Source organism: Phasianus colchicus, chromosome 10, assembly GCF_987193195.1.
Source record: "Phasianus colchicus chromosome 10, bPhaCol1.hap1.1, whole genome shotgun sequence".
Lineage (NCBI taxonomy): Eukaryota > Metazoa > Chordata > Aves > Galliformes > Phasianidae > Phasianus > Phasianus colchicus.
This window is the reverse complement of record NC_143445.1, coordinates 9,491,724-9,780,081: the sequence shown is the minus strand read 5'-3', so window position 1 is coordinate 9,780,081 and position 288,358 is coordinate 9,491,724. Positions and strand designations below refer to the sequence as shown.

Sequence of the window (288,358 nt, the reverse complement as noted above, 5' to 3'; positions counted from 1 at the left end):
AGCTATGAAGTAAGTGAAAAATGAACTTGTCTGGTAGGGCAATAATTTAATCCTTCAACCAGCTGAACTATCCAATCCAATAGACGTACAGGTCTAACAGTTTAGGCAAACTTCTGAATGTTTATTAGCCATTTTTATTATGTTTTTAAAATTGAAAGTGAATTAGGATGTAGAAAAGCCAACAATATGCTCAATCTTATTCTTTTTCCTCTGTCTTAGTTATAAATCCTGGTGACACTTGCTGGAATTTTTCTCAAAGGCTGAATACAATTGAGTAAGTGAGATCTGATTTAGGCTGTTTAAAGTGAATATCCATGCTCATATGGGTATATTGGGATATTTCATTTGCTGGAGAGCAATAGTCTGGCCTTGCTATGGTATTCCTTCTGTCCCTTAATAAGCCCTATCCTCAACTTAGAAAAATTCCAGCTTTTTCATACTTTTATTTGACCAGACATTTCATTAGTTCAGAGGGGTTTGCACTAATAAGTTGCTTTAGATTAATGTGAGGTACCTTCAAATCATTGGAGGTTTCATTCTGGAAAATACTTCGCAAAGCTGCGTATCCTAAATGGCTGTCCTCCAAAGACTGGAATTTGTATCTCATTTACTGTAAATGACTGGCAACTAGAGGATGTTGAAAGGTTTTTTTCAAATACTTACAGTGAGCATACAGAGGAAAGGGGACCCATTTTTCATTTCCCATATAATGCACACAGGCTTATTCAAGAAATTAACTATAGATAAAAGAAATCATCCCTAGATAGGAATTAGTGTAATATCTGTTATTGCTTGGAAGTGATACTGTGAGATGTGATACGTCCCCAAGCAATGTGTATAGAGATTTATTGTCGTATTGCTTCTGTGACATTGATGCACTCTGTTTGGATGTGGCTACAGAAGGGTCCAATGTTAGTCTCACTCCACCTCAAATTGCAGTCAACTTATTTCAAGAGAGGTTGAGTTATGTGGATGGTGAACACTTTTCAAAATCTGATGTACAGAACCCTAGTGCAAGCAACAGGGATGTGAGCAGGCTCAAAACCAGGAGCAGAGTCAGGCTGATAAATCTATGCTCCTTATCTCTGGTCCTCTCTATGCCACCCTGCAACCCCGGAATCAGGGAAGTGCCTAAAAAAATAAATGTGTGGTCTAATTGTGGGCTTCTATTTTTACATCTATTTTACATCTGTTACCTACGTAAGATCCCATGTTTGTGGACTACTTTCATATTGCTCTAAGTAATTGGCTCCGTATATCTCTAAGTGCTTTTAGTATACTATTAAAAGATCTTGCATCCTGATTTGGCAATGACAGTTATACATGAACACTGCAGAGGATAATACTTCTCATATAAGTGAGTTATTCTTTTTTATCTGAAGGAGCTGCTTATTCCTCAGCTTCATCCTGTATTGGTCCTCATCTGCCCTATTCACGTGAATGGGAAAAGTTATCCAGCTCCTTTACAGAAAGAATTCCCTCTATTTTCCCTTACAAACAAAATCCATTCTGAGGTGAAAGAGGGCAAGCAAAATATGATGGAGTGCAAATAATGTTCTTAAATATTAATGAAGGACTTTAATGTCTCTGGCAAGACATATTTAGACTAATCAGGATCTTGTTGGGCCACAGTATACTAGACGTGGCAATGGGAATTAAGAAACCTGGATCCTAGTTTTGGACTGGCTGGTGTGACCTTGGGCCGTATATTTAATTCTTTTGTATTTTTTTCCTGTCTTGTTTGTTCAGTTTGTGGGCATGTCTGGACAAGGATTGTCCCTTGTGGTGCTCAGATAATGCCAAGCTACCAGGGTTTCAGTCTTGGGTGGAACTTTGAGGTGCTACCTGGGTATAAAATGATTAAAATCATAGTGGAATTATTCCAGTTTATTCTGCAGTGTTTGCTTTGACTTTAAGCAGTGTAAATGAAATCAGAGTGGGTACCCATGCATCCCTGCAGTGAACATTATTGAGCTGTAGAAATAAAAACAGTCATAACACAGAATGCGTTGGAGCCTTCTGTTCAATCCTGGCACCATTTGCGTTGTTGTAACAACTCTTTCTTTTGTTGGGCTGAATTGGTTTTGGGATAGAGATTGTAATGCTTTGAATGGAAGCCACAGTCTCTGCAAGACACAGAGTGAACTGTAGCAGGCTGCATCACTTGGGTTAAGCACCTCTTTTCACAGCCACTGTGCCTGTTGGCATGCTCAGCAGAGATGTCACAGGCTGTATGTTCCTTGGTACTGAATTACCCCATCTCTTGTGTAGGATCCCCTCTGTGCTGGAGAGAAGTCTCACTCCTTTTTGATGGGAATGTAAAAGAAGAGAGATGAAGTAGGCAGCCAATCTAGCAGTCTGACAAGATTTTTTTGCGATCAAAAATGCTTCAGAGATTTTTCTGAATACAAATAAAATCAGAGGAATATTTCTGGAAAGACTATCATTCAATGTGCTTAATTGCACTAAATGATTTTTTCAGTTCACTTCTGGGTTTTTCAAACACTGCCATACACATGGTTGTTCTCACAGACCGTGTGAGCAGTCCTGTTGGGAGTCAGTTGTTTGTGATTCCTGCTGCTTTCCAGGGTGGCAACAATACGAGGCATTCTTTGGGCTGCTAGGTAGGCACTGTTTTATGTTCTGGGCATGAGCAGAGATATATTCACCTGTGTTATATTATAAGATACAGCTTTGAGTGATATTAGAAAGGGGATGGGAATAAAACTAAACTAGTTTTATTCTGCTTCACACTGCTATTTATAAAAGGAAAAAAACACATAACTTTAGCTCAGGAAAAACAAGCACTGCTCAGTAATGAAAGATTGTGGGAAATAACTTCAGAGATTGAAGCAATGTCTACAACGCACTTTTCAAAAATGGTGGATAGTAATCTATACTGGCTACAATAGAAGCAATTTCACAATACTCCTATAGTAGGAATAGGACTGGAGAGAACAGTTTAGCAGGTGAAGAAGTTTACTTGTGAGAACACACAAAGCTATTTTACCCGTGGTGATGAACACGCAGACCCGCTGGAGCAGTTGCTTATCCCTGGATACTGGCACAGCTGCAACTTGTCCTTGTGTTTCTTATGTCCAAGCTCAGTGCATGTGTCCCAGCACTGCTAGAGTCTGTCTCAGATGTCTGCTTGCAGAGAAAAGAAGTAGTTTTGAAAGCCTCAAATGACTTTAAGAAACTTGGTAAAGTAGAAGATTGTTTTAAGTACAATACTCTAAAAGTTCAATATGAACATATGCTAATCTTATATAAAGTTGAATAAGAGCTGATTTGTATGGCCTGTTCTGTGAATATGTTCTTTGTTTGCAATAGATCCATATTGTACTGTTGATGCAAAAAAAAAAAATCCTAATTGTCCATAGTGCAGTTTTGATGACTTAAATGGATTGCTTCTATGAGAAGTCTGGGGCAACACAAGCAAGGGAATTATGTTAGGACTTGATCAACTTGGAAATGAAGCAGCAAGTATGATGCTTTGTAGTCTGCTGCTAGATAGAATGTGTTATCAGAGTGGGAAGAATGTACCACCTAGGGAGGAATATAACTGCATGCGTTGGTATAGGTTACAGGCTGACCTGCTGGAAAGGAGCTCTGCAGAGAAGAACCTTTGTCCTGGTGCACAGCATGTGGCTATGAGCTGTCAGTGTGCATTGGTGGTCAAAAAGGCCAGTGGTGTCCTGGGGTACATTAAAAAGAGCATGGCCAGCAGAGTGAGGGAGGTAGAGACTCTATGATTCTCCCCCTCTACTCTGTTCTGTTGAGGCAAAATCTGGAGTACTGTGACCACTTCTGGGCTCCACAGTCCAAGAAGACAGGGATCTCTTAGAGAGTCCAGCTGAGGACCACAAAGATGACTGGGACGTGAAGCATCTCCTATACAAGAAAAGGCTGAGAGCCCTGGGACTGTTCAGCCTGGAGAATACCAAGGGGAGACTTTATCATTGCTTATAAATATCCAATGGGAATGAGCCTCAAGTGGATGAGGCCAGGCTCTTTTTGATGGTGCCCAGTGACAAAATTATGAAGGAATGAGCACAAACTGTACTGCAGGAAATTCCACATGAACATGAGGAAAAATGTCTTGACTGTGAGAGTGACAGAACACTGGGACAAGCTACTTAGAGAGGTTGTGTAATCTCCTTTTCTGGAGATATTCATACCCTTCCTGGATGCTTTACTGTGTAACTTACTCTAGAGAGCATGTTTTAGCAGGGGTTTGGTTTAGGTGGTCTCCAGAGGTCCCTTCCAACACCTACAAGTCTGTGATTTCATATATACAACAGACTGGGAGGAGAGATCTTCACAGCACTGCCCATTCTCATGTTGCTAGCGATTTTGGCTCTGAAAGCTTGTAGTGGTAGGAGATCATCTCGTTCTTCATGGCTAGTGCAGCCTCACTAACTGTCAGTTACATTAGTGTCCTGAAAGGCACAATGGGGCATACAGTCCAGCTTTCTCACAGTTTTGGGAAAAGGAAGAATATAAAAGAAAGAATGGCAAAAAAGGCTGTGTCTCCCTCTCCTAAGTGTAAATGCATTGCTGACAAGAAAGCAGAATATCTTTCTCTCTGTTCTGTTAATTCTCACTTGAGCCCTGGGAAGGCCTTTATGAAAACAAGCATCTTTAGTATAGGAAGGGGCTGGGTATGGGATTGTGCTGCAAATTAGTGGAGATGTAGTGAGAGCTGGCTTCCTGCTGCATATTCTAGCTGCAAGTACTGCTGTGGCCTCTTAATGACTATCCATAAGGTCAGAAAAGTGGTTAGGAGCACGTTGACACTTGCACTATTGAATAATTTTTCTTTAATTACTCTTTCCGTATTGCTATCATTTTATTCTTAAGTCTCATTTTTCTTTTTCAGTATTACCATCAACGATATCACCTTGAGTCTTAATTTCTCATTTGCTATTGATGTGTCATCCTACAAAATTGAATGAGGATTTATGATTGCCGTATATCCTTGATCAGCTCAGATCCTACCTATTAAGTGAATTATCATGATAAATTTGGCATGTTTTAGAAAACAGTTACATTCACTGTTGATAAGACCAATTCTAATCTATGGAGTCATGGATTTTTGTGGGGAAAAAACAGATTCCGATGCGCAACTCTTGGGAATATGTAAAATCTGAAAGTCTATGAAAATGCTAATTCCTCCATGCTATTACAAGCAGCAACTTTTGCTAAGGAGGAGGCAATTTCTGTCACTGAAACATGCGTTTACACTTGAAGTTTTCCACAGTGACACAGAGAATTAAATCTCTGCTGGATTGTGTTGACATAAATGGAATGAATTTAAGTGAAGACTAAAGACTTTGCCTTTATTCCATTAAAATTTGAAACACCTTGAAACACTCCGTGAAATCCAACGTCTAGCCAAAAGGCTTTCTCATTAAATCACTGGTGCGAGCAACTTAGAAAGTCTATGTTTATCTGTTGCTTATGACATTCCCTGTTTTGACTCCTCTTGTAGATGTGTACAAAATAGCTCTTTGGGATGGGATCATCTCTTCTCTGTGTTTGTACAGAACCTAGAATAATTTTTTCATGAGTGGACTTTGTACCAAACAAATAAGTGAGTACAGTAAAGAAAAGATGGCTTTGTTGATAGATTTAGAGTATGTTTCAATGCACTAAGTGAATCTTGGACACAACTGTGGTTCTTTGCCTTGCTGTTCATTTCCAAATGTACCAGGACAAACTGCCTTGGATTTAACCTGGCCAGGTACTGAGCATATTTAGGACCTGCAGAACTTGCTCAATTCTGAACACAGGTTTTTTTTTTACTCTCGTAATGAAATTGTTGCGCCTTAGACATTGGCAGCTTGGAGTTCTCTGAAATGGCAAACGTTTTGGAAGAGACATTGCTGTCTGCTTTCACAACAGTCAGCTCTTTGGAACCATTCCCCTTGAATAATGTTAAAAGTGATTCCAGTTTCTGTAATTTAACTCATCTGTATCATCAGCACCAATAAATGAAACCACTACAGATTCCAAGCTCACCAAGACCTTGCCAAGAGCTGGCATTATACTCCGAGCCAAGTAACTCACTATAAACAACGAGTATGGAGCTCAACAAGTGGATATGTTCTTACAGTGTGTGTGCCTAGCTGGCACCTCAGGTGAAGAGCTCTAAATCCTGCTGTTACCGTCTCAGTTACAGCAATCGCAATAGCTACCGAGGTTGTGCTGTCCAATAAAAGCATACAGCTCCTAAAAGGTTACATAGGAGTGGTCTACTAAAAAAAAAAGAGTATAGGAATTATAGTTAAGTTTTAAGAGCTGTGAAAGTATTAGGAAGCTAATAGTTATTGTGTTTTTTCAGCTTCTGTGGGTGTACCATGTTTTGCAGTACTAATGCATACCTTTAGAAGAATCATTTTTCTGTGATTTGTGTATCAGAAAATGTGAGAGAAATGCGAGTGAATTATGCGAGTGAACTATGAGTGAATTATGGATTTCTCAGGCTTTGCTGCATTTCCATACGAGTCATTTGTGTACGGTGCATTGGTGGGTGTAGATGGCCAAGCACTCAGTATAACCAAATGGAACATTGCCTGGCTCCAACAGCCAAGGACATGATCATAAAAAGAGCTGTGCTTAATTGTAGAAACAGATACTGGAGCAGGCATGTTATCGGGAGCTCTGACTTCCTCTCCCAGGGTCTTCCAGTGTGTTTCTGCTAGGAGGGGCTGTTGCAGAATATGACACAAAATAAACTACTGTCCTTTTAGTTTCCCATGCAAATTAATAGATACGTGGCCTTGTTATAACTTATTAATAGCATAGTTTGTGGGTAATAGCTCCTATTAATGTTTTTGCTTTCAAGCAAAACTTTAAGACAGATTCTCAGATTCTCTATGCATCTTTTTTCTCACATCTGTAGTGGCACAGTGCTGTCCAATTGTAGTAAAGTATCAAGAGTTAATTTGGAATCCTTTGTTCTTTCTTTTTGAGTGTCTTAACTCTTGAATTAACTCTGTGACTTGACTGACATATTGCTGGAAGAATAAAGAGTAAAATATAATGTTGCTTGTCTGTATCTGACAATGTAGATTTCTTGTGAAAAATTGAAGTACTGGATAGCACCCAAATGTAAAATCTTGTGGTGGCTAAAAACTGAAGTGTTCTTAAAATTGGCTTCATCTGATGTGTTACAAGCAGAATTCTCAGCTGTAGGATGAAAAAGCTGAAAATTGTCTCATTCAGACAATAATTTAGGGAGATTGCAACCTCTCACCTTTATGTTGAGTTCATCCTCTTTGATCAAGGCTTGATTATCTTTTCAAATCAGTTTTATATGAGGGTAGTACTATTGGTTTCAACCAGTGATTTACACTGGAGCAGCATCTCAATTCTCCTCTCTTCCCTGCTCCTGCAGACAGGTTTTATCTGAGAAGTTTTTAGAGTGGCTCATGCTGAGAGTACCTGCAGTGTGTAATTCACAGGGCTGAGGGGTTTTGTGGCTAGGCCCAGCTTTCTCTGAATACCTGTCACACAGAAGCATTTTGGGAACAAGATACCAACAGGTGATCCCTTGGCTTATCGCTTCAAACAGCCTTTGCAAGACAGCAGCTATGTGGGGCAGTGTCACCTCCTTACTTCAGACCATTTGTTGCCATTGCTGTGATGCTGCGTTCCCACATAGGGTTTTGCTTGCTTTCACTTAGGCTGGGACTCCAGAACTGTGTTTGGGAACATGGAACTTAGGATGATCACAATTTTTGACTTGAACAAGAGAGGAGCGTTTGTTTTTCAGAGCGCATCTCTGCAACCAACAATGTGATGGCAGCTGTGGGGACTCAGCAGGGTTGCATCAAACTGCCCAGCATAGGTGATGGCAGGGATTCAGGGCCATGCAGAGAGATTTTGCCACCATAGGACACTCCATTAAAACCTTCAGAAATTTTTTTTTTTTTTTTTCACTTTGTGGACTTCTGTGTTGTCACAGCCACAGTGTGATCTATGCTCACATTAGCTAAGGTATATCTGGTTATGCTCCTGTTCCTGGAAGACTTGCAGTGCCCCAGGCCACCGAAGCTCTCACCTGGAGATGTGGACCAGTGAGGTGGATGCTCCCATGAGCAGAACAGCATCCCATAGCTTTGGTTTGTGGATTACTAAAATTTACACATCAAGAAAGCTGAATAAGAATTTTACTACTGCTTAGATCCAATTTGTTTTATTCTGAAGTATTGCAATGCTGCATTTTGGTAAAGTAGCTCATTTCATGTTACTGTTCTGGGAGGATGGGCTTGTCCTGATGGCAGTTGGTTCCAAGAGCACCTGGACTCCAAAGCCAGGCTTGGTCTGCATCTCCTCAAGCTGTTGAAAAAATCTTGGATCTGAAGATATCCCCCAAAGACTTGAAGATGAGGATATGAAGTTTTCAATTCCAGTTTATTGGTATGAAATTTTATAATTAAAAAAAAAAAAGAGAGAAAAAGCCGCTATATATATATATATATATACACACTTTTAAGATTCTTTTCAAGCTGTGTGTTTAGATTATGGAATGCATCACTTTTCTGAATGGTACATCTACAATCCTGCAATTTTGGCTAAGTTACCTCTCACTCTGTGCAACAGGGCTCATCTTGGTATGTTGGTATGCACATATGGTACATAGACAGTTGGTGAATTCTAAAGGAATGACCTTCAGGACTGACATTCTTCTATATTTTCATGTTTTTGTCATGCTATGGTGGGTTTGTACATTCCTCTTTCATCTCCTCTGAGTAAAAAAACTCTGCAGTCTTCCAGACAACGTCTCTCTCTCTATCACACCATCTGTTCCCAGATTACAGATTTCTCTGCATGAGTACCAGGTAGCAGACGTGACTTCGCCCAATAACTACAGCAAAAAAGGCTTTCACACACTCTCTGCAATCTGTGAACATATGATCAGTCTAGGATAACATGTCGTGCCAAACACACACCAGAGAAATTTATATGCAGTAGCAGAACGAACCCTGAAATCAGGTACTTGGCAAACACAAACCTGGCATTTCCTCTGCACGTTTCAAAAAGGGACTTCTGTGTTCCTGACGTGCATCTCTTGGGTTTTACTTAAAAGGAAGGTGGTGGTACCACTGCCCCGTGTCACACCTTGAACTTTATGTGAGCACAGGGTCTCACTAATGAGTTTGCCAAGTGATGGGAGCCACCAGAACCAGGGCATCTTTTTCTTCTTTTAGCATCTTCACTGGATTCTGCCTATTTTGTGAGTAGGATATAGAGATAGGTATCTCTAAGAGTATCTATAAAAACATAATATACTTGCATCTAAGCCCTTTTATCCCCTTTCCTGTTTCATATCAGTCCTTAAAGGGCTGCAGTTAGACAAAATTCAGGATTTTTTGGATTGAAGGGAGTTGCCACTTACACTGATGACCGTAGAGCACTTGCCTGAAGCCAATGCTGCTCTCTTTTTTCTTTAATGGTTGAAAAGCAAGAAACTGGCTTAAAGTTGAGGGACCATGTGTGGGTACCAAAGGCAAATAAGGCACAAAATAACAGTGTTGAGCTATTCTGTGATCTGTGGGCCAAGGTGAGTATTTCTGCCGCAAGGTATGTAGTGCTTTACATTCCAACAAAAATAGATAATGCATTTACTTTTGGATAAGTGATTGTGTTAAATATCTTGTGTTAGTCTTGTGTTCTCCAGTGATTTCTATGAGAAGTAAATGAGAAGAAAGTCTTATACAAATTAATACCCAAGAGAAAGTATTACAGAGATAGTAAAGGAATTTACTATAAACTTTTAACTTTTTAGATGCCTTTTATAATCTTATTTGCTGCTGCTGGGATTTCTGATGAGAAAAGGGATTGGTCACCTGCTACACAGCACTATGAGAAAAGTAATTTGAGCAAAGATTTTTTCGGAGAAGTGGGAGAACCTCAGACTATTGTGTTTGTATGTGCACTGATAACTTTAGGAAGTTCTGATAACAAAAGGAAGTAATGTTCAAAAGGTCAATGTTTTATTACGTATTTCAGAGTGCAGGCAACTTTTATCATCATATGATATGTGCAAGTTAACAGCAAACTCACAGTTAAAATCTGACCTTGGTATGGTGTTTTTTTGAGAGACATTCACCACATTGAAACAGTTCCTTCTGAGATCTTGTCCTGTTTACTGAGCAGTCATGTTCCAGAAACCCTGACAGCTTCTGTGGGATCCTGAGCAGGACTGCATCATACAGGACAGTAGTAGGAGATGTGTACTGAGGTAATTAGGTGGCCAGAATGACCTCATGTCTCCTCACGCTGTTACTAATTTGAGTTGGTCGGAACAGCTTGGGCTTCATCGAGAAGGTGGAGAGGGGATTTCTGAGATCTGTGTGCAGGGCTGCACCAACATCATGCTGATGTGATGGGCGAACACTAAGGCTGAGCCTGGGACATGGGACAGCCCTTGTTCTCATTGGGGAGCAGCACAGAATTGTTTCCTCCACCTTGCTCTCTCAAAAACCAGGATCATTTTCCCAGAGAGTTCAGCATTAATTTTTCTTGAGCCCAGGGGAAAAATACAAGCTATGGAATGCAGGACAGGAAAACTTCTGGCTTACAGTGAAGGTAATTCACTTGCACGATGACAGCAGCAGGCTGTCACTCAGCACACGGATGTACTGCAGCGTTTGAGCGCAAAATGTAATTATGATCGGTATAAATGAAGAGATTTTGACTGTAAACAATTTATTCATTGCTATTCCTTCCTGAATGATTAGTTCCTAATTTGGAACAAATCTCCCTTTACCCAAGACCCCCAACACTCCTCTGCTTCTGGAGAAAACAGAAAAAAAAAAAATACATTTCAGGTCTGGAGTGGTAGTATCCTTTGTTAGAGAAATGGCTTTGTTCTGAAAATCAAAATGATGTAGGTGTGATTACCTCTGTGTGTGGAGATTTGTTCTTCAGCATTAGGCAGATGATGTTCAAATGTTGACTCAGGCTTCTGCATTTTTCTCTCAAATTTCTCACATCTTTATTCTTCAGTTTGTGCAACTGCTTCTGCAGCTTGGAACCAAATCTTCATTTTAATGCTCTTTTTTTTTGTGTTTCTGTCACTGCTTCATCCACATCTTTCAGCTTTAATGTCACAATAGTATGTGGGAGGATTAGTTACACTGATTAAAAAAAAGAGAGAGAATGAATTAATCTAAAGGCCAGACACCTTCATTAAGCAAAGTAGGGAGAATAATATATATAATTAGCAAGACTTCTGCTTACCGTATACTCTAATGTAATATATTAACCAACTAATTATTTTAAAATATTATTAATTGCCTTGAAATTGTTAGCTACTGCTGTTAATAGCCAATTAGGGCTACTTTCAAAAGTAAGTTATTTCATGATAATGATCAAATTTTGGACTATCACACAGTACTTATCCATGTTTGCTTTCATACTGTCTTTCTGTTTATTCCATTTCATAATCTGTAATTCATTTTCTTCCCCTCCATAAAACAGAAGGGCAGATAGAGGAATGCACATTCTATAAAAGATGTTTAAGTTGGATGAAATCGGAGCAAAAAACATTTTTCTCCTTTTTGATACTTTGAGTGTGCAAATAGTCTCAGTGATGTTTATTTACAATGGACTGTAAGCCTATCTGCTCATTGCTCTGAGCATCACTCTTTGCATTGTGCCTGTATTCCATTGCCAGGGAGTATGACTGATACAGCACAACATCTGTGTTATTCCTGTAGTATGTTTTTTCCATCTACTGTTCACATTCTCATAGTAATAATTACCTGTTTGTTACCACATACCTGTTTGTTAAGCTCCTGTTCTGCAAACTCTTCTCCTGGTTTAATTTTACTCCTTTACTTAAACTTTTGCATCCGTTTTCTTTTATTATTGTAAATTAACATATAGGTCATTGAATGGCTGGAGTGAGATGGGGGCTGGGAAAACCTTTTCTCTCTTTGGCAATAGAGAAGGGCATGCATAGTAATGCCCAACTGTGACCAAATGCTCTTTTAACTATGTTGCATAGATTACCTTTTCTTCCTTGTCAAAGCTCCATGTTTACAGAGTACTGTGGAAAAGGAATGAATAACAACAGAAATTGGTCATTATTGCCCTTGCTGTTGTGCTTGTTTTGAGCAGCAGGATGTAACCTCTGCCTGAAAAAAAGAATGTGGGAAATCCAGCATTATCCCAGTTCTGCATGTGACAGACTGATCCTTGTTTAGCCTGTCCTCTCTGTAACTAATCTGGTTGAGATCCCCTCAAATCCCAAGGAACTTAGGGCTTACTGTGCTTCTAACCCTCTCTGGGCCCTTGGAGCACTCTGCTTTTCATTTTCAGTGGAAGTCACTCTCTCTCACAGCAAGCTGTCTCAGAGATCCTATGTCTGGCAGATTCCTAGGGAGCAAATCAGATTTAGCAGAAACCCATAAGCAGATGGTATATCCATAACCTGGTCTTGTCTTGACTGATATGGGCACAAGGGAGGCTGGAATTTAATGATTCTTGAGGTCCCTCCAACCCAAGCCATTGTGTGTTTCCACTTACAGTTAGGCTGGGTGTGACCCATTAACAGTTGTCTCATTATGTTCACTAAAATTAAAACGAAATTTTGAATGAAAACTGTTCCTACTATTACTGAGTGGGATATAAACCATACCTTGCTGATCTTTGAAGAGGTTCATAAGGAAGTGGATGAGCTAGCTGCCATACTTGCATTTATCAGCAGGTTTTTGATGAAGTCCTGTGCTTAGGGCTTCTCTTTCTTTCTCGTTCTTGGATACTATATCTCATATACTACTCGTATATACTACTATCTGCTGACCAATCAACAAATGATCATGTGATCCAATTGACTGAACCTTTCCCCCCCTGCAAATAAAGCTAAATTTTGAAGTTTGCTCTAAGAATTAGCTCTGCAGCACTGAGTAAACCTGCAGCAAACAAGTAACAGCTGACAGACCTATGAGACCCAGAGTCTCAATTACCTCAGAATAAATAAAGAAATGCTTTGTATCATGCAGGAGGAAAAGCTATCAGAAATTGAGAAAGGATTTTTTTCATCATGCATTTATTTCTAGTAGCTCCTAAACAGACAGAAGAAGAATAGAAATCTAGCTTCTGCACTGATGATGTTGCAAGGTAAGTTACAAAGTCTGTAGGATGATCAGCCCTGATTGCATTGATGGCTTCCAAATTACAGCAGTGTACTGATGTGGCAGAATGAAGTTTTATTTTATGAAACTTACACTTGAAGGCACAAAAATAAAACTTAAAAATGTTTAAATTTTCCCTAGAAAAGAAATGCAAGAATGTAACCCACTGTATTCTGGCTGGTATCAAGCAGGCTGCTTTTCACTTGCTTTTTTGTTTGTTTGTTTTGTTTTGATTTGTTTTTGGAAGCAGCCTTTTCTTTAACGTTTATAGGTTTTTTCAGCTCCATCAATATTTCAGCCAAATTACCTCATTTCACCTGAAGAAAGAAGAAATGCATTTTGAAGGTGTGTCATGGAATAATTGTTCTGTAATTAAGATATTTAGCTGCAAAATTATTCGCAGAATGAGGATTTAGATGATCCAGAATTAAATCACTCCCTTTCTTATTTTACTGCACATATGGGTGTGTTGTTGCTGTTTGTCTGTCTGTTTCCCCTCATGGTATGTTTTAAGAAGAATGAGATTTTTTTTAACTGCTTTCTTAGAATCCAGAATGTTAACTTTCCATTGTACACCATTTTGTTCCATTATGTTTCATTAGATCATTACATCACTGCAGAAGGGTTTTTTTTTGTACCAGAAAATATGCAATCCATGTTTGTTACATTCTGCATTTTTAGTGGTTTAAAATACTGACTTCAGAATATTGGTTATGTTTGACGTGCAAAGATTCATGGATAGAAACAGGAAAAGTTTATAAGAAGTGCTGTCTTAAGTGGTAAAGTGTTAGTAATTGCAAATAAAAAAGGACACTGAATCATAAAAATCACAACCAACAAATGAACTGATTTGAATTTTTAAGTGTGATTGCTTACATCTTGAAAATGGAAGTGAAAATATGTAAAAAAAAAAAAAAAAACTCACTCAATTGAAGAAAAAAGTCTCCTAAAATAATTGAATTATACAAAAGGAAGAAAAGCTGTGTGACTCATCATGCTCCAGCTGGAAACTCTCTGTCCTGAGGGAAAACATGTCTGCCTTTATACAAAATACATTATTAGAGGAGGTGTTCTTTAAGAAGAGACAGAGGGAACTTCCATTAGGTTTTGACTGCCAGTGACATGTTAGGAAAATTACAGACTACTGAGAATTTTTATTTAAAAAAAATTCGCCACTTGAGACATCATAATTTTTTGGCTAGTATAGGATTTTTTTTTAGCTTTTAAGATCAGAAGAGATGACTGTAATCATCTGCTCTAACCCTATGAATAAAATGAGCTGTAGCAATTCACAAAATTCTTCAAGCCACAAGCTGGAGTGTGGGTTTTGGAGAAGTGCCCAGTCTTGAAAAGCAGAGTATCTCAAAAACAAAAATAAAGTAACAGAATAAGATGTCTTGACAATATTTGACATCTGTATTTTAAGTGCCAAGGAAAGGCTAAAAGATCTTTACAAGACCTAATCTATTGTTCTTATATTTGTTTGTTCATATAATTGTTTAAAAGAGCGGTTACTTTGCTTGGCAGCATTTAAAGAAAAGTGCAGGAAACATGATAACCACCTTCAAGAGCATTTTTTTCCCCTGTGTAATATTACCTGAAGTAGTTGCCTCAGCCCTGACTTTTACCCCTTCTCTGAGATGTGCTCATTTCCTTTTCTTAACTTCAGGGACCCACTGGAGAATTTACATCAGGCACTGTGTTACAAGCTTTAAAGAAATTGTAGTGAAAGTTGGAACTCCTGCACACTTCACTATTTAGTTTAATTTGAAAGTCGAGAATGGATTTACTTAACTTAAACATGTTGTTAAGGAAACAAATAGCATAGAGCTCCTATGGAATTGTAACAGAGGCTTACATGGAGATATGACTGACGCTGGCACCGTACTTTTATGGGAGTTTTGAAATGGCTGAAGGGGTAAAGTTGTAAAAACAAATAGCAAACAACTCCTTCCACCTGTGCCCAAATTTCCATGTGAGCAGAAGCACCACAAACTGCAGTGTTGTCTGTCTTTAGGTGGTATTTATTTGCCTGTTTTATTGTTGTTTTTTTTCCCATAGTTTCCCAGTTTTTCCCAAAGTTTAATTTGGATGTTGGTCTGCTTTATGAGAGTAAGTTGGGCCTGTAGCTGCTACGCTGCTTCACAGGAAAAATATCTATGTATTATGAAAAGTGGCCGTCTTAAATTTATTTTCTGCATATTTCTGAGTAACAGGTAAGGATTTTTATAGTGTGTGACTTCATAATGGTCTGTCTCCTGTTTTGTAAGTTTCCAAATTTTAGTATGACATTTAGGGTTTCTTTTTCTCTTTCCTTTCTTTAATGTAGTCTACCAACTCAGCCTGTGACATGTGCCAAGAAACAGGTGTATTCAGTATGCTAACACATTTCAAAGAAAGAAAATCCACATTCCACAAACTATTTGCTTTCAATGAAAGCAGTGGTATATTAGAGATATAGGATTGTGGAGACCAGAAAACATTTTTGTTCAGTTCCCATTGAGCTCCTCTCTACAAGTACGCAGCTTTAATGCAAGCCTTCAAGTTATATAGTTGAGTTTCTTTCCTTTTTGCACATAGGATAACCCACTCAATATTGTTTCTACTTTTAAATACTTAAATGACCATTTTATCTTTACTGTTCTGAGATGACTTGCATGACTTGATTTGCATTAAAGTCAGTGGGACTTATTTTAAGGAACACTGATTCCTTTTAGAAAATATCATCAAAGCCCAACATTTCCAGTTAATGAAACCCAGATTTCTATATGGCGCCTGTAGTTGATCATAGTCTTTCTTTATAAGTTGTACAGTGCTCTCTGGACCAAGGTGAGAATAAATAGCTCTTTAAAAGCAGACAGCATCACTTTGCATGCTTGAAAAGTACATATAGCAAAGCTAAGTAACTGGAGAAAGACTGACCACCAGGCCTTCCACAGATCTGATCTACCTTAAAGAATTTCCAGTGTTTGTGAATTCTCTGCAAGACCTGATGAGCATGTTTGTGTTGTTTGCAAAGCATAGGTGGTATCTTTGTACATGTAATTGTTTTGCTTTCCATGCATGGCAGAGACACATAGTACGAGTGGCTAGACTGTAACTGTCATGAACAGCAACAACCCCATGGAAAAAAAGAGATCCACCCCTTACACATTTATTTGTAGTATAAAAGGGAGAATGGTGGCAGTGGTAGAAGATGATTATGTAGTTCCTTCGTTTTTAACTTAGCATTTTAAGTTTTCTGAAGAGCTCTGTGGGTTACAGCAGAACTGATATTTTTAGAATATTACAGATATCAGGTAAGATAATCCTGATATAAAGTAAAAGAAGTTATTTCTAGACTTCACAGTGTGAGTTTGATATTCATTTGCACTGAGGCAAGAGTCCCTTCAGTACATCAATCTTGTCTATGTAGAAAGACATCTCTACTTTTGATGTCTTGTCTCACAACTCATTTAATTGAACCATTAGAGGAAAAGAATTGTTTGTTGTAAGAATTTAGCATTTGCCATCCTTTAATTAAGAACTGACAGATCTCCCACCTACACATTTTGAAGTCACTCTAAAAGTCTTGTTTTGCTTTGAATTTCCAGGAAAGAAACAAGAGTGAATAAAATTCTATATCTATGCATTTATAAATAAATGCACATGAATAAATAGGTCCTTCAGGCCACCCAAAGTTAAGGGGAACCTTTCTGAAGAAGTGAAACAGTTTTGTTTGCTGTCTGTTATGTCCTGCTGTGAAATGTTCCTGGGCACGACCCTGTTTCTATCATTCTTATGTATAATCACAGTCAAGTCAGTGAAAAGTTCATGTATAGAAACAGTCATTTTTGTGGGTCAGGATTCAGGAACTGAATGCTGCATTTTTGCAGTGGGCTTCTGATTCACTTGATAAGAATTGTTAGAGCTTGCTGCATACATTGTCCATCAAAATGTCATTATGCAGCTGAAGCTGAGTATTGAAGTTGGTTATATGTATTGTCACTTCATCCCAGGGCAGCTGTAGCTGTACCGAGAGGCTGAAAAGCCTGTCATAGGAATGAAAGCTAAACCTCTGCACCTAAAAATATGATGTACTACTACCTATTTCCAAAGGTTTACCCCCTTCTCTTGACACTTAAGATTGCCTAAGTTTATTTGCAAAGTGTGCTATTTGTTCTATAAAATGCTATTCTATCAGGCTTTCATTATGTTATCAGGCATATAATGACAAATGATCTCCTCGGTATCTAGTGCGTTATTATGAATGTTTTTATCGGTGAACAAAGCAAATAGGTTTCAAGTTAGCATCAAAGATGCATGATTTTGAAACACCAAACAGTTTTCTCATGGTCCTGCTGATGCAATAGATTACACTTAACCCATGGAAAGATTAATACAGATATGATGTGACATCTTCTCTCTGACCACTACTAATGCACAGTACTTCATACTGCTATCCTGCACCCATTTGTCAACTATATATAATTGATTAGGCTACTGTAGCATTTTTATTCTCCACATGAAGTTCCCTCCTCAGCAATCTCTCCCTCCTAAAATGTACATTAATCATTAATTACAAAATCAATGAGAGAGATAGTCTGAACATATGCAATTGATCGCTTCCCTCTCCAGATTAGCATAACCTACCAATTCATTATGTGCAGTGAATAATATAGTTGCTACCACTGTGAAATAGGGCAGGTCACTTGCTGTAAATTCCTTAACAAAATGTTGTGTCATGTGTCTTTTCATCCACCAAGTGTTTACTGTGTGCTTGGAGGGATCCATCTTCTTTTCTGATGTCTCCTAGCTTACAGCAAAGAAATGATCACAGATGTAGACAGCTAAACACTCAGATGTTGAAAGACAGAGGTCCTTCTGAAAGCTTCACTGATTAAACTGTGAGCTGCATATTGCTGAGCCTGCAGCTATGAGTCAGATATTTAAGATAGGATCAAAAATGTTGGTTCAATGTTTCTTGCATGAGAAAGATGATGGGAATTTAGGCCTTGGTCTGCCTACTTTCTTGTATTTTAGCATATTTAAACAGTGAAATTTCCCATATACTTCTTCATTTTATGCTGTCCTAGGATTAGAATCTTCCCTATCTCTTTTCTCAAGGAAACAAGCTTTTCAAGCATGCTTTCCAAAATAGCTTTAGTGGTCTTTCAGTAGCTACCATTTAAAGCTTAATAACCAGATCAATTATGAAGGAGAGAGATACACTGTCTGTAAGAGTCAGGAAAGGAGCTGACATTAAATAAGTATTCCTTTCATGGGTTAAAGGAAGAATGACTTCTGCTTCTTTTTTTTTTTTCTTTTTTTTTCCCCTTAATATTGTTGTCTATTTAGTGCCTTGTTCCAGGAGTTTCACTGAAATTAATTGGACACGTAGGGGAATAGGAAAGTGGACAACAAGAATAAGGTTAAATCTCCTTGTCAGCCTAACAAATCTGAACTGGAAATTCTGTTGAATGAAATTTAATCACAAACTTCACATACTTATAATAGGAATCATTGTCATGAAAGATGACTTAGCTGTTTGGGAATGCATGCTTACATTTCCATAAACATTAGTGAAGATTTTATTGGATTTTTAGAGGAAGTAAAATAAATAAAAATCATTCCCAATTAATTCACTTCAAGAAGGCTATTCACTTCAGCAGGATTTGGGCCAGACCCCAAGTGATCCTTACTGATTTCAACTGACTTTGTTCTAGGATTTCTAAAAACATGTCCTATAACTTTTAAAGTGCGGTTATGAAACTGAAGGTACAACTTCAACTGCAAATATCATATTTAAAATATTTAATTTATACTATTGTTACTTTAAAAAAATCTATAAGAAATAAAGTAGGGAGAATATCTTAAACAGGAATAATACTAATTTTTACAACAAAAGTCAAGGTAGTCTATGTAAGAAAGAATAGTCATAATCTTATTTGTTGTCAGTTAGGGATAGGACAAGGGAGAATTGATTTAAAGTAAAAAAGGAGAGATTTATATCGGATGTTAGGAAGAAATTCTGTATTCAGAGTGTGGTGAGGCACTGGCACTGCTGCCCACAGAGCTGTACATCCCTGGAGGTGTTCAAGGCCAGGTTGGATGGAGCCCTGGGCAGCCTGAGCTGAAGGGAGGCAAACAGTCCATTGCAGGGTGTTGGAATTAGAAGATATTTAAGGTCTCTTCCAACCCAAGCCATTTTATGAAATTGTAGTAAAATTATCTGCGTGCTAGAGGTCCACAGAATACAGATATGTACCTGAAACCAAATATCTCTTATTTTGTATGTTGAGAAATTTGTTGTCTGATTTTAATAGCAATACTGAATTGCTCTTTAAGCTAATGCTGCAATTCTCCAATGTCATTACCGATATGTTTTTTTTAGACCTAGGTAAAGAAAGTCACTGTAGCCTCTTGCTCTTCATATGTACATTCTGAGTCAGATATTTCTCTCCAGAAAACATTGTGAAAGGATTCATTGGTAAAGATCCAATTGCAAAATCTTAGTCTAAAGTAGTGGTGGTTTCTTTCAACACAGAAAATAAGTGCAAAGTGAATGTAAGCATTAAGTCTGTACTGGTAGTGCTACCTCCCTGTCATATATTTTCACTTGTCAAATATTACTTGTTTCAGCATTACTTTTCACTTTCCATATTATGAGGTTTATCTATGTTTGTTATCTCTTCAGTAATCTGACAGATTTTCTCTTTTTTTTTTTCAGTAGCCAAAATTTCATGGTATCTCTGCAATCTTTGCCAAAACCCTTTTGTTTCACTCTAATTTTACCAGTCTTACGGTGTGTTCATCAAATATTAGTAGCCATCCATCACATCTTTTCTGACTTATCCAAGCTTTATATACAACTCATTCATTACAACACATGGAAAAAAGAAAGACAGATGAACCATATCTGATAATTTCTGCGTGAATAAGGTTATCTTAGCTAAACAGAGAGCCTTTTATGTGGGGGGGAGGGGGGGGAACAAAAAAATTGCAGACTGTTGGCCCGTGTAACTATATTTATGAAGTTTTCAAAAAGTTCATTATTGACTGACTTGTCTGTGTTGTAGTGTTGTTGCATTTTATTATGTACATGTGTACTTGGGAGCCTTTGTAAAATGCAGATTAATGAACCATTCCGATAAATATTTGCAAACAGTTTTAAGCTCAAATGATTGCTCAGGTTGCGTAACCACCCATTCTTTTTGTTTCAAAAAAGTAAATTCCACTGGAGTGGATCTCTATTTGAAAGTTATCTTTTTTTTTTCCTTCTTTTTTTAAGCTTATAATTATCCTAGTAAGGTGTTAACAGTACTTTGGAGTCATTCTAGTGCTATACATTGTGTGCTCCTAGGCTTTCAAGTTTTTTTGTTTTTAAATTACAAACTTACAAAAATATATATAGTAATTAAAAATTCAACATATTCTAGTCCTGCATCCTGTTTACTGAGTTTCAGTCAGGAGCAAAATTTTTATGGTTGAGTTATGAACCTTTGAAAAGAGGGGTTTACACCACTTTAGCTATAGTGGCACTAGCAAAGCAGTATAGTATACACCAGAAATAGAAAACAAGATTAGAGATGACATTTAGGACATGAGGAAAGATAACTGTGTTCTGTTCCTTTCCACAGCCTGAAAAAGACCTTCTAGTCTAAATATCATCTCTTATCCTATTTTCCATTCCTATCGTATATTCAATTAACCTATTTTTAAATTATTATTGACACCAATTAGTCACATTTTCAAGTACCAAATCAAATTGTGTGTTCCCCAGCTACTGTCATGGTGATGGGGAAAGGGACAGTGAGACTGGGCACTCTGTGATATTTCTATATGAAAGACTCAGTCCTGAAGCTTGCTGGACCCTGTCGCTACCAGCTGCAATGATGAATTTTTTATAGGAAGTCCTTCACTTGCACCAGAACAAGGAGCTGCAGGGTTATGCTGATATGCAAGCCACTTTTTCTAATGGCAAACTAAATGTTCACAATTAAATAGAGTTATCCTGGAACCTCTGGAAGCCATAACTGGGATATTCCATTACTCGAGCAATGATCTTCACAACCACTTCTGGAATAAGTCATATCTTCCCCCACAATTTAACCTCCAGCCAGGGATTTTTAACTAAGTCCTGAATACTATGAAGTAAAAATGTCACCAAACACTAAGAGATCATTAGGATGTCTCTGTGGCCTTCACCACAATTCCTTGGTGTTAACATTATCGGAAAGGGCTCCCCACCACTGTGCTGCCCTATTTCTGTTTGAGTTAGGGACCTATCTTGGTACGGACATACTCCATTTGGTTTACCGCTGTTGTGAAGAGAAGGTAGCACCTAAATTGAGATTAGTGTGTCTAGCTAACCACTTACCGTACTCTGGCACTAGCTGAGAAATTCTTCAGACTTCATAGTACCACTCTAGTAGAGCCAGCTTCTTTCTGCTGGAAAGTGGGTGGTGTCCCTCATACTTAACACTGCTGCTCTGAAGAAACACAGGAATCCTGGGTGCCTGCAGCACAACTGTCGGGCGCTGACACGTGCATGTCTTGTAATGAGGAGGCAGAGGAGTTGATGTAACGCATGCAACTTTGTCAAGGCCTTGGTGGAAAGCAGATGTTCACGTACAAAGAGACTCAGTGTTTTCTCACAGAAGTAACTAAGCTCGCAAAGTAAGTTTTATAGTTCTCAGCGTTTAACTCTACTTCTTTTCTTAGTCAGCTTCCAACACACAACTATTTCTGTTCCCCATTTCTTGCACTGCATCATGCAGATTTGATGTCTGCTGTGGTGCTACTGTATCGATTTGCTAGGATCTTGCAAACTCCATTCAATGTGGGGTAAAAAAGGGACAATAAATAAATAATTATTGCAGAACAAATGCAACTGCAATTACTTCTTGTACCCACCAGGATAATAACAATAGGAAATAAATATCCTTGGGAAGATCAGACAGAATAAATCTATCCTGTCTATATGACTGGATTGATAAGGTAGAAAGTAGTACTATATTTGAACTGCATTTTCAGTACTTATCAATTCTTACTGCTGTAATTATAGTAGACAAAGCTACAGGGAGCTACTGCCCATTATCCAAGAAACATACACTTTCAAAGTCAGCAATGGGGACGAATTAATTGCTGAAGCAACTGCTTGTGGAAGATGCTTTGTTCCAGTATTGTGAAAGCTGATATTAATGTAGAGATAAACGTAACCTAGTCTGTTCCACAGATGATAATAATGTATATTTTGTTTGTATAACAGTGTCTTCTTGGCAGATAATCTGCAGCCAACAGATTTAGCTACTAAATGGTCATGGAAATATGATTTGAATTGCTCTCCATACTGTTGGTAAGTGGCCAGGAAAACAATTCATATCTAATATAATCAATGGATTTCATTTCTGTGGAAAAGAAGTAGGAAAACTTGTTGATTTGTGTAGATGTTTTGGATTTTAATGTTCAGAATAAGAGATGAATAATAGTTACTCTCTAATGATACATTTTAAAGCCTATTCTGAATTCCACAGAAAACCTGAAATATGAATGATTTGATAAAGTTGAATTTTCATGCTAATTTTTCAATGGGATTTTGACTTCATTATGTGCACAATACCTTATTCAACTTTACTGTGTTGTTTATAGATACAGGGAAATGTCTTTCTTTAATTCTTAGGCAATAGAAATGCTCTTTTTAAAATGTTCTTTGTAGTGGCTACATTTCTTGCTGAACATTACTTTCTGCACAAGCTAAATGTATGATATAGTCATCTGAAAAAATTAGCATGATATTTTGAAATTGCTTTAGTTACTGAAGCTGCTGTGGCAGGCTGGTAACCACAGTAGTTGTTCATGGGCAACAACTGGAAGACAGAATGTTCTTCCAAAACATGCTCTTGGTCATACAGAGTTGCAAATGTGAGATGTGAAGAATGGTTGGAAGAAAGGTCTATGCTGGGAAGGCAGAACCCTCCTCTTCAGGTTTTAATTGTGCTGCATGTGGAGTGCTAAATTATTGCAGGAGACATGCTGAACTCACCTGACACATCAGAATGCTACATCACACCAGTCATCATATTTCACTTGTGACGGTCTCCAGTCACACTCCTGACCTGCAGGGCCAGAACAAGAATTGTTGAGAAAACATTTTCTAGGCATAGAAGCCAAAAGGAACTCTGTTAAAACAGTTCAAGGCAGTAAGAGGGCGATTCATGGTAATTTCATTGGATTCAGACACAATGTGATCCAACGTTACTCTGGTTTAAATGCTTACATGAGTTTCTACAACAAAGAACAGCTTAAGTAAAATAGACTTAATTTTTTTTATGTTATTGCAACTTCCATTAGAGTGCACAGGTAATTCTATCCTAGCTAACTCGAGATGATTACTGTGGTGTATTGTTGGACACACTGGAGGAATGCAAAGCGAAAATTACAGCTGCTGGGCACAGATCTGCAGCTTTCAAGATTGCACTAACCATCCAAGTCCTTCATCTTCTCAGAACCAGAGAAATCTTGTCTATGTTCTCCAGCACAGGTAAATAACCTTGAAAATACTGTGGCAGTGGGTCACGTTAAACCAGTGCTAGGCCTTGTTGCTTTTTTGCTCTTCTGCTGTTCTATATTGTCAGAGGCAGCAGGAAATTAACTGTAATGACAACGTACTAGGGAAAAGTCGTGGCGAAGTTTGCCTAGTTTCAGTACTAGCTCTGATTTTCCAACAAACTTAAATCTGAAATTCACTGGTTAGGCAAAGCCAACCATCCTACTGACAATGCTTCCTAAAGCATAGACAAGCCAAAGCTGTGAGTTTTACACAGCTCTAGGTCTGGCTTACCCAATTAGCAGAACTTCATGGTTTCCTGCTGCCTTTCTTTCTCTGAAAGTCAAAGTTTTTATTTCCTAGTGTTTTATTTCCTTCGTGAGTACTACAGGGATGTGGTATTGAAAGCTCAGTCACAGTGTGCATACGTAGACTTTGAACTATCTCATTTCAACAGCATGCCTTGTGCTGCTGTCACATTGCCCATAAAAGGCGATAGGAAGAATGTTGCAATACTGACTGGTGAAGATTTACAGCAACATTCTTATGTGCTTTTACTAATGCTAATCAGAAGCTACTTGAAATCATTGAATTGTTGTACTAATGTTACCGTAACACTAAAAAGAACCCAGAAATTTATCACTGTATTTCTTCCCAAACATGGTAGACTTGCTGGCTGGAGTTGTTGACTGTCAGACTTGCATTGGCTGATGGTCTGTTTTCACTTTAGACTCATATTGGACAATTCCCCTTCTTGGTGAACTTTTACTTTAGTCATCTTAGGAAACAGCACTACTGGGAAACAAGAGGAATACTTCTGCAAGAGATGAAGATTCATGTCAGCATGACACTGCTGAGAATTCTGAGTACACCTGCACGAATAACCTCATATTGTTTTCCTGGGGTCCTTTTGGATCAGTCCTTAAAGCTGACCATCAGCTAATACAGTCCTAAGTTACCCTGATTCAAGTGGAAGCTCCTGAGAGTCAGTTCCTTGCTGCTTTCTCACTTTCTGTGCCTGAGACGCTCTCCACTTCACCCTGGAACAGATATTTGAATCACAGTTTCACAGATGCCAGGGAGTGCCTTAGCCAGCACAAACAGGTTGGCAGCATTTCTTTATCTGGGTCAGTGACTCCTTAGCAATTCAGATCAGGTTAAAACACCCTTAACAGGAAAAGAGTCTGTCTGTCAGTCCAGGACCCATAACCAGGTGCTTGGGGCACTCAGCTGGGAAGGAAGCTCTTGCTCTGACTGAGAAGAATCAACTGATTATTCTGAAGTCCTATCCCACATCATCAGATATGAGACTCCACAAGTAAGACCCTGGGAAAGCAAATACAGAAGGACCGAAGGCCCTTTCCATTCATTTTAATCTCATTTCTTAGCCCTTTCTTTTGATACCACTGTCTAAAAATCTAAATCTCTGCACAAATTCTTGAGGAAACCTGACTTTAGCAAGGACAGGTAACAAGGTGCATACTATGCTGCTGACCTCAAGAATGTTTTGGTAGAGGCTGCTGATAGGCTTTCTCATGTTCCCTCTGTGCTGCTCGTTGCAAAAGGAGGGATTTTCTCTTAGTAAAAGACTTATCTGATTTGCAAGTTAAACAAGTAAAAAATAAAATTTAAAAAAGCTTGACACATTCTGCCAGATAAAAATGCACAACTATATTGGGCTTTTGCAGTATTTTGATCAGAAACAAGTTATAACCTTACACCTTTAACTCTTAGAGTGAAACTGATTTACTGCTATTGTATGTTCAGAATGTCACCTAAGAAAGACACTGTGACTCTTGTGGCTACTGGGCCATGCCAGACCCTGTAGTCTGGCCTTAGTTTCTCTCTGAACATCTGTTAGGGAAAATCAGTGACTTTTATTCATTTTTAAAGTGTATTAATAATAATAATATTATACTGTAGTGAAGGTTATTTTGCATAACTTTTAAATATTCAATGAAGATTCAATATATGGTCTTAACAAAAAAATTTTCACAGTAACAATTAGCAGGTTTTTAGTGTCTGCTGTGGTAGCTGCAACAGAGGGTAAGGGCTGACTTGTCACATTTTTGAATGTAGAAGGTAGCATGTAGAGCTGCCACCTTGGTTGGGGTTAGTCTAAGGGTGTTGGCTGAATAGCTGAGAGCTCAGCTGTGCCAAGTAGATGAGCAGTGTGACAGTCTCCATGCTAATGTGTCTGCAGGAATTTGCACAGGGGAAGCAGGGCACTCATGAGAATAGCAGAATAAATCAAAGTGTGAAAGCAATTGCAGTCAAATGTCGCACCCAAGCAGTCAGTGACTTGACATGCTGTTTGGAAAGGTTGGGTTACCTGTCAGCGTGGCATTTTCTTTTGGTTGCTAGAGAATAATGTTATCTGAGGATAAAAAGTAAGAAGCACAGATGGCTGCTACACATGCTTGATCCTCTAAACTCTTATCGCAGCTAATTATTCCACTGACGTAAATGGAACCACTCCTTTGAATAAGGTCTGTTATATTCTCTAATTCTTTTATGATTGAAGTACAGTTCTTTTTTGCATTCTGTGTGTAAATGTCTGTGCACTTAAAAAAAATATATAACATTATTTGGGGGACAAACTGTATTTCGTGCCCGACGGTCACTGGGACCAAAGTCATTGGTTAAGACTGTAGGTACAAATAATTCTTGGAAACGTTACCTCTGCATTTTCTAAACAAAGAAACATATTCTGATTTTACTTATTTTCTTTGTCTAGTAACCACAAGCTCAGAGCCCTCTGCCTGACCAGCATTTAATGCTTCCCTTTATTTTTTATCCAGTCATTGAAGACTTGCATAGCAAGAGCAGAGTTTACCTTGTAAACAACAGTAATACAAAGAAAACTCATTAAAATTTACAATCAAACATTATTTCTTCTTACCTATTCCAAATTAGTTTATGTATTATAGTGAAGGTCACTTATTCTTTTTTGAAATATTGATTGACTGAGTGTGAATCATTTTTATGGATGCTATTTTTGTTGTCAGGCAAGCCTCTATGCTCTGAAGATAGAACAGAGGAGCAAGCAGATTGAGGTGTTTTCCTTCCCTTCACTAAAGAAACAACCTAGCTGACACCAGGAACATGGCAATCAAAATAAGAGTAAATTGCCTTTGGAAATCTTGTATCCAGGACTTGACTTGAATGCGTAAATTTATAATGCCACTGCCTTGTCACTGTAATTTTGGCATGGGAGCTTCTTCTTCCCTGATTCCTCTTTCACACCAGCTCTCCCTCCTGGAGGTGATGTCATTACCTGTGTATCTCTAGATGCAGAGATAACTTATGTTACCCATCCTCTTTACCACATTTCTACAAGAACCAATCCCCTTTCTGGCTTAATGCTATCACTTCTGAAAACCACCATATCCTCAATGATGCAGGACAATATCCCTTGTCTACTTTTTCTACCAAAAACTTAACATGTCCCTTAGTCCCCATAATTTCCCATTAGCTCTCTCTTTGACTTTCTTTTCCTCCTCCTCTTCCTGGTTCTGTTGGCTCCATGCTTCCACCTCTCCCTGTGGCTTTTTCTCCTCTTTCATCATCCTGTCTGTACTGTTGGTGATCCTTAGCATAGGGATACTGGGAATGCTGGGAAAAAAATGCTGCAAAATGAACTCTCACTATTTACACTGGTTTCCAGCTCATTCTTTTAACAGGCATATGGTGTTAATCTAAACTGTCCGACACATTAGTGGGAGGGAAGTCACACCCAGAGGATTATTAAAACATTTTATCTGGCAGATGCCACCATATTTATTGATATGAAATCTCCCTTCCTCCATATAAGTCACTAAAACCTCCCTCTGAGAAGTTCTTTGGAATTAGTCATAGGCTCTATTAAAATATTTTGTTAAACTTCACTAATTTCTGCTGGTGCTAAAGTCTGCATTCTTCTTTCAGGAAAAGTTATCGCTAAGGTCAATAGGATTTTAAAATAATGAATGACTTGTTTATTGTATTTGGCTAGTTGAACACATTATAGCTTTATATATAATTGCTGAAGGCTACATATATAAATGTATACACATATCTATAAGAAGTGTGCATATGTATAATTGAATTTGAACTCCAAAATCTCTATTTTATATAAAATATTCCTAAAGAGCATACTTAAATTCAATTAATACTGACACATCAAAGTACTATAAAGCAGGGCCAAAGTAAAGTATTTCTTGAATTAACTTTCAGATATTCCTGAAGTGTGTAAGAATGTAAGCCAAAACTGGAAAGCATTTATACAAAATTACGGGAGATATCTGAAGAAAAATTATCAAAGTTTCCTTATTTGTCTTTCAAAAATACTCTTTTGAATTGGGTGTCCTAGAGTTTTAATCAAACAACCAGAGCCAATACAAATACAAAGAAAGAGGGTCAAAGACAATTTAAAAAACATCCCTTTGGAAGGGTAGAAGCTTTCTGTTTGGTTTTAGTTTCACAGAGGAAACTGCATTCAATACAGTCAAGCACTGCCTTTTCAAAAATTTTGTGGTTCTGGCTGAATTCCACAAAAGAGAAAAACTTCAAAGTTAAGGATCAAGCCTCCAATATTTGGTCACAATATGACACAGTTGCGTAAAATTAAGGATGGTAACCCGTTGTGATAGAAGCAGGGAGGGGGTGATCTCTGACTCTGGATTTTCTTTCTTTTGCTGACTGAATCATAACAAATTCAGAACATAAATGAGTTGGTTTTGCAGTTGTCTTTGCTTTTTCTTTTGGAAGCAGGTAAGAAGAAGTCTTCTAGGAAACCTGCACATGTCTGTTAGTAACTAAATTTTACTAATGATTTTATGATTCTCAGATATGTATTAGACTTAACTGCTCTTTCCTGGTGACCAGTTCGGTGTCCTTTGTTTCTGTGGGTTCTTATGAGCAGCCTTTTTTTTTTTTCAGCTGGCTGGTACGGGACCATGGCCATCTTATCTAGTGACAGAGGTATGCTGTCCTTCCTGTAGTGAGCTCAGAAAATGAGAAAGCATCTTTCTTTAATAACTCAGTTGATAGAGCTTGGGAAAGTGGGCAAGTTTTAGGCTCAGAGCCAGCAAGATTTACTGCAATTCTGCATAACAAGGCAAGTCAATAGATTCGCAGAAAAGAACTTTTGGGAAGAAGAAAAATCACACATGTTGCTACATCTTATAGGTTAAAAAATTTCCATTGCCATCTGTTCTTTAAAGGGAAAATTGGATTTTGTGAGAATATTTTTTCCCAGAAAAAAGTATCTGCTTTCTGTAGAAAATCAGGGCTATTCATCAGAAAGCCAAACACCTGCAAGCCAAATATTTCTGGCTGAAAATACCAATGTGGAGTGCTGCTGCTGCACCTCTTGGGAGGATGGTAGTTTGGTGCTTCATTTCCATGCTCTTTGTTACCAGACTCACAAGTGCCACATCTTTGTTGCTTTACAGGACTGTATTCAATTAGGGACAGGAGTTTATGTGGCCAAATGGCTGAAGCATGTGGCAGCAATGCTGCTGTGAAGCAGAATCTGGATGTGAGCTGATTTCTCCCTCTTCTCCACATGCAAGACTTAGGGCTCAAGCAGAGGCAGGCTGGGACAGAGTGGAAGCTCAGGCAGCCAGGGCTCCAAGATCAGGTGGAGTGGGATTCTCATTCAATGCAGCACCACAGAAAGCAGAGATGTCCTGAAGCACCTAACCCTACTATGTGCACAGCTAGATAAGTATTTCTGAGTAGGAGTTATCAGATAAAACCTCTGTTATTTTACCATTATAAAAAGAATTCCCTTGAGCTTTTCCAATTAAAAATAAATTAATAAGCTCTAATAGCATTTGGAAAACAAATAGGCCTGACTGGTCTGTTTAAACTCCAGGAGGTATACTGATTCACTGGATTACCTGAGCTGGAGTTTCATAATGCATGAAACTTTGGTCAATTGCTCTAACAATTATATATTTTTTTGAGAATTGTATTTTGGTTTTGGTCAAATCTAGATTTAAAAAAGAAAAAAAAAAAAAAGAAAAAGTTGGCAAAACAAAAAAAAATTATAAAAAAATAATTATAATCAGAAAAAGTATCTTTTTTGTTCAACCCCAAAATATTTAGTTCAGCTTCAAAGAAAAGCTTCATTTTTTTGTCTTGGACTGTTGCACACATTTTAAGTCTTTGTTCTTTTTAAATCTAGGCCAAATTTAAAATGGACAGCTAAAAGTCTTTGTTTTGAAATTGAAGTGTTTTGGCAGTTCTAGAATGAAATGCTCCATTTTGAAAATACTAAAATGAAGTGTTTTGACATTTCATTTTTCTTTCTCTGCATTGTTTCATCTGGATCTACTTGTTAAATTCCATTCAAATTCAGGAGGAGTCCCAGTGCCTCTGAAATGCCTCTGTGTGGTATATTTATTATTTGTCAGAAAGCAGTGAGTCATTAAGCTCTGCATCAGTTCAACGTTAAATAACAGGATGCTTAATAGGGAATTGACTGTATACAGCTATGTTTATCCCTCATAATTACTGCTGGAAGGGTGTGCACCCAGCAGTGTGGAGCCACTTCAGGAAGGACACAGATTTCACGCATCTGGCAGAAGGGGTGGCGGACAGTCCCCAGATCCTTCAGCTGGTGCTGTTTTCTCCTCTCCTGCAAGTAGGTCAGTCTTCTTCCTCTCTTAGTGTTAATGTAAACTGTGTGCCTTGTGCCAGTGTTTCTGTAGTGGTTAGCTAGAATGAATAGACAAAAAGAATGAAAAACTTAGTTTTCTTAATTTTCTGGTTGCTGTATTCAACGAGCAGAGATGACCTCATAAGAATAGCTGTAAATTATGATGAAGTTGTAGTCTGAGAAGCACAGATTGATAATGACTGAAGAGCAGTCTTGCAAACCTCCTTGGTGCTGCTTACACTGAGTAACCAGAAAATGACCCCTGGGGGGAGGACAAAAATGTGCTAAGTAATGCTAAGTGACACCCAAGTTTCTAAGACACAAGCAAGATCTCCATGTACTTCTTCCTCCTGTCTGGAAAGATATGGTCTCGTTTTAGGAGGCATGCAGTGGAGATTCATGTGTATTCAGTCAAGGAGGAAACTTGAGGAGTACTCATTCTATTGAGATACTTGAGAAAGCTTTCAAGGAAGAATCGTTGATAAACATTAGTATAGGAAGTTATTGCACTTCTGATTTACTACATTTCTTCTGTCTTTTCTCGTTAAGATTGAAGTTAGGTATACTTCAACGTGTTTAAATATTTCTATAAGCTATTCACCTGCACTGGCAGCTGGCATACCAAGTTTTCTCTTTTTGGGCTGCTCAACTTTACCAGGGCTATTCACAGCTTGCACTTTACTAAGGTCGTTGGTATCACTGTTACACTTTTTCTGTATTACATGAGGATCAAGTTCCAGTAGTTAACAAGTCAAAAAATATTCCTGGGGGTGGGAGAGGAACTAGGTGGATGAGTGCATTCCATAGGTCCACTTTATTTCTGGAATTACTGCTCTCATCCATGTGAGAAATAATTGTGATAAAAAATAGGCCTGACCTGCAGTACCCTCAAATCCCAAAGAAATGCTTTTGCAGGCTGCACTCTGAATGTTCCACTCCACTTTGGCCAAAGCACGATGGGATCTCAACTGCTGGCTGCCACTCAATGTCTGGACACTAAATAGTCTCTGGGCCAAAAGCTGCACTACTGTAATTAGGAATAGTTCCATAAAATCAGTTTCTCAGCATCTATTCTCTTGAAATTCAAAGCCAGGTTTGGCCCACCACATGGACTGAGTTCAACTGAAAGGAAGAAGCTGTATTCTGCTCTGAGTTATGGTGAAGTAGAGGAGAATCAACTCTATTGGTTTTAATTGGCTTCAGACCTCGGGTCTCATACTGACATAACTGTGCTGACCTCAGTGGAATTGATCCTAATTTATGCCACTGTAACTGAATGCAATGTACATTGTTTAAATTCTGTTGAGCACATCTTCTTCCAGGATGGAAACTATTTGCAAGCTATACAAGCTCTTTCTTAAGATTGAGGCTTGTCATATTTGAGATTTTTGGTGGGGCAAGGGTGTGGGGATAAGGATATAAAGCACACTTTGTGTTTAGTGCTACCTTGTATACTTTGAATCCCACAGTGTCCTGCAAAATTATCACTGCCTCCCTAGGAGACTAGAGGACTCTTGTTCTTTCATCATAATATAAAGAATGTTCTAGCTCTGCAACCACACTGAAGGAGGCAGGAGAACACCTTTAGGAACTTAAAATGCCAACATGTAGTGGACATACTCAGGTTTTTTAGATATATGGGCTTTTGTACTAATTGATTTTTTTTTTTTTTCTGCAGCTTCTGTTTTTCCATTGTTACACATTATATTCCTGAAGCATATGTTGAATGGGATGCTGTGCAGCTGAAAGATCACATCTCAAATGGCTCACTTGGCTCTCCCATACTGAACTGACTGCCTGAGTTGCAGCTCTCTGACAAGGGGAATGGTTGCTTTACTCTCAGAACACTGTAAGTCTTACATACAACATAAAAGAGCCTTCATCTTGCAATAACATATAAACACATATATATATACACATGTATGTATATATACACACATCCATATACAACCTGAAAAGCAACTCTGTCTTCCTTTTCTTGCACTGGAAATACTGTTTTTCAGGCTGACTTCTTCCCCTGTTAGCAATGAAATTTGACCAGGAATCCAATGCGCCACAAGAAATCAAGTTGTGAACACAGTATGTGTGACTTGCAGGGCACGGTTATAGCATGTATGGTATACATGCACTATGCTGTAGTGACCTGTTACAGAGTTAGAGGCTGGGAGGTGTGAGGCTGGGTCAGATAACCTTATTGCAAATCAAAGCTCAAAGTGGCTTTGGTTGTTGAGGCATTTATTGAGAATTTATTTTGAAAGCATATTTTGAAAATTTCAGCTGCAGGGTTTGTAAGTTACCTTCCAGAATCAAGCTGCATACCTATGGCATACTCCTACTTACTTTACCCTGTTTTGAAAAACGACTGCTGAAATCAGGCTGTCAAAGGCAGAGAATGTTCAGCTGTGGTAAACTAAAGCACTGCATCACCCAGCCAGTAACACTGTAGGGATGGTGGATCTTTCCTGGGAGGAGACTTCTCAGTAAGAAGTTAGGCATTCTCTTAAGAGAAAAAGAAAGATGCAAGTGAATTCTTTACATTACCAATGAACTTTCTTCATCTCTGTACCTGAAATACTGATATATATGTATATATTTAATTTATTTATTTTGAGACCTTCCTATTTATTTGTCTTTCATAATTTTAAATTTCACTTACTTCTTAGACTTAGCTGCCCAAGATGAACTGTCAATTTAATGTGGCTCTCGTATGGATTTGACTTGGTGTTTCAAGGTAGGGTAAGCAAGAGCCTAGTATTAAAATAGACACAAGACATAGTACATAAATCAGCTTCCTGAATCACACTGAAGCACTACACAAACTTTCATGTCTGAAGTGGCATATTAGAAGGGCACACTGCTTCTCTCTTCAGTGTAAACTGGAAAGGAAAGAAACTTTTCAAGACAACCAGAACTGGGACTGTAAAAGGTCTTGGATGTCCCATCCCCTTACCAGGGTTAAACATGTTCTAAAGAAGCTCATTCACCTACAGCAGCTTTGCCATAGTCCACATCTTTGCGTGATCACTTGTGATTTATATCACTGTAAGGAGAGGCAACCTAACTCTCTCAGCCCACATGCAGCTGGGGAAAAAAAAAAATATATATATATATATATATATATAAACATTATTTATATATAAATTTTTGGAAGATATTACTGAAGCCAATGAAAAGATAACCTTTTGACATTTCTAAATTTTTGTTCACACATGCTGGGTAAGGTCTAAGGACAATTAGGATTTAAGTCCTTAAAAGGTCAGTGCTGCAGTCTTGCTTCAGTAATACAATACAGAGACATACACTGGGCATATGTATCAGATCATTATTAGCAGCACATTGAGCAGGGAAGTGCTTTGATTTAGCATACTCATTTGGGAGCTGTGTATGGCCAAAGCAGGACAGAGATAGCAGAAGCAGTCCTGGATGCAGAGCACCTTGGGATTACTGAATGCCAATCCTTGCAAGCACTTCTAGATAAGGAGGAGTTTGGAGCACTTTCTGCATTCTAAAAAGCTTAAGATGCTGTGAGTATAAGTGGTCATTTAAGGCATTTGGGACAGTCCTGACATATCTGCCTCATTTCTGATTGATGCCAGCCCAGCCTATACTTAAACCTCAGCTAAGGAGCACCATAGCTTCCCAAAAAGCAAGATAAGCCTATGATGGCTCTTAGCATTAGAAACCTTTTCCTAATGTCCAGTATGAGTTTTTCTTGCTGTCAATTATTTTACTATCAATCACTTCTCTCATTATCCTCCAAGCACATGGAGATGGAATTTAGGAATTCATTTATTTGTGTGCAGGCTCTTAGCTCTGTCATCTCTTCTCTACTTTAATTATCTTCACTTATTCAGTCTTGTCTTTTCACTTGTACTTACTTTCTACATGTTTGGTCCTTCTCAGAGCTGAGGCTCTACCAGTGCGCAGTAACCTCCTTTAAGACAGCCATGCAGTTTTTTCAGTCTCTCTAGTAGGACTACTTTCAGCAGAGGTGCCACTGTCTACTTTCACCATTTAATTAAAAGTGAAAGCAGATGTACTGATGATAAGAAAAGCCAGGCATTTAGCTGGCATAAATTGGTTCCACATCTTAAGTCAACAGGAGCTCAGATGAACTGAGTGTGGTAAACCTACCAGGTTTACAAATGCCCTGGCAAAACATCCAAACCTCCTGATCTATTTCACTCCAAGTGCTGATTTTGCCAGCTGCAGGTTGGAACTATACCATCTCTCTTGGATTTGTGTCTATAATCTAAACCTGCCTTGCTGTTTTGATGGATATAAAACTTCGGTTTATGAATGCTTGCGTAATTTATACCAATTGTTTGACCAGAAGCAATTACTGCAGGAAGTAGAGCTAAAATCATATTTAAATCCTCATCCTGCTCTATTTTTTTAATTGTTTAAAATCTTTGCTTAAAAGGTTCTAATTAATTATTTCAGTGTTATCAAAATGCTCTGACAATGTATTATATTCAGTGTCATCAGCTCTGATTAACTCTAAAAACATGTTTCTTTGATTTAAGACATCGCAAAGCATTTATAAAGGTATCCCAACAAAAAATGTAATTGAGGTAAATGCATAGCACAACTGATTTCACAGATATACCAATTAAAAATTAACAAGTGAAACCTGAGTAAATTAACAATACTTTCGAAAGCAAAAATGTTTAACAATAACATTTGGATAGCATCTTTTCCATTCTTACCATTTCTTTTGGTTGGTTGTTGTTCTGTTCCCACATTTTCAGATTTGTTGATCGTCAGGATTAGACTTGACTGTGGGGGAAGAGAATAAATTTCTTTTGTAGATGAAAATATTCAGTTGATAAATCATATTATTCCATTTAAATTGTTCTTATTTTATCCAGCTTGGTCTCCAGAGTTGTTGCTGCATGTTTTCACATACACTTTGGTCATAAGATCATTTCACACTCTGTACAGCAGAAATAGCATATTTCTTTCAATTCACAGAATTGAAGGATTTGAAAAGATTTTGAGACTGACCAACAGTATAACCTATGGCAGTCTTATATGACAGTCTGTTTTTATTGCGGTCACAACCGAAGCCTTTCAGACTAGAAAGGATCGTGGAATAACTATTCATATTATACAATGTTTTACTAATAACAGGAAATACCCATTTGTGTTACTGTTGTTTAAGTGTATTGGTAAATTCCCTGCCTTAGTATAGTATGGAGAAAACACAACCTGGATGGATAATTATTCACAATGAATCTGATTCTTATGTGCAAGCTGACAAGGTAGGTCATTCCACTTCATCGAAACAAACTAATAGCTACCACATGATCTCTCCTACTGCTAAAGCCAAAGTACTTCTACAGAATCACTCTTCTGGACACTATCACTATACTTGCTATTTGCACTTGTGTTGGTAATAATAAATAGAAATACTGCAGCTGCCCTTCCGCGTTGGCATTTCCTAGTCTTTGTGTAGCTTCTGAAGTTCACACTTTGCTGTGGTGAATGCTCTGAGGAAAGACTAACAAAATAGATTGTTCTTGTTTTGTTAGGTTGGTTGGCTTGGGAGTGGTTTTGTTGTTGCTGTTTTTTGTGGTTGCTTAGAATGGACCTTTGAATGGAAATAAAATAGCTTACAGAATTGGGTTACCAGATCAGCAGCTCATAGCTCGCATTATGCAAATATGAGACTGAGAATTATTTTTTAATGAAACCATAAACTATACAGAATATAGTGGAATGCATACAATATAAGGAGACACTCTCCAGTTTCCAAGAGATTGCATTTTTTAACTGCTTACAGTGTCTCTTCTAATTTCAGCGCTGAAGCAGTTTCAATTGGCCAAGTGTTTGTTACCTTCTGCCTCATACAAAGCACCCAGCAATACTCTGAGACAAAAACTGTACTTGTCAGGTGAAGGACAGAAAATGTAAACTGCTGAGTAACAGACGCTAGAAGCTCTGTTAGGGCCTAAGCTCAAAAAGTGAAAGATTCATCCTGCCAAAAGTAGGATAGATATTTGATGAGTTCATGTCTAGTAAGGTGCAAGTTAGACTTCAGGTAGAGGCCTCTGGGAAATGAAGATGGATATAATTTCTCAGAGAGGTCATGGAATGCCAATGTATTAATTAAAATTAAAAAAAATAATAAAATCACCCACAAAACATAGTAATACTTAAAGCTAAAAGTAAAAATTAGGTGTAGATTTAACTCTTTGTTGAGAGGCACCAGAAGAACTCACAGCGCCTTCCAATTCTGCTTTCTGATTGAAATCAAGAACTGAGGATGCATTTCTCTTAATTAGATGCAGCATACAGATCTGTATGTTGGTACTAATTTGTCATATTACCTGAACTATGCTCTGCAAAACTATTTCTGTGGCCAAACTATTTTATGGGTTATTCCTAGAGTACTCACTTTTGTAATAAGCAGTCACTGAATTTACCAGTGGGACCAGTCTTTCCCAAGACATCCTCTATAATTTGCTCCTTAACTACTCATTTCTACCAAAGACTTCTGTTATTTGATATGGACATTTTTATCAGTCTACAAATGAATTACAGTATTCATCCAATCATAAAATGACATTATGAAAGCAGCTTTTTTGCTGATGTGGTGACTATAGAGATGCTTGACAATATTCTGGTAATAAAATTTGACTGGATATATGTTTTGACATCTAGGAAACAAGGACACCGATGGAAACCAATGGACCCTATGTCAAAAGAAAAACAAGAAACCCACAAAACAAAAAACACAGCATCAACAACAACAGAAACCCCCACAGCTGGCTGCAGGATGACAGCCAGCAAACTAATAGGTGAAGTGTAAAGAACTCCATTCCCAAGGGGCAAAGTCAATAAAGAAAGGACTGGAAAAAAAATAAGAGAGGGAAAAGTGAAGACAAGCCAATGCTTATATTTCTTGTAAAATTAACAAAGAAATAATAACATGAATTTTAGAACTGAAAGGACAAAGGCTAATGAACAGTTAGTTTTATCTAGGATAGCTGACATTCAGTATTCATGTTTCTATTTGTGCTATACCCTTCAAATATAGCTGTGCTCATAAAGCTGAGTGTCTCATTATTAAGTGTCCTTTGTTCATGCTTTTAGTTTTTTTCTTAAATTCTGACATAAACATGTTCCAGAATAGGGTGAACAAAATGCCATCCCCAGGAGGGTGTAGCATTTGTAGACAGGTTGTGCTGTGGACATTTCATTTCAGAAGCCAAGACCTTTTCTTACTCCCCTCAAGAACCTTTGTAAACACTTCTGCTTTCACATTGATAAAATGTATTTATACATAATCTCCCAGATCTCTGAGACAAAAAACATGTTTTGAGAATCAATTATGTACACATTTCCACATATTTTTTTTTTTCCATTTTGAGCTGAGCATTTCTGCGTATTGTAGATTGGTCGTTTTTCTCTGTCATTGAGTGATAATATGTCATAGGTAAAGGATTTTTGACAGTGCTTAAAGCAGAACTGTGATAAATAATGCAGCGCCAAGACTTCAGTATTAGCACAGTCAACAAACTCCTCAAAGTAAATGATAACATTTACATATTTTACCACCTGCTGACACCATGTTTCCATTTGTACTGACTCCAGTAGCAGACTATTTCTAAAGCCATAGAAAGACTTGATTATTCTGCCGTCTTTGAGCAATCTGTGAAGTCCTTGAGCAGCAGATTTTGGAAGCTAAAAGACTGGCATGGCTAGTACATTCTTAGTATTCTTTTGCATCCTGTAGTCAACTAGTGTTGACCACTGTTGGATGTAAAACACATATTGGCAAATCACACCTTTGGCCTTCTCCAGAACGGCCACTCTTACTGCTCTATTCTGGGGAGAAAAAAACAAAAACAACGACAACAAAAAAAAACCACTACCAAACAACTTACTTACAAACAAAACCCAGACAACACACAAATCAACAAATAACAATAAATGATCTCGTTAGCAAGAAAAGATTCTGAAAGCAAAATACTGAAAATCAAGCAAAAGAAAAATAGAAGTTTCTGTCAAAGTGACTTGGCCACATTTTCCTTAGTTCTTGGCTAGAACACTTCCATTGATAGTGCTGCTAAGTGCATTCTATTTACAAATATAAACACTTGATTTTGATCAGCAAAAATGCATCAGCACACTTGAACAGTGTCAATGATGACATAATTACACTCACAATTTCCTCTCTGTAATGATTTTTAAATGTCAGCAGTCATTTTTTGTCTAATTGTAGCTTGCATGTCAGCACTTCCTCTTAAAACAGCATGTTTCTCTCTGCTGGAATTTCACACCTCTCCACTTCACCAGTGAAGATAATGCATATGATATAGAACTTCAGGATATTTTCACTTCTGTGCTGTTTTACTATTTAACATCAAGCAGGCAGAATGAAGGTGTTTTTTCTTTTCTTTTTTTTTTTTTTTTCCTTTTCCAAGTGCAGAGTTTAATCATCTAAGCTGTAAATAAGCATTTGATTTTAATGAACAAATCAAGTATTCATTTCTTTTGCCTCCCTGCTGTTGCTGTGCTAATAACCTGTTTATAAGCGTGGACGCGTGATAAAAATATTCTCACTCATCTCTGTTGCATACTTACTTACTAGAGGAGAAGGCTTATCCTGCAATGCCAGACAGCTTCCTGCTCAGTTCAGTGTTTAACAAACTGTGAAAGCAGGTGACCCTTTCTCTGCAAAGACAGCCTGCTTAACAATGTCATTGCTACTGTCTCATGCTATGGCCTAGAAAGTGACTTATGAAATGCAATTTTGCATGGTACCGGGTCTCAAGATACCACAGCATAACAAATAGGTGCATCTGGAGTTCATCTCAGTGCCCTCTTCCTCTTTTCATAGATCACAGACCATGTCATCAAGTCTATGGAAGTGTATCACTTGTGCAGTGAACTGGAAGCTCCGCATTGAGGTTAGCAGCAAACATTTTCCACTCATCTGAACATATGCTGGAATTGGAAATGGGGGCCAAAGAGGCCTCCTTCAGTCCCATTTGCTCACAACTCATTCATGTCTCTGATGATGCTTAACTCTAGAGTTTTGGAGATAAAGCTTATATTTACTGGCCTATATGTTAACAAAATAAGTACTGAGAAAACAAGTCATGAAATCATTTTGAGGTATCTGATAAAAAAAAAGTACAGTTGAGTGCTTCTGATCAAACTCATGCATCAACCCCATTTATATATTTTAATGGGTCTTTAAAAAATGAATATATAAATAATGTGTGGTTGGTGTGTGTGTGTGCGCTTTTCTAAGACCCAAGATAACTTTAATTATTTTGATAATGTCTCTGTAACATTAGCACTGCAGTTGTGATACATACACAATACTGTTTACATGCCTATAGGCACACAGTGATCATGTGTATGTTCACACAAATGAATGTTGTTGACCTACTTCTCTAATTCTTTGTTATTTATGCTATGTTTTGTATTTTACACTTTCATTTTTTCCCTTTTTGATTAAATTGGCACCTCAGAAATTTTCTGGAGCAGTTGGAAAGGACAAGAATTTTTTTAACAGGCATTCTTTACCTGCCTGTATGAGATGTGTCCATGAGTAGAGACTACTTGAAAGTAGGTGCTTCTAGGTCACCCCGCTTGGGCTGTCCCCAAGGACAATTTCATTAAGGAAGCAAAACAAACTAAAGAAACTAGCAACCAAGCAGTCAAGAGGCAAAGAAACCAAATTCTTTGAGCACTTACTTCCAGGGAGAATATTAGTCCTTAAGATCTGATGCGAGGTATGTAGTGCTTGACACTAACTTGTTTGTAACTATCTTTGTGACAACAGGAACGAGTCAAGAACTAGCAACACTGAAAGGAAACAGACGGTAAGAGATGTACCTAGAAAACAAGATACTCATTTAGTACTTTTTCTCTGCTCTTTCCCTTCTCATTTTTCGTACTGGAGAGGAAAGGAGGAGAAAGTATTTTTAATTCAAATTATGTGCAGTATGCTCAAAGAGAAGCTGACTATACTGAAACTTTACCATAACATTTCTGGTCCTTAGAAGAAAGCTCCACTTCTGTGACAACAACAACAACAAAATTACCAAAAAAATCCCCGAAGAGAGCAACACGACCTTTCCTGAGCTAAAGCTAAATCAGGAAAAGGACAGGGAAGGAAAGAGCCATTGCTGGAGTTCCTGGCAGTTCCAAGTGGCTTGTTGGAGGCAGTGAAAAGGATTTGCTTTAAGCTAATAAGGTAAAGAGGCTACTTGGAAGAGCAGGGCCATCTGTTTCTGTAGAATACTAGTTAAACGTATCTGCTTGACTGTTTGGATGTATCTGTATACCTGCAGAAGACAATGTGAACACTACACTGAGTTACCTGAAACTCAATTACCCTGTCCAGGCATTTTGGAGTTAATTGATGAGTCTCAGAGTTTATAATTTGAACCTCAAGGCTTCAATGACCTATAAAAGGCAAAATACCTGACATCATTTTAAGTACTCATTAATTCCTCCTACCTCCGCTTAAAAATGAGGAAACTTAGAAAAGGAAAGGTGAAATTAAGTTTTCCGTTTCAATTAATCAGAAATATGGGATTATTTCATGTTACACATAGGAATTAAGTTTATGTTTGCCAACATTACAGACTTAAGCTTTCCTATATATTCAGACAAATAAATAAATGATGCAGAGAGTCAAACATATTGTTCATTTAGTGGCTGCTGATGGTAGGTTCAGCCTGTAGGAGTACAGAAACTGTCCTCATACCAACTGAAATAGGTATATGTCTTTTCAAAGTAAGACTGTTACTGGCACATCATTCATGACTCAGACACGCCATACAGGGCATTGGCTTCTGCTGCATCCGAAGGTGCTTGATATCTCATAGAATCATGCCACAAGTTTTTCAAGTTTTCTCTCAGAAAACGATGCATGTTATATTAGAGCTAACAAATGAAAATGTCCGTTGACTTGCTTCCTATGAACTTGAATTGAACCTCAACCTTAGAAGACAGGGCATATTAAAGCATAAAGATAGCTGAATGGTAACCATGACAACAGTATTTCCAAAAAGCATACATAGACAAATTTAGATATACCAGGTGGGATAACAGTATTTGTAGATTATGTATTATTTGTGTTACTTTTCACTAGCAACAACGTAAGTTATGCAGGTCTTTCCAAATAGTCTTTTAATATACCTTTAATGCTTTTTGCTAATCTTACAAGGTCTATGCGAAATGAACTTGGTCAAAATGTTTTAGATTTAGATACAGCCTAAAAAATATTAAGTCTCAGTTATACCTATCTTTCTGTTGGCAAAACTCGATGCTATTATTATAGGTTCCATTGAGCTGTTATATTGCATATAATATTTTCATATTTTTGTGACAAAAAAGTGAAAATTTTCATTTGTTTCATGAAAATTGCTACCAATTTTTCAAATATCTCACTGTATTAAGTAAGTGAGACAACAGTCTAGCTAAATGTCTATTATTTTTTCCTTAGATTGAGCAAACTTGGTTACTCCTTAGTTTGGACCCTTGTTGGCACTGACGTAAAATACTTTTTGTCTCATCTTTAAAACCTATTTTAACCCAACCAAGTTGCCTTCTTAATCCCCTTTTGTCTAAGTTGAGAAATACAGCTCTTTCCATCACTTTGGGAATAAAATATGTTTAGTTTAGTTAGAAATGCCAAAGGGGCACTTTCTAGTCTGTAATTAATATCGCAGATACTTTTGCTTCCTACACATTCCTCCAGTGAAAAGTTGTGCAGAGCAAGTAACTGAATTCTGCATGTCCTGTGGGATTACATGGGGAGCTACACACTCCTCTTTCACACCCTGAACAAAAGTCACATTCTCATTTGCCAGTTTGTTCCCCATCCTCTAAGGTTTGGAAAGATAAAGCTATAGGTGAAACACTGAGATCTGGATACTGATGATCAAGACCTCTTGGATAGTATCAAGGAAAGGCCTGCAGAATTCATATGGCATCTTTTCTTTTGATATTACATTGCTTTTCTAGTTTCTTATGTATTTACTTTATAGCATAGACACTGTGTTTTTATTTATTTAATCTAATTAATTGCAAATATAACGTTCTTTTCCCTAACAGGACTAGGGTGCTAACAGTTCAGGCACTATCATATATATATTTATATATATATAAAAAGATTTTAAGATGTATATGTAATACATTTTTTAATGTATTGACTGGGCTGCATTTTATGTATATGGCTTAATCCTTTTAACTAACCTGACATATGTCTTTGGAATCAGCCACTTCTACTATATATCACACACAAGAGATAAATGTAGCCTTAAAGTGCAAAATCTCTACTTCAGTTCACCTGATACATTGCCTGGTCTATGTTAAAGCTTCTCTCACTAGCTATCAGTCACACCTTCTAATCCACTCCACTTTGGGATCTCAACTTGCTTTCCATCTGTCCTGCCCTTGGCAGGTGTGCTTGCAGTCACAGAATAATGATTTAAGCAAGGCTTACCCATCCTGCAGGGAGAAGCCTTAAATATGATCAGATCTTTAATTTGACTTGACCTCCACTGTCTGGATAACCTGTTTGGCTTTTGCCATCCTACAGCCAGAGTGCAAGCTAACACCTAAGTAGTATGGATAAAGACCGTGCCAACATTTGACTGTACGTTTAGCAGCTTGTTGTATAGATACCATTGTAATAAATTGCAGTTTTATTGAAGTTTTAAAAAGAGCTGTCCAAAATTTGAATTTGCACTCTCTCCTGTTCTTAAACACAGGGCTCTATTTCTTGTCCTTTCACAGAATCACAGAATCATGGGATCACCAAGGTTGGAAAAGATCTTCAAGATCATCCAATCCAACCATCCACCTATCACCAATAGTACTCACTAAGCCATGTCCTTCAACACAAAATCCAACCGTTCCTTGAACACCTCCAAGGTTGGTGACTCCAGCACCTCCCCGGGCAACCCATTCCAGTGCTCGACCACTCTTTCAGAAAAGTAGTATTTCCTAATGTCCAGCCTAAATCTCCCCTGGTGCAGCTTGAAGCCATGAAAAATAAAGGGACTAAAAATAAAGGGACCAAAAAAGGAAACTTTCTTTGCCCATTTCCATTGCTGGTTTTAGTACATGCATATGTTAGGTTGGATTAATTTTCAGATGAAGGACTGACAATAATTGTTAGGTGTACCAATGACAGTTGAAGCAACAATGACATGTATCTTCCATTGATGTTTTTTGACTAAATTATCATTACTTCAATGTGTGGAGCCCTTTCCTACTTTGGAGACAGAAGGAATAGAAAACCCCATAAATATTACATCTCACACACCACTTTCTTCACCTGGCCCTTACTGCAAGAACAGTACTATAAAGTCACTTTGAAAGAGTGCTATGGACACCAGTGCACATCAGTAAGTCTCCTGGTACTGAGAAATTCAATAGCAGTGACAGCCTGGAGGCTTTAGTCAACAGAAGACCCATGGCAAAAGCAATATTGATTGGGCAAGCTGGTCTCTTGCTGTGACCCTCTCTCTTCCTGCCTCGGCCCATCTGCTGGCCTGGGGCTCCCTAGGGACATGTGCTATTGCAATGGCAACAATTTGTTTGCCTGATCCTTGGCACCATGGAGCCTGCAGTCAGCTGTAACTGAAGGCTGTTCAAGCCATCTAGCAGAAGTGCAGCCTGGAATTGGCCTTGACATAGTAACTCTGGGTGTCACCAACACAATTAAGTTGCAAATTAAGCCTGTTTTCATCACTAGACAGCGTCATCTTATTCATTTCATCTTACATGCTATTAGCCCAAGAAAATTTGAAATTAAAAACAATGTTAGCTGGGATTTGCATTGCAGTGATGCTCTAAAATCTTGAGATAAATGAAGTATTATCAATAGCAACACATCCTAGGATACCCTCTCTCCTTCCAACCAAGAGAGTAACTCCACATTGCACAAAACAAATCTAACCAGTTACCAGCATAGCTGGTGGAAGGTATTACCATGTCAGTGTGGCTCTGTGCCTGTGCTGGTCCCGACACAGTGCCACACTGGTATGTCTAGGGTCCATAATGGCTGGGTTAATGCAAAGCCCAAGCCCACTGAAGCAAAAATTGTTTTTTATTTTTATTTTTTGTAGATAAAAGGGAGAAGAGACATCCACTGTCTTACAATCATCTGCAAAAAGTTTCTGCCTTCCGAAATGCTTAGGGTCTTTAGGAGAAAAGAAACAAACAGACTGAATTCTCCAGTAAATTGTGAAAACATGCCCTTGACTGCTGCAGAGGTTCCTCAGTAAAACACAGCTGGATGGTTGCCAGTGAAGCCTTAGTACAGTAGTTGGCTAGGGAACAAGGATGCCCTGGCAACCACACGTTAGTAAGGATGCTGCATAATCTTTAGCAAACTGTTGTGTACTAAGCCTGAGGGCAAAGGGGGGGAGGGGGGAGAAGTCTGCTTCCCAGTGATTTACGTAGGAGTTGCTGCAAAGCAGCAAGGGAACACTGTCTCCATGGATTGAAAGCAATGGTATAGTGATGGAGCATTAAAAGTTTCTGGCTAAAGAACTTTAATCAATTTTGCAGGTGTACTAACTCTTTCTTGTATCTGTTCAAAGCTACAAAATGAGGCAATGGTTTTCATCATGGGATGGAAGATCTAAGGGAACATCACATAGACTCCTTTTAAGAAAAAAAAAATAAAGCTTATGGAGGGAAAGGGAGAAAGTCCAGGTTATGAAAGGTAATTGCTTCAAAGTGCACTGACATCTTTTTGATCCATGATTTAGTTTTGCAGCCTTCAACTCTCCTTTTGTGTAAGTAAGTGTGCACCAGTGCACTTGGAATAGTCATATGTTTGATATAGGTAGATGTCTTCTCTTGCTCTCTAAGAGCCTCATCAGGTCAATTCTTGCATTTTGTGGAAGCAAGGTACTCTCTCTTCAGAAAACTGCTATATCACCGCCACCATCTCCCCACCCCAGCCTAAAACTCTCCAGGAGATATCATTCTTAAATGCTTTCATAAATGCAGACTCCTGAGAAAAATACTAGGGATCAGACTATTATCTTAAAATACCAGTAGTGCTTGCAGCCACTAAGAACTATGGCCACGTGCATTCATTAATTCTGCCTGCTATTGATAACCCAAAATCTACAGCAGCTCTTTGTGAGGTTCAGGTGAGGTCTGGTGACTTCCAACATCCTGCACATGCATTTAGCTGGTGATTCCTTTATGTGATATGAACAGCCACTGCTAAGAAGCAGATGTGATACCATCACGAGAGATTCTAGTTCATTGGGCAGTGGAACAAATTCTGGAGCAGATCTCATTCACAACAGTGGTGTCTATATTATTTCAAGGTATTAGCTAATATTTATGAAGTATTTGAAATTCTCAGAGGAATCATAAAGTTGCTATAGGCATTATCACTGTTATAATAACTGATAGGAAAATATTGTGTTTTATACATAAATGCTAATTTTGTTTTGTTTCATCTCTTATGAGTATTTATGTGCTTTGTAAAATTCATTGTGTATTTTTCTGTGTCCTTTGATGTCTAGGAACTTTATAGTGATCTTAAATATTGATTTTTTTTTTTTTTTTTTTTTTTTTTTAAGTTTTTTCATGCAGACCTTTAGGGGAGGTTTGCTAATGGTATGCATGTTTGTTTGAGTTAAACACTTTAATGCTAGGGGAGGAGATCAGTTTGACATGGAATTCAACTGCTTTTGTTTTTTTTAAGGAGAAAAGGACTGATGGATTCAAGAGTATTTGACTATATCTGGTTGACTGAACTGTTTCCTCAAGGAAGTATTCATTCAGTCAATGTTCTAAGGGTTAAGAAAACAGAAACCCACAGTTTTTAGTGAGTTGTTGTTATGTACGTTGCCAGGGGAACTGTAGCTGGAATGTTGAAATGTGTTGTTTCTTCCCAAACCCACAGGAGTGGAGCTTAAGTGTGTTGGTGTACTCTAATCCTTGCAATTAGCTTCTATGTGGTGGGGGGCTTATGGAGCTGAATACATGTTAGTTAGTAACACTAGGCAACATTCCCACCATTCTGGCTGGAACATACTCATTACTTACATGAATTACAATTTAAAGCAGAAAATGAAGTATATTAAAAGCCTCTCTTATTCTTCCTGAACCCCACTGACTTCTTTTAGTAATACATACTATAGAAAATAAAGATCTTCAAGGAACATTCCTTAAGACTTAGATAGGAAGAATCATGAGGATGATTGATCTTGACACAGGTCTGTGTTGCCTTACTCTCATGCAATTTTACTGGTGTATACTTAGATGAAGTTCTATTGAAAACTGACAATAGAGGAAACAAACTTTAACCGTATTTCCATTTTAATGATCAGGCTTACAGACTGCCAACAACTCTGTCTGCAGAAAATCTAATCAAACTCTCTTCATTGCCACATCAACTGCTGTAAGAAAAATCTATATCTAAATATCTGAAGAGTTCTACTGTGACTTAGATCCTTCAAGAAACTGGGAACAATTATGAGGTCCAAACCATTCCAAACCTTTCCATCGCACCATCACTCTCAAGGACCAATAGGTCCTTGGCTGCCACCATGCTTTTTCTCAAGTGGCCTGCTAGCAGCACCTAGTTGAACTAAACCTAGCTGAGCAACACTCAGGCGCTGTTTAAGTCAAATATTTTTCAAAGCAGAAATTGATCCACATCTTGGTTTATGCATTTATGCTGCTACGTGATAGGATCTGCTTTTTGTTTTGTATATGTACATTCTCCTGTCACTCAACATAATTTTTTCTTACTGCCCAAGATAAATTAGCCATTTCTAATTCTAATGGACATGGAAAACAAAGATTATTTCCTCTTTTGCAGTTGTCCTTTAAACATTTCAAAGCCCTGTCTTTTCCCTTCTGTAAACTGAACAATGCTTTCCCAAACCATTGTTTCTAAACACCTGATTACTCTTACTGCCTTCTGTGACTCCAAAGGAGGAATGGCATCCTGGGCTACGGCTCCTGTGATGGACTACAAGCCTTCATCCGATCAGTGCAGAGGTAGATTACAAACATTTTATCCATGTAAATCCTGTGTATACTGTGTATACATCCTACTGTGACATTTCTTTTTTTTGTTTGTTTCTGCCTCAGTGCGAAAATATTGACTACCAGGCTTTCTGTATCCATATAAAAGAGCAAACTTACTCTTTCAGTATGTCCTGGGATCTCCATCCTCCAGTTGTCCAAACTAATGACCGTCTGAACTGAAGAACAAGGAAGGAGACTGGTTCACTCTTCTGTTTTCCACAGCCATTATCTCAAAGCTTTCTTCAAACTCTAACATTCATAGCAAGTAGAAAACCAGATCCACACAATCGGTGATAAGAAATCTAGGGGAGAGAATTTAGGTCTTCTATCAAAGATCAGAAGTGAAGGGTCCTATTTCCACTATGATCAGAACAAGTGGACAGTGCTGAAGGTAACTTGGGAGTGCTAACCACTAGTTCACATTACCCAACCACAGTGCTGGCACCATTTGCATGAGACTTCCTGATGAAAATAATGTTTTCAAATAAAAAAGACACAAAATCCTGATCTATGATTTCTATGCTCTTTTGCTCCATGTCATTTGATTCTCTGAGGCAAAGAAGGGCAACTCAAGAAATGTAAAATTTTGGTTTTTGGTTTATTCTCTTACTATCATTTATGCTTCAAGGCTGCACTGAGGTACATTGGCAAAAGCCAAACATGGCTTTCCTGCACTCTGCTTGGTGCAGGTTTGTACTTCATCACCCGGACTTATCTATGTTTTTGTTTAAGCAATCTCTTTAAATATCTAAAGTTTCTAAATTGAACTCAAAACAGAAGCTCTGATACGAGTTCAGTCTATGTAAAAGACAACCTACAAAATGCAGAGGGAAATTGTAACCAAAGTTCTGCATTCAGAATAATTAATTCCGCAATGTGTACTAAACTCCAGAATCCTAACAATACATGAGGCACTCCTTACCTTGTTTTATTTCTTGCCATTTGCAAAAAAACGGCAGGAAACAAAATGAGCAAAAAATTGCCTTTCCCCTTTTATTAGATACAGGAAACTCTTTTGTTTTGGCACTGCTTCTATTTGTCATTCACAAAGTTTGTCTTTCTCTCAAGTTTTTTGGGAGCTTTTTATTTCCTGTCAGAGTGTGGAGGAGAAAGCTGTTCTCGTCTGTAAGTTATGCACCCCTTACAGTGCCCCTTAGTTACACAGCACAAGGAAAAGAGAAACAGAATCCATGGCATCATGCAGAAATGTCGCACTATATAGTTTGCCCTGGTTAAACATTTCCAGAAAGGGAATGAGACAACACTGGAGATCCCAAACGTCTTTTGGCCACTGTGCTGCAGGGAATGCAGGCATTTGGGGTTAAACATTCTGAAGGAGTGCTGGATTCTGGGCAAATTTGGTTTCAGATCTGAGCTGCATAGATTAGAATTATTTCCCATTTGTAACACTAAAACAGTATCTCCTCCATGCTTGAAAATGGTATCTGGTGCTCTGAAAAGAGATACTTAGATGGTGTGGGAGAGCTTCTGTCCAATTTAGTCAGATTTCACTTACCTTTCTCAATCTTTATCCAAACAAGCGTGCTTGCAAAATAATACACAAAGTCTTGCATGTACTGATATTTGTTTTCTAGTACGTAACTGTCATTTTCCCATGTGCTTTGGGTATTCAGAGAGATGTCAAACTAGAAAGGAAAAAAAAAAAAAAAGGCCATTTAATCACATTTTACAAACCCTCCAAGAGGAAAGCTTTGCATATTTGGACAAAGTCTGAGATTGTCTCACTTGGTTCTCCTTACCCATTTTTTATTCCCTTTACCTTGTTCTGAAATGTTGGTGAAGGAAGCTGAGCTCCTTACAGCTGCAGGGGTTTTCTGAATTATACTTAGTGCAATCATGGACAGCAGTCCCTCATCTAACAGCAGGATGGATCAAACCACTGGATCGAGACAGCGGCTTACATGAAATTTGAATGCATCCTGTGACTTGTGTTTGTTGCTTTTTCTTTGCTAGCAGTATTTGAACCTCCCTCGTTCCTATGCATATGCCTGAACAGCTCACCTTCAAGATTACTTTATCATGTTTATATTTATTCTCCTTAAAGCACTGTGCATTATTTAAAGTTTCAAGGACCTTTCAAAACTGACATCACTGACAGACTCCATGCAAAACGCTGGACAGTACAGCATCTTTTGACTGTGCATTAAACTGGGAGACAACAGGATTGCAACAGTGTAAACAGGAAAAAAATAACAACACTGAAAGCATACGTTGTTAATATGGTAGCAGAAAATATGTTTCTACAGCAAAGTTACTATTGGTTAATAGAAAAGCCCTTTTCTGATCTGTAAGTAATGTTACTGTAAGCTAAGAATTGTAGTTTATCTGCTGTTCTGTCAATTAATAACTTTCTTTCTGTTATGTTCAATTAATTAGTTATTGGAAATAGAGCAAGGAAAGGATCCGTGCAATGAATCAAACCTTTCAGCACACTCAGCTGCTGGGGATGGGGGCATACATCTTCCTTTTCTGCAGCTATGTGAAGCAACAACAACAAGCGCTGAGCCCGTGGCCTTTGGTTAGCCTCTGCATTTTTACACTAGGATTTGTTCAGTTGACATAAAATGGTAGCTGAGGCATTCCAAGCCATCACTACAGGAGGCCTCTACAGGGGGAAACACAGACCCTAAACATGCTCCCCAGAGCCCCCCTAACCAGGTTCAAAGAATGCAGCTTTAACCACTGCTCAGAAGAAACCCCCACCAACTTGTACAGAGGCCACCCTCTGCTCACAAAACCTAGTCCCTTCCCCGCAGGCATTTGGGATCCTTTGAAATGGAAAATTTATGCTGTACTGAAATAGTTCATACTATAATAAACAACTAGTGCCATCATTCTGCTGGTATTCAGAGCGCAGTTACACCTCATGTGAGTACAACATTTGGGGTGCAGAGGTGGGGCCGTGGGGTGCAGGCAGCTCACCCCGAGATATTTTTTCCCACTGAGCAGAATTTACTGCTGTTCCCCCCACTTCCTTCCCTTGCAGAGAAACCCCCTCCCCCCTCCCCATGGTTACATGGGGGCCGGTGGGGGATTATATAACTTATAGGTCAATTTGTTGTTTGAGCAGAAGTGCTGCAAGAATGTGGTATGTTGGCCGAAGCTGTTTGTTTGCTTAAGTTCTCAGAGTTCAATGAGGTCATTTTCTCATCTTCCCTGTGTTTTCTGTATTTTCCACAGACCTGCCAGCCTCAAACAACACCCTCTTTCTTCGCATTAGAAATGGAAACACGTCCTCTGCAGGAATTTTCCACTTAATAGCTCCTGCTTTCCTACCGGGGGCCTCAGTGCACCACCACTGCAATGCTGTATTTCTTTCCACTGCAGTTTGACATTTTGCAGCCAGAACAACGAGCGGCATTCACTCCATCCTGCTTTTTGAAAAACATATCTCTACAGGCACACAGAAAGCACCCGGTGCAGCCGTCACCACAGGAAAATGGCAGAGGTATTTAAGCATCATTACAGGTCACAAAGGATGTGGCGTTGTCTCAGAATATTGATCTTTTATACAGTGTCTTTTCCTTGCTTCTCCATTCTCCCCCCCTACCCTTTTACACATACACACACACTAAAACCTCTGCCCTGCTCTCCAATTACAAGCCAGGCTCGTGTTCTACACTTGATTATAATTGTTTGCCTTTGTGAATTATTTCCTTTGCATAATGTTTGCAAACTGTATATCAGGTTCTGATAGCGTGATGAGCAGAAATGCAGACTGCAGGTAATCTCCGTGGTAAACAAGGAGCCTGCTTTAAAATGCGCCGAGTGACCTGTCAGAAAGCAGCAACATTTGCAAACTGTTTACTGTTAAGATGCAATGATGTGGTCTGAAATGCAGCAAGCTAAGGACTGGAGCAAAGTGGGATCTCAGAGAGTCGGTCAAGCGCGACACAGAATATTTTCTTTTTAGTATTATTATTATTTTTAAAGCTTGAACTTTACTATAAATTATTAAAATGTAATTTCGCTTTGCTGTTTCTGTGAAGTATTTGTATATTCCTTTACAGAAAGATAAATGTCTGGAGGTAAATATCATTTATAGCTGGAAGGAGGGTTTCCCCTGTCTGCATAGTGGTAGAGTCTCAGACAGCAAGGTCCCAGTAGGTCAGACTGGCACATTGAATTGAGTATCAAATGAAACTGGTATTCTGGAAAAAGGGTGGAAAGAGGAAGAGGGGTGTTAGTAAGGAGCTTGTTCAGGCCAGGAGGGTGGGCCACAGAAAGACAACGAGGAAAAAAATAGGATTGATGATTTGCAGGACACCTAGGGTATTTCTTTCAGGGGGTATTACTTCCACTTTTAACCAGGAACAAGAGCTGGTAGAAAAAAAAAAAAAGCGGCAGGAGCTGACAGCTTTGTGCTGATCAAAGGGAAGTAGCATTGAATGCCTGCCTTTGCTAGCTATTTATTAGAAAGAGAGAAGGGCTCCTTTGCCATTCTACTTGGGAGAGAAGGGATTAAAGATCAAAAAAGAAGGGAACTGACCTGACTTCTTTGTTCAGAAAATATTTCTCTTTTTTCCTTTTTTTTTTTCCCCTCCTGCATGTCATGCTGTCCACTATAAGACAAAAACACCCTTTCTTTTCAGTGTTGCCGCCTTTCTTTACTCATTGAGCAAAATTTCTGGTGATGAACAATTCCTGCAGCATCTTTTTTTTTTTTTTTTTAATGTTAAAGGAGGCCCCCCTTGAGAAAACTTAGTTAACTGTCTTTTAGCCTGATTAACCTAGGAAATAAAGTTTGAATGCACAGCTGGGATTCTATTAGGATCATCAGTTCACATAGATAACAGCAAAAGGTGTTAAAATGCACTTCACTGGTGCAAGTGATCTCATGTTGTAAAAATGATTATCCCCAGCAGAACAGGGAAGGATTAAGGGGCCACGTCTACATCTGGGGAACTCTGTGTTATATTAGCATTAATACACGTATTGATCACACACACAGAATAAGCACATAAGGATGGTAGCACATGGCACAGTGCATTAAACCTGCTCTAAAGTCAGTGAAATGTGAGTGTCTTTATTCCTAGAATTGCAACAAAGCTGTTAAGCAGTTTCAATAAAACTGGCGAATGCCTGCTTGTATGATTGTGGATCATTGTGGATTACCTGCCATGTAAAAACTGTTATCAAAGTAAGACTCTCTCATTGCAGAGATTTTGAAGAATTGTGGGGTAAATTTGGTATTCTGTCTCTGAACCAAATGAACATACTTCCCTGGAATTTCATCACAGCGGCTCAACTGCTCATCTATATTCTCCAAACATGTCTGTTACACGGACCAGAAGAGAACTGCTGCTTCTCATTGTGCAGAAGTGTGAGACTAGATGACTGTGCAAGCAAGGCTGAGGTAGACACTTAAAAAAATAAACGGTGTTGACCAGACATTTGAATAACTCAGCAGTGAAGGGAATAGAACAAATAGAAGAGAATAAACAGAACAGTTGGAAGGCACCTTCAAAGACGATCTAGTCCAACTGCCTGATCACTTTAGGGCTAAGTAAAAAGCACTGAGAGCATTAAAAGTGGGTATAAAGCATTGAAGGCATTGTACAGGAAGACACGGGGCATCAACTGCCTCTCTAGGAAGCCTGTTCTAGAGTGTGACCACCTTCACAGTAAAGAAAAACTAACATCCCCTGAACATCCCTGGTGCAGCTCTGTGCCATTCCCACACATCCTGTTGAATTCAGCTGAATACTAAATTCTGTTTCAACTTAAGGGCAACCACAAGCATCAAAATGATACATAACTAAATATGCATGATTTTAAAACAAAATTTTTGATACTCTAATACCAAAATTAGGCTAGCAGTTGAAATACATGGAAAAAATCATCAGGGTCTTTTCTGATCTTCAACCTTCTGCAATACCCAAACAAATCCTTAAATGAAGAAAGTCCTCAAATGGAAATTAAAAATGTGAATCTCAAAAAAAAAGTTATCATGTTTGTGCTGTAATCTTTCAGCTATGCTATTTATGGACAATCACCATACTAGCACAGCACAACAGGAAAGTTTTGGTAAAAACTACTTTAGCACCATGATAGATGGTGAGAGCGAGACAAATTATTGACTTTACTGCTAAAAATATTATAGTTACACATGTTCAAATCTTGTCAAGCAGTTGCCTCTTTCATTCCTATATTAAAGATTTCTTTTAGTGGATATTTGAAATATTGTATGTGTCTGTCACCACAGCAGTGACATTTGTTATTTTGCTCATCAAAATGTCACCTGCCTATCAAGACAGCTAGAATAAGTAGGAGTGGGAACTCTCATGGAGTCATACACAGGCTTTTTTCTGCCAGCAGATGTATTATGAGAGGCACTTACACTAGCATGGAATAGCAACAGAAGTTAGCTTTCCTGACTGCAAAATTAAAGGAATTAGCAGTTGCCTCAAAAAGTTGTTTTAGAAATTGGTCCACAACATTAAGGGAGGGGTAGTGGGACAGTTAGACCAGCCAGCTCCTGACAATAGAGGATTGTTCTCATAGTAGTTCATATTTGTAAAGGACTTTGAAGATGAAGAGGACTCTGTAAATGCTTTTTAAATACTATAGCATTTTGAACATTCTTAGCTAGAACACCTGGTTGCTCTAAAAGCCTGAAGAAAACTTTAGCCAAGGGCCTAGTAAGAGCCAGGTGACAAAAGAGACAGGAAATAAGGATGCTAGATAAGTGGAAAGCAAATTCTTAACAGTGAGGTAAAGACAAAATGAAAACCCATGCCTATAAAAATACAGTGAGTTTTTCAGAAATGATACCATTATGACAAATGATCAACAGAGTTTAAAATACACTGTGTTTCTCCACCTACCCCTTAGTAGATCCTAAGTACCCTTCAATGCCTAGGAGTCAGATTTCATGCCAAAATGTCTGAGTTACTAGTTTTGCAAGTGCTACCACTAATTGAAACCACGTAATACTGCAGTTCTAAAATAAGGTAGGCAGGGCATCCCTGCTGAAAAGCTACCCAGTAGGACAAACCCTTTGTTCTCTTCTAAAACGAACTAGTTCAAGGAAATGTTGTCTAAATCATTACAACTAAATGTATGCCGAATTTCCTCCATACCATCCCCCTACCTATAATTTCTTTGTTAGTTATCAAAGGACTTCACTTTTCTTGTCAACTGCAAAAATGGTTTTAATATGCACACTTGTCATTCCTAGGTGTATAAATTTTGCTTTTGCAGAGATCTTACATGGCATATATTGTTATTACCTGTGGGTAGGGTGGTTAATTAGCAGAGTCCAAGTCCTATTTTATTTCATTTATACCAGAGTAATTTAAACTAGGAAAATGATCACAGGCACACTCAGTAATTTAACTCGCTCCTTTCAAGGCTGATTTAGTAATTATATTTTAGTTGAATGTGTTCAGGAAGCTTTTACACTGCTTGTTTTCCTCAACCATGTAGTCTCTCCCCTTTCCCAGCTCCCCTTCACCCTGGCTCTTTGTCTTTCTGGATAGTGTTAGCTGCATTCATTTAAGAAATTAGAAAATTGCAGCTGTCATTATTTTGTTGATCGTAAGATCTACAACATGCAAAAAGAGTTAGGTGGGCTGGTGTTTTGCTGCCCCACGTACTTTCAGCAGTACTTCCATCTGACCTAAAAGAACAGGGTAACAGACAGACCTCTGTCGTCAGGGCTGGGATGTCCATGGGGATCACCGCAGTGTGTAGACATGAGCATCCTTTGACACCTGGTTTTTTAAACCTCAAAAGCCACCCTCATCATTGTTGTTAGAAGTCACTGTGCAACATGCATGAACACCAGTGGAACAGGTAATATGGCTGTGGACCAGACCTGAAGTGCCCCGATTTAAGAACGTTCCCAGTCACAGTGGATGGAAAAACTGATAGTTGGGTGTAAATGGTAACTTGCAAACACCTGATTTGTAAGCTTGATACCAAAGACCTTACCCACAGTGTTCCCCTTTTAAATCTATCATTTTGAACACTGACTTCATGACTTAGGAGGATTTTCTGGGATGCAATGACTTACAGAATCTTTTTTTTTTCTTTTTTTTTTTTTCTCAGAACAGACATTAGGAAAGATAAGCCTGCAGTAATATCAAGATTCTAGAAAAGGATTGTACAGTTTTTCAGTTGAAATTGCAAAGTAGTAGACAAATAGGTAAGCACTTTCTTTCCAGTACTCCCAAAGGCCTGACCTTAACTGATGCTAAATGATACCCAATTAACCATGTTCTCATCACAAACACACAATACAATTAAATCATCTTATAAACTCCTACCAGTTTATGGATGTCTGCTACAGATTATAAACCAAAGATCAAACTTTTAAGATTTATTCTTGTTGGAAAATATTTTTGAATATGCTTTTCTTTGACTAAAAATTTTTACTTCAATATATCAAACAATGTGGTATGTACAAAAAAATCTTTCCTGAACATTGGTTATCTCATTTGTGGGGAAGCACAAATCTCAACAGTAACATCACTTGTAATTTAGACTGCTGGTGGCAATCTAGATATTTTTTTCCTTGAGTCCAGGCCTTTGGAGACACACTGTTTAGACTTTGAGTAATGGGAAACATTCTGTGGAATATGGAACTTTGGAATATGGGAGGGAAGGGTTTTCTTTAAAACAAGAAAAATGTCTGTGGAATTTGTTTGAACTTACAGTCTGTGATTAATGATTCTCTATTCATTGAAAAACTGTAGCTCTCATTAAGTCATTAACTGAAAAAAATAAGAACTACGCCTAAGAAATCCAAGGACCAACCTTTTTTCTGGTCAGTGAAAACAAAGGGTACTGTAGCACTATTAGCCTCAAATCTTGAGAAAGAAGCTTGATATTTTATTGCTTTCCCTCTGCTTTACTAAAGACAATTCCTGAACTCTGCCAAGAGTTGCACATTGCTTATCTAGGTTAATGGGTGAGTTATCAGAATGCAAGATATATGTCAGCAATCAAAGAATTAATGAGCAGAATTTTGAAAGCTGAGGAAGTCTTTGAAAGTCCCCAAAATAGAGAGAAATCTGTTCTTGAATATTCTGGAGTGAATTGTTAGGGCATCTGTCTGCTGCTACGCTTAAAGCAGAGTGAATAGACAAAGAGGTTCAGATGCATGAGCTATGCTTAATCACCAAATAATAACAAAAAGGAACTCCTTAAAAACCCTCTATGAGATCACGCTCAAATTAGCTACACATTCAAGTTTTAGAGCAACAATTTCCTCACTTCTATTTATGGGAAAATTGTAGTATTTATACCAGCCACAGAACTTCCTGCATCACATGGCACAGATGATTTTCTAATTGACTCACCCTCTATATTTCTTCATCCATGGTCCCATTGCAGATTTTTTCACTGTGGAGCTCAGAGAATGTAAAGCTCTTCTCAAGGTCCCCTCCTGGATAACATTTGGGTATGAAGAACAGAAAAATTAGCAGAATTTTCCTGATGCCTAAACAAGTGTTTTGCCTTTGAGAATTCGTGCATTAATCTGAGCTGTATCTATCTGCTTACTGCTTTTTTCACAGTGAACAGTGACAGAAGGATGGACAAGATTTTGATTTTTATGCAGTTCTTTTCACACTGAAGTTATTCCACTAGATGTAGGCAAGCAGTGTGCCTTGTCAGAGTCTGTTAAGTGTGTTTACTGGATAAGCAGAATAAAGCAGTCGATTTGTGGTTAATGATAATTTTCATAAAGCTCTAGACAACGACAGCTTGTTTCAATGGGATAGTAGAAAGAACTTGGCAGGAGACTCAAGGGATAGCAGTATATCCCCAATTTTTTTTTTCTCTTCTTTCCTCTCTCACCAAAAATCTTTAGTTCTTGGAACCAAGGGAGTAGCAACCTGAATTTTGCCTTTCATCTCCTCCTTAATGTGTCTTTTTCTCATTCAGTCAGACATAAAATACTACACTTCACTGCATAAATGATGAAATATTGCAGGGGTGTATTTCAGTGGTATTAGATACCTAAACATGTAGTTAGGAGCACAGCAGGAATTTTCAAAGGAGAAAGCAAGAAGGTTAGTCAATATGAAATAGGAGTGTTTCTGTTCTTTTTCAACTGTTCACATGACTTCAAACAAACAGAACCAGAAACATCTTGCTGTATTTCCTCCTAAGAGTCACTGGTCCAACAACCATTTCTACAGGATCAGGGTTGAATCATTTTGGTTAAATTAAGAGGAAGCTTGAATAATAATCAGAAGCAGCGAAGCTTCTATTTCTGAAGAGGTACTGGGCCCATTCAAGTTTACATTGTTTACTACAGAATAAGACCCATCTCTGGCACTCATGGTAGAAGTCCCTGAGAACATGGCAGAAAGGTTACCTGTGAGGCCCCCAGATAACAATGTGCTACTGATACGTACTTGAATTCTGGGCATTGAGAAAAATACAGTTAGGTTCAAAAAAGCTCAGACCAGCAGCAATTACTCTATAAATACAAAGAATTATAGGTTGCTGCCTGAACTATTTCTGCCAAATAGTTTGAGATTAATTAATACTAGAAGTCTCTTCAGATAAAGTTATTCAGTTTTGGATGGAGCTCTCTAGTAGCCATTGAGAAATAAGCATTTATTGGACACTTGCCCAGGGTGTGGAGCAAGAGTGCCTGTCTCCCAGTCAGAGAAAACACCAACATCGAGTCATTTGGCAAAGAGTCTGATCATCTACCCTGCAACTCAGAATCACCCATAGTATAGGGGTTAAAAGTTTTCTCAGAAGGGAAAAGGCTCAAATAAAGTTCTCTCATCAAATGGGTGAATGATCTGAACGTTGCTGAATTTTTCACTGCTGGGAAAGAAGGGAGCTTTTTCAATTTCTTGCATGTATAAATCATGCCTCCCAGCATTTCCAGTACTTGGACTTAGACAAACACAAACACAATACAAATCAATGCCTGAAAGGAAAAGACTATGTTTTTCAGATAGCTTAGTGAAAATAAATGTCAGTTTTGGGTCAACTGATACATTTCGTTTCACCTCAAATCAATTGTTCACACAAGTCTAAATAATTGGTGCTAGAACCACTCTACAGAAGCTATTGGCAGGAGCACAGCCAAATCTGAATGCTCTAAGGCTGCCTGGACAGATGGTGTTCAGGCAAAAGAGGAGAAATAGGCATATTTTCAACTGACCACATGAAAAATATAGTAGTCTTTCTCTCTTTTTCTACTTACCTGCACTGAAGGTGTCTCCTCTACCATATACCATTCCACCCTTCCTCTTTGCTTTGAGTCACAATTAGTACATATTTTCATAATTAAAATAAACCTATCCTCCTGACCTCCCAATGTGCTTCCCACCCAAATTCCAGTATGAATTAGGATGAGTATGTATGTTTAAAATAACAACAAAAAAAAGTCTTCCCTCCCAGCCCTGTCGCCTTTTCCACCCATCACCTCAAGTTTCACTGAAATATTTCCTGTAGGGCTCTAGTACTGCTGCTGAGCTGAAGATGCCAATTCCATCCCACTTCTGCTTGAAAACTTTGAGAGCAGTACATGACCAGGGCACCAGTCAGTGGTGTCAGGAGTCTCTGTCACACTTGTTTAAGACTAGGCAGGCTGGATGAAGACCTAATGGGAAAACAGAAGAGTGAAGGTCATACTTCATGAATCTAAAGGGGTTTATACTACAGAGCTGAGCTTGTTGACAAAATGTCTGTCGCAGAAGCACTCCTGCTGTGAACATGGAAACCATTTAAGTATGGATGGGAGGAAGAATATCCTCGCTGGGCAAATTTACATATCTTGTTCTAGAAGGATTAAAAAATACATGCCAAGGGGAGTTACTCATTCAGTAGTCCCTCCACTATTCCAACAGAAAATTACAGACTTTCAATAGGTTGACATAGCATGCCCAGCAGTCTTTTCCTGCTGTAAGTATGTAGCCTGGTAGAAAACATCACATATTTTTTCCCATAATACAAATTACAGTTACATTCAACACCTTTCTCTATGCGTCAGAAAAGTTTCTCTGGAACTCAATTGAGTCAGCTTCTACTGAACACCTAAATACATTCTGGAACTGGCGTATTTGTTTTTATAGGTTATTGATATAAATACTGGAAACATTTGAGTAATGTCTGTTTTCTGAGATTTTTCTGTTGTTTCTATTCAATAACACTGCCTGACTTCTAAGTCTAACATGGCATCACCTCTTAAAATCTGACCAAGGCTTTTTCAAACTAAAGCTTGCGTCCTACTCTTCTTTTAGGCTCTGAGCTATTATTGAGTCTTTATCTTACTGCTGAGCTAAAACTTAGTTTTCAGCCTTATTTCTTTTAGCCTTTTAATGGCAGCTGGGGTAGCTACCTTAAAGACAAATGATTGAGCTGTGTTGGTTGTAAGGTCCAAAACTGGCCCCACCTGAACGCTTTTCTATAGAACTTTACCCACAAGTTATGGTTGAGGATGTTCTCATTTCAAGTGAGTTGTCAACCAACAAGAACCATGACCACAAAAAGTTGGAGAGATATTTGCTCCTTTAAACAAGCTTGACAGACAGATGCAGAAATAAAGTGATTTTGAGCTCACCTGACCCAGGGGACTGCATTAATAAGCACCAGGCCACAGACACTGGCTCAGTTTGCTGCTGGCTGAAATGGCATGTTATGTACAAAATTGCTTCATAATGGACACTTTTCCTAGTGTCCTACATTAATGCATAGTATTTCAGATAAGGTTCATACACTTTCCCATGGGCAAAACATGAGCCCAGTTAGGAAAGTAGCCTTATCTGACTGTGTCAAGCATATGGACAGGCAGGTGCAGCAGCATTTCCTTTCTTAAAAAAAAAAAAACAAAACAAAACCAAAACAAAAAAAAAAAAAAAAAAAACACAAAAAAACAAAAAAACAAACCTAGATCAAAATAATATCAGAATCACAGAATCATAGAATTGCAAGGTTGGAAACAATCTGCAAGATCATCTAGTCCAACTGTCCTCCCATTACCATTGGTACTACAAGCCTCTAAACCATATCTCGTAGCTCCTCCTCCAGACACCTCTTGAACACTAGGTGTTCAAGGAACAGCAACTCCACCACCTCCCTGGGCAGCCATTCCAGTGTCTGACCACTCTCTGAGAGAAATATATTGTCATTAGAAAAGATTCAGCTCTGATCTTACTGTTAATTACAGCTGTTCATAAGGGCAGTATCCAGCAGTCTAGAGGGGACTAATAAAGGACATATAGCTATTCTTGTACATATATCACTACTCCTTGTATATTCCCATTGCTTTCTAGGTACTGTAGATAATTTGTATTAAATTGCTCAGGCTTATGCTGGCTGCAAACACAAGGGTAAATAAGCTTGCTACAGGTAGGCACCAATTCTATGGTGAATAATTCATCATCTGCATCCCAGTTTTCCATTGCTTAATCTCACAACCTGTCCACCATCTTAGAGGCCTCTACATCTACCAAAGAGTTTGCCAGATAAGGACAGTTTGATCTTTAAAAAAAAAAAAAAAAATAGCAGATGGCAGCTTGGCTAGGAATGAGTGTTTCTTGTGTACCCTGGCTTTATGTTTCAGGGGGGTGAATCTTGGGAATGTAACCATTCCCTCGAGAGCTCAGTTTCCTTCACCAACAGCTACTGCTAGCAGAGGGTCTTGCATCTTTTGATGGAGAACACCAACATCAAGGCATCTTCCCTAACTGATAGAGCTCTTCCTGGAGCAGGCCACATGACAGCTGGTGTTGGAGCCAATGATCACGGATTTAGATTTTCCATCTAAAATCACTACATATTATCTGCTCATAAGCCAGAACATTTCTTCAGCCCTCAGCACAGCTTTTATTCTTCCCAAAACACAGCCTGCTTCACCACAGCTCTCCATCCCTGGAGGATGAGATGTCTTTGGAAGATCACCTGTCTTTCAGTTTGTGTTAATTTCTGCCCTATGCACGTCAGCTTGGAGGCAGCACTAATCAGCCAAGTAGCAGCTGAGAGCAGAGGGGCAGCATGGCAAGTGGCCAGATAGATGGGCTTAAATGGAGAGGTGGAAGGGACTGTAGTCTCTATATAGCAGCACAGATAGCACGTTCTCAGAGTCAGCACCGTATGGCACAAATGCTTCAGATTGAGACTGCTAATAGATCTTTTACTGCAGCCAATATTCCATACTAATTGTACACCAGAAAACTCTTGCTCTTCAATAACTCCTTTGGAAGGAAACCTTGACCTGACCTTTCTCTGTCAGGCACAAGGTGATGCCCTTAAGGTAGGATGAACATATGCATAAACTGTCTTCATCCTGATCTCAATGCTATGAAGACCCAGTGATGAGGAACCCTAAAATTCAAAGTACTTGGTCATCATCTCTTAGGAGCAGGAATCTACCTATGCTATTGTTTTTCCACCTGTGTTCAGGCACACAGGAGTGCAAAGTCTTAGGTAAAACCTTTTGGTATTCCTGTAGACATGAGAAGAGAACTCCATGCTCAACCCATTATGAAGAAAATCGTATTTGTATTTGTACCTACTGAGACTGCTCAGGGATAACACTTTTTTTCTTCAAGAGTACAGTTTGCCAGCATAAAATTAATTCTAAGCTCAGATTGTACCTTGGAGAGATAAGGCATAAGGTAGCAGAATTTCTTCTTTTATTTGGTTGTTAATTTTTCATTTGGGCAAGGCTGAAAACACACTAGATGCTGTACAAGCATGCCCAGAGGGAGAAAAAAAAAGATATACTGAATCATTTACAGAGAAGAGGCTGGTGCAGACTTTCTGCTGGGGTAATCAGGCAGGGGAGAAAGGATTAATGTCTCTTCATTATTAAACTTTGGTATGCTTGTCATAACCTTCCACCAGCTTTTGCATTTGCTGACTAAAACCTGGCTACCAGATGGCGTTATTTGGCTTTGCCTCTGCTTCTGAGACACCCTAGTATCTTCTTGTATTCTCTCCAGAACCCCTTGGTGTGTTGTTATATAGTAAGAAGAGTGAGTCTGGCACCTTTCATTAGCAAACCATGCAATAAATAGCACAAGATCCACAGGAACAAGCTGATGCTGTTTAGATGCTCATTTAAGTCTATCATTTTTCTGGCTGATCTTCTCTGGATTTTAATTTATATAATCATTTCATATGTCTATTTTAATTTCTGAATTTGTTTTTCTTTTTACCTTCCTGTACCAGGAAAAGTAGATAAAAGCTTCACTCATCTCATTTCTCTCCCATTAGTTTTCTGTATTTATAATTCTAATGCCAGTATTAATTGAAGTTAACCTCTGCATTTGCTGATATAAATAGAAAGCAATTTGGCCCCAATATATCTTCCACCATCTTCCAAATATTTATATCCTGCAGTGTTTTTGGTCCTCTGCCTCACCCCAGTCATACCTGTCAATATTGTTTGGCTTTTTACACGCATTATCAAAAATCATTCAACAAAACTGACTTTTGTAAGCAAAATTTTCACCCATAAAGTTCTTGTGAAGCAAATTATGACATTAAGAAGTTGTAGTGTTTCATAACCAGTTGAGCAATCAACATTACGTGCTACTGATAGCTAAATTTTAGTTCTATTTATATTCTTCTTATATTCTCTATTCTTCGCAGTCCAGGACAATCCTTTATTAGCACAAAATGCTGCTGTGAGCTCTGCCTTCCATCTCCTATCTGGCTGAAGTATCCGTGGCAGCTATCTCCAGCCTTAGGCAGTGCAGAACTATATTTTGTAGTCTACACAGTTGTCTTTAACAGCTCCGCGGAACAATCACATCTGTTAAAACTTCCAGAAGATCTTTTAAAACAGGAGATTAGTAAGCCCTTAGCTATGAATTTTTATCAGTCAAAATTGAAATAAAAATCCCTTGTTTTAAAAAGAAGTTTAGTTCTTCAGCTGCAGTCCATTGAGGAAACCATTACCAGGCCTGCAGGATCCCTGGCTTGATGCAGCAGTGACTGAAAGACAACTTTATACCTGTTATTTCCAAGGGCTCAGGCTAGGAAGTGAACATTTCCGCTGCTTCTGGCTGTGCCCTGAGGCCCCACAGCCTCTCTGGCTCTTCTCCTCAGAGGGGACTCCTCTGGAGCCAGACCTGGACTTCTGCAAATGCTGGTTGCACCAAAGAAGCGTGCGCGTGGAACATGGACTCTGCACTAGGAAAACCCCTCAGTAGGATCTATTTAAGATTATTTCATGATGGCTTGTTATTACCTAATACTAAAAGCATAAAAGGACAATCCACAGTCTTTTGCTCGTACATATAAGGAAGCACCTTGACATGTTGCTCCCATGGGTTGTGTTGTCTCTCACAGAAAGCCTCTTCACACAGGATTTGGTGCAAACTAGAGTGCACTTCCACACACATTTGCCTCCAATCTCAGTTCTGTTTTCTGTAGCTAAATCTCAAGGACCTGGTCACAAAACTTTGGGACTGCATGGTTCCATCTGGCAGTTCTTCCCAGTAATATCTTTTGCTCTACCACGCTTGAAAAGTCTTATAGCTAAACTGCACACAGCCATCTGTAGATGAAGCAGTGAACATGGGTTCTATAGCTATTCAATTATTGTATTTCTGCAATGCAATTTCTTGCTCATTTAGGTAAATATTGCATATGAGCACAATAAATCCCTGCAACAATATCATATTCTACATACAAAGCTGTATTTGTCACTTACTTTTGAATTCTTCTAGTGATATTAGAGAAATCCAGTGACGTGAAGAGAAGGAATAGACTTTATTTACTTGGTCCCTCAGTATCCCTATGGGACCAGGTTCTGCCTCATCTGTGCCTGAACATGTGCTTTTTTTCTCTTTGTAATCCAAGATGGAGCTTGGGACAAAGGTAATTACACTCACAAAATATACCACTACATTGAATCATTCCTTGTAAGGAAGAGAAACAAATGTTGCCTTTTTTCTCTCTCACCTGATAATTCAGTACTGTATTGTTTCTTTCTTCTCAGTAAATGCACAATAAATCCTCCATCTGTTGTACTTCTTAGGTCATTCAAGCTGACATCTTACTGAAACCCAATAATAAACAAGACAAACCTCAGATATCTGTGTCGATGCATGAGCAGTATGAGAGGCTTCTTGCAGCTTTCATTTGTTAGTTTTTCTGAAGTCCACAAGGTAGGGTCTGCAGTGACAGAACTGACAATTGCAGGTAAATTTTCTTCACCCTTTGTCTTGCTTGCAGGGCAGTGCTAGGTAGCAACAGAGCCTGGTATGAAGAGTAACATTCATAGTTGAAATTAAAAGGCAGTTGTTGCTGCTGGAGACCCTTTGCTAGAAACCATCTTGGTTGCTTTACTCAGTGTAGCAGAGGAAAGGTTTCCATTTGTTTATAGAATTTGTATGTATGCACAATTAATAAGAGTAAATAAATCTTCCATATAGAATCTCTCAGGAAACCATGAAATAATAGCATTAACTGAAACCAATGAACTTAGCAAAGACCTGATGAGACACTCCTCCCAGTGGAGAACATCACTCACACAAGCAGGGACAAATCTGTGTGGTCAGGCCTTGGGCTGATCCCCTCTGTGCTACATACATTACTGCAGCAGCCCTCACACTCTATCCTTCTCTAGAGGCCTCTGTACCATTGCCTGGGAGCGCCATTATATGATTCACACTGGGAGCATCTCTCACACTGCTGTCCTTGCAACACAGCTCTCTTTGGAGATGCAGAAGTCTTGGCCTAAGAGACACACACACAAACCTCCCCAGCTGCATAGAAGGGCTGAGAAAACTTCTCTTGGTGAATATAAAGGGGGTTTATCAGTAACGTCAGTGAGGTCAGGCTCTCACCTCTAGTTCAAGCAAGACTGAAAACACTGAGATCAGGTGACTGGGAAATCATGCAAGAATCACAGAATCATAGGGGTTGGAAGGGACCTCCAGAGATCATTGAATGCAACCCCCCTGCCAAAGCAGGCTCCCTACACCAGGTCGCACAAGTGGGTGTGCAGGTGGGTCTTGAATATCTCCAGAGAAGGAGACTCCACCACCTCCCTGGGCAGCCTGTTCCAGTGCTCCGTCACCCTCACCGTAAAGAAGTTCTTGCGCACATTGGTGCGGAACTTCCTGTGCTCCAGCTTCTGGCTGTTTCCCCTTGTCCTGTCTTCACACACTGCTGAAAAAAGTCTGGCCTCGCCACTCTGCCCCCCACACCTTAGATATTTATAGACCTGGATCAGGTCCCCTCTCAGTCTTCTTTTCTCAGGGCTAAAGAGACCCAGTTCACTCAGCCTTTCTTCATAGCGGAGATGCTCCAGGCCCTTCACCATCTTTGTGGCTCTCCACTGGACTCTTTCCAAGAGATCCCTGTCTTTTTTGTACTGGGGAGCCCAGAACTGGACACAGTACTCCAGATGAGACCTTACCAGGGCAGAGTAGAGGGGGAGGATCACCTCCCTCGACCTGCTGGCCACGCTCTTTTTAATGCACCCCAGAATGCCATTGGCCCTCTTGGCCACAAGGCACGCTGCTGGCTCATGGCCAACCTGTCGTCCACCAGGACACCCAGGTCCCTCTCCACACAGCTCCTCTCCAGCAGGTCATCCCCCCAACCTGTACCAGTGCATGCAATTATTCCTTCCCAGATGCAAGACTCTACACTTGCTTTTGTTAGACCTCATCTGGTTTCTTACCGCCCAGCTCTCCAGCCTGTCCAGGTCTCGCTGAGTGGCAGCACAGCCTTCAGGCATGTCAGCCAAGCCAAGAATTACAGCCACCAGACAGAAACACAGTAGGCTGCCATGTAGCGGGGGATCAATGACTATCAATTCAGTTTTATGAGCATATATTTATTTATTGATGCCACCATTTCGAGGCAGAGCTTTCATGTCCTAGGGAAGTACTGCAAAGCTCCCACACCTTGTTATACAGATGCATGTAAATCTGTCATGTGTTGTAAATGAACTCAGAAAGATTTATTTTGGAAGCTGCCTTTCCAAACTATTCTAATGTTAGCTCCAAGCAAACATGCATACAAAAGCCTTGCAACCACACGTGGAGAAGCAAGTTGTTAGTAGCATTTATACCACCTGTCCTAGGGAGCTACTTTGAGCCCGTGTAATATGCCAGCAATGGAAAGGTCAGAATGAAGAAGTTGGCAAGTGGAATGGCAGGGTCATATTTTAGCAGAGTGCAACTGTACTAGTGTGTCGACCATTTGGCTCCCCTGTCTGTCTGAGTCCTTGGACTGCTGCTTGGCTTGGGCACAGCACACAGGAGCAGTACTGCACCCTCCTGCAGGCAGACCTGTGCATGATGTCCTGCAGGAGGGGGTCTGATGAAGAGAAATGAGCAAACTGTGCTCAGCTTCTAGAGCAGGAAACATAGGGACAAAGAGTCAGAGCAGTCACCTGCTTCAGCAGCTCTGATGGCATCCCAAAACAACAGAGTTTAGAAGTCCATACAGTCCCTGAGCAGAGCCAGAAGTGTACACAACCAAGGCAACCAAGTGCAGGACCTGGAGACCTCAACCTCAGGCAGCAAACAGGAGAGAAATCACAGAATTTTGCAAAGTCTGAGGAAGTCCTAACTTCATTTCTAATCTGAGTTACTCTTTCTAGCATACACCACATTGAACGAATAATCTAGCACTTCTCTAATTAATGTCTAGGGAAAGGCTCTTTGTAGAGAGCCCCAGACTGCCTTAATTTTCAGCATGATATTCATCCATGACACAATGACTTTGCAGTAAAATTTGATTAATAAATCAGAGACAGATCACACTTGAGAGATGCATCAGCAAATATAAAACGACCTTCCCTATCATGAGACCTGCCCCAACGATGAAAAGAGAGACATGATCAGAAATTTTTGACTAAATGTATTTTCATGGGTTACTCCACATTGGAAAAACAATTTCTGAAGAAGTACAAATTCAACAAGTTTTAAACGTGAGTATTTCTGTGGTACAAACCACTTCCAATCAGAGAGAAAAAAGGAAAAACAGTGAATCAAAAAATGTGACCTTTTCCAATTTAAAATAGAGAAATGTAATAGTTCTGTTTTTATAATATATTCCAAGGACCATATGTTGTGTTCCAGGGTGGAAAAAATGAATTTGAAATCTTTAAAGTTACAATAAAACAGATATTGTTGTTCTCTGGCAATCTATATTAAGCAGGCTTGAAGTTATAAGAAATACTCTAAGAAATGAGAAATGTAAAGGAAAAAGGAGAGGTATAGGCAACTGAGAAATATTACTGTATGCTTACTTCAGGAAAACAGTGGTCTGTTGTCATCTCCCTGACTCCAAAGACAGTAATATCTTAAGTGCAACACATTAGGTCTTTGGAATGAAATAACCTCAGACAAGCGAGGACCCAACCATAGAGCATCTAATAATATCATAGCAGAGAGAAAGATACTTTTTTTTTTTTTTTTTTTAAGTTGCCTTTATCTCTTTCCAAATAGCAGTGCAGATGTACAGCCCAGCCAAGCAACTCCGCAAATATTAACACTTGTGAATAGTTGATAAACTCTGCAAAAGCCAATGTCTCTACTAGCTCTGCAATAAATAGAGACTGGAATTTATCAGATTAATAGTTGCAGTGGTGCAGTCTGAAGCCAAAAGCTAGAGACTTTTTATAATGGCAAAAAAAGGAAGATAGCACCTTTTAAACACTTCCATATTTCTGAAGAGAACTTTCATGCTGTTTCTCAGCTCATGAAATCATTATTTCTGGAGCACTTATCATCACCTAGCTTACCAGCTGGTGGGTGGGCCAGCCCTTCCCTGTTGGCTTGTCTTTAAAGGATGGCATCAAAATCAGTGAAAAAAGTGGCAGTGATTGCTAGTACAATTTCCTGCTTTAAATACAATGAATAAATCAGCATACAGAGTGAACTAAAACAGAATGCTAATCAGGATAGATGGTGAGCTTGCTGCCTGTCTTTCCATGCTTGTCCTAAGCTGTTCCACTGGCCAGTGAGGCTGAAAGCCCTTTGGGACTGAGGATGTATCCTGCTAATATCTGTGAAGTCCTTTACAGTTCTGCATTACTATTAAATCCAAGTTGCAGATTGCAGTGCTGTGCAGAAAATTAAATGCTTACTAAAATTAACAGCACTGTGGAGCTCAAACACAGTGCCTCTCCACTTTGTTCCATTTTAGAGTGTATGTCCTCATCCCTTGCTTGTACAGCAGAGTTCCCCTGATATGCAGCTGAAGTTTTTGCAATTGCTACAAAAAGCATTTTACTGCATATACTTTGAAGGAGACAAACAGTGAGGCTCCATAAATGCGCTGTAGTATACTGAGATAGAAACAGAAACATGCAGTATGAATTTATTTTTGATGACAGTCTGAGTAATAATGCCGGTTATTTCAAGTCGCCCTTGGAGTTACTGCTCCAAAGGAATATGCCAAATCCTATGCATTTCTCATGTGTCTATTTGAATATGAAGATTCAACAGCATGAGGTTACATCTGCTGTAGAAAAATAGGATCAGGGCTTGGCATCTTGGTGTTCACTGTGCTACACTTTGTCGGGTTCCTTGCAATGTTGCTAAGATCTACACTTTTAATATTGGCTAGCAATACTGCCATTTTTGGATTGTAAACCCAAATTGCCCTACAGATGCTGGATGTTCTGAGAGTGAGTGCTCTCTGCTGCTTTGAAAAGCCTGAAATGAAAAATACAATACTCCTCTGGGAGGCTCTCTAGAATTATAAACTGCCTAAAGATATGAGTATTTCAAGTGCACCTGAAGATAATAGTGCTTGAAAACCTCATGCAATAGTATTCCGAGATGCAGAGCTTACTTCCCGTTATATCTCTCTTCTAGAGTTGATAAAACATTATCTGCTACTTCTTTCAGAATTCATGAGAGGCTCTATGAGACTTTAAAAATATCATGAATTTGGACTTGCTGAGCTGAGTCAGACACCCTGTTGCTCTGTTGAGAAATCTGAATATATACTAAGATCAGATTTATTCAAAGGCAAAAAGAACTCTATTTTTTTCCATGTGTGTGAATTTTGCAAGTCATCCCAGTACTTTTGGATAATGCTACATGATCTGAACCAAAAAGGAGCCTGCAGTTGTCTGAACAAGCAGAGTTTAGTTCCAAGCAGAATTAAATTAGGGATTCACGGAAATGGTTTCATTTGAACTTGAAAACCCCAGTAAAAAAAAATAATAAGAATAATAAAAAAAATAAAACCAGCTCCTGAAGAGCTCAAATTTAACAAAAAACTAGAGAAGCAGGTGCTGCTAATTGCTGTTAAGCAGTACTTTTTGTCACTAGCTTCACATTCGAATTGCAGTGGTTGCAACAAGCAGCCAGTGTAACATCTGAGCCCTGCACTGTTCAGCTCCATCCACTTCACCCACTGCTGGCCATTTAAAACCACCATGTCTAAGCTGGTTGCCTGTGCAGCCTTGCTACTCATTCCAAATTGACTGACACGTCCAGAGTAAAACGAAGATACCTTTGGAAGTACTAAAGTTATTTGAGATAATTCTCTCCCTAGATTTGATGAAAAGCTAAGTATAATTCAAATTCGAACACAAGCAACTGCCTTGGAAGGTGTGCATTACTGTTACTTTTTCTTCTATTTTAGGACCTGAGCATGATTGATCTCATGTGGTAGAATCTGCATTGTTGCAAACAAGAGTAGGAATTCCTTCCCAAATGCACAAATTTCACTGCTTTAAAAGTCAATTAGTGAATAACTGTTTAAAATAATTTTTAAAGGAGCTTCAAAGCTGCAAAATGGAGAATTTGTTGAAATTGGCACGTGTGAGGATCTGCTTCATAAATGCTTGAATATGTAGAAAAAAGTACTGTGTGACTTCTCTGATGAATAACAACCGAGCAGCACAGCTTGACTTTCAAATATTCATAATCAATTCATTAAATAAGGAATGAATGGGAGAAAATTATGGTCACAGATACTCCACAAACAGAGGGGAAAGCTAAATGACAATTCTGATGTGTCCTCCCAATATTTTCATGAGAAAACTATATTAATATTTAATGCCTGTATTACCTTTTTCAGTCTGCTCTAATTCAAGTGAATTTCCATTCCCCATGAAATGGCTGCTAATAGAATACTAATGCCACTGGTGGTTGCTTGCCATACAATACTAATGCCACTAATAGTGGCTTAGTATACTGGGGAAAGCAGGAGTTAATGTTACTAATGTCTGCATCTGAAGATGTTATTCTTAACACTGAATTAGGGAATGTTGTAACCATGTAAATTTATACACTAGCACATTAGAAATGGAAGCAGAGTGTCAGAGTGAGCTATTTAATCTATCTACATCATTACTTAATCTCACAGATGGCAAACAAGCCCAAATTTGAGGAACAGACTGTGAGCAATACTGATACTAGTGAAAAGCATGTCCCTAAAATGGCAGAAGGGGTGTCTAACAGCAACATCAATACACTGAGATTCTATTTAGCCCAATATCTTGCCCACTCTTTGCCGGAGATGTGCCCTGAGCTGCCAGTTGTTTTTCCCAGGTCTGTGACCCACTCTGGGATCAGATGTGCTGTTCTCTCCCTCTGAGCACCCCATGGCTATGGGCTTCTGAGCAGTCCCTGCCAAGGGTCTCCAGTGCAGTGAGCAGGTGAAGCTTGCCCAGTGTAGGAGGTTCTTGGAAGAACCCACCCCTCCTGCTCTCAGGCACCTGGGCCTTACTGACTGCCAGGTCTTTTAGGACTGCAAGCAGAACTGGGCTTTGGCCTTTACTGCTTTCAATCATATGTTTCAAGAGCAGGTATCTGCCACCTAGGATTGTTTTAGCTCAATCCAGATCAATGTTACCAAATCCTCAGGGATCAACTCACTTCTATACCTTTAGAAAATTAATAGGATTTGATACAGTCACTTGATGGGAAGGAATATTTTATTCTGCTTCATGCTATTTCGTTGCAGCTTAGATGATGCAAAGATGAGATGTCCAGGGAAATAAAAAGCATTTAGAGTTATCAAAAAATTCATGATGAAGGGCACCACCTCACATTCACATGCAAATATCACGTATAAAGTTAAAGGAAATGAAGGCTTAATGAATAGATTAAAGGTTATTTTAAGAGCCTGATGCTAATGATTCCTCTGGATGCTTTCTGATCTCTATAGAAATGACTGACTTTAAAAACAATGCTTCTGTACAAAGATGTTTAAAAACAAACTTCAGTACAATGCCATAAGGACAGGTCACAAGACAATACACCTGTGAGATGTATCCTATAACTGCAGGAAGAAATGCCAGCAACAGGGCAAAAAGAAAGATCCTGAAAAAGCATAAGGTAAAGTAAAACCAGACTTGGTGTTCAAGTGTGCTCAGAACTTCCTTGAACTCTAAGTAGAGTTCTTGCTAAATTTCTTTGATAAATCCAGTTTACCAATCAAAATAAGCTGAACAAAGATCATGTAAATTAAAAAACACTCAATGAGATCTACTCTCTGTTGGGGGTTGAGATGAACTACATCAACCAATTCCAACCAGCACTGAAAAGCTATGAGAATCGTCTCGAATGCACAGAAAGGTGGGAGTTATGTTTTTTGTGCTTTACCATTCTCCTATCCTTGTGCATTTGATGCAGAATGGTGCTAAATTCAGACTCCTTCCTGGTGGAGGATGTGCAATAACCCACCTTAGAGGCAGGCAGAAACATTGCTGACTGCCTAAAGAATGGATTTGGACATTTTCTTACTTTTTACCTCACTCTAATGCTTTTCAAGCTAGGTGCATAGTACATCAGTGCAGTGTGAGGTGGGAAAGCATTCTGGGTTAATCCTGATGTCTGCTCCAACAGTAGACTTAGCTGACAGTGCTAAGCCTTCTTTTTAGCTAATCTTTGCAATTGATTTGTAAATCTGAAGACACACTAAGTTACAGGCTGAGCCATCTCAGACATCAGGTTTACCAGAGGCACATGTACAAATCCTAAAGGATTTCAGAAGATTCTAGAAATGCTTCCTATCCAAATACCAGCAAATTGCTTTAGAATTGAGAGGTGTTTTTCATGCTGTTGCCTTTCCTAGCTGTTCCCTTTCACATGGGGATCAGGTCATATCCAGATATGAATAACGTCCTGCTAAGCAGGCATTTTATTGTACCCAACTTGTTTACATGCACAGAATCTTTCTGTGCACCTTATTGCCTCTATGGGATCAGTGGCAGGGGCTACAGTGAAGGCTCTTCGTATTCATAGCTGTAGAAGAGGAAGGACTTTCTGCACAAGTGCTCAGAGGATGACACTGAGCACTCTATTCACAGTGGTAGGACACTGCCCAAAAAGCTGTGCCTTTTTCTCTCCTCTTTCTGGAGCACGAGGTGCTCTGCAAGCAGAAAAACAAATTAGGTCACTGACCTTTCCCATGACCTTGACACAAATTCCAGCTTGCATTGACCAGCAGAGTGCCTGCTTGAATGGGATCTGTCCTGTTCTCTCTCATCATGCCTCACCCATTTCAAAGAGGCAGAAACAGAATAGAAAACCAAAGTTCAGATAGAAAGGATTTTTTTTAAATAATATAACAAACCCCTCTCTGGCCTCCCTCCCATCCCGATTTAAGGAAAGTAAGTTATCTCATTCTAATTCTGATATTTAGCAATGCTGACAGCTTTAATGCATTGTTGATCCTTCAGGTCGTATTGTTAAGTCAACTCGCTTCTACAAGTTAAGCCGAAAAAAAGACAGATGCCATAACTTGTGAGGCTGATAGGTAATGACAGTTGTGCCTTGCATTTAAGCATAAAGTACATTTCATTCCCTCTTGTGCAGCATCCTCTCACCAGAGCACCCAAACATCTTCACAGCAAGAATCATATCTTAACTGATTGCTTTATGGGCCACTTCTGTCACGGGAGAGTAACACAGGTCACTTCTCCACCCTCCTGGCTAACTAATAGTTGTACAGAAACTACAGTTCTCTATACAAAGTTCCTTTTAAGCAAAAGTTACATAAGTGCAGTTTTCAAACAGGCTTACATTTAATTCGCATCTCCCATGGTTAACTTCTACACAGTGCTATAGGAGTGTATATACACAACTTCTTCAAACACATTGCCTGCTAAACTATATGGCTGCAGACAGTGTATACAGGTGTGTAAGCAAGTGTTCAGCTTTGGCCAGACCTACATATTCAGAGTGAGGCCTGCAAGATTCAAGGCACAGGCAGCTAAGCAGGCAGCAGAAGGATTTGCTTTCTACAGCTCTTTAAGCACTGCATGTTAGATCTCTGCAGCTGGAAAATCCCCTGCATAGTTTCTGACCTGCTCCTATTGTAGGCTGGGGTAAATAAGTGTGGAAAGGGATTTTTCAGGAGTAGGAATTATGCTGATGAGAGGATAAAATCCAGTTAGCTCTACTCCTTCCTAATGAATCCATGCTTTTGTGGGCTTACTCAGGCTTCATGCCATTGATTTCTCCTTCTTCAGGAAGGGGACTTGAAAAGAATTGGGAGTGTGATGTGAGGTCATTGAATGATGAGTAGAAAAATGTCGTAGCAAATCATAATGCAATTCAACTGGCAGAAGTGAAGAGGGTCCAGATCCATGTACAAAGCTGCATCATTCCACACACTTCAGGCTACTAGTCATTTTTGGATCACAGTTTGAATATGGATTATGACCAATAGTGTTTTCCGGAGCATTCATCTCAGGCCTAATTTGGTCTCTTGTTAATCAATAATGAATTCTTGGATTTCTGTCAACTGAAGCAAAAATACTGATGTTAAGCGAATGCTAAACAGTTTTGAAAAAGTTACCCAAAAATTGCTTCCAGCCATTCAATTCCCATTAAGGATTTGCCCTTAAAAAGTTGCAAGTGTGGGAATCAAATGTTGTTTCTGCATTAGAATTGGATAATATTTATTATTTCATGATCTCTGCTGTCATAGTTCTTTTTGGGAGTCTTTCTACTTAACTTGGGGAAGATCCCTGATAGTTTGCATCACTTATCCTCTAGACGAACCTTCCCACGCTCTGTATATAGGTGTATGTATGTATATTTTGTCATACACACTGCAAGAATATCCTGCACGAGATCAAACCAGAGAACAAGTCATGGTATGCCCGAGGAAGCGCCTGAAGAGACATCGGAAGGCCTGGCATCACTCCCCCCTCCCCCCGGTGTTTGTTTAACGAAGACTTTGGAGACAATCACCATATCAATACGACAAGAAGAGCACTGAGACATCTTGGAAACAACAGGATGGCTACTGACTGACACCAGATAACACACGAATCAACAAATGTAAATTGTGATAAGATTGTGAACCTGGAGTACCCAGCCAATGGGGAAACTGGGCAGGGGATGGATAAAGGGAAAAACAGGTATAAAGACTGTCATCTTGTGTCCATAGGTGCGCTCCTGCTTGCGGGATGCCCACCATTGCAATCGCGAATAAAATCTGCTTTTCTCATAATTTTTGTCCTGACAAAAATTATTTGGATGTTTCCAACACAAGCAATGCAGATCCACAGTTCCAACATGCTGTGTCTCTCATTGTACAACCAGGACAGAGTGTCTTATACATGGCTACCAAGCTGGATGCATCCATGACATCTGTAGCATTTGATTTCTTGCTTGAGAAATTCAAGCGTGTGCTCAGCATGTATGAGTTACTGCCCAGATATGTTTGCAAAGGGGCAGAGGGCTAGAATGTTTTGGTTTTAGGTAACTTTTCTGTTAACAAAGAAATTTCTTTTCCTTCAGCTAGGCAGCCTTGAAGAAGAAAGACGGCTTTAGTTCAAAGAAAAGATTTGGGCCTTGTTTAAGATTATCTTGAAACTTGCTCGGTGTTTTGTTGCTCTAAATAATTATGCCAGCTGCAAGCCATAAAGATTAAATATCTGATCCTAGCAGAAGGCTAATCTCCCACAAAGGGAGATGAGCCAAAGACTGCATCAACTCAAGCAGGGATTTCAGTATTACTCCTGTGTTTTATAAGAAAGGTGCCCATATACAGTGCTGGCAGAAAGACAGGCAGATGAGGAGGGAGGAAACATGCAAGTTCTGCCACGGGAATTTCGGATAAACTGCATAATTTTATTTATTTTTTTTTTTTAAAGCAACTGGAAAGGAAAACTTGATTAGGAGTATGTTGGAAATCAAACCAGTAACTTTCTACAGAAGAATGATAACTTTTCCAAATTACTTCAGTAGAAATCATCAGAGCTATTAATATTCAATAGGTAAGAAAGCTCTTCAGAAATAAATTGAGAAAACAGAAGGAAGCAGTCGCACATCCAAAGTAGAAATCACTTATCAGTCTGAAGGGTATCCCTGGGGACTTGTGCACTTCTCCTTGGTGACAACCCCAATTTAAACTGTAGGGTTTATCTGAGCTTGGTAGTCAGCTGTCATCAGAAGCTTAGAGAGGACCCTGATTTCACTTCTCATCAGTGAATTACCCCCAGCGCTTCACAAAAAGAGGAGCTGCATTTCCTGCTCAGTGGCTGAGGCTGCTTCCTCCTTGGCTGGGCTGATTTGGGGAGGGCTGTGCCATATGGCTGGATCTGGGTGGCTCTCCCAACACACCAGGAGAACAGCTCTGGCTCTCAGCTCCCAACTCAGTTTCCCACACGCAGCAGAAGTTTGCTGCCTATCAGAACACGTTCTGCAGCCTTCTTCCTCTGCCTCCACTGTACCATGCATGCTTTGTAAACATTCTCAATCATCATAGCTATAAAAAAGTGAAGCTTTATCGTAACAAAATACATATTTGTCTCCTTAAGTGCTTGTCTGTAATTCAGTTTAATGATGCTGCACTTTCTTGTGGTGTCTCATTGCCTAGAAGGTAGTTTGTATTGATTTAGTCATTGTGTAGATCTCAGTAACAAACAGCCACATAAAGCACAGACTGGAAGAGGAAAAACCTTCCTCAGGTGGAAAAACACATTTATCAAAGTAATGAAACTTTTGATTCAAAGAATCATTTAGAAGAAATACAAAAAAGAAATATAATGCTTACACAGAAACCTTTATAGAGAGGATAGGGAGATACCCACTCAGTTAGCTGCACTCTGCCCTCTCCTAAGCAAACTGACTAGTCTGAAATTCCCATCATAGAACATGAAATACTGAACTGTATGCACTGCATCAAGTCCCAGTGAGTATATCTAACATGCACAGTACTTAACTAAATGTCACAGGTCCAGCAATTAACAAATACAAACTCTATTCTTTTTTTTTTTCTTTTTTTTTTTTTTCAGAGAAGGCAAGTTGTAAGTGACTAATAAACAAATGTTATATGATAAGCAATCAAACTATTATGCTAATGTATTCAAGCAATGATCTGAAAAATAAGACCCATCGTCTGCATTGCTGACACTGAAAGAAAGCTCTTCTGTGGCTGGGAACTCTACGTAGGCTGTCCATCTCCATTAGCTATGACAGTGATGCCATAATCTCAATGCAAGTAGTAGCTCACCATCTCGAAAGACTTTTAAATGCTTTGAACAGATAAGAATAAAGCAAATCCTTCCCTCTCAGCTCCAACACAAAAACAACTCTTTCAGTCCTGCAGAATTTTTTTTACCAGACAACAAATTTGCTAATGTGCATGGGGCAGCTGTGTAAGAAAAAAGTAGTGAAAGAAATGTGAGGAGTCCCAGGAAAATTCACGAACTGCATCACCTATGGACCCTTCGGTTCCCTCCTGCCACAGGGGCCAGGCTGTGCCCAGCTCTGGGCTCCCCACACCGAGCCTGGCCACCACAGGCAGCCCCATCAGTTATGGGATGCCAGGCAGGGACAAAGAGCCTGGGGAAGAGTCTGATGGTATTGCATCTCATGTACCACTTTGCAGGCTGGTGCTCTCCACTGAAAAGCAGTGGCAGTTCCAGCTTCTCATCCTTTGCTTGCAAATCCATGAAGTGAGCTGTGACTGTCAGATATGGCTATTCCTTAGATCATGCCAGTGCCCTCCTCTCCTAGCTGCACCTTTCCAGCTTTTGCTACTCTGCATACAATGTAAGCCAGCATGCAATGTCCTGAGCTCCTCTCTCTCATGGGGGAGTATTATGGCTGCATTTACTCGTCAGCACTGAGTTCTAGATATCTTTACTTTTTGTCTCCCAACAGGAGAAATAATGCTGAAAGGCTGTGCACACCCTGTGCAGAAGTTTAGGAGCCAGAGAAGCATTTTGCTAAGAACCATACATCACATGGTGGCACTGTGCAGGACTTACAAAAGGTAAAGCTTGGGGCCTTGATGTGAATCCCAGCACAGAATGCTCCCATACTGAGCACGGGCTCCCAGCCAAGAAGTGAAACCTTTGTGTTCATTCAGTCTCTCTGTAATTCACCACTGTTCACACTCACTGGTGAGTAGCCTCCAAGAGTCATAACTGAGGAGCTCTGTAAGCATTTCTCACCAGAAACATTTTGTGCTTACAGCTCTCACACTGCTAATTATCTGACTGGCACAAACAACAACAAAAAAAAAATGGTATTTAGAGTTGCTTTTAGACAATGTCTAAGTTCCTGATTTCTTATGCCCTGGTGAGATGGATGTGCTTTTTGTGTAGCACACAGCTGTAGACAAGCAAAACTAATTTTTATGGCCGTGCCATTTTCTTATTGGCATTCATTTGTAATGCTCTTATCGTATGGTAATATTCATGAAGAACTGCAAAACAAGTGAAATAAGACTTACAATTTGAATAATGTTGGAAATAACTGCATAGATGGTTTCCCCAGAACAGTAATCTAGCACTAATTGCCTTGGCTGTGCGAGAGGAAGCAGAGTCTTGGTTAAAGGCCTGGAATTCTCTTTTTCAGAAGATGCATAGGCCTGGAAACATATTTGTGTTCCTAACTGTAAGCATGTGAATAATCCCATTAGAGAGATTTTCTGACTGGTGTTCTGCTTGAAGTTAAAATCACAGTAAGTGTTTAGAGGATCTGTGCCTAAGGCAGGCGTCAATATTGAAAGAAAAAAGCTGGTTAATACAGAGTGTTTCTTTTTTAGTAATATCATTTTCTGTCTTGTCTTTTTCTGCAAATTACAAGAACTGAAAAATCAGTTTTGTTTTTAATAAATAATTCATTACACTGCTGATGTTTTATACTTGCTCTGTGAAATCACCAGAACTGGGAATTTCTACCAGCGTATTTTGTGTCATTTTGCACCGAGCCCCAGTGAGGAATAAATGCTGTGAAGTAACTGTTACTGCCCACTGCATTTCAAAACTTAATTTTGGTCGCAGACTTTGCCCCTTTGTTATCTATTTACAGACTTATCTAAGCCATATTTAAATATAGCTAAAGTAGACACTTTAAATGAATTAGATTCCTAAAATAAAAGATATTCCTAGATTCCTAAAATAAAAAGATACTTGCTGAATTTTTGAATGCATGTATAAAAATATTGAAAGGAACTTAATACTACACCACTAGTAAAAGTGATTGAAACAATTTAAGCAGATAAACAGCACTTCAGGCATTTCTTTAGGCAGTCCTGAATACATCATGAACCTTCTGTAAGTAGGTTGCTCACGTACAATACTATGTAGTGTCGTAGCTCATCCACGATAGACTAGGAATGCTTTCCCATTCTGCAGGGCACAGATGAGAGAGAAAAGGTTTAAGCAAGCAAGTTTCAACTTGCATCCGCTCAGCAGTGTAATCCCAGGTTTGTGGGTACAAGCTATTGAACCTGACCAAAAGGATTTTGAGTGTGGAATCAATACCCAGCAACTTATCTGGGTGTTTCAACATGTTTTCCAGATTTTAGGAATGTAAGCATTATAAGGGTCTGTAAGCTAAGGAATGTAAGCTAAGGGTCTTAACCAAGAATCACACTTCACTCCAGAGGAGGTGTATGGCTATAGAAATTCAAGAAAGCATCAGAAATAATCTAATCTAGCCTAAGTAGACAGCTGAGACAGTAGACACCCAGTTCCTCTGATGACACTTTCTGTGCATACTTAAAATTTGGATAATCACAGCATAAGAAATGGCAATACCTTCACAGCATCTGCCTGCTCCCCCATGCAGGGTTCACAGACTAGGTAATTACATTTTGCTAGGTGTATGGTGTTAGAGTGGGGACGGAGGCTGTTGACAACAGCACTTTATACTAAAAATAAACCTCTCTCAGAGAGAAGCTACAGGATATTTCCAAAAGCCCTGAGAAAAAGTAGATAAATCTAATGTAATCTGCAATTTGACTTTTAGAAAGGTGTAACAGGTGTAAAGGCAGTGTAATGACTTAGGTAATTTCTAAGGAAAAGCAGCAACAATTCTATGGTAAACAAAACCCAAGAGAAGCCGCAAACATGCATCTTTCTCATGCAAATCCATGACCTTCCTGAGTTTTATTCAGAAGCAATCAAGATTTCATTACAAACAACCATTCTCCTCACTTCTATATAACATAAATCTAGCCTCTAGAACAAAATGGAAAAAGAACACAGAATAATATGATCAAACATCCCAGACTTACTATGTTTGAAAGGGCAATCTGTCTACATTACATACCCTTACTTTCAGTCATGAATAAAATGCTTTCGGTTAAATACACCACTCCCTTATTTTCATAGTCAGCAAAGAAAATAGCAAGTTGTAATTCACAGAAATTAGTCTCTAGCTTTTCCAAAAGACTTTTTTGAAAGCCTACATCAATTGCCATCTGGGGATAATACAGCCCTGGCTCGTCAGCCTCTATCCTACAGACTGTACTTGCTCTTAACGTGAGCTCTCCTCAACTGGTTGTAACTTGTGCAAGGATGGGACTGCAGGAGGTTACAGCAGCACTTTGTTCACATCCCATTAATGATTTTTCCACTGTAAGATGGCATCTTACTTCTTTGTCAATAGGATTAGCTGTGTTCTTTTTCTACCTAGAATAAGTCACATGTGGGCATCTGACACAGAGGAGCCATGACTACAGGATGCCATTCCTAACCTCAGGCTCCTGTTCTGAGGCATTCATGGAGCTTTCTCTTCTCTCCTGCATAGAGAACCTCCAAGGATGGGCAGTGCTTCAGGCAGTGTCACAAATCTCTCACACAGTCTCATTGGTGACAGTAACATTGGCAAACAGTATTAAAAAAAAAAAAAAATCTCTAAAGAGCAGTAGCTGCTGATTATTTCTGGTGCCTTTGAGTTTCTAATTTGTGAAACAGATGACAGCACCAACAATCTACTCTTGTACCCTTGTAAAGTAAAAGAAATACCCTACTTTTACTTTAAGGCATCTGTCTCCAGAATTTCTGGAGCGGAGAAGCCCAAGAAAGAATTACATTTGATTCTTTCTTATAGAATTTGCCAGGTAATTCTTTTCTTTCTCAATACATGCTGTGCTTGCATCTGGTAAGCATTTCTAGATGCCAGTATAATACAGAGCAAGCATGTGAAAAGGAAGCCAAGTGTGGCTGCTGAAGATACAGATGTGATTTGAAAAACCATGTGGAAGATGTCACAACCATATGCATCCTCTGTTCCAAAGGGAATCCAACACATGCTTAGGGACAACTAGAGACATTATATACCTTCCTGACAGGTCAGAGAGGGCAGGAAGAGCTGGATACATCATACCCCCCTTTCTCAAACCAGGATCCTCTGATCCTGTATTGGATTCACTTGTGGCACTCCCTACATCTGCCTTCCTTGGCAGGATTAGCAAACGTAGAGAGACAATAATTACTACAGTATCAGAGATCAGAGTGAAATTTTTAGGGATGCCATTAATAGATAGGACGTTGGACTCCCCATGATGCTGTGCCAAGGGTTTTTCCTGCCTCCTCATCTGCAAAGCTCCTGCAGAAAGTTGCTTTCTTTGAGCTCCCCAGCATGCCTAGCTTTCTAGAGATTTCTGTGATGTTTGGTATTAATTTTCCTGGGAGATACAGGGAGAGTTTAGGTCCTGCTCTCTACTCTCTTGAGATAGGAAATTAGTAAAAACAAGCATTTCTTTAACATCTGCTGAAAGTTGCACTAGAAGAGATGACATGAAAACAGTTCTCTGAGTAATGCAGTAAAGAGTGGAGCGTGGTGAGCTTCAGGCATCCTATTTCCCTGAATAATTGTCTGTAGTAAAGACTCCACATATCACTACCTCCATCTGCTGTAAGCAAATGACATATAGCAGAGGTCAATCACAAAAGGGTTTGGTCATAAAAAGTTTGACCAGCTACATTCACACCTTTTGCAAGTGTCAGGAAGACAACCTCCCAAGGGATGATAAAGACAGGTGACTAAATATAAGCCTGAGGGCTGCTTTGTATTTCATAGCTTCCTCTGTGGCCAGGTTTCCAATGCTGGGTGCTTCCCTTGTAAGCCTGATGAGGAGGCAGCTACACCCCATTGAAAGCTGCCAGCCCACTGGGGCTGGCAGAAAGCTGTTGGCCCATGCAGGGCAACCAGTCTGCAACCTGAGTATTCTTCATCCTAAACACAGCTATTAAATACATGCCCTGCAAAAGTATTTTTTCACCAACATGCAATTCTGTTCTGGTCTCCACCTCTATACATACAGATTTCAATAGATATTGATGACATTTTATGTCAGATTAAAAAAGAGAAAAAGAAATGTGAAAATAATATTGAAACTCATCTCCAGCATGTCTGAGAATATTTATTTTTTGATAACTGCCTATTGGTTCATAAAGAGTGTCTTTCATCTAAAATACAGTCCTGTGTTATTCACTGCAAAAACAATGAACATCTCATTTACTATTTGCCTTTTTTTTTTCCACAGAGCAGATGAATACCCTGTATTAAACTGTCCTGCTTTAGGGAGCCTGTAGTGCAAGACAGTACAGCCCATACAAATATTTTTGTTATTTTCTCATTGAGGGGGGTGGGAGAGAAGGAGAAGGGTAGAGAAACCTTCTGATCCCCAAAGCACTTCTAGATATCAGTATTTAAGGAAGGTCTAAATGGAACTTAGTAGTGAAGAACACAAGTAAGCCTTAAAGAATAAATTATTTTAAATGCAATGACTACCTCTAAAAAACCTAGTTACTTCAATGTCACACTTTCTAAAAGAAATAGACAAAAACCATATCTTTAATTGCATCCTAAATAGAAAGAACTTCAATGAAGTAAAGTACTCTGTAATGAAAGTTATGTAATGAAATAATTGAGAAACACCCTTATAAACAACACGTGGTCCTTGTACACATTCAAGAACGTCCAATTTACCTGAGTTGTTTAACATTAAGTAGGAATTTATCTTTAAGCAGCCCAATGTTACCAAGCCTCCAGTATCACTTCGTGTCTGCCCATTCCTGATACATGAAGTATCATCTCTGGGGCAAGAGGAAAAATTGCACAGTCCAACACATAACACTGCCAAAATCCTGCGACGAGACCATTGCTATGAACCAGTTAATAAGGTAATTCTAGAAGTCTGAGTTTGTTTCCGTAGCTACATAACATTACACAAACATTTTGGTTGCAATTTTGTGGCAATGGTTTCTGTTATTTGATTAAAATACAGCGTCCTACTCCTTGGAGCCTTGGACTGTCTGATATCAGTGAAAGCCCTTTGGAAGTGCTACAGTTTAAAATTACATCTTACCCTGTTTGAAGGGATATTTTTAGTCTATTTATTCCGAGTATAAATATAGTTCTATACATCACTGGTTTAACGTCTCACTCTTGAGCTGGTCAGAAAGACACTGTGCCCAGCACCAACACCAAACATCAACAAATGGGTATCCTTTCTTTTTTTTTCTTCTTCCCTCTTTTTACTTTTTTTTTTCTTTTCTTTTTTTTTTAAGCAGCACTAAATGCTTTAGAAAACAAAGTATCTTGTCAGCAAAGGCTGTGCATCTAACCTCTTTACCGCAGTGACCTACTTATTGGAAGCACTCCTATTGAGAAAGGCTTTTTCCAAGATCTAGCATTTCAAACAAAAACATATCTAAAATTAGGTGGAAAGCGTTTAAGGGATCCCCGAGTGGAGATAAGCAAAAGAATAAAAGGCAAAAGAAAGGAAGTGGTGATGAATCACCACAGTCAGTAGGAGTGATGTAGTGCATATTTCTATGAATGGCCATTCTTTGGCTTTATTATCAACAGCCTCATGCATTATTTATTACTGATTATTTGTTTGGGTGTCAGGGGGATGCCTGTGCCTGCAACCCCCTAGAAACCAAAGTTTTATGTACATACAAAGGCACAGTAGCGACACTGCAGGCAGCCACATCCCTGTTCAGCTGTTGCCCTTGACCTAAAGGGACCCTTCCTTCCACACAGCAACCCGACAGCACACGTTTGGTTTCTGTGTTAATGTAGCTCTGGGCTTTTCTTGAGCTGGGTTTGCCAGTTGTACTGAGCTGTGACAAATTCTTTGAATAGCAGGTGGGCTGGGCTGATTTCAGATTTGAAGTAATGATGGAGGAGTGTGGGAACAGGTCAAATTTTTTTTCTCCTCAACATGTTGTTCTTCCAGTTGGAGCCTACCTGAGCCTTCCCATAACTTACACACCTGAGCAGGTAGGGAAGAACACGAGGACTGAGTGGGCTCTGCAGCTCTCTTCCCAACAGAAAACAAAACATAACAGCAGAGCCACTTCTGGGTGGTGCTTTTCAGCATTTCACATTTGGGAGGCAGAAAAACTTAACATCTTTGATATCATGGACTGAAGACTGAAATGCGTGTTTGGGGAAACGCATTATAACACTTCGTTGAGGTAGAGGAGACAGTTCATTTTTTTGAAGGTAGGTGACAATGAGTAGAGGATCTTTATGTCTGGAATCTGAGGAAGGGAGGTAAGATCTCTGTGTATGCAGAGAAAAGACCTGTGGCTGAGAGCTACAACACAAGCAGACAGGTGTATGTGATGGGACCACCCTGAGAAATGCATGTTATTTCTAGACACACAGTCCTAACAGTTCATACTAGTTATTTGCACTCAGTCTCTTTTTAACACCTAATTTTGGACATCAACTTCCTAGTGTACAACAAATAAATACTTTACATGAGATGGGACTAGGTTTCAGTGAGGAATGCCATGGGATATTTTCTTTTCCCCCCTCTCCCCCCTCTTTCCCCTTCAGTTTGGTCTATATATTAACAAAATTCTCCCCAAAGAGAATTTGCAAGCTATGTGAATCCTGTTCGCTATAAGGCCTTGCAAATCTGGGCACACACTCCATGACCTTTGTATGTCCCATTTCTTCCCTCACAGAGTCCAGTGAATCTCCCTGTCACACAAATGCAATCTGAGGTTACACCCTTTACATTTCAGATATCACTCAGATGTTTGTGTCACTGAACAGCAGAATTATAAAAATAATGCACATATTACAATAGGATCAGATGAGTTAAATCCCTACTGCATCGCCCAACCTTCCTTTTATTCCTTTATTTATTCTCCCCATCTCAGAAAATGGAGATTTCCACTTTCTCTTGACTATTAAAATGCAAGGGACGATGTGGAGAGCTGTTCTGCTCCCCAGGCTGCAGCGCAGAGGGCTGCAATCGGCTGCTCCGCACTCGCCTGGTGTGTGGAATACATATCTGCATCAAAGGGAGTTCCTCCCGAGAACAAAGGTGGAATGCAAACAGGAGTGGCACAGGCTGCCACTGAAGAGAGGGGGCTGCTCCTGTTGGACAGAGGATAAATACTGTCTCCGACGCAGTCAGGAGAATGGTATGATGTAAATGGCTTTCCTGATGATTTTTATCTCACTGTCAAGAAAGCACTGAAAAATCCTAAAGCACCCCACAGTTTATCAAATAAAATTATTGGGGAAGCAATTACCCACTCCTGTGATGCACACGAGAGCCCCAGGAATAGTGCATGTGCTTCTGTGGTGTCGGTAGAGCTTTTTGTCCCCTGAGCACTCTGAATCAAATTCCCAGCATCTGTGCATCGCTCCCCTCCACCCTGCAGTTCTCACAATACAAAGCGGGGAGTTTCGATCTGCACAGCCCTTTCTGAATTCAAGGTGGGTCTCACTGTTTTCTGTCACCAGCTTCCAGCTGTCCTTTTTCATTCCTTCGTGGACGTAATGAGAAATGCATACCTTCATACAGACCTTCACAAAACCATGTGAATCATATTAATAAGATAAATAAAGCCTGTTAGCTCCTTCCCTACGTGCTATTGTGATTTTTAATTGCTGTTAGCTTAAGCACCAATTTATGATTATTTTCTATATTACTTGAAGTCTTCATACTACATACTGTAGCCTGCATTCTGGCCCACTGTGAAAAATGCCACTCCTTATTTACAGGGCAGAAATAAAACAAACATGACAAGGTGATCACTGCCTGACACATCACTTACCCAAAGCAAGGATTGCACCAGGTTAAGTGTTCATTATAGACAGACAGAAAGACAGTCCTTCCTAAGATATTTTAGGATGTGACTCATGATAATGACTAATAGAAAGTTACTTTACTCATAAATCTGCTCTGTCCATAATCCACATGTTATTCTTGTTCTTACTAAAGGCAAAACAATTTGGCAGAATGTTTTTACACAGATATAATGCATTTACATGATTGACTCTATGTTGCTGCTGGAAAAGCAAGCTATTGTTACATGAGAATATATTGTAGGAATTCCTTTTTGGTTAACAATTTCACAATTGGCAGTTCCAGGTGAGCCATCTAGAGGCAAAAGCAAGACTGTCTTAAGAATACTCTACACTAATAGTGTAATGAATTCCTCTCAAATAAACATCCTAAAAAACCTCGTAGCATCATATGTACCAAGAGCTGAGAGAGACTGCCATCTGTTAAATTCATAAACCTCTTAAACGCTTTAATTTCCTGTATGCTTGAGCTACAAGTTTAACAGTTTCCTCTGCTTTTAAAAATGATTTCTGAGAGTGGTTTGGATTGCTTTATGCTAATGTAGTATCAAGAAAAGCCTATATTAATTATAACAAATAACATGCTAATTAAAGGGGGGAGTGTGAAGTTAGAGAAAAACTTGGAATCTCTTCCTGCTCTTGACTCACTGTGTGACACAAGGCTATTCTCTTACTTGGAGATGGTTTTACCACCCATAAAGTAAGACTCATAATTTTACTGTCTTTGTAGAGTACTTTATAGTCTTTGGAAGACATACCGAAACGCTACAATAAAGACACAAGCACAGTAAATACAGGGGTTGGCCATGTTTGCTTTTTCTTCCCTCTTGCTTAGTCCTTTTAAAATCAGAACTACATGGTGCATAAACCAGAGCACAGCAAACAGCTGCCTTTGCACTTAGCAGTACCACAACGCAGCTATGAAAGGAGGATGAAAGTCACCAACCTAAAACACAGCTGGGGGAGGTCTTAGATGAGGGGTGCACCTGGTGCTGTGGGAGAGTTTAAAGTAGGTAGTCATCAAAGGCTTATTTACTATTAAAACTGCTAAATTCCTTTGAAAACATTGGTATTCGCACAGAATTTCCCCGTACCATCTAACTGAAACAGTGAAGTATGAGATTTTCTTCTCAACATACTGGCTAAAGCAACACAGCCAGAAGCCTGACTGCTCCTGCAGGCGCAGCGCTTGCAGCTGATGACACGGCGCAGTGGTGGCCGGGCTCCTGGGCTGTGCAGTGGGAGGTTTAGCTCCAGCCCCAGGGACTCCGAGTCCCAAATTCCCTGATTTAGAAGTTGCTGGTGTCCAACGAAGCCACATCTACACCAACTGCTAAACGTAGATACAGTTGCTCTGCCTTCACACCAATTACAATTGCAAAGGGAAACAGAAGTGAAAAACCTCACTCAGGGGCATTGTTCCAAACCTACACATGGGTGTCTCTTCTACACACATGCTATCCTGGCTCTGGAGCTGGCAAGGCTCTTCCTGGACTACTGACAGGGTCTGAATGACCATTTAAACAACTCTGTATGAAGCCTAGGCTGTAATCAGTCTGCCATTTAACTTTTCCCTGTAGTATAAATTGTGAAACATTTTACATGAGCATATGTCATGTAGATCACACACAGTGTGTGAGCACTGGCGTGTGATGCTGGCTCACCAAGGGTAGAAGCTGTCCTCATGGTGGTCAGCATGAGCAGGGGCCATGGGAAAATGAGGAACAATGGAGTGATGGTGATCTCTCCCTTCTCGAGATTCACAGGGCATGTTGGGATAGATGCTCTGGGAAACATATTGCACTGCTAACAGGAAAAAAAAAATTAGTGAAATGGGTAAGGAGAAGGAGCCACTGGAGTGATGGTACCTACCAGGAGCTAGAATAAAACAGAAAATGACTTCTAGCCTAGAAACATAGGCTTCTATGCTAGTGCATAGCATAGAAGCTGATGCTATGCATGGATGGGGATGGTTGAGACACGCAGACAAGGGTGAAAATTGTGTGGATCACTACTTTGTGCCATACATTAACAACTAATAGTCAGGATACAAAGCACAAATACTTCTGCCTCTGTCCACTCCCCCCCCCTTCCCCACACACAGGGGCTGGTGTTGTACCAAGGCTTCTAGGGGCGAGGCTGCCTGCATTCAGAAACTCACTGGATGAGGAGTTCTGCCCCCATGCACCCTGGTTTCACAGAGCCAAGGGCAGCCCCTACCTGGCTCTCAGCATACCCCATATTCTGTGGGGAGGCCAGCTGGACTCCAGGCCCTGCTTACTTCCAACAGTTCTGGTCTCCTGGGGCTTCTGTCTCTGACCCAACATCTTATGTGCTTGATAACATATTTAAACATTTCCTCCTTCACCCTTTTCTTATAGGAATCACAGAGAATTTTTATTAATCATTTAAACAGTGCTGATAATTGCCCTTACGTAGGTGGGGATAGTTGGTATCAGCCTACTAGTACATAAAAGCATTCACTAATTTCCCACAGCCATGAGCAGGATAAGCCTTGTGTATATATCACAGACATATTCAGACAGAATAAATAAATTCCATCCTACAGCTGTTTCCTAGGTAACTGAACCAGGACCACAGCAACAGACCATGCACAGCTTAAGGAGTCTGAACAATGAGCTGCAGCATTTCTTCCTGTCTCTAAACTTTTGATTATGTGAGGCTACAAACACGATAGAAATAAAAACAATTCAAGAATGAAATATGCCACCAAGAGATCTGTACCCATTCTCACATAGCCAAAACATGATCTCAAGAGCCCTGTGATACATCGCTTCTGTAATCCACTCAGAGCTACCTTGCCTGTACTTGGATGTCCTCCAGTACCCAAACCTCTGCAAATCTTGGGAGAGCTGGCACCAAAACCCATGTGCTTGGCAAGCATTTCTCAAATGTGAAATATAATCATGGAATCATTAAGGTTTGAAGAGACCTCCAAGATCATCCAGACCAAGCATCCACCTACCACCAATACAACCCACTAAACTATGTCTGTAAGTACCACAATAGGCTTTAATGAGTATGCTCAAAAGAAACTGGTTTTTTTTTTTTTTTTTTTTTTTTTTTTTTTTTGCAGGAGACTGGCTTCTATTCTGGTCTTCTCAAGAAATGCAAGAATCCAATCAACCAAACTGGAAGGTCCCAGCAGGTGGTACCACATTGCATCAGCAAGGAGCAAATAAAACTTTTCCTTAGCTGAAGTCCTTGCACCTACAATGCTGACATACTGCAGAAAAAAGCAATCAGGTTCTTTGAAACCCTACTCTGCCTTATTTTGTGCACAACATGGGCTGCCACGTTGGCTTCTTTATTCTTTCTAATCACGTGTTTCCTACCAGTGGATGTGACTATCCATGCTTTCAGCAAACTTGACAGTCTGTTTCTGTGGGATATAACTCCCTTTTAAAGTGCTTGCATCTCTACTGGATTAATTACACTTGGTAATATCTGGTTCTCTTGTGGCCTGCTTCTTTTTGTTGCCCAGAGCTGCCAGGACACATTAGCTCACTGGAATCATTCCTGGGTCGCTGTGCTAGGGAGCCAGGACAGGGGCAGTGCCTTAGGCCAAGTGCTCCCCTCCTGTGCCCACCAGGAAGGGACAACAGCCTGTGCAAAGGGCTCTGCTGTTACACTGGGGACTACAGGACACAAACAAATCCCCAGTCTTGGGCAGGGAAATAAGCAGATGCAACTTCACATCTACAACACAAACAAAGGGAGAGCTGTTGTGAAAAATCCATGTAGACAGACGAAGGTAAAATTATTTGGCTTCCCACAGTGCCAAAGTCTAAAATACTTTCTGTGAGGGCCTTTCATTCAGCTAGAAAAATTAGAAAAAATAGATTACACCGGATATACTCTCTTTAATATATGGAAAGAGTAATATGCAAGTCATCAGCTGATAAGCGTTGCTCATTTGTGATGTAGCTATTGCTTACGAATGTATACTGAGGTAGTTGAAATAAATGCACTTATTTTGTTGTGCAGAGCCATAGAACAGTATTTCTGCCTCATGAAGTAGTACCTTTTAGTGAATTAGAATTACTATGAACGCGTTGCTCTAATGAAAAATAGACAAATAAATATTTAACCAAACTCTTTTCTGTTAGCTATAGGGCCCCTGAAAGGACAAATCCATTTGGTCATCAAAAGAATTGGTCTGATCTAGTTCTCATCTCCTAAGCAAATGTCAATCAAACACTCAAGAGAATCAATAAAATTAGGAATTTTACATAAAAAGACTGCCTTCATCACTTGTGCTAGCACATCTAGCTATTTTTTTTTATTTTAAGACACAAAAAGTGCCTGCCGTTGTGAGGAAGGAATTTTTTTAAGTAGTGACACCAAGGCAAATTCATATTCCTGTGTAAAAGGGTCAGAGGTTCTAAATACTATTGAGGAAAAAGAGGCCTTCTGTTCTCATGATGAATTACATGCAATTTTTAGAAGAGAAATTAGAATATGTGCTCATCCACCCAGAAACTGGAGTCCACAGGCTGGATTTCAGGAAATGTGGTGCCAACTTTTCCCTGAATTACATTTGTGTGGTCCCAGTGAATATAATGGGGTTATATGAGGTGAAAGTCTATGCAAAAAAATGGGCTCAGCCAGACTCACCAGAGGTATGTAGAAACCATAGGGCCTAAGTCTGATCTCTTCGGCAGTGATTTGAGTTTCATTTATATGAAAGTCTATTGATTTCAGTGGATGAACTATGAGCGTATACCTATGTAAATGTAGCCAGAATCAGATCACCCTCAGCTATATCCGGCCCTGCAGATATGGAACAGAGTCAACTTGTGATAATACGGGTTCAATGCTTCTGGGCTGTTTAACTTCGTATGCAAATTTTCAGTCCACAGGGAAACAAACTCCCATCTCATCTGCTCCCTGTTTCAGCTTAGCAGCTCTTTGAAAATTGCTTATTCTGCCTTTTTACTCTTCATCAGCAAATGGGACTTGCAATTGTTACTGTACAGTTCTAAATGAATCAGGGAAAACATATCTTCATCTAAACTTCAATCAGAACATCCTCTGATGACAAGAAAAAGACTGACTTCTCACATGGGTTTGCTTGTCAGAAACAACTAAAACAAAACCAAACAGCAAACACATTTCATCACCAAAAAAAGAGACCTGATTTCAATCCCACAAGTTGTTTTTTTTTAAATCAATAAATCTTGTAGTTGTTGTATTTTCTTGCCTCAGTACACCTACTTTAAAGTAGTATCACCCAAATAAAAATGACTAGAACCATCATCACCAGCTGCAAGTCATAGCCTTTCTTTAAAGCTGTACACTACCTTAAGGTAGAGTGAATACAGCAGGCAGTAAAACCTTGATGTGATTCATATTTCATCCAGCTAGAAACAACAGACTTCTCCCGGGGTGAAGCACTTTAATAAACATGACAGCTCCAGGATTTTGCCATCCAGCCAGTTCAGCTTTCCTCTGGGTAACAGGGAAGCACCCAATGCCAGGCTGGGCACACAGCTCAGAAGCATGTGGCTTTCTCCTGTAGCAGAGCTGGCAAGCACCAGGACATGGCTGGCTGGCACCTCTGGCATTGGCAATGCAATTGGCATTGCAAAAGTGCTTATTTGAAATTAAAAAGTTAGGGATGTCTCTCTCCTGAGGACTTTGCCCCTTATCAATGTTCATTATCACTTAATGCAAACGGTAGATGGGGAGAGCAGTTGATCTGCTGACTGCCTCACCCAGGAAGTTGCTTCCAAATGCATTTTCTCTATGCCTCTTCTTACTAGGTAGTCTTTTCCCTCCCAAACGTGATTCAAAAGCAGCCTGCAGAATTACTAAACCAATGAATCGCTATATGAGATGGCTTGAATGTGAAAATGTAGAAGTGAACTTAAAAACAAACAAGAGAAGCCGGAGTGGTCAGGCTTACTGCTTTTCTCACAAAGGACTTCAGAAGAAGCACCTGTTCATATCACCTGATGACCTGGCTCATCCAATTCATTGTGAAGTACATTCAAAGATAGCAGAAAACTACTACAGCTAAGTTTAGAACAGAACCATCACACACACATCTAATTCTGTAATACAAGCCACATACAGATTTAAGATTATAAAATGAAATATATCCATGACTTGGCTTTTATCTTCCATTCAGTTTTATTTCGCCCACAACTGTAAATAATGCTACACCGAAGCACAGCTTTGTCTCTGCCTCCTATTTCTACCAGGGTGTTTCCTATCTCAGGGTTTATACCAGGACTCTCCTTCTTTGGTTTTAGACATTAATTCAAATGAGTACAACACTCATGATTAGGGCTTATAGAAAGACCATAGAGCAGTTTGAGCAACCTATCCCCTTTCACTAGCACAGATCATTGGGAAAAGGTCATCTTTCCCATACAATAGATAGTTATGTGTTTAGTACACTAGGCTCAGTGCAGAGTCTAAAGGGCAACATATAAGGGATGAAGAATCATCCTCTCTCCACCAGCTTTGTGAACCCAGCAGCATTTTTGTCCTTTTCCTTTTAATGTTTGTTGATTTGTTTCAGTCATTCTCTTCTAGCTCCCTTCTAGCCTAGCAGACTTTTTAAGTATGAGTAAGAGTGAAATGAAAGTATAAATTAAGTGGAGTAAGTTCAGCTTTGTCAAGTTGCACCTTATTTGCACATACTTAAGTACAAAACATATACTAATTGAAAGGAAGCAAGCCTCAAGTATTAAGCTCAAATACTGCAATTATCAGCGTTTTTTTCCCTGCTAGACTCTTAAGAAAAAACTCCAATGCCTGTTCTGTTATTATAAATGCCACTTAATACGAAACACCTCAGGTTAGAAATGTTAATAGGAAATGATCTTATGTAATCACAGGTCTCCTAGCGATGGATCAATAAAAGCACAGTACCTTGCAAGCAACCACCAGCTCAGTTCTTTGTTGCTATTGTTTTGTTTTTAGAGTTATTTCTGGCCAAATCTGCCAAAGTTATACATTTCATTTTCACATAAAATTAAATAGAAAAACAGTTATATGCTTTCTTTAGGTTTACTCGGTGCAGTACTTTTTTACTTCAGGCTGAAGCAACAGTTGATTTTGATCACTAATTCACAAACTTTCATGAAGTTCCCACTGCATAGAAGAGACAAAATACACCCTCATTTCTCACTCCAGCATAGACTAACTTTGTAGGCAGCTCGTACACTACGACACTTAGTTTCTGTGACTCTAGTTCTCTCCTGTGCTCTTCCTCATGTTCCTTTATCTACCTCAAATGCCACTTTCAATGAAACGAAGTTAAGAAAAAAAAAGTAGTTTCAATGATCAGTGCTATTACCTAAATTGCAATTACTCTGTCGAAAGGTCAGTGAACCCTCCTGCTGGACTGGGCTTTCAGTCTTTAAAGGAAACTAGTGAGATTTAGATGCTACAGGCACAACGCTGACATTTTACTTGTCTTCGGCTATAAAAGACTGTTTTCTAGTTGGGGATTATCCATTTTCACAGAGGGTGCTTTGGACTTCAAGCTTTTTTGGCACAGATGGATCAACAAAATGAGGTGGATCAGTGCTTCAGGTACACTAATAGCCTCTACTACAGAGCAGGTACTCTACTAGCCTTTCTCATGTGTAGGCTTTCAAAGATAACTGAACCAGATGAAATGAAAAATTAAAAATAAATGTTGAAATCTGCCAGAAACAAGCTTTACAGGTAACATGGAAGATTATACTGGCAGGATGCAGCTGTTACACCTGTGTGAAGGTATGAACTGTGATATCCACATTTTGACTTTGAAGGATGAAAATAAAAGACAAAAAAACACTTGATGTTTGTCTCATGGTGATAAATCACAAGTTTGTAGGAGATGGATATTGCCAAGGCCAAATTCTTTATTTTTACTTGTTTACAAGTATTTGGAGATTCACTGTGAGGAGAGAAAATGTCCAGTACACCCCTCAAGGTTACCAAAACTAATGACCCAACTTAGTACTGACAGAGTTGAAGAAGATATGTTGGTTCCACCTTGATAACAAAGTCCTCTGCTACCACACCAGAATCATCTGCATTTTTAATCCTCTACGCCCCAGGCTGAAAAATGCCTTTTTCCACAGCGTTATATAATCATTAATAGCAATCATTTAATTAATTTATTGTAATGACAAGCAACCCTGACATTGAACCCATCAGGGAACCATACAAGCAATTAAAAATACAATCCTGCAGAAGGCATCACAAAACTGATAACATAAAATGAAATAAGTTATTAAAGTGCCACTTGAAGTCTTATGAACCTATAAATATGGAGTGCTGAAATATATGAAGTTTCTTTTCCCAAATGCAAATAGCTAGTGCTGAGATATGTTGAAAAATAGATGGTATATAGTGGGAAACAAGGGACATAGGTTTCATTCTTTAGGTCTAAATTAGTTATGCTTATAACACTGCAAAACGAATTATGTAAAAATGTTTCACATACTAGTAAAAGAAACTCCTTGCCTTCGAGGATTATGTATTCCTGGGATTGAGGTCATGTGTCCAAACTTTGATTCTTCTGGACCCAACGTATTATACTGTAAATGTTGATACCGCAATGAAAATGCTAACAATATTGTTAACTTTGATTTCCCTTCCCAATTTCTGCAGTAATTTTTCCACCTCCAGGATTATATTACCTGCCAACACAACCACAAATGGCCTGGAAAAGAAGGAAATGTTATTGCATTGCTTTAGGCCATGTCTACATTGGGTTGTTGAACCACTTTAACTGTGGTTAGCTTGCATTAAAGTAGCCAGCGTATGCACTAATCCATTCTTTTCAGGGAGCTTGCTCCCTGTGGAACCTAGCTGTTCTGCTGCTACAGGCCCTTTGCTTAATAACACTTTCTGTCCTAAGCTGCCTCGATACTTCTATGTCCCTAGTGTGTTGAGGCTGTGCTGGCCCAAAACACTTCTCTGTTTAAGTACCAATCACCCAGCAGACATTAACACATTCCATTCATATAGCAGCTCTAGGACACAGGCATCTCTCTGAGTTTCTTCATAGATCTGCGCATAGTTCTCAGTCCTGACTGCTCCTGTCAGAGACACAAAACTCACCCTTAACACAGTAAGTTATCCCACAACATAGATACTTCCACAAAATTGCTACAGAAAAAGACAAAAGGCTGACCAAATTTGACTCAAGGCTGAGCCAAAGACAAGGACCCTGGCAAAAATGTGTTAATACAGAAGGTCATGATGGCAACACAAGCAAGAGTCCCAGACACATGAAGATGGCTGTAATTTTGACCCAAGACAAAAATGCAGCCAAAATCAACAAGATGCTTACGCAGCACTGTGCTAAGTGCTCTTGACTGAACTCTGGGAAACCACAGAGAGCATGCAGTACCCAGTGCATACATGCAGTCTGACCTGAAGGAGAACCAGTGTGTCTGAAACTCAGCAGACGTTTTGGAGATGCACAGAACCCCAGAACAGCTCCACTGGAATACAAACTTAGCGGCCACTTCAAAGCCTCTGATGGCCCTGTCAACAAGCCTGATGTTTATGTTATTACACAGGTAGTTCTGCTGATTTCAAAGGTTTTTGGGTTTTGTTTTTCTTAGAAGCTATGTTGGACCTGCCTTTCAACACCCTCCCTCTCCCCCCCAACACACACCTTCTTTGCTCGTTTGAACATGATATTCACAGCTTTCTTTACACTCTCTCCCATGCTCCCAAAACTAGGAATCTCCTCACAAATCTTACCAGCATGTCAAAGATATTGGTATGTTTGATTTCTGGTATATAAGTATGTTTTTGTATTTGGGGCTTCATCCTCCTCATGCACATTATAGTGTCTCTAAGAGGAGTATGACTCTGAAGTAGTAAGAAGGATAGGAAACATCACTTGTAGGATTACTTCTCCAAGTCCACGTATAAAACCAGAGTTGCAAAGAATGTTCATTACTCTATTCAGTGACCCTGCAAAGCTTGCCATGCTGAGGTCTTTAGGGAAGACCCTTTTATTCCAGCAATCACAGGGCCACTGTTTGTGTTTCTCTGGCAGAGAAAGATTGAATGTTTAGCATTTCAGACAAGAAAACTGCCTGCAAAGCCTACTGAGCTACCCATATAGCCCTTCAATAAAACTCTTTTATTAAAACTGCCTCAATATTCACATTTCAAATAGGCATGAGTCCTCCTGATTCTCACTTCAATTCTGCTTCAAGCCAGAAAACTCTCCTTCTTTCCAAATAGAACAGAAGATAGTAAATTTCACTTGTTTCAACCTTTTGTATGAATAAAGGAGGGCTATAATTCCTGAGGAAATTAAATGAATGTATCATGATGCTGCCTTTGTATTTCACTTTTATACCACAAGTTCTTTCCTTTAGTCCTGAATTATCTGTGAGGGTAGAGAGAGAATAGTGGTACAAATGTAGTCCTCTGACCTCTACGTGCAAAGGTATGAATGTTAGTGATTACTGATGACAAGGATCTACTGCCAGCGAGGTACCCAGAGTAGCCTGCCTAGTCAGCACACTGCTGCTCCAGAAAGCTGTGGGTCTACCTGGTGTCCTCCACTGCACCTCCTCTCCTACCTCCATTCTCAATAAACAACTGTTTCAAAAATGGCCATGGTGTTTTTCTTTGTTCAAGGTACCTAAAATCAATCCTGCTGCTGCTCCCACAGCCTTTAATTTCTAAGCTACATTATATAGTAGTATACAGGAACACAATTTTATTTTGTGTTGCACAATGAAAAACTTGTCCTGAATCGAGCCACCAAGTACATGTAAATACAGGTCTCTTACACCCAGACACTTCACCTTCTGCTGCACATTTTGCACCTTGTTGGGAGAAAACACCAAATGATTCAGACTCTGCATTTTTGATGTTCATCTACAATAACTGCATTTTTGGTTCTAAGGACAAGCACTGATTTCACATAAGAAATGAAATAATTTGAGCTAGCTAGTGTCATGGTATTCAATACCTTACACATCCTATCAAACATCAAAACCCAAAAGCACTCTGACTAAGCATAAAGTTCTGCAACCAAACAGATCCTGAACCAAAATGGCCATACTGCTGCACCAGACTACACTGAGCCTTGCCTATAATGATTATTAGGAATGCTGAAAAAAAAAAAAAAAAACCACCAGACTTGCTTCAGTCTTATTTCCTAAGGGAATTAAATTTATGCAATCATGTTGTGTGCACAAGCATGTCAGTCTACCCCAGTAACATCTGTACCCACTCGATCATTTCAAAAGAGAGCCCAAAGATGCTGAGTTTCCATGAATTCAGTAAAAATAAGCAGACGGGTGGAGGAGAGAGCTCCTATCAGGGCCCAGTGAATGCTATGTGGCAAACAGCTTACTCTCTGTTGCCTATCAGAGAATCCACACAGGACACAGCTGTAGGACACCAGATTTCTGTAGCCACGTGCTCGTTAAGCAGCTCAGTTTTGCTCCTTTTTGTCATTCTATATTTAAGACTTGCAACTAAAATCATTTAGATTGTTTTGTTTGTTTAAACAGAAGACAAAGTGTCAATGGCTGCACGAGGGACGGGAGGACTTGCATTAACAAATCATAGAATCATATAATCATATAATGCAAGGGACTCCTGAAGGCACACACTGTTCAACACCCACTCACCCCTTTGGCATGGGCAAGTATAACTTCCATTAGATCAGGTTGCTCTAAGTGCTGTCCAACACAGCTTTGAACGCTTCAAATGAAAGGACATACACAACTTCTCTGAACAATCTGTTTTGGAAAAAAAATACGACAGGTTCAGCTATAATTTAGGGATAGGGACAGAAATATTCCTAGGTGAAGATTCACCACTTATAATTATAATTTTACATTTTCAGTAGCTTTTGTACTGGGCTAACACTAAATTAAGTATGGGGCTTCTCTTGGTCTTCACAGGACAAATTCCCTGTGACAGAAATCCTGCCTAGTTTATGAATTCAATGCCCAGGAAAATTTTGGTCTGATAATTTTTTGATAGGGTTGAACACTTCAAGACCTGTATGAGCTACAACTACAGCAGAAAAAAGTTGTAACATTTATTTTACTTTCTGCAGTGCATCTCTCACACTTGAAGAGCCAATGACGTGTTTAGGCAAATAGCATTTTTCTAGCTATGTTTATAAATTCGTTAGGAAAATCATAACTACAAATATGTCCATTTAAATTCATAGATACTAACAGGTCACTAAAAACATATTTTACACTGGAAAATCACACTGAACACATCTTTCTGGATAAGTGATGATACTCTACAGAAGAATTAATGATTTATTCTGGATTGTAACCATGATAGTGCATTCTCAAAAAAGAAAAAAGCACTATCACCAACATCCACAGAATCATCCTTACTTACTGAACACAATCCAAGAAACATGAGAAACACTCCTGAGTGAGAGAAAGCTAAGTGACAACTGAGAAGTGGAAAGCTTTATTAATATAAGCTAAATAATTTTCCAGATTTTTATATTTGCCCATTACACAGTTTCTTGAGGACACCACCTAATGCCAACGACTTCCACTGCGCACAGATGAATTCATGCCTACACAGACGTCCATGTACATACATGCTTTCATGTTCCTGCACACACAAACACAAAGCTTGAATTCTTTACTGCATTGCAGTGTGAGGACATCTTAGCACTATCTCCAGTTGCACCAAGTTGTCGCACCTCTTACAAAGATTTACTTGTAAACCTAAAGACATTTTATCCATATTTATTTTATCTAGAACTCAGTGTTTTGCGTCTGACAAATATAAAGCAAAACTGCCAGTCTCAACAAGAGTTATAACCCTAACAGCTAAGAAGGCATCTTGCTTGTGTTACAAAAGGCTGCCTAGAAGTTACTGTGAAACAATTGGTTTCCTTAGCAGATTATAGAAAGTAATCTGTTACTTTGAAGTAATGCTGTTTTATAAAGCAGAATAGCAACTTCCTGGCAGATGCCAGGAAAAGCAAGAGAAAAAGCATCTAAAAAAATTTACAAACAGTTTATCATAAAAGGATTCCAAATCAGAATTTATCCTATTCCAGGAAGAACAATTGTGATTACAGCAATTATACAGTAATTGAAAACTTTGTTACTGCAATAGTGCTATTGCTTGTCTTCCAGTGAGATGTTGCTGATACTGTGACACAATCAACCAGGCTTGTTGGGAAGAAGTTGGAATTTAACCAACAGAGCATTGCTATTTCTCAGTTTTCCAGAGACTATTTATACCAGTTGCAACTAACAGTCCTTAAAGAACTTCTATACGTGCTGTAAGGAATGTTAACCTTGAAAAATAAAAGATCTAGGTGATTTCACAGCTGTAGCATGTCACAATGTGATCAAGATTCCCCAACAGTGGAATTTAAGTATTTTAATAGAAGTACAATAGTTGATTGAAGACACATGTAATACTCATGGGTACAGAGAGAGGACATTCAGGGCCCTTATGTTGTCCATAAAACACTAATGGGGACCCATGAGTACACTACAGCCAATTTACTTTAGTTTAAGTGAATTCTGAAACCTTAAATTATTAGATACAATCAAATTTCTTGCATCACTTAATTTCACTTTTGCCTTATAGCCTGATGGCTGAAACTCAGATTCTTCATTCCCACTTGTTTTATAAACCATGCAATTACTACAGCTCATTTTGGGTTTGTTAGCCTGGTTTGTATCTAAGGTTTTATATTGCATATACCAGAAATTATAAGGATTTTCTTAGCGTATAAGAAACATAGCAGCTGTTCTATGCAATGTCTTGACAAACTGATTTCAGAGAGTACGAGCCATGCATAGAAAGGTGGCTAGGTTAGTGCTTCCAAGTTCTTACTCAGCAACAGGACTGTACAGTTGAGGACTCCGATGTGAGCTTACAAATATACAAGAGGCAGTATGAATCTTTATTTTTCCTAGTTGGAAAATAAGGTTAAATTTCTACAGGGAAATTATCAAAGGAACAACTACATAAATAACGTAGTCGTGTCCCAAGTGTGAGCCTGGAAGGCTAGAATTTCAAAGAGCCAGAAGCCTTCAATATCTAACTTTTACTGAGTTCTTAAGTCCCCTTGACAAAGATCTGCCTTTCTGAAGGCCAAGGCTGTAACATTATTTCTAAAGAACTTCAGCAGTGTCAGGGCTGCAGACTGGCTGTTACTCCAAACCATACCCACAGCTCCAGCCCAGCCAGAGGAGCTGCGGTGATGCGTGAGCGTTATGTAAGATGTTGGCCCCAGTAATGAGCATTGGCCCCTGTGGCCCTGTGAAACAATCAGGCTTTGCATGCCAAAAACATTATCACTTGAAGAAAACAAAACCTCTGCAAAGTCAGGTCTTTTGGATTTATGCACATGCCTAAAAACTCTGCCAAATCCAGCTTTTTTTTGCATTATTATTTTAAAATCAGATTTTCATTGGCTGAAGAACTTCTTAATTGTGGTTGTTTGCTTTACCACAAACAGCTAGCGACTGGGAATGTGACTTGAAGGGTCAGTATATCAAACATTGCACAAGGGTACTTGCAGCATCCCAGGGCTGTAGACAGGGAAGACGGTCTCTTCCATTAATAGTTCTCTCCCCACTTCTCATTCCTTTATCCAGTTTTATCTCACCATGGGCCAGGCCCTTCCCTGAGGAACTGGACAAGCTGAGAGGAGCTGTGGAACCACCCCCTTTCACCCCTCAGCAAAAGGCTACCGTTGACTGCACAGACCTGGGCAGTGGAATGGTGATGCTAAGATGTTCTCATGGAAAAAAAGTGAAATAGAAATTGATCCAAGATGAATTTTTGAACTGTTGAATCTTCCTTGCTTAAGAATGATCTCCCCAACCCCTTACAGGGAGAAGGTGACTGCACATTTCTGAAATCACACCAGCTGCCTCCCCAGTTCACACTCTCACTCTTCAGACTCTATGCTCCCAATGGGCTTTTTGCACTGCCCTGCTTCTCATATTGGCTGTGAGTTTTGGCTGCTATAAACTCAGCTCCTTGCTTAGAACAATTGGAGATCTCTATTCTCCACTGCTTTTTTCAGTGTTTTTTTTAACTACCCAGTATCATAAGGAAAAATGGTCTCACACAAATGCCATGATGGATGTCCATATGTTAAAAATTCAAAGTTTGCCACAGAACTTTGTGTATAGAGGTGAACTGCTTGCAAACACACAAGTCACTAATTTCCCCTCAATAGATCCACACATCATTCTCCATCACATGCCCATATTGTACAGGACCTTTTCCCTTCTCCTTTAAAAACAAACACACACAAATTCATTCTCTTATCCAAAGCTGCTTTGATTACTTTTCAGACCCTTGCCTTTATCGCACAATGAAAGCATTTTACAGAGAGACAGATGGCCATACTTTTGGGGTTTTGAATTTGCACTACAGATTTAGGAAAAACTTAAACTTGGGCTTCAAACTTCACTGGCAGTAGCTTTGGACTGCATACCTTCACTGAAGAACACAAAACCAAGTTCTGATTTTCCCATTGAAATGTATGGGACTGTTACTTGCACATACGCTGTTGAACTGGAGGCCTTCAGACTGAATTGTGAAAGTAGGGACAAGATCTTTTGCATCCAAACTATGTTTTTTTTTCATTTAATATTTTCTTGACACGTAGTACTGTATGTAAAATGAATCTGAGTTTTAGATTAGAATATCAATTATCATACTTAAGAAATCATAGTTCTGGCCAGGTATTGAAGGGATTGAGAGGGACCAAACACAGGGGATTGAGAACGAAATAAGCTCTCAGTCATGCAGACATTTGTAACTGAGTGATACCCAGCTAGCACAGGATATTGTATATAAGATCACAATTCAGGCTGAAGTCAAATCCTCCATCTATTATCAGAAGGGAAGAAAACTAGATAAATACAGACTCCATAAAGCAGGTTAACACTTTGCTGGTATATTTTCTGTCCAGCTGGTATGTTCTCTGTTAGGCCATTTATTGCAAGTTTTCTGATTAAATAGCTCTATCACATATTAGAACTTCAATTTAAGTAGATTGAAACATATCGCCTAAGAATCAATCATGTAAAAATCAAAAGATGTAGATACCTCTGTTCACTGCAGGGGAGTAGGACTAAATGACCTTGAAGGGTCCCTTCCAACTCAAACGATTGTATGATTCTAATAATTCAATGTTGTAGGTAGTTAACGCATGTGCTGAAGATTTATACAGGGCAAAGATGCAAGTTGAAATGATTAGAACTCACAAAACCCCAACAAAAATCTGCTGGATCAAGTTGTACCTTCAGCTGCAACCAATTAATTCAAAAGAAGTGTGTTTATAGATTTTAGGTGGTCCAAGTGGCATCTTATGTTTAGATCAATAAGACAAAAAGCATTTAGCCTAATTAATTATTATGTGAAGTATATATTAAGTACTACAACTAACCACTGATTTGTAAGACAAATGACTGTGCTCCAAAAGATTTCTTTTTTAAAATAAAACAGATTTAAAAAAAAATAATGACCTAGATGACAAAGGTTAATTCTTCTGTTTACAGTCAGTGCTTCCATCTAAGTATCTACACTCACTTTGGACATGTGTAAATTACAGTTGGATGCTGATAATTGTATATGTAAATATGGGCTGAATTAAGTTTTTTAAACAGACTGTTTGATGGCCAATAGCAGTAATACAGCTAAAGCCAAACTGGAGCTGTGCAACTAACAGCATTGCTGCTGGTTAGCTATATTTTTTGTCCTGACATGCTGTTCAGTAGTTATTTGTAAGATCTGTCCAGTTTAAAACAATAAAGAAAAGGCATTTTATTTATGATGCAGTTATCCAGCAATGCTCATACTGAAGTGCGCGCTTCAGTTTTACCAGCTTCCCAGGCAGACATTCTTTCTTTACATGTGCTTAAATTTCAGTTTATGTAAAAATAAATTCATACTTTTTTTTTTTCCATTTCAGAAGCGTAAAGCAAGGTAAGGATGCTGCTAGACACACTGCATGGAGTTTCCAAATACATAAAAGGAAGCACTATATGTGATAACGTTGATTTTACCTTTGAATTCATTATGAGACCAAGTATGGCTCATAGCAGTTCAGGAGAGAGGCAAAGAGGGAACTGACAGAATTGAAGTGCCTTATTTCTGTAAAAAGCGTGCTTTCCCCTAGGACCACAGGAAGGAGGAATAAGAAAGACACCAATGGCTTCACGCTGCCTACGCTACCATAGGAGAGATTACTTAATTCTTCAGAGCTTGAGGACAAAGTGGGAAGAGAAGAACTTCGTGTTCATTCTCTAGAGCTGAATGCTCAAATGTGGACCTCAACTGAAATAAAATTGGGTCTGAAATTTTTATTGAAAATAATTTATTTCCCAATTATCAACATATCAACCTTACAAGGTAGGTTTCAGCTGATACCTTATATATTGGAACTATCACAGTTTTTATTATTAACTACCAAAGCTGACCACATTGTTGCCTACATTTGTTCTGATGGCCAAATTCAAGGGAATCAACTTCTGCCTTTAAAGTAACATGCAAAACTCTTTCCAATCAAACAGTAAGTCATACTGACTATTCACTTACTTCCTTTTTTCATAGGGTCAAAACGAGCCCTGAGTGCAAGAACAGGTAGGTGCTTTGCAGAACACAAGCATAAGCAAATGGATTCTTAGACGGGCAACAGCTTTAAATTTTGACAGAACATTTATGAATACTTGTGACAAATGATTATGATTATATGTCATCATTATTAAAAATGTTTTAAAACTTAGTGCTAAGCAGGCTTTCTGATAAAGTACTTCTTGTATCTGAACAGAATCCAGTTCTTCTCATATTAGACTGCCATGCACAGCTGTGACACCACAAAAAGATCTTGATCAGTTCATCTGCATCAACCAGCTAATGATAGTAACTATGTTGAAAAGTAATGTTTTGTAGCTGAGAATTTCCTCTATCAAATATTGTTATTGTGTTCTTTGGATCTATTGTAGTTTCCATGGAAATAAATAGGAGGCATTACTTTCAGAGCAACCTACATATGAATACACAAACAAATTTCCATGGAAATCCCATTGTCAGACTCTCTATAGCCAACAGCTGTTAGTGTTAAATTTCATATTTTGTATCTAATAATGAAATATTTCAACATGGGAGACCATATTAAAACTCTGCCTCAGGTTTTTGCCATCACTTATTCCTTCATTTCAGAACTGACAGCTATTCATTCAGAGAATGGATCACCTTTTATTTTGTGTCTTACCACACTGGAACTATTTTTGCTAAATTAAGAGTTACGGGAGAAGAAAGCCCTGAACAGTCTTGAATCAGCTGATTTATTTGTGTAAGTAAAAATTTGGAGTAAGCACTGGCAATGCTTGCTGGGCTGTAAAATGGTTTCTAATGACTCACGTTTAGCTCTTGTATAGGCCCTGCTTTGGAGGTCCCAGCTGTAACTATTGCCTGCTGTTTCGGAGGAAAACTGAACTCAGAGTGCCTGTAAGCTCAGGCCCTCGCATAAAGTAGTACACTGCCACAAACTTCTGCCAGTTTGTTTAAAGATTCATATAACCAGCTGTAAAACTTCTAGATGCTTTCTGACATGAAACGTATACTATTTCAAGCACACTGCTATATCAACAGATGTTTTAATAGAGACAGAACACGGAAAGAATATATGCCAGCCTGCCTAACTTTTCCATTGGGCAAAATACTTGCAAACTTTAGAAATACCCAGAAGAAACATGGCAATTGACATGTCCACACTCGACATTAGCCTGTAAGAGAAAGGAACTGGACTGATTTGACATTATTTGCCTTGGACAGCAGATGGGCAGTGGGGAAGAAGCAGATGTCACTCCTTGATTTTTATAAGGATTTTGATAGTGGTTGGAAGATAATATCCAGAGAGCGCCTATCAGATGCTTACTGTCGGGCAAGAAAGACATGTCAAAGGGGAGTCCTGCAAGGGACTACACTGCTTTGGTACTGCCTGCTATGTTGGAAAGTGGAAATTTAATTTGAATTCTAAACGAACACAAGCAAGCTTGCAAAGGGTTTGGAGAACATGCCCTCTGAGGAGAGACTGAGGGAACAGGGGCTGTTTAGTCTGAGGAAGAAGAGGTTGCCCTTATGAGGCTCCATCTAGAGATCTGCACTCAGGCCTGGGGCCCCCAGAGCAACAAAGACATGGAGCTATTGGAGCCGGTCCAGAGGAGGGCCACAAAGATGCTCAGAGGGCTGGAGCACCTCTGCATGAAGATGGGCTTGGTCAGCCTGGAGAAGAGAAGGCTCAGAAGAAGCCTCATTGTGGCTTTCCAGTACTTAAAGGGAGCTTAAAAATCAACATTTTACATGGGCAGACAGTGATAGGGCAAAGCAGAATGATTTTAAACTAAAGGAGAGAAGATTTAGAGTAGATGTCAAGGGGAAGTTTTTCACTGAGAGGGAGGTGTTGTGTCAGCAAAGGCTGCCCAGAGAAATTGCGGATGCCCCATCCCTGGAGGTATTCAAGGCCAGGTTGGATGGCACCCAATCTGGTGCCTGATAATCCTGAACACTGCAGAGCAATCTGGAAAGAGATCATCTTTAAGGTTACTACCAAACCAAGCCATTCTATTATTCAGGCGACAAAAATAAGGAATCCAAACCACCTATGTAAGACTTAGAACAGCACTTGGAAGTATAAAGGCACACACACCTGGATGAAACATATTTCAGAAGCGCTTAATTTCATTACATAGATAATTGAGTTTAAAAAGAAACAAGCTTCTCACCTGTGGTAGTTTTTGTTTTAATAGGTATGTTTCATTTATATTTTTTTAACTTTTTAAAAATAACATATCCCTCACTCTTGCCATTCCATTCTGAAAATGCTAACCTGTAGTCTAGTGAACTCGTCTATAGAAAGATTTTCCTTATCCCCTGTCTAAAAGCTGCATAAGCAATTACCTTCTGCCACAGTTTCACCCATACAGTGTTGCAATTGCACAATGAAGCCTGGTTACTCAGGCCTCAAAATTCATTCTTGAGGAAAAAAATATCTGTATTAGAGTAGAAGTAGATAGGGGTAATACTTCTTTCCTCCTCTGTCAGTTACACAACACTGACTCAGCATTAAAACATTCGCTAAATAGGAAATGCTTTTTAAAATCACGACTTCTAGCTTAATTTACACTACAGATTTCAAATAAGAAGATTTATTCCTCCAAACATTAATCCAGAGATAAATTGTACACATGGGTATGTACGTTAAGTGGGACCATCCCTTCTCAGTCACCAAGCAAATCGCGTTGAACTGTTTTTAAAAAAAAGTAGTAAATAACTGAGTAAAACCGGCAACTTTTGGATTTGTGCTCTGTAAATTGGCAGCTTAAACCTTCATCTTATTCTCACTCAATTTCAACATAGCCACAATAATGCAAAATTAACTTCCTACATCTAACGACTAGCCTGATTTTGTGCAGAGATAAAGCTGATATGCTCCCCTCGGCTTCAGTGACCAAAATTCTGAGTTTCTACAGGTTTTTCTTAAACTAGATTGTGTTACATTTTAATTCAATCCTTAGCTTGTCAGAGACTTTATCTTTCAAGATGCAAAACTAACCCATGCATTTGGTTTGTTTCCGTGAAGCAGGCACAAAGCTCCATTACTGCACAAGTTTGACAGGGATGAGATGTAATATGATTACTTGCTCCACAGCTATTTTTTAAGAGCAAATGGCTTTTCCTCCTCCCCAGCCTCTGTCTATAAGACGGGAGAAGATGTGATTAAGTGTGGTATCTAGTGCAGATCATGCACTCACAAATCAAGTAGCTTTTTCTTTAAATCACTTCTCTTACTGTCATTCACCTTAATGCTGCAAACCCACTCTGTCTTTCTGCACTACATTCATTGTAAAGGACCACGTGTCCTCCAAATACATAATAGTGAATATTATTAAATACCTTCTGATACCATCTCTTCTGAGAATGATTATATACCATGCAAAGTTTCTCTCTTTATCTGTAAGAATGAGTTTAGTGAAAGTTATTTTAAAATGAGGCTGAATAATTGCATCTTCCTGAAATAGCTCATTTATGTCAAATGTCATTCCATTTACCTCAAATGCCACCGCAACGCATTGTTTGCATCTCTAAACACACGTCTGCAGGTAACTATTTCAGTTACATGAAAAGACATCAAAGCCACACTAGCCATTTTTTCCCCAAATAGTATTTAAATCTTTCAGATTTTTATGACTCTTACAATGCTTGACCAGGAACCTAATAATAAACAGACCATGCTTTATTAAGGAAGTTTTCACTGAAAACAGCTCGAGTGCCATGAGTGTACTTAAAGAATTACAGACAAACCCTTCTTATTGTCTTGAGACTTAATTTTCATCCTATAGCAAAAAGCTCATCCACAATAAAACTACTTTGTTCCAATAAACACCTTCAGCATGACAAAGCTACACATTTGAGCACTGACACAAGCCATGATCTGGTTCCTACTGTATGTTTCAGAGATAAGAGGTTGCTGTTGAAAGGTAATTTTCCTAGTCACATCTCCATTCTCGAATGCCACATTCCACTATGAAATAAAGCACCGCACAGTCCCATTCAGGAATACATTGTTTTTCAATCAAAAGTCCCGGCCAACATTCTGACACTGCTCCAGCAATTGGTCATTCTCCCTAAGCTCTTCAAGAACATTTGAACACCATCTAGCAATGGAATTACTGCTTTCAAATTAGTTATAGGAAATTTCACAATTGCTCCTGAAGGAAGTTCAAATGTGCTAGAAATGCATTCAGAATAAGCCCTACACAGATATAAATTGGGCTCAGTTATAGCTGAGATGAGCTCCACATTACAGGTCAGCCTACAGAACCAGGAATTAGTACTAAATAAGTATTCACATACTTACAAGGCCACAACAGGGAGCCAGGACAACGGAACCAAGGGGGCACTTACACCTACAGTCCTCCAGGTAAGGACAGTTCAGACATACCAGTGAGCACCCACACAAATGCTGCTCATCCCACCTGTGCTGTTCCTAGCACTGCCCATTCTGAGCTTCCCCAAACTTCACCTCATTGCCCAGAAATGCTATCTTGAGCACAATGCAGGAACAGGGACTCACCCAGGCCACGCACGTGTCGAGTACCCAAGACAGTCCTTGCACCACAGAACAAGCTCTGCCCATCTCCAAAAAATGTTTGTGCCCAGCCATGCCCAGAGGGCTGTCCCTGCTACTTGCATGATGTGTTGCAGGGGCTCACAGGCATGCAGGTGCATTCTGCCTTCCCAACCACCCAGCACTGGATCCCATTTCTCAGACACTGCAGGCACGAGAGGCTAAACTCTGCTGGAGCCCAGTGTTCAACCTGTGAGGAGAGACAGCTGGAGCCCTGACAGCTTTCTTGGGAAGTTTCCCTTTGAGGAAAAATCTAGAACAAGACTATTCCATGACCTGTGTGGCCACAATATATTTAGCTACCAGAGAGGGAGCTACCAAATAAGCTGGTCATAAATTAAAATTACTTCTGCTGTTCAGACTACAATAATTTTAGAGAAATATATACCTATTTTAAGTGGACGTTGACAGCCAAAATATATCAGACTAGTAGTATTTAACAGTTTTCAGTGGGAACTAATGAATAGCAAAGTATGTTCTCGGACTTTGCTACAGAGACAGCTCAACCTCAACAGATCCCATGATAAAAATCTTTTAGGGGCATAATGTACTTAGCTAACACAAATAACATATTATAATTACAGTTAACAAGAGTCAGACTTTGTTTTGAATTCCATGTAAAACCCAGCATGCTCCTTTAAGGAATCTGTACAGAGAGTACAATAGATTTTTCTGTAACTCATCTAGATTTTTTTTGCTCATGTCAGTTCGACCTTAAAGAGAACATGATGTCCTCTGAGATTCTTATTTTAAGAAAAATAATCGTTCTCAAGGCCAACTCTTTTACCAAAGTAACCTCTATTTCTAGCTGGTGAAATCTGTTGCTCTGTCATGGACAAACAGGTAGCAATTCTTGTACTCGTAGTATAACAGAATAGAAATACAACTGAACTCCAATTTCAGAAACATCATCATCAGTAATTCCAGTCCTGACTTTTTTTTTGTATGAGTGTTGAGAGTCTGATGAGGTAGGCTGTTAAACACATGAAGCGGAGACTTATTAAAGGTCTGGTCTTTTAATTATTTAGAAAGAAACAAGTCTCAAGTTACTGCACAGTGTGAATTGTCCAATTGATTTTGGTAGGGATTTTTATGCATTATCCATTATTAAAGTACCTGCAAATTGAGGAAATTATACTAACAATCAATTTTAACTTATGTCAGTTAATTCATTACATTTGCCTTCGTATACCATCTGGTTTTACTGATATCATAAGCTGCCCTTCAGATTTCATTATCCTGCAGTATTTTAGCAGATAGCCTTGAATACAGCAGCAGCCTCACTACAATTTCACTAAGTAGTTCAGTGGAATCCAGAAAACAATGCTGGCAATATTGGAGATATCTTCCTACCATTACTGTCTCAGAGAATTGGAAGCAACTAAAAGAGGAGTTTAGGAAATCCACAGGACCAAGTCTCTCTGTGTGCTACATCATTCAAAGTACATATACATTGCTTTATACACTGTTTTATTTGCCTGATCCATAAAGCATACACACAAAATTCATCAAGTTCTATAGGAACACTCTCCTAAGCTGATGATCTGTGCCCGAAGACCATATTTTTTGTTTGAGCTGTAACATCTCTTATAACGATTTTCATTCACATTTAGAGTATTCAAAGTGGTGAAGAAACTACCACAAGTCATTGTTCCAGTGATAATTATGCTTGATGATAAGAAACTGCTTTATTTCTAATCCAAACTTACATAACTTGACTTTTATGTCACTGGATTTCTCTGTGGCTTTTCTTGCTGAATACAAGAGCAGTTCCCCCTGCCCACTTCCCCTCCCTCTTCCTCTTCCCCTTCCCTCTCCCCCCCCCCCATCATGAGTGATGATTCCCACTCACAGGATGAAAATAACTAATTTTGGATTTTAAAGCATGCAACTTTAATAACTCAGCCTTTATCTACTTTGAAGTTTGATTTTTTTTCCCCCCTACAAGATCAATATAATTCATGGATAGTTCTTTTAAAACACAGTATGGAAAAGTTTACTGCATTTTTCTTCATCGGGATTCAATGATGCTTTGACCAATTCTAGTAACAGACACGACTAAAGTCAGGAATCAGTTTACCAAACAAGAATTTCCTATAACTAATCATGCTTCACTTAAAAGAAGCTAGAACAACTTCAAGTATTTTTAGAATGCCTGATTTTATCTGAACTTCATATTTGGGTGTGTCATTTTTAGCTTTAGGCTGAATTTCAGTTCCCAGAACCCTAAAAAGAAAACCACAAAATTTTGACATTTTTCACCCATATTTAAAAAATCACTTTTGACAGGAAAGATGTTTTCCAGTAAGGTCTACACTGTTGGAAAATAAATATAAAGAAGTATTTAGTTTCTACTTGATGCTGTTCAGAAATGGCAAACAGTTAACTAAGCCCCTAAACTTCTGAAAGTTTATGCATGGGAACAAGCAATATAAACAGCACTTATTAACCCATTCCTTAGCTCGAGCCAATTTCTGTTAAGGTGTCTCTCCTAGGATATTGCAGAAAGCAATCTCTTCCCAGCTCCCCACAGATTTGTGCATCATGCTTTTACTTTTCTGGTTCAATAGGGTACTTATTCTTTTCTCTTGAACTGTATTATGTACATACACACACAAACACATGTATACATATATATCTATGCCAAATGAGCTGGCTTCCTCTCTGTTTTCTTAAATAAAGGGAATTTCTTAAATAAAAGGGAATCTTTTGGCCTGTGCAGAGGTTCTCTGCCTAGGTCAAATCAATAATCAAGTATCTAGCTACCTGCTCAGCAGCTGCTTCTGAAAAATTATTTCCAGGTGGATGATTCTGCACCTCATGGACACAGGTGATGCTCATCTCATACAAGTAGAAAGAAGTATTCAGCCCAAGATTTTTAGAATACTCTTGTTTTCTGATGAACAACTGTTTGACAGCAACTTCTTCCTTACATTTTATATTTTGTAATTTAGACTTTGGGATCAAAGGCCACTGTACCATTTAGGATGAAAACAACACTAGATGATCGCCAAGAATGAAGAAAAATTATTTGTCAGATTTGACACACCTCCTCTGCATGCTTTACTATCCAAATTCCTAACATGCATTTACACACATTACCTTACTGCCTAATTTATAGCCTCAACACAACATCATCACATTTTATACTATGGCCTCTTTAGTTGCTTGCTTTATTGATGAGGGGAATACTAGATAAAAAAGATGTCGCTGATTTCTGTTCTTTTAAAAAAGCAGCACTTCAGGATCAAGATCCAGGGCAGTTAAGTTCAAGGCTCTCATTAAAAATCTGGATGACTTAATTACCAGTATTAAGAATTAGAAGCTAGACACACTGTGAAGATATGTTTAATGAAACCCATGCCTCGGGCATCAGAGATGACAAGGCTTTCTTCGTATTTAACACAATGCACAATTATCATGGAAGATTTTGGCTTTCTGCTAAATAGCGAATCAGAGAGGACTGGGAAACAGACAGGAAAAAGGCCTGCTCTAGCTACTGCTGTGCTGTGTGTAACATTGTCCCTCTGAAATAGTTTCAGCAGTGACATCTAGGGGAAAGTGAAAGGGATCAGTACAAAAGAAACCCAATCCTTCTCCTCTGTTCTAGCCCTCATTGCTTCATGTGAAGAAGCATAGCCATAAAGGTACCGTGCAGCTCAGCACAAAAGCAGGAACTGTGCTTAATTATCTTAATTCCAAGTTTAAAAATCACAATTCAAAAATTACAGTAAGTATTTTTCTTTAATATCACCACTTAAGTTTCATAAAATTAAGACGACTAGCAGGCAAACCATAAGAACCTGTATAAGTTTACAAAAGATAAAATTCTTGTATAAACCTTGAGCTAGCAACAAAGTAATAAAATGCTCTACACATCAGAAAAAAATATCAAATTCCCGTTAAATTTCTTTTGAACAAGGAAGTTTTTTTTCTCATTAACGTGTACTGTGAGAAACATAATGGAAGCAGATAGATGTGCCCAGATAGATATGTTCATCTAGATAAGAACAATTAAGTCACCTTTAGGAATTATTAATGGTGTAAGTAACTATGACTTTTAGCTCACAAAGTAACACTTCCTTGAGATATGATAGAGAAACCACCAAAAATCTGATAGTTGTGAGATCACTCAATAGTATAAGTAGCTGTAACATCAATAATTCACTTTAACTACATCAAATATGAACACTGGTTTCCCAAAATACCATGTTGTACTCGTGCAGTTAAACAATGAAGGTTTGAAAGTTCAATTAGAAACTTTACTTTTCAGAGCTTATCCCTCTTAATTGCACACAAGGCTTCAGAAATGCTCTTAGTTTTTGAAAAACTATCAGCATACTCCATAGAAAAAAAGACAGTTTGTTTTTTTGTTTTTTGTTTTTTTTTTGTCTGTCACTCCACTACCTTTTCCCCCACAACATTGAAGCACAGGAATGTCCTGAATTTTCTATTTGTGATCAATAATGTTAGGTGGACACACCTTAACTAAAAAACACATAGTTTCAGAGTCCTTTATATCCTGAACCAAACATAAAATGGTCTAAGTCAACATAAGCCAGAAGCAAGTATAATTCATCTGAGAAAGTTGCAAGACAAATAAAACAAAAAACAAACAAACAAACAAACAAAAAACCCAAAACTTTGTCTTTCTAAGAAGTACAGGCAACAATGATGAAAACAGTTCCCCTAAGAGACTTCACGTATCGCTAATATCCCAAGAAAAATCCACAAGATGAGGATCACAAAAGGGCCCAGTTAACACTAACTCCAAAACACATTTATAAACACTCAAGATAGCCATTTTTAAAAAAACAGGCACCTGAAGCAAATCAATTCAATACATTTTTTACTTACCTTCACTCTGCCTTGCAGGAACTCAATGGCAAGCTTCAGTAGCTCTGGAGAAAAATGACTTGCTTCTCTTTCCAATTCTACTGCCTTCCCTAAAAGGGGAAGAAGCTGCATTAGAAACACAGCCACAACCTCCAGAACCTTCAAACAGGCTGTTTCCCTGTGCTGTAAGCTTTTGTACCACACAACCCTGTATCTCTCTTGGGAGGCTCTCTAAAGGAGAAAGAAACCTGGGATTTCCATCCAAGCCCCAGTTCCTTGGGAGCAACTGATTAAACAACCATACTCACACCCTTTCAGACATCTGTCACCTGCTCTGCACTGCAGCTGGCTCACCTAGAAGTTTAGATTTCACCATAATCCTTTCATATTAGTGCCAACCTTGAATAGTTTTCTCAACTGGCCCTCAGGCTTTCTTCAAGTCAAAAGAGAACACCCTTCTAGGAAGCCAGCAGACATTAAGTGCTTAGTGCAGCTCCCGGGAGATTTTTAACTTGCCACACTGGAGAGAAATGCCTCAGCAGTACCACTAATCTACAGTGTAACCCTTCCCCAGGCTCCATCCCCCCTGAGGCAACTACAGAGGCTGCACTCACCCCAACCCACAGCATTGTACTCCCAGGGCTTTTCTGGCCATGTGCAGGGAAGAAAGAGCCTTTCCTCTTTCTTTCTGGACACCCAGAACAGTTGAGCCTCGTTGCCCATATCGACATCAGATTGCAAAGGAGGCCCAGGTGCTGAGACTGGCACTTACATTCATCACACCAGGGTGTGGTTGATAAGGCAGCAACCTGTGAGTGCACTTAAAATAATGCACACGAAGTAAAACTTTTTGCTCTATCACAAACAAAGCAGGCTTTGATATTGATACATTCAGAAATCCTTGAGAGAATCTGTTTTATTTGGCAGAACATCTTACAGGTGCATATACTGTAATTCAATAGGATTGCATGACTCATTCCATAATTAGTGAGAGCCTTTTTAACAGGCACAAACAAGAGCCCAGAAAACTAATACCTTCCAGGAAACCTTCTCGCCTCCGAAGGGTTACATATCAGAGCAAGGAGTGGCTGACCAGGCTGCCACTGCAAGGTTCTGCAGAGCCAGATCAGAAATGCCAGCAATAGAAGTTCATTTCATCATATTTAGCTGTTCAGAAACAAATCTGAGGAAAAACAGGTGCAAGTAGTGATACCATCTACACTTGCTGAGTATATTTTTGACTGGATATTCACATGCAGAAGTTAAAAAGATCATAGGAACATGTATGTCATAGTTCTGATATGTATTGATTAAACTACAGAGAGCTTTAAGAGAAAGACTCTCAAATCATCACTCCTGTAACAAATTTCATCATTTTCCATCTCCCTGCAGGGTCATTACAACAGGCAAAACATTGCAGGGAGAAATAAGCTCTGGACTTACTCAGGTGATGAGAAACACATTCCTTTCAGTAGGCATCACCTCTGACCCACCTCATGTTTGTAATCAAGTAATCTTGACGAATTTAGCTTCTGCCACCTGCTGAAGTCTTGCTGAACAGTCAAGTCAGCAATTGTAGGGAGGGGTAATAGCCTTGGATTAGAAGGAAAAAAAACAAAGTTGGAAAAAAGCAGAGTAGCTTACAGGCACTGTCACCTCTGTGCCCAGGTGAAGCTATGTAGAAAGGAAGCCAATTCCAGACCTGAAGACAGGCTTTACTGCCTGAAAGACGGTGTTTTTCCAGGAATATCAATCTAATAAAAACTGTTACTTCTTCCCACAGATCTTGCCTCCCTCAAGCATTTTGACTATCATGGTTTCAGAAATGATCTTACAGGCATCCAGGAGCCACTGGTGGTGGGGATGGCAGAGTTCCAGCAGCTTTACTCCTGCCAGACCATCCCTCTCATTTGCCAGCCAGAAATAAAAAGATGTGCTCCCTGTAAGAGTACCTTGAAGGGAGGGTAGTCATCACACTCACCACAATTAGAGAGAAGACTTGTAAAAAGTATGCTGTGGGATAATAAGAGAACAGCTTTGCTACTTTTTATGTCTCCAGTTCAAAGGTGCCAAGCCTCTTGCTGCTGGATTAAGGCTTAGACCACAAGATACAGATTGTTACAGATAAACTGCCAACTTCAGGCCAATGTAGCAGCAAAATATATTCTTAAAGACCCAGGTACCGCTGAGAGAGAGAGATGGGAATCAACCCTTTCCATTCATTCCTGACCTTTTACAATACATGAAAACTCAGTCAGTTAAAGAAAACCGAAAACCAAAACTCAAAAAGCCAAATCAAAAATCTCAAACCAACTCCAAACTTTTTTTTTTTTAAACTAAACACTAGAGCTGGATTTACTAAAATTATAGTCACAACCACTGCAAAAATTGCTAGGGTGATAAAACAGCTTGTATCGTAACCACTGCTTTCATTCTGCTATGTGGTTTGAGAACTCATCTGATTTACTTTCCAGCTTTTTTCTTGTCTGAAAATATGTTGCTACATGATCATTAGTGGTTAAAACTATGGCTGAGTCACTACACTCTGCTACAGTCAACTTACCCTTCAGAAAGCCCACTTCCACCACAGTGTTTAGAGAGCAATTGGACATGCTTTGGCTTCTGCTTATCCCACCCATACAAGGAGACTGCAGATCCATGGCTTGCCACTCAACACTAAGTTTCTTGGAAGTAAGGTACTATCCAAGAAAATACACGTGAGAAAAGTATCTAAATTCCAGAGAAAGTCTGTTAAGACAAAAATCTAAAGTGCTGATCACTTTTGCAATATGACACCAGGATTGGCATTAGTTACACTGGTATGCAGTAAATACTAGAGCTCAGGAATTTATCTGCCTTCCAGGATTAATCAGTTCAAATACGATGAAAAGCAAACTACAGAAGGCCTCCAAAGCAGACCTCAGTGGCTTTAGAGTTTGCTTTGATTATAATTTTCTAGCATGTCCATTGTCATTACACAGCTTCTATCAGGATAGACCACGAGATCAAATTCATTCTGAAATTTAATTTATGATTAATCCAGAAGCTGTAGCCAACAGGTATCACTGTTTCCCAAAACCGAGGTACTGGTTTTCTAATAAAGTTATTCTGACAGAGATGGACAGTTGTACTCCACTCATTAATAAATAATAGGCTGAAAAATGAAGTGTAACACGGAAGTAACTCCACAAGTGTAAGCCTGCCTGGGTCATGGAACATTCCCCTGCTTTTCCCTGTCAGTGTTTGACAATTTTTGGCTGTTTTGGGGAAGGGGTGTCAGTCAAGGTATTGCTGTTATTTCATCAACCAAGTCAAATTCTTTTTGTCAGGCTACCTACTGTTGAAGACTATGAAATTAAATTAGAATTATTTTTTAATTACAAGAATACTTATTTAACAGTTAAAAAAAATCAACTTGGTGCCTATCTGATCACTAGTAGATCACTAGTATTTGATTCAACTCAGCTGGTATTTTTAATATTCCTGCTTTTATCATCCATTAATGAACTGTGTACTTACAGTGGTCTGAAAGAAATTGAGGAAGCAAACTCTCTCATGACCCATTAAGTACCTTGCATGACCGTGCTTGAGGAAAGCCAAAACAATTTAAAATTTAGTTCTACACTCTATAAACATACAAGCACATTCTCAATAGCAGCTCAGCTTGCATCTTCCTTTAGTGGTCAGAAATGAACTTCATAGTAAACAACAGTGGAGTGCCAAACTTTCATATACAAACACTAAGGATATAGCCTTGTTATGACTACGAGGTAGAGAAAGGCAGATCTCTAAGGCAAATTATGCTAAGCCTTTTTCACTTAGACCCAGACCCAGACCTCTTAGTCAGCACTTAACTCACGTTTATTTCAATGTCCCTCAGAGCATTAGGAAACTACATGCAAGGACTGCCTTTAAATAACCTCGTGAACCCAGGACATAATTCACAAACTGCTTCAGAGAAGTTAAGGGTGGTTTGTTTATGAACATTCTCTCCAGAATCTGGGGCTGGCATTAAGTTAGCTACTGCAAATTGTTTTGATAAAATATGGCCTCATGATCTAGGGTGAACTAGCACCTGTTTGTGCTTTTGAAAAGGTGTTGAGCACATATGAATTAATAGAGAAGAACCAAAGACTGATTTTAATACTGAAGTCACTGGAAGCACTTTTGAAAAATACATTTTTATCAAAAATATACTTTTTTAAATTAAGTAGTAAATACACTCCAAGGCTGACCAATTATATTTTCAATAACTTACAGAAGGAGTGAATAAGTGGAAATTTGACAGAGATGGTAAATCCAGTCAATTACTAATAATGCCTCTTTTATCCTAAATCACCCCAAACCACGTTTGTCTCTGACGAGCAAGTTAGAAGAGCCTGGAACCTCATGAAATATGTACAATTAAAACTTTGGAGTAAGATTTATTCCTTCAGGCCTTTCCCTTCTTGGAATTTCTGCTCCTTGAGATGAGAGGCTCCTCAGTCAGATGTAACTCAGTTTTTTTGATACTCAACCCAACGCTTGAAATTCTGCTCATAAGACCAAAGGCAGGAGGGCACATCCATATGCTAACTTATCCCATGCATGCCTAGGATATGTAGCAGGTGTGCACATAACCAGAATGCTTTTTATGTCCTCACCACTTAAAAAAGAAAATCAAAATAACACTGCCAAAACAAGGTTATGTCTAACAGTAAGAGCAAATAATCCAGAACTTCTGACCCCTATTTATTTATAAATGGTCTCTCAACAGATAACAGCATTCACCCATGAAACTTGGGATGACATGGAATGACTGAACCACAAAAACAAAGGGAATACTTTAATTAACATTCACAGTAAACATGGAGAGGGAAAAAGAGTGCAACTGCACCTTTTAATTCAGAATAGGGTTTGCAGAGGCAGTAGAACCTTTACGGGACTTAATACACAAGCAAGAAAATTGGTTTTGGAAGCTGACATTTTGTTGCTGTGTGACAGATGGAATGGGATACTGGTGATACTGGTGGGAAGGTTTAGCCTCTACTGCTGTATCACCAGCATCCACCTCTGACACTATGGGCTAACATCATAAAGTAGGTGTTACTTTCAGAGCAGCTCTTGTTTGTTAGATACTAAAAATCCATTGCAACATACTGAAATAGTTATATAATTGTGAAAGAAGGTTCCTCACCTTTTTCCTAAATAATCAGCTTTAAAAAAGCAGCAGAAAGTTCACATAAGCCATGCCTTAGTTCCAGATTTAGCACCTTAAGATTCAGTTCCTGGTCAGATAAATTTATCCATTAGATCCAATGCAATATGAAACTTTAAAATCACAGTAGCAGAGGTAGAATTAAATCATTTGGTGACTGAACTTTGGTTTAAAACTGGTTAGTCCATTATTCTTTTTAATTGGAAATGAACATACTCCATAGCATAGCAAACAAATACATATCGAAATCTCCACTGTCGGGAAGTCTTGGTAACTCAACTATCATCTCTCCTTTATTTCATCTCTTAGTAGATGGAGGGAAGATGAGGCGGGATGTGAAATAACTCCAAAATTAGGATAAGAAAAACACAACCACAAGAAACAGGAGGAAAAGAGGACGCTTCTAACCATGGACACTTCTCAGTGCAGGGACATATGCCTCCATATCTGAGAGAAGACCATGAATGGATATTAATGCTGAGGAAACACTGACCCTAAACAGTAGCATGAAGAACAGGCAGAGGGGTGAGCAAAATACAGTTGTCTACCATTATCCAGCACTAGCCCTGGAGCTTGGTGCAGAAAAGAATCAGAGCTAAAGCACTTCACACAAAGTGACCAGCAGTGTAGGGTGATGTGGGAGGAGAGTGGGCCACGAATCTTGGTTTGCATGGCTCAGCCAGAAAATGTTTTCTCTACCCATCAGACAAAGGTAAAATGGGTCTTGAAGGTTTGGGCTTGAGCTTTTCCACTGAATAGAACTACGTGGGATTAGCAGTTGGCGCCATGCTCTAGTTTGAGGCAAAGCCTTAGAATTAACTAACAAGTTCCACATCAAAAAAATTAAAAGGTTAAATGTGGCAAGGAAAAGAAAGTCAGTGACAAAGTGCAACTTTTGGGTGCTGTTTTTGCAGTTTACTGTTTATTGAAAAATAAGGGCTGCTATAGTACATAACATCAATCAGAATATCTCGAGGAAGTGACATAACATCTCTGCTCCACACTTCAAGAAGAAAGAATTAAACATTATTTGTAGTTTCAACAAACAAAAAAGAAATAATTCAAACCCTTGTATCATAGGCTTAACTATCTTTGAAAGGTAGAATGGTCCTTCAAGTATTTCACCTGTCTGTTTGCAGTATAGGTCAGGGCAAGATTAGCATCTCATCAGTACTGCCTGCTGACCCAAGACATACAATTAACTTCCCAACATCCTGATTAATTAAATGAACACTAGAACAGTAAATTACAAGGATGTCATGAAAACTAATTGTTTTTCTGACAATAAAACTAGATAGTACAATAGCACTGCCTCTATTTTCCCCTTCCTAAAATATTACTTCCAACAGATATTTTCAGGAGATAAATTGACTGCTCAAAGACTTAATTCAAGGTGAAGTTTTCCAGTTTCTGCAAAAGTACTTGGAAATCTTTCTGAATAAATAAATAAGCATGATCTATAGAAAATTGCCTCAAGCAAATGTTACTGTTTTCAGACAAAATTGATAAAATACACCGTTAAAAAAAACTCCTTGACAGGAATCCCCAGTCCAACTATCACTCAACAAAATAAATAAAAATGAAAAGCCTAAGAAGGTTGTTTTACTGTGAAAGCTGATTCCTGCCTCTACACAGAGGCTCACCAGTTTCAGCATGGCTTCTTATGCGCACACAGCGTTCACCAGAGTGAGCATCTCTGTGGTTTCGTGCACAATTAAGGGATAAAATAGGGAGCACAATACCTGGATGTATCACAGTCTCCAAGAGATCTGAGAGATCTGTGTTCCTACTATAATCTGTTTTGAAGCTTCAGCTCAAAAACTGCAAGTAAGAGACAGACAAGTGTTCTTCTAGCATATAATTCCCATTACTCAAGTGCAGCTTGTTCAGCAACCAAATACGGACAAAGCGATAACCAACAAGACAGTAGAATTGTTGCTGTTGCAGATTTGCATGCAAAACATCTCAAAAAAATGACAAAATATATATTTTGGCAGGTTTAAATAAAAGCTTTCCAGGTACTGAATGAAAAAGCAGAATGTCATCTTGTTCTATCTTTCTGACTAATGCAATTGGACAAAGTGTTTTATAAATACTGCATTGCGATTTGACAGCAATTATAAAGGAAGCAGAACTTTTATTCAAACAAAAGAAAGATTTTGAGTAAACCTAAGTTTAAATTTCTTGCTGCTAATATTTGAAGTTACTCAACCCAGAGTAATTAAAAAAAAAAATAGCAGATGGAACACTAATAGCAAACCCCAACATGATAAATAGTTTTAAAATCAAAGATTAATCTCCAAAGTGCTCAAAATGCTGAAGCCAAATATTGTAACCATAGCTAAACTCAAAACACTGGAGAATATCTCAACATATGATTCAAACCAAAACAGAAGGTGAACATTAAACAAGATCTAGGAGAAAAACAGTCATTTAATTTAAGTGTCATTATTCTAAATAGACACAAAAAGCAGTTTTACTTAAGGATTCCGGTTAGAAAAGGTAAACAAGTATTCTCATACAACAGAATGCACTGAGTTCTATGTGACACCTGAAGTATCAAACTGCACAACTGAGGGGCAAGAGCCAAAAGCTAGTTCAGTACTATGGTCTATGCTCGACTTGAACATAAGGTGAAAGGAAAATCAGAATTTCTCTGAAGCATCATGAGCCAAAGAATATTTTTTGTAACCTTCTCACTAGAAGTATATAAAAACAGGTAAATGGATTGCCAATTGCACTAAATAAGTATTTTTTCATCACATAGCCCATTTGGAAGTAAATGTGGTTACTTTTTCTGATGGAAAATTTTACTATTACAGGAAAGAAATTGTTGAAAGAAATACTGCTCAAGAAATTTGACAGGCAATCACCAAACAAAAATCCATTTAAAACTGAAGAGGCTTTCAGACAGACTTAAAGAAAACGTGTACCAGCTAAGCAGAAGTACAGATAGACTTAAATGCATACATGCTATAATTCTCCCTGAACTTATCACCTGAAGTTTCATCTACTCACTTGTGTCCCAAGGACTAGTTTGTCAGTTGGAAAGCACTACTAAAATCTTCTCTTGTTCCTGGAAAGGAAGGTGAACAAATCAAGTGCAATCCTGCCTTCTAAGTATTCCAGCAGAGACATCTGATGAGTGAAAGTTCTGATGATGTACTTACAGCTAGAAAATCTTAGACCTATAATCATCTTCAGGATACTTAATAGGCTTAACTAATGCCTTTAAATATCGGCTTCATGCAAACCATTAGTTGAGTCATAGATCTCTGTATAAATGAGTACCTGGGAGATCTGAACAACTCTTGTATGATATTTTTGAAAGCTGAAGGGTGCCTTTTGGAACAAATTTCATTCCCTAAGAGTCATTGCAGACAGGTGCTGAAGACAGTAACTATCAGCCTCCTAGAATTAAACAGAATGGCTTACACATACAATCAAGAATGATCCAAAATAGTCACACCATTAACAGGGGGTGACCATAAGTGTAGATAATTGAAATGTGATGCACAGTGGCTGTTGCTGGCTCTGGGACAATGTATAACCTACTTAACCAGCCTGAGAACAAGAGACCTGCAAGCTCTTCTTTGGAGCAGGTTGTTGCACAGCTCGGAGCTGCACACCTGTGTAACAGCATAGTAGGCTACATGCATTTGCTAATCCCTGGGGAAGCATAAGCAACTCTATTCTTGCCCATACTGTGTTGTATGTTTACCCCAAATGCATTCAACATTGTATTGTAACACATCATTTTCTAGACTTAAAAACAGATGGAAAATGAGTGAAATGTAAATAAGAGTAGATGGATGTATTTTGTTTTCTTCATAGACTTAACCACACTCCAAACATCAACTGCATTTCTGGTTCTTCAATATTTTTCTAGTCCTGAAGTTTCTTAAAGGTATTCATTTCTGGAGATACTGTTTATATCTCATTTTAATTATAGTTTCAAGGTACTTGTTAACCCATAATTAGCGCAGTGTGAAGCTGAAGGGGAGCATCAGTTGGGCCCAGAATAACCTTGTAATTTTCTCCCTGTTCTCAGCTTTCTCAACTCAGAGACTCCAGATTGTTTGATTCCATTTGATTTTTAGCCCATCGTGAACTTGACACAGTTGCTAAGATACAGATCAGTCTGCGCCATGTTGATACAATATTATTTAAACACTTGAAAGGGCAGCCTAACAGATCTCTATAAACACACATCCCCGCTGTAAACTGCTGAAACAAGAAGCCTGACAGAAAAATTAAATCCAGGATCTTCCAGAGATTACCATGGAAGGCTTCACAAGCACCCACCCACCACCACAGCACCTCACACCACACAGCCTTGTTGCCACCTTGATCTAGACTCAGCATACACACATAGCCCATGGTGTGATGCCAGCAGCTTTGCATCGAGCAAGATCCCTCTCCTGCTGCCACTGTCAGAAATGTGAAGTGAATCTGCTGTGATGTTAGTTGCCCAGGGACAGCAGCTGCATCTGGGTCAGAGCTGGGACTCCCGTCTGGTTGCTGGAAGCCACACGCCCTCGTTGGTGTAGCAGCCAGCCCTGCTCATTGCCAGAGCCTTGCTGGTCAAATAAAAATTAGAAGTTTACCCCTTTACAAAGAAAGGCAAGAAATTCACACAGCAGAAAAATACCACAAGGTACTACAGTATGCCTTTTCATGTAATTAACATTTACCTTCCTACGATACGTTTTGGTCTGCACAATAACCGTATGGTAGAAGGGCTCAGGATTTTCCCAGATGCCGCTAAGCTGTCCCTACCAAGGTACTAGGAAATACAAAGCAGCCATTCAGCAGCAGACTTCATGACAACACTTTCTCAGTGGCCTTTGCTGCTCAGTCCCAGCCCACGGCTGCTGAGCTGCATGTCACCTACCACAATGACCACTGCTTCCAATGCAACCTGCGTGTCTGACAGCATCCTGCAAGCACCCAATAAACTTCAGCAGCTACATCATCACAGGACAATCTTACAATTTTTTTTATTTAATGGCTGACAAAAAACAGCGACTCTCATGACCACCTCTAGCTTCCTGAAGCAAGTGAGAAACATGTCAAGGGCAAAATGTACAGACATTCCAAATACACAACTGGGGCCCAGGCTCCAAGGGTCAGAACATCTCATGCTGGGTGCCAAAGGCATTGGCCCAGTGCAGTTGTTTCCTGCAACCAACTCAACATCCACAACAAAACACATTTTCAAAAACACAGAAAAATAAGATAAAAACACCTCAGAACAGCATATGGCCTTCAGAATAAATATATATATAAATTTGTGCTTACAACATACCTTGTAGAATCCAGAATATCATAAGCTTCAAAGCTGTTCTGGGCCAGGCATCAGTGAGGGCAATGCAAGCGCTCCAACTACTTGAAAATCATTTGCCATTTACTTAGTTAATGCCTCTCCAATTCCTCTTTTGGAAAAAAAAAGTGCACTAATTATGCCAAGCTTCTTTGCATCAGCCTTGAATTGTAACAGTATCTTTGGCTGTCTTCCTGGTGTTACTTAGCTGTATTATTTACAATACTGGTAAATATTTATTGTCTCCCTTTTATTATTACTTCCTCCACTAGAGCATATCCAGCCTATTAAAAAGTATTTTCTATATTTGGATCAAGCTGCAGGCTTTTTTTTTTTTCAGTGCTTTATCTTCTCTGTCCTATATTTGTTCAAAATGCCACATTGATTCTGCTTCTACCCAACTCCATCTTTGTCTAGCTAATTTCATCCATCCTGCAAAGCACTGATTCCCAGTGAGATGAGTGGAGCAGGGCACACTGGGTGCAGGCAGAAGCCCTGAGCACCACGCAGGTACCAGGGTCTGCAGCTGCGAGGCAGAGCTGGAAGCCAGCATCACTACCACACAGAAAGAGAGAAAGGCTCCTGAGTTTCACTTCACCCACCAGCAGGTAAGTGTAGATGGAAGCCCCACTGCTCGTCAGGGCCATTACAAAAATATCAGTGTCCCTACTGCTCTGACACCTTGCACACAGGTACACAAACATGAGTGCTGAGATAGAACAGGATGGTGAGAAAAGGGTTGTAACCAGGTCGGATCCAGTGTTAGCTGTTTAGGAGAGGATGCAAGGTTCCCTATGGGCGTATGGCTTTTAAGCTTACATGCTCACTTGGGTTATTCCACTTTACACACTACTGAGAATCCTCTGCAGAACAAAACCAAAATACTCAATGGTTACTTTTGGTAAGGACCTTGATCAAACTTGTTTTCTAAGCACGACTTCCTGATTAGCCACATTTTTTGCATATAGCATCAGGCAAGACCCAGAGCAAAAAGGTGGAACCAGGGCAGTGAAAGCAACTAACTGCACCAGCTCGGACAAAGAAGGCCTGTGTCTCTCCATGGTAAAAAGAGAGAAAAGGCCACTCCAGTGTCCAAGAATTTCTTCAACAACTTCTTCAACAGAAACTGATTTCTGAGATGCATTGGTGCTGATATAAAGAGCTACTTGCCAAATCTCCCCTTTCTATGCATTTATCTTCCTAGTCCTCACATCTAGAGAAGTATTTCTTGGCCAAATGGCTTTTCATTCAGACATCAAAATCATGCCCCTTCCCCCAGCAAAAGTAGAAAACAATACAATAACATCAGAACACCAAAGGTGTTGGCTCCCAAACTGTTGTACTGTCTGATTCTTCAAAGCTGCTGTGGGCAGCTCTCTTCTCAAATACCAACTGCATTTTCAAAAGCAAAAAAAAATCACTTGCTTCAGTAAGAATGGAAGGAAAAGCCTTCTGCCATCACTCAGCTATGCAGACATTCTGTTGTCTTATCCCCAGCAACGTCTCTGAACTGAAAATCACTGTATAAGCTAGATGACTAGGAAGATGTGGAATAATTTACTTTTAATGAAGTGCTAAATGACAGAATACTAATTTGTGATGGTCAAAACATCAGGTTCTGTTTAGTGACAGTAGGCCGTGGCTGGGTCTCATGTCAGAGATACATAGCCATGGAAAAGCCACTGAAGTGGAGCATGGAGGAGGCACAGTCACAGCAGAGACAGCAGCAGTCACTGGAACAATGGCCTTTAGCACAAGCATTCTCTAGTCCTGCCCTGATCTCAGCAAACAAACAGTTGAAACTCAGTAAATGAGAACCTTATGGAGACAACAGGGTGTTCCAGTCAACACGTTCTAGGATCCATGTCACACTATTCCAAGTTTGCAGGTAAATATTTTCACTACTTTTAAAGAAAAACTAAAATAAAATCCTAGTGCTTGGAAGAACATTGCACTCAGAAAACATTCTTCATCCTGAATTTATCATTAGTAGGTGTCCCCACGTGTTGATAGTCCACAATGACACTCTGTAGTTAGGAGTTATGAGAAGAGCTATAAAGTGAGAAAAATCAATAGCATTATATTAAAATGTTCAGCCATGAAGGAACAATCAACACTTGAAAATACCAGAAACAATCAATTTCAATAAGCAGTTAATATTAGGTAACAAGGCAACAAAGCAATAGATAAAGATTAAGGTGATGGGAAATATTTAAAGCATTAATTAGATACACTAGAGTTTAATGCCCCAATAGTTTTTACAAAAAAAAATAGCTCTCAAAGTTTCATAGACCTTCACAGAATTGCATCAAATTGCACATAAATGTGAGACCAAAATATTTTTAATAATAATTAAAATATATACTGCAGGATTCCACAGGAGCACACGATGACATTCCTTTCCCCATTTGAAGGTAATGTACTCTCATAGGTGCATTAGTAACATTACTAAGTCAATAAGTGCCAAATATATGGTAATGTAAACTACATTGTTCATTTAGGATTTTGAGCCAGAGTTTCCGTAACAACTTTCAGAAAAGCAAATAACCCTATTTTCTTATTCTTGTTCAGAGGCACTTAATCAGGTACCCATTCTCTTGTAATACATACAAGTGATACATCCTCTCTTTTAATGAGAAATTAATCTATTCCTTCTTTTAAAAGCTTACAGGACAGTAATATATCCCCAAACAAAAGAAGAAAAACTCAAAAATAAACAAGAAGCCCACACAGTTTACAAATTTCTTCTAATAGTGGATTTCCTGTCTGTAAGGTGCAGACAGTAGAAAACAAGGCTACATTTAAAGATGTGGAGGGGAGATCAAGGCTGAGGTCTCCAGAGACACAGAGACAAGTTGACACTGAGCTCTCATTAAGGCTTTGCTTTACCCTTGGCAGTCTCAGACAACCAGTAATAGTCTACCCAAAGATAAATCAAATCAGTATAAAATAATTTGTCTAGGGTAGATCTAGAAGTACTTCTAAGCTAGTGCAGCAGTACATGCAGCACTAAGTGTTCTTCTCTGTTGTATTATTCAAGTGCTCTTCAGTGGAGATACAATTTGAAGGACGAAAAATTGCCATAAGCAAAAATCCCAAGTCAGCATTTTGCCTGATCACAGAATCACAGAATCACAGAATTGCCAGGGTTGGAAGGGACCTCAAGGATCATGAATCTCCAACCCCCCTGCCACATGCAGGGCCACCACCATTCCACCTAATGCTAGACCAGACTGCCCAGGGCCCCATCCAATCTGGCTTTGAACACCTCCAGGGACGGGGCATCCACAACCTCCCTGGGCAGCCTGTTCCAGTACCTCACCACTCTCTCCGTAAAGAATTTCCCCCTGACATCCAACCTATATCTCCCTTCCCTCAGCTTAAAACCATTTCCCCTTGTCCTGCTGTCACTCACCCTTTCAAAGAGTTGATTCCCCTCCTCTTTGTAGGCTCCCTTTATGTACTGAAAGGCTGCAATGAGGTCACCCCGCAGCCTTCTTTTCTCCAGGCTGAACAAGCCCAGCTCCCTCAGCCTGTCCTCATAGGGGAGGTGCTCTAGTCCCCTGATCATCTTTGTGGCCCTCCTCTGGACCCTCTCCAACAGCTCCCTGTCTTTCTTGTACTGGGGGCTCCAGACCTGGACGCAGTATTCCAGATGGGGCCTCACAAGAGCAGAGTAGAGGGGAACAATCACCTCTCTGTCCCTGCTGGCCACCCCTCTTCTGATGGAGCCCAGGATCCCATTTGCCTTCCGAGCCGCAAGGGCACACTGCTGGCTCATATTAAGTTTTTCGTCTACCAAGACCCCCAGGTCCTTCTCCACAGGGCTGCTCTCAAGGACCTCTCCTTCCAGTCTGTAGGGATGCCTGGGATTCCTCCGGCCCAAGTGCAAAACTCTGCACTTTGCAGTGTTGAACCTCATCAGGTTCACCCGGGCCCACCTTTCTAGCCTCTCGAGGTCCCTCTGAATGGCATCCCGTCCTTCAACTGTGTCAACCACACCACTCAGCTTGGTGTCGTCAGCAAACTTGCTGAGGGTGCACTCAATTCCGTCATCAATGTCATTGATAAAGATGTTAAAGAGCAATAAAGATTTCCTATTAGTTTGTCACAGAAACAGTATAAAACTGTCCTAAGACATACCTTGAACTATCAGAATATGCAAGTGCTATATTTCACCACAGCAAGACACCAAGCAACTATTCCCACCCCCAAACCCACTAACCTCACCTCATAGAGCATCCATTTATCTTGTGAAAATACAAAGGAAGGAAAACCCGAGCAAAAGGCACTACATATTAATTGTTTCTCAGAGAGAGAAGGACAGAAAGATTATTTATATGCAGCAAAAGTCTGTTAACAAAACAGCTGTGTCTCTGTGAAAATAGGCAGCAAGAAAACTTTCTCAGAGAAGTACAGAAAGTCTAAACTCAGATTTGCTTTATGTTTCTGAAGGTGAGACTACACTCAGATTACACTCACTTGGTTTAAAGCTTGTCAAAATGTGATGTCTCAAAACATCACGTATGAAAGCCCAAACCAGAGGGAAAGTAGAGTAACATGACATTTTTTTACAAATAAAAATAATCAGAAGTATTACTTGTGTTGGAAACATCCAAATAATGTTTGGCAGGACGGTATCTCTAATAAAAGCAGATTTTATTCGCGATTGCAATGGCGGGCGTCCCGCAAGCAGGAGCGCGCAGTCACCCCTTCCCATTCACCAAAACAGGGCTCCAACCATCCAGTGATAGAAGTATCTATTCCTGATTTCTCTGCCAGTTAATTGGCAAGGGTGGTAAGCTCTTGCAATGTCTTAGTTATTGTGTCACCTGGAGCTGTATTATTGGGATGAAGGTGCAACAACAGGTACCCAGCATTACACGTACACCCCTTTTTCTTTTTTCCAGCTTGTATCATATCTTAGGAGATCCTATTTTCCCAGGCCATCCTACTTATGGCATCTAACTGTTCTGCAGTTCCCTTTATTGCACTCTTTTTGTATAATTTGTAAATCTCCACTGACTATAACAAATGTAGTTAATCCAATCTACATTCTTGTTGATCATCACCAGGACAGTGACTCAAACCCTGCAACAATTTGATTTCTCACCTTAAAATCATCAGGGACAACAAGAAGTGAAAAGTTTAAATCCCTAGCTTGCCCACATACCAAACAATTACTGATGTAAGTATACTTTGCAATGATGTTTTTCACAAGAGATATAAAAGCATTTATATCAAATGCTGCACTTAATCAAATTAACATTTCTAACAATTATAAGAGCCCATATTACTGTCTTTGGATTCACAATTTTAAGGGTCCAGCTGACTTCAGTTCCCATTGTATTTGAGGGACCTTCTTAACTCTTGTATGATGTGTACACAACACTTGTTCTTTAATTTTTACTGCTGTGTGGGATGTTAGCAGCACCTGGAGCAGGCTTATCCACCTTGATTCCAGGGGCGAATGTGAAAGACATCTGCTATATACATATAATCTCTTGTTAAAATATTATGTATCAAGCCATCAAGGCCTTGAGCTCTAGTTCCTAGAACCAGTTTCTCTATTTCCTGAAGCTGTTCTGGTAGACTTACCACATGCTCAATATTTCATTCCCTACATGGGTAGAGATCCTGTTTGTACAACATAAGGCCTTTTGTACAGTATTTTGAAAGACTTATCCCCTCTTTGGCTCTAGGTTTCAATCTGCTCCTAAGGAGAACCAAAGGCAACAACTTTGGCCAGGACAGTCCAGCTTCCTGGCCCAGTTTTACTACCTGTGATTTAATTAGATAGTTCATCTTTTCCACCTGACCACTCGCCTGTGGTCTGTGTGATATGTGCAATTGCCAATTTATTCCCAATGCTTACTGACCTGTTGGACAATCTCTGCAATAAAGCGAGTTCCCTGGCTGAAGGGTATTGCTGCAGGACACCCAAACCTTGGTATAATCTCCTGCAGCAATACCGTGGTTATTGCTTTGGCTTGATTGGTCCTGCAAGGGAATGCTTCTGGCCACCCTGAAAAGCATATACTGAAATCCTCCTTTTTCCTGGCAGTTCTGAAAAAAATCTATTTGCAATTGTTGTCCTAAAAGATTCCCTTTCCCAATAAGCCCCACTTGTACCCTGTTCCTGGTACTAGGATTGTACAGTTACTTTCTGATGTCTGTACCCCCATATGTTTTATTATGTTCCCTTAGAACCAATTTCTATAAAATAATAAAAGACACAACAATGTGTCCATCTGGGTATGCACCCACCTGTCAGCTTGCTCTCTTCCCTCTTAAATCATCAAATTCCTATCCTTTCTACAATGCCTTATAGGTTCTGATTAAGGTTCAGATATTTTAAGTTTACCGTCTGGAATTAAAGCCAGTTCACCAATTTCTTTTCCTTCAGCTGCCTGTTTTGCCACCTGATCCACCATCATATTCCCAGTTTCCTGTACAGTGCCACTCTTCTGATGTCCTTTACAATGTATAACAGCCATGCTGCTCTTTGGTAGATTTATATCATGCTGAATTTGCTTTCCATGTGTGTAAGAAAACCTCGCTCTTTGCAGATGGTACCATGAGTGGGTACCACCCCAAAAGCATATTTAGTTCTTGTCAAGGCAGTTATTTCAGCCTTCTGAGCAGAAGTCCCCACAGGTAATGGTTTTGCTTCAGTTACCTTGTCACTAGCAGTTACTACATGACCTGCCTTACAGTTTCCTTGTCTCACAAAGCTGTTTCTGTCAGTGAATCCAGGAATCCTCAGCGTTGTCCAACGGTTCCTCCTGTAGGTCTGACCAACTGGCACAAACAGTCTCCATGCAGTCACACACTGCTGGCTTGGAGGTAGCTCTGCACTGGTGTTCTGGGTGTTCAGCAAACTGCTTCCTTCTCTTTGATCAGTTGTGCTTTCTGTTGAGAAACTCGATAGCCGTTTAAATCAAGAAATTCAGCAAACTCACAGTCCACAGTCCTCCTTTGTTACTGTAGTATCCATATACTGCAGTAAAGTTCCACTGTGAGATGGAGGAACCCAAACCTCAGGCTCACAAGTTGACCAGTTCTCAAAAATCACTGGGCTGTTCTCATAACCCTGGGTAACACTGTCCAGGCTAGCTGAATTTTTCTTATTTATTTATAGATATATTCAATTTTTTTTTCCTTCTTCCCATATTGGAGTTTTCCTATTCAAAGGCAAATAATTTTAGACTTTCTTTGGCAAAACCAGGCAGAAAAAGGTGTACTTCAAATCCAGAACAGTAAACCCCGCCTACTTATTCCCTAACTTGGTTAATAAAGATATACATCATAGGTTGTATATATTCAACATTTCTATTAATTGCCCTCAAATCTTGTACCAAACTATAGTTCTTGCCATCCAATTTTTCATTTGCAAGAGTGGGGTGTTCTATTTGGATTTCTATCCAATTAATAATCCAAAATTCAAAAAGTTATTTATTATTTCTTTTATCTTCCTACAATCTTGTATCCTTAAAGCCCTGGTTGGGCTGGCTCCCGTCTTTAACTTTTATAGGGCTGCATTTTTGGCTCTGCCAGGCATTCCTGATGCCTACAATCCTGTGTATACCTGATTTAGGATTTACCTAACTTCTGGGGGTACAACATCACTTGTTCCCAGTTTGTGTTAAGACATGACACAGAACAGGACTTTATTCGCACACCTACGGACACAAGATGACAGTCTTTATACCTGTTTTTCCCTTTATCCATCCCCTGCCCTGTTTCCCCATTGGCTGGGTACTCCAGGTTCACAATCTTATCACAATTTACATTTGTTGATTCGTGTGTTATCTGGTGTCAGTCAGTAGCCATCCTGTTGTTTCCAAGATGTCTCAGTGCTCTTCTTGTCGTATTGATATGGTGATTGTCTCCGAAGTCTTCGTTAAACAAACACGGGCGGGGGGGGATGACGCCAGGCCTTCCAATGTCTCTTCAGGGGCTTCCTCGGGCATACCATGACTTGTTCTCTGGTTTGATCTCGTGCAGGATATTATTGCAATGTGTGTGACAAAATATACACATATACACCTATATACAGAGCATGCATTCCTGGGAAGATTTGGCTAGAGGATAAGTGATGCAAACTATCAGGGATCTTCCCCAAGTTAAGTAGAAGGACTCCCAAAAGGAACTATGACAACAGAGTTCATGAAATAAAAAATATTATCCAATTCTAATGCAGAAACAACATTTGATTCCCACACTTGTTCATTTCAAAAAACGTTACTGTGAAGGGTTTTCATCATTTCTCAGACAGACATTGAGTACTACTGCAGACAGCATACTAGAGATTTATACACCTGTGTGTACAGATATAGCCATAAGAAACAGAGGGAGCTGTTGAGTGTAAATGAAATGCCAGCAAGAGTATGAGGAAGAATTGTGAGTAACTGGTCAAATTCACAGCTCCTGGCAGTCAGTGATTTAGTTCCACAGACAAATATTGGCAAAATCATTCCAGCACTGATTCTGGGGTGAACTACACAGTACCTGTTTCTGAAATGCTTAGAGATACCCTGGTCAGATACGAAGGCACACAGTGCCAGAGCAGCCCCTGACTCCATGTTCCTCTGAGATGCTTATCACCGATACATTCATTCTTTTGATACTGTCTCTAGTATTTATCCCTGCTTGACTTACTTACACTGCTTGAAAATACACAGAGGAGGCCCCATAGCTTTATTGTTCTGAAGCCAGTTGATCTTCCAGTCAGCCTAGAACAGCACCTGCTCCTGCCTAAACCAGAAACCCACACCCAGGGAGTGATGAGGCAGACAACCTTACAGCCCGTGCCAATCAGTCAAGACCAAGTTTTGCATGGAGACATCACCACCACAGCCCCACTTCCCAAACCTATTGTTCCCGACGCCACCACATGCCAGCAAAGCCCAGCTCACCACAGCCATCTGCAGGCAGATACCACAGTGCCACTGGTCCTCCTGGAGCTCACAGCTGTGCTCACTGCTCACCCAGCAGGCACCACCCAGGCCAGGCAGACACCTGCCACCAAGAGTAAGTCATCCCATCAGCTTATTGCAAACGGGACTTGTGTCACCACATCACGACCTTCTCACATGCAGGGCAGAGCCGAGAAAGTATCGGTTTCAGATGTCTGAGACAGACAACACAAACTATGAGGTGCCTGAACATCCGGCAGAAACAAACACCTCTGCCTGCTCAGTAAAGGACATCTCAGCCTCTTCACAGTGGAAAAATAAACACACTGGAGTTTCAGTTGTTCTGTTCACCAGAACAGTGACAAAACCCTGAAGAATTCAAAAAAGCAAAAGATCTCTTCGGCAGGAGCCGAATTCCACAGGAGTTGCTTTGAATTACACCAGCCAGCTGGAGATGCAGCAAAGGCTGTTCGCGCAGCCCCGTACCTTGCAGAATCATTTACACTCTTCAAGCGGACATAAAAGCGTTACCAACCATAACGGCACTATTTAACACCCACTTTGCAGAGGTGCTAATGTCTAAACAAAGCATAAGGTCACAGAGCGTATGGCCGGAGAAATTCAATTAGGAGTGATGGCTGAGGAAGCGCAGGCCCCAGCCCTGCACTAACAGCCAGGCAGGAGACCCCGCCCCAGCGCACGGCAGGAAACGCGAGGTACGTAGTTACCACTGACCAGCTTTCAGATAACCGAAGAAAGGTATTAGCCACAACTGAATAATACAGAAGGAACAGCTTACCGCACTTTGAAGAAAAGGGCTCACTGGAAAACTTCTCTGCTTAGAAGTTGCTTCTTTCTAGACGTTTCCCTCCCACTGCCAGCCCTTAAATGAGGTTAGGACCCCTTCCACTTGCACAGGGCAATCGCTTGCACCTGGACTGGCCACACCTCTCCACCAGGTGCTCAATCACCGGTTCAGGCCATGACCTAACGGCTCCCATACGCTCAGACACGGCGCACCATGTTTAGGCAGGAGCACCGGAGGATTTTTCAGAACTTACCTTTCAGTGGGTGTCACACGCGCTGCCGAGCTGCGTCCCTCTGACATCCTCTCAGCTGGGGCAGCCTGCTGACATCCCAAGCCTGTCCCTACAGGAATCCACCGAGCTGCTGCAATCTTCTGAAATGAGTGCAGAGGGAGGCTGGGGAGCTTCCTGCAGACAGCATCATGCCCCATGCAAATCCTGTCAGCACAAAGCTTATCGGTGGACACCCAAAGAGCTGGGCCCCGAGGGCCCTGCCAGCCAGATACCAGAGCTCTGGCTGCTGGCTCTCCTCAGTGGCTTTTTGCACAGGAGCTTGAAACGTAGCATTTGCTGCCAAGTTCCCAGTCATTTCTCACACCCTAAACTCAATTGCTATCTCTCACCCTGTGGCACAGACTGGCCCTCCCAGCAGGGAGGGCTGTTCTCCCTGCCCTCTCAGGACGGGAGCTCCTTGCAGCAGCCACCTCACAGGAGCAGGAAGCATCACTGGGCAGCAGCTGCTTCCCTCCAGCAGCTCTGAGGTGAGGCACCCAGCCACTGCCACCAGAGGCAATAGGAAATCAAGAGTTGATTTCTTTTTTTACTTTTCCTGAGATACGTGGGATTTTATTTATTTTTTTTAATTAACCTTGAGGTAGAAATTTTTATTTTTCTCTTGTTTGCACACACATCTGTAAAGCTGTACATCTGTACAAACATGGAACAGCTTAATCCAATGCACTTCATGTCTCTTTCAAGGATTTAGGAAGCATTGCTACTACATTCATATTGTATCTCCTGGCACAAACATGTGGGCAGGTGTTATGGACAGATTTTGATCACATAAGGACACCAAGCAAGAGGCCCAGTCATGCCATAAGCATGTAAGGCTCCAGAAGGAGAAGCAGCCCTAATCCCCCACAGCTCCTGCTTCCATTTCATTGCCCCCAACCCAAGGGCAAGGCAGAACACAAGAAGGGGCCAGGCTTACAAAGGTACCTGCTAGAGAAAGGTGAAGATCCTCCACTCTACTGCAATCTTCCTCAGGGCTAGGAGAGGTCAGTATGGTTCCTGAGCTGCTGTAGACTGCTTAAAGAGCAGAGATTAATGCTGGAGGAGGTTTATGGGAAAAGTGGTCCTTCATTTTAATATACATCTTTACATTTCCTCCTCATTATGTCGATTCCTGCCAGCTGCAGCCAGAGAACCTCCCCCCTCATGCCTGTTCTTTCTATGCCTCCACTTGAGGATGGTTGAGCCCAGCAGACACGTGGCCATCAGAGCTGCCCTCCCTGCTGACCAGCTGCAGCTGTGCGCTCACTGCAGCTTCTCAGTGCCTCATAGCCAGTCTTTGCAGTCACTTCTGAATCACATCATGAATTTCTCTGTATATCCACTCAGAACGGCACTGGTAAAGGCTATTATTTAAAATAGAGTTGTTGGTGTCTCCTGCTCCTGCTTTCTTTGCATGTTTTCATGAAGGATTAGGGAGAGCCAGCTGAGAACAAGGGAGGGAGAGCACAACACTAAAAGGAACAAAAGAGGAGAGAGGAACTCTCATTGGTACCTAAAAATATACTTCCCAAAGAATATCACAAAAGAAATTACTGAGACAGAAAGAGAGTAGAGCACAAAGAAGGATGTAAATGTGCCACAGGTGGAGAGAGCACCAAACCCACCAGCCAACACCACGCCCAAAATTGCAATTAAGAGGTGACAGGTGTGTAATTTTGCTTTAAAGGTAAAACTGAACCATAAAAGAGATGTTGGCGGGTTTAGAAAATAAATGCCAAATGTGTTCAGTCTTGCCTTTGAGCAGTGTTTTTCAGTTGTCTTTAGTTTTTGTAAATTTTATTTAGTTTCCTGCAGTTTCCCTGCCAGCTCTGTCAGTTCTGGACATAGATCTGAGGGATGTTGGCCCATTGCTCCTCTGATGGCTGCTCAGCTTCTCAGCTGTGCTCAGGGCAGGTTACTGGTTCCCTACTAAGACAGCCCCTGCCTGCTTTCATTGCTTCGCAGCCACTCTGGTACCAGCTAAGGTCACTCTGAATGACTGAGGCGGGGAAACAGCAGTAACTCCTGCCAGAGTTATTGTGACGGGTTTTAAAATGCAAAAGGAGCAAATACCCAAGATATAGCACTGCAGGCACCTTTCAACTTTCAAATAAACTTAGAGCAAATGCAAGTGTAAAACTCAACCATTGCTTTTTATGGTCTTGTCTCCTTTTAATTCAAACCTCTTCTGTTTAAGACACAATAGCACATAGAAAGTGTCTCTGCAGTGGCAAAGCAAGCCAATAAACATATTCTAAAATGGAAAAAAACATCTGATTTTCCCACAATTTGTGCTTCCTGCTGCACTTGGCAATTCTTCCCTTTCATTCCCTCAGGTGCTGCTGTCTCCAGCAATGGTCACGCATGACATGTGGAGGGAGTGGGTGTAGGGAGTCACGCTGCAAAGTCTTTAGACAGGAGCTAGGAGGCTAAATATCATGAAATGTCCCACTGAACACAACAGGTCACAGTTTGTCTCTTCAACTGACAGACATTCTCTCTTCCTCTTTTAAATCTGGAGGTCTTTGGGAAAAAAATTCCCTGCAAAATGTTGTTCCATTCATTTCTAGTCCCCCTTATAGGATATATCTGCAAAACAACGAGCCTGGGACAAAAGGCTGGAGGCTGCTTTGAAGGATGGGTCACTCTGAACAACTGTCAGTGGCAGGGGCTGGGGAGGAGAAGAGGAGCAGAAGCTGGCAGCAAAGCTTAGCAATGGGGTTGATGTTGAAGAGGGAGGCTGTGCCTTGGGAAAGCACATGGCTCCTGGATGGAAGCTCTTAGAAAGCATTTTTTCAGTCATCTGCAACCTGACTTGGAATCAGCGCCTACAAAGAACAACCAGAAGATTTCCACTGGATCAGTTTTACATACAGATCTATGCAAACATGGATAGTATCTTTTTGGCATATTAAAAGAAGCTTTTTCCGTGCATGGAAAGACATTTGGTCTCAGTGCTATAGCAGGAATGTTACTGTTTTTTTGTTTTTTTTTTTTTTTCCTGCGTACTTTTTAAAATTGCTCCTTACTTCCTCTTGGAAAGTTTAAATTATAGAATCTCATCTTCAAAACTAGGACACAAGATTCTCAGTCAGAGAATCCACGCTGCAAAACTTCAACGACAACAAAAGACACAAAGTAATGAAAACAGTCACACAGAAGATCAGCATCGTTTGTGGGGTTCTGCAGGTGGTCTACTTTTTTCTCTGCCCTGCCCTGCTGTCCTGTGGAATTCTGCTGGTAGGACATCTGCTGGTAGGCTTTACATCGTGATGGAAGTAAAGATTCTGGCTGGAAACACATAAAATTGCACTGACTTTTTGAACAGATTTTTTAAGAGCTTTTTGGATGGCAGATGGGTCCCTCTTCCATCAGTGTGTGTTCTGCTCATGGGGAGATCTTTGAAGAGGGGTCTTTGATGTGACCATCTTCATTATCAAACTCTGAAAGGTACTTAAAAAAAACAAACTCTTTGCTGCTCTACAGAGAAATTTCATCCCGAGGATTTAGTTGAGGATGGCAGTCATGGCATGAGATGCAACTAGGCACGACTTGCAAATTTTAACCTATTAAAGCAATTTGTTCGCTTCCTCCAACAAACGATGCGATTACAAATGTGTCCAGGAAATGCTATGAATATACATCTGTGACTTGACTTTTCTTCCAAGCAATCTCTGGCTAATTCCTAGCAAACAATCCAGCTTTAAACTGAAACCATCAAATGAAAATGAACAGCCAAATATTTTAAACTATTGCTTTTTATTATAATTACACTGGAGCACAAATAAATAAGCACTAAATTTATTGTAAAATATTGTCAATGCACTAAAGAAAGCAGAATTGATCTTCAAACAACATCTTATTACTTCAGAAGTATCAAAGTACATTTAATTACATCTTACCTAAAAAAATCAAGTACAAAAATGAAAAGAAAATTAATATGTATTTATACTGTGTATATAGAAACGGCTAGTAATATATTATTACAGTTAGCCTCTAGCTACTCCTTACTCCTACACAATCTCAGGCACATACCTGACAATTTCTAATGAAATATGAAAAAAAAGCAACATGACATTCAGTTTTAAGATATCGGTAAATGTATTACACTGGAATGAACACAGAATGATTTCATTTCATTTAAAAACCCTGTCATTTAAAAACATAGTGCCGTTGTCCACTTAAAAATAAATAAACAACCCAAACAAAAAAAGAACCCATACCATTGTATACCATTTGCTTTGTCAAAAGGAGCAATAAAGTAGACATACATTGGCTAATATACGTAAACACATTTTTAGTGCAAGAATAACAAGACCTGTGACTTAACTGTGCTTTCTGGAAATCACAGTGCACTTTACACAAATTGCTACACAATAATGTTTAACTTCAGGAGTTTAAAGCAAAATAAGTGCATACCAAACAACTTCATATATACAGTCTTCGCAAGTGTGTGTATATATGTGATCTGTATGTATATACAGATTGCATATTTATACAGACTACAGCTTCAATGACTGCGCGTAGCTAAGCACTGTCATTCACCCTGTGACACAGAAACTGCTGAGACGATAGGGAATGTGGAGAACATCTGAACAGCGTTCTGATGGCGCGCAGCAGGCGGCACGACGCGCTGCGACACGAGTGATGGGGTGGGCCAGACATCACAGGACACCAGGACACGTCTGTCGTGCCCTGGCTGAGCCCATGACCTTGGGAAACTCCTCAACCCGAGCCTCACTCCCTCCTCCTCATAACGATTCTCACGAGCGTGAGGTTCAGTCCACATTTCTAAAGTGCTTGGAAGGTAAGTGCTAAGTTCTATTTTACTTTTTCACGTAGTGGTGCACTTTAAAACAAAATGCCATTGTTTCCATGGGATACAATGGAGGTCTGGAAGCACACGGGCAGTTATTTAAGGACAACATAAATAGTGTTGAGCAATAAAAGCAAAACAAGGGGTGGCTTCTATGGCAGGCTGAATGTACAAGCAAGTCTGTGACAAGAATGCTTCAATTCCCTGATCGTTATTCCTATTACGCGTTGATGTGGAAAGGACACGGCATGAACAAACGCTACTGAACACGATACTGAACTGCTTTCTTCCATGATTGCTGCCCTCCAAAGGCTCTGATGGCAGCACCCAGCTCACCCACAGGTTGGGATGCACAGCCAGCACTTTGTGGGTGTCACTGCACAGCCAGACGGCGGTTTTGTTTCATCACCGCAGGTTTAGTGCAGATGGGGAAAGAGCTGAGCTGAGTATTTCATGCATGGTTACGAGAAGTTCTTCTCTTGCCACCTAACAAGGAAGACAAAGAACAAACGCTTTCTGAACAATGAACCTGTTATCTCAACAGATTTCTCACAACCAACAAGTCGTCTTCTTTCCAGCAGATTCTGGAAACTTTACGAGATCTCTGGAGTTTTTCTTCTGCCATTTTCTTTCTTTAAAAAAAAAGAGAATAAGCAGAATGTACAGTTGGTGTAGCGGATGTCACATGTATTCAAAGATTCCTTCACAGCCTCTGGAGTTTTTCACTTCTTCTGTCATTTGGGCTGTGAGGGGGTCTTTAAATCTGCATTTCAATTGCGTACCCATTCCTGTCACGGCATATCCTTAACATACAACTATTTAATGCACACATCTATGAGTATATAGAGAGATACATGCATATATACATATATATGTGTGTATACATATGCATATACACATACACAGTAATGCTAATATACATACACACATATAAACACACACTTTATGTTTTACAGAAATCTCAGTTTGGACATCAAAATATACATTAGTTAGTTATAAAATATTTAAAAACTTTATTTCAGAGGCTGAAAAGAAACTGCTACCGATAAAGCATTACTCAAACTCAAACTTTAGCAATATAGATTACAAAAAACTTCTAAAATTTGTTATTTTTGGTTTTTTGATCAGCAATTACAGCTGTGGCAATGCTGTCAATAGAATTTCAAAGAAAAGCCGATATAACAAGAAGTTTTAAACAACACAACTTTTCTTCTCACAGAATATAATACTAAAATGATTGTTTTAAAGAGGAATTTTGTGCTACCAAATTTCAGACACATAGAAATTTAAATATACAAAATATATGCCATAGATAATTTTTTTCCCACTCCACAGCCGTACAAGCTTCCCTCGTTCTCAACAGCTTCTTCTGGAAGATATTTCACCACATGGATTTCACCCTCATTATCAGCTTAAACCATTTCTTTCTCCCGTTAAAACCAGGAGGTCGTAATTCTTTGGTCATGACATAATATTCTGTCAAAATGTGTGTAATATCATACAGGACTCTAAGCCAGTTACAGAGGCAGCCAGGAAGATGACACGGCAGATGTGGGAGAACATGTTACATGGCCTCTGCTTCTAACCCACGTGAAATCGAGGGAGATTTCTGTACCAGCCATCAGGGGGGCTGAATGCCAACCTCCATAGGTAACACACGGTAATCTGACACAGGACATGCTGCTGGATTGAAAACTAATAAACATGTAAACAGGTTTTTCACCCTTCTTTTCTGGACCAAAGACAAATGCAGACAGGAGCCATGGCTGCAATGCCACGGCTGTAACCTGCTAACGAGCGGGCTCCTCGCCACGGGCTGTACATCGCTCAGTCACAGTGAACCTTGGTCTCCGCTAGCCAGCTGGATGTCATGGGGAGGAGTTTCTGTTTTGGGGTTTTCTTCAGAAAATTTAGCTTCCCTTGTTGGCAAGTAGTTACAGTTGGAGATTAACCGATGAGGATAAAAGCAAGGGCAATCTATGTAATTAACTTTGTGAGAAAACCGACGCAGAGAAATTTGTGCTGTAAACGCAACTTGGGCATCCACACTGAGCATTCCCATTTGCATGGCCTGCAGTTCTGCTGTTTCACACCAAAACTCTCTCCCTTGTCCAGCCCTCCCTCCAAAAAAGCTAAGGACGTCTAACAAGCACAACTCTAGGTAACTTCTACAGCCCTAGCACCGAGTTGTTTTGTACATTGTCCTGTTAAATATAATGTACAACCACATGCTTTTGTACAGAGGCCAAATCTAGGCAGGTAGGAGAAATAAAATGGTGGTGGGGTTGAGGGGGAACATTAGAATACCACATAGAAAATAGTTAATAAAACCATATAACAGTAACATTATATAGTAAAATTCTTCATAAATTTTTGAATATATATATATATATATTTCAGCAGTGTTATTAGTTTGGGTGTTTTCAATATATTGGCAAAATATTTACATTCTAATATCTTCTGGATCCAAAAAAATCCTGGATAAATATATATGCCTTAATCCAGTCGGAAATTTAGAACTCTCTTTTGATTGACAGGTGAGCACTGTACAGGTGTGTTTTTTTCCTAGGAAGTTCACCACCTGCAGGTAAGTCTTAGTTAGAGCCTTTGCCTCATTAAGAAAGCCGGCTGCCTGTGCATGGTGCAATGCGGTGGAGAGAGCATCCTCCACACACCTCTCAGATTGCAGTGTCCCAGAAAACAGTTTGTTGTTTGGAATAAGGAGGAGGGCTATATTTCTTGGTCCCGGTGTTCTTTTTCCAACTCGGCAAGATAGGCATGCTGTCCTGTTTGCAGAGTCCTTTCTCTGATTTCTGTCGAGCTTTTATTTCTTTGCAGAGGCAACGTTTTTTCTCAATCATATCCAGCATTGTATGGTCCCCTTGCAACCACTGCATACATGTCACCTGTTAGGGGGAGAAAAAGAGAGGAAGAAAGGAAAAAGAAGAAAAAAAGTATACAAATAACTATTTAGCTATAGATTGAAGATGTCGTTTCTTTGAAAGGTTAACATCACTCTTAAAATACCCCCATTTGTCTCAGAACAAAAAATATCGATGCCAACAAAAGAAACAAAGTCAGTCTTCACTTCTTGCTACTACTGTAAAGAAAAATAAGGGTAATAAACGGTCCCCTTCTTCACTTCTGAGCACAGAGCACTGAAAGCTAATAAAGATGAATGTTTTTGGCAAACTAGCACTAGTTGAATCTTAAATGATGGAAAAGATCTTAAAAATGCACACGGATCTTAACAATGTCCTTAAGCTGTAGAAATAAAAAATTCTATACACTCAAGCCCATGTTTTATATTTCTTTCCATATCCAATCTGTCACATTAAAAGCATGCTATAACACTTCTGAGTATCAAGCTAAATATAACTCTGTTTAGTCGTTTTTTCAAAACGATTTAATGAACTCCATGAGAATTATATGGATTATCCCATCCTTCTCTGTGATGATATTTCATTAACTAGAAGGCTTCAACTGATTAGAAACTCCATGTCTTCACACATGTAGAATATTTCAAAACAGGATCCTGATTCAAAAAAGGAGGTTAGCATATGTTTAGTTGTAAGTGTATGTCACAGCCCGCCAAAGCCTGAGAAAGTGGCTTCATTTGAGTTAAGCATGGTGCTCACGTGTCTAGAAAATGTGTGTGCCTTCAAATGCTTCAGATTGGAACTGAAATCCCAAATACTAAACTCTCTTGAAAGGGCTTATCATACTTGGATCACCTGCAAACCAGAGATCTTCCTCAGAGCACATAATCTGCAAATCTGAAGTGATTTCCTACATTCTCTCAAAATCTGTTTTCCCCACTGGTCATAAATTTTTAAGTAAATGCATGCCATGCATTTGTAGGGACTGTCCAAGTACATTTCTGATCTTGTCATGCAAATGCACATGTGCACTAATACTTTGGCAGCATTTTATGATTCATGAAAGAAACATGTTTTTATTAGTAGTACTCAATAACGCATCTGCATTTCATTCACAAATATCAAAATGCTAAATGTGGGCATGCACTGAGCTCCTTGCACTGGGGACTGGCCTTCCTACAAGCCAGCAAAGAAACTGCCATTGACCTCTGTAGTTGCTGTCTGCTCGAAGTGCATTTAGCTTCTCTGGATAAATGGATAATGTTCTGAATCATAGCTGGAAATAAAAGAATAAATATGAGAAAACCTAACAAAAAAAGTAATAAAGAATGCAAATAGAAAAATAAACAAAGTACAGAAAAGTCTTTTTTTTTTTTTTTTACAAACTGGTGTAACAAATGATTTTTAATGGCTGATACAGGATAAAAGAATTTTAGATAAAATGTTCTTTCTTTATACTGAAACAAAAATATGCTTACCTTCTGCTATATATATTAAATAGTTCTTTGAGTAGATCACAAAATGTGTTTTGCTCTTGAATGTTCTTACGAATTTGCAATTACATGGGTAACGTACCAGTAGTGCATGCACCCTCCTTATGGTTGAACTAAACATCTTCAGGAAGCCTACCATGCCTCTCATTCTAATCCAGTGCTCAGTTTATCCTCATAACATAGTGCAGGTATGAAGCAGCTCACCTGCCCCAAAGCAGGACTTTCTCCCTTTGGCTGTCTCTTTGGCGTGGTCCCCAACTCATCCCAATGGTGGTACTCACTCCTCCCACCCTCGGTGACTCCACGGGCTGTGGATGAGGCTCTAACAGAGGCAGTTTTCCTGCCACGCTATTCATCAGTGACGCATTACTACTTACACAGCAGTGTCTTCATTTTGGCTGGGTTCTCCTACGTGGGTCAGGATATGACAACGCAGTCTGCACACATTTCATTAAGCAGGACATTGACAACACACAGCACCACACCGACTTCTGGAATGAACTCGAAGGCAGCAGTGCATAAGTGGAGGTGTCCCCTTACAAGCATGTGGAGCCCTCTCCTATTTATGACCGTCCCATGAGCAAACAGCCTGCGCTGGCACCAAGCCCTGGCAGCCTGTGGCCACACCTCGACACTGCCCACAGCACATCCATGGGAGTGTGCCTCGGCCACACTGCCCACGTCCTCACCATCACACCGCGTGGTGCTGGAGCCAGCATGGCGTCTTCTGGCAGCTAATCCACTTCATGGGATTGAAGGGGACTGAAGCGCGATTTTGACATGCTAAACTCTGAAATGCCAATTGCAACTTCACAAAGATAGAAAAGGTGCTGCAGAATGTATCAGTTACACAGACACTCTGCCACCCCCTGCAAAACAGCCCCTAAAATAAACCTAAGTGTAGACAGCTCCAAAATCCCTTTTTATTCTGTCCACCATATTGTGAAGCAGTCAGAGAGTCCTTCGCCATGAAGAATTCAAGCATTTCCCCTTTCCAGGACACAGGATTTTTAACACTACTTGTGATGGTTTAAACACCATATCTGTTTAGTTTAAACACTCTATAAAGGCTGTTCTTTTCACACAGCACCTTCCCGCAGAGCACGTTCCTCTCCCATCACTACACTCAGAAAATGTGTGTGTGGCATGAAGTGCAGAAAGGAGACATGGAAAATCATGTGCCAAAATGGACTAAGTGAGCACATAGGCTGTTGCTGTGTTTAAGGGATAAGGGAAAAAAGTTAAAAAGGGAGAACAAATGTTCATGGCTTTCTTTTTGGTATTTTGCCCTATTCTAGCACTAACACGCAACAAAATAGCTTTGAGCAAGTGCAAGAGGGACCCAAGAGAGACAATAATTATTGCTAACACAAAATCTCCAACTACGTGATCTCCGTTTTCAGCAAGTCCTACCCAAACCACGGGCAGTGGGGCTCCCAGGCCAGCACAGCACTGAGCAGAGCTGTTTAATCCCAGCAGGAACCTGCGATGGCTTCTGCAGGGCTGCTGAGGTGTTTGAAACCAATGTTTAGCACCGGGACTTAGAGCTAATCCTTTCTGTGGCTGCTGAACCAGTGGAGCTCTCACTTTGGGCCAGAACTAATTCTTCTCATACTCTCCCTCCTTTCTGGCCTCACTAGCGCACCGAGTTGCTGATATCACCTCTACAAAGGGATATATTCAATGTGAAGGACACAAAAAAATAACAGTTACAAGTTACTGTAAAGAAGTAGAGCATTCCTAATACATAGCTATATGGCTGCCCTGTTCCTGAAGGATCCCAAAGTCCCAAAATTGAAAATCCACCAAAAAAAAAACCAAAAAAACTCTTCCACTATGCAAAACTGAGTTCTTCAACGCAGTTTTATTCATCAGCTTAGGAGAGATCAATGTGTTGTCACCTTGCTTTTCCTATCTGCCCTATTCTTAATATTTTTATTTTCAAAATATTAGCAGTGAACTTATTATGATCTGTTGAATACCCTCAGATTTTACTCTGGCAGCGTCTCAGAACAAGAAGTCACATTATAAAACCATCTTTCAACTAAGAAAAAACAGTAACTCAGCAACTTTAACATTCTCAAAATATTGTGCAAAATGTTTCATCTAAGAAAATCTGAGTGAAAGGCAGAGCCCAAAAGGCTGGTGAGTGTTTCAGTGCTTTATGAACTGAGACAAATTAGCTGAACAAATTCCCTCCCTTACAAAGTGGGATTGGTGTACTTTTGTGTGTAGGTGCCTCCAGGAGTCTTGGGGCAGAGGTTTGATGGGCAGGACACCTATAGTTGAATTGCTCTTAGAGGACAGGTCGTCCAGCCAGAGGTCAGCACACTCCATAGCTCTCTACCACATCCAAATTTACCAAGAAATGTTCATAATCCCGAAGAAAACCCAGGGTTTTGGAAACACACTCCTGCAGAGTATTCCCATTTCTGTTGCCCTTGTATGGGCTCTGCCTGGTCTTGGATGATGCATGGCTCCTGCACTCAAAGTAGGGATATTTAAAGGAAGAAACACAAATGTCAATTAACACAGCTCTTTCCCAGCTCCCAGCAAAGCACAACAGATTTGTTCTGAACAGAAAAAAAAGAGAAGAAAACATTATTAACCAGTTACTGATGGATGTGACTTTCCAAACCTCTTAGCTGCAGTAACAATGTAAACATCTTCCATCTTTTTGTTTGGTGACCATTTAAAATGCCAGACAGGACACCCTGGCCCTTCAGCAACTAGATTTTCATCAACAGGACTCAACACACCACACAAGCAGGTCTTTATGAGCTGTCAGATACATGCATGCTACTGAAGAAGAATAAAGCAAAATCTTTACGATATATACAAACAAACAATCCTATATTGCGCAGCCTTTCCAAATGAAAAATATGAGAGCTGTGAAAAGAAAAACGTGGGAGCCAGACTGAAAATACAGTGAATAATCTCTGAAGCCAGGCCATAAGGGTGAAGTGTGGGTTGGATAAATCCATGCCAATTCACAGCCCTGAAAAGCATTTCAGAAAATGTTTCACTGAAAGGTGCAATACAGTTCCACAAGGAAAAATAGGTGCTGCTAAAAATCCTATGGGGGAGAAGAGTATACTGGCCATAAAGTTCAAAAGTGTTGTCCATTTTCATCAATTTTTGAGCAAACTTTTCTAATATTTGGATTGACCACCCAATATTTTATGCTCTGGAATTTCTCTGAGTGTTTTCTTTTATGGTATATAAACTTCTAATGACCAAAAAAAAAAAGTATGGATCACTGTATGAGGGCTTAGACAATGCCATAATCCATGCTTTCAGTGTGACATCTTGACTGTCAAATTCTTGGTTTGCCTTTTTTTAATGCTGCTGCCTCTTTGGAACTTAAATCAGAAGCAATAAGATAGTCCCATGATTCAGTGGTGCTTCCATAATTTTTTTTCCTAGTACCATAGGTTCCCACTTTGCTGACATTGTACATGCTATGGGGCTGAGGAAGATGCTGCTCTCTTCTTGTCCTTATGAGTGTCCTCTCTCTGCTATAGGACAGGCAGAGGGGCTGACTTCATTTACAAAAAGGATGAGGAACACCACACCACACACATGTGATCGTGGATATTCTACAAACACTCTTTTCTTCATGACAACAGCATATCATAAATAAAATGAAAGTCCAACAGCTGATGTGAGGCTGTAACAAAGTGATCTTAAACCAACTCAAACTATAATGAAATAAAAACGTCATCGATGTTTGGAGATTAGTAGCAATGCCTCCTGCATCTGCAAACAAAGTGACCCATGAGCAGTGCAAGCTGTGAGCAGTGCTACCCATCACTCAGCAGAGCCAAGCATGCTGGATTGTTTGGGCAGGCTACAAGTAAAACAAAAAGGCTTTCTGAAAGCCACTTACCATCCTCTGGGAGGAAAAGATACTGCCTCCCTCTTCCCTCTTGCCTGTACTCATACAGGAGCTTCCAGACTCTTTTTCCCACTGAAACACTCGATGGTGCCTTCTCTCATGCACACGGGTCCCAGCCAGCTGGCCGGGAGGTTTCTCCAAGGTGCTTCCACTCTGGAGGGTGGCTCCTAGGAGGCAGCTGTATGCCATGGCTGCAGGTGGCAGTGGGCTAAGCTAAGTAGCAAGAGTTAGCTTATGATGCATTCTCTGACAGTCTTAGCTCGACGCGGAGATCCTTTCAGCATGCCTTCACAAAATGGGAGTTGTCCAATGTAAGAGTTCAGCAGGAATCAGGTTTCAAAGGCTCTGGGCACCGAGATCTTTTCCCATCTGAAGCCAGCAGGAGTGTGCCCACCAACTCCATGGGTCAAAGAACTTGACTACACTTTGTTCAAACACATAGTAACCCCCTCCCTCCAAAATGTTTTTAAAAGCCTCCTGAAAAGCAGTTGGAAAATGACAAGGTTTCTCTTGCTGTTAGCTGCAACCACTGCACTGCAATTAAACGTTGTTACCTCCAGTGGCTGTAAAAACTGGGAAGTGAACGTAAAGCTACAGGCTACATCTCTGCCATTCCTCTGGAACAGTACTGACATAAAAGAAGGTACGGTTTGACTCAGCCAAGGCAGCCATTCTAACAGCTCTGTACTGCTACCCAGCTCTCCCATTATCGCTAAATTCAAAACAACAGTTGGTTATTAATACAGAGGTGATTAAAAGTAACAGCATGTTCAGGAACACATAGCATGTGCAAGGTGAGCTGTGAAAGCAGACACTCTCCATGCAGTCAGTGCATGGTAACGCTCCCAGAGACAGCTGAGCACACAATTGCACACAATTGCAAATTTGCCTCTGGAAGCATCCAAGGTGTTTCCTAAAGGTGTCCTCGCAGCCCGCGGCCGCAGCGCAGTGAGCCCTCTGCATTCCCGTACCCACACCACAAGCACAGCACACGCAGCGCTAAGCACCACGCACACCGCCCTCTTGCTTCCTTCACAAATCCTTCTTCTTAGGACTCACAAGGAAATCTTCATTTCTTTCCTTGAACTGGGAGGAATATTAACCAAAAAAGGCATAGAAGCACATACTGATGGCCTGTACTGAGCATATGTTTTTATAAACTTTGCTAGCAGTACATTTCTGATTGACACATATAACACACCAGAAGTGGAAGAAAACATGCATTTCCAGCTTTTTGAAGAATTTTCCCCTTTATATTTCTAATTCAGTGCAAGCCACTAAAAGCCAATTTTCTGTTTGTATAGAAACATCTCTAATGTTACTGGCACAGATCTGGAAGTGAACATTTGCCAGTCAACCTGTCATTTCTGCTGTGGCAGAATTAATGTAGGTGTTATCACGCAGTTGCTGGCACCTCAGTTCTAAAATCCAGGTGATAATTTTTTTAAGTGTTGGGAAAGAATTCCATTTGCACAACAGTTTTAACAAAATATCTGTAATCTTTCACCGCATATTTAAAGGACTTCACTGACTCCTGATATTTCAACTTCAAAAACCACATACGCATCGCATTTTAATATTTGGAGTTGCTGAGTTTACTGTTTTGATTTCCATTATTCTGTATTTCCAAACTTCTGGGGATATGTTTTCTTACAAGTGACACCACTATAGAAAAACAACACAAAACAAAACAAGACTCCCTATAAAAACTGTTCTACCACTTCATATGGCTCTTGTAATTATACCGTGCAATATCGTAAGAGATGTCTGGGCACCTTTTCTAAATGCAGGACTTGCTAAAAGACTTATTACATTGTGCCCTGTGCTCTGACTAATCCACTACTTAAAAGCAGTTAACAAGAATCTTAGGAATTCCAAGAATTCCCAAAGATTCAAGATTATGAACAATTAACACTTACCTAAAAATTAAATCAGCAAATAGTAAACCATCAGCACCTCTGACTCCAGACCTCCTGTTTGGTGATTCATTGCTTCCAATTACTAAATGCCACAGCTACTTTGTACAGAATCAGCATTGCACACACTCCTATGCCTCAAGTTTTCTGGTTACCCTCAGATTACTGCTGAGGCTATAAATAAAGAAAATGTTAAAGGATAAATTCCCATCCTGCAGCTTGTTTTCATGCTGGCAGTCTTACTACAGATCTTCCTGACCCTGCATTAGTAACATATGTGTAAACTTCTATCCTTCTCATCTAAGCTAATTTTTTTTTTTTTTATGCCAAACAACTGTCTGAAATGTACTGCTTGATTTGCTATTAGGTAACACATCCTGTAAATGCTGGTATGTTTAAAGTAAGAGGCTGTACTCATACTGGTATTGTGTAAAGTAGTCTCATGCATCTCATTTACGGAGTGGATCATCACAAAGTGCATTTCTATTGAGATTGCTTATGACAAATCAAAGCCTTTGCTAAGCAATAAGTGTAGAACTCAAGCTACCCACCATGACACATCCTCTCGTTCACTGCAAAATAGAAAGGAAAATTCAATATTGTATTAGGTCAATCACAGGAGGCACAAAGGACAGAAAACCCAGTCTTTGTGAGAGTTCAGTGGTACAGAGACCTTGCGCTAACTGCACCACAGTGTCACACTTCAAAGTCCCAGATTTCATTAACAGGTTGCTAACCCTGTCTCCCCACCTCTTCCTCTTGCTGAGAGTTGCTACTCCAACATGTGCACCTTAACTGCACATCTACCAGTCTTAAAATAGCAGGATGGTTTGAAGCAGTGACCTCGATAACTACCGTAGCCAGCCCAACCTATGACCAAGCATGTCCACAGTACAGAACACCTGCAATTAGTGTCTCTTGCTCTAAATCATGGTAGTTTTGGAAATCGGTCAGGTTTTAAATCTCATGCTGAGATGAACAGCACCTCCTCCTTTGAGTTAAGATGTGGCACGAGCAAGGAGAGTAGCTGGTGGGCAAGATCCTTATCTCTTCAAGACCCAACCCTTGCAGATTGAAAGCCTTTGTGCAGAAGGGAGCTGAAGGCAGCAGAATACAAACTCTAGGTCATTGTTTCTTGTCATCCATTAGTGACCAAGAAAGACAGAAAAATTGAACTAGGAATAAAGAAAATGATGGAAACAATACCAACACTTGAAGAACTAAGAGAAAGTGGACACCATGGCCCAGTCTAAAGATGTAAAAATGTAACATGGAGAAACTGCAAAATTGATTAGTTTCCCCATTTTATTGGACATCATTTTACGCAAGCCAGAAATAAATGCATGAGCTTCAGTATTCTTCCTCTTGATGCCAGCATTTGAACTGAAGATTAAACTAATCTTTATTACTATGACAGTTGAAGAACTTCACCACTGATTTTTCAGCTAAGCTACAAAGTCTTTGTATTTTTCTAGTATTTTCAAGAAAATGGTCATAAGAATCATTTAAAATACATTTAAAAAAAAAGAAAAAACAAAATGATGTATTAAGGGAGAATGCCTCAGCGCTGAAAGTGCTGCTCCCTTCAGATCTACTTGTTTAGCATTCAGTGATCTAAGCACACAACCCCAGCTTGACATATAGTTAATGAACAGATCCTGGACTTAGAAACTGTGCTGACAGCTTCTAAAGAACCCAAATGTGAGAGCCTTTCCTGGTATGCAATACTACATCTACTCTAGCCTCAGAGAAACATCATACAATTTCATATATATGAGGAACTGCTAAATAATATAGTACCCAAATCTAATTTAGTCTAGATTTACTGACAGAGCTAAAATGCAAGCAAGAAACTTAGGCTGGCATGTGAAGATTTTAGAAACTGGGATTTGCTAGGTGCAGTGGTTGCCATATGTTACTTCTGCTTTTCTGTTTAAAAGGTGATCTCCAGCTGGATGGCATTTGCTGACATAGCGTGACACTGGTTTAGCATTAATTCACTGAGAAGACTGCAATGGAGTAAACCAACTGCAGCATGCTGAACCACAGCTTCATTTGTGTGAACCTGTGAACCATCAGGCAGAAGTGGCTCCAGCTGATGGCAGTAGCTTGGGTTGAATGCCAGGTCTCCCCAGGAAATTTAAACACCAATCTTGTAAGGAATGGCTTAAGACAATAGGTTATACACCACACATTCTAATCCATGTCAAACTACTCACGTGTATCCCTTGTAACACAAGTGAACAAACTGCCAACCAGCAAAAACCTGCTGTTTGCCCTGGTTTGTGCTTTAAAGTTTGGTTCAGAAATCAAGCAAGAGCCATAATTTATTATTATTTTTTAAAATAGTATTGCCATTGTCTTTTCTCATTTTTACTCTTTTCTGTTGTGACCCAGATGTAAATTATACAATAGTTATTATGAACCCCAGATACTCACTGTGCTTTTCCAGACTGTAAAGAGATGGGCCAACATGACCCAAGAGACCATTAATTACCATTGTCTTGAAAAGGCTTAAGATTGGCCTGCTGTACACAAAGCTCGCCTAATGGAATGTATCCTTTCCCCATACTATTTTTTGTTGAGAAAAAGCATTCCTTGGACATTCCAGTTGTAGTTTATGAGTGAAATGGGAGTTTGCTCTTGACGTGAGCAAGGTCAGAATTTAACCTTGTAACTGAATAGAAAAAAAAATGGAAAGGATTTTCTATGACGCAATTTTGTTTGGGGTGAAGGTTTTTCATAACAGTGACTCTGTCACGCTGCAAATTCCTTACTATTTCCTGCATGAAGATCTGTCTTCTAAGATTTTTTTTCTGAGTAGCTGCTGCCACTCTGCTGCCGTAATGTACTGTGCATGGAGACTGGTCCGGCTGGACGAGATAATACAATGATAAGATTAACATTAAAGGAAGTGAATTTATCACTCCCAGGCCTCAGACAGAAACACATTCGACTGTTACTGAAGCTCCAATTCAGTGAAGAACAAATACACGCTCAACTGGAAAATATGTATCAATCGTCCCCTTGATTAAAAGGGATGTAAATGCCCTTCTGGCTCAAGGCAAGTTAACCTCGCCTGTATTCAGTTGTGTGGTGATTAAGTAAAGGGCCAGTAAGCGATCGTTAGCTGTTTGAATAAATGCCTAATCAATTGGCATTGTATGCTACTGTAGACTGCAAAGCATAAGAGGCAGTTTGAAACCATAGCTGACAAACCTTTTCCAAAATGTTCCTATAAAATTGATTCATTAAGTACAGTACTAGAGCTCACCTGCACTGGAGACAACTTACAGGCTGAGTAAGGCCCTTCTCTATCCAGTATTTATATGTGCAAGTCCTCCTTGAGTACAGACTGGGATTTGCTGCATGAGAGCCCAACTGGGTAAGGGCATTTCTAAACCAAGGGACACTTGCCCAGCATGAGATACAGTGAATCAAGCCTACAGAGTATGGACTGTTATCCAATGATTTTCAACCATAAAAAGTTGTCATGAAAAGTAACTTAGCAATTTTGGTTCTGTTAAAAAATATATATATATCTATATATACATACACATTATTATTATTATTATTTTTTTACTGAAAAGCTGGAAAGTTTAAATTAGTAAAAAATAATAATCTTTTAAGGATCTCATTTAAAATACATGACATTTTTATTTTCATTGTTTAACGAGACAAAATGAGAATAAAAGTAAGTTATCAAAAGTGGGTGCTGCCATTCATACTTCCCCATAGTTGGCACACACAGGATGTACATGAATAGCCACACAATTCTAGTGAAAGATTATGAACAAACACACATATACATAGGTATATAAACATACTATACATACATACATGAGTGAATATACATATTTATGTGCATACAGTATACAGACGAGATACTATACAGGTACAGTAAGTGCAATATACTGTATAAGGCTATACAAACATCAAAAGATTTGGGTGGAATGGCAACAACCATGAGAACAAAGCTTGGATGGTTTGTGGCAGTGCAGATGGTGGGGAAAACCTTGCTGATCTGCGTCGTTTTATGCATCAGGGACACACAGTTGAAACAGAAAACATGGTACAACACGTTCCGTTCATATACAAAAAAGGTAAGACAAGTGGGAGTGCATGGAGGTAACTGAAATGTGCACAAGCAGACAGATAAGGTTGTTCTACCTAGAGTACAGAATAGTTGGTTCATTTACAGAGAATGCCTATATATAAACCCATGCTTTCATGAATCCATGCCATTTTTATTTCTATTTTTCCTTTAAGAATATTATAAAATTCTTCCCCTGAGTTAAACATAAATACACACAGAAAAGGGAAAAAAAGGAAATTGCATGCTTCTGTTTTTGTTTTTTAATTTCTTTTTTTTTTTTTTAAACCAAGGCACAATGTCTTTAATAGTGGTTGCAACAGCATTTGAAATAAACTTTGCAATTGTTATTGTTCTGGTACTGTATCCCTCTTAGTGTGACTAAGCTAATTGTTTGCACACGAAAATCTCAGAACAAGCTTTGAAGTGAATTTAGAAATTCTAGAAGAGAATAAACAAATTTATGAGAAATGCCTTAAAGAAAAGTTCCCTGAAGAGGAAGGAATGCTACCAAATGAAATCCTTTACTGGCAACTAACAGATGCTTAGACTGAAATAATCCATATAGCTACATTATATATTTAATGTTACGGTAAGTTTTTAATTATTTTCAGTATAATCATGTACAATGCTGTAGGAGCTGGAGATGAAGAACTTCCAGTAAATTTTTAGTTTCTTGTTGCAGGCAGGATAGAACAGTGATCTCACTGATTCTGTTTCATAAGCTGCAAGAGGTATAGCTTAGTAACATTTGTTCAATTAAACATTTAAACTTCTAAGGCTTTTAATCTCTCCATCTCAAGGACAGTCTAAGTCTTTTATTGGGAATATTAGTTCTAAATTTCTGAGGACATCACATTAATTTCTTCACCCTCATGACAGCTCTGACCCTCAAAAAGAAGGACTGGCTGAAAGGGCTGTGCTTTGGCTGCTGTCCCCATGTCTGAGCCCTCTTTGCAGGGATCTAGAGGCACGCAGCCAAAAGTCCTAAAAGAGTGAGCCCCAGGGTTGCTGCCCTTCACTTCTTCCTTTTTTCTCATCTCCTTACTACTTTCTTTCCTTTTTGTTGATAAAAGCATTGCTTGTGCCCACTGTCTGCTTTGCCTTTAAGTACGCTGAGAATCTCCTTACTTTCCCTCACAATCTAGGATGTACAATGGGTTTGACCTGCCCGTTTCCTTGTCCTCCTGCTGATGTTCTGAACATCTCAGCAGCTTCCAGGGGCTGTGAGTGTCAGTCACCTTGCAGGGAACAGCCGCATGCATTCTGCTGCTTCGGCTGCTGCATCCTTCCCACACATTTCCCTGTTGAGCCAAGACTCTTTTTTGAAATACTGAAACACACCGTTCCAACTCAACACATAGGTTAAATCTTCTCAAGACTGCTCTCTTTAAAAAGTGAATTCCCAGATCTGAAAAACGCCCAGGTAAAGACAGCAAAAAAACAATATGACGAAAGTGAAAACTCCCATAAGTGCTGCATTTCATTCCTTCTCCAGGTATTATTGTATTTGAAAAGTTTCATCTACTTACGTGAGGGAACAAACCTCTTTCTCTATTCTGCTGGCAGAACCCATAAAACCCATCCAAGCACAAGAGATAAGTATAAGAGAATGCAACATTCTGCCTCCCACTCTCCCACGCTGGAGATTGAGGGGTGAGGAAAGGTATGCAGACAAAACATAGGCCTGGTGCTAGATTCTGCAAGAACTGCTCACTTTGCTCCTGTGTCCAGCACCTTCTTTCTGCAGCAGCATACTTGCTATAGCTGACCTGCTTCCTTCAACATCTCCTTTGTGTCCTATCCTAAAACTGCATGTCTCAAATGGCTATGACCAGTTGCACCTTTGCAAAACCAGCAGGCACCTCAGAGAAGTGCTGCTGCTATGCAACCACAGATCTGTGTGCAGTGCAGCCCCCAGCAGTTCCACAGGTTCTGCAGCTGCCCCAAGCTGGGGGTAACATGGAGCGCAGCCACCAAATCCTGCTCAGGGCCTGCTATGGCCACAGTGCATGCCTGGGCTGCACAGCACGCTCTTTCCCAAGCTCTTCAATCAGCGCTTGGCAGAACAGGACCCAGCAATGCAGTGACCTGCTTCTGCTGCATGATCACACCAGCCAAAGGCTGAGGAAAACGCTTTGGGACAGCAGCAGCAGGGCTGTCTGCCAACAGAAGGCAGCTTTGACACATTGGCTTCTCGTGCCAATCAGTCAGGCGTGCCTGGGAGGTGAGGGATGATGGATGCGGCAATTCCATCCCCTTCAAGGTTTGCATTTTCTTTTCTTCCTTTCTCTGTTTTCAGTTTTATATTTAGAAACAATCTGCATGGCTTTGGACCCATGCACTGATTATGTAAGACCAGATTCAGGCTGCACCGCACCACAACGCGATGTGGAGCCATCCCTACAATATTAACATTCTTGTTGCTGTTCTCATCCAACATGTTGTCAGTGTATTTAGCTGGACTGACGACAGCAGAATTTTGCCTTCGTGTGCACACAATATTTGTCCTTGAAGGGAAAGGAAAAGGCGGCCTAAAGTAATCCACGCGCTCCCTCTGGTGGGCACGGGGCTCTGCTGCGCTCTGTGAAAGCGCCAACAGAAGCCCAGAAATCCCAAATCCCTACGCTGCTCAGCAGGCAGAGTCCCGCGGCTCGGCACGACTCGGATTTTCGCATTCGCTCAGGCCAAACTCTGGTCAAATCCATTATCTCAAGGGAGAAGCAGGGACGCTTCACGTCCCACCAGCGAGGGGCTGTGCCAGGGGTTTCTCTGCTCCCTGCTTTGGTTTCTCCCACACCTGCCAATCCACCCAGGTGGAACTCAATGGCTTTTCCCTCCCAGGCAGTTGCAAAACTGCCATCACAAAACTCTGTGTCTGTGTTTGATTTCTTCTACACAGACCCTGACAAATTCTCCATGAGTAAACTTTTTCTAACAAATTTATCGTGTTTTCTGGTATAAGACATTCAAATACATTTCATTATGTTATTGGCTTATAAAACAGAATAAATCACTGTCAAAGATACAGTGAATTTCATTCCATATATATTTTTTTTGTACTTTCTAATTTCACAGTAAACCAAAGTTCAAACAATTCCTGATAGTCAAATATGTACCAGTCTATTTCCTTCTACAGCTGTTTACACTCTCACCTGTTACACTGGGCTTACAAACCCCTGGGGTAAGGACAGGATTTGTTCTACTCATTGTCTACACACACAGGGACTTTATTTATGATACTTAGACAAATTTATTATGGACATTATTTATGATTCTTAAATGTGATTGTGGTAAACCCTACTGGTGAACATGAGGCAGGTTTTGGATCTAGTGAGTATCCCAAGCCTTATTAAAAGTGATGGTTAAACAGAAGGAGTAATTTAGTCCCTTTAAGTAAATAGTTTCATACGCTACCATGAAAAGCAATAAATGGCGTATAGAAAGTGCAGACCAAAAACCCACGGGACTTCTGATTACACAGTGAGAGGCTAAGGGACTGCTCCCACACTGCAGACACACATTCTGAATGAAGAAAAACATCAAGTAGCAAAAATGAACAACCATGATCCTGGCTCCAGGAGCACAGGCAGATCTCAGACACTGCACTGTTCGAAGGGGGACATTTGGGATTTAAACACTGGGAGAAGAAAATGATTATCATCATTCCATGAATTGTTCTAAGTATTTTGCTACATCCAAAATGCATGGTATAGTGTCAAAAAAATTGAAAATGAGATGAAAAAAAGAGCGACAGAAGAGCCATACCAGAGTGCTGATTAGCACTGTAGCTTGATACTTCTTTTGAATAGGAATTTGGTATTATGTCTCACCTGCAGCCAGCAGCCCAGGGGGGTCCTTAATTTCCCTATGGCCCAGGGAACAGGTGTGACAGAGACTGGTTCTTTCATTGTAAAACCCCTGCGCTATTAAAACCATAAAAGCAGAATCATTTGGGTTTTGTTTTGGTTTCAGATGGTGTTCCTTCAAGGACTGCATCCAGCAGGGTTTTACAGTACTGAGCAGTGGCACTTATTTCTGCCATTAGCAGGTACTAATTCTCTTACTAGTGGCATTTTTTTTCTTCTGTTGCCATTTTGCTGGTATTCGGGATGAAGGTCTGCAGAGTTCTCCATCTACCAGCATTTCTGTATTTTTCATAGACTGGATGTTAAAACAAAACAAAACAAAGCAACACCAAACTCTGCGTTGATCGGACAGGGAACAGCATGGATTGTCATTTGCAGATGCTCACTTTTCAGCAGCAGAACCTGTTAAAAGGGCCAGTCAGGCACCTGGCCCTGCTAAGAGGCTGACAAGCGCGGGGTGTTTGCTGATTGCTTTGAACTCCTGCAAAGCGGTGCTGGGAAAATTGCAACTTTAAGCCGAAAATAATGGAGGAGCACAGATGTATTGTTTGTGCTCGGAGTAATAGAGAGCCCATGTGCTTTCAGACACAATTTGCCAACTAAAGCACGATAATGCCAAGTCATTGGGGAAGTTTTTTGTCTAGGTGCCTTCAAAAATAATTACAGCCGTAATGGCAACAATTTAACCTTCTTGTATTCAGTCATTAAAGGGTGAACACAGTGCTTACGAAGCACACAATGACTGTAACGCGCTCTGTATACACCACTAAGGCCAGAGACATCAAGAACTGGGTTTGTGATACTTAGTCGACCCAGAACAGCATTCATTATTCACGCACCGAGGCACGAGACAAACGCTGAGCTTCTTGGAAGCACTTCATAACTGTCAAGGCCCAACTCTAAATTATTTCTCCTAAGTTTTATTAATTTCTTTCAACGAGCTCATACTGCATTTTTACTACGGAGCACTGCTCTAGGAACGCGTCCTCAAGAACGTTCCCCCAAGCTGCGCCTCGCCGCCGCCAGCACCGCGGGGCGGCGCCACGAGCTCGCCCAGCGCCGCGCCAGGCCGTGCCGGGCAGCGCCCGGGCCTTGCTAGGCCGCTCCGGGCCGCACTGCGCCTCGCTGGGCCGCAGCGTGCCGGGGCCGAGGAAAACGAAGCCCCGCGGGCAGGCCGCATCCGGGTCCAGGCCCGAGGTGGCATGTAACGGCGGTGTAACCTCCGTCTGAATAATAAACAGACAGATACAAGCCACAGAAATGTAAAAAAGCAGCAGTGCGTCTCCCTAAGTTGGAGAAACCTGCTGCAGGCAGAGACCAGCAAGCGCTGAGCCGAGCCGCAGTCAGCAGGGAAAGGCCACAAAAAGCTCGGTGCTGATTTGGATGTTTTCTAGCATTTTCTTCAACACAAGTCAAGACTCCTTAATGCATAGCTCTCCGTGTATTTTTATTCCTTCTCATCTCAGGATGGTGTCTGGATTTAACTTTCATCATCACTTTTAAGTTTAAATCTTATTTCCTTGCTAAAATTGGAGATAGGTATCAGTGCCCAGCCTCCCCACGGGAAGGCACCAGGCCCTGCAGGCACGCTAGCCTTCTGCAGGCGGGGACAGCATGCCACAGGGAGACAGCAGGAGAGGAACTAGAGTGCTGCCTTCCCACTGAAAAGCAGGGAACGAAGGGGCGGCATGAGGGGAGGCTGCATGTTTGCAGATAAGTACAGCTTTGTGGAAACAGCTGAAAAGAGGCTGTGCTTCAGCAGAAAAGCTGAAATACTGCCGTCTAACTACAAGGAGTCTTGTTATCAGAGGGTGTATTTTCTCTCAGGTTGCGGATCTCGTAAACATATGTATAATTCCTTCAGGATGTGTTGTTATAACATGTACTGTTGTGCTCATATGCAGCTTAATACATATGACTTTCCAACTGCTTTCTACATCTTAATGAAAATAAATTTCACTTTGCAAAATTCATTTGCAGCAAAGAAGTCTAGGGACAGTTACATTGGTTCCTTTTCCTTAAAATGGAATTAAGCCTACAAGTAACCTAGAGATGGTTTTATGTGCATTAAGAATATAGATTTGAGATGCTCTGCTGTCCAGCAGAGGGACTTCCACAGTGTATATTGCTTGAAACATTTTCCTCTTTTGTAAGGAGCATGCTCGATACACATATATTCTGCAAGTGACAGGGAATTTTGAGCCCATCCATATCATGTAATCTTTCTTTACCCTGAGACGAAGATACAGAGAATGATAGGGGGCAGCGAAACATCGCTGCATAGCAGATGTATCTATGGCTCCAAATCCTGCTTACTTTGCACACATGAACTATTTTTTTTCACTACTGGTGAGCTCTGACATGCCTGAGCATTTGCCATTGCAGGGTGAAACACCTCAGCATGCCTGATATAAATGTCTTAGGCATGAGGCTCAGAGGTTGCAGCAGTAAGGGAGATCATTTATTTACTAAGGCATCCTGAGACTGTATATAATTTCTACCTTAGAAACCTCAATTAATGTTTAACTTCTACTGTCCTCTGTCTCCTTGGGTAGAAACAAAAGACTTGTACTTGTTTGTACATCAGTATAAAGGCCAAACTCAAGTGGACTTTCACTGTTTCTAGTTTTATCCACACACTTCTTGATATCTAAGATCAAGATGTAACTTTCTTTACTTTCTAGAACATTTTCCTATTCCCTGTATCTCTCTTTCAAATTCTGTGATATGTAGAACACTTCTCCACTACTTACATTCCCCTCTTCAGGATACATATTTATATCAAGATACGTATTTAGCATATATAACTATTTGTCACTTCTGTAGCTAAAAAAATATTCTATGCTACTGCCATATTTCAGTTTTACACTCTCCAGTTGTCTTCCTTTTCTACTTCCTTAATTTCTTACACTTTGTTCCTACACAATTAACTTCAGTTCCAAGATAAACTTTTTTTTATCCTTCAGTTTAAATTGAGTAAATTTTTTTACTTAATCCATGGTTACTTCCAGCAGCCATCTTTCAAAACACCCTTGCCATTTACCAGACATAATATAGAACAGCATGCTTCCTGTCTGCCTCTGCTTGTCTGTCACTGCTGGTGACTGCTGCACTACAGATTTCTAAATGTTCTCCGATAGAGAACAGCCAAATAACTTATCTCTGCTTATAAGTTCTTCCTTTTTATTTATAAGTAATGTAACACTTACCATCCACATGCCATAAATATGTTCCATAAATATTAGCTAGTTAATCCTCACAATTCCTACACCAATAAACAAACATGAATTTAAGGCATAGAGGAGTTAAATGTCAACAGTTACACAATTAGCCAGTACTTGACTGGAATTAAAATTTAGTTTTTCTCAATTTAGACCTGTCTTGAATTACCAAGCATTCTCACTACTTACACAAATTATATAAAAGCTCAAATAAAGTAAATGTTTTGGAAAAAACATTAGTTTGGGATCCTTGAAAATTTGAAAAAAAACAATCAATCCAGTAACCTGCCCTTTCCCAGATGCACTCCTCAATCTTGTATCCCTGTGTCCAACTCAGCACAGAGGTGAATAACAGAGAGCATCCTCTTCTTTCAGAAAGACTAACTACTGATTATGATGTAGGTAAGGAAACCAGTGTCAATACAATCAATGGCCACAGCACATGAAAACAAATACTCTGTATGCCACAATCTGTCAGACTCAATGGGCTAACGACTTGGGCATTTCCAAACACATTTCACCCATCTTAGATTAATTGCACATTAAGATAGAGTGGGCGTATAAAGAAAACAATTGAAACAATGTTTGTATATGCCAAAGAGATAATGAGACTTCTGTCTTTCCCCAGAATCCGGGTCAAACCAGACCTTTACAAAATTATGCATTCATAATAAATGGCAACTTAATAGATTAATAGTAAGCAGTTGACAACTGGAGGGGAAGTCTTAAGGGCAGAGACAGTTTTTACCAGATCTGTGGTTTTTCATGAAGACATGCCCATACCATACACACATTGTTCAATTAACAAGAACACCCTCTACAGTCACTTGAAAATTCCTCTTATCATCTTTATTCTTTTCTTCTGTATGAAGTGAGGTGGAATTTTCCTCCACAGTTTCAGTGAACCCTGGCTGCAGCTTCTAAGAGGCTCATTATCTCTTCTATCACATCAGCTTCTGCTTTCAAGGCTTATTGTTTAGCTCTTAATATAAATTGAGAGACTAAAATGCCTTCAAAACACCCAAGGTGCCTTTGCACTGAGTAACCAGCAAATCATCATGTCTGCTGTGAGATCTGTTTTATGAAAAAATATACACTACTTGAACACTGGGATACTCAAAACCTTTGGAAGTACAATTACCTTAATTTCTTCCTTAGATTAAAAAAAAAAAATGCTTAGTATTTAAATGGGCTATCATTTTGAATCTCTGTTATGGATTTGGTTTTATGTAAAATATGTTTCAGGAACGTGCAGTGCATTGTGTCCAGCAGAATGCTAAACCAATACAGTTTTGCCAGACAAATAATATCAACCAATATGGATTAGGCTATGCGAATATAAGTTTCTTAACAACTACTTTGTGCACTGGGTTGAGTAAATTGACCTTACTCTTCTGTTTCTTGCTTTGGCCAGGAGCTTCTTGCTAAGGAGCAACAATAAACTTACATAGGGAATAACTGCAAAGTAGTCTCAAGGGAGTTTACCACTGAAATCTCATTGAAGTTCAGTAGGATTATGGCGACTAATTCCCCAAAAGCCAATCAAATATTCACCATCTAAATAAGAGTGCTTGTGTGTGTTAGCATACATATATGTATGTGCACATATATACATGTATGTTTATGTCTGTACATGTGCATACCCACACTCATATACAGTGATGAGCAGTCCCATACATGTACCCACAAGTGACACGATACTCTGAGCTTGACAGAAGGTGCTCACATTATGTTTAAGTGAAACCTTTTCTCTCAATTACTATTCTCAGCAGTTACTTCTGTCAAACTAATAATACAGGTCTGTGCAGTGAAGTGATACAGTATCAGCATTAGCATATAAAATAAAGGTAAGTATAGGTTTCTCATGTCTGTAATTCTTTTCTGTTTTCTCTCTATTGGATAAATTTGCCAAACACTTCAGTTTCTTTTTCAAGGGTCTGTGTAGCATCATTGGTTTTGATGGGGAGAAAAAAGTGTATCTGTATAAGATATAAGGATCATTTACCCCTCTGGTTCAGTTTTTGGTTCCTAACAATATACAATAAACATAAGTATAGCAGACTATTTAATAGTCCTGTTAATATTACATGGCCTCTAGCTGAACAGAGTCTAGCTGCCTTAACTAAACAAAACATCTTGCTGTAGGAGCAGTTTTCAGGACAGTGATAAATCACAGTGTAATACAATCATGCACTGAGCTCAAAACAAATGTAAGACTGGCACAAATATTATAGTACAACTGGGAGAAGTCAAAGGTATGTACAAGTCATTGACAAACGTTGGTGCAAGTGCTTTAGACAAGACATTTAAAAGAAATTTACACTTAAACATAGATCAAATTTATCAAAGCTTGATAAATTTTAAAGACAGTAAAAAAGTACAGAAAACATGAAAAAATAAAAAAATCCAGCAAATTCATACAGTACAGTTTTACTACATTCATATTACAGAATGAAGACAGGAAAGGATACAAAGAATTAAGGGCAAAGAAAATTCTACTGGCCATACCCAGTGGAATTTCATTGCCAATGAGAGATGCGCACACACAAATGCACGCACACGCACAGAAAATAAAGACAAGAAAACAAAAAATCATCTACTGTAACAAATGACAGACACAGAGGTGATAAACATTTGGCATGTTGCAGCACATGAAGTCATTCCCGATTGGCTAACGATGGTACCTGGCTCGGCTGAAGATCACTGGCTTGCCTGAGCGGAGTAACGGACGGAGGAGGCACACCTGATGTGGATGCAGACCGACCTAATCTGCAACTTGCTTTAGGCTCTGGGAAAGAAAAGAAAAACCAATGAGTGGGAAGCTGGTTACTGCTGCATTAACTGAAGCATGGTGCACCCAGGATTCCCTTGAAATGAAAACTCCAGCCTTGAATTCCAGTTAGTATTGTGCACTTTGCTGGATCATGAAAAACGGGGCTTAGAAGAAGGGAGATTAGGGTGGAACCTAACGTCCCAGGTTCTTTCCTTTCAGTCTACTGTCTCTGAAACTGAAGTACAGATTATAAAACAACAAACAGACTGGAAGCACATCAAGAAGACCATGTTGCCCTCCTTTTAAGGAAATAGTACATAAAAGCAGCGAGGATACTGTTGTACTTTGGGATTTGGAATGACACCAAAAGCTCTAGGAAATATGATGGCAGTGACTTGAAAGACAATGCAAGAAGAAAGGAGAGAAATCAGAATTTCAACAGTGGCAAATTCTGAACTCAGTTCCCCAGAATTGAGGTGATTACAGAAGCCTTCAATTAGAAGAGAAAGTTCAATTCCAGAGAAAAAATGAACAGAATTTACATGGTTATTTCATTTTCTTTCTGTTGAAGGCAATTCTCAGAGGGCTCCCCACTGGCCTCCAATGCAGGTTACTTCTGTTAACATACTGACATGAAGCTGATCATGCAGCACAGGAGTCCTGGAAGGTTTGTGTCTGAGCTGTGCTGACGCTAGTGTGCTACCCAACAGTGGTCAGCATCTCACATCTTGTCTAGAAGAAACCATCTTTTTCTGAGAAAAGAGTCTGCCTGTTTCTGCTTGAGGAAAGTCGTTGTCTCTGTGCTTCCTGTTTATACTGAGCAGACAAATCCTCGCAACCATGGCTTTTGGCTCAGATGAATGTGCTCATTCTCCTCATGTTTATAAGCCCTCCTTCTAACTCTGCACCTGTCTTTCCTGTTTAGTGGGTAATACTGAGACCAAGGACACTCATGCTCAGCAGATCTACTTTGTACAATTGTGGACTTTCAATTTTTAGCTGAAACAATAGTGCTTTAACATGAAAAACAAGTAACTGTAAAACCATGCCTCCTCACAATGGGTTGAAAGAATTCCTCTTATTCAGCCTCATGCTTTCAAGAAGAAAGGAAAGATTTATGCTTTCTGCAATCCAGGTTTGCCTTTGAAAACCATCTTTTGCTTCTGTCTCTCTGAAATATATTTTCTCATGCCACATTTAAACTGTTGTTTTGTCTCTGTGTGTTTTGTCTTAATATTTCTCTCCTGTGTGGATCTGTAGGATCATCACTAGCCAGTGGTTGGGCCAGTGTTGAGAAGGAATAAAGCTGTCCACAACTAACATGTCTTTAAGGTCACATGGTGCATCTTGGAAACTTCAGGATAGCTGACAGGTCACGCCATTACCAGCAGTGTGCTGAAATTTGTCCTTCCAGTCTCTCTGATGCTTTTTCATTCTTGTCTTAAATGGTTATTTTTATAGGAATTCAAAATTGAGTAGAGAAGAGAATTGAGTGGAGAAGAGCTATCCTCTTAAGCTGAAGCACTTAAACCAGTGAAAGCATCTGTATGGGTGAATATTCATCAACTAAATATTAATACGTTGGTTAACATCCAGCTGGCTGAGCAGCAAAAATATTTATGCTGTTTGACGAATGCATTATTCAATTCACTCATTCCTAGTCAGTCTGTAAACATACCACGAGTCAACACGGCGTAAGCACACAGAAAGGAGCAGACAGATCTCTCCCATAACCTTACATTTTGTACATAATCTGTTGTTTTGCTTCTTTTGGACTTAGGTGGTTATTCCAGGAGCTTGATTGTATTTTTGTTCAGATTTCACACCGTCTATGTGCCAGATAGCTGTTCCTTTCAGTAATATAGAAATAATAATAATGGGTTTCTCTTCCCTCCCAGAATTTTTCTGGGGTTTCAGAGAGCGAGAAGAGGGCTTTTTTGGTCATTATTCCCCTATTGCTAAGTAGAGGCTCTGTTTTTGCTGTGACAAGCAAAATCAGACATTCAATGTGTCAAAAACTCCAAGGCACTGTCTGCCATTGCTTCTGAGTTGTTTTAATTCTGAAAAGCAGAGAGAAGAGTCGTAATTTCCCATTTGGATATATGTTTTCTTGCCAAAGAGATTCCTTTTATCTGGCATCAAAGAAACAAAATCTATCAGACACAGATGAAGGATTACTTCCTTTATCTCCCTGTAATATATTTTACAGCATTAAGGAAACTATTGCAATTTCCATAGTGATCCTCATCAAGAGCAGTTTCAGAGACTGTTCTATCTAGGTGCATATTTTTTTTCAGTTCAAGAAGTTAGGTTATGCAGTGAAAGGGAAATGGTTTCTGTAATAGCCATTCCACTGGTCTCTCTGGGAATATTTTTAGACCAAATACTTTATTCTACTCTAATTAGTGCTCTGAGTAACCTCTTCACGCTCACACTGCTGTGGAAAAAAAACCTTACTGTTTATCACTAGCAGTGATGCCCAACTCACTATTTTACATTCTGCAGCCATGTTATTTTTCAAGTTTATTGTACTGGGGTTAACTGGATGCTGAATGCAATGTTCACTTCAAATAACTTCTACTTTGGGCGGTCTAAAAACAGATTTTCTTAAGTAATTTTGTCCACTGTCTAGTCACTTTCAGTATCTTCAGCTCTTGGTTTGTGTGTTTTAAATGGCCACTTCAGCTTGTCTGCAAGGTCTGCATATCAATATAGATCCTGCTTCAGGAATAAAAATGAGTTTTAATATTTCCTGCTGAGAACACTGAAGGAGGAACAATTCTGCCAACCGAATTCCCTTCTGTCACAGAAGTCCCTTCTGTGACTGCAGTACATGGTGTGGAGCAGGGCACAGTTCTATCAGTCAGACTGACGAACACATGGGGAAGGCTCTGTAGATGTCTGTCCTCCAGGATGGACCCATTTGCTCAGGTTCCATGGCAGTCCTAGCTAAAGCACCTCTGGTTCCACACTGATAAATCTGATGTGGCACCTCAGGTCTGTGCTGCACTTCATTGTGAGAATGTATCCTCTAGTTCTAAAGCAAAACTGCCCAAAAGATTTCTAGAGACTCCAGTCTGCATCCACAACTAGGGGCCTTTTGCCATTGCTGTAAAGCCACTGAAATGCTGACAAGGGCTAGCAGCCTACTGCCAAGGTAGGGAACTCATGGGCATATGTCTAAGTGCTTTACTGGACTCAAGCCAGAGGATGCAGTGCATTTCAGCAACCATTAAAGATGCTTGTTACAATCAGTGAGCAGTACAAAAACTGAATTCAGCAGATTATTCAGGCTAGCTACCTATCTGCTCTGTAGATTTTATTTAGTTAAGTTATGCACAAAAGCGTTCGTAAGATTCAGTTGCTACATTTCACTGAAAAAACTTCTGTGGTATTATTTTGCACACCTTCAAATGACAATTTCCTCAGACCATGCCATTTTATGAAAAACTCTCTGCTCACAAAGAGCCTGAACCAGGAGCCAGGCGCTGATGTAGCACAGTGCTAGTAGTGGGTGGCCAGTCAGCTGTGTGTCAGCCTCTGGTCATGTCCCCTGCTATGTCACCCACAGCAGCCATGAGACTCTCAGCAATCCCAGTGGAATGAACCAGTGTGGGCAGCTGCACTGAGAACAGCATTACTGGACTCTCAGGTTTATAGCTGAGTCCTGACACTGCCAGCAAGATGATGTGGACATAAGCAAGCAGACAGCCCCCAAAGGACAACATTAAGGGTGACCATTTTAGGAGAAAATACCTAACAGAAATAGAGGCTTTCTAGTCACAAATATGATTGCTTCATTTTTTAAGAACTCACATAAATGACCTGTTTTCAAAAAACTCAACAAACTGCTGTCATCTCAGCTAAACGTGCAGAAGCTTGGTTGCTTGCATTTGGGGCAGAGAGAGTTGTTGGATTTCACTCAACAAAGCAGAATGCTGAGAAGAGACAAGATTTTATGGAAATATTTTCCATCAGTTTTATACCAATGTGTTATTGCTTTCTATATTCTCCAGAAATACAGCAGCTCTGCACAATTTTTATTTTTGGATCTAACAAGAAGAGTTCTTTTATTCATCCAAGGAAGACTTCATTCTGCCTATCCTAATCTTAATTCAAAAAAATACTCTGGCTGTCACTTACATTGGAGAAGCTTCTTATCCTGTCACAGTCTCTTCTTTGCACATGAAAAGAGAAATATTGCTTATTTGCTACAGCTGCCAAGAAGCACGTTTTGAATTAAACAAGGCGATGTGACAGGCTGAGAGTAATCACATGCAAAAAAAAGAAAAAAGAAAAAAGAAAAAAAGAAGAAAAAGAAAACACGCATATTGGAAAAATAAATCCTGTTATCATCATAGTGGCCTGGCTGCGTTGGTCTCCTAAAAAAGAAGAGTAAGCTGAAATATAACTTGAAATTATGAAACCTTAGAAGTGGAATAAACTATATATTATTCTTTCACTTACAGAAAATATTCAGGGCTTCATCTGCAGGAGCCACTCCGTGCCTAAACAGCACAGCAGCATGTCAAACTCAGCGGTTTGCACAAAGGAAGCATCCATGCAACTCAGTGTCGCCAGGTACCAAGAGGCCAAAAGCTTAGCAGTACTCAAAACCAAACAAAATGAGAAAAAATATCTCTGCTTTAGGTGGGGTCTGTTTTAAGTTAGGATTTGTTCTGAACCATCATGTTTCAGGTCTATGTCAACAGCTAAGGCAATGAAATAAGGAATAAACACTGGCAGCGCTCTTTTCTTCAGCAATTCTTTCTGTTTTTCTCTGAAGTTTCTGGCACCGGTAGCCATCAGTCTTAGGGCCCAGGACCAAAAGGACAATTTGGCAATTATGTTGTTCCACATGGCAGTAATGTTGCTGCTGCAGAGAGCATTGTGTGTGTCTGCAGTCAGGTTCTGTGATGGTGTGGAGCAGCACACTAGAGATCACACACCTGGCTCACGGCACAGTAGCTTGGTCCTCTCAGTGCCCAGTACTGCTCCAGGCTCTGCCTGGCAACAGCCTGTGTGCTGACTGAACACAGACAACCAGTGTAGGTAAGCTCTGAAAGCATTGTGTCCTGGCCCGGACTGGCTGGGCTGACTACCCAATTGCGTACACCTCTAACATCACCTTTAGTTGCCTTAGCTTGGAGAATCCTTGAGGATTTAGTGACCCTTTAGTAACCCTTATTAGAACAATTAGTTTGGTGGGAGTACTGAGTCTTCTTTGAGTGAAGTAGCCCTATCCAGTATGAACTGATGCTGTGCCCCAACTTCCTTCTTGTATCAACAAATGTGACTTGCACCTTGCACCTTGAGCTTTGCAAGCTTCTCTGAATTCCCGAACAGCTTGAACTTAACTATTCATTACTTCTGCAAATCCACCACAATACTAACCAGTAATTCCAATGAACAGCAGATATTTACTCCCTTCATGATTATCTGCAGCGTTTTCAGCTTGAATACAAAATGGGTTGGCTGAGTGACAAGCTAATGGTGATTCAGAAACAGTGTAGAACTGAACAGCATCTGTGAGATACAAGAAGCAGTGCAGTGCGTGTCTTTAGCAGCAGGTGGCAATGCAAAATACTGCTTCATAGTTGCAGTTAGAAAAAAAAGAGGCAAGATTCCAGAAAATACTCTTCAAAGCTCCTGGAGTGAAGTTATCACAACCTTCTGTTTCACAGATCTCATTTGGCTGTTTGCTAGAATTGCAATGACTTTCTTAAAGGGCAGCATGCCCCCAAAGCACTTACACTGCTTTCCCTAAGAAACAGTAGGATGACACGAAATAAAAAATTTGCCTTTACAAATTGTGGGGCAGATGAGAGAACAATTAACCATTAGGTTCAGTGATATCCTTCTGCTTTTGACAGGCCGTGCTCACTCAAACAGATTGACCAAAATTTCAAGATCCTGTTTGGAGATGGCTTATTTTCCCTCAAACCTTACCAGCAGGTGCAGACAGAGAACCCACAAAAAAAAAAAAAAAAAAAAAGGTACTCACTTAGATTCTCTCCAGTTCCTCAGCTGAGCAGCCTATTGAATACATATGAAAAGTCCTTTCATATAATTTCTGTTTCACCACAGAGCAATTCAACCTCATTTTCTTTATTTCAACAGTGTCTACTAACAAGTGCCTGGACCAGTGCAAGCCAGGAGGTAGGCAGGATACTGTGGTACTGTGGTCTTTAAAGGACAACCTTTTTTTTCTCATAACTATGCTGTTGGAAAGAGAACAGTGATGATGATGATTATACTGGGGATCGTCCTGATCTTATTTGATCCTGTGGTACATCTAAGTTTCAAATTCCTAGCACAGCTAAAACCAGGACATACAGAATAACTTTTTTGCTGAATCCAGAAAGCATTTATATCCATATAGATGTATTGAATCCCTTTTCTTGCATTCTGTTACGCTTCTAATTTAATTGCAAGGAATGAACTGTCATAGTTCACATATAAGTTCATTGATGATTACTGCATAGAGCATTTTGAATGTAGTGCCCCACCGATTGAAGGTAAACCATGTTGCTCAGGAAACAGCTAGAGATACTAATAGAGATAGGGGAAAAATATTCGTGGCAGATGAGAGACAATATTCACCAAATGAAATGTCATAAAAGCTATGGGGAAGGGAAAATCATGATCAGCTCACAAATTTTCATCATAAAAGAGGAGTCAAAACTCAGCCAATGAATATTTTTATAATATTTCTTACCATGAGTCTTTGAAAGTCTTAGTTATGGAGGAGAAAGTCACAGTAAACTAAATCAAGGCATGATTCAACAACTATTACAGTTTGCAGATGCCAAATCAAGATTGAGGCCAAAATGTTTTGTCTGCTTTTGGAGATCAACCAAGTCTTTAAAATAAAACTTATGTAGAAAGGCTGAGCAGAAGTGCTGTGTTTTGCTAAGAACTCACTCTTTAATTTTCATTTCCTTTCTGCTCCATACTGTCATCCAGCAGAAAAGACTGCTACACACCTTTAGTTTAGTTATGAGATGTCCTGATACTTTGATGTGGTACCTGTAAACCCACTCTTTTACCTGTTTCAGCACTGATGATGTTATAAAACACTGGGAAAAGAATTCTGAACAAAACTATGTTCCTGCGCTGGAGTCATGAGATTTGAAGAAAAGATATTTTTGCTCCTGCAGGCAGGACTGTTTGGGAGGCATACTGCAGCAAGAAAAGCTGGAATACACAGCTGTTGCAAATGCTACTTCTCATCAGTAAAAGGTGCTCAAGTTACCTACTGAGTTTCTGGTGTGATTTCCAGCAAGGAAGGAAAAATGTGAGTTCTATTATCTCACAGGGAAGCGATGCCCTGGTTGAGGGCTGGGTACCTCTGCTATCAGCAATGTAAAGACTGATGTCTGCCACTGAAAGCCCAGCAGACCACTCCTGAAGGAACAATTTCTTGTTTGATTAGCTCCTTCATGGCCTTATTTTTACTGAAGCCACAAGGTTCCAGTAGTACATATGGCAAGTGTTTTTAAAGTGGGTATTTTCCACAGCCCAAGCAATAAGCAATAAAGTTATTATTCTGAGTGAACCATCAAATCTCAAAAAGTGACAATGCAGTCCTTATCCAAGAGCTATACATATCTATTTAGATGTACATTCATTCAGCAATTGTGTTTGTCCTAGTCAATTTATAGAACAGGATGCATTATTTTCCACAGCTTACAGCAATTCAGTGTTTTATATATATGAAATATGATTGATAAAATGGATAGATATTAATTTGAGACTTCTGATACCCACTGTCAGTTTTCCAAGCATTTATGAATAGGCATAAAGAAAAGGCTGCTGTGTCCACTCACTTAGCGTATCAAGAAGACAGACGTGTTTCTGTAAGGTATGGTTTTGTTACTGTATGTGAACTCTCTGAGTTGTCATCTGGGGAGTGAGAAGGATTTTTTGCCATAGAATCCCTCTTCAACGTCAAACAGTATTTTTAAAATTCTTTTAAAATAGTTGAATGGCAAATGTATATGTTTATATTTTCTGCCCACCATGCCAATCCTATTCCAGTAGAGCGCACAAGCAGACAGCGCAATACTTATTACTGCAGCAGCTAATGGGCATGTTCTAGAAGAATATTCCAAGAAGTTTGGAAGTCTGAAGAATCCAGACGCTTACTTACCTCTCTAGAGATCCCTCAGCTCATAAGGAGATTCATGAGACCTTCCCTGAGCTGTTTGACATACCTGAGCTGTTGCTTCCAGCCAACATGGTTGGACTGACAGAGGATCTCCCCAGCCTGCTGGAGACCATGGGTGGGCCCGGCGTTCCATCCCATTCCTGAGCTTTCCCTGGCTCCCTGGAAGAAGCTGTCCCGTGGTGGCCTCCCCTCTCTTTGTTTTCCAGCTTTGGTAGTGGTTCAGTGCTGTGACTTCTGATCTTCAGTTCGTCTAGCGGTTCTACAAGAATACACACATGCCCATTTCATTATAGAGTGCCTGCTCATTTCCCAATCCTTTGTTCAGTATTATTATTAACCAACTATAAATCTTTTAGGGGCAATTTATATCACTATTTTTACTATTTAGGCCAAAAATCTATAGTTTTTGTTGGTTTCAACACACTTTTTAATTAAAACAATATACAGTGTAGGAGATCAGTAAAATGTGACTTTCCTCTTAGTACTTTAAATGCCAGAAAAATATTTCTGAAAATGATATCCTATCAAATAATGATTTTATTAACAATTTGAGAAAATAATTCAGTTGTTCTCAAATGTCATTTCTTAGGGAACAAGTTCTCCAGGCACTTTCTAAGGAAGTTGTCCCCTATGGCAATTTTGTACAAGCAAAATATCTGTATTCCTTCTTACAAAGCACACAATCCACAAAACTGTCCAGTGCTAATATTTCAGGTGTGCTCAACACTGTAACCTAGGGAATAAAATTTCACTTGATTGAAAAATCCTTGAAGTCATAAAAAGACTTTCTGCTTCAAACACCATGAGTCAATAGAAGGAGAAGAAATTCAAAAAACAATGGAATGGTTTTTCAAGTGAAGCAGTGCTGTCTGCTTTCTTCATGGCTGGTGATTTTCTGTTTTTTTCTTGAGACCCTTATTTCTTTTCTTGCAGGTTGAGCAGTGCAATGGAGAAACAATTCCTGATCACTTCCATCTGTAGAGGTGAAGAATTCACACAAAAAAACTATATACAGAAGAAATATTAGATCACTAAGTCATAGCAGCTAATTATTGTGTTAGTTATTGAAAGTCTGCTAACTGTTTAATTCCTTAAACATTAGTATTACTGAGTTGGGGATTTTATATTAAACCCAATAAATATTTTATATTTAAACCCAAAGACATCCTTATATGATACACTCAGTTCTAGTCATCCAGATTTATAAATATAACCCTTCATGTACCTTTATTTCAGCATGTATCCACAGTCTTGGAATTTACAATTGATACAGATAGAAAATCTTCCCTCGATCCTCCTCTCAAAATCTTTTCGTGGCTACAGAAGGCATTCCAAGACTGGGGAAAGCCAAATGGAGGGAAAATGCCAGGAGCCATTCACAAGCAAGAGGTGACAACAGCCCCCAGGGGATGCTCGCTTCTCCAGAACTGGTCTGAGTGTGCAGCACTGCCAGAGATGCAGTACCAAAGCTTGCCTCAGTAACTCCTTCCTCTCCTGATCAACCCCCTGGCCAGAAGGAGCTGAGACTATCCAACAGGAACTGCCACTCAGCTGGTACAGCCCCAGAAAAACAAGCCATGTTCCTCCCTGTGCTGTTTATCCTTGCTACAGGAAACAGTGGTGGAGGCAATATTTGATCTCTATAGGGGATGACAGACCTCACCTATGAACAAGAGCAACAAAATCTCCTATTTTGACATTGAGTTTTTTGTCATTCCAGTCGGAGGATGAACTTGATGAGCAACAACAGTCATTCTGGAGTTTCCTCAAGGAAATACTGGAAGAAAAATTCTAACTCTACAGACAGTGCAATATGTAATTGTTAATACATTTAATGAGTTACTATCAGAAAATTTGTGATATCACAAGCTCACAAGGATATCACAACCTTCAAGATTTTTTTAAAATTACTCACAGTAGTAACATTCCATCAGAAAACTGAAAAATGCTCTCAGTTTAGCAAGTCTCATAAGCAGCACTCAGTGACATTTTAGTTGAAAAAGACCTTCAAAAATCAAACCACTTCCTTGAACTTTTAGGTCACTTACCTACTTTAATGTATGCAAACAGACAACAGAATGAAAATCCAAACTGTTTGTTTTCCTGTTTGGTAACCCCAGCAGAGTACGAGGCTGAATAACAGTCTGTACCAATATAACATGACATCTGCCTTTCAGGGACCTTTGCTATGAGCTGTCTGTAACACAGCTCTGTGACAGCATAGAGGGACTTCTAACATAAAGAGTTGTGCAAAGAAATGCTCGGCCCAAATTATAACTAGATTTGAACTGTTTTAGTTACTAACAAAAAGGCAACAAATATTGTTACTGAACCTTTATCTACCAAAAATGATGATGTACTTTTTTACATAAAAGATGTATGCATTTCTAATTTTTTTCTTTTTATCAATAAAATGCACTTTTCTTAGATACTGTGGGAAAAGGAGACATCAGAACAAAATTTCAAAATATTCTGGAACTGCACACCATCTCCACACCAATACAGGATTCCATTTAGCCTGCAACTCTTACCAGCCAGCAAAACTAACAGAAAGCCAAAAGAATAGAAAATGCTTTAAAAAAACACTGAATCTGGGCTTAACCACACCCACTAGCTCAGCGCATCATACAACAGAATTTACTGTGTCACTCAGCTGCTACTGGGAATGCTGTGATTACCTCAGTGAAAACCTTCCCTGTGCACTTCCCATTGACACTACTTGAGCACCAGCCCTTGAAATCTCAGGTGCTTGTGCAGTCAGCCCTTAGCTACAATGGAAACACTCAGGTTGAGTGTGGAGCTAAAGATGTGTCCACTTCAGCTTACTCAACAAGAGAAGCATTTGTACTTGGTGCTTGATAAAAATGATTTGTGCATGCTTGGCTTTATTATCAGCTGAATCAAAGTACAGCAGTATTCTGCAAACAGCTGGAAAGTATGGGAGTATTCAGGATAAATAAAGAGTTGGCTTATGGTCTGTTTCTTTATAAGGTGCAGAAAATCAGTCTTCAGCTGGCTGTCTAGACTTTGTAAATTTAAATTCTTTCTGGGGGATTTTCAGTTCTCAGTTTATCTGAAAAATAATATATTCTAAAAATGAAAAGCAGATTTAATCAGATTATAAAGGCAAGCAACCTGACACAGAGCCTGAGTCATTATTTGGTGATCATTATCTATAACACTGATACACACAGCCTGTCAGTGTTTTATACAGTTTTCTATAATATTACTTTCCTGCTCGCTTCAGAATATATTAAAATTTTTTCAAAAATCGTAATGTTTCCCGTTTACTCAAATTATCTGTGGGTGATTTTACAAGAATTTCAGCTTTCTTAATAGCTGTCAATGGGAATCATACTTCAAATTCAATAAAAAATCACAGTGCTAGTTCTCGCTGGATTAAAAGAATATTTCACTTCCACCATGTCTGTGGCAGCTCCAGGAATGCAAAAGCTCCTCTCCAGGTCATGGAGCAACACTGAGACCTTTTGGTGACTCACCATCACTTGGCTGCTTGGATGTTTCCATGCCGTTGACTCTGCACGCTGCAGGTGCAGCCCTACAGAGCAAACTCAGTGGCACAAATTACTCTCTCATAAAAGCATGAGTAAACATGAGACAGTAATTCATTACTTTATATTTTCACTCATGCTGACAGGCACGAGGCATCGGCAGAAAGCAGAATATGGATGTAGCTCCTGGCTGTTGTTACCTATGGGTGGTGACCTTATCACAGACTGAAATCAAACTTGTACATTTTCAATGGACCAACCCTCTAAAATAACTACAGCAAGATTTAAAAGGCCACTTTCTTCACATTAATCCTGTACTAAAAACATGAACTCTAACCAGTCACATGGAAGCTTGTATTCTCCTGGAAGATAACAGTAACTGCCACACAACTGTTATTTATTTTTTACTCAAAAAGTGCAGCAACACAGATTGGATGTAAGGTACTTCATGCCATTAAAAGCCTTAATTTGGAGTTAGGAGATATTGAAGCTTGGTGTTATGCTGGGAATTCAGTGTGTCATATGATGGCCACAGGCAAATCTTTTTACAGTCAAGTGCTGTATTTTGAAAGCTGAAATTGTTATGGAAAGCATCTTTATTGTTCAATAATTCGTAAGCCGAAATAGTACATAAAAATGTAAATTTCAAGAAATAATTCACTGCTTTAAATATTTATGGATACAGTTGGCTGAACTGCCACAAAGGCGCTCAAATGTTTCAAGCACTTCCAGGTGTCACTGTATTTCAGTATTCAAAGACATGCATTTTCCTTATTTATTTCACCTAAGTCTCAGGCTTTTCAACTTCAAGAATAAGATAGTAGCTAACGTTATGTATGAGAACATATTTTATTTATTATTGATGTGCACCACTTCCCCTTTATGAAGGATCCTCTAATAGCTGCACACCTGGCAATGCTGGTTTGTGAGCTGTGGACTGGAAGTCTCATAAGTGGGAGAAACAATTTGGGTTAATCAGCTGTAACTTAGACCAAAACAAACTGAAAAGCACAGCTAAGGAAAACACCTTACCTGAGAAGCAATCATTCAAATGAATATATTCTCTATGGCCAGTCTGCCACTAAGCTCTTAAGCACAAATTAATTGCGGGTCCTGATGGCCTCTAAGCACAATGCTGGGTAATAAACAGCAGAACTTGCATTGCTGTTAGGGGCTTTTGGGGGGGGGGAAGGAAGAAGTGCAATTGTCTTAAGAAACTTTAAATGAGGGTTGCTGTCTGCCATCTTTGTCAGTTGAGATGAAATGTATAAGCTATTCATCCATGCATTATTCATTTATTCTTTTTCTGCGTGTTTGTTATAAACCTAAATAAATAATACATCATTCTAAGCAGAACTCATATGGCTTGGGAAGTAAATGGTACTGCTCACAAGGTCTACAATTCAGCACATGCAAAGCAAGGACGGTCACCTGGGATGGATGTAGATGCAGGGACCGAGAAGTACTGATCATTCCCAACCCATCTCACCTCACACCCTACAGGATGGCACAGCCTGGCTGGGGAGCATCACCAAGGGCACACTTGGCTACAGCAAGGATGGAGGCAGGGGATTAGGCTGTAAACTGCACGTGAGGAGTGGAGCCACCTCAGAAACGTCCCAGACTTCCACCCCTTTCCCTATTCCATCCCCCAACTCGTGGCACAGGGAAAAAGCCACCATGGCTCCAGCAGCGCCCCATGTAGTACAGCCAACGTGACAGCAGCACCTGCCCATCCACTGCAGGCATGGTGTGTTGAGTAGTGCTAAGGCCTTGAGGAAACCCCAGTGTGGCAGTTTCTTCTTCCCACACACCAGGAACTTCTATTTATCTATGTCACACATTCAAAAATAGGTTCTGTCTTATAATGGCTTTCTTGATGTGTGGTTGTCTGATTGGTACAGCTGTAAATATATTACAACCTCTGGCAAAGAAAACAAACAGGCTATTAATACCACACACAAGGAACATGGGTAATGCTCAGTGCATAAGCCATTTTTTTTCCAAAAAACAGAAGTATATTATACTGTCAATGAAAGACATTTCCTCATCTTTATTAACTACAGTGGTTTGTCTATTCTGACTTCATCTGCTTGCTAATTAGGCAGAAGTTTGCTTTGCATATCAATTTTTAATACCCCTTTTTACAGTTAAGTGAGAGCTGCAGCAGCCAGCTTGTTCAATTAAAAGCAGCTCTGACCTAGTTCCATGCAAAATCAATAGAAAGCCTGAAAGAGTCTCACAAACCATCTAACATTTAAGGAGACATGGCTGAAATGCATCCCAGAGCTTACTGAGCACACGCTCCTGTGAGAAGCGTGGCTTTTGTTTTCACACAGTGAAATACATGAGAGCACATCTGCCTGGCACAGACCTGCAGAGAGCAGCCCTGTCTGCTGCAGGCCTCAAAGTGGGGGAGGGAGGGACTGCTGAGGAAATTTGGCTGATATTCCATGGCTATCCCAGGGCTGTTAAGTGGGCAATCCTTGTTCAGATCTAGAAGATAGGAAGAGACAAAGCCCGCACTGCAAATAACTGCAGACTGAGAAAAGAAGGAATAGATTTATGAGAAAATGTCAACCAAAGCTTTAGAATGCAAAACATAAAAGACTACAATTTAAATATAAAACAGTGATTTGGAAAAGCATGAAAATGTTATAAAGGGAGACAGAGATATTCTCACATGTTAAATATATTGTGTAAACATATTACTTCCCATTAAATTCCAGAATTTTCTGAAGAACAGTTAGGGGAGCAAGTAATCGTAGCGTCATTAAGGTTGGAAAAGACCACTGAGATCATCTAGTCCAACTGTCAGCCCAGCCCAGCATGCCCACTGAGCCACGTCCCTCAGTGCCACATCTCTGTGTTTCTTGTGAACCTCCCTGGGCAGCTGTGCCAGTGCCTCATCACTCTTACTGAGAAAAAGTTATTCCTGATATTCACCCTGAATCTCCCCCAGTGCAGCTTGAGGCCATTCCCTCTTGTCCGAATACTTGATGAAAATTAAGATTACTAGGACCTAGTTTTAAAAAAAGAACTCTCTAAGTTTCAACAAGTGGCATTATCTGCCACTTAAAAGATGAAGTTTTAGAAGTTCTCTCTTTTAAGACATGCATTTAATACTGATGTCATATAGTAAGGGAAGAAATCTGTGATCTAGTGAATTATCCTACTGGATAAAACATAGGAAAACCTGTTTTTAATCTTACATTTAAGAGCCATTTAAGCAGGTTTTATTTTGCCATACATTACAAAAGTGATGACAATATAATACCTCCTGTTTCCAGTGGGGTTATCACTACGATTAGTTCTGATCCTGCCCTTGATCTTTCACATGTGCCTATTCTGATTCACAACACATCCTTCTGCATACACTCCTTTAACTAAGAAGGCAAAATTTGGAGTATACACGTTGTTTTACAACTGTATTACCAAGACAATTAAAAATCAACATCCTGGGATTCTCATCATTAAATCAAATCGCTTTCTTGGAAAATATATTATTTCAGCACTCAATTAGTAGATTTACTATTTACCTCAGAGCAGTCACAATTACATAATTAAGCAGAAGAAGATATTCTCTGATGTTCACTGAGTATGTGTCTTTTTATGCAGCTATCAGAGCTGGCTGTTATGAGCTGGTGGCTTACACTCAGGAGAACCTCAACATAAGCCTGTTCCCCAATGCTTTCTTGGGCTATAACCTAACACAAGCACATCTTGTGATCCCCACCGTACAAAAAACCAGTAAGACCGAACAGGCAATTAAACTGTGAACATGAATGACATTTGCTATAAAAAATGGCCCACCTGTTATTAGCCCTCAATTTGAGGAGAAGATGGAGTCAACCCCTACTTAATGATTTCCTTCCCAACCCTGTTCATCTCACTGCATGTTCATTCCATTATTCGGGTTCTTAGATCTATAGCCTTCGTGTTTTGGAGAGGAAGTGGTGGTTCAATGGTCACTGCACATGTCCTAGCACAGTATGACAAGAAATCAGAAGGCAAGGGTCAGCCAAAGAAGCTAAAATATGCAGACCCTTCAAAAACGTTTTTCTTAAAGTAAGTTCATGACCTTAAGTTTCAAAGCTTCACTCCAAAAGTATCAATCTTCAGTAGAACTGCTGACTCTATCAAACATGTCAACACTTTTTTGGTCAAATTTTCTGCTGAAAAACAACCTCTGAGCTGCACCAGCAGTTCAAATACAGAGTTTTTCCTTTGTTTGACTACTTTAACTCCTTCTAGAGCATAGCTCTTCACCACATTCAGTAGGAAATGAAAATTACAGAATGAAACTTCCATGCCATTCTGTCTTTCCATGCTGTATAACAGAGTTAATCATTTTAGATCTCCTCCCTTTCTAATTGCGGGTTTCATTTTGTGATCTGGTTTTCACTCTTGCTAGCTAAGCTACTGTTAAGCCATGGCAGCACAGACTTCAGATCCCAAGGAAATAAGTAGAATCACACATGGCCTTACACAGCTCTGGCTAATGCTCATGCTTGCAAGACATTACTATTATTACTTTAGGAATTGCACAGCAAGTGTGTCTGTATGTTACAATGCATATAAATAAGAATAAACTATTCAAACATTGTCCAAGCAGGAAAATGGCTGTAGATTTCTTGGACTAAGATCGACAGCCATTTTGCTGCTTGGGCAATGTACATGAATTATGAATTTAAGTCACACATAAAAATGAACACATTTCCATCTCCAGAAAAATTACAAATACAGTTTATCTTTTTCACATGAATAGTTACAAGAACAATAGTTCTCCTTACTCATTCTTAAAAAAACTTAAAGATAAGGTGCTAATTGCATGTTACTGTTTTAATTTAAAAAAAAAAAAAAACATTACTAGAGATGGATCATCCTATTCAGAGGAATAAAAGTAACCTGAACCTTCATATAAAATGGAATGTAAATGAATCTATCTTTTCTACATGCATTATCATTTTGACAATTATTTCATCAGTGTTTCTCTACTTCTTACTTTATCTATACCTAGACTGTTTATACACTCCTACAGTTTAAGGGTTCTATATTTGATTCAATGTTATGCATAAACCCAAAGAAAGCAATTTCCAACTCTGCAATTTCTCTTGCTATTGACAGACCCACAGAAAATTAAAGACAGTACAAACACTGTTTCTCAGTACAGAGTTTAAAAAATTTTTACACACTTCTAAGAGTAGATGAGATAATATGCTGACAAAAGATGTGTAGCATAGGCAGTTCATATGCTATTGTTTCTTAGCCTTTGCATTATTCACTGCTACATACTGGATTTACAAATGCCCTGATTTGCAGAGTGGTTTTGCAAGGAATAACAACCTAATACAATGATAAGATCTCCCTCGCCATAATGTATAAGGGGATCCCCGGAAGTACATCTCATCTCATACTTCAAGGACCTTTGTATCAGACTTTTAATAATGGCTTTTTAGAACTTTGCTCACTCTGCTAGGAATTGAATCAGACAGACATGCCAGAAAATCTGTGTTTTAAAAAATGGATACATAAGCCACTGAGCCCAAGAAATTGTCAGTCTTTGTCACACAGATCAGCACGGTAAAAACACTCCAAGAAACACCAAGAAAAGCAGTCAGCAGTACTAGAGGATTTTAGAACTGAGGGAAGAAACCTTGTTCTTTCCTTTATTCCCCCCAAATTCCCACCAGTTTCTCTTAAAATTATATAGTTTCTAGAGCAAGAACTGTTTCACGGCAAGTGAAGATAAAGCATTTGCTTAGATTCCCTGTATTATAAAGAGGCAATGGTGGCAGCTTAAGAGACCTTGAAACCAGGTTTCTGATCGCAAGCTAGCATGCAAAGAATTTTCTTGTGAACTCGAGCAGCTACCCTGGCTGTGATGTAGATATTCCAATTTCTGGGGCATGAGGGGAAGCAGATTTTGTTAGCAAAAGTGTTCATGGTAAATTTGGATGAAATTGTTAATCTTTGCTCTTTTGAAACTTGCAAAGTTTCACTTTCCAAAAGCTTGCAGTCCTCAGATTGGTGGTGGTGGGTTAGTCTGGGGGACTTAGGCCATTTTTCTAAACAAAACTGTGATCTCATTCCTTGTCATTTAGTTTGAGCAGACTGAAGTGCTCTCTCCACACATCTACCTGTGGAAAATGCCAAATGTGGTTAAAAATGCTTTATGAACATTGTGCTTCATAAAAAACAAGCATAAGAAATGCAGATCTTCCTATTTAAGGTCTTCAGCTTTACTTTTAGAATTTAACAATTAAAATTTACTTGAATTCTAGATTTAAAAAAATCTGATTCTTAAATTAGGAAAAAAAATGCAATTCAAGATAACAGCACTTGTTTATTAAACAAATTCTACAAGATGCAGCAGATGCCTTGAAAAGGGAGCTTTGTACTGCCAGCTGGATGGTCCCATCTGAACATCATGGCTACATATAGAGGGCACAGCCAACACCAAAAAAGGTGCTAAGTCACTAGAACCTGCATCTAATTCACGCTCTTATAAACTCACTTTCTCCCCTTTGGAAAGCTAACATGCACAGAAACACTTTTTCACATGTTCAAACTGCAGTTTCCACTAAAAACTGCTAACTCTCCAATTGTTGCAGCACGATATGATTTTGGTGAGGCACTCTATGGAAGCTGAGTGTCTGATGCCAAGTATTTCCTCTAGCATAACAGTCCATGTTATCTTCAAATAAATTATCTCCACATCAGTTTAAAGATGATCAGACAATCCTGCAGCACCTTTATAGGGTATAGTTTCAACATTTCTGTTCAGTACAACCACGCACTGCTTTAACAGACAGAAATGAAACATGGCCTTGTATCAAACTCAGGTAGAAGCCCAAGGTAGGAGGATGTTGATGAGCATGAGGAGTGAGGACAGCCACCTGCCCAGGAGCTCTGGGCACATCCTCTTCAATATCTGGTGCTGCCCACTTGGGGAGCTGCAATGCTGTGCTGCTGGGCTGGCCGCTGCCCTTCAGCAGGCTATGCCAACACCCAAATACAGGCTATGCAAATGAAACTGCATCATTCCTTCACATCGAAGTCGTTACATTCCTACCTTTTCCCTTAATTCCATCAGAAAAGGGGTACCCAAATACCCTGTATGGATACTGCCTTTCCTAAACATGCTGCGAAAAATTTTAACAAATTCTATTTTTCAGTTTCACTGAAGGTAATATCTACTTATGGAAAACATTGCCTGATTGAATCTCTTACCACTGTTACTGAGATGAGCACCCATAAATGAGTCCTGAATTGTATACTCCCACTTGAAACAAAAAGACAATAAATTCTCCGATTCACTGCTGTACGACTATCCCATTTTGAATACAAGCTGTTCCAGTCACAAAGGACTAATCTATTTTCTTGAAGTCAGAGACACAGATGGTGTAAAGTGGAGTAGCTCTTCTGATTTCAAATATGAAGTAGTGATTTATAACTGCTGAAAATTTGGCCAAAAGGTCAAGATATCTCTCTGGCTTAAAAAGCTTTGTTAGGGAAAAAAAAAAATAAAAATCAATGGCACTCAAAACTCAGAATCTATTATCGTTATCCACGTCCTTAAGTGCAGCACGTGTTGCTTTGCTTATTGGTGACACAGTAAGTAGGTACCAGTAATCAAATTAAAAGAACCTTCTTCCTTTGTTTTTAACAACTTTTGGACAACCCACATTGTTCGGTATGTTAAGAAAAACTAGAGAAACTGGCTTTTTCAGTCTTTCACCTGAAACTGTCTTTTACTTGAAATCTAATAAACAGAAGGGAGCTATTAATTTTTGTTTTTTACTCTTTCCAAGTTGATTTCTTCTTCATTAAAAAAACATGTTGATTAAATTGCTATGCAGAAACTGTTCATGCAGTCAAATAATATAAACAGAAGGAATAAATAAGTCCATATACATCAATCAGAAACAGCAGCTGTTTCCAAAAAAACCTGAGCAATTATTTATGAAATTATGTCCTCTTCAATGATTCTGTATATGGTCATGATCCCAGGAGAACCTGATTTTCTGATGAGCCTAAATTGCTGAATTAGAAGCGGAGACTATGTCACAGTACCAATTAGCAAAACCACTGCATATCATCTCAAAATGCATGGTTTTTTTTTGTTTGTTTTAATAACCACAAGTAACAAAGACATTCATTCATCTCAAAAATGGAGGGGACATCCCACTTTTCAGTGACTTGAATTATTAAAAGCACTTTAAATAGACATACTCACTTTTAAGGGAAAGCAGCAAGACAACAAATGGCATAGCCTGCATTTCAATCAAGGAATGGTACCTGCCGATTTAGCCATTCAAAAGAGAAGATCCCAAACCTTGTATTATCTCTGCTGCTGAGAAAGGGCTGAATCGCTGGCACGCCATGCTCAGTGAGGCAGTAACAGTGCAGTGAAGGCGCCCAGAGACACACAGTCTGTTGCAGAGCTGCCATGCATCCTTTCACACATTTCATTTTTCCTCTTAGTATCTTTGTTCCTCAGCTCAACCCTTCACATTTGGCATAAACAATGGAAACATCACTATCCTGCTTCTGAGTGGTCAGCTGAATGGCCTTACTGCCACGTTACAGCTTTCCTTACCCCTTATTTCCTGTGACTGCTAACTGGGGGAACACATTTCAGCTTTAACAAGGGGCTCCAGCTGGCCAGACTTGCTGATATGTATCAAGGCATTTAATCCATTACCCACATTTTTATGCTTGGTAATTTAGAGATTACTGGTAAAGGACAACAGGTATGGGTGAAACAGCACTCAGAACCATTCAACCACAAAATTAATCTTTTTTATATTTTTCCCCCTACAAAAGCCTGGTTCCTTAAGGAAGTTGACAAAAAATGGTCATTCCCATGTTTACACTTCCATTATTTTCAGTTCTGTCTCGTAACAGTAATTATTGGCACTCATGCATCAAAACAGGAGCACTCCTTAGTGAGGGGCACTGTGTTAAAGAGCTGATACCAGCAGATCAGATAGTTCATGACTTCTGTATCTGCAGACACATGCAGCTCTTTTCCTCAATATGCACACTTACCAGGGAACATCTGATGAAAGCACTTTATTCCTAAACTTCTTTATATCTCAATACATAGTAACTCACAAGCAAGAACTGAGACTTATTCAGGCTTTGACTAAATGCAGTGAGCTCCAGTAAGAATATATCCTGTCTGTGGTGAATTAGAGCTGATATTCTCTTACCCTCCCGGTCACTTTCTCTGGCACTAGTGAACAAAGGGAAGGCAACTGAAGTCATCTACCTGGCCTTGTGCAATGCCTTTGACATAGTCCCCCATCATATCCTTATCTCTAAATTGGAGAAAGATGGTTTTGAAGAGTGAACTACTCTGTGGATAAGGAATTGGTTAGATGGCCACATCCAGAGGGTTGTGGTCAATGGCTCTAAGTACAGGTGGAGGCTTGCCACAAGTGATGTCTCCAAGAGGTCTGTCTTGGGACTGGTACTCATTAACATCTTTGTGAATGACATAGACAACGGGATTGAGCTGACCCTCAGCAAGACTGCAGATGACACCATGCTGAGTGGTGGCGCGGTTCATAAGCAGAAGGAATGGATGCCATCCAGAGGGACCTCGACAAACTTGATAGGTAGGTCCATGTAAACCTAATGAGGTTCAACAAAGCAAAGCACAAGGTGCCGCACATGGGTCAGGGAAATCCCAGGTATGTATACAGACTAGAAGAGCAACTCCTGAAGAGTAGCCCTGCCGAGAACAACTTAGGTAGATGAAAAACAATATGAGGCAGCAGGATACTCCTGCAGCCCAGAAGGCCAACGGTATTCTGGACTGCATCAGAAGAAGAATAGTAGCCATGGGAATGTAGGGATTGTTCTCCTCTACTCTGCCCTTATGAGGCTCCATCTAGAGATCTGCATTCAGGCCTGGGGCCTCCAGAGCAAGAAAGACATGGAGCTGTTGGATCCGGTCCAGAGGAGAGCCACTAAGATGCTCAGAGGGCCGGAGCACCTCTGCTATGAAGATGTGCTGAGGAAACTGAGCTTCCTCAGCCTGGAGAAGGCTCAGAAGAAGCCTTATTGTGGCTTTTCAGTACTTAAAGAGGTTATAAATAGGAGGGAAATCAATGTTTCACACAGGCAGATAGTAATAGGGCAAAGCGGAATGATTTTAAACTAAAGGAGAGGATATTTAGACTAGATGTCCAGGGGAAATTTTTCACTGAGAGGGAGGTGAGGTATCAGCACAGGCTGCCCTCTCCTTCAGTCCATTTACACGCTTTTTGCCAGTTTATAATAAAATATTTTAGATTCCTAATGCAGTGAGCACCAGCCAGGAACAAGAAATCTTAACAATCATCCCAATTTCAACTGAATTTCAACTGAATTTTCAAAGTAGCACATTCACAGATTTCCTCCCTATCTGTGACTAAAGCTCAAGAGTGAAACTCTGCAGGCAAAAACCAAAACAAGGTGCAAAGCCCTTCAAAGCTCGTGAATCAGCACCAAGCTGCCCTGCACTGTGAGCTAATCTTATGTGCCATGGACAGACACAGAACACACAACAGAGATGATTATTATGTTCTGCAATTCATTAGGAGGAATACTTGAATATTAGCTCAAAACAGGCATGAAGTTCCAAGGAAGTTAGGAGGAAACTGAAGTTTTAACAAATGAAAACAACCAACACACAGAGAGGGTTGGTCACCCCTGGAAAGGGTTCACAGTCATTTCACCCAGAAAAAATGTACTGCCTTGGGGTAAGTGCAGTTTAGATACGCACCAGCAGCTTCTCCATGTCTTGCTTTTCAGTGTGTGGGTATGCCTACATGCAAAAGCATCAGTTTGATACTTTTCCACAGCGCTACACATCTCTGGGGTGCAGAAAAGACAGCAGACATCCCCAAAAATCTGAACACTGTTCTCACCTTCTCTCCCTCTCTTCCTCATTCCATCTTTATGAAGGACATGGGTAATACAGACAGTGCATACACTGAAAGCAAAGGGAACTTGTTCAACAGAGCACGTAACAGTGGGCACACACATCTTCCAAATGCATTAGAAAAGTTTGCAGTGTACCACAAGGAAAGCAGATGATGGTGATACCTTTTTAACAGCTTTCCCTTAGACTCTGAAATCATGTTTTGTAGGGCTCTGCAAACTGTTTGGGCATGCAACCACGTTACCTCACACAGGTACTGATGAATAATAATATTTATCTTTTCTACTCCTTCACAATTTTCATGCTTGACATCTTTCTTCAGTTTTAGGTAGGTTTCTCTCCATCTTTCTGCCTTTCTTTGTGATCATCTTCTACATTTTCATTTCTGACTTGGCCTTACAATTTATTTTCCTTTGTTCTTCCCTCTCAACCTTCATAATTGTGCCTCAATGCATATTTAAGATGTTAACAGCACACAAGAGAACTTTTACTAGAACACAGCACAATAAGTGAACAACCTATAAAATCTAGATATGCACATTGCAACTGCAGCCAGCGGATGCTGAGTGAGCTCAGTAACAGGGCTGAGGCTTCAGCAGAATCTCCAGTCTTCAGAAAATGTGGCCCTGAAGTCGCAGTCTCTCCTTTGTATCACTGATTTATCCCAGTTTCCCACTAATCTAATTCCAATGAACTCTACAGTAATAAAATGGAAGGAGAAAATAAGGGGAAAATGCCAGAACAAAGAAAATAATGCACAAAGGAGGAGCAGGGCAGCTTTAACTCAGAGGAAATAAGCTTTGTGCAGTCTCTTTCCTCAAAAAGAAACCCACTCAAAATTGCTACAAACTAAAAGACAGTGAATAAATTCTGAATTTGGACTCAAGTGCAAAATTTCCACAAAGTCAGTTGCAGTAATAACAATAAAGATGAGAGAGAATTTTCTCTGTAACTGCTGCAATATTTTCCAAATACACTCAGCTGAATATAAAATGTAGGATTGTGCTTTTTTGGGGAACTAGCATATGGCAGTGAGAGCTTCAGACAAGTCACAGGGGGCTGAATCTTAGAGGATTCAATGAGATGTGCTCAGAATAATTTCATAGTTTAGAAGCACATATTCTTAGCTTCCTAGCACAATTTTATAAGAGCCACTTAGCTTCTGCTTTGTTTGTTTATTAGCCTCTGGATTCTGGAATTTGTTCTTTATGCTGAAACCAAATTACACTGAAGTGACAAGTATAAAAACATGGCAGTCCCCACAAGTCCCATGCTATGCATTTGCTCTCCCATAGCTTAAAAAACTAATCCAAAACTGAATTACTTTAAGCCTCCAGTGTGATTTACAGAAGCAAGATTTCTTCAACACATCTTATGATTAGTCCATCTACGCTTGATATCACTACATATTATCACAGTGTATAAATGTGACAGTTTGGTGGATTCTACTTTCAAATTCCACAATTTAGGGTTGGCTTTTTGTTTGTTTGTTTGTTTGTTTGTTCTTTATGGTAGATCATTTCAATGCAAAATTGCAGGACATGGAATGTTAGCCCTATATGTGTTTTCAATGCATTTTAAAAGGACTTCTACCTCTACAATATCTGAGCACAAACCTGATCCTTCCTCAGTGCAGTAATCCCATGAGATTAAGTCACACTGTAAATACCAGATGAATTACAATCAGATTAGATAGGCAGTCTGTTCATTTACTCAACACAGCTGTACTCCAGAGTCTTTTCACCACTAGACTCCATTTATAAAATGCATGCTTTGTCCCTAAAATAAGTGAACACTGTTTCTATTTCATGACTCTTTTGTATTACCATTACCAATTACATTACTACTACCAGTGACAAGGACATTCCTACTTCCTAAGGAGGAATCAGAATGCTCCTTGAGAGACCAATAAGAAAGCTGTTCTTGATACAGATCCACAGGGCAAGATTTATTTTAAGTATATCACTGAAATATCCTTTGATAGTCTGCATTCTATTTCAGTCAAGTGGAATACAGAGATTTTTTTGGAGTTATATATGAGAAAGACACACATCGATTTCCTGAAATTTCCCAGGACTTGGCAGATTCATTACAAGTATTTCCATAGTTTCCAAACCTAGTACTTCTGCCTACATCAGTAAGCATGTAATCATCACATTTATGAGACTCAGCACTAGCTCTGGCGTAGCTTGGAGTTTAGAGAGAATTTCTACTGACTTATCAGTAAGAATTATGTTTACTAATGTTCAGACTTGTTTGCACTTTGCCAAAATCTCTCTACCACATCAACTACACAATTATTTATAAATGCTAAAACACATCCTCATAAAAAAAAGGACTCAATTGAGTGGTTTACCAAGGAGATGTGTTAGAAGGATGCCAGTGCACTTACTGATACCTCAGGCACCCTGTGATCAACCAGTGCTCACTTGAGCTTCTGCACTACAAGCATTAGGCAAACCAAGGTAACCTGGCCACAGCAGCCTGGAGTGCCTGTGATTGAAAAGCAGAGGTGAAAAGCAGGCAAGCACTGTCCATGAATACTAGAGCAGTGCTCTTGTGAGTCCCCTGAGTATGTCCCAAAGTGAGGAAGTTCAGCCCTGACCTCACTGCTATCAGTAATGAAACAGAGCAGTGTAAACGCAATCAGTGGAAAATCCATCTCCAATCTCTATTAATTTATTAGCCTGGAAACAAGAATACCTTCTTTTAACAGACAAAAGCCACTACAGACTGTCATTTTACAGCTGCCAAATAGGTAAAATGTAGCACTTGCACAAAAGTAAAATTGGTTGTTCTTTGAAAAGAGCTTTCCAGTTAGGCAGGCATTAAGATTACAAAGTCATAAAGTGATTTTAAGGAAGTCACAAGAGAGAGCATACTGAGCAGACTTTGCCCTCAGACAAAAGATGTTATGGCTGAGTCCCACTGCAAGACACTGTCTTTTTGACCACTGAACAGGAACACTTATTTTCAAGAGAAATACTGGTTCCAGATTCTGTTTTCACTCACACCTGTGACTTCTGCTGATTTCATTAGGAGCTTCCATATTTCACTAGCTCAGGAAAAGGGCTTTGTGTATACCTGAATACACATGGGACAATGGTCTTATGATACAGTGTACTCAAAGTCAATATTGGCTTAAGGTTTTTCTACACAATTTCCTCCCATCCTTTCCTCTGTGTGTGTGTAACGTGTTTTAGGTCATGTTGGTTTTCATATTGATTCACAGTCTCACAGTCTCACTGTCACAGCTGAAGATATTCTGTGGCACAGGACAGGAGGAGGCAGTGGGAAGGGGAGAAATGCTTTAAGCTGGTACCTCTGGTTTCTACCATGTCCATAGTGATTACAGGCAAAGTTAAGGGTGATCAGTAGAGGCCCAAATAAACTACTGTCTAGATATTTTACTAGAAGTTGCTCAGACAATCATCTTAACATCCATTGCAAAATTGAGAAGGTGAGATACTGAGAAGATCCCAACTCACATGGGACCGCTGTGACTGGAAAAGTTAATGAAAACTGACTCCTGTTGGAAGACCAAGCCATTAATTGTACACCTGTCTGACAAGATTTTGTAGTGTGGTACACATGCTTAAAAATCTTTAAGATATAACAATACAAACGCTAACTTTAACAACATTGACAGTTTTAATAAAATCATTTTTCTTCTAGTTACAAGACAATTATATATGGAATTCAGAGTTCTGCAGTATTTGCTTTTAGCCAAGTATCAGATTTAGTAAAATACAGTGGAAGCTGTTATTCTATGAGTAAGAATGAGAAAAATAATTGTATTAAGAGCTTACTTTCTGCAGGTTCCTTAGATCTTCTGCCACTGGAGGACTTCCTCAGGAGACTTCGTCCTGAGGTAAAGAGGCTGGTTAATTCCTCCAGAGGACTGGTAGGTGTCCGAGAACGGGAACTGCTCTGAGATGATGACCCGTAGGTACTGACTGAGACATTTACCATCTTCCCTCCTTCTTGCAATGTATTTCGGGCTGTAGAATGAGGCACTGATGGAGAGCTTCTTGAGAGACTTCCTGAATGTACAGAGTCATAAGGTGGAGGTCTTTTGAGGCTTAAAGGGGTAAGAGACCTACCCATACTGACAGGAGAGGGTGAGGCAGAGTGACTTTTAGGATAACCATGTGGAGACTGTGTTCTATATAAGGTAGAAGGATGAGGAGGTGAAGAAGTGTGCCCAGGGGTGCTAGTTCCATGAGATACCATCTGCTCTTTCTCCAGTTTTTGATGGCCTGGTGTATGAGGTGGCAAGGAAGATGGAGAAGCTCCAGCTTGTTGTTTTATGTAAGACACGTTTTCTAAAACAGGAAGCTTTGTGACCTCTAGCGGAGTTAGAGGAGACTCATCAGAATTTGGGGAACACTGCACTGGTGCTGGTGGGAACACCAGCAGTGGAGGTCTGTGAGAAAGCAGATTTGGAAATGGTGGGGGTATATCACAAAGCAAGCCCTTGGGAGTTGATGGCACTGAAGTCTTGGTGAAATCGAGGTCAGGCACTGTGGGAGTAGCACACTGAGAAGAACAAGTGTGATGGTCATATTCACATTGACATTTTGAATCTTGGCCTACATCATCAAATATAGGGTATTTCATCTCCTCATAGACTGCTTCACTTTGGTCATCTTCATCTTTTTTGAAGTCTCTGAGTATATTCCCAACCATTTCAATATAAACAGGCTCTTCTTCCTCTGTGTCTGGGGCAGGACTGCTGACCTGTGACAAGGACGCATCCCTAGTGAGTGGTGTCTTCATAGGGCCATGCTTTTTGATGTAAGTTTCATCGAAAGATGTGCTTAACTGAGTGTTTGGATTTCGTTTCGGCTTAGGAGGTGGAATCTTCTTTGTATATTCATCGCTGTGAGGTCTTGGTTTGGCTGACACTGTGAACAGAAGAAAATATAAATTCATCAGAAATATTTAACAATCTTTGTCAAACATAGGATCTCTTATAATTCTAGAATGGATTTCACGAGATCGACCTGTTGCTGACTTTTTCTGGTAGCGTATCAGTACAACACTACAAAAATAGCATCCTATTCAAAATACTCCTTATCTTCCTCCAAGAGGTTGTGACTCTCCAATAGTCAGCAGCTAATGAATGTTTCCCCTCCTCTGAGACAACTGTTCTCTACCAAACTCTCTGGATAGAAGGACTTTCCATTTGTAATCATTATGCTTTTGAAATATCACTGTGGAATTTTAAAAACCCCAAAAGTTGCCAAAGACATAAAATTAAGTATCCAAATGAACTCATTATGGCTGTAAGAGAACACTTAAGATCCTGGACATTCACACTGGAATGACAGTGATGCAATTCTGCAGTAACACATTGATGAATCAAAACTTTCTTGCTTACAGTAACATCTTGCATAAAGTACAATTGTCTCAGCACTGAAAAGGAAAGGAAATGCTAACAAAAAATATTGCAAAATGTCCTGAATTCAGGACATACAAGACTCCAGTGAAGTCAAGAGAAACAAAATACTTCATAGATTGAGATCCTTCTGAAACATGTCTATTTAGAAACAACATATCATTTTATCTGTGAAATTAGAAAGCAAAATATTATTATGAAATTCATTTGAAAAGGTTAAGGATTTCTTAAAATTATCCTTGATGAATTCAAGACAAATGAAACTCATTTTGTTCTCTCTGCACAAATACTTAATAAAATATCTCACTAAATGTTGGGGTTAATAGAGTACCTCATCAAATATTTAGCTGAAGTCAGTTTTTATCCTACATGGATTCAACAAACTAATTCAGAAATGAAATTTACTATGCATACTGAGCCTACTTTGTATTCCTGTAGGGTAAACAGTTCTTGCACCTCATTGATAAGTTTCCCCTAGACTCCTAAACTACATGCCAGGCTTAGAATGGTAGCTTTCTGTTCTTACCAGATAGTATTGGTTCTATGCAATTTGCTGCTACAGATCTATCACTGCAACGTCAGAATTCAGAGAATTTCTAGATCCCATTTGCTGACCCAACAATAAGACAGCAGCTAGTGAATATATCTGATGTTAAATCAAACAAGCAGCACTCATGGAGTTAAAAATATTCTTTTTGAAACAGCTTCCAGTGCGTTCCCAAAGCCAGTGGCTCTGCCAGCTGCAAGGCAGTGTTGTGATGGCCTGCTAGGATGCTGACTGCCAGGGAAGGCGCCTGCACTACTGCATTTTGCTGATGAGCTTTAGTCAGTGTCAGAGGAAGATTCAAAGCCAGCATTACTGCTTTGTCATCCTTCTGCTTTATCTGTTAAAAAATTCTTCAGTACTTCTTAAAAGGCATATAAATATTGGCTGCTAAACAAGATCCTAGCTTTGTTTGGGACTAAGAAGACTTGGATATACGTCTGAGCTTACAAATGAAGTAACAGGACTGCTCTTCATTAATAACATATATCTAACATATAACTAATGTACAACAGAGCAAAAACAAAAAGAAAACTAGCCAGAAATGAAAGGAAAAAAAGAAAAACCCACAAAGAATGAGATTATACTTTCACGAGGGTTCCAATTAATGTGCTCCACTTTGGAGCAGGCTAGGGACATGCAAAAGCTACTACAGATAAGCGTATTTGGTAACTTGATAGTTTTCACTCTGTGGATATATCCTAATGTACTTTAAATTTGTCTTTTTAATTAACCCAAATTAATTTTCTTGAATGTCTTATGATAGACTTTGGGGAATGAGATATAGGCTATGTGAATCATTTGGGCTTTACAGAAAATATTACTCCTGATGTATTTGACAATACAATCAGATTTTTCTTGCTCTGCTTCCAGCTAAACCACCATTCTCTTTCTATTTAGTATATTATTTGTATATCACATTCATACAAATTCTACTGACATCAGCTTGAGCTCAGTCCTCTCTCCACACACACGTTAATCTGATTTACAACTCTGGCAAATGCAATCTTCTTCAGATTGGTGTCATTAAAACGAAGAGGCTGTCAATAAGACTGGCACAAAATTCCTGAGTGCTTCTGAGCATTTTGCACAGGACCTGAACTCTGGTTTGTAACAGCTAACAGGTTGCAGACTTTGCTGCATTTGGAAATCACCTATGTTGGAAGAAGAGGCTTTCTGCAAATTTCAGCTCCCTATGCACCATGCCCATCCTTAACGTGCATGGTGCATAGATATACCTGAGATATAAGTGTTTCCCATTCCTCTGCCATTCTTACATCCATGTTCCCTGTTCTGTCATCTACATCTCCTAAGCTCTGTCGTGCAGCTGTATCACCACTCTTCCATCTGGAGCAATGTTACTGACAGCAAAGTAATAAAAAATGTGCCTGTGCTGGTTGCCATTCAATGCTAGTTTCAACTGATGTTTATTTAAAAATAAAAGTCCTTAAGAATGCCATGTTTTCCAAGAAATTGCTAGAAATATCATTTGCCTCTTTCTTCCTTCTATTTTCACCATTTTAATGCAAGCTGATGAGGTTCTGCTGTGTGATCTATGCCCCTCCAGAAATGCTGGGGTTTACACGAACAACTTTCAGACATTATTACATTATAGACAAGGAAATAGGAAATGTCATGAAAAAATGAGCGACATTCTGCCGTCTTGTCTCATAAAGTATTTTTGCATGGTTTGAAATTAACTGCTGCACTGACACACATAGCATTCTCATCTGCCATCGCACAATATGTAGCATTAGCCTAAAATATCTTGGTGACATTATCAACAAAAAGGTCAAATGATCTGGCCCTGCCGTATGATCCACAGCATAAAACATGACAAGGTGAAAGATTTGCTTTCCTCTTTCTATTCAAAGCATTCTTTCTCTGCCAGTTTCCTTTATTAAAGCATCTATTTCCGGGAGATGATATGTTATGAAGATCCTTTTCTCTCCATGATAAACTGCACTATTAAAACTAAAATTTAAAACTAAATACTTTAAATACTTGTTAAACCTTATAGAGTTACCTCCAATCTGCTACTCAGTATTTACATTTGGTGCAGTAAGACTTCCTAGAGGATATAGAGCAGCAAAGAAATCTTTTATTATGATTGGGAAGAAAGGAGTTGCACAACACCTATTGGGAACTTCCTTCAGCTGCAGTGGGGCATTCAGGAGATGAACAGAATTAGCTTTGAGAATGCTATGATTCAAGACACTATGTTTATTGAACAAAGGTTTTTACTCTGAAATGCTGCTCAATAGAAAGGGCTGAATTCAGAGCACCCACAGTTATGGAACACCTGCATACAAACTCCTGCTCTACTCTGAAATATCAGAAGAAAAAATAGGAATCCTGAAACTGAACAGAGCTGTGCAAAGCTAGCAAAAGGAGCAGGGAGTATTTGTACAGCTCCTGTGTTACCAACATTTGGCAGGGATAAATGTGCACAAATGCTGAAGCCCTGGCAAGAGCCCATAGCCAATGAAAGGAGATTATTTGGCAATCTCCTGAGAGGAACAGGCAAGATTGCTTTAAGTACTTGACATTTATCAGGCAGAAAAAGCATTCGGTGCCTGCTGGGAACATAAACTCCTATGAAAAGCAAACCATGCTGACATATTGGTGATACACGTACCGCAGTGTCATCTGCTCTAAATATGGGGTAATTAAGTGCTTTTCAACATGGATTACCATGTCCCCAGTTTGTTTGTCCCTGATAATCCACCCTGAGACCCTGCCACCAATACTTCATTGCACATATGGCCTGACCCAAAGGTAAATGGAAGAAATATGAAAGTTCCTACGGACCTCTATAGGCTCTGATCTGGGTCTTGCTTCCTCAGAGTGCTGCTCTGACAGCCACTGCTGTCACTGAAGGATGCAGCTCTTCCACTCCAGCGATTGTTCATTCATCTATTCCAGCAAGCTGGGCACTCCTATAAGTTGAGGGATACTGAGGCATAGAGAAGGACTATCATTGGTCTGTAAATTGAGTTTTTCTTTGCGGAGAATAGCAAAAATCTGCCATTGCTTTTTCAATTAGAAATAAACTTGCTCTTTGTTAATTCTCACAGGCAAGAAGACCCAGTTAATCACGACGTTGCATATCAATTTCTTGATCTACTTATAAACAGACAGTGAAGCTGAGTTGGCATTAGGATTGCCCACATGGAGTTCTCGGGACCTGCAGACAGTGAGAAACAAACAGCTTGTGGCCCTGGGTTCCCCAACTACTGGGGTTCCCATGCACTGTCTCAGCTGAGATGGGAAACAGAAGGCACCAAGCTGATGTGATCAGCTGGAGGCTGCAGAGACATATATATTCAATATTTGGAGAGTTTCTTTTGAACTGGATATTTTCAAGACCTCTCCTCCCAGAACAAGTTTCTGGATTTTTTTTTTCATCTCCAGTCATGTCAATTCCCTACTCCCTTCCTTTCTCCCTTCCCTCTCCACAAATACCACACCTCCTCCATAAAATACCCTAAGGGTTCTCCTAAGAGAGATTTTTGTCTTTCAGTCAGCTCTATTTTTCTCACCGCTTGAGAAGCCAGATGGTAAGATGAAGGTGAGGACAATTTCTCTCTCTGCCAGATACCACTTCCCTAGCTAGTCATACAAAACTGCCTCACGAAGGCTTCCCCTGTGGATGCTTTTATTGCAGAGCACAAAGGCAATTCACTGCCAGGGCTGCAGGGACCAGCGCAGAGATGCTTGGAGGAGGGCGGTTCAGCAGCCACCACAGGAGCTGCCACTACTGCCCAGGCTGTGGGAGCACAGGTGTGGTGCTAAGGGCTCTGCCTTCACCATTCCTAATTACCAAACCCACCACAGCTGAAGAACTGGAAGCATTACCACCCCTGCAAATAAAGCCCAACTTCACTGAGTTTACACCTGTTGAGCAGCAACTGTCCGTATTTATTGGCAATCTAGTGCCAAGCAATTATCTGCCTCTAATAAACTGAAAGGAAAACCAAACACGCAGGCAGTAATAACTTTAGTTCTGATCTGGAAGCAAGTGGCACAGTGCTTAAAATAGCCTTATGGAACCCCATTGAATAAGCAGAATATGATGTTTTTTGAAATGAGATATTTGTAGCACAAAGGTTACGGCGTAGCTTTCAGACGTGCTCAGATGATCCATCTTTCATAGTTCATTTTGGAAATACAGAACACTGCCTGTCATCCTATCCTCTTGCAGTATTTTTTTTTTCTCTTTAAGGAGAGAGTAAAATATGAAAATATCACATTGTTTTTTACTCATTGCTTACTGTATAAGAAATGAGTGAAAACATCTGAAAACTAAAATGGATTTTGTCATTTTCTATCTTTTAGGTCTTTTGCCAGTTTTTGTAGTTTGGAGACCAAGCTGACTTATTGCACTGTTCACTCAAACAATAAAAATACGTGTAACATACAATTCTTCCCTTTCAATTTCTGCAAGAGGCCACAGCATTCAATTTCTTTCTGAATAAAGGAATGATTTGAGGCCTAGCAGTTTTTTTAATTCTTACAAATATTATTCTAAATGCAGAAGAAATTAATCATGCTGCATTTTGAGGGATACCTCTATCAAAAAGAGCCTCCGGGAGTGAAAGGAAATGGAATTTCTTTAATTAAACCCTGAACTTGCTGGGTACTGAACCAAAGATGCACAGATCCTGATTTACAGCACACAACTGAATGGAGAAAATCCAGCACTAGGGCTGCAAAGAACCGACGTGTGCACGTGTGTGTGTGGTGTGAGTTCAAAACAATAAGTAACCCCACTTCTATGAAATGAACTGCTTGTTCAAAGGTGCACCTGATCGAATGAGCATTTGTGCACCAGTGCTTATACTGGGTCTGATTTCCTTATCTCTGAAGATGAATTTTGAATATTCTGAGTGAGACCAAATTTAAAAAGGCACAGTCCTCTGAACTGTGCAAAAGATTGGTACTCAGGAGACCTGAGTTTAATTTGTACCTCTGTCACAGGCCCCAGGGCTTCGGATGTCATTTCAGCCCTTAATGCCACTTATTCACATGTGTCTTCTGCCAGTTTGAACTCTGAAATGTTTTAGGAAAGGTTTTTTGTTGTTGTTTATATCAACCTTTGCACAGTGGCTCCCATCATCACAAAGCCACGATAGAAAACAAAAGCAAATATTAAATGTACCTATTAGAGGCATCTTTTCTTGTCCAAGGAATTTTCAACAGCAAATGCTCTTACACTGAAGAGCCATAAATTACATGCACAGACACAAACATCTTAGCACACAGCGACAGAAACATTAGCAGTGGGTTGGAGTAACATCAAGAACGAATCTTTGTCATGAAGAAAAAACGGCCTTCAGAGCAGCACCATCCTCATGGACATGAGTCTTGTCCCTGCAAGTTACACTTTGTTCTTCTGAAACATGACAGTAGGAAAGAGCAAAGAGGGAAAAGAGCACAGAAGGAATAAAAGAAGCATCTGATTCACGGGAACACCTTTGCAAGCAGTAAGTGCGTTCAGCACAGTGATTTCACACAGGACATATTTCTTCCCAATCCTGGATCTATTTCCTCTTACTGGAAGTTATTTGGGCATTATAAAGAGGACAAAACTCTACTCAAAATGGAAGGACTAAAAGGTGGTGTCCTCGAATGATACTGATACCAAAATAATAATCCATACTGATAGTAATCCTCAGATGCCTCAAGGCTGCGACTAAAGAGACTTCTTGAAAATAACTCTGGTTGATTTATTTTGACTACAACTTCTTCCAACTTTTAAAATGAATGATTTCTGCTTCAATCCAAGTGACCTTGGTAGCAATATTCCAGAACATAATGCCTATATAACAGTAGGCCCTGCAATTAAATTAAATTAAATTTTGCATTAACTCACAAATACAACTAAAGAAACCAATGGGCACCGAGGTTGGAAGACACGCTGTATTCAGCTTAGGCCTGTGTCTCTGGGCCACAAAACCAAATTTGCAGCCCCAGTGCCACATTCTTTACATGCTATAAATGCCAAGTGACCTATATCTGCCTGGGAGCCACAAAAGCCATCACGCTGCCAGAGCCTGCACCTTTGCTCTGCATTATCAAGATGAGGGCAAATCCAGAGATGCCAGGACATTTCAAAAACTCAGGCAGTCAGGAGTACCGGCATGCTGAAGGGAGTTTGTCCCCAAACTGCTGGGCTCCAGTGCAGAGTGACTTCCAGGCTTTCTCTTTCATATCCTTCCACTGCTCTCTACACCCAGGTGACACACTGGGCTTTGCTCATCAACCTTACATGCAGCCATAAGATCTCCAAAAATTACCTAAGGGACAGAGTATCCTTCTGAATGCCCAGTCTCACCCCCTACATATACTTTGAACTTCATAGTTCTTTCAAAGATTGAATAATTGTTGTCCCCACTTTAACTTTAGTAAACATTTAGTTTAACTTTAGTTAACATTTAATAGGCAAAACAAAAAAGAAAATGATATTTGAAGAATAATTACAAAACATTTGTGATCAAGCCTTTCTGTACTATTCTTTGAACCTAGAGGTTATTGTCAGTTGTCCCAGCTCTAGAAATACAGAAAGAACAAAAAAGTTCATTTGAATCATCTTTACAGAATCACAGAAACATCAAGGTTGGAAAAGACCTACAAGATCATCCAGTCCAACCATCTCACAGTAACTTTTTTTCAGATTGCAATGACTTCTGAGTATTCATTTAGAAAAATATCCTTGAACTCATACACCCATACACAAGAGGCCAGGATTTATTACACTATATTTCATGGGTGTAACTTGCAGCAGTTCTCATGGAAGCAGGCTCTGAGCAGAGAGGTGGAAGGATTACTGGTGAAATGGGAATCTGAGTAAAGGATCCTTACATTAGCCACACAGGCAGCCACTGTTGCTGCTGAAGTGTTGCTCTGTTGTGTTTCAGATTACCTGCAGTCTGCATGTGAGTGGCTTTTGCAGCCTGTGCAGCAGTAGCACTAAGAAAAATAAAAATACTGAGACTGTATATAATCTCAAGGATTTCTAGATTTAGAAAGGCAATTGGCATGGGATCTCATCAGTAGCAAGCATTAGATGAATTACATCAAGAGTATGCAAATAAAACTACTGAATCACGATTGCAGAGAAATTAATTTACAAAGCACATTTGCCTGTTTGTTGGAGGCTCTGGTGCTCATCTGCAGAAGTCAGAATGGAGACTGACAACATAAGTAAAGCCCTTCAGTTTTAAAGCAATGCTTATGGCATATTGACTGTCACCTTGAAGATGAAACCTGAACAGCTTTCACTCTTTTATTCTAAATAGTTATCATTCTCTTCTTAAAGCCACCCACAAACTCACTGCTCCTCACAGTGAGAACTCAGGCCAAACTCAGCCCTCGTTAACCTCTACCATCTTCACTATGGTACAGCTAGTAGAGCCCAGTTCTAATAGGACTGTCAGAGATAGTGTTATCTGCTGCCTCTCTCTCTTTACAGCTATTCACCTGGAATCCTCTGAGTACAACCAAAAGGATGGTGAGGCTCTGCATTTTGTCTCACAGAATGTGTTGTGTGATAAGCCAAGTTCCATCAACACATGCATCAGACACCAATGTCATGTCAGTTAGGTATGTAGTGGGTACCACTCTGATTCTGGTCAACCTTTGAATGTGTTGGGGCTTATTTACATGTTTTCTGCTGCCTGAAAGGCACTAATGGTCTCTGCAGTGTCATTTGGCAATGTTCACCTGAACAAAGGCATATTTCAGCCTGACCACAATTCCAAGGGAACAATGCTTGTACTGATTTCTAGTTATCATAGCAGAGGGAGATAATGAGTGAAAGCATCCCAGGCTGAGCTTCACAAACTTCTCGGAAGGTACAGTGCAGCTGCTTTCCAACTCTGTGCTCACAGAAATGCTGCACAAAACTGATCTCCACTGCACAAAACTGACCTCCACAAGAGCTCCTGGCTCTGAGTGCTCTAATACACTACCTACACCCAAGGTCTGGAGTCTGAAATGATTCACAGAGAAAAGGAGAAAGAAGGAAATCAGGCTAGAGATAAACACCAAATGCTTAATTAAATGATAAGTTTAGATCACCTACTTCATTTGTTCAGAACAATGTTCTGCATTTGCTCACTTGATTTAACTGTTGCTTTGGTCCATAAATATCACACCCAGCATATTCTCAGTGACTATATGCAAATACTTGGATAGTTTGTCTTGAGATATGTGACTCTGTATTTTTTAGATCCACAGCAATACCTGTCTTCTTCTTACAGATACAATAAGTAGGTCAAGCCCATTATTTGCTGACATAAGTAGCAAGCTGCCTGCCAAGCTTCTAAAATAATTGCAGCCCATTAAATCAAGACGGCAGAGCCAGTGAGGTGATACTGTGCATAACACCATGTCCTGGTTGCAGCTGGGACAGTTGATTTTTCCTTCTTACTGTCTGGTACGATGCTATGTTTTGGCTTTAGGAGAAAAGCAATGCTGATAACATACCATTGTGTCAGTTGTTACTGAGCAGTGCCGTACAGATCCAAGCATATTTCAGTTTCTTGGCTTTTTGTACTGTCCTGTCAGTGAGGGAGGACTGAGGGAACACAAGATGTTGGGAGGGAACAGAACCAGGACAGCTACCTAAACTGCCCAAAGGGATATTCCATACCATATGACATCAATGGAAAAACTTGAAAAATGCTGGGGAGTTGGCTGGGGGACCTGCCAGCTTGGAGACTAGCTGGGCATCAGTCCAGTAGGTGATGTACATCATCACTTGTTTTGTGTGTGTATATATATATAGAATTACCATTACTGCTATAATCTTTTTTCTCTTTCTTTTCTGTCGTAGTAAATAGTTTTTATCTCAAATCTTTTTTCTTTTCTTTTCTTTTTTCTTTTTTTTTTTTTTCCAATTCTCTCACCCATCACACCAGGGGAGAGGAGTGAGCCTCCCACCAGGACAAGAAACCAGCAGCTTTCCCTGCATCCTTTTTTCCCTGAAGTCCTGTGGCTTTTGAGCCGTCCTTTTCCTTAAGGCTATTGCATGAAAAGCCTCTCGCTGCCACTGAATGACACATAGAATCATAGAATCATAGAATTGCTCAGGTTGGAAAAAACCTTAAAGATCATCAAGTCCAACCATCCAGCAGGCCTGTCTCTGATGAAGCTCACATTTCAAAACAAAGTACAATGTTGATCACAGAGGTCAGATGAGTCACCACAGAAAGAGCAGCAGGAAAGCAAATGACCCCTGCTGGAGCAGAGTTCATCTAGATAGACACTACTGCCTTCACTGGAAGGACACAAGGTGACCCTGCAGAAGCAGTTTCTGCAGGTTGTCATTGAGCATCTTTTGGGGTGAATATAATGATAGCTGAAGCAGGCAGAGCATTGTTAGAGCAGCTTCCAGCACACAGCAGTGCCTGGAGGCATCACACCTCTGCGGTCAGAGGCTGAGCAGTGCTGAAATGCTCTGTGTAATCGGCTTAGGAGAAGAGCCTCACAGCTACTCATTTTACTTCCTTCTCTACAGGGGTGACTTCTCTCTCCTCCTCAACTTTAAATAAAGCTTTGACAAAATTACAGACAATTCACACGTTATGAGCTGCCTCCGCCTCAGAGCTTCTTTGTGTGCTTGGCATCTACAATTTTATCTTGTTTTCACAGAGTGGCCTGCTGAAACTAGTAGAGCCCTGTTGATCTGCAGGAGTCCTGCAGCCTGGCCTAACTACCATAAATTCACCTGGTACAGTTGCACTGTACATATGGCAACTGCCATATTGGCAGTGTTATACAAGACTCCAGATAAGCTTTAAGAGAATTTTCTCCATTCAAAGACAAGACTTAACCTCATTGTGTCACCTCAGAAGTCAGAAAGAAGACGAAAGAGAAGTATGGATTACAAAAAGGAACAGAGGAATTGTTGCCAATGACTTCCAAAGTGGTGCCAGAAGCTCACCCATAACTGCTGAACATGTTTAGCTCAGGCTGGACTACTAGAAACAAAGAGGAGACTTGATTAAAAACAAGAACCCTAACAAAAGAGGGAAAAGATGCCAAGAAGCAAAAGACAGAAGATGGAACAATGAGAAAAAGATCAGCTATGGCAGAAGTGTTTGGAAAGCTGAGGTAAATGAAAGGTAATTAAAGCAAGAGTAAAGCACCTGTTGAACCTGTTTAAGTAACAGGTTAAAGACACTAAACCAATATCAAAGGGAAGAAGCAAGCATCAATTATCAGAATATGACTGGAGTGGCACAAGTGCAGCCAACATAATTTATTCCCATCTTATTTACCAAAATCCAAATATTAAGGGACTTCTATTTTCACAGTGAAAAACCTATCTCATGAAAATTCTCCCATTCAAGGAAAGAATCTGTAGGTCTGCAGCATTATCAAACTTATCCTACATCAATATTTAGAGCAAAGTTATGCTTTTGTATTCTACTAAGAATAGCTCTCTTTGCAGCCATGCAAGAAGAAGGAGATGCTATGAATCTTCTTCATCACAGAAAGCCCTCATAGTCTGGGTTGGCTCAGATTATGCTGCTCCTTCCATCACTGCATCAGGAAATGATGTTTAGTGATGCCTCTTGATGATGTGAAGTACACATTCCAGCATTTTCCTTCCTGCATTCCAAGCAAGATCTGAACGAGCAATTAGTTGCCAATGGCACCACACTGGATTTCAGAGGATGTTCTTTTTTGAGATACCAGAAGTTCAAAGTTTTGGCCACTAAAATTAGCACAAAAAATTGTTTGGGCTTGTTCTGCTTTTTAGTGCTGTTTTTTTTCCCCCTCATACCTCTATAAAAAGGCCAGGCTGGTACACTGTACTGACCTGCAGGCAAGTTGATGGTAGTGCAAAAAAGGAAGCTGTGCCCTGCTAAGCTGTCATTGCTGTGCACATGATTCCTACAAAGCACTGTTTGCACACATACAAATTGAGAAGTATAAAGTGCCAAACACAGTTGCAGCATGTCAGGCATATGTTGCTTGATGTCACCCAGTATTAAACCAAATGGAAGAAATGAAAGCACCAATCCAGCACACCAATCAAGACAATTAGACTCTAACAGTCATTAGAAAGAAATTACCAATGAAACAGAGGGCATCCATGACTCTCACCTGGAGCCAGACTGAAATCTCTTATGACGTGTTACTGCTAAGCACTGTGCATTTCCAGCAAAGCCAACACGAGTGTAGTGTGCTTGGCTGCCAGAATCAGCCTCTTGGAAGGAAATATTTCAGTGCTCAGTTAGGATTCACTCCATAAGGACTTGCCTGTATGACAGTGGAGTGAGGGCACCTGTGAAAAAGAGTAAAATGAAGAGGTGGAAAGCCAGCGTATTTGCTGTGAAAAAAGAAGTGCAGCTGAATTCTGTTCTTTAATTCCAAATGAGTTTTGACAGACACCTCTATTAGTATGACCAGCTCTAAGAGTAAACAGGAACTTCAGGTTTCAGCCTGATCCCTCAAGCCCTTACTTATTTGTCCTCAGTGTCTTTAACAGACAGTGCCAAGACAGTATAGAAAACAGAAATGTAGCATGAGAAATCCAAAGTTATTTTTTGTAGTTTCATAGGCATTTCATTTTACTTAACATATTCTGAAGGGCTGTCAAAATGAGGCAAGAAAATTACCTGGATCTCTCCTCCCCCCCTCCTGGCCCTGTTTTCTGGGCTGCTCAGTGATGCAAAATAATGCAAGAATCTAGTGTTTCATAGTATTTCAGCTCACAGGTGGAAATGCTGAGAAGGCCCACTTACGGTTCCTGGAGGTATAAATAAAATAAAAAAATGTAATATGGTCACAGATATTATGACTTATAGGGTTGTTGGTTTTTTTGTTTGTTTATTTGTTTGTTTTTCAGTCTTGCAGGCTTGACTTACAGTGACTTGACAATAATGAATGGATTTACTGACACCGTAACCTTCCAGTAACACAAGGGCTGTCTATCCAGGCTGCAAAGTAACCATGTAGTGGCCAAGAGCGCCCATATGATAGCTTTCTGCAGGGACTCTTTCTTCATTGTGACCTTTCTGGATAAGATTATTGACTCATACCTCAGGAGGACAGCTGATGTACTTCCAGGGCTGAGCAGGCTCTAAAAGCAGCCTAGTGACTATGATGTGAAATCTGTGCTAATAAGTCTAAGCCAGCTGTGTGAATCAGTCACTCGTTTCCTTGTCTGCTGGCATGTCCAGAGACTACCGTGACCCTATTATAGCCAATGGAACTCAGGGTGAGAGCAACCTGGAGTCTCCTACTCCATATGTTTATATTATACCCAGTGGTTTGCTAATTCTGGGGCAGAGTGGCATGCATTCAGAGCTGCAGTTTGGACCAGGAGTAGCAGCCAAGCTTATTAACTCCCCTGAGCCCTGACCTATTGGGAAACACACTGCAGAAAAGCTATCATGCTCTATAGGAATTGCCTGAGTTTGTCAGGGCTTCACAGCCCAAGCTCAGGGCATGCAGCCTCCCCCTGGACTGGCTGCATTTATAGCCAACATGGTAAATAAGCACAGCATTCCCTGTACTGGCTTTATTAAGGCTTTTCTATTACCAAGAACATCACAGCTTCTGTCACCCTTGAGAGCAGAGAGATACCTGTACTACAGGGTGGCTTTACATTTAATTTTGAGTTTGTTTCTTTTTTTTTTTTTTTAAAAAGTGAAGTGCTTCTTTGAGCAAATGAGTAACATCTTAATCTGAAAAGAAACACAAGAAATACATAAAGCAACTTTGTTAAATTAAAAAGAAAAAAAGATACTAAGTACAGAGGATAGACTAGCATAGCATAGCTAAAGTACCAGCTGCCAACTCTGGGGCACAAGGCAATTCCCAAGTCAGTAACTAGATCTTCATGTTTTTTATCACAGCTTGGTCTATTTTCTGTTCAATGCTTGCAACTTCCATTAACGTTAATGAGTATGCATATGTGCCTTGAGGGTAAGAATACACTCCCTTTGTGGCTTCAAAACTTGTTTATAAATCCCTCCAAAAATCACATTGTGTTCATTGTTGAGTGCAGAAAGCTATTGTAACAGCTATTAGAACCACTGCTTCCATTCCTCCCTTCCCCTTGCCCTCCCTTATCTGAGGGACCAGAAAACAAACCTGAAAGGATGAAGTGCTGTAGGAGATGGCACATGTAAGTATGCAACTCAGTTTAGGAAGCTACATGAAAATCAGCTCTCTGCAGGGAGGGGCAAACTGAAGTCTCAGTAAAAACAAAGAAAACCGAACCCCAAAGCACCAAAATACTACCACTACCATCCCCAAAAAAGCAAAGCCCTTGAAAATCTCAAAGCTCTTAAATGTTAGAGATAAGACAGAAATCTTTGCTTTGTCCTTCCTACTAGAGAGCAGCTCAGTTGGAGCAATACTGGTCTAAAGACTGGAGACACTGCACCTGTCCCCTTGCCACTGGGACACCAGGGCAGACCTCTGAGTCACATGCAGAAGCTAAGGACCAACTCCACTTCACTGCACCGACATTAGGGTATGTGCCTTCTGCCTCTGGCTTTGACTTCTCCCTCGATTTCCAGCTCCTTTCTCCCACTATGCACAGTTTAAGGTCAAGCCTCACAGTTTGGAAGAGATAGATTACACTGCACAGAAAATAACATGTAATGCAGCTCTGAGATCAAGAATGAGAATGAGAATGAGCCATGGTGATGCCCAGCCATCGCTGAGAGGGAGCCTGAATTCCTGCATTCTGCTTCCTGGGCACGGGCTGGCAGGCCTGGCAGGAGGAGGGAGACAAGTAGGCGGTGCAGGAGCAGTGACACCCAAAAGCGCCCATGGGTGCAGCCATCAGAGCTCACCAGTCAGTTCCTTTATATTTTTGTTAGGTCTCAACAGGGCTCTGTAGTGATATTTCTTCCTTTAGCAGGCATGGATAAAAAGATGCAGGAGATCTGGCTGTAAGGAAGGGTACGACATGGTCCTAACAGAGGGTAAAACTTCAAAATCTACGTTAAATACATGATTAGCTAATGTAAAAAATAAAAGGAAACCAGCACCTTTTTAAGACAGTGAAAGCTCTAAAGCTCTTCCATTGAAGTTCTGTTTAATGAGAGTAGCAAAAGTTCAAGTTTACAAGGCAGAGACACCAATCTAGTTGACAGAAAACTAGATTTATGAGAGAGACCAGCTGGACTGCAACCCCAGTTACAGCTATTGTAATTGCCTTTCTCCAGAGGATAATTTTCCCTACAAGTTGCCCACTTTCAGAGATTGCTGAGCAACAGACAGAGGCTTCCTCTGCATGGACTCAGAAAGCAGCAAGAAGGCTATCTCCTCGCACACCAGGTACTCAGCAGGAAAGCCCTGAACGAATTGAATGGGTTCCAGAGCTGGGATCCCTGCAGTATTTTCAGTTATCAGACCTAAACCTCCCAAGGTCTCTGACAGTAACAGAATTACAACAGCAAACAGCATTTTCAAAATCTCGCTCTGAGATTTAATGGACATTTGTGTGCAGGTTTATGTGTACATGCAAGCACACACAACTGGGGTTTACATTATAAGTATAGTAATATGCACACGTAATATAAACGTATATTATGTATACATAAATTACATTACATTTTATGTATGTGTATTTTTATTTATATATTAGGTAGTCACCGTCCAGATTACTAAACAAGTTCAGCAAATTTTAACAGAAAACATTTTTAAAATGCAATTCATTTATTTCCGTTCATTTAGGTGTTGCAGTAGGTCTGGAAACCTTTCTTGTGGACAGGCAACGATCACATCAAAAGCCATCACCTGAGGTTGGTTACATTCATCAATTAGGCTGTTTTATGATTTCCTTTTTCTATAAGTGGAGGCACTGGAAGTACATTCCAGTTAAACTGCATTTTCTCATTAAAAAGCCTCTCAGGATCAAGATTAGATCTGCCTTACTTGCTAAAATACATTATTTCAAATTATGTTATCTAAAAATTCTGTTCAGTTCACTTCTCGCTTCCAATGTGTGATATAAGGGGCACAGTCTGCTGTTCCTACCAGGGATTGAAAACCCTGCCTACGTTTCTAAAAACAACTTTCTAGAAATCTGTCTCAGAGAAGAGAAGCATTTGGTGGAAGGCTCTCAGTGGGTGCATATGGGAGGCAGCCGGAAGAGTAAAAAAGGAACAGTAAATTTTAAGAGAAGCACAGAAGCATCTGTGGCATCACACCAACAGAAACGAAGTCAAGCGAAGGAGAATCAGGCCTTCACTTTGGAGATTGCTCTTGCAGACACAGCCAAGGTAGACTTGGTGAAACACAAACAGAAGTGTTACCACACTGCTGCATAATGAGACAGGGTTAATAGGTGTCATCACAACTTAAAAGATCTTCGCACTCCCACAAATTTGGAAGCAAGAGCACTTATAGAAAAGTTTATAGAGCCTCTGTGGCTGTTATGGATGTTACTTGTGTTTCAGGAAGAAAAGGTCTTTCAAGCTCATGACCAAAGTTTTCCTGCAACTTATTTGTGCAGTAAAGTCAGACTCATATTCGAACACAACTTCCTGCTATGGTGGATGTTATGATGTGATGGATTCAGAATTTTGACTTTACTACAATCGGGAAAAGAATAAAAGTTACCATCAGCAACTGCTTTTATTGGTATGAACTTGGATCACTATCAAAAAGCTGAATAGATATGAGTGGTGAGGCTGTCCCCAGTTGCCTAGGAAATGCAGCAAATTCTTTTTGAAAGTTGCCATTGGGCCAGAAAGTAGATACTATAGTTTGAATTATTCTGCATTGCCATAAAAAATGAGTGTGTGACAATTTTTTTCACAACTTCTTTGTATAGATTCTACAATAGTTGATGGAGAAACAATGGAGTTTTTTATTATTGTTTTCCATAGTTCCTGGAAAGAGCTGTAGATGTTTAGCCTGGAAATGCTGTAAGCATATGCAAATGTGTGAGAAAAACATATGCACATACAAATATTTACGTACAAAATAGGCAAAAGTAACTAAAATTCAAATCTGCATCTTCTTGGACTTTAGCTCCCAAAAACCTCCCTAGGAGAGTATGGAAAGCATTTTAGAAGCCCAGCCTGTTCATCCAAACACAAATACTCTAACATCTCTGGCAGTATCTCAAAATCTAAAGTTGCATTTCTTCAAAAAAATCCTACCATCTGATATTACTTTCAATACAACACTTTGGTGAAACCCGCCTACGTTTGGTGTGAACTAAAAAGACAAAATGGGCAGATGTTCTGAACACAGGAATATAACAGTATGATTAAAGGCTTCTGTCAGATCAAAATCTCCAGGAACAATTTCATGATAATCCAAAGGTGCCCATAGCTGTACGATATATAAACCAGCAGGATGAATAGAATTCAGGTAGCATATTAAGCATTGCAGAGGTTCTCAATACTCCATGAAGGCATTTAGTTACACTAAAAAGGTAACATTTATGTATTATCTTCCATGACAGTGATAAATTATTATTCATTCACCAGTTCTTTCCAGAGTTCTTACTATGAATATTCATCTCTTGATTTTAGAGCCCATTTTATATTGCTTTCTCTGCAAAATAAGCTTCCTTTAGCTCTGTGATTCTTGGGCAGTTTCAGGGAGAAAAAGCACTGATAAATACTAAAGAACTATAAATATACTTCAAAATGCAGTATTTTTTAAACTAGCTTTTGAGCAACTTCAGAGCACCTACTCTTCATAGCCTGTTAAACCAAGAAGTTTGTGCATTCTGTTTTGTATTAAATGAAAGACTTTAAAGACTATCCGATACGAGATATTAAATCTGTTTGTGGCACAAACTTGAATAGTTTCTATGTAAGCTTTAGTCCCACATAGTTAAATTGTTTTTATCAAGGGCAGCTACTTAATGCTTAGATTTTTCTTGTTAGTCTGATCAATGGAGTTGGTGTAGTGGTATTGCAGAGGGTAATATCATATGGAAAATAACTGCCAACAGCAGCATAAATAAGCATGCAGTATTGTTCAACATGTATTCTATCCTTGTAAGCATAGACAAACATGCTACCAGCTGAAATCCACATTCCTTTGCATCTTATCACCAATGACCTTACAATTTAGATTTACTTAGAAGGGGTTTTAGCATATGCATAACTAAGCAGTATTTCAGGCCACAACAACAAACAAAATGGATGTTCACTAAGAGCCTGACATACTGCACAGGATGTCAAAAGTGATATCTAACACTGCAGTGAGAAAGACCAGCACCAGCCAAAAACACTTGTTCCTAAGGGTTCCTCCTTACAGTTCATGCTGTGAAGTAGTCATCCTGATATCTCCTACCAGGGAGTACAGCTGGTTCTACTGCCACACAAAATACATTTCCAGCATAAAAGAAAGGAAGAAGATTCCTAAACAGTTAGTTCATCTGTAGTAATTCAGAGCAAGGAAGGGATAGCCCTTTACCTCTTTGTTGAGGAAGACCCTCTCCAAACCATTAGTCTGCACAGTGCAAGTAATCATGGTGGTAAGTCCTCAGCTGGTGTGCAAGTGACATTATTCTATATACCATCTGACAGTAATATCTTCTTCACTCCATTCTGAATGCATTCAACTAATACCCTCATTATATCAAAAAGGCTAGCATAAGTGGTATGGCTCTTTGAGAAATGTTACAAGTTGACAGTTACCCACTGGTCTAAAACCTGGAGAACAGTGATGCAGAATATTTGTGCTGGTACAAGAGAAACATACAAGTAATACCTAAACATAAGATCAATTAATCTTAACACTGAGTCTATAAAAACTTTCTTCTAAAGAATTATAGTGTTTACCTTCAGTCCTGTCTGGTAGTTTCCCACTCTTACTTGTTGTTCCAGTGTTGACTGTTTCAGATGAGGTGCTCAATTTGGTGTTGGGATCTCGCTTAGGTTTTGGTGGTGGCTGCTTACGAGAGCTGCTACTTTCATCATCAGTTCCTCCAACAGAATGAAGAGATTGGGATCTTACGGCAAAGCCACTGGAACAAGGATGTGGCAGTCTGTCCTGAGGAGCAGGCATTGTCATAAATCCCATGCGGAAATGCTTCCCCACATAGCTTCCTTCATTTCCTCTCACTACTTCTCCACCTATCCTGTAAGAGAAAATACACACACACGTAAATAATCCAGCTTTGTCTTAGCTTTACCTAAAACCAGGGCCTCAGTTTGCCCTGCATTGAGCAGACTCTACTTTTTGCCTTGTAAACAAGCAATGCACTTTCCTTAAACCAAGAAGACTATCAGAATGTAGTAGTTTTTTCAACACAAATTGCCAACAAGTGAAATGTAGATAGACTGCTATGCACTCACTCCAAATTTTACAATAAGAAATTGAGAAAGGTTTTTGTTCAGGTTTCATGTGACCTGAGTTTGCCAGTTGGGCAAAAAATGCTACTTTAGAAATGCAACATTGTGCACTGATTTGCACTCATCTTTGACTACAGACACATATAAGTATCTTGGGAAATACGGCTCTTTGGGCCCAATCAATCATTCCCCTTCAGATTAAAGAACAGTTAGAGAAAGAAATGCTGTAAAACTTACTCTGGGACATGGGAAACTGAAAATTAACACATGAAGCTGCAAACATGAGCCCCATCAGACTAATAAGGTGCAAATGTAGATGATGAAAAGGTAATGAGCTGTGGCACTGCAGGAAGAAAATAACTTCCAAATATTCAGAAATACAAGTAAAGAAGAAGGAAAGGTCAGCTGAAACAGGCACTGTCATTTCAAGTACTACACTCTTTTGGGGGTGGCAGCACTGAGAACCTGGTATTATTTCTGCTATGCTCATACATGCTTATCAGTTCTGAAGCACAGTTCTTGCTGGTGCTTATACTGCTAACCTGCAGCACATTACAATTAAGGCCATTCAGTGACCATGTGAAGAAACCCAGTAACGCACACAGGTCAACACAGCCTTGTTTGCAAGGAGGTTTGAAATGGTACCACTGCAGGAACGTGGAGATGGCAGTATGAGAATGGTAAAGTCTCAGAATGCCCTAATTACCTCCCGTATCCCCTTCACACAAAATGAAGCTCTGAACAGGGTCAATCTGCTCCTCTGTAAGTTTCCTGCTTGATGCTGCCTAGGGCTGGTGTAATTTATTTTGTGCTGAAAACATCTCCTTCTCTAAAAGACAAGCACATTTCTCAACAGTTCATTTGAAGAGTGAATAAGGTCGCTTCATTCCCTGAGACTGCCCCTAGCAGATGGTAAATCTTCATCTTCTTTGTAGGTTACATACAGACTGTTGTACCTAGTTGTTGTAAAGCATCAGATTGGCACTGTGCAATGCACAATTTTGTGTATGGTAAAGCAAAATCTTTATTATTTTACTGAAGTCTCTGCATTTTTCTTTTAGTTTCTGTAGAGAGATCTGCTTTCTAAATTGGTAGCAACTGTACAGTTCTAAATAAAGACGCATACAGAGGTACTGACATTTCCACATGCACACACACAAACCTCCTACATGCTACATGTACACACACACTGGTCCATGTTCAAAACCAAGTTATTACCAAATCCTAATTGGCACCAATTCCATGGGGATTTGCAGCCAGAAAGATCAAAAGGTAGAACTCATTAATTTGAAGATTAATAAAAAACCTGCAGCCAATTTTAGTGATTAACTATGCCTCTACTAATCTTTCATAAATGGTTCTGAAAATAATATAATCCTCTAACTCTGGACTACAAAAAGTGCCTGCCACATTATTTAAAGAAGATTACTATCCAAACATGCTGAAGAACACAGGTGGGGAGTCCTTCCATAGGTCCATTGTATAAATCACATTTAGCAAACAAAATTTCAGTTCACCATGTACCTGACATTACAATCCTTATCATATTACTCTATTTACTGAGTGCATTTACTGCACTTCTGCATGAAGGTGCTTAGCTTACACATTATAGGGCAGGTCCTGTTCTGGATTCACTTACAGATATCACAGTGCAGTAAAACATTTGAGCCTTCTAACAATGCACAGAACAGTACTTATATTAAGCTTTTTTTTTTCTTTTTTTTTTTTTCCCCAAACTTGCATCTTATCGTCTTATATTCCAGAAATAAAAATGCACCATCTCAAAAACAATTAAATCATGTCTTCTCTTGTTCCTTTTCACCCCATCTTTTTTTTTTTTTAACTCTTTATCAAACTCCTTTTGACATCATGGGTAAAATCCTGCCTCTCTTGCTCACTACACTTGAGAATAAACAACATGTAGCCAGAGAGAGATGGCAAGGACAGATGGGAACAGATCTTGCTCTTCTGCTCAATGGCTGAAGTAGATCTGGCCTTACTTTTCTGCACCACCTGCTCAGCAACTGGACAAAGATAGAAAGAACATGATTTCCCTCTTTTCAGACACATTTAAAGACAGCCCATTTCTCTTGCTAAAGCTAAAAGTTGGGCATGGTAAACTCCAAGTTGAAGAAGAGAAGCCCTTGATTCTCAGTCCTGAGCCCTGCTCATTGACCAGGACCCCAAAAGCTTAGGTTTGTTACTTATGCTGGAGATGATGACTGAATGTCAAGCAGTGGGTGTTTTCTAGCACAATTTGACTAGTAAGCACAATCATAATACCAAGTGGATGCCAAGTCCACTTATCAGTTGTACAGACTGAATTCTACCACACTGAAAAGAATGGAGTTCCTCCAGGCTCGTGCCCAGAGTACAAGTACAAAAGCAGAAAGGGACGAATCAAATGCTGCATCCCCTGCCTTCTGGCAGCAGCATGCTACAATTCAATTTGGGCTTGTGCAGTGCAGCTTTGCAATGCACAGCGCTGCTGATGGTACAGCATGAAACCAGACAGTGCTCAAGGATTTATATCTACACTCCTCCTGCCTGCAACCACAGGAGCTGGCTGGAGCTGGTGTATGCTCCACTACTCCACAACAGGCTGAAAAAGATTTATATGCACCTTGTTGTTTAAATGACTACGGAGACAGCCAGGGAAAATAATTGCAGAGATGATCTCACTCCATTATTTCTGACAGGAAAGAGCCTGGGCTCCTCATTGTACCGATAATGGGTTCTATCTCATTTCAAAACTGTATTATGTGAGTTGCTGCAAGTATTAAACAGTTTATTAATATATATGGAAATACAGATTCAGATTATTCCTCTGGGAAACTTCAATTTGAACCTGGCTAGGTTCAACTACTTCTCTGACAAAAAAAAATTATGTATAGCATTCAAATAAGTTAAAAATGCAACAGATTTTTCTCTACAAGAAAAGATGGCTTAAATAATTACAAAATTAATCGTGTGATCATTTATGTTATGCAAGTAAAGTGGACTTTGTGATGAAAATGCATCTTGGAATATGCAGACTGCAGCTGCAGTAGATGGAATAAAAGGGCAGTATGGTGAAGTTGTCTCCAGTCAGCACTAAAAAAAGCATTTTGAAGCAGATTTTCTTTGAAGAACACAGTGCATGGCTTTCCCAGTGCCTCACTAACAAGACCCTTGTAGATCACTGAGTGCTGCCAGCTTCCCATCCCTCAGAATGGAAATGAAATACTACAACAAATATCAAAATAGTTGAATCTGCCTTCAATTGCTACTGGTGTATTTTGGTTTCCATTTCTAAAATACAAACAAGCTGCTCCAGTGGATGAATTTTTTGAGTCCTTTTGTACCTCTAAAATATGTTTTAATTGTCACCTGTGACTTCTAAGCTCAGAAATGGACTAGAATAAAACCATACTGAAGTTGCTGTTCATACCTGCACTACCAGCCTGCCTGCATGTAAGCTGCAAATGTCACAGTTCTAGATACATTACAGTTCAGCCTATTGTGCTCTGCTGCATCAATCAGAAACTGGAGCACTGAATAACCTAAAATATGGAATAACTTGAACTACACAGGTTTTTGAACAACTACAGAGGCTTTTGCATTATTCATTTTAGGACACAACACAAGGGGGTAAGTTACAGATGATGGCTAAACATAAACGAAGACAGAAAAAACACTCTAAATGGACACAGCATTAAAAAGGTCTTAGCCACTTTGCTTTGCCATGAGTCATAGCAATCCTATCAACTTGGAAACTTTCAAATTAGTTAAAAACCTAAGAAAAACTTGTCATCACATTTCTGAAATGTACATGGCAAGGAAAAAGCATGCAGAGACTGTCTGCCTTAGCCAGTGTGGTCTTCTTAATTTGCATTGTTCCTACTTAGCATTGCAAATAGTGGTTTTACTTTGCTGTGAAGTTTCTTTACTTGATCCAGGCAGAAATGGAATTAATTCCTGAAAAACAAATGAATAGTTAAGTAAAAATTTGTTTTCCTAGGTTTTGCTTCCTTAACAGCAAACAATGTAGAATATTAAATCCCTCAGTCTAGTAGGAGAATTCTTGGAAATATCTATGTCCTGAAAAACGAGAATACCCTAGAGCTACATTTTCTTCCCAGCCATCTACTTTCCACTGTTCTTATTATTCATCCAGAAATTCTCTTATCAGTTTGGACTTACAAAGGATTAGTTTCATTCCTCAGGCACTAAGAACCCCCTGGTATTTTCCATTATCTTTATGTGGTTTCCATTTTTCTTCCCATGCTCCTTACCTAAGACTTTCTGAGTTTATATCCACAAGTTCAAAAACGGAACTACAACTGAGTATGACTTGAATTCCTAAACAGGAGGAAAAGTACTCTGGCATAGTATCTTTGAAGGCACTTTTGTCCTTTCTGTACTCTGATCCCCCAAAGCTGGGGACCACAGTAGGACACCCTCCTTCTCTGTGTTGAAATTCCAGAGAAGCAACAACAGCTGCTTGCTCACTCCTCTTCCAAGCAAGTAGGAAGAATACTGGTTTGTTATCCAGGGGTAAATGAGTTGGGGACTCTCTTCAAGCTCCTCTGCAGAAATGAGGAGAACTGTGAGTTACAAGGCAAATCGTGCAAGTGGATGGCCAAGTCTCTTCCTGCCAGAGAGACACCTGCCCATGAAGTACCACTCTGACATGGCAAACCCCTAATTCATCAGGGATGCCATCTGACCAGGGAGGGAAGAGAAATCACAAATAAAAAAAGAAAAAACAAACAAAAAAAACCCCCACACCTACAATGCTGTAGGAAGATTTTTATAAATCTATCATGAAAATGACTAACAAACAGCAAAAATACAAAAGGAATAAAAATACTTAACTCAAGGACCGTATATAAGCTGGCTTGACTGAGCAAACAGCAGTTCATCATTCATTGCCTCTAGCTTTTTTTGGGTTAAGAGAATATCTGCTGTTATTCTGGGCTCTTTTTTAACCATTTCCTTTCTCTTATACCAGTGAACAGGCAGATCCTCTGCTCATATCAAATGTTCTGCGTATAGAGGGCTGAAATGGCTTTGAAATGTCTATTCCCCATCAGAATAAATTATACACACATATACCAAGGATGACACATTTTACTTTGTATCTGAGAAGCGCTTTCAAGATTAGCATAAATTATATTTGTAAATTAGAGGTTGGATGCCAAAAAACAGAAGATATACTATTTTTATCCCCCAAACATGATTTCAGCAGGCCATGAAATGTAATACTGAAGAAAGAAGGGCAGGATCACAATCACGGATTTAGGAACTGCACTGCATGCACAGTTCTACAGGAAGCTGCACCAATTTTTATGATAGAAATTAAACATAGAAACATATTTCTCTTCTATTTTTTTTTTTTAAGAATCACATTTCAGAGGTTTCATTCCTTGTTTCAAAGGAGTGTATGTACATTATTTTTCCTGCATTACTTTGCTGAAAGACTCCAAATGACTCACAGTGAACTAACACCAAGATCCAGAGGATAATGCATACTACCATCACTTTGAGATACAGGCTACAGTGTAAATGAATCATGACAGAGGTCAAATTTAGAGTCCTTTCATGCACTTGGAAGAGTATCGGCAGTGAGCAAATGACGTGTCTGTGCACATTAAACATCTTTGCTCTACCACACGCTTTTGCTTTTGAGATAAGAGATCAGGGGCTGCTTAAGGAGTCAGGCCTCTCAGGACACAGAATGCATTACTGCTCTCAAATAAACTTTATTCTTCTATCATACCTGTCAAACCCAAGGTCCGAAGTTTGATCTTGCAAACGTGCCACAAGCTGATACTCCCTCAGTGCACCTGCACTGCTGCACTGGAATATCTAGGAAGCCTTGCAGAAACTACTTGCAGTCTGCTAATCTGCTCAAAGTACTGCTTGCAGAGCCCACCCAGGATGTTCAACACCAGATTATTTCCAGGAAATCATTTATCCAAGTAAAAATCCCAGCAGGATCTGCAGCGCGGTGCACAGGGCCCACCCCAAGGCCTTCTTGGCAGGCTGCAGCCCTCCCCCATCTCCCCACTGCCCTCAAGGCTGCACTGGGAGGGGAAGCAGGCGCTGGGGGAACCGCCAAGAGACGGCTCTGTGTCCTAAGCCCTGCACAAGGGCTGATAAAAGCCAAACTAACCAAGATTCCAAGACACTAACACAGCCTCCGGACAGTCAAACAACCCCAAAAGCCAAGAAGCCTCACTACAAATGGCAGTCCGCTATCTTACAGGTTGCCTGTTTTGACAACACAGAAGGTTGGGGAAGGGAGCAGTGGCTGGAATACTGAAAAAATGCTTCAGATGAAGTACAGATAAATAAAACAGAGCATGCTACTTCTACAGCAAATACATCATCATCCAGTAAGCGTGGAATAACTGAGTAGTAAGGACCCCTCAGATATGGAGTACTTAGTGGAACCGTATTTCATGAGTGAACAGAAGTGCCAGTACTACTTACAGCCTCTACTGGCATTTTTCTCTGTCCTTATTATGCAGCCTCTCAAACAGGGGCTGACGTTGGGCCGAGCAACTGGAGTGCCCTGTGGTTTCCCTCCCAGCACCAGCACCCGCTGCAGGCCCCCAGGCTCCGTCCCCAAGCACAGCAAATGGTAAATAATGCATGTGGAAAGGGCTGAAAGCTGTGAAACCAGGGGATGGTTTTCAGGCACGAGTGAAAAGCACTCTGCTTTTATATGACTACAGATATTTTTAATTTAGTTAATTTTGCATGGGAGATGCACGGCTAAAAGCCAGTACATGAAAGCTCATATGCTCACAGTCACCTAGAATTAGACATGAACCATATGCAATGCTTAAACTGAGTGCAAACGCATGTTCATGTTAATGGAGTGGGGTTTTGCATCCTGTTGAAAATGGGTGGAGCTAGAATAAAATTGTGTTTTTGTCACATTCAGTGGCAAACCACATGGTGCAGACTCCATAATGCCTGAGTAACTGTGGCTTAGGAACTATTTCAGTAAGATGAGAATAAATCCACATAGAAAAATGTTTCTTTGAATTTCTGTAATAAAACATTTCTTTGGGTTTGGGTAAGGTATGATGGAAGAAAAATGAGTAAAAAGTTAAAAAAAAAATAGATGAATTAATGAAATGTACTGATACTCTAGAATGGTGATCTGTAAACCAACTGCACATAAGCCGTGCTCTGCCTGCCAAGGTATTTCTCAGTGCTTAACCCTAACCTTGATTCAGACTTATTTCAAACAGTGAGGGTACAGTTATTCTGATTACCTCTGGGAAATATCACTCTACTTTCTTTTAAAAATCCAAGCACAAACACAAGAAAATTTAAGTAAGTGTTTCCTATAGCCTCCAGTCTCACAAGGAAAGGAGTCAAATCCTGACCTGGCAGGGAAGGAAGAATGTTTTAGTTTGGAGGAAAACCCTTGACAAATGTCACTTGAGTGTGACTCTTAGCAAAACAGAGAAATAAATTTTTTTTTTAAGTCCACTACAGACCTGGAACTTCAGTTATTCACGTAACTCTTCAATAATATTGTTATTTGTAAACCATGTTTCCAAAATAATCTCTGGCCTTACTTCTCTCTCAGTTATTTTATAAATGCCAGATAAGCAGGTAAGCAAGAGATCACGTACAGCTTGCAGAGCAGGGAGGAGTTCTCATTTGCACAGTCACAGTAGGGATGTCACAAGGATGCAGACTTCACTGGGGGACACTTTTATGCCAATGCTTGTCTTCTGGCAGCTCACCACTCCAGATCTGTTACATTCATATAGGGCAATTTTGCTCCCAGATATTTCAGCACAAGCTAAAATTCTGGGATTTGCATTCTCTGGAGCAGGCATATATCCAAATTTTTCAGGTACAATGTTATGTAGTGCTTTCATAGATATTCTGCACCAGTTTGCAGTTACTACAAAAGCATCAACACATTAGCAATTTAAATGAGACTAAATCCATTCTAATTTACAAATTGTATCTTGACATTTTTTATTTAAAAGGAATGCATAGTTTAAGATCCTACAAATGAGAACAATGCTCACTTGGATACCTTCCCCACTAAACTGGTCTTCAAGTACAGGGAACGCTGCAGCTTATCCCACCCTAGCTATGTAAACTTTCTGCTGAACATATCAGCTTACTGCCTCAGATGCTGATACAAAAAACCCATTTTTTACCCTTGGAACAGCCCTGTTGGAGCCTTTTGACTTGAATTTACAGTCAGCTTTATTAACCTTAGGTACCAAAGTTATCACATCTCCATTCTTCCTCACATTTGGAGGGAAGGTTTCAGTACATTTGCCAATCTCTCTGTTATTTAAACAGCCATCATTAGTATCTGTCTGCACCTTGCAAATGAAACAGACTTTAAAAGCTAAGCACATTTTTCAAAAGTGTGATAAAATCAGGAAACAGGAAAAAGAATACTTCCACATAGACTTGTAGACAGCTCTCTGTTCTTCTTCCCTGGACAGCCTCAATCTGGTTATAAAGCTACTTGAAATCTTGTACATCACAGTATTGACAGTTCTCAGCATCAAAGCCTGGAGAGGCTTGTTTTCTAAGAAACAAAAATCCCATTGAAAGTATCTTTGCTTATGTCACTTTTTATCTGTAACAAAGTGACCATTATTGTCAGATCAGAATATTAATGTGCTTCATACCTAGATTAAGAAATAATACCATGAAAAAATATATTTCAGTGGCTCATCACTTCACAAAGCTAGGGTTACAAAAAGCTTTACACAAAGCTAGGGTTACAGAAAATGGCAAACCAGAATAATGGTTTGCTACTTTTCTCTGCACTACTGATTACTGTTAAAATCTGCAAATCAGCTGGTAGGAAATTTTAGTGATGTACAATTAGATGTACAATTCTAGGTCATATAAACCCCTTTGAAAAGTCTTCAATCTAGATATTTTAATCCTGACATAATATGAACTGCTTTTTATTTCTCTTTGCTGCACTGCAGGCAGGAGCCTACTTGAAAACAACTTAATTCAGGAAAAGGCTCAGAGACATCAAGCACTGTAGCCCAAGTCAGTCAGCAGACTAGACAGAGCTAAAGGACATCCCTGTGTCTGTTAGCAGCAATTCAGCCCTGTTTTTTATTTACTTATTTTCTTTAAAAATTAAAAAAAACAAAAAACAAAAAACAAAAAACAATTCTTCTACACATAATATTTCATGCCTCTTTCCATGTCCTGCCACCCAATGCCCGGACAGCGACTGTGATGCTGAAGCTCACTGCTCTCAAGCATCTTGAGCCATTATGTATGTTTTTGGATTAAATAGACTCTCAAGTCCTACAGAAATCTCACAGTAATGCATCTTTTAATATGCACTGCCACCCACTTACTGAACGCAGTAAGAAAAGAGGATCAGCTGAAGCAGGCATCATGTGCAGTTCTGTGCACCTGTCCTGGGAACTGCTCTCTAGGTTTCGTGGAACAGTATGCAGAAGACATAGCACTTCTGGTGAGGACCAGCTTTTTATTCTGGTATCTAGAAACTCTATGGACTTTTTTTTCACTCAGTAAGTGAAAGGTAACCTCTGTAGAAAAACACTTATTGGTGCCTACTTGTTTAGCCATGGATTCATTGCTTTACAACAAAAGCAGGTGGTTAAAGAGGTAGGAAAGCAGAAGCACAGTTACAGTATTGTAGCTCTGCCAAGTGCCCTTGCAAATAAATGTGAAGAAAGACAGCACATTTCACGCTTGTGTTTCTCAGTTTAAATGGTGGTTTGTGTTTTCAAGTTTTCCTTTACATCCTAAGTAGCAGACACTCCTAAAATCAGAGCCAGCACTCTTTTATATCTTGCTGTAGGATTCTGAGAGGGCAAATCAAGCCCAGTCTGAGAAATGTGAAGCATTACACAAAAAACTTGGGAAATCAAAACTGTGGAGCTTGGTAGATGAGATTAAAAACTTTAGCTTGTATCAATCTTTTGATATTAAAATCAGTTCATACTTCACAGGTATATCTAGTAAATCTTTAGGACAGCTTTGGTTCAAGACCAAGTTTAACTTCAGGAGGTGTCATGAAAGAGTTATATTGGGCAAAGAAATTACATCCCAGGGAGAGAACATTTCCTGCTGTGCAAGTGACAAAACTGGGTCGTCTAATAGAGGTTCTCCAAAGCTAGTGTCTGTAATTCTTCAACTGAGGATAAAAAATGCAAATGATAATCTTTTATCATACATATGGGTTATTTAGGCATATGCTTATTAATCTGTGTTTATTACCCTTCAAGCTGAATAGGGAAACAATTAGATCCCTTTTTAGCAGTAGTATTACGGGGCATGCAGATATATAACTGATTTACAGAGTATGACAGGCAATCAATGTGCGTCAGAGAAAGCCTACATCAGCAAAGAGACATGTTAAAGCTGCATTTGAATTTTCTTTTTTAGGACCGAACAGATGATGGCTTTCTTCACATTCTGAACACAATGGGACTGGGAAATAACCTGAATTTCAGGCTTGGAGAAAATATATTGCTTCAAATTAGAGGAAAATGAGCAGTACAAATTTCAGTCCTCTCTTTCAATAGAATACAGTAGTGCATACCTGATAAAGGAAAGCCAGACATATCCCAAAGTCTGTCATTAGACCTTTCCACTTGCACACACCACAAGCAGTCTGTAGGAATGACAGCTAGAAATCAACTGCTTTCCTACATTTTCCTCTCGCATGACATATACATTAATTGTAGGTGATGAACTAAAATAGAAATTCCATTTATTTATCTGTTATTTTCAGAGACTAAACAAAACAGGAATACAGCCAGGAAATGAAAGGCTGAATTTCTGTATTAATGTTGAGGAGCAATGAGAGCAGATAAAGATCCTGTTTAAAAGACATCAATATTACTTCCACAAAAGGTTTACATCAGTTGTCAGAATAAGAACTGACTGTGTATTTCAGCTAGGAAGCCTCTGAATGCAAAGTCATGAGTCTACCAAAGAGGCAGGCTTATAGGAGGCAAATGTCTAAGCTCATCAAATTAGTGTCATCTTACTTTTGAAACCAGAGGGCTGAATTCAACATAATGCCTTTGAAAAAAGCATTACAAAACCAGTAACCTGAGCAGGCTATGTTCCCAGTTCCTTCTGTTCCCATATCGCAGACAGTCACATCTCATCCTTTGTCAAAGCCAGCCTGGGACCTTTCCCACCACTACTTTAAATGCTTTGCCAGGACTAGAGGTTTAGAGCTGCCTATCAAATATTTCTGCATGCTGTGGAAATAAACAAATATCAGCTTTTTTTCTTGCAAGTGAAGTCATTCAATACAGCTACAGTGCATACAGACGGAATAGCTGGACAGACAACTCTGCCTGTGCCAGAGAAGAGCACTCTGCAACTCTGACTCTTGCACAGCGAGGAGTGACTCAGATGGGTCCCTGCATCACTCAGCCACCTCAGTGCTGTCCTTCTGTCCCATCTTCAGCTGCCAAGTGCAGGGCATTTCTGAGAAAACAGGACTAAAACATCCTCAAAACAAAGCCCTTGCCATTTAAGTTTCCCAGTGCATACACATACACCCTCCTACACACAATTTACACCCCTCACACTGAAAGCTCCAGACTCAGAAAGCATTTTCCAATGAAAATGCTCTAATACACAATCTAATAGATGCACAAGTATTCCTTGGAAATCCTTGATCCTCCTCATTTTGTTGCATTTTCTGTTTTCCATGCCAGCTTCTGTTCCCAGTGTGTTTTGTTCTTATTCTGGTCCTTGCCAAGCCTGCCTGTTACCTGCTATTAGCTCTTCTGTGGCAGAAATTGTTCCTGCAAGAAACTAATTCTAGTAACTTTCAATTTATTTTCAGGCTGAGTCTATAAGCTTGGATTATTATTTAGGTGAGATACGTTCAATGGAATCTGAGCCTTGTTGTATTAAGGCAGATTTCTAACCCCATAGAAAACTTGCTTTACTGGGTTTTTGTCTATACATAATAGAGGCATATACAAGCAGCAGCAATACAGGTTTGTTCTGATGGCTCTTATACAAAGGAAACCTTCCCTGGTTTTCTCCAAAGCAACTTTAACATTTCCAAGAGCAGACATGCTGGAAATGTGCTTTTAGTTAATACTTTAATAAAACCATTGAGTAACACAGTGAGTCGAACCTAAAATAAGCTCCAGCAACATAGAGGTTTTTATATAAAATTCAAAGGCTGAGTTTCCTACTGAATAATTGTAGAGTTTTCATTCCACTGCATTTATGACTACAAAATATTAGCAACCTTAAGAAAATCACAAGAACCTACATGAGAAAGGTCATCAGTTAACAATTATGCCTCCAAGTTACCCAAAACAGACCCCATTACTTATCTCCAAATATTTTTAAAATCAAAAGTTATTTACTAGCATCTAAACTAAAAAAAGAAAAAAAAAATCAAAATCCCAAAAATTTACATAAATGTGGCTAAATGATTCATAGAATGCACATTTTCCCCAATTTGTTATTAAAAATATCGGTGAAAATTGAATGTGATTGGAAGGGCAGGAGAACAATAAGCAACTTATCTGCAATTTCCAACTACATTGAAAGCACTTCGAGGCTTCTAATATACATGACAATTCTACTGCAGGCATTAGAGGTGTAGTCAGTTTGGTCTTTAAGGGTCTTATAAAGTATGGCCTGCCACTATCTGGGCAATTCAGTGAAATATGTAAATACACAGCACCACCACAATAGTAGCAAGTAGTATGCTTGTTCTGATATTTTACAACCCTTGATCTTAATCGAAGGATGAGAGAAAAGAAGCAATGGAGAAAGCAGAAGCTGCCTTCAAGCCTGCAGAGATAGAGGGATGCAGTTTGGTTTGACAAAGAGCTGCATAGCTAAAGGACAGCAAGGACTTCAGAAGACTCCACTCACTGAGGAATCCAGTCTGTAAAGGTGCCTTGTATAGTTAGATATTTTGTCTATAGTTATATAGTATGTCTATAGTACCTGAGCATCTCCTCACCATTTACCATCTCTGTAGGATGCAGAATTGCTAAGCTCCATTTCAGAAGTTGGCAGATGGTGCAGAATGTATAGCCAAGAAAAACCTGAGTCCATGCCTCAATTCCCAGGCTTCAGTTTCAAATTCAGAACCACTCTCCCCATCAAGCTTTTCTTATTCACTACTTGGTTAGAATTTCATCTCCAAAATACATGTAAATATTGGTCTGAGTTCACTGCAGCATGCCAGAGAGCTGCCCTAGAGCCTTCTGAGCAGGGTGCATCACAAACCATCACAGAACGCTTGAATTCAGGAGGAAGCTGTTTACAAAGAACCCCACCACTTACTCGTGACACAGCCTTCCTAGGTAAGGGCAAGCCTTTGTCCTAAGAGCACAAGAAGGGCTTTGCAGTTAGGCCTCAGAAGTGTAAAGCAAGGGCATGATATGCTTTTGGCCTATCTACAGCTGTTACTCATTCTTTTCCACTTTGCTCTGCAAAGCTCCCCAGCATACTGGTAGGAAGAACACTGGTCTGATGATATAAAACACAAGACATATATGAAAAAGGATAAAATAAAGCACTTGCTGCCAACATGATACACCCCTCGGCCAATGACCTGCAAACAGATCTGAGTTTAAGTGGAATATCTGGGCATTCTGGTCTTAAAAAAAAGACATGATGGACACAAATGCAGTGTGTAAGTGTGTCTAGTGAGCATGAAGAGAAGCATCAAGATTGAGGGACCCAGTAATGGCAGAGAAACACACAGTTATGTTGCCTTTCAGAAAGCAGATACACAAGAGGAAGGGGAATATGAAAAAGAAAGGGAAAGTCCTGTCCTTAGTGCACTAAAATGCTTCATGGATGAATACATATTTGCTGCACTGCAGATATACTTACACATAATAAACCTGAATTCATTAATACTAAATATTTATGCTCAGCTTGTAACTAGTCCAAAAAAGCAATTACGATACATCACATTGACGGCAAGTATAAAACCATTAAAACTTGGATCAGTCACACAATATACCGTGTCTCTGCACTGTTAACAATAACATTCCTGGTATAGTACATTCACATGGGGAAAATCCAGAGCTTTCTATTAAACTGTGCAAAAACCCATGTTTTGCTGTTACACAGATCCTACAATGAGATCTCTGTAACTGACAATACGCTACATTCAAAGCTATGAACATGATTTCAGTTGCCCACTAAATTTAGCATTGTTTATCTGGTAAACTCAGAGGGAACTCTTGGACTACACTTAGGTTGTAACACATTGCTCGTACCCTAATGTGCTACATGACAGCTGTCATTCATGGAAGACTGGAAGATTAGCAATCAGTTGGCAGCAGCAGCACCTCCAGCCTCATGTCAGAGATGAAGAGTGCCTCTCAGTCTATCAGTAGTCCACCTGAAACTCTTTTTAAAAGGAATAAACAATAGTAATTCATTTGGCTGGAAATGAAAAGTAGAGTTATCAAAAGTTAAGACTTCAAGATGTGACAGTCACAGTCAGTTTTCGTCTCTTTCATGAACAACAGTCTTAAAAGGTTAACCATGTGGTGTTTTAAAAAGCAACATGCCCACTGCGTATCCTCTGCAGAAGACACTGTTCATAGAAGTGCCAGTGGATATAGCATCCAGCTCTGACAACACTGGCCTTGGAATCAAAGTCTTGTAAGCAGACAGGAAAAGGTTCTGAAATTACCAATAGCTACTTCAAAAAATACGTGGTTTAAAATGGAGTCCAAATACTTTGCAGGGAAACAAATACAAGCTGATGACAGAAGACAGTTTTAGAGGAAGTAGCTGTGTAGATTGGCACTGGGAATACATAGCTACAAAAACATGACTTAGACAAGTCATGGCTGTCTCTTCATTCCATCTACTCTTCTTTTTGGGTAACACTCTATGGAAATACATGGTGCCACTTAGTAAAACGCTTGCTGCCAGGATATATGGTACAGACATGGTACTAAATCAGCCTTTTATATGGACCACATCCAAAGACACTAATCCTTTCCTCAGAATTCAGACTGGCATTATTCCAGAAAGGAGTCCAATTTCTCTCTCTCTGGATTGGATATAAAACTCACCTGCTGAAAACATCAGACTTTTCTGTTCTCAGCTCCATTACTGAACAAAGGAGTAAAAATGCATCTGCCTTCTTCATGTCACCAGAGTAACCGAGATGATGATAAGTACTACAGAACACTACCTGGTTACATGTGATAATGCTCAGGTGAGCATAGGTATAAGATTTTGTACTGACTTTTGTAAAGCCTATCAGTGATACAAGAACATAAGTCATGTCTGATCCACACCAAATACCCCTACTTACTGTCTTTTGATACAGACTCACCTCTGCGCAAATCCAGAGTTTGAGTTTTGATCTGCTAACATGGCTTTCATTGCTGGCACAGAAATTGTATACTGCAAAATTTCCACTCCTTGGAGTAGGGAAATCATGCTAGTGTTTTAGATAGTGCATCATGTAACTGCTGACTTTTTGTAGTGGCACTCATTCCCTCACAGTACACACATCTAAGGCAAGCAGCATTCAGAAACAAAAATTGCCATTCTGATACAGGATGGTCTGGTGATTCAGCAACAAAAAATGAGTCAAGACTACTTCAGAAGACTTGATCTATAATCATTTTCCTGAATTCCAGCTTTGCAATTTCACTTATTCTTGAGGCTAAGCCTGAGAACTTACGTCCATGCTCAGATCTAATTATATGTTGCTACTTTGGGCAACCACACACTGTAAATGTCACTGTACATATAAATCGATAAAAGTGCCTCATGTATTTCTCTGCCTAATTCCTCTGCACCATGATGGCCAAATACAAATCATTATTTTCTGCGGTAGCAATAAAATCTAATCAGAAACTTGGAAATTCTATTTCACCCTAAAAACATCAGATAGGGATTTGATACTACCACTAGGAATAAAGGACAAGTAGAGCTATTTCAATGATTCAAACAGAAATCCTTGTGCCAGTTTACTTAGATATGTAAGGCCCAAGGAAGTCACAGATGAAACATTAAAATTAATCTCTACATTTTATCCCAGGTAATTTATTCAATTACTGTAAATAAATTCTTCCAATTCTAATGTTGGTCATCTTATAACAAAACATGATAAATAAAGGATCTCATACAGCAGATTAAGAAGAGTATTTTCATTGCTGAGTGTATTCTATGAGTATGTGCTTATCAATCTTATAATGTTACGCCTGGTTCAGGCAGTTCAGTCTGAAAAATAACTCATTTTCACTTTACATACTTGCAACATTGAGTAGAAAAACATTTGGATATCAACCATGCTTTAAATGTAGTTTTCTGCAATACAAAAATAAAACACAGCTCAATAAGCTGTGTTTTAGCAACTGCCTAAGGAGAATTATAAAATTATTGTGCTTCTTTAAACAAAAAACATTGGTTATCAGAAACAATCAGACAACTGCCCATTTCCCCCCAAATGTTTCAGAACACTTTTTTGTACAATGCATGCAAAGAAATATCTATGAATAACACCATCCACTGATAGAAAAGATATGGTGTAAAAAAGCATTAAAAGCCATAATCCTTAAAATTTCAATTCAATTCTAGCCCAGAAAAGAGTTATGGAAATATGGTAACAGAATGTTCTTTATTTTTCCAGGACAATCCCCATCTTTTCAGTTATTTCTCATGTTGCTGTCTAGGCAGTTACCTTGTCAATAAAATGTCATAATATTTCCTCAAATTACTTAAAAATATTTTATAAATGCATTCTTTTAGGATAGATTAAGCCACACACAATAAGCCACACAAGAGTCTTGGATGAATTATAAGTAGGTTAAACCCACCTAAATATTGATTTAACTGCTAGAACAAAATAACTCTTTTGGGTAGCCTTAATAAAGGATTTGAAATACTTACTAAGCACGTTTGATCTACTGGGTAAACACGACTGTGAAGAATCCACTCCAGTCTCTCAAGTAACACTTTGCATATTTTATAACTTTCCAGGGAAAACTTTCAGAAGTTTGGTAGTTTATTACATATTTATTATTGAACTATACCTAGGGACCTAATTTAAACTCACATCACGTGAGAAGAAATTAAGATTGCTTTTCTTTCCCAAGCCTGTACTGTTTGTCCTGGATTTGAGCACCATGGATCCAAGTGCCTTGCATCAACAGTGTAGTAAAGACTGCTACCTCCAAGTAAAGCAGCACTAGGATTTTACTCTCTGAATTAAAACTCCCATTATGCATTTCCTTTACTGCTGTTGGTAGGACTGAAAGTTATCAATGAAATATTCCCTCAGTGGTAGAAAGAAACTGGGGAAAAATAACGTTCTTGGTAACATTGGCTAAACAGGCAAAAGCAGAGCATGCCTTTACATCAGCAGTGCCCACACCAGCAGATCAACTGGTAAGCTACAAACCAAATCCAGGGTGGTGCATTTTAAAGGTTTTCTAGTGCTCCTGCACATTACAGCACCTTTAAGTACCTCCATGTCAGGGTGATTCTGAAGAGCAGATTCATCTGGCACTGGGAAGCGACCAACCCCTCACATCTGCTCCTTCAGAATGGAGACTAAGCTGTAGTCTATCCGCCATGTAAAGCCCAGCATACAAACAGGAGGTAAGGCTGCATACCAAGGTGATTAGGGAAGAGTTGCATCTCTCATTCAATCAACTCTAGCAGGGATGTGGGGAGAATAGCTGAGGGAGCTGAATCTCTCAGTCTGCAAGCACAGCCCGCAGCCGTTGCTTTGCTTTTGTACAAATGAGCCCACTTCCAGTCTGCACAAAACAAGACCCAGGAAAACTAGTCAGAGAGCAACATCAACAAGATGAGCCAAACAAAGATAGAAAGACTTCTAAGGAATGACAAAAGTACTTGCTCTGAACAAGCAACTAATTTTTGCAAGTGAAAATTCTCTGCAGCAAGCGGGAGCTGATGATGGAGCACAGCTCTGTGCAGTCCAAGAATGGCAGGGAAAGGCAGGGTGAGTGAGGACATAAAAAGGGCTGCAGAGCTGCTACAGGGCACACACAACTGTTTGGCTGAGGTTAAGGGTGAATGGCATCCATATACTTATTATTCACTAGACTAAAAAGTTCATTTTGCTTTAGAAAAAGAGGAAGTACCTTTGGATCTACAAACCATCATCAAATTTCCTGCTCTTGGCTATGTATTCTTCTAGACCATCCTTTTGCCTTACTCAAAACTTTCACATAGCCCAGCTGCTTTCTGTCAAAGTCTCTGTGGTGGCAAGATGAGCCACTCTGGAGATGTCTTTCCTGACACAAAACAGGAGTGTTACGAAGTCAGGACTTTCCTCACTCCTCCACAAACCAATTCCAGGAGAATTATGTGCCCAATTACTGATTTCTCAAATGTCAGAACAATTCCACTGTTCTTCGTAAATCAACTCCCACTGACCTATGTATCACATCAGGTAATTAGGTAGCTTCCTAGATTGGCAAATACCCAAGATTAGTCTTAAATCTCAAGGGAAAGCATATGACAGAGCTTTTAAAAGATTTTTCAGGTATCTCACAGTGATATTACATCACTCATTACAGTCAACTTAAATGTAGTAGAACTGACTGAGTTGGAGTTTCTGGAATGAAATGAGATACTGCCTAAAGCATCCTGAACAGCCCTCTCCTGGGCATCCCTCATTTACTACTCACACTTCCCAGGTGACAAATGTAATCTCTCCATTTATCGGGCTGTCCTTTATCAAACACAAATGTATGTGTCGCTACACATCTGTGCATTCCCTAGATGACCTCTCTGGGCTGTCCTAATGAGGCTGCAGTGAGACAGAACTAGGCTCAAGTCCCCAAAGAGCAGAGCTCAGGACAAGGAAGGCTGACACTAAGGATCAGTTTCATCCAGGTACTTATTTATTCAGGGACTGCAGAAAAGAAATTATCTATTTCTTCTGAAGAGCTTTCTAGTTTAAATCTTAGCTAAGCAGCGTAGCAGTTTCTGTGCTTACTTGGTCAAAGAAACGCTGGGGTAAGCAAATCCCCAAGTAAATGGCTGAGGTAACAGCTGCTGGTGGTCATGTTTTCTGGGTGGGAGGAGAACTTTTGCTGTGCATCCATTCACCCTGGCTCAGCTTAGGACTATACATTACAGAATCCTCCCAGTCAACAAGATTCAAAGTGGGGTGTTCACGCTACACACCCAACAATCAGCTCTTCTACATCTTCCCTGTTAAACTCACTGTTACTTCTTTTCAACTGCAGGCATTCTTACAGGCTCCACACAGGACCCTACCCATCCTACAGACCACTGTAGTCTGAGAAGCCAGAGCTTGTTCAAATTCCCAATAAGCTCTTGATAGCCAGTGAATTCTGAACTCAAATCCCTCAAAATAAATTGTTTATGAACTATTTTGTAGCTCAAGAATTAATTACAGAACTATCCAAACATTTACAGGAAAATTATAAATATATGGATAAAATCATAAGCCCCTTAATCAATTTTAAAAAAAGAGAAAAATAGTATGTCAACTATATAGCGCAAATAGTTTTCTTCTTTAGCTTCTACTTATGTGGCTGCAAAAATAAACAGTATGGAACTATGTTGTATACTGCATTTGAAGTTAACTGTTAACAATAAGCAGCTGTAATTTTTGAGGTTCACATTCATTTCAGTAAAACAAAATATATTCAAGGGCCACTCCAAAAGTAACACCTCCTATTTTATGATGTTGGCCCATAGTGTCAAAGGTGGATGTTGGTGGTACAGCAGTTACTGCTGAAGCTTCCCACCAACATCCCCCTCCATTTTGTTGCTGCGTGACAGATGGCAGCAGAGGGGCAGTCTGACAGAATGGCGCCTGTGTTGAAAAATAGCATTTTGTAGCTGACAATTTGTTCCATCTAATAGTGTTAGAGTGATATATATATATATATGTATGTATGTATGTATGTATGTATGTAAACTACAACAGGTACAGTAACAACATATAATATACATATGTATATATACACACATTAATCTTTGTATCTATTAAATACATGGCGTGAGAGTAACCTACAGGGAAGAAAATCTAGGCTGGATGAATTGCAGAAGTGCCTCTGGAGATCCTGAAGAGATCACCAAGGGTCACTGGGAGATAACTCAGGATTCAGAAATTCACATTTACAAAGCATGGAAGGCTGCAAGCTCACTAAATGTGACCTATTTAAAAATCAGTAAGGATTAGATCCAAAGCTAAACTTTGTTTCTGTGGTGACAACACCAAGTGGAATACTAAATCCAAAGTCATCTGATGTTTGGTGGAACAGGTTTGGGGTACAATCACAAAGAGGTTATTCTAGAAAACTTGGGACAGAAATACAAAGCTGAAGCAGTACTACAGGATTTAATGTTTTGATGAACCTTGAATTTGGGAAAATGAATAGGGAACAGCTGAGACATTACATCAAGTAGCTGAGCTTCATTTAAGAAAGACAGAGAATTGATTTCAAAGGAAGGGAGAACAGTAAAAGGAACCACGTAGAGAAACCCTCAAGGATCTGGTTACCTTTCAGCACATGACTCAGTATCACTCACTGAGCCCATTAACTACAGTATTTTGGCCCTGTAAATTCTGGCTGATAAAAATTAATTATCTATGCATATTCACATGTAAAACAGATAATAGCATGTGATTACTTTCAGAGTACAGTCAGACCTACTTCTTGAATTCTGTTTCTTCTGAAATTGATATGCTACAGATACACAGCAAGAAACGGTGAACTGCTTTTAATAACAAAACAATTTGAAGTTTAAAATGTCTTATTACTTATTAAGCTAATAGCATATAATAACCATAAGTACAAACCATAACGTTATCATCTTATTTGCATGGATATCATACTAGAGTCAAGGAAATTATTCCAGATTTACACAGGCAATGGAAGAAAGATCAAGCCCACAGTGTATAAACATTAAGAAAATCCTAATTAGAATCAAGTATTTTTGACAATTTTATTTCCAGCTAATTAGCACTGATGTTTTAGTGCTAGAACCTAACTGTACTGTATTTTGCAATAAAGAATGATTCGTATCTACATTCAAATAAATAATTCAGTAAAGAAAGATGCGTAAAAGTGCTTTTGCTTATAGTGCTGTCAAAATGAAACACTTGGAGAAAAAATGTTAGTAAGTCATACACTTTTTAACAGGTTGAGACTAGACTAAGTGCTATTCACAAGGAATCAGAGAGCCATCCCACAGACTCGGGGGTAATTAGTCAACAGGATAGGCTTCTTGCAATTGGGGCCATTTTCTGGAGCACAGTTATATGCTTGCATAACCTGGTGCCCAAAGCCAGAGTCAAGATTTAGGACCGGGCTCCATCCTGGAGCTTCTGCACACTTCTGTACAGGGCACAGAGCTGCCAGAGAATCACACACTTGCACTATTCCAAAGATACACCAAAGCATCAGTACAAACCTGAGAAAATGGGATCACTGCATGGGAAATGTGTACAGAAGACATTAAATACGGCAATGCACGTGCAAAACTGTAAGGCTCCAGGTACAAGTTTCACTATTTAACATAGAACCTGTAGATGAAGTTACCTGGAAACGCACTAAGAGCAGCTTCGCATCTGAAACTCAGAAATGTATTGACAGTAGTAAGCCAAAGCGTTCTTGTGCACTAAAGCTGTATCTGCAATGATTTTAACAAACAAATGATCACTAGGCAACAGTAGTATCAGAAACGATAGGCAGTAAAAATACAACATCAGAATAATCTCTGTGAGGTTGCATTCCTAAACCTGCAGGATATTCAGAATTTGGAAATCTCCATACATCTCTCTGCTTCTCCACATCCTGCTTGAGCAAGGAGCTTCTTGACCCTTAAGGTTCCATCCAACCTAAGCCATTCTATAACTAAATATGCCTCAGCTGTGACTCATCCTTTGGAGGCTCCCTTCTCAGCAGGTGCCCAGGAAGTTCCAACAAGCAGCTTTGGTGATTTAAAGCATCAGACTGAAATGTGACAAATCCCAGTTTTTGCCCCATTTCAGAAATGAGGAATATAGAGATCAGCACACTGTGGATTGGAAGGTGCAACAAGCGATATGAAGATATTTAAGACACACTGAGGAGAAGAGGTGCACTGCAGCTGCCACCTCTTTAGTATAAAATCTGTTCAATGTGAAATGAGCAGCAAGTGAAAAAACAGAACTGTATTTTTACTCCAAATTTCAATCACTGTGTGTAAAACATCCAAATGAAGATAAATAGGGCTTATTTTGCTCTTCTGGCAGTGGGAAGCACTGACTTCAGACAGCATAACTATCGTGTATACTAACACCTTGTGAGGGATGGTTTCTTCCCTTGTCTCAGCACTGTGTTGTGCTCAGCTGCTGTAGGCCAGCTAAACTTCACAGCACCAAAGGAATGATGCCAGCTTATGGCAGCTAAGGATCTCTTATCCTCAAGTATGAGGAGGAGGGAAATGGGGAATTTATTAGTGTAGTTACTTTAAAAGGCCAATTACAATTTTATTAGAGGAAAAGCTTCAGTAGTTTCAGTTATTTACAATGTAACAACCATGCTATGAATTAAATTTATACAGATAATTTTTTCAAAAAATAATTAACACTAAAACCAATAAAAATGAATTGACTGTTGTTCAAGACAGTTTGGAGTAGACTGGTGATATTTTCCATTTGGTGAAGCCTTTATTATTACCACTTTAATGCCCTGAGCTTAGACATTCTGCTTCCTTTTACCATATGTCACTTGTATTCTGTTCTTCTGGATACATGCGTGGGAAGGAGCAGGGCTGATGTCTATTGGAAAAGTTAGCTCTGTCAATTAATTAAAGGCTTTTTTACATAGCTAGCACTCATGAAGTGGGAAATAAATTAATTCTAACCAATAATAAAGAATCAACAGCATTAATTAGTTCTTTAACAATGAGTGACAGTAATAACCCAAGAGGAAAAAAAATCCATTTTATCTCTGTAAATAAAAGCAGATACAATGGCTTACAGTTCAGGTTCTCTCACAGAAGCGGTACTGAGGACAGTGACATCCTTGTCTCAGACATAGTGCTGGATTTGCACACAGTGACTTTTTCTGCTGGATGGCAGCGTTCAGATCATTCTTTCTCCCAGGGAACTGACACAAGTATCATAGAATGGCTTAAGGTAGAAGGGACCTCAAAACCACCTAGTTCCCACCCTCCTGCTGCAGGCAGAGCTGCCAACCACATCAGGCACCAGCTAAGGCTGCCCAGGGCCCCATTCAACCTGGCCTGGAGCACCTCCAGGGATGGAGCACACAGCTTGTTTTCATGCAAGTTCAACATACACCAGTAACATTTCAGTGCAGTTCATTCTGTGAAACTATGCCTTGACTTACATCGATAGCTGGACAAGCAGAAAAATCAGGGCACAAGAACATTCCAGAAGCAAGGCAGCTACTGCCTGGAGACAGAAACATATGCACCTCCCACATACCCATTCTCCACAGACTCATTTCAGTCCGTTCATCCAGAACAAGAAAACACACTAATAGAAGAAATGAAGCGTTCTCCTCTGTGCTTGGAACCACAGCGTAATGAGCTGAGAACCATCTTATGTGCCACAAGCATGTTAGCTAGCAGATCCTCCTGCCTCAAGGGAGCAAGGGAAAGGGGAACAAAGCAAAGCCACCACTCCCCTTCATGCTGCCCCAGCACCAGGGCACAGTGGGACAATGTCCAGGCACTGAAGCCAGGGAACTGGCCCTCCCCTACCCAGCCAGCTGCAGTACTTCTCCCTCCCTCATTCCTGCCCTCACCGAGTGCTCCCACCAGCTCCACACAGACTGGAGGGCAATGTCCTGGGTTGGTTCCTCCCTCAAGCCCTTCCCGGGTTCTCCAGGAACGCAGCTCCTTCCCTGGCAGTGCTGCACTAAGAAGTCTGATCCTGAAGGGAAGAAGAGTTCATAATTCCCAGTTCTGAAAATAAGGCATATTTAATTGAATCAGGCTGCAAATGCAGCAGGAGCTGCATCCTTTTTTCACAAGGACGAGTCAGTCAGTCATTAAAATTGGGCCTGGATGCCAGACCTTGCTTGCTTGCATTTTACAAGGCAGCCATGACAGCTCCTTATCTGCTTCTCTGTGTGAACAGTGGCAATTACTGCTCACATGGACATGAAATGTGGGTACTTTGGACCTAATTAGAACTGAAAAGATTTAAAGACAAATAGTTTCCATAGAAAAAAGCCATCTGAAACCATACGTCAGACACTTGCTTGGACAGGTTCTTAATGCTGGAGTTACCCACGTTACACTGTGCTGGAAACCTTTAAGGAGAGCAAAGAAATCAAGCTTTAATTCTAAGTGCACCGCTGATGTCTATATTGCTGTGATCTTGTGACACAGTTCTTTAACCAGCCAGCTGGGACTGCAGCCAGGCCAGTAGCGCTGCTTTACTGTCAGACTATAGGGAAAGCCATTTGCACATTCAACTCTTTAACACAGATCAGCAGCACTAATAATTATCATTGCATTATATGTAACAACGAATTAGAGCTCAGACATGAACTAGCTTTTGAAAAGATGATGCTATCATTAAACCATAATGCAGTGAGTTTGAAACCAAGTAAAATGCTGTCACCTGTCTCATCTGAGCTGACTTTCACTGTTCTATATAGTCAGCCTACTGTCTTTTACAGTAACAGGCGGTGCTATTTTTAAACATCTTTGATCAAGCTTTTTCTTTTTTGTGGAAACAGCTGGAAATAAGGAGTGTCTGGTGCCATGTCATCCTGTCTCCTCTCACACCACTCACTGATTCGAGAGCTGCGAGTTTCCTTGGCTGACGGCAGAAATCTCATAACTTCATCAAAGTCAGTGACACAATGGGAGTTTGCACGCTTGAATATTTGGCTCAGTGAGGATTCATCTGCCACACCAAAATGTGGTCCTGGATAGCAATTTGCTCCCTCCAGCTAAATTAAAAATCCAACGTTAAATTTGTTTAAAACATTAAAACAGAAAATCTGTTTTCTTCTTGAACGGACCCCATGTGGAAACTTTACAAGTCTGAATCTCCATAAGCAGATTAACTTTGGCATCTCCCACCACGAAGCTGGAATATTTAAATCTAAAAATAGCATGCTAAAGCTGTTTTAAGTTGGATAATTCAGCCGGAGGTGGCTCTCATTTCATCTAGCTCTACCTAATTTGCTACAACTAAAACCTTTTTGAGACATGCTGAGCAAAAGGCACAAGCAAAGCATCCCCTTGTCTGTAGCTTAAAACTCCACATTAAATCTTGCAAGATGTTGCACATACCCTGTCCTATATTTAAAAGGTCACTTTTGACCAAGCTGTCATTAATCACACTTAATCAATCAGTGAAAGCTTATATTAGTAGCTGCCTGTAGTGGCATGCAAATCTTTTTGCCTTAGTTCAGCCTCTCTCCAACTAAGCTAAGCTGGTTTACAGCAGAAAGGTGAAAAGCTAATGCTTATCTGTCAGATGAGACAAACACAGGAGATGCCTCTTCTTTTTGTTTTCATACTCAGAGATCAAGGAGAATGTATATCGGCATGGGGAGGTTGTTGTTTAATTATACAATAGCTATGCAGAGATAACTATCTCTTTGAAGCGCTTTAACTTCTGTGCCACTTTCTCAAGTGAAAAAAGAAGAAAGATCCTCATTGCTTTGAATGCAACCAGCTTAGATCTGGGGGAGGAGACAAGGGGGGAAAGTCACATTGAGGAAAATATATATTCAAATTGATTAATAAATGTAAACACATCATTAGATTAAATAGTGGGTTAGTTTTCTGACAGCCTGGCTGTCAGGAAAAAAGAAAAAAAAGCACAGAAAAACAAACAGCAGCTAAAACGCTGGAATTATTTGCAGATTGATGCTGTTTTTATTTGAGTGGGTGAGAATCCTTCCATCAACTTAATGCAGCAGGAGCTAGCCCTGGGCTGTTTTCTGCAACCCTTTTTATTAGTGGAAATTAACCATTTCCTATTTCATTCAGCTTATGCATAATTACAGTCTGATTTTTAGCCACACAGCGATTCCTGATTGCCTCTCCAAGATTGCAACCGGATGTTCTTTTGTGAGAGATTCCTTGTTTTAAGCAGGATGTTCTGTACTGGGGTAGGTAGCTGCAGCCTCCCGCTAGCCACAGAAATTCAATTTTCTGCTATAGAAATATTGAGGAATAGCTGAGAAGAAGGAAAGTTCCACAAGTGCCTTGAACTGATCATACGTGCCAAAGGAAAACAAAAATACATTTCAGATGGATTAATTTCCTGACTGGGGGAGGCAGAGCGCACTGACTGTTCTTGCCTGTCACTGAAATCCTTTGCAAACGTGCATTCCCAATGCACAAACTATAAACTTTAAAACAAATCTTAAGGAAAAATGGAATATCCTAACCAAGAACATGAACAAGAATGAATTCCACTGTCTGTTATTTACTAAGGGATCAAAAATCTCTAGCTGTGAATTTTTCTGTTCAAGAAATCCTATTTTTCAGATGTAAGGATGGCTGAATCCACTGAAAAATATGGACTGATAACATAAGCAGTGAAACTGTTGCCAATTCAATTACACAGCTGATTAGTACCCAGTAAAGCAGAGGGAAAAGGGAAAGATTATAATGTAAGCTCAATATGTGAGAGGACATAAAAACTGATGCCTTTTCTTGAGCTCTCCAGATTTAATCAAATATTCTTCAGCTACTGCACACAGAAATTTGGCCCTTTCCAGAGAAAATATTTATGTTACATACTAGATAAATACCTATTTTTTTTTAATGAAACGATGCTTAATTAAAGACAGAATGCGTTTTATTAAATAGTATATCATTTGTATGTGCCATATGACACATATGGTTAGATGATCATAGCAATAACTTACATTTATCTGTATACTTGCAAATACTCCCAGGAGACAAATAAAAGGGCATATGGCATCTCTTCAACTGTAATCATTACTAGTGGTACATGTTAAACTTCTGAAGGTAAACTGAGTGCTTGTATCAGAGTTATGAGCCCTTTAATACAGATGATTTTTATTGTTTCATAGGACTACAAAAGATGCTATGTTATTCACCATTTTACAGAGCAGAGCTTTAGGAAACGCTAGCTTAAGAAGTTCTGCCTACTCTTAACTTGTCTCAGAGTTCACAGCCAGGCTCGTTTTATTGTTTGTGTTAAAACAAGCCCTTCTATTTGCAGACACTACTGAAATTTCTTCCCAATAAACATACAGCTCCAAGTGTGCTCTGTTCCTATCTTGCAAGGCTTGCGTTTAGACATGAGAAAATATTTCTGGTAACTATCCAATCCCACTCCAGCAGAACAACTGGTTGCATCACACGGCTTCATTTTTGTGTCTCAGAGATTGGCAAAGCTTAAAAAGCATCCATTAGACAGTGAAATTCGAGCCTAGAATTAGATCTTCAGTTAGATTTTTTTTTTAATTTTTGAAATTTGTCAGGATTCTGGGAATTAAGACTGAAGCTCAGTGCCTAAACTCATATACGGGACATGTTTCTAAACCAGAAACTAGGGTAACATCTAGTGATGACAATGGGGATGATCTTTTCTTCTTCCCTTCCCAGTAAAGAACAGTGTAAAAACATTAATACTACTTCTAAATAGACCTGCAAAAATTGCTCTCTGATGCAACGATAGCAGCTCATCACATCACATCTGACACAAGGTAGGTATCAAAATCACAAAGTTACACATTCATCTTGTAGCAGGAAATCTCTAGCTTTCACCTCACCAGTCAGATGCATCCAGACCTTCTGAGCAAGTTGCCTGAACTCTCCTCTCGACATCTTGAATGCAACAGAGAGACGCTGTATGAGGAATGCACCTTCAACAACCGCATACACCTCACGGGAATTCTGTGCTGTGTTATTTCTCTTCTGATTCTAGTAGCCAAATACAATCTCAAATAGTCTCAGATTTTCTCATGGACTATACTTAATGACTTTCAGAAATGTGAAGTATGAGGTTGTTTTAATTTTCCTTAGAGCTTCTAGCTGCTGCAGTTGTACAAATATCAGACAATCTGAATATTTATTGCTTTCCAAACAGAGATAATTAGGATGCACGTGATTGTTTTTCTCAGCAAAAAGATGCATATTAGTAACTTCAGGGCTCTGCCACATGTACCTCTGTGTGTATACACAAGAGATGGGGTCTGCTTATCACTCAAATGTCTGCTGCACATTATGTCTGATGCCCCCAGAAACAAGGAGCGATAATAAATGAACAGCTATTACTAGCAGTTTTACCAGTCTGCTTCCCCTCACAGTAAAGCAATTCAGTATCACTCTGAGACACGCCATATTTCTTAACACAAATGATTGAAAATGATCTGTTGCCTTGAAATTTATACCACAACAGCTGTTTAAAGAGTACTACGTCAATTCATTTTGATAACTCATCTATTCCCTGTAACGAAGAGAAAACAGAAAACTTGTTTCCAGTTGTTTTTCTACAGATCAATGGATTTAAATGGTGCCTGAACTTCAATCTCTCTCAGAACCTCAAAGAGGAATACCTCTTTTCCCTTTCCCAATTTCCTGGCATGGAAATTGTGTGAATAACAGTTTTCATGAAGATACAAGCATCAAAGAAATATATGCAAAAATTCTGATGAATGATTAAAAAAGACAGAAGAAGAAAACAAGTCACGAGGAGACCTTGGGAAAAAACTATGCAGAACTGAAAGCTAGGAGGAGTTTGGACATGCAGTTCACCCTAGCAGACTAGGAAGGATGGACATTCTGAACAGTGTCTTTGTGAACTCCTGTTTGAAGATCTAAGCAGCTACACTCAACAGTGCTGTTGTGTTTACAGCAATCACAAAGCATGACATAAATATTCTTTGTCTTATAAAGGACTGGTATTCCATTTGCTCTGGAAACTGTTCAGTGTTATTCTCCTATTTAAAAGCTGCATACAATAAGAAAACAGAACCGAGCACCATGATCACAATAAGAATAACAAATACAAAACTCACGGGTACTCTATAGGCTGAAATTTGTTTGCACAAATTATTCAGTGAGCACTTATGAATAATGAATACATTGTGGAAATCAGGATCAGTTTATGAATGATTTATGAACTGAAATATGGGCTGAATTTGTCAGATAACCTTATTTTCCACAAATCACTCAACCATCTCTTGTATTAAATGGTACCAACTGGTTTCCAAATAGCTTTTTAAACCAAACTTTTCAAGACCTTCCATGTTATTATCTGTGAAAGCTTTGCTTAAAAAACAAGTAATTATTCAGAACTAATATTAATGCCCCATTCACAGGTTAATTACTGAAGGTTATAATGTGACAGTTTGCCTATCAATCCCATGTCTGCAAAGAGAATATGGGTAGAAATTATCTACCACACTTTGTAGACTTGGAATAGTCCTGTCAATCACAGTGCCTTTAAAGCAAATAATTATTTTTGAGTGATCTTGCTAAGAATCTGGGAGAGAAGGAGTAACTAAAACAACCATAGTGAGTGCATGAATATAACCAGAAATGTAAAATGTTTGATTCTGAAATATTTTAAAACGCTTAAGAAATTAGCTCAAGCTTGACAGTTAACAACATAGCCTCGTTTCCTGAAGATTTTGTTCTGTAGCTGGTTTAGCTAAAGAATCTGAAAGCAATGTATACAAAAGACTTTCACACGGTACATAACATGGGTACATGGGAACAGCACTTTCTGATCAGACCCAAAGTCTAGCTATAGCCCACTGCCTTTGATGGCATCCAGTGTTTAGAGAAAGCTGTAAGAAGTCTACAAGGAGAAGCAAGGTCTCTGTCATGGTCATTAACATCAGAAGTGCAAGCTGCTCCTCTTGGCCCAGTTTCTCCCTGATGCCAGAGGCATAAGGAAGGTGTTATTGTCACGTCCCTCCAGACCACAGGCACTGCTCACCTCTGGGCTTCCACAGCAGTCATGAGGCAGAAGGAGCCTCCACTTAGCACCCGGTTTTCCTCAGCATCCCCACAGAGCCACAAAAAACTTGGCTGAAGGTGAATCAGGGAACATCCTTTCAAAAGGCATTGTGATTTTACAAGTAACCTCTCCAACGTACAGACAGCAGTGGGTTTAACACACCATTACTGTCAAATGGCGTGTGGGGTCTGCTGCCTTAATTTAATGTTCATGATTTGCTGAGTGAACACCGGGATGCAGGGAGCCTGCTAGCCATCGCACGCAATGTCAGCAGCCACTCGGCTTGTTCCTTCACAGCCTGTCACACCTTCAAAGGAAGGAGATGTGGAACAGCTGGCAAATGTATAATCTGTAGAAGGAACAACTTCTCGGGTGGGATTTCATCTCCCTTGGGGTGGAACAACTCCACGTGCTGGGAAGCCACTAATGATCATGCAGTGCAGAGGTGAGAAAGGAACCTTGATTGTACTGTATTTGTTGCTTGCTTATGCAATTATAAGGAAGGATTGCTGCAACACTGCTAAAAGACCTGGAGTGCTCATGACCTTTTGTTTTGCTTATTGCAGTCCCTGACAGCTTCAGCAACATGATGGTTTACAGCAAACAGCAAGCACTGAACAATTCACTTGGAGTACAAATGAATAATGAATAGGAGCTGAATCAGGACCCCTGTATAAGCATTCTTACTCTAACAGTACCAAAATGCAACAGGCTACACAAAAATAAACCACATCAGATGGAAAAAAAATACCCCCTCATGTTTACAATCCCACCTTAAACTGTCATTACTTTTTTTTTTTTTCTTTTATCACCTACTGTTGTTGGTTTCCTTTCTGTAGTTCAGTTTTGTGGGGTTTGTTTGTTTGTTTCCAGTATAGGTATAGTATGTCTTAACCCCAGACTCATCATACACACATTAAAAAGCATTCCTGGCCATTCTAGGAATTTCAACATCAAAGACATGCAACACGCTAATTAGGGTTAACCTGTATTATTTCCATAACGCAAGATTAGGGTAAAAATTTTATAATTACGGAGAGCAAATTGAAAATCATGTAGGATAGGCTGTGTTCCAAAGAAGCAGCAAAACATTCCATTATCTCATTCACTGTCAACAACATCATTGGAGTGTTTATCCCAACATTTTACAATGCACTTTATAATATGAGGGGTCCACTGTAAGTATACAGTTCTCATGACCTTGCCATTAAATAAAGACTGAAAAAAGCTTTTCCTGTCCCTCACTTGAATGAAGAAAACAAAGAAGGTCAAAAATAACCAACCTTCCTTTATGCATTTTTCATTCCATTTAATTTGTCCTCAGAGAACACCCTAAAGTGATTCTACATACAAAAACAAGAAAAAGAGCTAGGACAGTCATAGTGCTGTTCAAATATATGGAAAAAGTTACACATTTTTTTCATCTTGACAGTTGCACACCTAGAACTTGAAATAAGTAGAGGAATACAAGTTAAATAATGCTCTTCCCCCCCCCCCCCAACTACATTTATCACAGGAAAAAAAAAATCATTCTATTAAGAAAAAATAATAAAGTAGCAGCAAACTCCTTCATTGAATCCTTACTCTTAAGTCTTTCTGCATCCAAACACGGTATGTGAGTGGTGGCACTGCATTCAGAACATCACTCAGGGACAAAGCTTTACCTTCCTAGATTCCAGCAGCCAACTCTCAGCTACTTCTGTTATGGCAGATGCCATTTTGCCTATCCATCAGCTACACGCTGGAGGAAACTGCAAATATCTTGGTCCCCCAAGAAAAAAGAAGCACCATTAGAAAATCCCTCCTGAGCTCATGTGATCTAGGAGAGCTTTCCAGAGCAGCCAGCAGGTGCTGTTTTTAATAGGCCAACTGGGACTTAATCCTTTGGTTTATCTAATACTGTGTTCCACTGCTGGATTGCTACCAGTGGAAGTTAAAAGGATGACTGTATGTGAAACAGGCCAATGTGCCCGCAGTTCTGTTATTTCTGATGCAGCCTTCGAAAGATGAGCTTAATCAGAACTTATCCAAGACTTCTTTGACAGCCACAAGGATCAGAGAATGAGAAGGATGCTGATATGAAATGCGTCCTTGAAAAGGTAGTTACAAGGCAAGAGGTTACCTGCATCTCCCCCCACACCCCAAAAAAAAGTTTGGGGACTATTCTTCTGGTGAAGCGACCTTTATTTTGGCCAAGCTAGAGCTTGGTGAAAAGATGTTCTTTCTTCTATTCTGATGAACTTCAGTGAATGGATGGACCTGAATCCAGGATGGATTCAGAGCCTCTGCTGGACAAGATGCACGATGCCAAACAAGGCTCTCCCCTCAGCTTCCCAGAAGAATGCCCACAACACAGTGGTGTGCCTGAACAGACATGTTTTTAGCATACAATGTCACAGCTACTGACTAAATACAAATTCAGGTTTCAGTTTACTGTTAGGCTGGTCAAAAGTGTTTTAGTATCATAGTCAGTTCTTCAGTTTTACAGCCAGAGTTCCACATTAGCTAAAAATGATTTTCAGTAAAGAAAAAACAAAGGCAGATGTTACGACTCTGAAAACACAGGCAGAAACCTCTGCTTTTCTATTCCTGTCAGTGCCTCATTTACCAGTTGCATGCCCTTAAAACCAAGTAAAAGCATAGCTTAGGATAGCATAAATCTTGTACTGTCTACATAACAGCCAGGGTAACACAAAGAAATGTAAATGTACTTGCAGCACAGACTTATTTTGCATGCAAAATAAATCACAGCACTTTGCAAGTGCAATGCAATGTTTTAGGAAAAAAGCAAAATGAACCAATGACTCATCTGGTCAACCTTAATTCAACGTCAAAATACATCAGTAATGTTATCACAATGCAGGAACACTGAACTACTAATAAACTCAGACTTATTTTCAAGAAAGTGAAGCTGAAAGTCTTTTACTAGAAAAATTGTGCTGTTCTATACATTTCATGTGTTCATATTTTCTGTATTATCAGTAAAAATACATGCAGTGAGAGTATGTAGATTCGGAGAGCGAGAGGGAAATGAAAATAACTATATTATGCATTTAGAAAAAAAAATCACAGGTCACAGTTAAAGCTCTTGTTTCATTTTAAAATGCTGTTTAAAAAAAAGCTGCATTTGATAAGAAAATGGGTTTTGGATTATTTCGCGTTTAGCTTAGTATTCAGGCAGTCCATAGCTCTCACCCTTCTAAGTGTTTGGGAATGGTAAACATGTTGGCAGATAATTACATGCTGTCTCTTAGCAACCAGTACTGTCTTGCAATGAAGTTATTGGGCTTTTTTTCCTGATATATCCTGGTAATGGCACAATTTCCACAAATTTTACACCCAGCCTGGCAAACCCCTTGTACAGAACCTCCCGGACGAGCCCATCATTACGTGTCAGGAAAGACCTGTTAGTGAAAGCTACTGCTCTTTGCAATCCCTTGGGAAGACAATTCACAATGAGCATACACTGAGCACAAATAAACGAGTAACTAGGAAGAGGCCAGTCAAAATATTTTGTCATGAGACTAAATAGCCTTTTTACACTGCTATAACTGCAAGCAAACACAATATTGAAACCTATGGTGGTTTAAATAATCCTTCAGACAGCAAAACCTCCCAGTTGTTTAGCTTTAACAACAGAACACAGAAATTCTGATATAGGTAGGCTTGGACCAGTTTTTCAGGAAAGCTCCAATTTTGGCAACGTCTTCTGAAAATGCAGTCCCACTTGTAGGCACAAAGGAATTTTGGAATGTTCTTTGTCTGCACACAAAGGGGAAATATTACTGTCACTGCTTCTTTCTGCAGACCTAGGACATTTCAGTAGAGCAGACAGAGCCTTTTTTTTTTTAGTGCCTTGCAAAATCCATGATCTTTAAGTTCTCTTTCCCTCTTAATAATATTAGAGTAGCTATTAATAACAAAGTAGTTCTTGCACATCTTAAAAAAGATCAATACTGTCATAAAACGCAATTGAAACTATAACCTAGAATACCTTATCCTGCCAAAAGACTTCTTTACGACACCACATTTTAAAACATCTCCTTACTCAAAGGTGGATTTTGCATTAGAAACTGTCTATGTTCACTGGCAGAAATGCACACGCTTTAGAAGACAGCACCTTTCTGATCTGTATCCCTCAACACACATAACACTGCTTCTTTGCTTAATGGTCAGTGTGCGTACAAGTACCTCCAAATTAATTCTCAGACTATGCTACTGTTTCCCTGTTGTGGGTCATCTCCAAAATGGTAACCAAACAATAAACTCATATGAAACAGAATGCAAGAAAACAATAGCCAGTCATGAGTAGCACTGATTACGTGCATTCACACCTTGACTGAGATGAAAATTCGACTGACTGGAACTAGAAATTGAAAATAGATTTTCCTTAAGTCCCAAAGCAACATCATGAATCACTAAAATTATTAATTTCAGCACACAGTCCTGAGAACTTGTCTCTCTAACTCTTGTTACATTGCAGCTGCACAACAGACATAGCCAGTAATCTTTGCACAGTGCTGTGCTGCTGCACAGAGTGGATCTCCATTTTAGTCAGGTGCCTGGAGAAGCACCGTGGCTCAAATGAATTCCTGCTACAAAAGCTCAGGTTCCAACTAAACAAGAAAGAGAAACCGTACCATTTCAGTCAGGGATCTAATAGAGGAAAGGAAAACAGAATGAGAAAGGAATTCCCTTCCATAGTACGCTGTTTCAGTAAATAATTAGTTTTCCAGCAGCCACTCTGCTGACGAAACCAGCTCATAGGCACAGAGAAGATGACAACGCCAGCCTGGTACACACCTGCCTTGTAGCAATGCAACTGGGGAAAGTTTGCATTTCTGGCACTCTCTTTCCCTTCAAGGGCATTTAGGTGCAGACAAGTTCTCCACTCCAGCTGTCTTTAATCCAGCCCATATCTAGCTCCTCCTTGCCCATCACAAACATCCCTCTGTTGGGCTGCTGTCCCTCTGATTTGCTCAAGTGCCCTGTGTGACTAAAACTGGCTGAGTTCTATCTGGCTGCATTTTGCTGGAGAGGAGTTAGAGCTCATTGCCCTTGCGTCTCTGAGAGGAGGTAGGAAGGGGCAAGGAGCAGAGGTTTCTGGTAAACATTTTAGTAGTGCACAGTCAGTACTAAGATAGATGAGTTAGTTTTATTCTGTCCTCCTTCACTCCCAAAATACAGTAGAGGTCCACAGAAAGTGACAGCAGAAGATATTTCTGGAAAAGCAGTATATTTTCCCAACTGCAAAGAAAGCCTTAATTTCTGAATAACATAACTAAATCGAAACCCAGTGTTTCATCTTCTTACACCGATTTTTCCAAATGAAATAAAAATAGTCTTGGAGAAGTTGGGTTTTTTTTTTTTTTTTTTTTTACACTCAACAGAATCCAAGAGTACAGGAAGGAACTCTGGCAAAGCAGTGCTGATGAAATCACTACGATGTTCTAATACAGCTTCCTTTTAGAAAACTGCCAGGGCTCGAGCAGTCACATGGCAAAATGGTGTGTGCATGGGTCTGTGCATGCCTGTTTAATAAGCCATGAAGCTCTTTGGCTGAACTAGCATTCATGTCATGTGATGCAAGGGTTGCCATGGCAAGTTCATATGCAGTTTCTGATCTTCTTCATCACAGACTTAGCAGAATTTAGATTAACAGTGCAGGAACATGATTTCCCATAAGCCATACTTGGCTTAGCCTAACAGTTGGGATGTGAAGTTGAAACAATCTCAAACACCTGCTAAATGGTAGTTGTGATATACTGATCAAAACTTTTACCACAGTAGTCACTTAGCATGAACGCTATCGGTTCTGTCTTTGAAAGCAGCTGTATATTTGCCACATGTAAGGCACGAGTTTCTGTACGCTTTTTCATTTAAATATACAGGTGGCTTCAGCCCTCAAAACACAGGCATTAACTGGTAGAGCAAAGTGGGGATAACTATTCCAGCAAAAAACCAAAACAAAACAAGAACGTATCCAACCAGCTCTAAAATTCAGTCCTTGATTTTCTAGTGGAGTAAACTATCAGAGGGTAAACAAGAGATTACTGTGAAAGACATCCTGACACTAAGACTGACAATGTCTCTAAGTTTTAATACCTGGTACCAAGATTAAGAAGCTTGCTAATACAACAGGATGATGAAAACCAACATCACGCTGGCTTCTATTACTAATTCAGTGAGGGAATATGGGTGAGGCTACTAGCAGCTCAAAGCCAGGTTTTGGGAAGGCAACTGTTCCGTAGGAGCAGTCAGGGAGCAGTTCTGAGGTCAGTTCCAGGCAGGTACACCATTCCTGTACTTCTGGGAACCTCACTGTGGTGCCAGAAGACCTTTGGCACACCTTGATATGAGGGTGTCAGTGTTTAACATATGTTCAGGTGATTTTCACATGTGCTACTGCTCTAGAACAAAAGATTTCCATGTTCTGAAATAATTTTGTATAGCACTGAAAAAGCTTTCAGGAAAAACATTTCAAGGAGTCTAAGCATACAGATGAAGCACTTGAGCCTCTAAGCCATCAATCAAGTAAAGGCATGCAGACCTCAACACAACCGAATTTTTAATAAAAGTGAGCCCTTTGTTTCCTTGCTTATGATAGAAAGCCTTGACAAGGGTTAACCTATATTGAAAATTGCCCTGAGTTTTTCCTTCCTACAGGAAAAGCAAATAAAATCTGAATCTGAGGTAAAGCCAAAAGGATTCCTCCCCTATTTCCACACCGATTGCCAAACTCTTCAGGCACTTACAGAGCACTGTTCTCAATACCGACAGCACCATTCATGTCTTTACCTCCTGGCACCAGGAAGCGCAGAATCTTCCCACCATGCAGAACACAAGATATTGCTTTGTTCTTTCCCTTTCTTAGGAGATAAGCTGTTTGGGCTTCAAAGGTTAACTTCAGATCCTTCTCTTTAGCCTCCTGCTACTCACTCCTTCCATTCTTCACATCTCCATACACATCTCACTTCCACTGCGTATCGTATCCTTCTCTCCAATAGCAACAAAAAAGAAAATCTCCATTGCAAATCACTTGCTGATTTAAAGGAATCTGAACACTAGACCACAAAGTGATGCTTCAGGATTTCCTCTCCATTAGAGTAGGTTGCATTTAATATTGATTGTTAATCTGATATGCATAAAATTGAACACCTACAGCACTATTGTTACAATCAAGCCATTTCCCTCGTATCAAAATTGCATAGCATAGTATATAGGTTTTAATTGAAACTATTTTGAATCTCTGTTTATGGAAGATGATATCAAAATATAGTCACTAAAGTACTTGATGCAGATTTCAGATGCAAATAACCAATTTTGTCATGCAACTGTTTTTTGTTTATTACAAAATTGCTGACATCTCTCTCAAGTTCATCTCATTACCAGAAATTAGAGAAATGAGATCACTAGGCAGAACTCCTACTAATGTGATTTTGGTGTTAGCAGTCTAATTTTTTTAATTAGCCTCTCTTTGTTTCCTGGTTCAGATTTGCAGACTGTGGAAGGCTGCAGGATTTTCTCTGTCAGATTTACAAGGCTGGGGCATAAAATAAACTACAAAACTTCTCATGCTCCCCAATACCTCTTTCAGCCCTGAGCTTTCTGCAGACAGCAGGAATTTGCTTCTCCACAGCTGCATGCAGAGAAGCAAAACAAACTTTACATTTAATTATAGAAGATTATTCACTAGATGGACTACATTTTTAAACAATTTTTTTTTTTTTCCCAGTACTAAAGGACTCAGCAGTTTCCTTTTGTCTTTAAAGATTCAATTAAAAGTATGTTTCAGAAATTAAATTACAGCATGAAATTAGCTAAGCGTATGAAATACTGCATTTGCCCTAGCATTCAGGGAAAGGCTGTACAAAGCAATTCACTTAATGGCTCCTAACATGTGATCTCAACTTAATAACTAAAGTGCCCTCAGCAAGCAGAGGATCTACTGGTGAGATATGCCCTATATAACCCACTGAAAGCAGGGATGGATTAAACACAGGTAAATTTTGTTAATTTATGGTAAACCCTGCAGATACCCTCATTTTTGATCTTTTAAAATATTACAATTTTGTCATATAACATGCTTGTTGGCAGGAGTATCTCTGTGTTGGTTTTGGCTGGCTGAGGCCCTTCAATCTTGACATGTTCCAGAAGCATCTGCTCATGTCTGTTGGAAGCATTTCTCTCTCTCCAGCTTTCGGAGTGTACTGCTGGATGTAATTCATCACAACCACCACAGATACACTTCAGTTTAATCTGCGCTGTACTAATGTAGGGAAAGAAGCGAGCAGTCCCCTAACTCTTCAGCTGTCCCCTTAGTCGCCGGTTGGGTTCCTTTTAACTTGAGCCCTGGTGCACTCAGTGTTAGGTACAGAGGAATTTAGTTTCCATTTGGGATCCCTGGGTACTGCATAACAACAGATTAGGAAACAACTCCACTTAGACTGCCCTCTATGGGATCAAAACAACTCACCTGCCCCATCTGCAGGCTCCCAGCAGTGCCGGAGTCCAGTGGGGCTGTCCCCAGGATCAGCAGGTCCTGCCCCACATCACTCACAGCAGTGGGTATTGCCGACTGCCATTCATGCGTCATGGACACTTCCACACTTTTAAATTATATTTTTAAATTGATTTCACTTAGGCTTACATGAGACATTAGAACAGAAAGTCAGAAATAAGTACAGTATCAAATTAACTGTAAAACCTAAAGCTAATAATGTCTCTGCAATCTTCTTCTTCTCTAAATCTCCCCTTCCTCCCATTTAGATCCAAGCACACAGAAGTCTAACCAGCGCACATGCACATTCCTATTTTCATATGAATTTTAGCCACAGATCTAGCACAACTCAGCAACAGGATGTCCATCAGCCAATGTTCCTGTTGCAGAGGCAGTCTGTACTGAAATCCTGGGGCTTACACAGGGGACTACTCTCTTCTTCATGCTAAAAAAAATAAAAAGATTTGGATTAAATTGTCATGCACCATAGCATGTTTATGTTTTCATGTGGAGGAGAATGAATAAATAAGAAGCATGTGTAGCCTGTCAGAAGGGTGCTGAGAAGGAGAACAGACAATGGCAACAAATGCCTGCCAGCTGGGTGGGGTATGAAGTAATCTGTATTATCATTAACAATAGCAAAATGCAGCTGTGATTTATGGCACCGTAAGGAGCAGAGGACTGAGCTGTTTTGCTGAAAGCACATATTTTTCTTCAACTTCATGAACAGCTATTGTTAAACAATAGGTTTTCCCGTAGGTACTGAAGGAATCAGTCATGTTACTCTAGTGCTAGCACAGATGCTCAGTTCTTCTGTGTTGTCTGACAGGCGTTCATTAGAGACAGCTGTGGCATGACATCCTACATGCATGTGGATGAAAGTGCTTCTGTAAGTGTCTAAGAGTGTGGCTAGCTGCAATTTTGCTGCTAATGGGTCACGGATACTTTCTGCATGTCTTCTGTACAAGAATCAGTGAATTCATCATTCAGGTCACAGCTAACAATACCATTAGTCAGGTACCACTGAATTTCAGCTTGGAGTATGTTGTTGTTACTGGAAGCCTTGAGTGAGCTAGAACAGATCAATGCTTCAATTCTGCCAGCAGTCCTGTGCTAGGCTTTGCTGGTGTTACATGAATCAGTTGTGCTGTTGTGCTAAATGTATTTCTTCTTTAATTAAGTCCAACCTAGATTAATTATAAAGACTACCTGTGAATGCTTCAAAATGGTCTTTTTTGTTTTTAAATTCAGTCTTCACAACAACAGTTGTAGGTTTTTTTCTTACATTATGCAATTTCATATTGTATTTGAAAACACTTTCCAAGCAAACACTTAACTCTGATGATGATGGTGGCACCATTAGAACAGCAAAAACTTGTACAGAACATCTACTGAACAGCTTCACACACAATTCTGCCTTACTAAGGAGGGGTTGGTAAGAGGCAGTGATGAGCAATTTTAACTTCCAAGTTAAAATTACAGTCATATTGTATCACTGAAGTGTAATATGGAGATAGTTAGTAAACTAGAAACAAAGATAGGTTAGAAACAACAGTCTAAACTGTACATTATGCACCACACAGCAACTTCCAGCAATGGCACCGAAAGAGCCATCTCTCAGGGGTGCACCAGACCTTCGCTGCAGTGACTCAGGCTGTTGAGAGCACACAGGCTGCAAGTGGTGTGTGAACATCCACCACAATGGAGCTCGACCATGGCCAGCTCGCTCTTTTATACCAGTGGCCAGACAGCCTATAAACAGCAACAGCATGCAGCCACTTGTACTGGATTCTAACAAGGAAAGGGCTCTGTAACCTGTGTGCAAGTCCTCTGGGCTCCCTGTGACCCCATGCTTCCAATTATGCTTATATAAACAGCAAATGAATCAGGAGCCACAACATGCCTGCTTACATAGTGGACCAGCACGTGCTTCAGCAATTTATGAAGTGATGAAGGGGAAGAGATCTTGTACTTTTCTGAAAACCACAAAAAGGTATATGTAGAAACCCTAAAATCATGATTTATTGAAAATAATATCAAGATTTAGATACAAAACAGATCATTATATATGTATATATATATATATATATAAATTCTTTTTTTTTTTTTTTGTGCTTGGGATTACCAAGCAGCTATCAGCCACTTAAGTTAAATTTTATATGACATTTGTTGTGTGACTGTCCTAAAATCAAACTACCCAGAACAACAGCAACAGTAATAAAATGTAGTTTGCATTGTGCCTGTTGTTTTATTTTCTGTGGCAATAATACAGCCAGCCATATGGATACGAACATTTGGAAGGGAGGATTTGTTGGCTAGATCTTCACATCTGTTTACTTATAGATGCAACAAAAATACATTTGGAGGTCACTGACTGCACAACCATTTTACTTATTCTTGATGAAAAAGCTGTCGGTTCTACCCTTTCTACATCAACTCAACTTCAAAAGAGACCATCATTTTAATAAGAAAAAAGGTTTTGAAAACATACTAAACTTAGTCTCTTTCACACCTCACCAGCCACTTCATCCATAAAGGTGGTATCACAGAAATCCTTAATCCAGGATAAAATCAGCGTGCAGCACGCAAGGAGAAAGAAGAAAACAGAAGCACTGCTACATACATAAACCCACATCTTTTGATTAAGAAGGCATGCACTACAGACCTCATATCCAAAAGCTACATCCATGGAAGTAATCTTAATTAAAAACAAAGCAAACAAAAAATTTATCACTCCTTCGCTCCCCGAAAAAACTCCACACCAACACATCAAACCAATAACAACATATTCAAAAGCTACTAACTTGTAACATCTTAGTGATGTGCTTGCAGATACTTTAACAAAATCCCTCACAACAATCAGAAAATAGTTATTGACTTCATCCATGCCTTCCTTGGGGTCTGGCTGGAAGCAAAAATTCCCAACTTAGAAAAGTCTAGTTCACAAAGCAAAATTTCAACTACAGGCAAACATTCAGGAAAAAAAATAATCAGTATTTTAAGCATTGCTTGCCTAAAGTATTTTTCTGAGTTCAATACGTTTTTTGAAATTAACGTTATTGTAAACGTTACTGTAAGTTCATTATGACATTATTTTCCTTAGGTTATTTTGTATTCTGTTAGTAGCCTTTTGGTAGAAACACTTAAAAATGCCCTAAGATTACACACATTTTCCCAGCTGAACAGATCTTTTGGCAGTGAGTAATCCCATACTCACAGATACATTTATATTTGCTTGCTGTCACCCACACTTAAAACTTAACTTTTAGCCAAAGGGCACATATCTTACATCTTTTTTATGAAAGAGCCTAAGGACAGGAACTACTGAAAACCACAGATGGATAATACCTGAACTTAATTGCCTCCACCATCCTAAAAAAAGAAAAATAAAAAAAGAAGAAGAAAACAGCAAGAGAAAAATATCTTACTTTTGTTGATGTGTCAGTCTTCGTTATTTGGTTTGCCATAGGAAAGAGAGGTTAGGATGACAGCTGTTCATTACAATCCCATCTTCATTACAAGAGCTTAACTCTGCTACTGGCTGGCTGGCCCATTTCTGCTAGCTTTAGCACAAAACAGTGCTCCCAAAAGCTCCGCCTCTTGACAGCATCTGTCTGGATACTACCCACAACAAGCAGAAACAAAGCTTTCTGCAGAGCCATTTAGGTGCTAGGAATGAGCTAGAATAGGGGAAACTATTAGAAGCAGAAAAAAATACTTTGGTGGCAAAGCCCAGGAATTGGCAGTTAGAAGTGCATGCCTACTGACACCATCAGCTTTACACATCAGTCACATCTTTGTAATACTACAAATCAAAACAACATCCCTGATAGAAACAGTAGCTTAAATGATACCTAAAAACTAAAGGACAAACTTTCAAAGCATGGATCTCCTAGGAAACTATGCAGCCCCAACCACTCCCTATAATTAATGCAATGTGTCTCAGCTGTGAGAGAAAGAGGAGGAGGAAGAGGAGGAGCTAGGGTTCATTATTTCCTACTACTATTTTAAAAGCCACCGATGAAGCATCCACATAAGACATCAATATAACAAATGTATATATGCAATTTCATTAGGTACATTTATGTATGAGTAAGAAAGCAACTGCTCACAGTAACCTATGTAAAGTCAAAATACTCACCTTTTCTCTGGCAGTCAGAAAAGCAGAGGCTAATCTGTCTTCTGTTCCCAGAAACATTGCCTATGGCAGATATTGTATCATCACACGTGTACGTCTCAAATTACTGCAACTTATTCCCAGTGAAAATAATGCTGCTTCATAATTTATTTGCAATTTATAAGCCTGTGGGCAATATACCAGTATGTTCTTTTGGTCTGGACACAGACTCTTGAACAGACAACGATGAAGTGAGACCAGACAAATAAAAGGAGGACAAAGGAGGGTCTAAAAATTAGGCTTAAAATAAATATACTAACATTTACTGTGGCTTACTCTCAGCCCCTGATCAGCACGTTAACCTTAATTTCTCTGCATGATCGCTAAGTACTCTACTAAAATTAGGTCAGAAATTCAGATCAGATCAGCTGACTCAGCCCAGCAAGATCAGACAAAGGCTAGTTGCTTGTTTTCCCTTCACAATCCAATACGATGCATGCTTTATCCCCTTCAATTTACATTAGATCCATACATTTTTCCCCACAATTAACCTATCAGAACCACATAGAATGAAACAGCAATCACACTAAAAGTGCATCAATGCTACTGAAGAAGCACAGCACAACGTATTCTCAGTGAGGCAAAATATAAAATAACATTTTTTTAAAGGTCATTTTTCAGATCTTGTTTCTAAACTGCTAAAATTAATGCATTTCAGTGAACTTTTAAGTCATGCAGCATAGGTTATCAGCTGTTCCAGGTAAATAACAGCTTCTTCAAAATGTTATTTGCGTGAATACCAGCACTGTATTAGATAATGAAGTGCTCATTAATTTGTTAATATACATGAATATCCTACTTCTCAAAGAGCATCTGAACACTGAAATTGAATAGCTTATCAAAAATTAAATAATCAGACTAATACAATTTTCAGTAGGTGCCAAAGACTTTCAGCTGCTTTATTTTCAGGCAAAAGGGGTGATTTCTTTGTTCCTTGTTTGTTGGACACCCTCCGCCCCTGTTCAAAATCTACCTGCTGTTAGTCCCAGGGGATGACCCTGATTGCTACAAAGATTGTTTTCGGTTGTTGATAGTCTCTGGACTGTTAGCACAGTTACCACTGCACATGTGCACTAATAGCTATCTAGGCCACAATATCAGGAATTAGGGAGAATATAAATACACACCAAGATAAGGTTAAAACATAAGGGAAATATTACAGAACAAAGAAGTAAATAATAATCCTACTTTACCTTTTTTGACTGCTGTTTTTCAATAGATGGGGCATTGGATGAACCTGTGGAGGTTACTACCAGGGAGCAGACTTGACTGCCATCAGCCTAAGTGACGTTATGACATCATTGTTCCTTTACTCAAATCAGATGTTTTTCCTGGACCTGTTATTGCTTCTAGTTTTACTAATCAAGAGTTGATCATGAATATTTCCTTCTCCTTCCCAAATTTACACAGGGAATAGACAGAAAAAAGGATAAAGATAACATTTTCTGAGATTTCCTAGGGTGATTTCCTGCTTGTTTTCTTAGAAGGGTATTGCCCTATAACTCAGTGATACTGTGATAGGCCAAGAGGGAAGGGAGTGGAGGGTACCACCACAAACATGGTTTCCCACAGAAGAGTGCTACAGCCAAGAAATGCTGGTGTTTCCAAATCTCACTCACATATGTGTACACACACATGCTGTTCCTCAGAGAAACCCATGATATTGTTGGGAATCTTCCTTGTTTCCTGACACGATATCTGCGGAGCAGAGCTTTGTTCTCAAGAATTTCAATTCAACATGAACAAGAAATTTCAAAATTTGGCCTAAATCATCAACACTTATTCAGACCTCTTCCTCAAATAACTTTGCCAAGATCAATTAAAAAAAAAACACATAAAGCAACTACAGTTTAGGAAATATTACTGCCACCATTCAAATTAGGTACAGAGAAGCTTAGCTACAGGGATAAAGAGAACCAGGTAGGTCCAAACTAAATAAATCTGTACACACTGACTGTTCTACCTTATCAAATGAAGTTGCCACCACAAGGACTAGGGAACTTATTCTTCCAGCAACTATAAATTAACTGAAAAATGACATTTTAATAACATTCAAAATATTTGAAATTTTAATTGGAATTTATTTTCTTCAGTGGTGAAGAGCCAACTATTTATAAGGAGAAGGTGCTCTTCATCTCACTGCTTTAAAACACCAGTTTCTTGACAGCAGACAAGCACTTTTGTTTTCTAGGGGAGAAATTCAAATCTTTCCTCTCCTTCATGTAACAGCATCTTAAATCCCCCTTCCATCATACCCTACCCTTTCCTCTTGGAAATTATGTAACCATGTAGTAGACAAAAGATAGAGAAGGAAGTTGATATAAAAGGTTTTTCTTTTAACTGCTTAAAGGCACTTATATTTAACACAAACATTTCAGTTCTTGCTCCCAGGAAGACAAAAATGAATAGCAAGAATTGTACAAACATAAAACCCACATAGATCAAAACAAAAAAACCAACCAAAGAACACTTACATTAATTTGCTGCTAAGAAAAATGCTTTTCCTCATTAATTCCTCATACTTAGCATCCTGCTACAAGCTACCTATGCCTTTCACTCTTTAATAGTTTGAATCCCTCTACACTTCACAAGGAAGGAAGTGACAAGATAACTAATTCTGAAGACACCAAAATAAACATTGCATTAACTCTCATTATTCACTTTAATTACACATTAGTCTTATGTCCTCTACAGAATCCAAAATAGTGAAAATCCAGAAAATTCTACATCCTGGAATGTAAAGCAACCACAATTTTGCTTAATGGTGCTTCTCCTTCCCCATCAAACTGTATGTGCTTCTCTTTTAAACATTTCATCAAAATTACCAGACTACTGAGGCATTGATAGAGTGTTCACAGCACAGCATGACTGTTATACCTGCATGTACAGTACCCAAGATATAGCATAAAATTTAATCATTTGAACTGAAATATGGAAGATTCACGCTGGGGGAAAAAAAATTCAAAGGGCCTCCTATCAGTTTGAGCCCAAGCCATTCATTTGCATATAAAAGTTTAGTGCATATATGGATGATTTATCTTTATTACACAATTTGTCTGTCTCCTCAAGACAACTCAAATTTTTATGCATATGTGCACTTACATATACACACATCTTTATAGACAGGTATCTCCATGTAGATATACATATTCATCACGCTGATACCTTTTTTCATGTCTAAATGGCTGTAGATTTTGTTGCTATCCACTGGCACAAGACACCGGGTCATGTGAGTGCTCCTCTCATTAGCTGTCAATTAAAATCAATTGACTTATTCAAGAAGAGCCATTATAGGCTTGTGCCCACCAGGTGCAATATCCATTTTCTTTTAAATGAATTGCAGATTTTATTTATTTTTTTACTTCAGAGAGTGAAGAATGGTGAGGAAATGGTGAGGAAGTAACATGACAATTTTTTTTTTTTTAGATAGCAGTTAGAGAGTTTTGAAAATTTACCAAATTTGAAATATCAACCCAAAGAGAATCTGTGAGGCTGCCTTATCTTGCAGTGGTACACCTTGGAACAAAATAGACATTGTCTATCTAACAGCTGTTCCAGATACCTAAACTTTTTGTTATAAATCACTCCTGCTGAAGATGCCACGCATGCTCAAATCTAATACATTTTGATGGGAATACTCTCTTTTATTGAGGAGAGCCATTCAACTACACAATATAATAAATATGCAATTAGCAGCCTGAAACTGGCCAACAGGCTATACTGCTTTTACCAGGAAGTGGCTGGAAGTCAACTCATCTACACATTTTTACAATTGATGACATTATGAACCTTTCATTGTTCATTCACTCTGCCAGACCACTGATCTTTTTATTAAAATATTTACCGTTTTATTGCTTCTTCTTGTTTTCGGCGTTTTTCGCTCTTTTCTTTCAAGTAAGCCAGGTTTGTTTCATTCCTCATGCGATCATTCTCTCGAGCAATGTCTGATGCATTCTGTATAACCAAGCCATCGTAGGCCTTCATCCCCATATCTTCAATATACTGGAGAAAAGCGCCCAAAGTGACCTCCTCCTTATTAGAACTCATCATCTTGCAGGAGATAATGAACAAAGGAAAGTAATGTTTCCTGCGGGATGAAAAACACAAAATACCTTAATCAGTAGGAAAATACCTTATGGTTTATGACAGTGACATTGTATCAATTGTAATTAATATCTCTGTAAGAGAACTTTTATACTTTCTTCTATCTAAAGAATAATAAACAAAGCAAATCTGAACTCAGAACTATAGAGAACGTTGGCTTCCCTGAATCTCAGTTTGAATTGGATTAAAAAGGCTTCCAGTGACAAAGGGTCCTTTTTAGAATTTAGGTAAAGCTGCACCAAAGCAGATCATCAGACAACATCTCTATTCTGCAGGAAATACAAAAAATTGAGGTGGAAAATACTGTTCTATGCTTTAGAATAAAACAAGTAATAGTACTATTATTTTTTAAATTCAGATTCAAAATGTAGAAATAAATATAGTTAAATAGTTTCCTATATTTCATAGCAGCATGGAAATTAGTCTACAAGCCCCTGGTCATCTGCTGCCCAGCACCTCATTAGATTGAATGCCAAGAATGGATATGAAAACTCAGCTCAGCTGGGAACTTCAGACATGTGAAGCATTTGAATTCTCCAGGCTTCCGTGGATATTTCCTCCACAGGTGTGACATATATTGATTCACAGCACCCCCAGTCAAGCAGCACGAAGCACACACATAGGTCCCTAGCTCACTCCTGCCTCCATGGCAGGCAGCCTAAAAGCTCTGAAAAGCTTTCCACTGAGTAGCAGACATGCAGGGAGTCATAAGAACCCCCAGAGTACAGACATCAGTGAATACTACAGGTGACTAAAGGCAAGGTAAAATTACAAGAAACATATTCTCTAGATGAATTCTATGTAACTGGATGAAAGATTTGTTATGTCAGTAAAGCAGAATGTTAAAAAGCAGGAATGTACCATCTTGTTGTGCTTTCCTGCTTTAAAGCACTGAGATATTTGGATCTTGAATGGCACCGTCCCTGCACACTGAGGGGAAGGAGGGCATCGCTTTACAGAAGCAGGTTTGATTCGGTGTCTGAGTGACATGACGGCAGGCTGAATGCAGCTCTCCAAGGCACGCCTGCTCTTTGCATCACTCCCTTCTGCGAAAAGGATGGTGTGACTTCTCGGAATGTGCCTGAGAATGATGCCAGCACTGCAACTCTAAGTAATCTTATTCAGTAGGCAATGAGCAACCTGCCTGCACACTGCTTCTGGGGGCAGAGCCCCTGCATAACGAGCATCAGTTTTTTTTCTTCATTTCTTAGAATACTACCATATTTGCAACATTTATTGTATTGATGGTTAGACAAAATTCTGATCAGGATGGGCCCTAATTTGAAAATAAACTGATAGATTCTAGCAACAATCACTGCAGGCCTTCAGGAACAGCCCTGAACATGAGAACAAAATGATCTTAGATCCACAATGTAAACAATCTGCAGGGCATATGAATGGTAGGGAAATATTTCCACTCTTTGCTCCTCGTTTTTAATTATTTGAAGTGGCAATGGCAACAAGATAATTTTAGACAGTTAGTGATTAATGTGAATGCAAGCAAATTACTTCTCTTGTTTTCCACTTTTCTATATCCAAATTGTTTCTGTTCAATGCTAAGCTGAGTGTTAAAACCATGAAGATTCACAGGATGAGAAGGGTCTGCTCCTATCATCTCCTCTGCCTCCCAAAACAGCCTCTCCTATCATCTGGGCCTTAACACAAGCACAGGACTGATGATCAGGGTCACCAGATTGAACTTAATTTCTTTCCAGGCAATAGGTATCTTCAAGTAATCCCTGCAGGGTACAATCAGGGAAGGTATCTTAGCACAATCCAAATGTGAACGTATGCAATTTAACACATCTTTCACACTGGAGTTGGCTAGAACTCTTCTGGGTAGAAACACACATCAAGCCATCGTATACGTTCGCTGTATTTTGCCCAGTATCTAGTGAACTGGGAAGCTGACATTACAATAAGCTAAACAGATTCTATGGATGCTAGTCATGCTTCAGTAGACATTTCAGACCAATTCTTAAACTTTCTGATTTTGAAAATAAGTCCAGGCATGAGAGTTGCTACCTAGGCAATGAGGCCTGCCTGATTAAAAACAATGAAGAAGTCTAGAATTAATGATACTTAACAATATACTGAATCTCCTTTTAAGTTTACTTGTATAAGAGAGCATTAATGCCAAGGCCATTCTAATTTTTCTAATTTGAAATTGTTGGAAAAAGAATCAAGTGCCTGGTCAGTGAATACAGTATATAAAATATTTGTTCAGTTGTGTAATCACTATTACAAAATTCATGCAGAATGCAAAAAAATGCATGGCATTTAATAAATAGATTATGATGTATTCTTTGCCCCATGGGGGTGAACAGGGAGTCCAATCCTGCAACACTGCTGAGCAGTAGCTATTGTACAGTACTGTACTAATGTTCTGTAGCTATTGAACTGCTCTTGCAACAGGCAGTGCCCACACACTCATGACACCAAATTCAGCTCAAGGCACTCCTTAAGGACCTGTCTTGGGATGCCAAGAGGCTTCAAAACACTTGAATCAGCTCCTACAGCTCAACGTTGAAAAGCATCTATACCAACAGCTAGCATGCAAGCATTTTCTGAACTAAGAACTGCATATTTTACAGCCTCATTGCATTTACTATCTGAAGGTTGTGTATGTGATGCTTAAACAGGGAATAAAAATACAAACAGCTGGGACAAAAAGCTTGACTAATCACTGTAAACATTTTTAAAGTATAGTATTCCTTGCATAACACACCCAGATCAATTTATTTATTTATTTTTTTACTGGTAGCAGTGCCACTTCAGAGTGCCACTCAGCCCAGTAAGTTTGCTTTTTAACTGCAATGCAATACAACCAAAACATGTGGCCTATCAAGTCACATGCATCATTGGTTTGCCACCCTGCTCAGGAAATGCTGATTGCAAGCAGCACTGATCACCTCCTGATCAAAGGTTCTGCTTGCTGCTGTACTCAGGCAGTGAGCAATTCCTAACCATCTGTCAGGACAAATACAAGTACAAGCAAATGTTCTGAGTACATTTATATTTGATTAAAAATATGCAAATGCAAGTTGTTAAATATGTAATGTGAGCTGTAGGTGAGGCACCACCATTTTGGTACCCCTAATATGCACACTGCAGTCAGATATTTTAGTAATTAGTAACAAGGATCATGCAGGGTCACCTCTGTATTTGCAATCAAATGGGTTTTAGTCCATGTTGATTATTGAAACCAATGTACATTGGAAAATTGTTACTGGGAGTTGCTCTGCTCAAGAAATCCTTGTAATTCTCCTTTCCCCCTCTTCATTATGAAGGAACAGGAGATACTGAGGAGGATGAAAAGCTGTAGATTTCAGCTTCTGAAATCAACGTACTGAGAAGCCAACAGAAATGAAGGAAGTTTGAAGGAAGTTTTTCGCAAGCGTTCAGCGAACAATGAACATTTTTGAAATCCTCCTGACTGCTAGGACACACGTAACGAGTTCTCCAACACATTCACTTCACCGCTGAACGGCTGCGCTAACATTGTGTGAAACCTGAGAAAAAGCAGTCATGCTCATTGTCACCTGACACTCCAACTGTCCACAAATGGAGTTTCACACAACCTCTACCTGTAACTTAATCTTTGTTTTCTAAGTTATTAAGTAGAGCTTTTACAATCATGATAACTCCAGGCACGTTCTAACAAGTAAATGCCAGGTGACTTCAAAATCCCACACCAAATAATCCTATGTTTATTACATCATGGCACATTGGTTCTTTCAATGCCATTGTGTTTATTAAAAATACACAGACAACTTGAATACAAAATGTTTGATGTTTTAAGTTTTATAGCAAGTTTAGTCATTCTAGAAATTGAGATTCAACCATCAGAAGTAGTTTCTGGCAATATAATTTTTGTTATTCAGGAAGGTAGAAGTCCTCAAAGTCTACAAGTGCCACCACTTTCCTTCTTCCAAATCACACATTTGCAAAGCAGCACAGAGCAGCTCACACTGTCTTTCCCATGCAATCAGCTGGAGTAAAGCAAGCAAGATTTTTGTGGGTTCCTCCAGTACATCTGGTTTTCTGGCAAGGGCAAAGAATCCCCTTACTGGTTTTGCCATGTTTACATAAATGAATTCAAGATTTTTTTTTTAATGATCCAGACACCAATTCTACGGAAGAATAAAGAGCAGTACTTTACAAGACAGTTACATACCTTCTAATTTAACAGTGTACTCCGATATCAAACATACAGCTTCTTGGTTGAAACCAAACACTCCCTTTTCACATGATCAGCGTGCAGAAATACTGAATTCATAATACAAGAAGCAATTGACCCAGTATCACAATAACACAGCAGTGCTACATGGTAGCATTCACATATGTGGTTTTCTCTCTTATTCACATGAAGATCTCCAAAATATCGGTTGCTTTTCAGCATGCTTGACAGCCATAAGCTGCAGCTGTGCTTTATTGAAAATTGACAATGCTGACATTAAACTGAAGGAGCTTTTTGAAGTAATGACAAAGGCACTGATTGCCTTCTTCCTAAATCAGAAGGATTTTATGTTATTTTAACATAAGAGAACAGAGCACAGTAACATAAGAGTGGGGTTGCCTAAAGTCCTGAGCCCAACCCTTGATTTATAAGCAGGCTACACACCTCTTCAGTCCTGCCCATCTCCCTTCCAGTTATTACCACCTCTCTTTAAGAACACAAATTCACTTTAAAATTGCCTATCATTTCCTCCACTAAATTTAATATTTTCATGAGGATTCTCCACAAATCACAGATACTGATTGGCCATTCAGCCCTCAAGTTTGTGTTGTTGCATTCCAGTTGCTTGCAAGGCATTAAAAGTAGACAAGCCATATCCAATTTTCACAAACTGCTGACCACAGCAGTGCTAATAAGGACCTAATGACATTGGATATACAAAGAATATTTGCTCTGCAATGAAGAAAAAAAAGTGAGTGATGGAAAAACATAGAGACTGCTTTCATGAACTCTTAAACAGTCTCTTATAATAACTGTGCCTTACACCAACTGAGCTTTGAAATATCCAAACGGTTGAATGTCATGAGACAAATTTCTGAACTATGCTTTTTAGAGCTGCATTCCCTGCTTGTTTTTAATAATTATCCAGCATTACTATTGTCACTCAGTGATGCATTAAGCTCTCACATAAAATAGAGACCTTTGAAATAGATTGCAAGTTTTTAATGCATACATTTAAAGAAAAAATGCTGCATCCACTAGGAAGGACAAAATACACCCCTGTATTTTGACCAAGATTACAGTTTATATACCCCATCCTCATTATACTGCACAGCATGAGTTCCTGCACCTGGGTGAAATCACTGAAGCTAAGTAGTGCTAAGCCCTTCACTTAAAGAGGTTAAAAGTGGCTCCTTCAGTAGAATGAGAATGCTACTGCATGGGTTTAAAGAAGTAGTCCATTTCTACAGGCATCACACCCTTCACAGGGGAAAGTTGTTCTCCCTACAGTTTTAAGAACCAAAAAAAATTTTTAAAGTATCTTGAGCTTTGAATTTTGGATCAATTTAGTGTTTTTGAAAAGGAAAAAGGTCTTTGCTAATAGTGACTCCTCTATGAATCTAGAATGTGAAGAGCTGTTGTTTACTTTGCAGTAAGGCAATACTTCTATCACTTTTATCCCTTGAGGAAAATAAGGCTTCCTTCTAACCACATGGACACTGGACAATTACAAAACCAGATTCAGAATGGCCAGCACTTAAGTGCAATTATGACATTTTGCCATCCTGGTATTATGAGGAAGACTTACGAACAAGGAAAAGCCATGCACAGGGACATATTCCATATGCAAACTGGAAAGCATTTGAACTCAGAAGACTGAGCTTCTTGCCAATGGATGTTTTTTTTTTTTTCCTTCTCCTCAGGAAAAGGAAATGGAGATTTCATTACCACCAGCATCACGCTAAGATGCTGTAAAATAAAGGTGTAGTGGGTTTGACAAGTAACCAGAGATGTTTGGAATTATTTCAGTTAATTCATCAGAAAATAGCAGCAAATGTTTTTAATTATTTAACAGCACCTCTTACCAACAAGAAAAAAATCCACATGCAAAATGTCCCTATTATAAGCACAGTCAACATGTGAAGAACACAAAACCAGTCACATAGACTTCAGTTTCTACTTTAGCAATGGCTTGATTATTACTTCCCTAAAATAACATGCAAGTTCATTGTTATGCATTGCAGGTACTCAATATTTCATTTTCTAAGTACAATTATTTTCATTCTTATTAGCATGCTCATTCTTGAAAGAGAATTTTAAAAAACATGTACGTACCAGAATTTAAGTCCACGAGGACTGCTAAGTGCAACAATCAAAGGTGACTTTTGCCTGTAAAAGCCCTTTCCTGTGGTTATCTCAGTGCAGTTGGAAGGGATATTTCAGCACCATAAGAAACAGATTGCAGTTAGGCTGAGTTTTTTTCTTCAGTTAAAGTGCATTAAATCTTGTTGGCAAAATTGCCCAGATTGTAGAATTCAGCATCACTGTAAGTCAGCATTACATTACAGATCTTCTTAACATACGATTAAAACGGCATGTAAAGTTTGGCTTTAAAAAAAAAATGCAAGAGAAGGACAGGTGCTTGCTTCTTTAAATCCACATTCAGAGAAGAGAGGGTATAGATAACAGGAGGGCAGAAACAAAACCCTGCTTTGAGGTCCAGCAGAGAAGAAACTGGATGATTTTTACCCACTTTATAACACAGAAGATTACAGCACCATCATATGCACTAAGACAGAGATTGCTAAGGTGCCTCATTTGAATATGTTCTGTGGAGACAAAAAGAAAGGAACATAAGGAGTGGAAAATATCCTATCCAAATGGCTTCTTGCTGCAGGAAAGACGCTCGCTCTCTCGTTGCCACTTAGATATAGAAGGTCTGAAGCAGTCTAGCTTGTGGCATCGTCTCTCTTTCTCTCTCTCTCCCCCCCGCGACTACAGGCAGGCTTGCTCTCTCCAGCTGCCTCAGTCTGTTGGTGCTGCTGTTGATTAATCAGGGTTTCTCAAACAAAGAGCAAGCCTACCTTCGGGTGCGAGCAGGACTGCGGGGCTCCGCGGCGGCTGCAATCCGGCTGCCGAGCCGCCCCGCGCAGCCGGCATGCTAGCACCTCGGACAGCTCCGCCGCGCCGGGCCCATCGCGGGGCCGCGGCCGGGCGCTCGGCGCTCCGCTGGGCAGCGGCCTTATCTCCGCCGCACTGGAGGCTGATTAGCAAGTAATCCGGTGGGAAAAAGATCTGCGTGAACAGCACTGTAGCGTTTAGTCTATAGGGAGGAAAGAATATGAAGCAACACCCCTCCCCCCCCCTCCTTCTCCCTTCCCCAAAAAAGAAATTCTTCTTCCACCAAGAACGTGTAGGTTAACCTTTAGCCCATGATATGGCTCAAGGAAATGAGCGGCCACTTAAAAGGACCATCTAAGCCTCAGTTTGATACCTCATATTGATGTATCTTTTGCACTCACCCTCACTGAAAAGCAGTGCAAGGCGCACAATTACTGCTGACGCAGATTAGGCTGCTGCTTGGGGAAGGAGGGGAGGAGCTTCTTAACCTCACCAAAACAACCTCCCACCACCTGCTCCCATTGCACGAGAACAAAACTACGCTCCTCGGACAGAATGAGCGTGACATTTACACTGCTATACTTACACTGATAAAAGATGTACACCCTGGAATGAAGCATTCTGTTTGAAAAGCATCCAGGATGAAGCTACGCAGCTTTATGCTCATCAAGAATTTGTAAGCACAGCGCTTTGGAGGAAAACATTCTTTTTTCTGGACTGGAAATCTGTGTTACAGCTCCTCCTTTTAGAATACATGCAGTTTTGCTGTCTCTCCTCTAAACCTGCAGCATGCACACAAAGCAAGAGCATTCACACCCTGCATAAAAGCCAGAAAAAAGGGAGCTGTCTGGATGCGCACACCCTGTTTCATTTCATTCTGCCTCCTTCTCAAGTTACAGGAATATTTCTCTTGCATAAATCCTGATTCAAATGAATTTATTTCTAAAGTAGACAACTTTTACTCCATTATTAGAAATTAAGTTCACAGAATACAGTCCTTTCAACAGAAATGCATATTCACATGAAAAGAAGCATACATAAGGCCTCACCTACAGCAAAAGCACTTCCTGCAGATTTAGTAGCTGCAAACTGTAACATCAATATTACATCCCATCCAGGAGAACTTAAGTTAGCCACTTAAGTATAGTGCAAAACTTGGTCACCTCCTTCCTGCAGAATTGGTCAACGCTAATATTGAACTATAGCCTGAGGAAAACTAGCTCCAAGAGCTGTCTCTTCACAAATAACTCCTACCATTTCCAGCACCCCTCTTTCAGCCCTGTGGAACAGGGTGGGCACTGTATATCCATGTAACATGTCCAAGAAAACATTTCAAAAGGATGCTTTAAGAAGAGTTGAAAAGACAAAAGAACAGGGTCTGAAGTTACAGAATACTGTTCTTTTGGTCAGGAAAAAGAGATCTGGAAAGTCAGTACCTACAACATAGAAGAACTGAAGGCAGTCCTGGGAGAAAATAAATCTTTCCTAGCCCAGGGGCTAGCCTACAGCTCTGCTTCTGATTTTTTCTCCTTGAATGATACTTTGAGAGGAAGATCTGTGGCTGTGCTGTAATTGGGGAATTCCTTCATTTTTGTCAATTTGAGATTTCCATCACATAGTAGCCTTTTATTTCCCATGTTTTTCCAAACTTCAGACCTCTTCCATCTCTGCCCCAAGTCATGCACCAAGAAGAAAGAAACTGTCTAGTGCAATTTCTTTCCATGTTACTTTAACAAAGATCTCTGTAAAATCATTACAGTTTCATAAGTAATTTGAAGAACTACAAATTTTAATCCATAAGCATGAAACACCCAGGTAATGGGCATCTCCATTAATAACTTCATGGGTAGCTCTAACAGCCACAAGGGGAACAGAAATTGAAAGCAGGGTTTCTGACACTGACTAGGAAATACAGCTTCTTTTCCAAAGTACCTTTGCTCTTGGCTATGTCTTCACTGCATGATTAATCCCAGTAATTGAACTAACCCAGAAGTAATCATCTTCTAGACATGTCATTGCACCTTTTGGCAATTTCCGTGTCTTATCATTTTTGCACCAATGTTCACAGGAACCACAGTTCCATCAGCTCTAGAAGAAAATGTCCAATTTTCTTTCCAGTAACACTGTGGGAATTGCACTGGAGACATATAATGATCAGTCCAGGAAAAAGCACCTATAGAATCAATCATAGGATTTCCTGCATGGATTTCTTCCTTACATAGGAGATAGATGAAATGCTTTATGTACACAGACACACACACACACAAAATGAGGTGGAGATACCATGACTTCTGGTTGCATTTACACACTGAGAAAAGAGGAAGAAAAATCTGGACACAGTGAGTCCAGGAAGATGGCTGTGGCAAGTAGTTTGGAAGCACAACTATGCAACAGGAAGGAGGCAGACCTCTGTGGGAGACTCCTTGGCCAAGAAGGTGACAAGTCTTTTCAGATGCAGAGAAATATATGACCTCCAGGCCACAGATGAAGAGTTCCATGACTAGAGACAGCTTAACAGACTGGATTAGACTGAAAAAAATTAAACTAGAAGTGGAGACCTCATAAAATAGAGGACTTAAATCCCAACATTTCTGACATCTAGCATGAATTCTTGTCCCTAAACTCTGCATCCCAATGAATAAGAAGAGAGGATCAAAAACAAGACCTTTCAGAGCAGTGACCAAGTGAGAGAGTTATATCAGCCATTTTTGCCAAGAGCAAAATCTTACCAAACCAAATCCAGCATAGGTAAATCTAAGGGTTGGCAGTTTACCTACACTTACAAATGAGGCCACAAAGATGCTGATTTTGACTGATTAGCATGTTCCTTGGACAAACTAAGTTAACTGTGGCATGCTCCTTTCTCCTTTACTCTGGCTCCTTGTCTTCTGTTACTTTTTCCTGTCTCTTGTGAACTTACTGCTGGTTCTCAGTTGCTCATGCTGCCAGTCTGTGTCACTATGCCCCCTGTAACATGGATTCCTTGTCTTCCTAACTTCTGGGCACATCACATAACCTAAGCCTTGTCTTGCTACTATCCTTGACCTTTGCAAGCTTTATGTTTGGCTTTTTTTTTTTTTTAAACTCCAATTCCTAATACCTGGTTCTAATCAGTCCCAACTGATAGGACTATCTTAACAGTCTTAATTTAACAGTGAGACAATGGTTTCCTCCCAAAGACCATCATAAATCTTGTGTATGAGAGGCAAGGGAAATCTTACATCTTGCATCCTAAATCTTGTTTTAACAATCATGATAGTGAGCCTTTCACTGAACATGCACATGTGCTCACAATACCTGACAGCTTCTGCAATGCCAAGACTACAGACCAAATGTCTGCAGTAAGGACAGCTGAAGTTATAGTTTGATTCTCCAGGCAGAAGGATGCTTTTCAAATACAAAAATGAAAATAGACTCTTCTGCATAGATTGTGCAAAAAGGAAGTTATTGGTACAGGAAGAGTAGCTGCCTAGCTTTTCATCTGGATTTAAATTTCAGTTAAGTATTTTTAAATGGCAGTAGTTTAACTAGGGTAACAAACAGAAAACAGAGCATCTTGTCTACTACATCACCTTCCTCTTTATAATTGTAGTAAGCCTAAGGTAACTCCACCTGAATGCAAGTATGGTGTCACATGAGGAAATGTAGTATCTACTCAGGGAGCATAAAGATCAAGCAAGCTGCACAACTACCAGAGATCAAAATCACACCGCTGCCACCACCAAAACCACCTGCAGAACTACATTCATAAGTGAGCACAGTGCTCATCATAACTTTGACTTTAGATGACTGAGATTTGGTTTGTTCATACTCTTTGGATCTGACTGTGATCAGCCTAAAGAAAGTGAAAAGCATTGCTCTGTTTGTAATTAATTTTCAGCACGATAATGCTGGAAGACTAAGCAAAATCTTCTAGGCAGCTTTCCCAAATTATTTCAACACATCTGCCAGGTCAGCTTAAAGATTCAAATCTGTTCCCCTCATTGTTAAATGCATGGAACTTCTGTGGTTGCTCCTTCCCCAGCCATCTTTGGTTCCTGTCACCCTGTCCTCCCTTTCATGCATGCTGTGCTACCACAAGTGTAACAAAGAACACACAGTAAAGGAAGCTCTCATTGCTCTGACTTGGATTTGGTTCAGCTATTTCACATCCCTCAACAGCACTCTTACTTCCATACAGCACAATGGCTTTGTCCCTACCAGGGACTGTCTATTCACAACCATAACATACATTTCTCTTATTCTGGTAAGATATTTCCAGCATACTGAGCAGGCTTCATCTAAAGGTACAACAGCAGAGGGTTCCCCACTCATGTAAAAAGCCAATTAAAGTTAAATGCTTAACTGCCATCTGTGCCTTTAAGAAAGATCTCTTAATTTTCCCCAGTGATCATTTTTTTCACATGGGACCAATTTTTGCTGTTATTGCTTAGGCAAAATTCCCACTGAAGTCCACAGGGAACTTTGCCTGAATACAAAATGGGGAGCAAAACCCTCTGCTTATTTACATAGACCACAAATCACAAAAATCATTTCCCAATGAAAGTGATTTATCCTACATGACAGTTGGTGCAACTGGGCTATTTTTAACCATAATTTGCTGTAAAATATTTCATTATATTTACCATTCAAGAGAAAAAACTCAATTGATTTTTTTTCCTTAAACTGGATTAGATTGAAAGATTCTGGCTGCTTTCCAAACCCATTAATTACTAAATGGTACATTTTCAACAGAAATGTTAAGCTATAAGTAGTTCCTTCTAGAGCCAGTTTGCTCCTAGCTAAAATCAATTAAAGCTGGTAAAGATACATTTCTATGGTCAGGTCTCAAGTACAGGCAGCTGTATTTATAGTACAGTGGATGCTGGCAAATCCTCCAGCATGGATGGAGTTCTACTAGCTAAATTGTTTTTCTGTGTAGCTCATAGAGGGGCTAAGTAGGTGGTTTTATTATTCTGGGATAAATCCAGCTGTGTCAGTATGCTTGCACTCTCAATTTGCTCTGTTTCTGCTATCATAGCCTTGATTTCCTAGCCCCCCAAACACACACACTATCCCATGGAGTGTAAAGGCAGTGCAGTTTAAGCTTGCTTGTCACCACCACACCCTGCTGTTCATTCCCATTTGTGTGGCCTTGCAAGGAACTGGGTCATGGAAATGATCCAAACCAGAAATAATTTGGGGTGGCAATGATAGGAAATCCAAAAAACACAAAGACCAGTGTGTTCTTTTCAACCAGATCACTTCCTTACACAACACAATGCAGAGGGCACTGCACAGCGTGAGAATGAGAACCCCTGCCAAAGCAGTCGATGACTTTTAAAGTGAGAGGTCCTCACACTACAGACACCAGTGTGCTTCAGCTTCTAGCTGAATGACTCCACTGCCCACACAGCACACACCAGAACGGTTGCACAGACTCAGCCTCCTGAAGCCTACAGGAACAAAAAATCCTGAAGTCAGCAGGGGTGCTGACAGGCACTCTTAATTGTCTAGAAACTCCAGAACAACTTCTCTGACAAGAACAAGCAACTCCCTTGGTTAGTTTAGAACTGGCAGAGAAAGGCAGGTACAGTACACAATGTGATTATAAATGTAAGGTGAAAAGTACTTTCTCTACCAGAGCAGCTGACAGCCTCCAGGCATTCAGATTTGTGTAAGCCAGCACTGTGGCTACCAAAACACAATCAAGGATGCTGTTCTGCTGCCCTCCTACCCCCAGCTATTTCTCTGGCCTCACGCTGGCACAATTCCTGCTTGGCCGTGTGGTGAAGCAGATTGGGAAGCTGATCAAGCTGAGAACTAGCCTGGGATTTTGGCAGCACGTGGATGTTATTACTTATGAGAGGACCACCCTGCCTATGGAACCAGCAGGCAGCAGAAAGCCAGAGCAGCCCAGCAGATGGAAGACAGGCCAGTAGGGTCTCATTCAGGAGCAGCCAACTTCTTGCTTTCATCCAAGCTACTTGGAGACTCAGTTATGAATAAGGAGCTCCAGTGAAACCCATGGCATTTCTGAACTCTGCAAATAAAGTGCCTGGAAGCTAACAGAGCACAAAACCTGCTAAAGCAACCCATGATAAAGAGCAGTAAAAGAGATCTGGGAACAAGAGTTAGAAGGCAACTTATTTTCTTGAAGCATGGAGTCTCCTATCTGTATTCATTAATATCACATGCAATTTGTTTCCCCCAGCACTGCAGGTAAGTCCAGTCTAGTTAGGAAATGGGCACAGATGGGGAAAGTCAGAGATACTCACTTCAATAAAACAGAATTGGAACCATTACATAAAGGCATGGTAGAAGCTGAAAGACTAGAAAAACTCTAAGAAGAACTGCAATAAGGACTGACAAATTAACAGAATCCTCTATTAAATAATCTAGTTTTGCTATGTACATGAAGATGGCATCTAAAAGTAAGCTGTTGCTACTGGCTAAATTCATTAAGGCATTCATTTTATAAGAAATTAAGAGGCTATATATCTGTTCAGAAAAATAAGCATCACAAACCACAAAACCAAGTATCTGTAAGATGTGTTTGCCTTCAGCATTCAATAAAAATCCACATGGAATATTTGTTGCTATGTACATCAAGACTGGATAGGAAGGCAAATGAAGTTTAGACGAACTGTTAGCCTCTAGAAAGAGCAAGCACAACTTGGCAAAGACTAAGGAAAAAAGTGCAATATGCAAAAAAATAAAAAGTAGGTTTGTGAAAATGTAGATGGTGAAGTGAAGCCAAAGAAGTGGCCACTGCAGAAGAGGGAGAAACTAAGGATATGGACATGTGAACTTCTTTGTTATTCCTAATGAGACAAAGATTGTCTCATTAATTTCTAGTGCTGAAGAAGCAGTGACCTTTGGTGGAGGACGGCAGCTCCACACAGGGCATTTTGGGCAGCGAGGAAGGCTCATTCCCAAGTACCCCATTTACAGAGACAGTCACTGCACGAGGTGCTGGGTCAGCCCTAGGCCTCCTTATGTACCTGAGGCAGCCAGCAGTAGACAATTGCTACACCATGGGGTTGGCTCCAAGCTTGGAGAGCAGTGGGCAGACAAAGGAGGGTGGCTGCCAGCCAGGAACCACCAGCAGCTGCCAGGCTGCCCTCACTAGTGCATGCTCCTTATTGCCATCCCTGCGCTGGGTTATAAGTCATAAAGCACCAGGGGGAAGTGTTACTGACTGAACAGGCTGGCAACAAGGGCAGGTGAAGACAGTCAGCATCAGCAGACCTCAGCCTCTGGTCACAGCCTAGCCAAGATCCAAGGCAACAAGGAGCAGAACCTCATTTTGTTCACATGGATATAGGGAGACGAGCCTTATTTTAGGTGTCTGTGTCTAGATGTTGCACTCCCCTCCCTCCTCAGACAGAAGGGGAAGAGTAGCAGCTCTGTCTCCCATCCTCATCGCCACAGAGAAACAGGCTGAAGTCTGTAACAACATGTAAGTCACAGTAAGCAGTCAGCTGTTTTTCCCCATCTTCAGACATAGCAATTTCTTTAAAAAAAAAAAATCAAATTCTTCTAATTACTATGGAAACAATAATTTCCTGCAGGCACTGCATACATACACTGTTAGGAAAACTAGTTTTCTCCACAGCCACAGCTGGCTAATCATTGTATGTCAGTTAACTTACTTCTGATCCTCCCCACCCCCCCACCAGCTTTTCTCAGAGAAAATATTGTGATCCTTTATGTTCTCTCAGTTTAACAGCCATTCCTATCAATGGAGGAGCTAAAATTGCTACCACTCAGGAAGAAAGGAATGTAAATGAGGAATACCAATTAACCTCTTTACAATTAAAAATATCTCTATCTATTATAGCACCCATTAGTGATACTCTAGTTAATGGTCTGTCAACATTTCCATTAGACCTTTTCCCCCTGCTCCCACACAGAACTAAATCCTAGCTAATCACCTTGAATATACCTCTATGGATTTACACAATAGACACATACAGCTCAAATTAGGCAAAATACAGATTCTCCCTTATCTTGAGCCATTACATTCTCCTAAGTACCTGTTTTCTAATGTATCATTCTAAACACTCTGTACTCCAAATGCACTAAATTTTACGGGGTGATTCTTTAACCCCACTCTCCAGTGTTACAACTACTTTATGTAGCTAAAAAAAAAAATAACAAACAACTGCAAGGACTTGTCCTAAATATTCACTATGAAAACAGTAGGGTGAAGCTGTGTTCACAGCAGATTCCTTTCGTCCACTACACATAATATACTTTGCATTCTCTCCATATGTATTTAAAATAAACACTAGATGTGAGACAGTGGGCTACGTTTTGTGCAACATACTGTAATACCTAGAAATGGCAGGGTGAACTAAGGACAAAGCATCAGCCTTAATAGCTTAAGATCCCTTGGCATCCTTATGGTCAAACCACATTCTCCACACTACTGTAATGTAGTTTTTTGTGTGTCAAATTCATTACAAATGTATTACATTCATATATATTGCATTTGATAGTCCTTCCAACTCTCAGAATATACTTAAGCATTTTATAGTGTGCTCATCATCAACTGTCCTCAGTTCAAGTGCTGGCTTACGAGGGAGAGCGAGCACCCCACAACCAATACCCAGATGGAAAAGGAGAGTCGTCCAACGCAAATCATAAACTACAGTTTAAGCCTTATTTTCACCACCAGATTTCTCAGAAAATTTGCAATGGTACTGCTGGTTACCTGCATGCAGCTTGGCACCATTTTGAGCACTGAGCTTCCACACAGCAGTTCACATATGCTACATTTTCCTGGCTTATTTTTGATCTTAAAGTAGAGGATCAACAGCTCTTATGCAAGCTAATTAAATATGTGTACACAGACTACCCTTCAGAAACAAAAGCTGCACTATGCTCAGGCTTTTATTTGCAATTGCTGTTTGCAAATGCTAATTAGAGCAACTGAAAATGACTCACATTTTATATATTAAAGCTGATAAAATACTAGTAGGAAAAAAGCTGGGTTTTTTGGCTTTTTTTTTTTTAAATAGTCTTTAGGCATACAAATCAATGCCACCATTTGCATAAATGCTAGAAATATTGCTTTCCAGCAGCCCTGCAGGGATGTCCTTAATTTTAGAGACCAGTTGAAATCACCATTCCTTGAATTCCTGGGGCTACTCCAGCTCATATTTTAAGTCAGATATATACAGAAATTTTTGCAATATCAGGCCTTTGGTACATTTTGAATACCCAGTTTGCTCACTGTATTTAAGAATTTCCTTATTTGCGGCATATCTTCAAGATCAGTGTTTCTATTACCTTAGCTACACCAAGTACTTACTAAACTAATCCCATCCAGGGCAGAATGAACAGCAGTATAATGGAAGTTACTGCTCACACCTTCCAGTGTAAAAGCATTACTTGTGATAGGACCCCTCCAAAAAATGTGTCTGGCACCACTACAGGCCAGCCACAGAATTACAACCTTCTGTAAAATAGTACAACAGCCCCAAAGTACTACCGACCATATTTTGTTCAGACATACCAATAAGGGATTTTTCTCCTAAATACTCAGCATTAAACAATATCAAGAATTGCACACAGCACTGTTTATGAATCAGAACTCTAGAGTTAATAATGAGCTTTATAATGGAATTCTTTAAGAAACCACAGTGAATGGGAGAATAAGAAATAAAGTATCCTTTTCTATCCTGAGTTTACACATTAAAGGCCAGCTGCCATTTTATTTTCTGAAAATAATTCAAAGCAAAAAAAACATGACCAGCTAAAAAAAAAAAACATTAAAATCCTAAACAATTCCACTGAAGAGGCACAAATTTAAGTGAGGCCCAGGAAGTCAGGACAACCTCTTGAGAAGGAGAAAACCAGATCCAAGGGACATCTTTCATCTTAAAGATGGTGGTTGTAGATAAATGGGCAGAATTTACAGCCATTTCTGAGCTTTTCTTTTCAGGAAGTTTTAGGCATTTTGGACCACTAAAAGATCAAAAATGATGATTTAATCAGCACAGCCCAGAAATTCAAGAGTGATTTGTAGCCCTTTTATTATCTAGATTAAGCATTCAAAATCTTTTCAAAACAGACTTAATCATATGCCTCTAACTACAAATCTACATAGATCAGTTCTAATCACTCACAGTATGCTTTTCTGCTATGAAATTCCCCCCCAACTTACACATTTTGAAGGAATGTTAATAGCAAAGTGTTTTTTCTCCATTATCAGGAGAATTTTATATTACTACTATTTCAAGGCTTTCCAGTGACCAAAGAGAAATTTAAACAAACTCTCAAGATGTTTCCCAGAATTTTCTTCTGGAAGGAAAAGAACAACAACAGAAAAAGAATCAACAAAAACACCACAATAAGAGATCAATTGCATAGCTCTCTTCCATTCAGATCCTTGGAACACCAGCTTTAGGGTTCATGACAAATTATCAGGCACTCTCCCACACAACATAAGTGGCTATATCAAGGCTTCCATCTGTTCTATTACAAAGGTCACCAGAAACCCTCTGGGCCACTATACAGCCATAGAGGATAAGCTTGACCTAAAGCACACCCTCAATCTCTTGACACGTTCTAAAGAATAAGAATGCAATCCCATTCCTGGCTAAAACTGGCAATGAAAGGATGAAATAGAGTTAGAAGGTTTGTGCAGCATTCTGCGTAACTTAGTGTTCTGTTACATCCTTCAGACACCTCAAGGAACTTTTCAAGTGATTACATTCCACCTTATATAAGACTACAGTGTTGTATTTGGTTCTTTGCATCTGATCTTTAACTTTTATCCCAAAAAGTTTGCCAAATCTCCCTGCATTACCTCACTCGTCCATATTGATGAGAATTCAAATCTAATGCCTCCACATTCTTCTCTCACTGAGGTCCAACACAGACTTGAGCAAACTTGTTGCTTCAACACAACATGAAAAGCATCTAATGGGATTCTTACTTCCTGCTTGCTAAAAACAAAGCCGTTTTGTGAGCCTTAGCTGCTAAACACCACAGGAGTGAACTCTTCACAGCAGTGAGCAGTAGCGCAAACTCCACTGAAGCACCCCTGTAGAACAGGCATATTGACAGAAAGAACTCAGGTCCACTGAGTTTTATACCACTAACATGTTTTTCTCACATAGGAAAAGAGCTAAGAAAGCTGCACAGGGAATCTCCAGATCTGTGTGATTGCCCGCTCATTGTTTGCTGAGCTTTGTTGTTATATTTATCACAAACTTACAGTACACATGAATAAAGAACTGTATCAAGCCAGCATCTAGGAAGAAATTAAAAGGAAGCCACTTGTGACATTGTCACAGTTGTATTCACACACTGTTCAAAACTGGCACATCCAAGAAAAATACACGAGTCTGCCCTCTCCCTCTTTCATCCCCACAAGTCTCTAAGTTAAAGAGCACTGGAAATCTCAAATAGATACTTCTTAATCTTCAGCGAGAAAAGGCCTTGAAGTTTCTTATTTCCATAATTTAAGCAGAAATCTAAGGACTGTTCTTTAGAAGGATTTTTTCTTAATCATTCCTGTGAGTCATAAATAGGATATGAAATAATAAGAGGTGACATGAACTCTATTCCAGAACAGGCACTCCAGAATGAAAGTGGCATTACTGCTTATCTTTTGCTTCTCATTATTCATCTGTTTCATGCCTCTTCATTGCCAAGATAGTTTAACATTTCTGATGCTTCATATTTTACTGAGGTCTAATTGCAAATAGCTTCAAGAGTGGAAGAAAAAAGCGATAAAGACATGGGCTAAGGGATTTTTGTTTAAACAGTAGATGCTGTTGCTATACAATTTAAAACAAATTAACTTGGGGGGTAACACAGGACTGGAAACAGACAAGGCTGCTTCTTGATCTCAAGCTGATGGAGGTCAGGGTGAGAAAGGTTAACATAACTATTGCAGATTTCGCATCCATCTCCCAATTGTTACATTATGTTATAGAGGTCTCATTACAAATAAGGCACACATGCACTGAAACAGACTGGTTTCCACACCAAAGACAGTCACAGAATACACCTCCTTCTGCTAAAATAGAAGGATTTTTTACAAACATAAATGCAAATAGGAGGATTCTTCAAAAATCAGACTCAAGAAATGAAGATAGCAATTATGTCTCTATCTAGATTAAAAATGAGAAATGGAAATTAACTGAAAGTGTGATGATAGACTCATACAAAAATACAAGCAACCAACTCAGGAAAGCTTCCTTCATTGGTAACAATGTACTGAAGTACAATATTTACAAAGCAATATGTGCAATGATGTTTTGATGTTGGTGTTCAACACGGAGTTACCATTACATTCTGTCACAGAAGTAGAGCAAGCAGGCTACTGTGACTGTCCCAAATCGAAGGGTAGACAGCAATGACTTACCTGAGGACTACAAAAATCCTTCCCTGCTATGGACTTCCCATTAAGTTCACTTCTCTCACAAGCCTTCACATACATTTAGCAATTTTGCAAGAAGTCTTAATAGATTTTTCACTCTCCCATTCTTCCTTTAGAAAGGACCAAAAGTAGCATCTGATATAGCTGTAATATATAACTGCTCTATAAATATATTGTTGTAGGCAGCAACAATGACAGCAAAAACCTGATGGAAAGCCACCAGTCCAGCCCCCGCCACATCTCATTTCTGATCACGCCTTCCTTGCTCTCTCCATCAACAGGAGCAAGGTACACAGAACTACACCCCCTCACAGCCTTCCTTAAATAGACACAGTGACTTGCCAAAATGGTATCTACACTGTCTCACATGTCACAAGAGTTCATAGCACCGCTGAACAGATGGGGCAAAGATGAAGGTGGCAAGGAAACCTGAAAGAGATGTGCAGAGGGCCATGCAGCAGTAATCTACAGTTTTAATTTACACCGTATAATTTTCTTTCCACATTTCGTATCACAAGTATTATTATCCTTTTAGTCTTTTAAACTCACTTATTATTCTCAAGGCTGGAAGAAGTGAAGGATTTCTGACAGTAACAAAGTACATCTGCAAACAGGTCCAAGTGAAGAGTGTACAAAAAATAGAGCTCATGATTTTAGAGATCAGGAAAAACAGAAGCAGGTCTGACTGGAATGAAATGTGATCTCTTCAGCTTTCCAATCAACTCACAGAAAAGCAGACCATGCATATATTCTTCCCTTCCATTTTCATTAAGGGTCTTCTGAACCAAGAATGTGTGAAGGAGAAGGTAGGTTCTGTTTGGGTGCCATTCACAAAGTTGGATCTCTGACATAACCACTTTCTAAAATTGCATTTTTGGTAGCAGTGATTGATGCTATCCTAGTCCTCAATCACTGCCTTCAAATGCCTACTGACTATTAAAACAGGATGACATGGGAAAAATTAAAATGAAATTTTTCCACCAGAACAAGAGTTTCACAATGCAGAAATACAGCAGTCACCTTTCATATAGCATATGAAAAATACTGGATACCTGCAGTAAATTACACAGATTGCTCGAGGAGTTGGATAGATTCTATAGAAGAACTGGGTTTTCAATGTGCCTTCACTATGCTCTGCAGTTGGCAGTGTTATCTGCTTATTTACACACGTGTCCCGAGCTGTTGCTTACTTTGCACAACACGGTACCAGGCAACAAGGACTCCATACCTGCAGATGAAATTGAAGATTTTCAGCATGAGCAGAACCATAGGCAACAGCAATATTATTATTAGGAAATGCTGCAATGCATTCAAAAGACTACTGATATCCCTGTCTACATGCAAAGCTTAATCAAAAGATTAAACAGAAATTGCCAGACTGAGGTACCAATACAGAAAGCCTCATTTCTCCTCCTGTCCAAAGTAACCCCTATCACTTCAGAGTGTGCTATCTGGCCAAAGCCTGACCTTGTGTCTTTGATTTGGGACTAGAAGCAATATGCACAAATATTTATCTAAGCACATTTTCACTCAGCTTTGATCTACTAAAACATATGCAAAAGAAGTTCAAAGTTACCAGTGCAAAAGCAAGAGAGAAAAATGTCTGGCTCATAAACAAAGGACTACAGCTAAGTGTATTTAAGGCACATATGTATGGCTGAATATTTTATTTTCATTTCTGATGCCAATATTGAGCCATCTGGCTTTCCTTGAGGCATTTCTTTTTCTTTTCTTTTTTTTTTTTTTTTTAAAGACTCTTCAATAGCAAGGCACTAAAAAGGAAAACCAGGTTCTTTAGTTTGAACCACTGCAGGCTATCAACCACCACACCGTTGTTGAACCAGCATGAAACATACTATTAAGAAAGTTTCTATTTTCTAAAACAGCTCTTCATTGTCTGAAATATTCATCCCCCTTTATCCCACTAAACATTAGTCCTAATGGCCATATGGCTGGACATTTATAATTAACAGCTTTTATCAAAATAAATTCACTACTTTGAATTTTTAATAGGTTTTTCCATTAGCAATCTTCACTGAAGGGTAAAAAAAAAAGAAAAGCTCTTTCTAAAATAATAAGAGAACAATATGAAGTTGTGGAGGTGTGTGCAGGCAGGAAGCAGCAGGCTGTATGTGATCTTGGCCAATCACCCTAAACAAGCACTGCGTACCTGCACAGAAACTTTAGCAAGAAGCACATAAAATGCTGGATGAATGAAAAAGAATCCCAGGTTCCAAACCATGGACCTACTGCTTGTACAGCACTAAGAATCCGAATCGGCCTTGGAGAAATCCACCCCCAAATATTAGTTTGCTCTCAAACAAACAACACAGCATCAAAAGGCTTCAGCGTTTGAGTGACTTTACAATCTAACCTTGTCTGTTAAGGGTACTTTCTATTTTTTCAATAACATGGAAGGCAGAGAACTGCAGCCATTTCAGCAGCCTTCCAACACCAGCACAGCACTACAAGTTTCTAGTGAGGCACTGCACATTAGCACTGCCTCATCGTTGCAGGGGCTGTTTTCTCCATCCATACTGCCTCATTTTGTGCTGTACTAACAAGAATTTGGTTGTTAGATTTCCACATCCACTCATTACTCCCTTTCCTTGTTTATATAAATTACCAGGGCTTGTTATTTGTCAGGATTCATATCTGTGAATTTAATGGAACTGCACTTCTCAAAATCACCCACACTGTCAACAGCTCTAATTTGTTTATGTCAAATCAGTCTTTTTTTTCCCCATTTACCCTTCTGTTTCATACCATTTATATTAGCTTGTCAGCTGGGATTTTATTTATTTATTTGCTTTGGAAGGTTTGCTTCTGTGAAACCCTGATGGCAGAAGAACTGCACAGCTCAAGGGACAAGAAATAAGATATAAATGCTCTCAGCACTAAGCTGCTACTTCCAATTTGGTCCTGGTCAGAAGCAACAGAAGCTGCAGACAGTTTTTGCATTTACTATAAAAACAGATATGGGCTGCTTTTTTAAATTATTTTTCATCCTCCTCTTTCTTACTATCTTACTAGCCACCGCCCTATGAAATGCTGAAGAAACATTAAGCTTTCTTGTGGAAATTCAGGCACATATTGATTTTATAAAGTCCCTACCTCCACCAGCTATCTAAGCACTAGGATTGCATTTCTCTCTCAGAAATCAGGCAAGAAATACAAGTATTCTTCCTGTATTTCCATACAGAACTTGGCCAAGAGGTTACAAGTACTAAGATAAAGAAGCAGGTAATGAATATATACTCAGAAGGAATGAAAACCATTGCTCACACACATGCCCAGTATTTGCTTTTCAGTGTTATGCAAGGTCATTCCTTGATGCTACACGTATCCAAAGCAAAGACAGAGCCACAGCTTTCATTGATCATTAAGGAACAACTGTTATAACCAAATGGAGCATAGCAGACACACCCCATGACAAGTTTGGTGAATACCTAAAAGATGGCATGTTGTCCAGAGTCACTGTGGGGTTCAGCACATATTGAAGGCAAACATTTAATTAAAACAATTTGGAAAGGATTACAAGGGAAGAGAAAGCATCCAGAAAAAGATGGCTTCCTGATTCTTAAAGACAAACTATTCACTGAGAAAGTGCTTCTGGTGATTGCACAGCATTCTGTATTTCCTGAAATAAAGCAGCCCAACTCAAGCCATGTTTGTGAAGGCACCTTGGTCCTCAATGCTTCCCCAGCTCTGCAGAGAGGCAGAAGCAGACATGCTCCTCTCAGACACTTCCCATTCCCATGCTGCAGCCCTCCCCGCAGCACAGCCCCTGCAGCTGGGCTTTGCAGGCAGGCACAGAGCAGCTCCTGCTGTTCTCCACCCAGTTTTGTACCGCACCAATTTAATCAAGCAGCAAGCTCCTTCTGTCAGCGCTCTTTGGCTGCAGCCTGGCATACCAGCTCATTTACTGGCCAACTTGCTTTTCAGACTGTTGACAATAGCTCAGCATTTTGAATGCTTAACACATCATATATTCTATTGTGGCGCTTCTGCTTTCCAGTTCACTCTGGGTACTGATTTTTCCCAGTCGTGGTGAGATTTACATGCTGGCAAAGCCTTAACAAAGTGATTAATGGAAATAATTCTGGATATGATGGCAGGGTTGCGCTTAGAAAGAGAACAAAACTCCTATATTTCAGTTGTCACGCTGAAGTCAACAAATGCTTATTACTGTTAAAATACTTACTGTAATTTGTGCATTTTTACTTTCTGTAACTTCTCTCCTAAAAAGTCTTTACATTTCACAGCAGCAATATTAGTGCAATTATTGTATCATCAGTACCAAAACAAGTTGCTATTTTAGGAGTTCATGGATCTTCCCTGCTGCTTAAAGTACAAAAAAAAAAAAGCCTTGTGCTAAATTTAGCTCACACGGTTTTAGCATTTGTGGGAAAAAAGCTGTGGTGCATCTTAAGTCAGTGTGAGCATTTCCTAGATTTCATCAGGCCAGGATTTATTCCATTCATATTCACCCAACAGAGGCAAAAAAGCAGCCCCACATAATAATAAATACATAGGATCAAATCTTGTTGCTCATTTATACTCACTTATACAACAGGCTTTCAGCTACACATAAGTATAGCGTGCACTAATTTTACAAACACTTACAAACTCTAATTTAAACCCCAAACAAGAAATATTCTGAGTACTTCCACAGTGAGATGCAATCATCATTATTCTTCTTGCAGCACACTGAGATGGAACTGATCCCAGCTGCTCAGTCAGTGAAGCCAGAAATCAAAGTTGAGATAATGCAAAATCTGGACTAGTTTCCTGCTTGAGTCAAAGATCTGTTCTTTGGGATAAAACCCAGGACACTCCTTAGTCTTGAAGCCTACCTGAATAAGATCATTGCTAAGATTTGAAAGCCTGCAAAAACAACTTAGCTAGACATCAAGATCACCACATTAAGAGACTCCACATGCTACATGATACAGAGAAAATAAGCCTAGAAACATCACATCATCAACTGCCCTGCTCCAGCTTGAGAGTAATCTACAATCCAGCCCACACAGGTACTTTTAACCTATCATTAAAGACTTCCAAAGGCAGAGAACAGATCAGCTCTTTGTCTAAGCTGCTTCGGACTGAAAATACTCAAGCCTGCTCTCAGTGGGTGACAGAGAATAGCAGGTCACCTCTGTGCTTACAAACTTTCACATACTGGACATTAATTGCCTCAGCTTCTCAAAGCTCATACCATCCAAAAGACACAATAAAACACACATAGAATTCTTGTCTGCTGCTTTCTGAAAACGTAATTATTAAAAGAGAATTTCCCAAACTGTAATAATGTTGCACATAGGACCATCCTATTCATTTACCCAGGAGTAATCAAGAAACAGCACGGTATCAAACCTTATATTCAGTTTGTGGTCTACAAACTGAATCTGTTCTGAAAAGGTCCAGAACATTTTTAGAAGTGCTGCTGCCTAATCAGTTTATCCTCATCTTCTGCTTGATTGTTAAAGCAGACTGCTTTATACTTAGATGCAGCATCACATGGCTGGTGCTTGATGAACCTAGCAGATGTGGCATCATTGCCCACTAGTTCCTTTTTTAACATTGGGTGGGAAATTACCATTATAAATAGATCACATATACAAATAGGCCACTTTACATTAGAAACCAAATGGGCCAGACAATAGAGTGAACAGCAATAGCAATTGTCACAATAGCTTTCCTGCTTACTTATATCAGCTTTAGTAATGCATTTTCTGTCATTATTACTGTTTAATTAATATTAAGCACTAATTAGCATCAATTTTCCACAGAACCCTGAGCACACATGGAGGACAAGTAAAGAGATGAGGTCAGCAATGGTTGTTCCACAAGTAGTAGACCATACTCTGGGCTAATCACAGAAAGGAAATACCATATTTCTTATAATTCCTAATCCTGAGAGAGAAGTTATGCTGCTTAAATTGAGACAAGGTTCCCCCATAGTCAGTTAATTCATCTAGTTATCTACACAAATATAGTAAAGCCAACAAAATAGCAGCTACTCAAACCCCAAACAAAAGCTCTGATTTTTCTAGTCAGCAAGAACCAGCAACAGTCTAAGATTTACGAGAGAACAAGCTTGGGTCATTTATACTGCCTAATCTCTTGACACCACTGCAGTAGAGACCTGAAGACCAAAAGCTACAGAGGGGTGAAAGCATCATTACAGAACTGCAAGCTTGTAATAATAAGCATAACAGAAAGTATAGCAATAATAGCAGGGTAGCAGAGTTTGAAGCTACAGCAAATGAGGACAAGACCAAAAGCAGCAGCCGTAGATGCAGAAACAAAGGAATAAAACTTGCTTACCTTCAGAAGGCCTCACATACACAGGAATCTCCTCAAAGAGGCTCTTCCCTTCACTGCCAACCCTTAAATGAAGTCTGGAAAGGGGTACATCCTGGTTCCACCTGTTCTGGTCACTCAGGTACATTGCATGCACCTGAGCTCCCCTGGGTTGGCTTCCTTCCCACCAGGTGCTCAATCACTGCTTCAGGCCATGACTCAGCATTTCCACTGTACAAGCTTTAATCCCACACCATGAATCTTGTCCTTTCAATCTGGTTACAAACAGTCTTTCAAGAAAGGAAAACATAAATGACTGGGTATTGCATTAGCAACATCACCCTCATGGCTTCTGCCCATCACAGACCTTGGCTTGCTTTAACCAAGCTAAGGCGTAGTAGCTGTGCTGCTGGAGGACATCAGCATCTTTGGACCAAAGCCATAACGCAGTGTTCCTCCTCCCTTCTCCTCACAAATGAAAAAATAACTGTTCTGGAGTCATATTTAGATCTCAAATCAATCCTGATCGCTGAAACAGGTGTTGAAATTTCAAAGTTTGATGAATTCCATTTAATAATAAATAATAATTTAAAAAACAGCAAACCCGCATCTGGATTTGCTTACTGGAGGGGAACAGTGGGCAAGAGCAGGACTCAAATGCATTCAGATCAGGAGATGTGATTTAGAACTAAATGAAGGGAATAGGAAGATTAATTCCACGTTTCACTGTTGCTGCTGAGTTATACATCCCTGCAGCATCATTACAGACGTTGAGAAGGCTCAGTCTATTACATATTGTTAGCATACATGAAGTCAAATAGGATCATAAAACAGGATGATCTGGCTCCTGACTGCAGCAATGACACAGCAGAGGTCCAAATATTTGCTTTGCTGCCTGTAATACAGCAGTTCAATAAATAGTCAAAGGTATGCAGCACAGTCAGCAGTGAGCATTTGCATCCAATAGGTTATACTGGTTACACATTCATATATCTGTAGTAAAGGCTTCTACTGAATTTGGGGACAAAGATTGATTGTTTTATGAGAAAAGATGTACAGAGATGCTATGAGAATAAAAGCCTGGTTACCTTGTTGCTGTGTGAACTTCTATATCTAGACCTGTGCTCATGCTTTACATTCAATCATCCCCCACAATTATCTCCAGATTTTTGCCAGTTTGTGGGGGTAGGAGAACTAAGATGGGTGCATTTCAGATTATCCAGCAATCAAAGAAATCAGGACAGAACAGTATTCAATAGTCCTCTTTTGAAAGTAAAGGAATTTGTAAACAATAACTGTTTGTATACTTCGTAGTGGTATTTCTATAGGCTTCACCTAATGGATAAAGCACTCACTCCAAACATCCAAAATTTACATTTAATAAAGTGAAAGCAGTAATCCCAGCTGGGACCAAAATGCATGCAATGAATTCCATTAGGGGATTGCTTGTCACTCACTGTACAATCTGGGCTAATACAGCGTCCCTTGAAAACATTATATTTGATAACAATCATAAGACTGATTAAACTGCCTCAGATAAGACTATCTGATTCCATCAGGTTAGCTAGTTACGCTAATACCACGTGGCAGCAGTTACAAAGCAGATGAATGTGAAAATTTCTACAGAAGTTCTGAGGATATAATGGCAATCTCACTTTGATTCATGAGATTAAAATGCTTTTTTCCCCCCCAACTTCTCAAAAACACAGATGTATAAATACATTAAAGCCAACAATTTAACTCCCCTTTTTATTTAAAACCTACTTAATTAAGCCATTTATATTTTTTGCAAATTACTGCAAAATGATTGACCTCAAGGTTGCTCTGAACCTTACACATGAAAGAATTTACACAGACTTCTTCTCAGCAGCTTTTGTCCAAATTCATTTGGCTTAAAATCTTTTCCAAGAGATCCTTCTGATCATCATCCCCAAATGAAACTTATTTACTTGGCCAGAACAGGAAAAGATTTGATTATCTCAACTTGTATTTGCTCCTTAAAGCTGATTAACTCCTATTTCATAACAGCTCTAAGCATTTTGTTGTCAACAGTGACTCCCAAATACACTTTCAATTAATCAAAACTTATTTTAAAGCAAACAATTACAAATGCAGCACGTGTCAGATTTCATAATGTCATTTAAATTATTATTACCCATTAGGAACCATAGGAGCACAGCTGAAGCAGTTAGTAGAAATGAACACAAGCCATAGTTTTAATTGTAGCCTTAGAGGTGCATTCATTAGCTATGATCACAACCCCTTCATAGGTAAAAGGCCTATGTACCTGGTTTCAAAAGTGATATGGAGCTGCACAGAATGACCCTTGCACCCCATCTTTATCTGACGAGGATAATAACGCTTCTCTCCCAGACTTACCTGTTGTGTAGTGTAAGTTAGTACACAGCTTATTTAAAAAGTATTTATTTAAACAAGGCTTTAGAATAAGTGCAATTTAAAGTAAGCCACACAGATATAAAAATATACTGACTTGCTATTCTTGCTTCTTCTGTTCTATTATAAGACACCGTCTATTGCCAGTTCCAGGTTCTAAAAAAAATTACACCTGCCAAGCAAAAAACCTCCTAAAAGCATCAGTACTATCCCTTGCAAACACAAAAAGATAATGTTACTTCCTGCACTGGTAGATGTCAGCTATTGCACAAAGGTCATTTACATCTCTGGTGGAGAGCAATGCTTGTACAGCTCATAACACCACCCTATTTATGTCTGTTCACAGAGCCTTCAAGGAGCCAACATTCCTTACACTTCCTCAGAAGTCCTAATACAGAGTTCTGTTACACCAGCTGGTCACAGAGAAGCACAGCAAAAACCCTGGAAAGACCGTACGAGCTTGAGAAGAAGCCAGTAAAAAGGATCTGAGTGAATGAAGTAGAAAATATGTATATGGCTGTTATGAATAAATATGTCAGTCCATTACATCTGTCTGTAAAGGAAAACGTTAAGCACACAAATCAAGTGGAGGAGAACGTGAGACCAGCACAGGGCAGAGATTCATTTTGTCCTTCTAATGGGTTCTTGAGTTTCATTTCACCACTGACATGTGGAAAAACATAAGCATGTTACTCTATGAAGGTCAAGCATGTCACATATGCAGAGAGCTACAAATATTCAAGAGAAAACATGTATATTCCACATGTAAATAAGATTATATTCATGAAACATGTTTAAAATGAAGCATTAAATAACCATAGTGAAAAAGTAATTAATCAATGGAAGCCTTTTCTCCCCTGTTTTAAAATAATATATATACACATGCTCTGAAAAAGGGTTTCTGTTGCAAGATTTTTAATTTTCTACTGATAGACATGGCAAGATAAGCTTGTAAGGGTCAGCATGCTCTAGTGAATCCATATATTATCAATTACAGTACACTGCATTAGTTGTCATTGACAGAAAGTACACATTAAGGTTAATATTATATGGTTAGACAGTTATTAAATAGAAGATAACATTAAGTAATTTTATTCCTTCATTTCAGAATGAACACTAGGTTTCCCATTTCAAAACAGGTACAAACATGAGAAGAAAACAGAGACTGCAAAAGAAGAAATACGCAACATACGCAAGAACTAGATCTGGCTGCATTTATGTAACTTGCAATTTACTGGAGATTTCACCCAGTGAAAGAAATTCTCCTACTATTGTAAGTGCTGTGACACTTGCATTGCCTTCATCATTCCTGCTGAAGTCAACACTGTGGCCCCAACCTCAACGACCTTTAAAGGGTAGTCTCTGAGGAAATGAAGACATTTTCAATCTTAACTCTATCTCTTCATTTATCTGTAACACATCTTGATGCAAACTCTGAACAGGAAAATTAAAGGACCAGTAACCACACCACACTAAAACGGCATTAAAAGACCTCAGCTCAACAGTCAAAGGTTTGAATAGAAAGGCAAATTGTGTTGCAGCTTAGCAAGGAGCTACTGGAAATAATACAATTGGACTCTGACTACCAAGAGAATCCTTCACAATCTGACTTGAATTTCCTAGCCTATTCTAACTCACCATCCTCATCTTAAATAAACCACACAAACAAAACACATCTGAAAGCATCATTGATTTTTTCTCCTTCTCCAGCCTCTTTCAGACCTTTCTCACCCATTTCTGATGGTAGTGTTCCAAGACCAAGCATTTGGCCTTGACATGAAGTATCAGACACCAAGTCTATGACACAGCATGAAAAGCAATAATGGAAATTTCTAAACAGTGAAGTCAGAGAAAATGGAGAATAAATGGAATTCACAGAGTAACAATCTGCTCTCCAAGATGCTCCCTTATCAGCTTCCAGAGGAAGCTCTGCATACAGAGGGATGCGAGGACTGACCCCCTACTGTACTCTGAACAGCACATTTAGGCATTCCCCTCCTACTCCCACTGAAATGTAACGCTCACCAGCACATCACCCTCCAGATGGTACACTTCTGCTGTATCTTTTTGTACTGCAAAGTCAATTTCCTCATTAAACTTATGTGCCCTGGAGCTGATGGGTTCAGTGTCTTACACCAGTCTAGATTTCTGGCCCCTTTTCATAAGGGTGTACCTGGTATTCCAGTCAGCAATCAAGACTGCAGTCTTTTATAAAACGCAGTCACACATAGCAGCACGACCTTTAAGAAAGGCCGTGAAGAAGAGGGACAGGGCATTAAAGGAAGAAAAAACAGACAGAAAAAATGACACAGTGAGCAGGCAAGAGGCACACAGCACGATGTTCAGAATTACTGAAGAATTGCTGTGCAGAAAACTGGCAGTGAGTCACAAAGCATCTCCACGAAGGCCTCAGGTCAGTGTATAAATATCAGATTAGAAACAGTTTGTTTAAACACTTAGCTGGATTAGAGCATAGGAATAGCTCTCCTGGATCCTGCCCAGCAAGTTACTGCCAGGGATATAGACAGCATTGAAGCTCAAACTTTTAAGAGTCTAGAAAGATATGTTCTTGCATGGGAACTGCTGAATCATGGCCTGAACCTCTGAGTGATCACCTGAGGCGAGCAATGAGTCAGCAATGAGTGAAAGCAATTCACCTGTGCTGCTGGAAGGGGTGGAGCCTGGCTCCACCTCTCCTAGACCCATTTAAAAGCTGACTACCAGGGGAAGATCTCTTCTGAAGACTGCCTCCTTTGGAGTTTCATAGCAAGTCCAGGATACAGGTAAGTATTCCATCTGTTTTGGTATAATAACTGCTTAGCCAAACTCTCTGGTGTATTTCATAACTATAATATCTGCACATTCACTGATTATACAGTTCTCTTTTAGAGGACTTTACATAAGGAAATGACTTTAAACACAAGAAATAAGAGTGTTGTAGTTGTCTTTTATTTTCTCAAAGAAATAAAAACTCACAACCTCAGTCCAAATTCACTTAAAAGCTTGACTACCTGGCTTCACCCCACAGGAAGAAGCAAATTCCCTTTTTAGTAAATAGGCAGCCATGTTCTTACCCATTAGAATCAGAGGCAATGAAAGAAAAAACATTCAAAAATAAAATAGAACAGAGCCTACCTCCTTTACAAGATGCATTATTTATTCCCTTATTGTTTATGAGGCATTGCCTCCTTCCTGGCAACACAGAGATGCGCGTGTCAAAGACAAGAAAGAGAAGAACAAGCGACAGGGACAACAACACTGAGGCTACCTACTGCTTCTTGATATGCTGTAAAGAAAGGCATAAACAGTGAGGGAGTCTGGACCTCTAGAGCTTTGTAGCTTTACAAAGAAGGCTAACAAACTCCAAGACGCATGGTTAAAACCACTATATACACTTGTTAACAAAAACTGGTAATAATTCCAGTTGTCCCCACTTTAAGAGGGCAGAGCATCTTCCAACAAAAACATTGCTAATATCTAGACTGAGTCTGTTGATCCTAAAAGACACTTAGAGCTTGGACAAGCAAAAGTACTTCAAAGTCATTATTGTTTGCCTTCCCATACAAGAAGATAATCTCTGGAGACCAGGCTCCAGCACAGTGCTGCTGCTCTGAGTGCACATATGTAGAGGCTTTCAGTGGTAGGCCTCTCATGCAGCCCTCCCCCAGATGTACTTGTTTTCAAAATACAAAATACATTTAACAGCAGAGATTACATGCATCAAGACATCCACGCACCACATGGACCTTCCCAAGTCCTTACCTAAGGACGTGAACACAGAAATGACAAGCCCAGCACCTGACTGGGATCCCCCCATAACTGCTCTGTGCCCAGGGCACTTGGTGCTTTGCGGGGCAGCCGAGGCCTTGGGCATGTAAGGGAGGGCTACACCTCAGATTTTATCTTAAATCCTTCATCCCTAAGGCAACTCTGCTCACCTGTGCCCCACAGGTGATCCCTTTCTCATCATGCTTCAACAGATTTCAATCAGTCCAAGCCGTTCCTGCCAGTACCCCACCCTCCCACCTCAGCGTCACACACCAGCCTACCTGAATGCCGCAGGCAGCCCACCACCAGCCTCCATCTTTGTCTCTAGAAGGGCTTTAACGGCCTGTAACACCTACACAGCATGAGGAGAGCTGTACAGTCTGACTCCTGCCCTAGGGGTGCAGCTGCACCAGGTGGTGATGGTGGTGAGGTAATCAGTGTGGCCTTGCCCATAACAGCCCCACATGTGGGAGCAGAGCCTGAGCTGCCGCCCCTCAGCAAAGAGCGCTCTGTGGGCAGGCAGCAGTGGATTTTATCCAGCTCTACTTCAGAAGATCCTGCTGAGGGAAGGTCCAGGTAAGAAGCACTCCCTGCTGTGGGAGTGCTGGTGATGTGTGTGCTGAGCCCTGTTACAGCCTGGGTGACCTATTTTTTTTTGCCTTTGGTGTAGTATGCCTGTATAGGCATCCCAGGAGGGAACAACAGCTTGCTTGTGATATCCCCTCGTTCATTGCTGGAAATGGAGCTGCTTAATGA

At 39.7% G+C, this 288,358-nt stretch overlaps 1 protein-coding gene and 6 long non-coding RNA genes across 19 annotated transcripts; 3 read left to right on the top strand and 4 right to left on the bottom strand.

Annotated features, from left to right (window-relative positions):
• Nucleotides 1–10,494: 10,494 nt before the first annotated feature.
• LOC149916598 (uncharacterized) lies at nucleotides 10,495–23,489 on the bottom strand. 2 transcript variants are annotated; one of them, XR_016469451.1, is made up of 3 exons: nucleotides 23,176–23,489; nucleotides 21,511–21,738; nucleotides 10,495–11,150 (listed from the first exon to the last, which is right to left on the bottom strand). It is a non-coding gene; the product is annotated as an uncharacterized LOC149916598 (long non-coding RNA). The 2 variants fall into 2 exon arrangements; XR_016469450.1 differs by lacking the exon at nucleotides 10,495–11,150 and adding an exon at nucleotides 11,936–12,152.
• Nucleotides 15,226–29,509, top strand: LOC149916597 (uncharacterized). The gene is made up of 5 exons (XR_016469449.1): nucleotides 15,226–15,367; nucleotides 22,402–22,488; nucleotides 23,484–23,673; nucleotides 28,600–28,641; nucleotides 29,115–29,509. It is a non-coding gene; the product is annotated as an uncharacterized LOC149916597 (long non-coding RNA).
• A 263-nt stretch (nucleotides 29,510–29,772) lies between these two features.
• LOC149916596 (uncharacterized) lies at nucleotides 29,773–40,167 on the top strand. Of its 2 annotated transcripts, XR_016469446.1 has the most exons (6): nucleotides 29,773–30,314; nucleotides 32,004–32,174; nucleotides 32,989–33,056; nucleotides 36,992–37,128; nucleotides 39,174–39,243; nucleotides 40,128–40,167. It is a non-coding gene; the product is annotated as an uncharacterized LOC149916596 (long non-coding RNA). The 2 variants fall into 2 exon arrangements; XR_016469447.1 differs by lacking the exons at nucleotides 29,773–30,314; nucleotides 32,989–33,056; nucleotides 39,174–39,243; nucleotides 40,128–40,167 and having other exon boundaries at nucleotides 32,008–32,174; nucleotides 36,992–37,368.
• LOC149916595 (uncharacterized) lies at nucleotides 33,083–47,662 on the bottom strand. Its single transcript, XR_016469448.1, has 3 exons — nucleotides 47,486–47,662; nucleotides 35,035–35,104; nucleotides 33,083–33,406 (listed from the first exon to the last, which is right to left on the bottom strand). It is a non-coding gene; the product is annotated as an uncharacterized LOC149916595 (long non-coding RNA).
• Nucleotides 47,663–58,792: 11,130 nt separating this feature from the next.
• On the bottom strand, nucleotides 58,793–113,294 carry LOC149916594 (uncharacterized). 2 transcript variants are annotated; one of them, XR_016469445.1, is made up of 3 exons: nucleotides 113,230–113,294; nucleotides 112,637–112,725; nucleotides 58,793–58,964 (listed from the first exon to the last, which is right to left on the bottom strand). It is a non-coding gene; the product is annotated as an uncharacterized LOC149916594 (long non-coding RNA). The 2 variants fall into 2 exon arrangements; XR_016469444.1 differs by lacking the exon at nucleotides 58,793–58,964 and adding an exon at nucleotides 73,369–74,047.
• A 27,139-nt stretch (nucleotides 113,295–140,433) lies between these two features.
• NYAP2 (neuronal tyrosine-phosphorylated phosphoinositide-3-kinase adaptor 2) lies at nucleotides 140,434–288,125 on the bottom strand. 10 transcript variants are annotated; one of them, XM_090147266.1, is made up of 8 exons: nucleotides 287,884–287,970; nucleotides 276,187–276,362; nucleotides 255,415–255,657; nucleotides 208,437–208,735; nucleotides 188,518–189,615; nucleotides 170,307–170,519; nucleotides 162,002–162,105; nucleotides 140,434–140,854 (listed from the first exon to the last, which is right to left on the bottom strand). In XM_090147266.1, the coding sequence occupies exons 3-8, from the start codon at nucleotides 255,618–255,620 to the stop codon at nucleotides 140,627–140,629; spliced, it is 2,148 nt and encodes a 715-aa protein (XP_090003392.1). In that variant the 5' UTR covers nucleotides 255,621–255,657; nucleotides 276,187–276,362; nucleotides 287,884–287,970; the 3' UTR covers nucleotides 140,434–140,626. The 10 variants fall into 10 exon arrangements, with proteins under 10 accessions (XP_090003392.1, XP_090003393.1, XP_031452222.1 ...); XM_090147267.1 differs by lacking the exon at nucleotides 287,884–287,970 and adding an exon at nucleotides 287,773–287,839; XM_031596362.2 differs by lacking the exon at nucleotides 287,884–287,970 and adding an exon at nucleotides 281,465–281,769.
• On the top strand, nucleotides 164,539–168,054 carry LOC149916593 (uncharacterized). The gene is made up of 3 exons (XR_016469443.1): nucleotides 164,539–165,247; nucleotides 166,560–166,671; nucleotides 167,964–168,054. It is a non-coding gene; the product is annotated as an uncharacterized LOC149916593 (long non-coding RNA).
• Nucleotides 288,126–288,358: the final 233 nt, after the last annotated feature.

What these genes read in the sequence shown, in the direction of transcription:
- NYAP2 (XM_090147264.1), bottom strand. Translation starts at nt 287,918, where the DNA reads ATGGAGGCTGGTGGTGGGCTGCCTGCGGCATTCAG. An exon ending in ATCTAAGGAACCTGCAGAAA is followed by an intron (nt 170,520 to 188,517) that starts GTAAGCTCTTAA and finishes GTATTCTTGTAG; the next exon opens with AACCGCTAGACGAACTGAAG. An exon ending in GTGATCTTCAGCCGAGCCAG is followed by an intron (nt 140,855 to 162,001) that starts GTACCATCGTTA and finishes TCCCCCTAACAG; the next exon opens with GTGACATGTATGCAGTGGTT.